At 39.4% G+C, this 288,358-nt stretch overlaps 1 protein-coding gene and 1 pseudogene across 1 annotated transcript; one reads left to right on the top strand and one right to left on the bottom strand.

Annotated features, from left to right (window-relative positions):
- Nucleotides 1–45,965: 45,965 nt before the first annotated feature.
- LOC149151320 (putative pentatricopeptide repeat-containing protein At5g09950 pseudogene) lies at nucleotides 45,966–48,407 on the bottom strand (annotated as a pseudogene).
- A 116,590-nt stretch (nucleotides 48,408–164,997) lies between these two features.
- Nucleotides 164,998–288,082, top strand: LOC149151319 (protein SLOW GREEN 1, chloroplastic-like). Its single transcript, XM_089445206.1, has 4 exons — nucleotides 164,998–165,855; nucleotides 286,440–286,586; nucleotides 286,860–286,940; nucleotides 287,201–288,082. The coding sequence occupies exons 1-4, from the start codon at nucleotides 165,121–165,123 to the stop codon at nucleotides 287,489–287,491; spliced, it is 1,254 nt and encodes a 417-aa protein (XP_089301332.1). The 5' UTR covers nucleotides 164,998–165,120; the 3' UTR covers nucleotides 287,492–288,082.
- Nucleotides 288,083–288,358: the final 276 nt, after the last annotated feature.

The raw sequence follows: 288,358 nt of genomic DNA, 5'->3' as shown, positions 1-288,358 counted from the left end.
AAAACTAATTATTTCATATATTTTTTGAAGACTAGTTCATTGAGATCTGACCAATCCCAAATAGACCGGTTTCGGTTTGAAACCTGGTTTATTAGGTGCACTGGTTCCGGTTTTTAAAACCATGGATATTACCAAGTTCGAGTCAAAGAAGAAGACACTTGGAAGACTGCCTTCAAAACCAGACAAGGTTTGTATGAGTGGTGAGTCATGCCATCTAGCCTATGTAATGCACCAACTACATTTATGATAATAATGAATGATGTAATGCGCCCTTTTATAGATTAATTTTTATTGTTTATTTGGAAGATATATTGGTATATAGTGCTACCTGGGAGGAGCATATTTCACATTTGACGCAGGTGCTAGAAGCATTGAAGAAGCACCAAATGCTAGAAAATATCAAGTGTGAGTTTGCGCAGCAGCCTTTGGTGTATCTGGGGTATGTGACCGGTGGAGGATAACTGGAGATAGATCCATCCAAGATGGAGGCCATCATGAAATGGTTAGTTCCTACTAATGTTTTTGAGGTCAGGCGTTTCATAGGGGCAGCACAGTACCTGAGGAAATTCATAGCGTCATTTTCAGTGGTAAAAGCACCACTCCATATCATAACAGCAAGTGGCAAGAGTTTATAATGGCGGAAAGGTCAGCAGAAGGCTTTCGAGGAGCTAAAGAAGAAGATCATCCAAACACCAATTCTAACATTACTAAACTTACAACGCCCCTTTGAAGTGGAGACAGATGTGAGTGGGTACGTTATGGGAGTTGTCTTGATGTAGGAAAGAAGGCATGTATGCTACCATTCTGAAGTATTTCATGGGACAGTTCTTAACTACCCTACTTACGATAAAGAGCTTTATGCCATGGTGCAAGTTGTGAAGAAGTGGAAGCATTATTTGATGTGAAAGGAGACAGTAATCGAAACATATCACCAGTTGTTACAGTACTTGTAGGCCCAGAGTAAGCTACAACAAATCAGGGATTACAAGTGGATGAGGTTTTTACAACAGTTTCATTTGGTGATCAAGTATAAGAAGGGTAGCACAAAAAAGTTGGTCAACATGCTTTCAAGGCCACCCACATCAAAGATCACAACTATGGAATTCTTATGCAGATGGATCCATTCATCCATGATGCCTATTCAGAGAATGAGGACTTCAAGGAGGTGTATCAGTAGTTGTATGATCTGGATTTAAACAGGAACGCAACAAACTACAGAGATAACCATAAACACAGAGATGCAGCAGAAATAATACTTCATTTCATTAACGTAAAATATTGAAATATGCTTACAAACAACAACGGAAATAAACCAGCTAGGGCAATGATATCTTATCTCTGAGAAGAGATGTGTCGGCTACATGCCTCTAAACTATGTTACAATGAGGCTCGAAGGCCTATTTATTGTTGAGAAACAATGGAAAACCCTAAACATCCAAAAACCTAACCCTAGAAGATGAAATGCCAAACTGTGGGCCCCGTTTGGGTAAATTGGTACATCAACTTCCCGGGGTCGTAACTTTGGCATACAATCTTCATTTGACACGCACAATATCTCGTTAGAAAGATCTATCCGAGAACTACAACTTTGGGAAGAGAAACATCATTCCATGAACCCATGTTGCTCCTAGTTTTCCCAAAAAACATCGTTTAAGGCCTCAAAACGGCTCCGGAAGTTCAGGACCCAAAAAACTGCTAAAAATAGTAAATTGTGCTACAATTAAGGAAACTGAAAAGCGGATAGAAACAATGGTGGGGGTCCAAGTGGACTTGGCAGGGGGATACCAATATCCACCTGGATCATTCCTCCCCCCTAGGAAGCAATAGTCCCCATTGCGTTGAGTTCCTCCATGAGATGAGGAAACTTCTGCTGAACTTGGTCCCTGGTGAAAGAGTTGCCCTGCTTTGACAACTCAATACAGTTGGATATTCTGTTGGCGAGTGTGCTTGATCTATGTGTCCATGATTCAATCAGTTGCAGCTTGTTCCATGCAATTTGGATTTAACTCTGTGGGTGTGAGTTGTTCTGAAATGTTGAATGTGTCTAGTAATGGTGGAAAGTATGGCCGAAGGCGGTCCACATTGAACACTGGATGTAGGCCAAGGAATGGGGGAATATTGAGCTCAAATGCATTGTCTTCCACAGCCTTGGTAATGGTGTATGGACCATATCGGAGTGGTCTGAGTTTTTGATAGGCTCCGGTAAGGGGTTCCTTTTGCAAATGCAACCAGACTTTATCGCCCACCTGAAACTTGTGTGGCACCCGATGTTGATCATGTCGCTGCTTGTACTTAGCATTTGATTTCTCCAGAATGTCATGGACCTACTGGCGAATAAGTTGGATATGCTCAATGAAGTTGTTTTCCTTATCTGTTTCGGACTGGACATGAGTCGAATCTGCGTGAGTAGCTACAATTGGCATGGCCACATCAATGGGACATAGTGGCTGGAATCCCAAGCCCACCTGAAAAGGGTTGTGGCCAGTGGAGCTGTGGAGAGCCCAGTTGTAGCTGTGCTGAATATTAGAGAGGCTCTCGTCCCATGTGCATGGATGTTTTGAGGTGTACATGCGCGGAATGTGTACAATCATCCTGTTGACAACCTCTATCTGGCCATCAGTTTGAGGATGGAAGGTTGTGGACTTAGTGAGTTTGGTGTCCAACATCGACCAGAGACTGGACCAAAATGTACTGAGGAACCTGCTGTCCCGATCTGAGATGATAGATTGTGGGATACCAAAGTGTACCCACACTCATTCAAAGAAGATTTTAGCAGTGGCTTCTACGGTGATATTCTTCTTGCAGGCCGCCATAATGGCCATCTTCGAGAACCTGTCGACAACCACAAAAAACACAGTCGTTTCCATGCTTAGTGGAAGGAAGACCTGACATGTAATCCATGGAGATGAATTCCCAAGGTCGACTAGGGGTAGGCAACGGGGTATAGAGCCCTTGCTTCTTGATGGTCAGTTTGGCAATGGCGCAGGCAGTGCATTATCTGATGTACTTCCCGACATCCTGTCGAAGATTCGGCCAATAGAAATACTTTTGTAGTACTGCCACCATTTTCTTGACCCCGAAATGCCTAGCAACCCAGCTGTAGTGTGCTTCCCAAATCATCTTGGCACACTCGCTTGAAGGAACACAAAGGTGACCCAGGTGGCATAACATAGCATACTGGAGGTGAAAATCTAAAACATGCTGACACTCCAAGAGTGTTTGGTATGTGTGGCAAAATTCCGGGTCACTTTTGTAGAGAAGTGGCCAATCAAAAGTCTCGTGCCCACAAGAGTTGAGCACGGTGGTTAACGCCATGATCGGTGGTCGACTGAGGCAATCTGCAACATTATTGGTGCTGCCCTTCTTATACTTTATATTCAAATGGAATTGTTGCAGGTATGTGGACCACTTCTGATGGCGATCATTCTACAATTTTCCTTGGGTCTATATGAACTGCAGGGGTTGGTGGTCTGTGTGGATGATCGTTTCCTTCCCCAAAATGTAATGCTTCCATTGTCGGTAGGCCTGCACAATGGAATACATCTCTTTGTCATAAGTGGGATACTTCCAGACTGTGTCTGAAAGTGTCTCACTGTCATATGCCACTAGATGCCCGTGTTGAGTAAGGACTACCCCAATAGCATAGTCAAAGGCATCTGTCTCGACCTCAAATGGTTGTTACAAGTCTGGTAATGCAAGCACTGGTGTCGTGCAGAGGAAATCTTTCAACTCTGTGAATGTCTTTTATTGAGATTCAGACCAAAAGAATTTTGCTTTCACTCCTCCCTTGGTGACTTGACTCAAGGGCCAAGTGATATGAAAAAATCCCAACACGAACCTGCGGTAGAAGTTGGCAAGACCTAGAAAGATGCGGAGCTCTGTCAGAGTGGTCGGAGATGGCCAATCCCGAATGACTTGGATCTTCGCTGGATCCACATGCACCCCCTGTTCATCAATAATGTATCCTAGATATTGAACCTGGGTCATGCCAAAAGTGCATTTCTCCAAATTAGCACATAACTTGTGTTGCCGCAGTGTTTGGAGAACCTGTCAGATGTGGTGGAGGTGCTCTTCCCAACTCTGGCTGAAGATCAGGATGTCATCCAAGTATACCACTACAAATGAGTTAGTGAATGGCCGCAAGATGTCATCCATTAGCCTCATGAAGGTTGCAGGAGCATTCATCAATCTGAAAGGCATACACAACCATTCGAAAAGCCCCTCGGCTTTGAAGGCAGTCTTCCACACATCGGAGGGTTCAATTGGTACCTGGTGATATCATGTCTTCAAATCGATCTTGTTGAAATATTTAGCCCCCTTCAGTTGGTCCAAGAGGTCATCGATCTATGGGATCGAGTACCTATTACAGAGAGTGATCTTGTTCAGCGCCTGATAGTCAATACAAAGTCTCCAAGTCCCATCTTTCTTCTATACCAACACAATCAGGCTCCCACAAGGCGATGAACTCGGACGGATGTGACCTTTCTGCAGCAGCTCCTGAATCTACCTCTTGATTTCATCGTTCTCCAGAACGGAGCACCGATAGGTTGGTTCATTGGGCAGCGGCGCACCTGGGGTCAGATCAATGGAGTGTTTGACCTGAAAGTGCAGAGGAACCCCTGCGAGGGAGGTGAAGATGTCGTCATACTCCTCCACGACCTTGTCCATCTGTAGCTGTCGTGCGGAGAGGCCCTATCTGGAGGTCGTGGCCACCGTCTTCTTCTTTCCTTGAGAGTGTATCATCAGGAAAACAAATTTCACGGTTTTGGAAATGAGCTTACTGCATTGTTTTGCAGTAACCAAAGTGTGATGCAGGAAAGTGTTCCCTCTGCGAACAGAGGCAACCCCTCTAGCCCTAGAGTGGGTCTAGTCACAGCAAGGACAAAAAAACAATTAACTCCCTTAAATAGTCATCGTTGGAGGCCTACCTCAAACCGGTGGTTGATGAAGTTCCGTCGCGCTGCTCCAGCTTCCATTTCCTTCTCCTTAATCAGCAATCAACCTGAAACACCACAAAAAAACAACAGAGCACATAACCGAGAAACAACAATGATCTATTTACTCATAAAGTCAAGAAGTCATGAGCTATCAAGTAAATTACATACAAGACATAGGAAATCATCATTGATTGTATTAATAATGAATCAAGAGTAAAGCTTACAACCAAGTCTTAATGTCGCAAGCCTTCTCAGAGAGTCCAACCAGTGTGTTTCTTCAAGCATTCACTCTCAAAGATGGGTCTCCCAAATAACAATATATCCCTCTCTCTCATTCACAAGCTTTACACAAGGTTAAGGGCACTCCACACCTTCTTGCAAACTACAAAGCAGTCCCACACTTGTCACACTCACACCAACTATCTATCAACTCAAAAGCAGCAGCACTGTACAACCAAAAGAACTAGTAATGATAGCAATGGTCAGTGATTTTATAGGAGAAGGAGTCTCCATGAAATGAAGGAGAGGGAGCTTATCCTCAAGGCAAGCAGCACAAAAGACGGAACTACCATGCCAGAGGGAGGAGGGCGACCCAAACTAACCCAACAACCAGGTCTAGAGACATCCAGAAGGCCGACTGTTGGAACAAATTCGCCCAATCTGGATCGTCGCTAGTTCATAACTAAGCTTTAGCACTGACATTGCTAGTAGGCAATGTATTCAGTCAAACCATCACTAAAGATAGCAAATAGCCTCGCGCCGGAGCATGAAATCCAACCGTCGCAGGAATCAGATGTACTCCTGCGATGGAGGCACGACTAGACTGTTTATGACCGCTGTCCGTCGCGTATATTTAGTGACTTCTCACAATGACGCAGAAAACTTAGGAAAAGTGGGTCAATTGGCAACATAAGAGAGCATTTGTTCAATATGAGCATGTTTTACTAGACACATGACACAGTAGAAGCACTAGGGTGAAGGCAGTGACAAATTACTGTGTAACACAAAGAGATGGCGGTAGGCGGTGCTACCTCCAGTATCTTGTACAACTTATTTCCCAAAGTAACAATAACAACACGGGGCCTTGATTCATACACAGTATGTCGCTTCCACAAGTATGGTTGTAATAATAATACATTATAAACTTCAAGGGGAGCAATGTCACACAATACCTCATCCGTGAAAGGTTTGATGTTGTAAGGAAGGCGACACTATTGGCTCACGCGAAGATCCCGTCCTTGGTGAAGCCAACCGATGATGTACGGTTGTGGATTTGTTGTGGTCGGTAAGCCCAGCCGCTTCACGACCTCTGCCGAAATGAGGTTCTTTTGGCTCCTGCTGTCGACAATGAACTGTAGCCTGAAGCCCTTTACCCACATCTGGGAGTGGAAGAAATGCTCCTCCTCCTTTGGATCTTCGGGTTCCTCCTTCTGGATCTTCGTGGTGGCAACAGTGGAGTTGGGCTCCGCATCAATAATCTACTTCCCTTTATCATTCCCCTTGTCGGGTTCTTACTCAGAGTCGGAACATGCATCTGATTCTGAAACCTTTAACTCGGCCACCAGTGACTGCTTGGCCCGACACTCACTTGTGTTGTGAGTGGAGCTCTTATGGAACTCACACCACTTTCTCGTGTCCTTTTTCAGCTTCACGGCGTTGTTCTTTGCTTGCGTCTTTGGCGAGTTGTCTTGGGCCGCCCCGCCTTGGCTTTGTCCTTTGTTCTGCGGTTTGGGGGCACCTTTCCCTTGCTTCGGATTTGCAGATCCAAAGTCTTGCTTCTTCTGTTTAAACTTTTACTCGACCTTCACGGCATATCGGTATGTCGTGCCGAGCGAGAGGATGTTCAAGAATTTTATTTCTTCCTGGATGTACTTGTGCAGGCAGTGGCGGTATTTGAGTACTAAATGTTGCTCTGAATCCTTGATACCCAACTTTGTGCGAAGGGTATGGAAAATATTAGTAAACTCCGGCACGTCTTGGTCCCTTCCCTTTTGCAGCATGGTCCACTTTATGAATTGATCCTCATAGCTTCCGACAGGGTAGTACTGCTACTTTATGGCATCCCGGAATGAATCCTAAGTGGGTGCAGCTGAAAATAGTGAGCCTGTACTTTCATCGTTTTGCTCGCAGTAGGTTTCCCCCCAGTGCTCAACGTGAGGGCCTGCTTTGAGAAGAGCGAAAATAATATTTTCCTGACTGGAAAAATCATGAACAGAAAAATAACCCTCTAGCAGATTTAACCATTTATCGACGGCATCTGCATCTGTCTGACTCTCGAATATGGGGATTTCAAAATTAAATTGTACAAGCCAATGTGTCACCCCTGGGTAGCCGCTGAAGGATCTGGGCAAAGTTGTCCATCATCGCGTTCCTTTGTCGCTCGAGGGCTTCTTCGAGCAAGATTTTGATAGGATCTCCTGCCCCCTCGTCTTTCTTTTCATCTGCCATGGGAAGCCATCGAAATTTGTGATGCTGTTCTTGCAAAGGTTCGACCAGTTCAAGCCCTAACTGCTTATATCCCGACCTCGTTGGGGACATGCAAAGAAAAACAGAGAAAAAAGCAAACCCTTTGATACCACTGATCTGGATTTATACAGGAACGCAACAAACTACAGATAACCATAAACACAGAGATGCAGCGGAAATAAAACTTCATTTCATTAATGTAAAACACTGAAATATGCTTACAAACAACAATGGAAATAAACCAGCTAGGGCGATGGTAGTTTATCTCTGAGAAAAGATGTGTCAGCGACATGCCTCTAAATTGTGTTACAATGAGGCTCGAAGGCCTATTTATTGTTGAGAAACAATGGAAAACCCTAAACATCTAAAAACCTAACCCTAGAAGATGAAACGCCAAACTGTGGGCCCTGTTTGAGTAAATTGGTACATCAACTTCCCGGGGTCGTAACTTTGGCATACGATCTTTGTTTGATGCGCACAATATCTCGTTAGAAAGATCTATCCGAAAACTACAACTTTGGGAAGAGCAACATCCATCCATGGACCCATGTTGCTCCCAGTTTTCCCAAAAAATGTCGTTTGGAGCCTCAAAACGGCTCCGGAAGTTCAGGACCCGAAAAACTGCTAAAAATAGTAAATTGTGCTACAATTAAGGAAACTGAAAAGCGGACAGAAACAATGGTGGGGGTCTAAGTGGACTTGGCAGGTGGCCACCAATATCCACCTGGATCATTGTAGAATCAAGAGGCATGTGCACGATGGTGATAGCACCGTTGTCTATCATCTCCAGGATGGGTTACTCTATAGGCTGGATAAGCTATGTGTTCCTAAAGATCAGTAATTGCAACTAATTAGAGAAACTCACACCTCCTAGGTTGCAGGGCACTTTGGTGTAGGGAAGATCGTGGCTAACTTGCAAAGGTATGTGTATTAGCCCAAGATGCAAGAGAAGGTAGCTAGGTTCATAAGAGGATGCATGCTTTGTTGTACCAACAAACCTAGTAATAGGAAACAGGGTCTATATCATCCCTTACATGTACCTACTCATCCTTGGGAAAGCATTTCCATGGACTTTATGGGAGGTTTACAGGCAACCAGGAAGGGACATGACTACATCTTCATGGTAGTTGACAGGTTCAGGGAGATGTGTGTTTTGATGCCCTATGAAAATACCATAAGTGGGCAAGAAGCAACAAACTTGTTCTTTGGACAGGTCAAGCTGCACTTTGGGATACCAAGGAGCATCATTTCAGACAGGGATACAAGATTCCGCAGTGCATTCTGGACTACATTGTGGGAGAAGATGGACACAAAGTTGAAGAGATCTACAGCATTCCATCCACAAACAGATGGGTAGACAAAAGTAATCAACGAGACTTTGGTGCAGCTTCTCATGGGATACAACCAAAAGCAACTGAAGACCTGGGATGAAAATATGGTATATATACAACATTCTTACAGCAGAGCAGTCCACACTTCTACAGGAAAGTCCCCATTTGAAACTTGTTTTGGATATTTTCCACCTTCACCTTTGGATATTTCATATGGGTGGCAAGGAGGAGCGAGGGAAGATATTACGGGAGATTCTTTCTGGGCTGGAAAAATTATAGAGAAGATTAGAAAGATCCATCTACAGGTACAAGAAACACTGCAGAATTTGCAGGAAAAGTATAAGGCCAAGCATGATCAGCACAGAACAAAGAAATTGTTTAAGGTGGGAGACAGAGTATGGCTACAGTTGAACAAGGAGAGGCTACAGGGGCCTGATAAGAAAATCAAGGCTTTGAGGTATGGTCTCTTTGAGATACTGGAAAAGGTGGGTGATAATGCTTATCGACTCAGTTTACCACCATATATGCACATTTACTCGGTTGTGAATGTGGAAAATTTGGAACTCTATGAGCCTTCCATGCTAGATCGGGAAGAGTAACAGGTCATACCTTCTGTAGACGATTTGGCACCAAATTCTAAGGCAGAGTTGCTAGAAGACACAGTGTTGTAGAAGAGGTCCAGAACTACAAGACATGGGCAACATGACTTTTTCCATATTGGGTTGAAAGGACAACTTCTAGGCACAGCTAAATGGTAAACTAGAGAGAAGGTGGAGGAAAAATTTCCTCACCTCATGCAGTAGAAGCTTTTGAGGACCAAAAGCCTCTCAAAATGGGGAGGTGTGATATAGATTGGATCATTATATTGTTTTCATCCATCTCGATGCATTCGAAGTGGGAAAAGTGGAGGAATCATCTCGCGGAACCATTTTTACCAATGGGGCCCAGTTTGACGAAACAAAGTCTAAAACATTCCAGGAGCATTTTGAGGCATCAATAGACATATTTTGGGGCTAAAAATGTGTTTCCTTAGTGCAACACCTTTTCATGTTATTCTACACACAGATATTTCCAACGATGCAAGAAGTGTGTCAATCAGAGTCTGTATACAAAATTTATACCACTCAGAAGTTGACCTTCTTGTTTTCACACCTATAGTTCAGGAGGATGTCGCGTCAGCCCCTATTATTCATGGAAAATGAGCTAGCCATGTGTTTGTAATATAAAAAACTCTAGAAGAGTCTATATTGTAACTCTAGATAAGAGTTGATGTAGTCAAAAGTAACCACTGGTAGTCTATCGGGTTGTGTTATAACCGGGCCACCAGAAGGAAGAGGCATTATATTCTTTCAAGAGAATTTTGTTCCATAATTGAGAAAAGATAGCTAGGAAAGATAGGAGGTAGAGCACGCAGAGAAGATTTGTGCACTGTAGCAACCCACGGGCCACAAGCATTACTTCTTTGTACCTGCAACCTTATTTTCCAAATAGAGAAAGAGAGTGAAGCGATCTCACCTTCCAGTTGGGTTTTCTCCCGAAAGGGTTTCCTAGAGCCTATCTTGTGTCTTATGTGTGTGTGTGAGTTTATTTTACCATTATCTACTTTTCTGCGTAATTTCCATTCGCATGCATGCACTAATTACAGAGAAATTTAGAGATCTGGAGTTTTAATAAAATTGTAACAATGTAGAAATTCATAATTTTGATATATTATTAGCAGATCAGTTGTGACGAATTGTCCAGTGGAATATCCACGCAGTTTACGGATCAAAAAATTACTCAATAAAGTTACAGCAGTGCCATTACTATTGCTTATCATTGATTCCATAAAAATGGAAAGCTTTGGTAAAATATACATGAAGCAGATGCATGGGAAGTCATTAAGTTTGATATGATAGTCAAGACTACAGGTGGCATACCTGCCAGTATGGGTTTCATTTGAAGCAGTTAAAGTACAATGTTGGAATTAATATCTTTGCAAAATTCCCATAGCATTGTAGAAATTTTGTTCTCTACACATCTTGTAGAGAAACTGTAGATTAAACTGATTATGCAATGTACTAAAGCAAAATACTTGATCTACTTCTACTATCAAACTTTGCGGAAGCTTAATCAATTTGAGCAAGATCAATCGGAACACATATAACGGAGAAGAATATCCAATCACACATGAAACATAAAAGAATACTCTGGGGAAAGCCTCAGCTAAAAACCCCGCTATCTGTATTATCATACAAGTGGAAATATCTTAGGATTACACAAAGTTTTAGCTCACAAGCTATCCAGCTCTCAGTACAATCCCTCACTGCTGCTCATAGACAAAATAAACAACACATATGCCTTCCTTCAGCGCTCCAAGCCTCCTATTTCCTTGCGCAGTTTCTCCTGAGTCCTCCAGCTGCAACCTGTGTGATTCTCACCTCACAAACAACACTGACCTCTAAAATAACTACGCAATCCTAAAGGAGTTAATTCCTTCTGCATGGATGAGTTTCCTTTATAGGAAAATTCCTCCAACTGAGAGTACAATGTCCCTGTCTTTAATCTCAACTGGGTCTTTCTCTGAATTGACATGCATGAGTTATTTATGAGAGAATATTCAGTTATCTGGAGAACACTAGTTGCATGCATGCATGCATTAACTGACTGAACTCACAATCAGTTCCACAAACTGCTTGGAACTAATCTAACTGGACTTAACTCAGTTAACTGAGCTAACTAATTACAACTCAAATACAACTCATCCTTATCTCCTTAATTAAGGGATAACTTCCTCAATCAAAGGGATAACTGTCGCATGTCTTCACAAAGACTTCATGTTTGATTTTCTCCAACTAATTAACTCAAGATGAACTAATTAATTATTTTTTAAACAGCTAGTGAGACTAAATTCGAATTTTAATTCTCAATTTTGATTCAAGGACAAATCAAATTGGAATATATCCCGAAATGCTATTTATAACAGTGCTATTTTTAGCATTTCTATTTTTTCTTATTTCCAACAGAGTTGGAGTATATCCTTAAATGTTATTTATAGTAATGTTATTTTTAACATTTCTATTTGTAGCATTTCTTGTTGCTATTTTCAACACTCCCTCTCAACAAGAAAGGCATTCAACTCGAACCTGATCCTGAACCTTTGGAATGTTCTGCATACAACACTTCTCTCAAATGTTGTTGCTCCAGCAACTCCAGACACAAAAAATATCCAACCTGAATCAGTATGATGCATCTGTCATCAAAGTCTCTGACTGTTATTGCCTCTGTCGACTGAAAAACTCTGCACCTCTGTGCTCTTCAGTATCTGACTGCTCTAGCCTCTGTCACTTTGATCTCTGACTAGATCAATCACATTGATTTCTCCTATTGCATCCGTGTTGTTGCTGGTCCTATCTCCCAGCATGCATCCGCACTGCACCTCCTCTCATCAGGTTACATCGTGTTGCCCATTGTTGCACTGCAACTCAGTTACTAAGAAGTAAGCAATTGACCTCCCTGTTGGGCTAGAAACACCCTCTGACGCTGAAGCTCCTTCTGTCGCTCCATCCGCATCTGTCTCAACCCACTCAGTCAGTCCTGTTACTCCTCGTCGGGGCTCCCGTAGCAAAGTCTAATCAAAGAGGTTGGGTATCTCAAGGATCCTGCCCCTATTTCAGCCTTCTTGGGACTATCACTTCACATCGCCCCACCTCACACCTGGAGGTATGGCTACATGTGATCCCTCTGCCCACTTGACTCAAAATTTCCCCCCACTAGAGGTCTCTGCATGAGTGGATGCCTCCACTCGGTCTCCTCTCGGCTTCTCCAGTTGTGGCTGCTCCACAACCTCCTGAAGTTGCTTCACTAATTGCGTCTCCTCCACAATTGTTTGAGACTTCTTCTGACGTTGCATGTTGAGAGGTAGTGTACTCTCCCTCTCAACCACCAAGTCTCCAACAGTTGCCTTGCTCCTCAAAGCTTTGCATGCATCTTGAACCTCAAGAGCATACAAGTTTTGTACCCGTGAACCAATTTGTTTCACCTGACCCGTGGTGATGTGTCTAAGGAAAACCTTTCCCTTACTGAAGACAACATCATAGCCTTTGTCCTCCAACTTCGCGATCGATACCAAGTTCTTCTTTAGTCCTGGCACATACTTTACATCTGTCAAGGTAATGAGAGCTCAATGCTCCCTCTGAAAAGCAACCATGCCTACTCCTGAAACACTATATCTTTCATCATTACCCATCTCTATGCACATCTGGAGGTCTTTCTCCTCCAAGGTACTGAACAAACTCTTATCGTCGATCATGTGGAATGAGGCTACACTGTCAAGAAACCAACCACAACCCATTATCGATGAAACCATGCATGTGATGAGGGTAAAATCCAATTCGAACTGAGAGGCCAATGCCTCACCTTCAGATCCTTCCGAGGATCCCTTCTTGGATTTATTCAATGAAAAATTAGTTGCATAATGGCCCACCTCATGACAATTAAAGAATCTCACTTTAGATTTGTCAATCTTCTTCCCACAATGGGAAAAACTCGATTTGGAATGAGAATCTGTCTCCTTCCCTTTCCTTTCCTTACTGGCTAAGGCTAGATTTTCTTCATCCTCCTTCGATGAAGAACCATCTCTCATGCTTCTCCTGATCTCCTCCTACATTAGATCCGACCACAGTCATTCTCAATCTAGCAGTTTCTCTCTTCCATTCACCGAGCCCTGGTAGCTATGCCAGCTCTTAGCAAGACTATGGAGAGCAAGACTCACCATGTCATCATCGGCTGTCGTGATTCCTACACTTCCAAGCTCATCTCTGCAAGTGGTGAGCTTGTTCAGATATGTAGAGATCGTGTCGCCCTTTTCACAATTGATTTTCTGAAGCTTCTCCTTCAGTGCCAGCTTCCTTTGGTCGTTGTTGTTCTGATATAGATCCTTCAATGTCTTCCACATTTAAAATGGTGTCTCCTTCCCATGGAGAGTCGAGACAATATGATCTCGAACTCCCTCTAGAAGAATCCTCCTCGCTCTCGCCACACATTTCTTCCATTCCGCCAATTCTTGGGCACTAGCTGCTGCTGGCTTAAGGACTTCTTGATCAATGAATTCCTTCAAACCGTTATCCTCTAATATAGCTTCCATGCGATCCTTCCAGGCTATGTAATTCGAGCTACCATCCAGGGCATACTCGAGTCTCAAGCCATTGAATGCCATTGGTGAACTTTGAGATGTGATAAGAAATTGATTATGTACCTACAATCAAGAACTTCAAAACTTCGAACTTCTCCCTTCTTTGTATACTGTTCTCCGCTTTGATCACCTTTGCTCCGATACCATGTAGAACTTTTTCTACAAAACCTCGCTCTAATACCATGTAGAAATTCTGCTCTCTACGCATCTTGTAGAGAAACTGTAGATTAAATTGATTATGCAATGTACTAAAGCAAAATACTTGATCTACTTCTACTATCAAACTTTGCGGAAGCTTAATCAATTTGAGCAAGATCAATTGGAACACATATAACAGAGAAGAAGATTCAATCACACATGAAACACAGAAGAATACTCTAGGGAAAGCCTCAGCTAAAAACCCTGCTATTTGTATTATCATACAAGTGGAAATATCTCAGGATTACACAAAGTTTTAGCTCACAAGCTATCCAGCTCTCAGTACAATCCATCACTGCTACTCATAGACAAAATAGACAACACATATGCCTTCCTTCAGTCCTCCAAGCCTCCTATTTCCTTGCGCAGTTTCCCCTGGGTCCTCCAGCTGCAACCTGTGTGATTCCCACCTCACACACAACACTAACCTCTGAAATAACTGCGCAATCCTAAAGGAGTTAATTCCTTTTGCATGGATGAGTTTCTTTTTTAGGAAAATTCCTCCAACTTATAGTACAATGTCCCTACCTTTAATCTCAACTGGGTCTTTCTCTGAACTGACATGCATGAGTTATTTATGAGAGAATATTCAGTTATCTGGAGAACACTAGTTGCATGCATGCATGCATTAACTGACTGAACTCACAATCAGTTCCACAAACTGTTTGGAACTAATCTAACTGGACTTAAATCAGTTAACTGAACTAACTAATTACAACTCAAATACAACTCATCATTATCTCCTTAATTAAGGGATAACTTCCTCAATCAAAGGGATAATTGTTGCATGTCTTCACAAAGACCTCATGTTTGATTTTCTCCAACTAATTAACTCAAGATGAATTAATGAATTATTTTTCAAACAACTAGTGAGACTAAATTCGAATTTTAATTCTCAATTTTGATTCAAAGACAAATCAAAATTGGAATATATCTCGAAATGCTATTTATAGCAATGATATTTTTAGCATTTCTATTTTTTGTTATTTCCAATAGAGTTGGAGTATATCCTCAAATGCTATTTATAGCAATGTTATTTTTAGCATTTCTTGTTGCTATTTTCAACAAGCATCAGTGACACTAATCAGTCCTTGAGAGAAGTTGAAAGACCAAGAATTCATCATTTCATTATAGCAGCATCAACAAATTCATCTTCAGCAGTATAACAGGCAAGGTTACATCAGTCTCTTGCAGTAAGAGGTACACTTGTTCATTGATGTTATTTCACTACAATAGTGTGGCCGAAAGTTTCATGCCTTGAAGGCTTTTGTAGTAAGGTTTACGGGATATTGAAGAGGTTTCATTTGTACTCGTTGTAATTAGGCCATTATCCCTAGTACCGTAGCCCATTTTGATTAGAATAATGTTACTCATTGTAAGTGGTCATTGTCCCTGGTACGGGAGCCCATATAGTCAATTTGATTTATTATCATTTTCGGGGAGGTTGGGTGGTGCTAGGCAGGTGTTTGGAGTCACCTTCAGGTTGCGGCCTGAAAACACTTCAGGGTGATAGGGTGGTGCTAGGGCCAATTGGAGCTTGCTAGGGTGTTAGAACATCCTTTCAGCTGACTCTTGATAAAACTAGGGCATTGGAGCATCCTTCTAGTTGGAACTGGAAAATTGAACGCTTTTCTAGAGTACTAGGGAGTTGGGGCTTCCCTTTTCAGTTCGACTTGAGGAATTTGATGTACTCATAAATTATTAGAAAAACATTCGGTGCTTTTTTGTCCAATAGGGGCTTTTCCACCTAAAAATGCTTGTGTCTATTATCTATTGTTTATTTATGTTTTGAATTGTTGCTAAAGATTAATTAAATGCTCTGGAAAGACTAATAAGTTGCTAATTGGTAAGAAATATTGATTCACCCCCCTCTCAGTATTTCCAACGATTTCTCATCAATTCCCAAGAGCAAACCTTTTCTCTGATACCACTTGATGCATGAAAATCCTACTTTTCCTGCATCTTCAACTTCTCTACTTCTCAGATGTCAAGCCACTACTAACATCAAGGTGCCCATACACCTTTAACCACATCCTGATCTAGTTCTCTGATCCTGCAATAAAACAAACACACCAAATATTTATGCATGTACCAAATTATTCCCTTACTCAATTGCCTCAAATCCCATAACATGAATTGCTTCCTTCATATGATAGATTTCCACTATCTACCATTCATTTTGAATTCATACATTCAAATTTGAATTACACAATCATGCATAGACAATCATATAATGAAAAGTTCATTTCATTAACATAATATGTGCATACATGTACTCAGCACCTCTCCTTCCTTTCTATGGCCTGATTTCACATTCATTTGGCCATTAGCCTTACCCGTAGGCTTATAGTGATTAAATACAAAGTTAGAAGAAAAGAAGATTATTCTACATCCATAAATCACTCCCTGATTTACTCCCTAAAGCTCTCATGTTGTACTCCCTAAATCTCTCATGATTTTCAAGGCAAATTAAGTTTTTCCTTATGGGAAAAATATCACCTATCCCATAGCTTTTCTAAACCTATAACTCATCCAATTCTAATACTCATAAAATATCTCAACTTGGAAAACAATTTATTTACATAAAATAATATAAATTCTTCTCAAAAGTCAAGACCCGTTCCAGAAACTTTTTTACATCAAGGACCTTAGTGGCTTGGAATCTCTAATGCTCTTGCATCAATGAGTATGTGGGGTTGAGGTAGATCCATGCTGCATGAATTGGACAATAGAGAATGTTGTTACATCACTCATCAATCACAATACATAGCTCATCTAGTGAATCCCTTTTCCCCCATGTCCTAGTCGTATCGATAAATGCCTTCCTTGCCACTATCCATGGCCTCATACAAGTAGACCATTGTGGGATTCTAATGAAGGAGCATCAACCCACCTCCAATATAATCAACAATAACGAGTTCAGGAAGGAGCAACTATCAAAAGGAAGGGTAATATCTACTTTGTAAAGGATTAAAAGTGTGAAAAATAAGATTCGTGAGGGATCTTGGGGATTATGTTGAGGGCTTTATGGAGAAAATCATGGATCCAAAGTGATCCATGACAATGTATTTTCCCAATAGAAATTGTAGCCTTCGGGCATTGAAAAGGGGCAGCCATTGAATGATGAACAGGCCCGTCTTGGTGCCAAGAAATACCATGTAATAATTTAGTGATTAAGATAATGAAATTCAATTCTTGTGTTGTGGAATTCTCTATGCGTAAATTGGAGTAGATGCATGTGATGTGTAGAGCATATTTGTATTTATGAGTTAAATTTGTTGCAGATCCAACGTTGTGGCATGTGATTAGATGGCTTGAGAGATGTGGATCGTTGAGAGGTGAATCTGAATTTTTGCTTAAGAATGCGAGGTAACTAGTTTCGTGGGCCCGTAACCCACAGGGCTAAGATCAAGACCAATAAACATTGAAAACGAAGAGACCCCATAAATCGTTTTCATCAAGTGGTATTAGAGCGTAGAAGATTCTTGCATGTAGTCTAGAGAATAAGAAGTAGAAGAAGGTACAAGTTGATTGAAGATTTGGTAAGAGATTTATTTTCTTTATGCAGGTGACAACAGAGGAAGGTGAGAAACTTTGCAATAGCCTAGAGCAAGTGTGCTCGTAGGGTTCCAAAGAAGAGAAATAAGAAGATGTCAAAAGCCCAAAATCAGGAGAAAGTTTGGTGAGGTATTGTGCAGCAAAGTGGAGACTTGTTACTGCAGAGGCGTGTTGCAGCTCACGAGTTGAAGTTGTTATGGGAAGACCAGAAATCACATGACGATAAAGTCATAAATTTTGTACCTTGGGAATTCGATGTAAGAGCATCGACCTAACTCTAAGAAAATCAACAAGAATGAGTTCTGGAGGGCACAACTGTCAAAAGGCATGGTAATAGCTATCACAAAACCAAGTACAATGCAATACTTCAAATAATTATTTGTGAGGTTAGCATTACTTCTATAAATTTATTCTTCCATCAATAAATAATTATACTTCAGAAATTAAACAACAATAGTAAGGAGAAAGCAAAGATCACAATGCACAATAAGAGACACCAAAAATTAGGTCCAAGACTAGGGAAAAACCCCACAAGGGGAAAAACCAACCAATCCCTTTCTTAGAGATATCCTTCAATCATACATCAAGACATGGACTATACTGACCCAAGAAGACTTCCACAAGTGCAAGGTTTCCACAAATGAATGTCCAACAAAGATCACAAAGTAGAGATTGATCCTCTCACAAGACTGGAATGTACCCTTCCTTGAGCTCAGACTTCAACCAATAATAGATATCAGACTAATAACAGAAAAACAATTTGGATTTGTTGCCACAGAGCTCAGATTTGTTAGTACATAACTCGGATCTTGTCATAGTGCTCATATCTTCCACCACAGAATTCAACTTTTCCACCATAGAGCTCAAATATATGTCACAAAGCTTGGGTATACCACCATAGACGTTAGATCTATGTCACAATGTTTGGATCTACCACCACAAAGCTTAGATCTGCCACCACATAGTTTGGATCTACCACCACAAAGTTTGGATCTACTACCACAAAGCTTGGATCTTCCACTAGAACTCAGATCTTTGCCATAGACTTTTAGATCGGGCCACCAGAATTCAGATCTATGCCACAAACTTTTATATCAAGTTACCAAAAGTTAGATCTATGCTACAAACTTTTAGATCAAGCCACCAAAAGTCAAATCTATGCCACGAACTTTTAGATCAAGCCACCATAAGTCAGACCTTAGCTCTCATATCACTATTATAGGTGTCACACAACGAATTAGACCTTAGCGAGAGAGAGAGAGAGAGAAGACTTTCTTGCTTGAGTAGACTTTAGATTGCTTCTTAAAACACCTTCACTTGAGTAGGACGAATATTTATGCTTGAGAGGTGAATGCCTTATAAGGAGAGCAAGTAGCCTCTTTATATAGACATCAAGGTGATTTGAATGGGTTCCAATGAGAGCAAGTCGACTTATCTATCTAGAAGGGTTGACTTGACTTGCACTTGTGGAGCCTTCGTATATTACAAAATTTATTTTGACCATGAAGAACATGCTAGAAGGAAATAATAATAATTCATTTTTCAAGTTACGATGAAAATAAATATTTCATGAAGACTGACCATAGCTACATTTTCAACACTCCCTCTTAGCTAGGGAGGTATTCATAGTCATAGTCAATATGTAATTCAAGTTGAAAATATTCTCTAAGGACCAAGATTAGATCAACATCATCAAAGGAATACCAACATCACTACCATGTACCAAATCACCATAGTACTCTTCATGCATACTCTCCCCAAGAGACAACAATCAATTAGTGTCTCATAATTTCATAGCCATGGTACCATATAAATCAATCAGCTAGTACTGCAGAACGAGAGTACTTACTTATCCATGCATGGTAATAATAAGCTCTGTATATCCAGATGTTGAGAGGCTCCTATCCAACCCGGTAACCTCTAACCCAACTCTCCTATCTAGGTCATTGTACTTGACTCAGGGACTACAACCTATCCAGGTCAAAGTACAAGACTCAGGAGAATGGTTATTTTCCTTTAAGTTACTCATCATAGTGACAGTTATAGGAAAATGTCCATCTTCGTATCTAGGTCAATGTATTGACACAAGGATGTTAAGCCTTATACAGGTCAAATACCTGACTCAGGAAGACTCCCATCTTTGTATATAGGTCAGTGTACTTGACACGAGGTTGTTAAACCCTATATAGGTCAAAGTACAAGACACGGAAATATGCTCATAGGACCATTCTCCCTATACAGGTTAGTGTACAAGACACGAGGTAATAACCCTATACAGGTCATAGTACAAGACACCAGGAAAATGAATGTCCACGATGTTGATCAATCTATCAAACCATTCTTCCTATACAAGTCACATTGACATAGGGACTACAACCCTATCTAGGTCAATGTGACATAGGAAGAATAACATGATATAAGAAGATTATTGCTCCCTCTCAGCGAGAGAGGCATTCTCCACAAGTTCCAACTCATGTCTAAATATACAAACTTTCCTCCAGAGAGAGGTTTTGCCATAATATTAGTTGTTTGTTTATCAATGGAGATATATCGAAGCTTCACCACTCCCTCCTACACCATTTCACAAATGTAGTGATACTTGGTGTCAGTCTATTAGATTCTCTTCTCTGACAACTTCATGTAGTTTCAATTTCACATAATATCATTGTGGCCTCCAAACATTTTGGCAAGCAATATCAGAAGCCAAATTGCTTCTTGAGTCATTGCACATGGTACTACTCATTATGCCTCAGTAAGTGCAATCGAGTAAGCCCTATATGATGTTAGAAAAGGTCCTCTCGTTCTGTTACACTAAAAAATGTCACCATGACTATTTACAGTTAGTATGGCTCAATCAACAGTCATGATACCCTCTTAGGCAAGTCTTATGCCTCTGCTCTCCATGTCAAACTCCAAAAAAGAGAGAAAGTCTTGTATAAATGTATTTATCTCTGGGGACGCAGGTTCTCTCAACCTTACCTGCGGGGACGCTCCCAATGTTCACAAAAGCTGCGTCCAAAGACGCTCTGTATGTAAAGGGACAGGTGCGTCCCCCTGTAAAGGTTAGAATGCGCAAGTTTCATCTTTAAAAAGTTACTTGTGGTCATTTCTAGAGCATTCTAGAAGGTTGTTCGACGTGTATTGGGCGCCTCCAGATGGTTCATGCACTCCTATCAAAGAGGAACTTATCCCATCAATAAGGAAGCTATCCCACCCAAAGAGGGGATTATCCCATTGATGGTGGACCTGATTAACCTCCTCTTGAGCACTATAAATACAGGCATTGGGCCAGAAGGAGAAGAGGTTGAAGCTATACATTTTCTAAGGGTAAATGTTGCAGGAATTAGGACTCCCATTTAGAAGCTTGTGAGGAGAGATTGCCATCTTTGCTTGTTCTATTTGGAAGTGGGTGTGCTTTGTCAAAGTAAAGGAGAACTCTTGACGGACCCTGGGAAGGACTTGCACAACACCAAGGCTCAGGTTGTATTTGTTCTTTTTGTTACCTATTAATGCAAATGAGTCCATTCTTCTCAATAACTTGTTGTTTATGAGTTATTTCATGTACTCCTTGGTCTACATGTTGAATATGCTTTGTTTTATGTTATAATCAGGTGCTATTTAATTGTTTGACTGTTGGTGATTACAGGTTTTGGAGAAAAGGAGGAGCTCATCCAGATCAACAAAGCTTGGACTTCTACAACAGCGTTTGGACAAAGGTAAGAACGAAACACTTGATATCTCATATCATAATGCATGTTTAGAGAAGGATAGATCTTATTTGTCTTGTTTGTCACTAGAGAGTCTTAGGCTCCTAGGGAGGTTGGTTGTGTCCGCACAATCGACTCTTTCCGCCTGACAAATTGGCGACTCCACTGGGGAATCCATTAATGTGAAAAGTCTTTTCCTTTGTATGAACTTTGCTCTGAGAAAATTAGTTTATTTTTCTGGTTTTTGGCTCTGTGACTTTGTCTTTGGGTGGGTTAGCTTAGAGTTAGAATCCTTTTAGTTTTTCTTGAGTTTTTCAGTAGGACGCACCCTCTGAGTGCTGCACAGTGCGTCCCTGGACGCACTGTTTCTGTGTGCACAGAGCGGGCCCGCACCTGTTCTAACGGGTCGCCTGCGTCCCCCTGCTAAAAGTTGAGAAAACTCCATTTTTTGCTTTTTTACTCTTAGATTTTGTTTTTTCTTAGTTTTTACTGCCCAGATTCATTAGTCCCTTGTCAAAGATCTTCACCTGAACTTGTTTCTATAGCATTGAGTGTTTTAGTGGATTTCATAGAAGTTTAAGCCCTAGGGTTTGATTTTTGAGTAGATCTTGTAGTGACTTTGGCGGTAGAAGTTGTCAAGCCTTAGATCTCTCTGGTTTTGTCAACATTCTTAGAAGTCAGACCTGTCATAAAGTCTACCTGTGTGAGCAACTTACCATTGAGTTGTCTCGTTGGCGAATTTCGAAGTGCTTGTTGATTAAGTCTTGAATTCCATTTTACAAAAAGAACAAAAAGATTTGAGTTTTGTTTTGACTAGTCTTTTGATTCTGCATTAGCTAGTCCTTGATTTGATTTTGATCAAGTAAAACAACCTAGAATCATCTTTGTGAGCTTTTGCCTTGTTAGGTTTGTTTAGAGTAATTTCTCTTTTGATTTGCTTGTGAGTCAAGTTTTCATAGTTTTTGTAGCTTTTGAGATTGTTTTGTGTTAAGATAGGTTTATATGCTTTATTAAAAAGAGAAAATACAAAAATATCTCCTTTGAAAAGTTTTGTTTCAAGTAGCTTTGAAAGTTTTGAAAGAAAAAAAGTTTTTCGTGCAAGTAAAGAGTGGTCATGTTTGTGTGCTTGAAAAGAAAAAGAGAATTGTTTCTTTGATTGTCTTTTCTAAGGAAGTTGTTTTCTCTCTAAAATTTGCATTCTCTCAACCCTCTTAGTTAAGAATTTCATTGAAAAAGGAAAAGTAGAGTAAATCATCTTAGGTGCATCTTTGTAGTGGTTGGAGTCGAGTCTACACACCATTGGTTTCACTTCCACTACCTTGTGACTTTAAAGAACAACCATAAAAGTAACGCTTAAAGTAAAATCGAAATAGTAACTTTTATTTACTAGGGCTCTGAAGCACCAATTTAGATCAGGCTAGTGTCTTGGAGTAGGTGAGTAATTAACTCTCCAAGACAACAAAACCAAACAAGTAGCTTATCTTGTGATAGATTAAATCCAATTGTCTCATTTGTACTCTGGGAAAGCTCCTCTTAAAGGAGAAGCACGAGCTCGTGTCCGAACCAGTGAGGGGATCATTCCCCCCTCGTTGGGAACGACGCCAGACACGCATGTATTACAAACGGTAAACCTCGGATTAACCATTGTCGAGGAGCCAGGGGTCACTTGTCGGTAAACCTTGGATTATTGTCAAGGAGCCGGCAAGGGGATTGAGCTTGCTACTCTGCCCTTGCGTGCTGTCGGAGTTTAGACTGTTCCCCCAGGTGCATTTGTTGCGGTTGGTAACCTTAGTGGCCATTATCTTTAGGATTCTACCGAGGTGACGGTGGAGGGAAGGTCCCACTGTACCTGGAGCAGACGTCGGTTATACTCACTTGGATTTTCTGGGGGGTTCACTTCACTCGAGACGGTTAAAGTGGAGGAACTTGGTCCAGTCTATTCATTAAGCAGGTTGCCGGGGTAACTGTTCCACCCGCCATTTCTGTACTGAATCCAGCGAGGTTGGGCTTCATCACCAACTAGCGTTTTTGGTCCGGAAGACTACTGTTTGTGTTTGGTTTGACGCCCTAGATTCTTTAGGCGTGTGATTCAAATTTGTTTGGTTCTTTAGAGACTTTAGGTGGTTTGATTTGAAATTTTATTTTGTTTTCGTGTGTAGTAGTTAAAAGTTTTTAGCTGTGGCGGAATTACCGAGACAGTCCCATAGACTTCGGGGCCAGTCTCCTGAAGTTGTTTCTGTGGCCGAATTGTTGAGAAGATCCCGTAGACTTAGGGGTGAACCTCCTCAAGACGAGTCCAGTCATCTAGAAGGTTTAAAGGTCCTTGTAACTCCTCCTAGTGGCAGTAGAGTAGGTTCACCTGAAGAAGGAGAATCTTCCTTGGTGGTCCATCCAGATTACCAAAGTTTAGAGACAGGTTATAATCCCGAAGCTGTTACAGTTTCTGAGCTTGTTGGTAGTTTTTCGTCTGCTAGTGATACAGGCGAAGAACCAGAAATATCCGAACCTGTTACTCCGACTCCTAGTGTTCCTGATTCACCGAGAATAGAAAGAATTATCACCGAAAATCTTCCTGTTGGTTTGATTGCTATTGAAGAACTTGTTCCAGAGGAAGAAATAGGCGTCTCTGATCCTGAAGATCAAATTACCCTTGATCTAAGGGAGCGTGAATCTATCTTTTACAGTCCTCCTAGAAGTACTACTTGGTACCTTTCGTTAACCAATTTTTTAGACAACTCAGGGGTAGGTTTTTCTACACCTCGTACTCCTTTTCCACCTGGAGGTATTTATACTCCTATAAATATGTCTGGTCAGTTGTTCGTGTTTACACAAAGTCCTGAATCTTTTTTACATGGCGGTCCTTCTGTTCCTACTGGGTATCAATCTCTTTCTGGTACCTTTGCGGGAGCATCTCCTCAACCCGTTGATCATGGGTTATTAATTGGAAACAGTGGTAATGTACCATTGGGTGTAGGAGACATTTACATGATGTCAGGTTCAGTTCCCGTTTCCCAACCTCAAGGTGGCCAATTACCACCTGGGGGGCAACCGCAGTTAACGTCTGGGGGGCAACCTCAAGGTACACAAATCGTGTCTGGGGGGCAACCTCAAAGTCAGTATGTACCTATGGTGCAATACGTGCCTCAAGGTCAACCCCAGCCTCAATATGTACCCCAGGGTCAACCTCAGTATCAATATCAACCTCAAGGATGGCAACCTCAAGGGTATCAACCCCAAGGTTATCAACCTCAAGGGTACCAACCTCAAGGTCAAGGTCAACCCCAGTATCAGTATTTACCTCAAGGTCAATACTCGAGTCAAGGTTATCAACCGCCTCAAGGTCAGTCATATGTTCCAAGTATGGGAACTGCACCTTACAATTATCAATCCTACCCTCAATCCGGTTATGGATCTCAGTATCCTCAACCTGTTACGGGTCAATACCCTGGAATGTTAGTGTGGGATCCATCACAAGGTCAACAGGTGTTGCAGCCAAGTATACAGATGGTTCCTCAAGCTGGACAACCCGTAGTTTCTGGTCCAACCCAGCAACCGCAGCCTGTCCAGTCAAATGTTCAAACTTCTGTAACTTCGGTAGTTACTCAGCCGCCAATTGCACCTAGTACTCCATCTCAAACGGCTGCTGCAACTACCGCTACATCTACCATACTTACTTCTGGAGTATCGACGGCTCCAGTTTCTACTGTCCCTGTTACCACACCTCAGACATCTTTACCGTTGTCTGGATCTACGATTCAAACCACGGTCCAGATGCCTGTAGGTCAGCCTGGTATAAGTACGGTTGTCACTACTCAACCTCAATTTGTTCAACCTCCGTACCAGGGACAGTACCAACATGGGCACGCTGTCCAACAACCGGTTTACCAGTATCAACCGTATCCTGGGTACACTTATCAACAACCTCAACAACCCCAGTACGGTCCGGTTAATCCTGGTTTTCCAGGAGGATATAATATCCCAAATGCGACTCCTGTTCCTAGTTATCCTGGATATCCTCCTCCTGGGGCTGGTATTGTGACCCAGAGTTTTAGAGATCCTAACCGGCAGTTACCGTTTATCGCAACTTTGGATTTACCAGACTTGACGCGCCTAACGAACGATCCAATTCAATATCTTCAGTTCTGGCCGCCAATGCCAAACAAGTTGCCCAGTGATATACCCAAGTTTGAAGGTAAGTCTGGAGAGGATCCGTCCAATCACGTGATGACTTACCACCTCTGGTGTGCTTCAAATTCTATCTCGGATGATTCGATCCGCTTACGTCTTTTCCAGCGTACACTCATTGGTCTCGCGGCCAAGTGGTACATTGAGTTACCACGGGCCTCTTTTTGCAACTTTAGCCAGTTAGCTACCTCGTTCTTAACTCACTTTCAGTTGCCGGTCAGATACGATAACGGCACGGAGTTATTAACTTCACTAAAACAATCGACGTCCACGTATATTTCTGATCACATTCATGAGTGGAGACGTCGAAGAAGACTAGTGAAAGTTTTTATCCCGGACCAAATCTTAGCTGAATGGTTTGTCAAATCATTATTACCGAAGATTACTGAAGATGTAGCTAAGGCCGGAGTAGTTACTGAGGAGCAAGTCATTGCTCAGGCACAATACCTTGACTTAGTTTACACTCAGTCGGGTACGTTACACGAGAAGATTCCGGATCTTCCAAAGTCGAATCAAATCGCTGCTGCTCCTTCGAGATCTCATGCCGCTGATGGTATGATTGGTATCGTGAATACAAAGAGCAAGAAGAAGTCTTCCAAGGCTTCAACTACTCCAATTATCACTTTGCCTGATTCTCCGACAGGAGAGTCTTCTCCTGAACTTACCGCCGATATTCACGCTGTAGAGTCATCTACGGCCAAATCAAAAAACGGTGGAAAGAAGAAAGGAAAGAAGAAGGCTAAAGCAGACAAGGCTCCGAATGAGAAAACAGAAAATTCGGAAACCAATGACGAAAAGCGCAAACCTCGATATCCTTGTCTTATTTGTGAAGAGGATCATTTTACGAGAGATTGCCCTCATCGGGCCGAGGTTGTGAAAATAGTCAAAGGTTCTCCCACTCCTGCTGTGTTAAAAAATCCATTTCCGGAGCAGGAGAATAAGATGATAGGTTCTTCTTCGAATGCCAGTGAAGAACCCATTTTGATGATGTCTCATGTGAGGATTGCGACTCGATCGCAAGATTATGGCAGTAAGGCTCCTGTTGATGGTAAGGAAGCAGAATCTTCTCATTCTAACCCATCAACCTCAGCTCCTGGTTCCGATCCACTACAGATCGAAAAACCTAACCCGGACTTAGTAATTAAACCGCCCGCCAAGGGTGTACTTCGAAGGTCTGCTTTCAATCCACATGCGAGAGCAGCCCAGAATTACAACATTGTTGAGGACTTAGCTGTTTCACCCTCAGCAATGTCGGCGTTAGAAGTGCTGCAATCATGCCCAGCACAACGAAAATTACTTTTGTCGGCTATCGGAGCTGTTGACGTTCAGGACCCGAACCTGATAATCTTTGATCTAGAAAATAGTACACCGCGTCTCCCCCATCAAATGGCTTTCCAAATTCCAGTGATAGTCAAAAACAGGCCTATTCATCGGACTGTGATTGATGAGGGAGCTTCTACGTGTATTATGTCGATTCAATGTTGGAGATCCCTTGGTTCTCCTTCGTTGAACCAATCCCCCACCATCCTTAAGGCCTTTGATGGCCGTGGGTTCCGTCCGTTTGGTATTCTACAAGAATTGCCTATAGGGGTAGAAGGTAAAACCGTTAGTCTGGATGTGGAAGTGGTTGATGCCCCTCTAGACTACAACCTTCTTTTGGGTTGAAGTTGGTCATATGCTATGACAGCGGTCGTTTCATCGGTCTTCAGAATAATCAAGTTTCCACATAACGGTAAGATCGTGACTATTGATCAGCTGACATACTTTTCATCCGACCCAGCCTCTTCAGAGAGTATCCAGCATGTCGGTAAGACGACAATCCCTTATAGGGACGTTGGTGTAGGTTTAGTTAAAGATTCCGGTTTACTGGGAACTTTTCCTCTCCCTCCACTCAGCGTAGATCCTTCGTTTGCAACAATTCATATGATTACATCAGAAAACATTATTTATGATGATCCTTGGTTCGTCCCATCTGACTCTGAGATAGACTCATTCGGTAATGCTATGCCCTTGAGTCCATATGAAATTGCTTATGAAGCTCTCATGTCTTTTACCGACTTTCATTCGACCGAGCTCGACCAAATGAATGTGGTCAGTGAAGAGTCACTTTTCACCTCACCCTTAGAACGGATAGCGTTTCCCGAAGTCGTGTCATCTGACGAACAACTTCGCGAAATCCTAAGTGTAGACGATCTACCATGGGAGGATCTCCATCACAGATCTTCGTTTTTACCTAAGGATGATGCATTTGAAAATGATTTTTCATCTATCTTTACCGCTGAATATGTCAAAGACGCTCAGGATCCAACGAAACATTCTGATTCAGAGTTGAATTTAGGGAATATTTCTCGTACTATTCCCATTGATATTTCAGTGAAGCCCGGAATTGAGGAAAACATTCATATAGGTGCCGCTTGTACAGAAGAAGAAATCCAAACTTACAAGGCCCTATTCCAAGAATTCCGCGATGTGTTTGCCTGGTCTTACGAGGAAATGCCGGGAATCGATCCTGCCATTGTTGTTCATGAAATAAAGACCTACCCGGATGCTAAACCCGTCCGGCAACGGTTGCGTCAGATTCACCCTCGAAAAGCGGCTGCGATTAAAGCAGAAGTCGAAAAGCTGTTGAAAGCAGGTTTCATCTATCCGATCCCGTTAACGGATTGGGTATCGAATATTGTTCCGGTCAACAAGAAACAAGGAACAATAAGAATCTGTATCGACTATAGGGATATAAATCGAGCTTGTCCAAAAGACAACTATCCTACGCCTTATATCGATCAAATTATTGATGATTGTGCCGGAAGTGAAATGTTTTCCTTTATGGATGGTTTTTCGGGCTATAATCAAATCAATATTCTACCTGCCGACCAACCAAAAACGGCATTCATTTGTCCATGGGGGACATTTGCTTATTGCAAATTACCTTTTGGGCTTAAGAATGCCGGGGCCACTTTTCAACGGGCGATGTCTTATGCATTTCATGACATCAAGCACATTGTGCAACCGTATCTCGATGATTTGCCTGCTCATTCTTTACATCGAGCTGATCACCTTGTCCACCTACGAGCAATCTTTATGAGGTGTAGGCATTATCGAATTCGGTTGAATCCCCACAAATGTGTTTTCTGTATAGAAACAGGTCGATTACTGGGCTTTGTTGTTTCAAAAGCCGGCATTCGCGTCGATCCCTCGAAAGTCGAGGCTATCATCAAATTGCCTCCTCCTTCGAGTTTGCGCCAACTCCAAAGTTTGCAAGGGAAAGCGAACTTTTTACGCCGATTCATCCCAAACTACGCCGAGGTCACTAAAGGTTTTACACGGTTGTTGAAACAGAACGCACAATTCTTTTGGGACGAGATTGCTCAACAATCTTTTGATGCACTTAAACACGCGTTGACCCATGCACCGTTGTTGCATCCTCCCAACTACAACCAGGATTACTTCTTATACCTCGCAGCTTCGCATTCCACCATTGGAATGGTGTTAGTTCAAGAAGATGAATTCGGAGCGGAACATGTGATATATTATCTTAGTCGGACCTTAAATCCCACTGAGTTGAAATATTCGCATGTGGAGAAATTGGCCCTGGCAGCCGTTCAAGCTGTCCAGCGTTTCCGTCACTACATTCTTCTCCGTAAAACTACAGTTATTTCGGATTGAAACCCTATGATTTATATTTTGACAAAACAACTGCTAGGGGGCAAGTACTCTAAATGGATTGTTATCCTGCAAGAGTTCGACTTGGAGTTCGAGAAGTCCAAGTCTAAGAAATCCTTAGTTTTTGCGGAATTGATGTGTGACTTCCCGAGTGCTGACACATAGACTGTGGCAGAAGAGTCCATTGCGGACGAATTTTTGTTTCTTATCAGTATTGTAGATCCGTGGTACGGGGATATAATCATCTATCTCCAGACCCAAACCTTTCGGCCTGAAGCTTCCAAAGCAGAACGTCGAAAAATTCGGTTTCAATCCCAGCAATACAAAATTATTGGAGATACACTTTATCGCCGGGGGGCAGACTTAGTTTTTCGACGTTGTTTAACACACGAAGAGGCTGAGAAGGTTTTGAATGATTGTCACTCTGGAGCATGTGGCGGTCATATGTCTGGGTATGCCACCGCCCAGAAGGTGTTGCGCGCTGGCTATTTCTGGCCGTCTATGTTTAAAGATTGTATCATTGCAGTCAGGAAGTGCCACAACTGTCAAGTGTTTGATCGCAAGATGCGCGCTCCACCTGCTCCTCTCCACCCTATAATTGCCGTTGGTCCATTCGCCAAATGGGGTATCGACTTTATTACTTGTAACCCTCACTCGGCCGGGGGGCATGCGTATATCATCCTCGCGGTTGATTATTTTACTAAATGGGCCGAGGCGATGCCTACATTCGACGCAAGCGGCAAAGCAGCTGCAGTTTTCGTATTCAATCATATCATAACTAGGTTTGGTGTCCCACAAGCAATCATTACTGACCATGGGAGCCATTTTCGAAACATCATGATGACTGAGCTTACAAGCCAGCTTGGTTTGCGCCACGATAGCTCTACTCCTTATTATCCGCAAGCCAACGGTTTGGTTGAGTCTATCAACAAAGTTCTGGTTATCATGATCCGACGAACCATTGGTGTTCATCGATCGAATTGGCACAACATGTTATTTTCAGCGCTATGGGCATACCGAACTTCAGTGAAAAATTCAACAGGGTTCACTCCTTTCCAGCTAGTTTATGGCTTGGAAGCTGTGTTACCCATTGAATGCGAAATCCCATCACTTCAAATGGCTGTCGAATTACTTCCAGCTACTTCCGAAGAGGAGAAACGTTTATTGTACTTAGCTAAATTAGATGAGACTCGACGTGACGCTACATTGGCAATCGAGACTCACGCGAAACGAATGAAAGCTCAGTATGATAGAAATGTAACCCCTCGAAGTTTTTCGGAGGGAGACCTAGTGCTATTATATGATCAAGCTAACGATAAGCTAGGTGCTGGAAAATTCGTTCCTATGTGGCATGGACCCTACATTGTAAAGCGAAAGCTAGCAAAAGGGGCTTATGAGCTGGTTGATTTTGATGGGGACTCTTTGGGTAAACCCAGAAATGGACTTTACCTAAAGAGGTATTATGCTTAAATGGTGGGTATGGAGAAATTTTTAGATAGGATAGATTTTCTTTCTAGCTAGCGTGTTTGTTAGTTTAGTCAGTGTGCTTAGCTTAGAGAGTGTGTTTTTCGTCGTTATTCTGGCTTATCTTGGTTTTACTCTTGATATTGCAGATGTCGACGCCTCTCCAAACATACATTGGATTTGCTGATGGTGCTTGTCGTAGTACACGAAATATCTCTTCCGCAGCTTGGGTTATCTATTCGCCCTCTGACGAGTTAGTTTCTATGCATGGGGTAAGCCTCGGTCAAACAACGAACAACATTGCAGAATACAGTGCAGTGGTTGAATTATTATCCGAATCTATATCATTTGGAATTCGACGTTTGATAGTGAGGTTAGATTCTGAACTTGTTGTATTACAGCTTAATAGAGTTTATACCATTAGAAATCCTGTGTTATTAAGGTTGTTTTTTAGAGTGCGTCTCTTGGAACGTGAATTTGATTACATTGAATATCAGCATATTCCAAGGTCTTTAAATACATTAGCAGATGCAATTGCTTCTCGAATGTTGGACAGACATTTACGATAATCATGCAAGTAAATTTAAAAACATTTCATCACATATGTTAAACAAGATAAGCCGGTAATAGTGATATATATATAGATAGGAGTGTGTCAAAAAATATACATCGTCTTCGATCATAGGTTGAAAAATACCTTATGATCGGCAAAAATGATAAAGTACAAAAAGCCAAAAATGTCATATGTGTCTACAAAAGTGACTAGTCAATCACTGGTGGTGCTCTCTATACGACACCACTGCACGGGCTACCTTACGCAAAAATCTCCTAAACGGTCCAGGGACTGCGACTACAAAGCGCTGAAGCCTGATAGGAATGTCATCCATAGTAGTCTCAGGCATATCTGCCGTCAGACGCTCTAGATCATGCTCCAACTCAGCTAGTACTTCTGCAGCCGCGTCCTGTGGGGCCGGTACCGGTGCAACTGGGTGTCTCCTCTCAAAAGGCCGGAGGTTGGCTGGGCGCTGTGGACCAACATCTTCATTTTGAAAAATTTTACTGTCAGTTTTGAGACGATATATATAAAAACAAAAAAAAATACATAATTTGAAAACTTGTGAAAAATAAGGTACCTCTGTCATCCCATTGTTCTCCCTGTGGAAGAACCATGTCCGGATCATGTCGAAAATCTACTCCGGCGTACGGAAAGTCCTGGATCGAGAAAACCTGGTCCTCCAACCAGTGAAAGTAACTATCAGAAAATCGAACAACTGTCGCGCCCTCGTCAGGACGCCGTGCCATCACCGCAACCCATCGTACCAGCTTTGACTCCCGAGGACCCAAGATATCAACAGTGAGTTGCTGAGGGATCAGCATCGGAACTCTCTCTAAGGCAAAGCTCACGACTAAAGGCCCATATCCAAAAGTTTTCAGTCGTCCGTTCTTTGCCTTAGTCAGTTGGCTCTTCACATTAGCCGACACAGCATCACACCAGTTGAAAATGGTGCCTTGGTAACAGTCAATTGCCATCCGCATTTGGGACCCAGAAGCAATGTGTAAAGCGGCTGCGCCGCAAATTCTGGTAACCGTGAACGCTATAACTTTGAGCTCACGCAGAGAGATGTGTTTGATCTCCACGCCTTTCGAATGGTGTGCACCAGGTGTGCACCAATCTTCCCGGAGACTAACAAGGGATTGGCCACCCGGCCTAGTCCCGGCTAGATTGAGTTGCTCGCCTCTGTTTGGCAAGCCAGTGAGAAAGTATACATCCGAGGGCTCTATCTCGAGCTGGTGCCCTCCTATGTAAAAGCATTGCTCTTGAACGTTCCATCTCTCAACCAGCCATTCTAAGAATCTTACCTGAGCCCTCATGCCCGGTATGGCCCAGTATTTGTATAACCCGCATGCTTTTAGGGCATCCAGGGAAGGTTGGTGTTCTATTGCAGCTTCATCAACCTCTTCGTGCTCTCTTTCTCTCCAATCCAACATGGTGAGTGCCCTGCACACCAAGAAATAATGATTAGAATTAATTTGGGGAAATCTGAATGGTTATTTGTGAGGATTGGGGTTTCAAATTCCGCGTTCCACGGATGACGCACCCCGCGTTTGGAACACAGGGCGTCGGGACGCAGCTGGCCTGAAGGTGAGCTGCGTGCCCCGACCATTTTCCTATATAGGAAAAAGTCGGGGGACGCAGGTCACCCGAAGGGCACCTGCGTCCACCGAGGAGCGCATTTTGAAACCTAAACCCTCACAAAAAACAAAACTAAAACCTAAAAAACAATTTTAATCGGATAGAAATGAAGAGTAGGATGTTGTAAAATACCTGGAAGAGACGGCGTTCGATTCTGACGGTCGGATTTTCCGCAGCGACCACGGGAAGTTTCTTGCCCAAAAGCCCTTTGTTCAACCTCAACAGTAAAACGGTAAAAATGACATGGTAAAAAGTCTTTTTATAGGTTTTTTGGATGAATTTGTTCATTTTTCACCATGAAAAGATGTTTTTCGATGTATTTTTGCCTATCTTAAACAGGTATGAGTAATGTGTTGCTTTTTGTGCAGGACAAAGGGATTTAGAGGGAAAATTGTCATTTTTCACGAACCAAAATATCAGAGTCATCTTTTAAGCCCTTTTCTGACTCCTGAAATATGAAAAGATTGCCGAGCGTTTCTTTTACACTCGTTAAAACGGAATTAAAAGACGATCCCCTTATAGCTCTTTTCTGACCGTAAAATCAGGAAAAGATTGCCGGGTTTTTGTCGTTTCAAACTCGATACGGAAATAAAACGACGTGTCCTTGATCGCTTTTTACTTTTCAGGTCAGTGGCACTAATTATGAAAGTACTCCTTGGTCGCAAGATCAAGCGGTTCCCCCAGGTATTATTTTATACTTTTTCGGGCTTGAGGGACACAAATCTACGAAAAAGTTCAACTTGGAGTCTTCTTAAGTTTTTCAGACTCTCTAAAATTGAAAAACACCGAGTTTCTCCTATACTGGGCTCGTTAAACAATTTCACAGTAAAGGACCTGTTCAATTACAAACAGGAACGAACCACTCCTTCCTAGGGTTCGAATCAAAACTAGGTTGGACTCATCCGAAGGATGAGCTTATAATCAAGCATATGTTATCCTCCTCAAGCTTGTTAAAAATAAAGAGGTACTTGCCAGAAATGGTGGGGGAAAAGAGAGAAGAATGAACCTGTTTGTTACCTTTTGTCTCAAAAGAAACTTTATTACCACTCTTGAACACGACACTTTTCATTCACCTGGGTTGGGAAATCTTTTACCTCACAGTTGATCAAACCACTTTGAAAGTCTTTAACCGGGTTCCGGGGATTAACTTTGAGTTATTCGTCACCAAGCCATCTGTCGTGTCGTTATGTGTTCAAGAGGTCTGCAAGCAAAACTTTCATCTGCAAAATACTTGTCATCCATTTGACCATCCCTGAGTCAGTCCTTACAGCAACATTTTTTCAACTTGAACAATGATTTCGTGTTGCGGGCTTGCCTGCAACGGGTCGCTTTCTATCGACATCAGCACATTATCTAGAGAGATGACTTAGAAATCGTCAGTACCTTGAAGTCTGCATGCATCAATGGCAGGTTTCTCGCCTTTGACGTCAGTTTACATCATTGACTTTCGATCGAAGGATTCCGTGAAATGTTCGACATCAACTCATTCATTCACATCTCATGGATTGTACTGGGTACTTTGAGAACCATTGACATTACTGGTGGTCTCTCTCACGCTTGTTAACAGTTTACATCATCGACTGGTAATCAAGTGGTTTCTACCATGTTCGACATCAACTCATTTATTCGCATGGCTAGAATCGTACCAATTCGGGAAGTAGAAATGAAGACCCTGGATCTAGTTTCCACCATCCAGGCTGCGAGGAGTTTTGTATTCATTATCTAAGTAGACTAATCATAAACAGATGGCTGCGTCCATACTGTGTCTACAAAAGTCTATGATTGTGATGTACTGCAAGATCATTCCTGTATCAGAGTAGTTAGTCTGTTAGTTAAAGTTTTGATCTGAGTATGGGAATGCCTACCTCAGTGATGATATAATCTTATACATGTATTTTGTGTTGAAAATTGCAGGTTCTGACCAGGCTCTCCACGGGATAATCCTTGAAATGATAAAGCACTTCACCCTTCCTAGATATTACAAACCCTAATCTATTCCAGGCTTCGCACTTTAGGGGGCAATCTGTTACACTAAAAAATGTCACCATGACTATTTACAGTTAGTATGGCTCAATCAACAGTCATGCTACCCTCTTAGGCAAGTCTTATGCCTCTGCTCTCCATGTCAAACTCCAAAAAAGAGAGAAAGTCTTGTATAAATGTATTTATCTCTGGGGACGCAGGTTCTCTCAACCTTACCTGCGGGAACGCTCCCAATGTTCACAAAAGCTGCGTCCAAAGACGCTCTGTATGTAAAGGGACAGGTGCGTCCCCCTGTAAAGGTTAGAATGCGCAAGTTTCATCTTTAAAAAGTTACTTGTGGTCATTTCTAGAGCATTCTAGAAGGTTGTTCGACGTGTATTGGGCGCCTCCAGATGGTTCATGCACTCCTATCAAAGAGGAACTTATCCCATCAATAAGGAAGCTATCCCACCCAAAGAGGGGATTATCCCATTGATGGTGGACCTAATTAACCTCCTCTTGAGCACTATAAATACAGGCATTGGGCCAGAAGGAGAAGAGGTTGAAGCTATACATTTTCTAAGGGTAAACACTGCAGGAATTAGGACTCCCATTTAGAAGCTTGTGAGGAGAGATTGCCATCTTTGCTTGTTCTATTTAGAAGTGGGTGTGCTTTGTCAAAGTAAAGGAGAACTCTTGACGGACCCTGGGAAGGACTTGCACAACACCAAGGCTCAGGTTGTATTTGTTCTTTTTGTTACCTATTAATGCAAATGAGTCCATTCTTCTCAATAACTTGTTGTTTATGAGTTATTTCATGTACTCCTTGGTCTACATGTTGAATATGCTTTGTTTTATGTTATAATCAGGTGCTATTTAATTGTTTGACTGTTGGTGATTACAGGTTTTGGAGAAAAGGAGGAGCTCATCCAGATCAACAAAGCTTGGACTTCTACAACAGCGTTTGGACAAAGGTAAGAACGAAACACTTGATATCTCATATCATAATGCATGTTTAGAGAAGGATAGATCTTATTTGTCTTGTTTGTCACTAGAGAGTCTTAGGCTCCTAGGGAGGTTGGTTGTGTCCGCACAATCAACTCTTTCCGCCTGACACGTTCCTGGGATTACTCCTCCATATCTCTCTGTAATGCATCTCAGCAAGGAAGTGTAGGATCCAATCCTACCAAGTTCACTCTCCTCAAGAAGGTGCTCCACTTCTAGATCCCAAGACCATCCATCCAACTATGATGTCTCTCCAATCTCCCTACTAACTCGTTTATACCAAGGCTCATCTCCCTGGCTATCATCCTGAACTATTGATGTAATCCTCATGTCCTCATCATCATCATGACAATTGTTCTCTACCTCATCATCAACAACAACAACATCAAGTAATGATGCTCCATCATTACCATCCTCATCAGATACATGAAATAGAGATGATAAGCTCATAACCTTATATGTTAAAGTCTCCATAATCTTCGCATGCTACAACATAATAGACTCGACATGGTCTAATCTCCAGTGTGCCTCAATGCTTGTTTGTCTATCCTCCATAGGAATAGATGTGATCCTCAACTATACATCCATGTCAGCTCTCAATGTCCACACTATCACTGAATCCTACCCTGAGAGTGAACAATCTCTCCATATGAGGAACTAGTACAAATCTCTCTCCTATCAAGAATTCTTGTCCCAATAAAACATCATAGCCATCCAGTTGTACAATAGTGAATTCAAGCTTCCCCTTCCAATCTCCTATCTAAACGGGTACATCCTTGACTCTTCTGGTTACTCTCTTAACCTCAAAGTTAACTGCTTTGAAGAACATGTGACTTAGTACAATCTACAAATCCAACTTCGTTTCCATGTCCTCCCTCACAAAGTTGTGAGCCATTCCACTATCTACCATAGCAATCCATTGAATCCCAACAATATCAACACTCACAAAGCTTATTAAATTTTGGCTCCAGTCATGCTTTGGAATGGACTTCTTAGAAGAAGTTGCCCCAAAAGCCTACATCACTCTCATAGATGGCTTATCTTCTTTCTCCATCACAACTAACACTGCTTCAATGGACAATTAATTGCCATATGATCCTTCGCGTAGACCCAACATGAAAGAGGATTCTTCTCTTTCTCTTTCCTATCCTACTTTGGTTCATCTTCTTTCGAAGACGTTCCCTTTCCTTTGTCATCCTTCTTCTTACCCTTTCCACCATCATGCTCTCTTCCTTCTATCTTCGCATCATTTCGAAAATACAAAAGTTTATTTGTTGCGATGATAGTTGTTGCAACAATATATACATTCTATCATCTAAGTTCAACATGTGCCCATGGCTACAATCCAACCATAAAAATAAATAATCGATCCTCCTCTGACATATCCTTACTCTCCAATATGAGCCCTGAAAATTCTTTGATGTAGGCCTGAATGCCCCTTGTTTGTTTTAGACTCCTCAACCCGTTCCTTGCAACCCACAAGTGATTCCCTGGTCCACACTACACATACAAAGATTCCTTCATTTCTACACATGTAGCGACACTATCTACAACCAACTTCCAAGTCTTCCATCCTAGATCTCCACCAAATCTTTGTTGTGCATATCAAATATGTACCAATAGTTCCAAGTTTTGCTTCATCTAAGCATCCACTCATCTTATCCATATCCCAACAAATGTTTCCTAGTACCTTTGCACTCTTTGTACTGTCATAAGTCTCTGGTTCTTTAGCCTTCACTCTTACTGAAGTGTTGGAAGAGTTATGCCCAACAGCCTTCTTCAACAACACAGTCATCTTGAACTACTCACTAACCAAACCAATGAGATCATTCACTTTCTATTCAAGTAGATCCATCCTCTCTCCATGAACGTAGTTCCTTTCGACCAACTAAGAGATAAGACCAAGCAAATTCTACCTCATTGCACCATTTCTCTTAGCATGTGAATCACCTATCTCTATCTGCTATAAAGAACCCAGTCACTAGTCTTGCACAAATGCCCTTAATAACCAAGCCCAATAAAACCATAAGCCAACCCAATATTGTCCTTCTGGCAATCAATCACAGATATACCTTGATCACCACAGATAGCAGAAAGCTCCAACCTGCAAGCCATGTAAATCACCTCCTTAAGCGATGAATTGCCCACTAGATAATCCTGCTCCAACACTATCTCAATGATGAAGAACAATATATGTGTTAATAAATTTGTCACAAGATGACCTCTAAATCCACCTCCAAAATAAGTTGTGAGAAGCCCCCTCTCCTGGAAGTGTGGAACCCGCCATAGAAAAAATGCTCTAATACCACATTCGTTGGTGGTGTGCAACCCACCACACAACAAAAAAAAAAAAAAAAAAAAAAAAAAAAAAAAAAAAATCTCTAATACTACCTGTCATGCCCCTAAAGCATTCCCACAAGTCAAGGTGCGTTGTGATCTTTGAGCATGTGACACCAGCGTAGTTCCTCAGCAATGGCATGGCCAACTTGCAAGTACTACACCTAGACTATGCCTCTACAATTATACTTATGTATATGTGATTAGTTATCAATGTGTACAGAATAAACATATAAGCATTCACACAATACAATTGCACATCCACATCATCATCACATGCATAAGTCATTAATCTTCATTCATGAAATTACACATATACAAAATCAAGTAACATTGCAGAAGACATATAGGGTGGAGGGTCCTTGTTGAAAAATGTAACTAGTATCGGTCTTCATAATTGTATGTGAGTGATGATGTAATGTATTGGTCAAAAGAAAAAAAAAGAGCAATTTATTTATAAAAGAAAAAAATATTAGTAGCATGGGTTTCATGCTTTATTATTTTATTTTAGGTCAACGCCACCATTTTAGGCTTCTAGAGTTTATGTCATGAGTCCTAGTCCTTGTCATCATTTAATAGTCCTTTCTTGGGCTTTGTATATCAAGAAAGAAAATTATTTTTGATCAATTAACCCTCCACCAAGTCGGCCTCAAGATCTACAAATCAGCCTCAAAAGGAGCTTGGAACCACTATAAATAGGCAGTTGGTCGAACTCATGTGTTCATCCATCCAAGCACGTTCAATGTGCAGTTGCAAGAGAAAAAAATAAGTGTGAAATATCTAAAAGAGGAAGCAAAAACCCTAGCGAAGGAGGAAGACTAGCGAAGAAGTTTTGAAGGCCATTTTCTCTCTCTTTTGACTCACACATGTGAAAACCTGAAGTTGTGGGAGGGTCAAAATTATGTTGTAGTAGGGCTGAAATTTTATAATGGGTGCAATTTTGATGCAATTTTACTAGAGTTGACTTTTTGTGTTTGGTTAATCATCTTGGACGCTGACTTGGTGGACTAGAGGAGGTTCTCTGTCTAGGTCTAAGGTCTTGGATAGTCTCATTTTAATTTGAAACCACTAGAGGAAGAGTTTCACTGGGTTTTCCCCTTCATAGGGGTTTTTGCCTTGAATGAATGCCTATATCTCGTGCCATTGATCTTCACATTTTTAATTTGATGATTGCTTGATGAGAACAATATAAAATTAGAACATAAAGAAAGTTAACAAGAAAACAATAATATCACAAGTAATTGTCAACATAAGAAAAATTTCTACCTTTCTGATTTTCTAACATGGTATCAGAGCTAAGGTCAAGGATAAGAAGGAAAAAGCAGCTTGAAGATCTATTGAAGGAAGAAAGGATTTAAGAAGGAAGGATCAAGGAAATATTTCAAAACAAGATCATAAGGAGAAGAGAAATATCTTTTTACAAGACTCCACTTAGGAAGACTTGGAGAAGAAGGCCTATTAAAATATCTATATAGTCAAGAAAATTTATGGCATCTTCAATGAAGTCAGAAAACAAACTAGAAGGAGCCACCAACTATAGAGCATGGAAAAAGAGGATAGATCTCATTCTTGCAAAGCACAAAGTATTAGATTTTGCACTTGAAAAAGTCAAGCAACCTTCAGATGATGCCGCAAAGGAAAAATATAGGGAAACAGATATCTTGGCAATGAATTTAATTGTAGATGCAGTTAAGGATAACTTAATTCCCTACATATCCAATATAGACACTGCAAAAGGAATGTATGATGCTCTTGCCAAACTATTCACCATCAAGAACATTGGACAAATAGCTAGTCTAAAGAATGAACTAAGAACATTGAAGATGACAAAAGATGGCATTGTGTCTTCTTATTTTGTAAGGATCTCCTGAATAAGAGATGAGATCCAAGCAATTGATGAGGTCATACCAGATAAAGAGTTTGTGATTATTGCACTACTAGGTTTACCAAAATCATGGAGTGTCTTTGCATCAGGTATAAATAGTTGGAAAGAAACACCATCCACTGAAGAAATGTGGAATGCATGTAGTCAAGAAGAAGCTTACATCACATTAGCCAGTGATAAGAAGGAAGATGAAGAGAACAACAAATCCAACACATATCTTGCTCACTACAAGAAAAAGGGAGGACACAAGAAGTTTAAAGGACCAAAGAAGAAGATTGACCTATCTAAAATTGAATGTTTTAATTGTCATAAGATGAGACACTACAAGAGCCAATGTCCTGAAAAACCAAGAAACAAGAAGAGAAAAAGAGATCATGCAACAGTTGTTGATGAGGCTCGACCCAAGAAGAACAAAAATGAAAAATCTGAAGTCAAAGATCTATATTATTGAGTATCTAGGGATACCATCCCTTACATATCCTTATATAGCGTAGACTATTATTTTAGGATCTCTTTTATAATTGGACTCTAGGATTAGTCTATCTTTTGATTTCTAGTATTCATAGGTCTAACATGTTTTGATAAGAACATTCTTGAGTTGTTTCTAAGGAAGTTCCTCACAAAGAAAAGATGGATGCTAAAAGGGAGCTTCCCCACCATTTTAGAAAAAATAAGTATCTTGTTCCTTAGTTCTTTTATGATTGATTTCTTCTATACATCTAGCTTTGTTTATATTGCATACTTATAATCCTTGTATTTTCCGTGGTAGGAAAGTTTGTATAAGGATTGTGGCTAGATTCAAAGGGAGACATCAAAAGAAAAGACTTGTATCATGAAAATAATCTTGTTGCAAAGGAAACTCTACAAGGTTTGTTAGAAAACAACTCAAGGTATGTTTTAGACTACAAGTTCTGTTGCAGATCTTCTTCATATAAGAAGGTATGATCATTCTTCATTTGAAATTTGCTTTATATTACTAACTCTTTCATGTCTAGGGTTTGTTATAAATCATTAAGATTCTATATTGATAGGGTGATAAATCTCTAGATTGAATCTACCCTTATCATACTATCTCTTGTTGTTTGCTCATTTTGGTAAAACCCTAAACGTTTAGGGTTCCTTGTAAAAACCCTAACCTATTAATATTTTGGGTTTATTATGAAACCCTAACTCATTTAGGGTTTGTTGATAGAGTCTAGAACATATGATGAAATCCTATGATGTTTAGGATCTATTGATGTTATGAAACCTTAGCCTTTTAGGGTTTGTTTTTGATGAAACCCTAGATTTTTAGGGTTTGGTGAATTAGGGTTTATGACAAAACCCTTGCAATAGTCAATGTAAGATCCTAGGAATAAAATCCTAGGTGTATATGCTTCTGTTTGATTGAAACCCTAGCTTGGTTGAACTGTTGTATATCTAACTTTAAAGTTTTGATGTTTTTGTCTAGGGTTCATGACAAAACCCTAGTAGAAATTAATATAAGATTCTAGGATATGATAATGAAACCCTAGATGTAAAATGCTTTCACTATGCTAACTTGATTGTTGATATCTACAATTTAGTTTTGATGATGAAATCTAGGGTTTGTGACAAAACCCTAGCTAAAGTTGTTGCAAGAAGACTAGGGGATGTAACCCTTGTTTATTATAAACCTAACCAGGTTTAGGTTTTGCATATCTAAAGTTTGTTTTCTTGTTCAAAGTTTTAGATGCTCACATTGTGATGACATGCTAACCCTATTTTGATATAGTTGACTTTATGCCCTTATATATTTGTGCTTGGTTATATTTGTTGATAAGAGTTGCAAGAACATAGTCTTCAAGATGTTGAAGATGTTTGCCTACCTCATACTTGATGATGACTTTATGATATTGATGAACATGATAGAAAGAGGGAGTTGTAAGAACCTCAAAACATTAAAGTTTACATTAATGATTGATAAGATGACCTTGTTACTATAAGAAGATAAAATGTTCCTATGAAGGTCGAAGTTCTCTAATGGTATGATGATGCGAAAGAAAGAGCCTGTGTGGCTAAAAGAATAAAGATGTAGATGGAATTGTCCTCTAGCTAAGAGGGAGCTTGGTTGAAGAAAAGTAAAACTCCTCCAAAGTTGAAAAACATGATGAGAAGGCCATGAAGATGTTTGAGATCAGAGAATAGTTGAAGCACTACAAATGGTTGTTCATGAGTTGTATTAGTGATTAATAAAGTTGTGATTGATGATGATGTGAACAAGAATTGGATGTTTTTAAAAGTGTTAAGGCTGAGGTTGGTGTTGTTGAAGAAATTGGAGAAAGAAGCTTCCATAGAGATAAATTTAGATATTGTGATAACCTGAGCAGCATCAAAATGATTGAAGACCCCGAAGGTTTGTGCTAACACATATTGAAAGTTTGTTACTAATTGGGGTTGTGAATGTGCAGGTTCTCTCCATAAGAAGTTTGAATTTTTAGAAGCATGTTTGGATTGGTCGATATATCTAATTTAGTTAATAGGAGAGATGAAGCATCTTAGGCTACGTGCTTGTGGGTTGGTGTTAGAGCTAAAGCCTAATGGTACCTATAGTGGCAGAAGCTTGGATAACACCTTAATCCCAACTGGTTAGATATCTTGGTCAAGTATCTAATCTTTAGCATTGTGTATGCTATGACTCCTCATAGAACATATCATTTTGAGTTCATCCTTGTACCTATATGTATAATTATGAATACCTCCCTAGTTAAGAGGGAGCGTTGAAAAATATAACTAGTATCAGTCTTCATAATTGTATTTGAGTCATGATGTAATGTATTTGTCAAAAGAAAGAAAAAGAAAAATTTATTTATAAAAGAAAATTTATTTATTAGCATGGGTTTCATGCTTTATTATTTTATTTTAGGTCAAAACCTCCATTGTAGGCTTCTAGGGTTTATGTCATGAGTCCTAGTACTTGTCATCGTTTCATAGACCCTTCTTGCGCTTTGTATCTCAAGAAAGAAAATTATTTGTAATCAATTAACCACCCTCCACCAAGTCAACCTCAAAAGGAGCTTTGAACCAATATATATAGGCAATTTCTCGACCTCATTTGTTCATCCATCCAAACAAGTTCAATTTGTAGTTGCAGGAGACGAAAAGAAGTGTGAAATATCAAGAAGAGGAAGCAAAAACCCTAGTGAATAAGGAGGAACACTAGCACAGAAGTTTGAAGACCATTTTCTCTCTCTTTTGACTCGCACGTGCGAAAATTTGAAGTTATAGGAGGGCCGAAATTTTATACTAGATGCAGCGTTGAAGCAATTTGACTGGAGTTGACTTTTTGTGTTTGGTTAATCATCTTGGAGGCTAACCTGGTGGATTGGAGGAGGTTTTATGTCTAGGTCTAAGGTCTTGGATTATTTCATTTTGATTTGAAACTACTAGAGGAAGAGTTTGACTAGGCTTTCCCCTTCATAGGGGTTTTTACCCTGGCTGAGTGCCTATATCTGGTGTCATTGATCTTCACCCTTTTAATTTGATGATTGCTTGATGAGAAGAATATAAAAAAAGAACATGAAGAAGGTTAATAAGAATACAAGAATATCACAAGTTATTGTCAACATAAGAAAATATTTCTGCCTTTCTGATTTTCTAATAGACGTAACCTCTAAAACTCTTATTACAACCCAAATATTCAAGTATACAATGTTAAATCAACAAGGAGGAGGCTTCGAGTACTTCCCTACCCATCCTCTCCAAAATAAAAGACAAAATCAACTCACAGAACACACCCCCAATTTGCCTCGAGTGACTTTAAATCACTGGACTCTGACCAACCCTACCCGTCTTCCCTGTCGATTTGTTGTCCTCTACTCTCAGCTTGGACCTACACCTTGGTTGCAACCTCATCTTGCACGTTGGATAGCATGTAGATCGTTCACAGCTTCAACAACGCTCTATTGTGACCTTCATCCAACCTATGCTTGGTAGGGTGGACTATGTCCTATGCAACCTCGGTTAGGATGTGCAAATCCCAAGTCCTGTGCCTTCGATTATGCTCGCTCTTTGCTTAAACCTGTTCACTTGTCCACCATTCAATTATGTCTTGTTGTCGTTGTGTTTCACCATGCTCCCTCTCCAAGTCTCAGACTCATATGTATATATGTATGTATGTATGTATGTATAGTCGTCCATGCATGAGGGTAGTTGTGGGGTTGCAACCCCTAGGCTACTCGGGCCTTCACAACTCCACAATCATATATCATGTGGTTCCTCAATTAAAAATGCTCATTCCACTCTCGTCTCAGCCGACACACCCCAGTGTCCAATCTTAGGTTAAGTGTGACATTGTGCAATCCCTTCATCTTGCCATCTCATGCAATGTGGACACATCCCCTTGGACCTGCTCATTCAACTCGTGCCAACTTGTTTGGTTCGTCGCAACGCTCTCAGCTCGCCGACACACATGTAGCCCTAACTTCCTTCTCAGTGCTCTCTCGCACGATGGGCAAGTTGCCCCGGCTTTGGGCAGAAACCCCAAATGTCGCTCTTCTGTCACATTTCTTGCAATGGGCATTCCATACACTCACCATCTCAATGTCACCCAAGGCACGCATGGGTGCTCACCTCTGACAATCTTACAGGGAGTCAATTTTTGGGTACCAAGTGGTATTCCACATAGAAAAAGATGGCATTACAGACCTTGGCTGCTCTGTGGGAACAAGTCGTGGAAAGACAACACCATGGAGAACACATGGACACGATTGGCATCTTATTGTTGGGGTGGGAAGATTTGAAACATCGACAATATGGGTGGGTCAATTGTTGTGTCCATTGGTAGGATGCCATCATCCAGAGTCTTGTAACCCCTAGAAGTGCACAAGGAGGAACAATGGGGAAGCAGTTTTATCTAGCGAACTTGCCCTGGTCCTCAATTCTGAAGCCAAAAACCTTTAAAAGTATCCATTCTATCTCAAGACAGATTGTAGAGGTGATGGGGAGTATTGGCAACGAAGAGATGGACTGCAAATTAGTTCATTCTAAGTGCCTACCTTTCTTCCATTATGAAATCGCAACAGTAAGTAAGTAATCAAATACACTATACATGAAAGAGGATTTAAATCCTATTGCAAGTAATGAGCCCCTGGGAGTTTAATCGTTCGAGATTTGAATTGCTCTACCTCCTCAAATCGCACAAGAACAAGTCACTTAAAATTCAAACACATTGAAACTGTGCTTAACATATAATAAATTGCGCATCCCATTTACCATATACTGTTAGCAAGTTATTGGTGGCTTTCCCTTTTTGTGGAGAGATGATGGATGATTTGGAGAGTGTCCCGCATCACCAGGACCACTATGAGTGAAATCGTAAGCAGATAGACCGTGATGTAAAAAATTTACAGTAGACAGTGGAGACCTCCCTAGCAATGGTCAGAATGAAGGTGCTCAATAAGCATGGAGTACATTTGAGTCAAATCAACGTTTTCACCAGGTCAGTTTTCTTGGTTATTGAAAACACTGTTCATGTTGCTGACACTTACCTGGACTTCCGTGGTGTAAAAAAGCTGTCCTGCACCAGCCACAGCGGGCAATTATATCAAACTTTTGCATTTGTTGGTTTCAGTTTGCCTTACTCGTAATCAGAAAAACATTTCCCGTCCTTGAAATGATGATATCTGTAGGCCAACGATTCTGGATGTGAACTCCACGGAAATATGGCAGTCACCACAAACACGTGAGGCTTTTAACGTTTAAATGTTTGATGCTTAAGAAGTTTTTATAGATCAGAAGGAAGAGCCAAATCTCACTACGGTAATAGGTTTGTTCCTTCTGCTTCTGTTCCATATCATGCAGCAGGTGAAGTGTGCCAGGCATATATCTTGTTTCCATTTTATGATTTCTGTTAGTTTCTGCAAGTTTGTATAGATGTCCTCCATTTATGGATGGGTTTTGTCATCTGCAAAAAATGCATATACCTTGTTCTTGATTTCAATCCAGCTGCATCCTGGGTCCTTCTTCACCTGGAGCTTTTTCATCTTTGTTCTCACCTTTGCTACATTGTCCCATCCGCCAGCCATAGCATATAAATTTGAAAGAAGCACATAAGTTGCAGCATCGTGTGGTTCCAAGTCAAGTAAGCATTCTGCTGCACGTTTTCCTTTATCCAGGTTGCCATAGACTCTGCAGGCACCAAGCAAGCTCCGCCACACCACACCACTAGGTTGTAATGGCATTTTATTAATAAAGTCTTCTGCTTCCTCCAGGCACCCAGCCCGGCCAAGAACATCAACCATGCATGCATAGTGCTCCAGTCTGGGTGTGATTCCATAATTCTGATTCATAGAATCAAACCAGTGGCGACCTTCATTCACTAGACCTGCATGGCTGCATGCTGAAAGAACACTAACAAAAGTAGACTCTTTGGGTTTCATACCTGCCTGTTGCATTTGAAGAAAAAGTTCCAGTGCTTCCTCACCATAACCATGTTGAGCATATCCAGCAATCATTGTATTCCAGGAAAAGTCCCTCCATTTAGACATATTGTCAAAGACTAAACATGCATCGTCTATGCTGCCACATTTGGCATACAGGTCAACAAGAGCAGTCTCCACAAAGATATCTGAGTCAAGTCGAACTTTAATGATGCTTGTATGGACCTGCTTCCCAAGTCCCAGAGCTGTTAAGCTAGAACATGCTGCAAGAGCAGAGGCAATGGTGAAATTATCCACTGTCATGCCGTTTTGCTGCATCTGATGAAATAATTTCAGGGACTCCTCGCCAAGACCATTGTGAACATACGCTGCCATCATTGCATTCCACGAAACTGTATCTTCTTCAGGCATTTTGACAAACAACTTGCTTGCACTATCTATTCTTCCACAACATGCATACATAGTAACAAGGGCATTCCTTACAAAGCTGTCTCGCTCGATTCCGGCAATTATAATATGTGCATGTACCTGCTTTCCCTGTTTTATGGCTTCTGGTTTTTTACATGTACCGAGGATGCTGGCATATGTAATGTAGTCCATTCTCAAACCTATCTGTTGCATATGGAGGAAAATTTCCATAGCACCTTCAACATGATTAGTTTGAACATATCCTCCAATCATAGCATTCCATGATATCAAATCTTTTTCCGTCATTTTATGAAACAACTTGCCTGAATCCTCCATTATGCCTGCCTTAGCATACATTGTGATAAGGGCATTACCTACAGAAACACTGAACTCAAGCCCAGTTTTCACAATTTCAGCATGTAACTGCTTACCTTGCTCTGGTGCCTCTAGACTGGTACATGAACTAAGGGCACTTGTCAAAGTGATGGAATCCGGTTTAATACCATCAACCCACTTCATCTTTTGATACCATTCAAGGGCTTCGTCATTCATCCCACAATGTGCATACCCAGAAATCACTGCATTCCATGAAATTGTATCATGTTTTTGTATTTGATTGAACGCTTTACACGCATAGTTTGCGCTTCCGCACTTGGCATACACACTGACAAGTCCATTCCCAACAGAAGCACTGGACTCGAATCCGGTTTTGATAATGTGGGCATGGGTTTGCTTGCCCTGTTCTATTGCTTCCAAGCATGAACAGGCACTAAGAACAATGGCGAAAGACTTAGAGTTCATCCCGATTGTTTCTGCCTGCATTTGTTGATATAGCTGCCAGGCATCCTGGGCATGTCCATGGCGGACATATGCCACCATCATAGCAGTCCAAGAAACAACGTTTCGTTGAGGCATTTTGTCAAACACTTGACACGCATTCTCAAGACACGCATACCCAACTGTGCCATACATATGAAGAAGGGCACTGCCCACAAAGATATCTGACTCCGATCCAGTTTTAATGATTTGGGCATGTATCTGCTTACCTTCTTCAATGCCCGCCATGCCGGTACAAACACTAACAACTGTGGCGAAAACAAACGGGTTTGGCTTCAGTTCTCCTTCCCCCATTTGGCGGAATAGCTGGAGGGCTTCTGCCCAATGTCCAAGCCGGGCATATGCTGCAATCGTTGAATTCCATACAACTTCATTGCGTTCAGGCATTTTTCCGAATGCCCGGCGCACATCATCCAAACTGTCAAATGAAGCATACATATTCACCAGTTTGTTTTCTTCAAATGCAGCAGCCGTTTTGATGATGTGGGCATGGACGCGCTTGCCTTGTCTCAGATCCGCAACTTCATTGAAGCGAGGCTGCAGCAACAGAGAAGCGGAGCTATGCGACTTGTTTCCAATGCGCGGCTCCTGTTTGGCTTTAGGGCCGAGTATAGATTGTTGTGGCCCGGGTATAGTTTTAGAGTATGTGATCGAACGAATAGCCGCGTTTCTCAACACCAACCAATCGCAGAGCCTTAGCATTACAAAATCCAGCGCTTCCACTGCTCAGAGGACATTTTAGCGGGCAGGTTCTAATCCGAAGGGTTGTAAGATGCATAATTCCTTTACCACTTATATGAATGTGAAGTCAGTGACACTTTTAAAAATTAATTTAGCCTCTGGCCTCTCTCGTAAATAGCGATTGTTTCTAAAGGTGTAAAGATAAGATAAATCCAAGTTTGAGATGTAAAGATAAGATAAATCCAAGTTTGAGAAGATCATTAAAGATAAATAAATCCAAGTTTGAGAAGATTATTTTAAAAAGATATAATGTTGGGAAGATTATTTTATCATGAGTTATCTGAAGGAAAATCTCTTAAAAAATCTCAGTTATTTACAGAATATTTTGAAATTTGAAATATTTTAAAATCTCTTAGTTGTTTCATGGTCATGAAATATAGCTTTTGGATGTTTTGCTCTATCTATTTAATATGCAAAGTGAGATCTGTTCATTCAACTTGTCCTGACAATGAACCACACTGGTTGGTTCGAAAAGCGTTGACAAATGAAATACCATGTGATTTACGCCAAAAAATCTATCGTAAAAAAGATGAGATCAATCAAACAATTGATCTCATTTTGCTTGTATTTATTAAATATAAAAATTTATGACACTGCAAAATAGGAAGTAGAGAATTTCAATCACATTATTTTCTTTCATTTCATTTAAATGTCAATTGATTTAGTTTCGTTGCAAGCAAAGTTTCTTACTTCTTTTTGAAGCAAAAATCTATGCAACACCAAAAAAAAAAAAATTGTCCATGCAAATTTATTAAAAGCTAAAAAAATAATGCAATTTTGAAAATTTATGAGAGAAGGATGCCACGAGAAAAGTCCACAAATTTATTTAGCAACTCAATTGTGAAATTGCATACACTAGAATATCATATTATGGATGGCCTTATTTATGTATTGATATGCTTTATAAATTTAAATATATATCAAGAAGTTTGAATTAATTTTGGTGAAAATTCAGTTGAGGCATGGGTTAATTTTGTTAGAAATTTGATAAGGACTTTTTATACGCCTTAAACATTTTCCATATTGCTAAATTCAATTATATGGTAAAAAAAAAAGGTAAAGAATCAAAATTACAATGTTACACACAATTTAAAAAAAAAACAATAGTCAAACGACACTTCTATGTGGAAGATCAGAAATAGTAACATAAGTTGAGGGGTAAGGAGAGGCGGAAAAACCTTGTTGGGTGCGAAAATGCCCTAGAACGCAACGGCTGTTTATGGGAGGTATGAGTTAACTGTAGTGAAAATGAACAGTGAGTTTTGGGCACATGGCTGTGGTGGATGGGGTTAACACATCTTGGCGCATGTGATGCGAGTCAACAACTGGTGGAAGGAAACAGACCAATGGGATGACTACTTAGAATATTCACTAGGCCAAAGGTTTGTCAGAGGTAAACAGTGATTATCAGTGCACAGTTTCATCGGAACAGCGATAATTGGAAACATCGTTTACATGGAAGAGGAGTTGATTGATTATTCATCAGACTCGATGGATGCAACCCAAATTTGGGTGGGTGATCCACATCAGCAACCAGCAAGGCATACACCGAAGAACTCCCAGGTACCATAAGTCCAGGTCGATGCATTTATATCAGATATGGAAGATGTAGTGGCCACCATCAACGACCTAGGGTTTATTCAACCGAACCCAGCGGCAACTTCGGAATATCTTCATAGCTTTCAGGAGGATTAGCCACAACCAGTATTAAAGATACCGTCTCCATCTGAGCTCCAGTACTGGGAATATGAACAGCAGGTGCAACATACAACTAGTCAAGGAGAGACATTTGTGGTAGCAGGGAGCTTAATTGGTCATGGAGCAGCCACACTTGGCATAGACAATTTAGGGCATATCATACAGGACACCATAGGTTTCGACCCATGGGTCTCGCGACCACAGCACTCGGTTCTCACATTAGAATGCTTCGAAGGCATATCATAACAGGTACCAGCGCAAGAAGAAAACAGAGTCTCGGATTCTGATGATAACCTGTCTCAGGCAACTGAACATATCCTGGTAAACCATCTAGAGAGGTCAATCAAGAAAAATCCCAATGCACTAAGGTGCGGGAATGTGGGTGTTTACTTGTTTTTGGAGAGGGCATAAGTATGGCACATGCAGCTGACACTGAAAGCACAGTGATAGTTGGCCGCGTCAAAGGCCGGAATTACTCCTCAACTAGGTTAAAACGTTGGAATGTGGAGATTTGGGGCCACATATTGGATCAATTGTCAGTGGTCCTTACTATGACATGAGGATGGTTCACCCTCATTTTCGTTAGACCAGACCAGGCTAACTGGGTGTTGTCCAAATACTGGCACATAGAAATGACTCTGGTTCTTCTTAAGCGATGGACGCCATTATTCGACCCTGAAAAGGAGAAATTAGGGAAAGGACCTACTTGGGTACGATTACCGGGTCTACCTCTACAATTTTGGTTGGATGATGTATTCAGGTGCATTGGGGATGATCTGGGGATATATCTAGACCACAATATATCATACATTAAATACATTAGCATTGCCATTGCCAAAATTATGGTACATCTAGATACCAGAGAAGTGTTAGTTGAAAGCCTCCACTTACAATTCAAGGAGATCATTAGATGGTAGATCCTTGACTATGAAGGTGTACCATTTCAGTGCAGACAGTGCCATGAGGTTGGGCATTTGTATAAGGATTTTCTGTTGATCACCAATGTGCTCATCGAGTCCCCCAGAAGATAAGTGACAACGGGCACTCAGACTTATTTGGACACCGGCTCGACACCTGCACAGAACATAACAACGGAACCCACGAGGAGGTGGAGAGAGAGTGGGAAGAATCCAATTCAAGTGGAAGCTCGGACACCTAATGTACGGGTCACTCGATCACACTCATCAGGCACCAATCAAATTTCGAGTACTCTCACATCCTCTCCCCCCTTATCTTGTAATTTTTTGAATTCTGAATATGCCAAGTTATCATTAGATGCATCGGCCTTGGGTTTATCTACATGCAATTTGAGTCCCATCACATGTCATGTTGCATCCCAACTCCCCCCCCCGCTCTGGCTACTGAGCCTTCCACCATTGAGGGTTCACCCTCATTACATCCTGAATGGGAGGATTCATCGGGAAATAGCTCACATAGATACAACCTCTGATCCCTAGCCCACCCCAAGCCTCATCACACTTTCGTCCTGGGAGATGATCCTCCCCCTAAAACTCAGAAAAATCCCAGGGGCAGGCAATCCAATATTTCTAAGGCCATCCAGAGGGCTGGTATTGAGGTGGCGACAGGCATACAGACTTCCATTGACCGGGTTCTTAGAGCACAAGGCAACCCTGATTTGGTTACCCCATGAAGTGCCTATCATTCAACTATAGGGGTTTGGCCAGCCCTGACAAAAAATTGGCACTCATAAGACTTTTTGGATCTGAAAGGATCGATGTTTTGTTTCTACAAGAGACATTGGGAGAGGGTGTTGCTATCAACACCTTACTGACGACCATACTCCTTGGCTGGACATTCCATACACTTGATGTGAGAGATCGATCTGGGGGATGTGCCATGGGATTCAATAACAAAACTATCAAGATTGACAATATATGGGGTAGTGAAGATGTATTGGGTGTTGACATTACAGCTATTGAACTAGATTCCCCACTCCGATTGATATATATATATGAACCCTGTCATAATCGGGTGGGATTCTGAGATAAACTGATGACTACATCTTTTATGGATAATGACAATATCATTATTAGAGGATATCTGAACTTTTCATTGGGACATGGTGAATCTTGGAGTGCTCGAGCACAGACTAATCCTCTGACTGAGTATTTTGAGCACCTTTTGGATACACATAACCTCCTGAATATAGACACGACCAAGATCTAGCCTACCTAGAAAAATAGGAGAATAGGCGTGGATGCATTGGCCCGAAGATTGGATCGATTTATCATTAAAGCACCACTAGTGGAGCGTATGGACAAAATTAGACAGTGGGTGGGATCGAGGGGTATATTTGATCGTTTCCCAATATTTCTAGAAATCATGAACTCCAATTGCAAGCCAAACTCTCCCTTTAAATTTAGCTCGACTTGGCTGGAGGAAGCAGAATTGCATAATATTATAAAGGAATCCTGGATTCACTGTGGACAAGATAAAAACTCCTCACTAATCATAGTCATAGCCAGTAATTTATCTCGGATCAAGCGCAAGACAATATTATGGGCAAAAAGGAAAAATATAAGAGACGATGCTACAATACTGGAAATTGAAGCAGATATTAAGGAGATGAAGGGCACTAGCAATACAAGTTATACATCATATGAAAGGATGGAACAACTTATCAAGATGGAAGAAAAGAAGATTAGACTCTTGAGACAACAAAGGAGACTTGGAGATTAAAGAGGATCTATTTGGCTAAAGGTTGGGGATCAAAACACAAACAAAAAAAAAAAAATCAACAATGTGTCAGGGGGAGGAAACTAATCAATAATATATGGAGTTTAAGATATCATAATGGCAGGGAGGACAACACTTTCATTCATCTTGCTGATATGGGAGACATTTCTCCCAAATGTTTAAAGTGCCTCGAGAAGCTACATTGCAGAAGTACTTTGCATTGTCGAGACAATGCCTCGATTTGTGGAGGAAGAGGATGTGGAGAAACTAAACGAGTCGGTCACACTTGGGGAGATTGAAGTTGTTCTGAAGTGGTTCAAAAAAAGATAAAAGTTCGGGACCTGGCGGATGGCCAATTGGATTTTACCTTACCTTTTTTTACCATATTGGAGCAGATCTCCTCATGGCCATCGAGGACTGCAGACTTTCGGGGAAGATGCACGAGGGGTTCAATTCTACATTCATTGCACTCATTCCCAAAGCTGATAACCCTCTGACATTTGATGATTATCGACCTATCTCCTTATGCAATTGCATATACAAAATCATATCTAAGATCATTGCTATCTGCATCAAGCCCATCTTATCCAAGCAGATATCTGAGGAGCAATTTGCATTCTTCAATCAGTGACAGATCCATGAAGCCATTGGTACTGCACAAGAAGGGCTACACTCCATTAAGCTCAAGAACTTAAATAGTATCATGTTCAATATTAACTTTTCAAAAGCATTTGACAGAGCTAGTTGGACATACTTACAACTTATATTGACCCATATTGGCTTTCCACATTCATTCATAAAATGGATTATGTGTTGTTTTACATCTGCATCATATAGCATACTCATCAATGGGGCTGCATCCAATTTTTTCCATGTTGAGCGTGGCCTTAGACAGGGGTGTCCTTTATCACCCCTCTTATTCCTCCTGATCATGGAAGGGTTAAGTCGACTCATATCCAATGCTCGAGCAGACAGGTCTTTATGTGGTGTCAAGATGACAGATGTATCCTATCTAACGCATATTTTATTTGTTGATGATGTACTAATATTTTTAGATGGATCTATTTGAGACACCACTTGTTTCAAGCATATATTGTCCCTGTTTTGTAAAGCTATAGGAATGATGCCCAATTACAACAAATCAGCCATAATGCTTGTGTGTTGTTTATTAAACAAACAAAGACATGCACTACATCAATTTAAATTCACAAGGCAAGACATGGAGTTCGGACTCAAGTATCTTAGATTCAGACTCAAGCCAAATGATTACTGCATAGCGGACTAGACTTGGCTCATTGCAAAAATAGAAGGGCGCATCAACATCTAAAAGTTGAGATGGCTATCTAGAGCAAGTAGATTGATCCTAATTAAATCTATATTGGAGGCTATACCAGTATACGGGATGGCTCTGGCCTGGATACCAAAAGGCATGACCAACAAAATACAACAAATATGTCATAGATTCTTATGGAGAGGGAAACCTGTTGGAAAGACCTTTGTGTGGGTTAAATGGGAGAGAATTAGAAAGCCCAAAAAAAGGGGAGGTTGGGGCATAAAGGATTTGAATATATTTGCATCAGCTCTTGCAGTAAAAATGGGTTGGCAGATAATTACATCTGATAGTTTATGGAAAGAAGTGGTTATCACAAATATATATACCCTCTTACAGTTAATGGGTTCGAAGGTTGAATAGGGGAATTATCGGTTCCTCCATCATATGGAAACCTATCACTCACTCCATATCAGTCATTAAGAGAGGATTTGCATGGTGGATTGGAACAGGTGAGCTTGTTCACCTTGGCATTGATGCTTGGTCGGGCTGTGGAAATGCACATATACTACCACTAGCGCTCATACAGTATCTTGAATTGGCTGGTATCACTCAACTCTCCCAAATTTCAAATGGGAGAAACACTTCATGGCTCTCACAAGCTTGGTTATCTACACAGGACCTCATGTTACTAGATATTTGGGGTATCGATTGGAATAGATTCATAGGGACACTAGAAGAGACATGTCAGAATAACTGACCAAGAGGATGAAATCATATAGGCTGCATCCCCTCACGGTCGTTATACACCCCAGGATGGATACACTTTCCTTATATCGAAACAGGAACCGTGGACGTTGTTTGGTGGCAGCGACCCCTCTGTCAGCTCAAGGCACAACACAAATCCCAGTTGTTCATGAGGTGCATATTATCAAACAAAGTGCTTACATATAATAACCTAAATCGTCGGGCTATACATGGACCATCATTATGTTGTCTTTGCAAGGAACAGGTTGAAGACATTGACCATCTCTTCCTTCATTGCCCAGTAACGAATCAGGTGTGGCATCAAATATATATCTCCCTCGATATCAATATCAGATGGAATGGGGCACAACTCATAACTGCCTGGCAAACTTGGTGGACCACAACAGCATCACAAAAAATTTGAAATCTCCCCCTACTTGTCTGTTGGGGTATATGGTTGGTCAGGAATTGGATCTTATTCCAGGACTCTTCCATCCAATGGACAATGATTTGTAATAACATTGTTGCACTATATCACTTAGCACCTAAGGATCTGGCATCAAAACCCACCTGAACTATTACTCGTCAAGTAATTGATAGAACCTTCCCATGGGCATATTTTGATCGACCGACCCAAGACACTGGTTGTGGGGGTGGAGCAATACTATACAAATTGGAAAGACATTTTTACAAGCTCAAAATGAGATTAGGGAGGGGCACCAACAATTATTCTAAACTTAACAATCTCAGACACTTACTCATATTTTCAATTGAGCAAAACTACAACAGGATATAGATCTTTGGGGACTCAAACATTGTCATCAAATGGTTCAACTATGCATCTCATTGTCATGTGCACACACTCAGGGGATTGTTGGATGAGGTCATCACACTAAAATCACATTTTGATTTTGTTGTTTTCTCGCATATATACAGGGAAAGGAACAAGGTTTTTGACGGTCTTTCCAAGGAAGCCGTGCAGCAACACAAGGGGCAGTGGATAATTCATGAACACAGAGTTCAGGATATATATCAGTTCTTCCATAGACCTTTCATCGAGCACGATGGGGGAGATGTACCAAATGATCTGCCATGATCATTTGGCTGATTTTTGCATTTTGATTCAGCTTATATGACTATTTATGATGTTATTTAACATGTTTATTTTATATGTAAGTTTATGTAAATACTTTTGGTCCTCTTTTAATCACGACACTGGATAGATGGCTTGGTCCATCTCTGATATTAGCATAGCCATTATGCAGATGATACAACATGTAATTTAAATTTGATAATGGAAATTATGATTTTTTCTTGGGAAATAATATACTTCTATGTGGAAGTGTTATTATCAAAGCTGAGTGTTTATTTACCAAAAAAAACCATAAAACCGTTAAAAATAGTGTGTATTTAGCCATTTATTACCTTGTATGAAGTTTTGCACAGAATACAATTCTACATTAAGCTCAAGAATCTGATTAGACCATGGCATGCTTCCATTTTTCCATAAAAAAGTGTATCGAGAGCAAAGGATTTGTTCTAGGGCATCCACTTCTCGAGCCTAATGAATTTACCCAAGTAACAATTCAAGAAAATCGTCCTTGAATACATCTTCCATGGCCTACCTAGATATGCTCTGTGAACACTTGGATTGGGACTGAAATCCTTCATGTATTCTTCGGTCCCATCAATGTTGCATTGTTGGAAGGCCAAACCTGTGGATTGAATAGGGTCTGTCTGGCCCTGCGTTGTTATGGGTTTGTTCTCGCCGAAATTTGATTTGAGCTAAGGAGGGTGTTCAAGAATCAAATAGTTGTGGAACAGGGCCACAGTGTTTCAGAAGATGAAATCAAATAACTCTGGCAAGATAATCTTCCGAAATTTTCTACTCCTTCAATTTATTTTTGCACAATTGCTAGTAATAATTTTGAGAGGATAGAATGGAATGTGTTTTAGTCAACAGAAAGCTCAAAGTGAGCGGAGGGGTTGAAAGGGAGTCATTTTATCCATGGAGAGTTTCCATTGACTTCACTCCATAAAGAGTTTCCATTAACTTCAATTTTTCCACAAAATCTTGAAAAAGAAACTAGATGGAAATATATGATATAATAAAATTAGCACAACTTACAGTGTAAATAGTATACAGAGGGTTTTTCAACTCCAACACCAACCAAGTGTATATTATGAAGAGATATATATTTTCGGGATTTCTTTATGAATAAGTTAAATATTACATAAAGCTAGTAAGAGAAAGCTAAGCTTGGAGGGCTATTTTGAATGTTGTAATAACCCCGAGTTAAAAATCCATGTAATAAAGTTAATAAAGGCAAAATAATCATCAAGGTCATGGGACATGAATCCCAAGTTGAATGTTGGGCAAAACATAGTGATAGGTATCACTGGTGATTAATTAACGGCTATGGAAATTGGCAAAAGTAATGGCATTCATTGGAATTTTATTTATGAAATAATGGAAATTAGGAGAAAAATAAGGTGAAAGGTCACAGGTTGCATGTGAGGAGGAAAATGAAGGAAAAATAATGGAAATTGAATAAAATAGAGGCCTCATTAATAAAAAGGCTTATGGGGATTAGTTCACAACCTTTTTTTAGTGGGATAAGCTTTTTTAAGTTTTAGCTTGGAGTTCTCTCTCTCTTCTATTCTCTCTCTCATACTCTTGGACACTTAGACTTTTCTTGGAGCACTCTTGGAGGAGTGTGTTACAAGGTGGTATCAGAGCATGGTTCAACCCTTGGGCTGAATGGGCGAAATGCATTTGTCATGCATACATGTCGGTTTGCATATGTGTTCATTATGCTTGTGGTCTATGTGTTGTTATGTATGAATGGTATCGATCATTATTGCAATTGTGTTGTCATAAATGCATGTCAGTTGTATATGTATTGTTTATGCATGCGTGTTGTCTATATGTTTGTCATGCATGCATTGTACCTAGTCGGTGTTATAGTTGTGACATCATGCATGGTAACTGGGATAATGATTGAGATGATGTTGGTTTATTGATGTGATTATATATATATATATATATATATAGATATATATATATCTATATACATATATATATATATACATATATATTGTGTTAATTGGGTTGATCTTGCAGGAGAGACATCCTCCCTGAACTACATTAAGGTATGTTGGTATGTTTATGTTTGGTTTATCTAACATGATATCATTGCAGGTAGAAGATCAAAGATGACTAGCAAAATGGTAGACTATAGTTCACGAGACTCTCCCTATAGATCATATGAGCAACATGGTGATGGGTACTCTCTTGATATAGCAAACACTTTGAGAAGTTTGAAGGCAGAAACAAGGAGATTCAAAGCAGATAATGACATAATCATTCAGTCACGAGAGAGACTTCCTAGGGCACAGGAGAAGCAACCTAAGGTTAATGCAATCATCCTTTAGAGATTTTCAAACTTGCAGAGACAGGGACCACTTAGGATTAGTCACAGACAAGAGGACAAAACTAATGGAGCATATGGTAGAAGGTCTCATAGTGGGCACAGGTTAGATAGAGATGATACCATTAGAGATCGCAGGTTCTTGGATACACCTAATAAACGAGGCAGTGGACATGGGCTTTACTCTAGTTATGGTTCAAACAGGTACCATGGTCATTAGAATTATGATCCTTATAGGAGGAGTGACAAGGGATATTTGTCGAATTATTTCAAGAAAGCAAAGCCACCTACATTTGATGGAGAAATGAAGAAGTCACAAGATGCAGAAGTGTGGTTGCTTAGGATAAATATGTTATTCAAATTACATTGTTACTCATAGAACATGAAGGCCAGAATAGCTATGTTCAGTCTTAAAGGTAAAGAAGACATTTGGTGGGAAGATGTAAATAATGTCAGAGGTATTCATGAAGAGGAGTTAACTTGGAGTGAGTTTGGGAGACTTTTCAGAAAGAAGTATCTATCGGAGAGATATTGTGATGACAAGGAAAAAGAATTATATGAGCTGAAGATGGGATACATGACCGATGAGGACTATAATAGCATATTCTTGGAGTTATTGGGGTATGTGACTTATCTTAAGGAGGAGAAAGTGAATATTCAAAGATTCATCAGTGGGTCGTCGGTAGCATTCAAAGGCAGTATTGAGTTCGATGAGCCTAGATCATTAGCAGAAGCCATCAAAACTCTAGAGCATATTTATGAGCAATCGAAGTGTAGGTTTGAGACTAAGCAGGATTGGAAATGTAATGATAAGAATAAGGTAAAAGGGATAAGAAGCGAACAAGACCTAGGGACACAGGTAACAAAGAGAATGCAGCTACGCCTAAGAAGCTTAATGCATATCACAGAGGACATGGATTTCAGTCTAAGAAATAGAATAAGGGTGATGGCAGGAAGCCTTTGCATTTTTGGAATTGAGGCAAGGATCATCGCCGTAGAGATTGTCCACAACATCTGTGTGGAAAAATGCAAATCTACAGTTCTTGGGAGGCACACATAGTGGGGGGTGTAGGAGAAATTATTTCTTGGATTTATGCAACATTGGATAACAGGCAGGCAGATCACCAAGCATCCATTATCAAGATGGAAAGTAAGCTTTGTGATTAAGTTGTTTCTATTTTGATTGACCCTGGATCTAATTATAGTTATGTTAACCCTAACCTGGTGGATAAGTGTGGTTTGAATAAAGAAGTACATGTAAAATCTTAGTTAGTGTAGCTAGCTACAGGTACAAATAAAAGAGTTCATCATTGGGTAAGATCTTGTGCATTTGAGTTGAATGGTATGCCTACATCAATGCATTTGAATGTGCTTCCATTGGGATCATACAATATGTTGTTGGGTATGGATTGGTTGTATCTTCATAGGACCAAGGTGGATTGTTATGATAAGGCTATTGAGTGCTTGGATGATAATGGAGAACATAGGATCTTGCAGGGTAAGAAGAAGGAAACATCAGTTAGAATGGTGACAGCTATGTAAGCAAAGCACAGTCACAGGAAAGGATGTGTGTTATTTGCAATACATATTTCTAGTGATAAAGGTAAGGACGTCAAGGATGTAGAAGTTTTGAAGAGATACTCAGTTCTACAAAAATTTTAGGATGTATTTCCCGCAAAGACTCTAGGGTTATCGCCTCACAAGGAAGTGAACTTTTCTATTGAGTTGGTATCAGAGGCAGCACCAGCATCAAAGGAACCTTACAGGATGAGCACACCATAGTTAGTGGAATTGAAGTTGCAGTTGAAGAAAATGCTTGACAAGGGATACAATAGGCCAAGTGTGTCACCTTGGGGTGCCCCAATATTGTTTGAAAAGAAGAAGGATGGTACTCTCCAGTTATGCATTGATTACAAGCAGTTGAACAAGGTAACCATCAAGAGAAGGTATCCATTGTCGAGGATTGATGATTTGTTTGACCAACTGAAGAGAGCAATAGTGTTCTCGAAAATTGATCTAAGATCAGGATACCATCAAGCATGCATTAAAGAAGAGGAAATCTACAAGACTACTTTCCATACCAAGTATGGTCATTATGAATTTGTTGTAGTTCTTTTTGGTTTGACTAATGCTCTAGCTACTTTTATGTGCTTGATGAATAGTGTATTGTGTCCTTATCTGGACAAGTTTATTATTGTATTCATTGATGATATATTGATATATTCTAAGAATGAGGAAGAACATGTCGAACACTTAGCAACAATGTTGAGATTGCTAAGAGAGCATCAGTTGTATGCCAAGCTTAGTAAATGAAATTTATTTCATACAGAGGTACACTAGTTGGGGCATGTTGTCTCCAAGGAAGGCATTGCAGTAGATCCGAAAAAGATAAAAGTTATCATTGAATGGGAAGCTCCTAGGAATGTGGATGAGTTCAGATCATTCATGGGGTTAGTAGGTTATTATAGGAGGTTCATAAGGAACTTCTCATATATTTCTTATCCTATTACATCATTGCAAAGGAAAGGTAAGAAATTTGAATGGACAGAAGAATGTGCAGCTAGTTTCGAGCAATTGAAGCAGTTGTTGACAAATGCTCCAATTCTAAAAATTACAGATGCAGACAAAGAGTTCGTGATGTGTACAGATGCTTGCAAGAGAGGACTTGGTGGATTTATGATGCAGGAAGGACAGGCAGTGTGCTATGAATCAAGGAAATGAAATGAACACGAGCATAATTATGTTACACATGATCTTGAGTTAGCAGCGATCATCCATGCTTTGAAGATGTGGAGACATTATCTTATTGGAAAGTTGTTCATCTTGATGAGTGATCACAGTGGATTGAGATACCTATTTGACAACCTAAATCTAAATTCTAGGCAAGCTAGATGGTTGGCCATGATCAATGAGTTTGACTTTGAGATCAGGTACATTAAAGGGAAAGTGTAACAACCCTTGTGAACATTCCATGTAATAAAAGTTAATAAGGGCAAAATAAGACCACAATTAATGGACACGTATTCCAAGCTAAATGTTGGGCAAAGTTATCCTAGTGGGCATCATTGGATGTTTTTATGGCTAAGGAAATTGGCAAAGGCTAAGGAAAAGGCATTAAAAGGAAAAAGGGCATTTTTGGCACATTTATTTATGAAAATAAAGGAAAATAGGAGAAAGGTAAGGTGAAAGGTCGCAGGTTGCATGTAAGGAGGAAATTGAAGGAAAATAATGGAAAATGAAGAAAATAGAGGCCTCATTAATAAAAAGGCTTATGAGGATCAGTTGGTAACCTTTTGTCAATTCAAGTTTTGGAGCTCTCTCATTATTCTCTCTCTCTCTCACTCTTGGTCACTTAGAGTTTTCTTGAATCACTCTAGCTTTGGATCAAGGAAGGAAAAGAAAGCAAAGGGAAAGGAAGGAAATCAAGGATCAAGGAAGGAAGAGCAGGATCAAGCAGCTTCAGCAGGAATACTTGCAGGTAACATATTGCATGTGTGATTTCCTAGCTGGTTTTGACATGCATGGCTTTGCATGTTGGTGTATGGTTCTCTTGTTGTCGATGGCATGGTTTTGTCAGGTTATGACAGTGGTTTTCAGCCTAGCCTTGCCTTTTCCGGATGCCATGGTGTGTTGGGATGTTTATCTCGATTTTGAGCTTTGGATTTGCTCGATGGATTTCGGAATATATGCGAAAGGTAGTCTCAAGGTTCATTCCCAAAGGCCTAGGAATTCATTGACCAGTTTTATCAGGATACATGGTAAAGCCTAAGGGAAGAATCTCGGTGCAGGGCCTAGTGATCCAGGTTTAGATTGTAGTAAAGCATGAGAGACTGGTCTCGATTTAGGGCCTAGTGATCCGGGATTGGATTGTGGTAAAGCCTGAGAGACAAGGAGACAGAAAATTCCTCAAGGATAGTGATGGATTCTGGATGGCATTCCAAGTTTGGTTCGGTTTTGTGATCGGAGCACCGGTTTTGGTGTGATCACGGTTTGGTGAGGGTGGAGGTGGTTTAACCTCTAGATTCCCTTGGTTGTTTTTGGATTGGTTTATCCATGAGATCCCACATTCATGCTTGGAATATGGCACAGGGGTGACTGGCTGAAAGAAAGATTTGGTTCAACCATGTCTACGGTTGGGTGGTATATGGAAGTCCTAAACCTGGTCGTATTTGCCTATGATTAATGAAAGCTAAGCTCTCTTGCTTGTGTACTTGATTATATGTGGATTTAATGGTTGTTATATCTTTGTTATTTCCATGGTTTTATGCTGGTTATAAGAATGGTTAATTGACTGGTTCATGTCATGGTTATTTCATGTATTTACTTGTAATTGTTAAAATGATGGATGCAAGACCTAATTGATGTCATAACAGTTCAAGGGAGAAGGTGGTGATCCTTCTTGTCATGTTTCAAAAGAGTTTTTAGTCATTCATGTTCTATCTTGTATCCTAGACCTATAGGTTGCATTGATGCCAAGTGTTTGACAGAATGTCAATCCTGGTTGGGGATGGTCAAGCCTAGTCCTGAAGTTGATTTTTGGTTTATTAGTCTTGTCATCATGTGTTTGATGGATTCTAAAAGTTACAGCAAGTTATGGGCAGTGGCCAGAATTCTAGGCTAGAAAAGTGCCTTAAATTTTGCAGACGCTGGCATAGGTCTACTAGGAAAACTCCCTGGATGCAGGCATGCAGGCCCGTGAGAGCGTCCAGAAGTCCTTGGACGTTGGCATGCCCATATCATGAGAGATTTTGAGGTCAAGAGGTCTAAAAGGTCAATGGGACCCAAGCGAAGGATGTCTGAGTGGTTGGGATGTCTCCTAGGTGTGTTGTTATTGATGTAGAAGGTATGGTTGATGTGTTTCTTCCGATTCCATTTCCCTAAGGTCACCAAGGAGGTTGAATTATATCATAATAGCCTCTCATCGCATGTTTACCCTGGTTGGTTGGTTACTTGGGTAGATGTGGAAGGAGGGTGGTTACAGATTGGTATCAGAGCATGGTTGTGCTCTCTTTGGGTGAATGTGTTTGTCATGCGTTTATGTTGGTTGCACATGTGCCAGTCATCCTTGAATGCTTGTTGCATATGCATGGTATTGTTCATGATCGTAGTGATGTCTCACGGGGATAAGAATGTCATTGTGTGAAGTGCGTTGTCATGGATTTATGATTGGGTACATGTTTATGTTTGTGTATGATCAGTATACAGTGATATGGTTGTGTTGTCATGCATGAGGTCATGGTATGTGTAGTTTAAATGTTAATGCATTGATCACTGGACTCTAGCTAGAATGATGGATATATGGTTACATGCATATGTGTTATATTTTTTATGTTGTCATGATTTTATTGCACATGTATCACATTGATTTGTTGATCTTGCAGACAAGGTATCCTCCCCGAAGTATACTAAGGTACGTTGATTTATTGTGATTTGGTTTAGCTGGCATAGTATGCCTTACAGGAAAGAAATCAAAATGGATAGCAAGATGGTAGACTATAAAGACTCTCCCTATGAATCAGATGAGCAGTGTGGGGTTGGGAATTCTTCTGATTTGGCAGATACATTGAGAAGCTTGAAGGAAGAAATAAGGATTTGTAAGGCGGACAATGAAAAAATCATGCAAGCACAAGAGAAACAAGCAGAGGTTAATGCAATACTACTTCATAGTTTGTTAGAATTGCAGCGACAGGGACCACTTCAGATCAGCCATGAGCAGGAGTACAGAACTAATGGGGCATATGGAAGTAGGTCTTATGGTGGTCACGGGTTAGATAGAGAAGAAACGATCAGAGATGGCAGGGCATTGGATGCTCTGGATAGGAGAGGTGATGGACACAGGTACTATTCTAGTTCTAGTTCGGATAGGCATCATGATCGTCATTGTTATCATCCTTACAGGAGGAGTGATATGGATACTTGTTGGATGAGTTTAAGAAAGCAAATCCACTTACTTTTGATGCAGAGATGAAGAAATCAAAGGATGTATAGGCATGGTCGCTTGGTATGAGGAAGTTCTTTAGATTGCATGATTATTCAGAAAGCATGAAAGCAAAGATAGCCACTTTCTTTTTCCCCAAGGAAAAATTGTAAGTTTCATTAATGAGATGAAAATTACATGTTGTAGATGCTTGTAAGCATATGCTGTAAGGGTGGCCATGCCACTTTCTGAGTGATGCTATGAGTGAAAAAAGTTATCCCAGGTTGGGAGACTATTAAAATTTACATATGATATGTCTCTCAAGTATAAATATGTACACAAATAACAATGAAAAATTATAAGTACAATCATAAGTCATGATAAAACATAAAATCAGGGCCTATCGACCCCATTATGATGTTGATCTTCATATTGTCGATGATAATATCAGTAGAAGTCTTGTTCAGTCTTTTCCAGGATCATCCAAAGCCCCCATGGCTAGTGCGTGGCTTCCTTGGATAATCTGTCAGAAACCTAATTGTGTTCCATGTATATATGATGACAAGAGATATAATCAAATTGTGATTTCAGAAGCATAGTCTCATCCAATAAGTTTTAGAGTGTGTGCACGTGACATGCAGATTATTGGTTAAACCAGTTTATGATAAGTTTGGAATCGCCAAAAATCTGAATGCAACGACAACCCTTCTCAAGTGCAAAATATAATAAATGATGGAGTGTAATGAGTTCAACAAAATTAGCACTTTCGTACCCCCATCCCCATCTGTATCTTATAGGAATTATAGGAATGCTTTTCAGTGATATGAAGTAATAAACCCCCACCACAACCATGTAGCTATGCAAAACCATCAAAATATACCCATGGAATGTTACTGTCGATAAGATCAGCAGTTATATTGCAAGCTGTGTGGGGACAGTCTTCCTCCGGAATGCAGTGCTAAATGGAGATGAGGTGTGTTGTGGTATGAGGTTAGCGTGGGGTGATATCAAAGAAGATGATTTTGTTTCTTTGTAGCCAAATACTCCAGCAAATCAGGAGAGGGAGATTCCTAATCCTAGGAGTGTTTGTTGTAGACCACCATGATTGCCATGCTTCCAAAATATTAGCTCCTTGCCATCTATAGTGAAGTTGTAGATTTGTAAGAACATCTTGCCAAAATGTGATAGTAATAGGGCATGTGAGAAATAAATGATCAATAGATTCTGATGCCTGTTTGTAGAGTATACACCAGGTTGGTCCATGATATGATCGCTTCTAAAGGTTATCCCCTGTGGGTGCTTTTTTGCGAAGAATGCACCACATAAATAGTTTAGCTTTGGGAGGCGCCTTCAATTTCCAAAGTGCACACCACCACTAATCATATACAAGGGATTTATGAGCAGAGTAGATAAGTGGGTAACCAAGCTTTGGGGAATAAACACCATTTTGTGAGTGTGCCCAAATGATCTCATCCTCTCCCTCGATGATCCGGACATGAGATTCTCTAATAGCATTAGTATAGGACTGCCAAACATTGAGCCAGTTGGGAGGAATACCCAGATGGTCTGCAGATTTCCAGGCTTGGTTGAAGATAGTAAAATTATCCTCATCAGCAATATGTGCAAGTCTAGTGATACCTGCGTTCGAGAGGAAGTGTAGGAACTCCTATGGGAGTTGAAAAGCATTCCCACATCTATACTAGGGATCCAAACCAATACGAACCAGGTTGCCATTTCCAATCCTCTAGGTTAATCCATCTCGGATGATTGCTAGTGTGTTAAGCATCGCTCTCCAAACCGCGGATATATTTGTTTTGTTCCAATTTGGTTTCCTAATCCAATCAAGAGTATGGAGTGGGTAAATTTACTTCTGAGTGACAACCTCAGACCATAGATGCCTGGAAGTGAGAACATTCCATCCCATTTTCGTTGCTAAAGATTTTGCAAAGGCATATAAATTTTTCATGCCCCATCCACCCCATTTCTTTGGAAGTGCAATGATATCCCATCTGACCCAAGCATATATGTGTCCTTCTTATTTTCCTTTCCACAAGAATCTGCAACACAACTATTGTACTTTGTGTAGTATGCCTCTTGGAATCCAAGCCAGAGACATTCAATACACCAGGGTAGCTTCCAATACAGATTTGATGAGAATGAGTCGGCATGCCCTAGAAAGCCATCTGTGACTCTAGATATTTAGACGCCTTTCGTTTTTTGCCACAACCCAGAACCAATCAGCTATCTTATACTTTATAGGCTTGAGCCTAAATCCCAGGTATTTAAGCCCATAATCAAAGGGGGAAATAGTATAAGGAAATAATTGTTGTGTTGTATGAATTTCATTTATATAGCAACCAATAGTAGTCAGAGTCGATTTAAGTTGATTTCATTCCATACCTGTAGTGAAACAGAAAGATCTAAGGATAGTGGAAAAAGTTGTAATGTCAAAAATTGATCCATTGAGAAATATGAGAACATCATCGATAAAGAGGAGGTGGGTAAGGATGGAGATGTTGATGATCTTAATGCCCTGCAATCTACCCAGACTTTTTTCCTCGGATATGTACCGACTCATCCCTTCCATGACCAACAAGAAAAGAATTGGTGAGAGTGGACAACCTTGTCTGAGGCCTCATTCAACATGAAAGAAAGGTGAGGCAAATCCATTGATAAGAACATTGTATGAAACATTGGAAATACAACACATAATCCATTGAATGAAGCATAAAGGAAAGCCCAAATGAGTCAATAGCATTCTCAGGTAAAGCCAGCTAGTGCAATCAAAAGCCTTTGCCAAATCGATCTTGAGTATCATACCTTTTAGCCTCTTGATCTTGATGGAGTGAAGGACCTCTTGTGTAGTACCAACTGCTTTGTGAATCTGTCGGTGGTTAAGGAAAGCAAACTGTTCTGGAGATATATGCTCAGATAAGATAGGTTTAAGGTGATTGGAAATAATCTTTGCAATGATCTTATATATACAATTGTAGAGAGAGATGGGCCGAAAGTCATTGAAGGTCTGTGGGGCATCAGATTTGGGTATGAGAGCAATGAAAGTGGAATTAAATGCATCATACATTCGACCACTAACGCGTCATTCTTTTATAACCTGGAGAAGATCATTACCCAAAACTTCAAAAAAGGCGAGGTAAAATTCTACTGGCCATCCATCTAGTCTAGGGCTCTTGTTTTTCTTGAACCATTTGAGAGTGCCTTCCAGTTCTCCTAGAGTTACAAGTTGGACAAGTTCCTCTGCTTCTTCATGATTTACAAAACTAGGGAACATCCTTGCCACCTTGATGATCTTAGCAAGGGTAGCTTCCTGTGCAGCTTTTAAGAGCCGACTAAAATGTGAGGTACTAAGGGTGGCTAGTTGGTTAAAAGTCTTTACCCGGTGGCCAGTATCATCCTCCAAGTGCCAGATGGTATTAATGGCCCGTCGACCATTTGCAAACTGATGATAAAACTTTGTATTGTCATCCCTAGACTGAAGTCGAATAGCTCAACTCCAGAGTCTTCATGTTTCCTCTTTGTCCTTTAGTATTATGTTCTGGTCTGCTTCAAGTTTAATTAGTGGATATTTTTCTTCAGAGGTTTCAAAACCACGTCCATCCTTATCAACCATATTTGAAAGTTCAACTTCGATATCTTTGAGGAGATGGGCATCCCTAGCTCTTTTTTCTCTGACCCATTCAATAGTTTTGTGTTTAATATAGAGCATCTTTTTAGCAAAAGATTCAGTATGTGTCTGTCCTGGAGCAGGGGGATGAGATTTCCAATAATCAATAACCATGCTATTGTACCCCTCATCCTTGAGCCAGGTCGAGTTGAACTTATAGGGGGCTTTAAGCTTACGATCAGCACTAGCAAATTCAAGGTATATAGGGGAGTGATTAGATAAGCCTCCCAAACCCACCCATTGCCTATACATAGATAAATGGCCCAAAAGGGTTTCTTTAACAAGGAACCATTCCAGCCTTTTGGTCAGCATAGCCTATCCAGTCCTCCAATTACGCCAAGTAGGTTGGATCTGAGCTAGGAATATCAATAAGGTAGTGGTCCTCCAACAGTGAAATGATGTGATCAAATATAAGATCAATCTGAGCATTGTGTCCCCAAGATTCTGCATGGCCAATAGAGAAATTAAGATTGCCTCCAAGGATAATGTTGTCAGCTTGCATGTATGAAAAATTTAGTAGATTCTCCCAAAAAGAAGCATGGTTGATGCAGGGTCCATAGACATTTATCAATCTCAATTCCTTCCCAAGATCAATGGTAAATATGTCAGCCCCAATGATACGTCCCCCCCCCCCCCCCAATATTGAGCAGCTTTACAATCCTAGGATTGTAACCTAATGCAATGCCTCCTGATCGTCCTCGAACATCAAGTGCATGAAAGTGCCAACCAAGTATAAGTACTTCTAGGTAGGGGATGATCTAGTCACTAAGTGCAAGAGTTTCCTGTAAGTAAATGATGTCCACCTTCTCAAGTTCAAGAAGTCTTCTTAAGGCTAGTTTTTCTGTAGGGCTAACCATCCCATGACAATTGAAAGATAACCACTTCACGGAGAACTAGGGGGGAGACATCAATGCTATAATGACCTTGTCAATGGGTAATTATCTGCATGTGCTACATCTAATCCATCTTGGATGATAGCCTTGGAAATATTGGAGTGTCTGCCCCGGGGGGTTTTGGTGGACATGGAGGAGGTGACAATACCAATGCCACAACAATCTCCAGATGAGGACTTGGTTAAAGAACAGAGGAGGTAAGGATGACTCCAACAAGAATCATTAGAAGGCTCAGATGAGGGAACAGAGAGAGGGACATCAGCGATAGAAGGAGGAGTAATGGATAAAGTGGGGGGAGAGGATACCCGAGGGAAAGTAATAGAAGGTGATCAAAAGCAGGTGCAAAGATGCAATGCGAAATGGATGCACTGAGATGAGATACAAATATAGATGCAGTAAAAAGAGGAAGAGCACAAGAAGAAATACCCACATTGTTGGCAGCAGTAGCCGCAGCCGCTCGAGATCTGGTAATGCGAGGAGAAGGTGGACGAACAACTTCCTTGCATGGTCATTGCATCTGCGAGGTGGTCTTCAATGGCTGCCTAATAGCCTTTGTAGGTCTCTTGCCCAGTGAACCAGTTGGAATATTCGCTACAATGTGTTCTAGCTGAGATATTAAAGCTAAACTGGAAGAAAGTAAAGGGAAATCCTTATACATGTGCCAAATTTTATGGCACCGGCAGCATCTATAGGGTACCCCCTCGTAATCTAGTATCTGGATGCAACATGTGTTCCTCCATTGAATCTGCAAATTTTCCTCTAAACCTTCTCGCGTATCCAAGTGCACTAGGATGCGAGCCATTGCCATATTCTAGGTGATGATGTATGATTTATCATAATCCAGGAAGGTCCCCATGGCATTACCGATTCTCTTAAAGACATCCTCAGACCATAAATGAAGCGGAAGTCTTCGCAGTCAAACCCAGATTGGACCTACCCCCAGATGTTCACGCTCTGGGTTGAATAGAGGACTCCATATCTTGAGTAATACTGATGCAAGCTCAATGTGCCAGTACTTTGATAGGACCCAAGGGATGATATCAGGTTGCTGAAAGCGTAGGACGAACTAGCCATGGGATAATGTAATCACCGAAGGAAGTTCACCAAGCATCTGGCCCCAAATTTCCAAAAATCCATTGCTCAATCGAGGAGCAGTATAATACCTCTCTCAGACTCGACTGAACAGTACCTTATCGGCTGTGTCGAGCACATCACCCATTTGTAGTTCTTCACCAAAAGTTAGTAAAATCTTCCTACTCCCAGCCTTAATGTCTTTGAACTTCTTAACGGTCCTAGCCGATTTGCCAAAGGGAGGGTTTATAGAGGAATTGGATGTTGAACCTATTCCAATACTAGCCCTAGGTCCCTTGTCTAAATCAGGTGGCAGAAGAGTGGTGCCTTCCAAAAAACCCGAAGTGGTAGGGTTTGTAACCAGAGGAGGTGGGGCGGGGGTGGAAAGATTCGATGAGAGAGGACAATGGGGGCCAAAGTCCAAGGGGTTGGATGGAAAAGGGGTCATAGAGGAGGGAAAATCTGAGAGATCTGGTGAGAAGGAGGCAGAGGACGAATCCAAAGAGGATGCAAGGAACTGGAGCGAAGTCGAAGAGGATTGAGAAGAGTCAGAGCCCAACAAACAGAAAGAAGCATCTGGCGAACTAGAAATCGGCAATGATGATGATGATCGACCGGCCAACGGGGCAAAATGTTGAGCTGGGGGGCAAGGATGAGAAAAAATTGGCACCGAGAAAACCATAGGGTCACTCACCAACGTCGTAGGAAGCTGCAGGGAGATGTTTGAGGAGAAGATCGATAGTTTTGGAGCATAAACCATCCAAATAGGCACAGAATCATAAGGATCCTCAGAATAATCAACCATATCCACCTCCATCTCAGCTAATAGACAACGAGAGGAGGTTCGCACAAAAATCACGTGATCGACAATTGCCCAGACAAAGTCCCTGATGCATGCCCCAACTTCCAGAATAATGGAAATAGATTGTGACACAAAGATAGCCACTTTCAATCTCAAAGGTAAAGCAGATATTTGATGGGAAGATGTGAAGAATGTTAAAGGTATACATGGGGATGATTTGACTTGGCATGAGTTTAAGAGGCTCTTCAAGAAGAATTATTTGTCGGTGAGATACTCTGATGACAGAGTTAAGGATTTTTATGAGTTGCAGATGGGTTCCATAACAAATGATGAGTATACTAGAAGTCTATTGGAGTTGTTGAGATATCTTCCTTACCTCAAGGAGGAGAAGGCTAAGGCTCAGACATTCATCAGTGGACTACCAGTAGCATACAGAGACCGAATTGAGTTCGATGAGCCTAGATCGTTGGAGGAGTCCATCCGAAAGTTGAAACATTGTTATGAGTAGTCAAAGCGCAAACTTGAGCCTAAGCGTGACTTGAAAGGAAATGAAAAAGCTAAAGGGAAATGGCCACCAAAGCGAGGAATACCTCGAGATGCAAGTGAGAAAGAAAATGTAGTCCCTTACAAGAAGTTTAATACAACTAAAAGGGGACATGGAGAGCAACAGACTAGAGGTGGTGGTAGAGAACCATTGTAGTGTCGGATATGTGGTAAGGATCATCGTAAGAGGGATTGTTCGCAGTATCAGAGTGGTGGTAGACCCCATATCTATAGTGCTGAGGAGGCAAATAAAGTTGGTGATGTTGGTCATAGCATTCCTCAGATCTATGCAGTTTTGGACAACAGTCAGGCACATCATCAAGCATCTATCATTGAGATGGACAGTAAGATTTGTGATCAAGTTGTTTCTATTTTTATTGATCCTGGATCTAACTATAGTTATATTAATCCTGACCTGGTGGATAAGTGTGGTTTGAGAAAAGAAATGCATGCAAACTCTTGGTTGGTACAGTTGGCTACAGGTACAAAGAAGAGAGTTCACCATTGGTTAATATCTTGTGCATTTGAGTTAAATGGTATGCAACACATTTGAATGTACTACCATTGGGATCGTAAGGTATGCTTTTGGGTATGGATTGGTTGTACCTTCACAAGACCAAAGTGGATTGCTTCAACAAGGCCATTGAGTGTGTGGATTATAGTGGGGAAAAGAGAACTTTGCAAGGAAAGAAGAAGCTTACATCAATGAGGATGGTTACCGCTATGCAAGCTAAGCGTTGTTGCAGAAAAGGTTGTGTAATGTTTGCAGTACATATATCTAGTGACAAGGGAAAAGATATTGAGGATGCATAAATATTCAAGAGGTATCTTGTATTGCAGCAGCATCAAGATGTGTTTCCAACAGATATTCCAGAGTTACCTCCTCACAAGGAAGTGGATTTCTCTATTGAGTTGGTGCCAAGGGGAGCATCAACATCGAAGGCACCTTACAGGATGAGCACTCTAGAGCTAGTGGAGTTGAAATTGCATTTAAAGGAGATGTTTTACAAGGAATACATTAGACCAAGTGTATCGCCTTAGGGTGCACCAGTGTTGTTCGTAAAGAAGAAAGATGGTACTCTCATATTGTGCATTGATTACAGGTAGCTGAACAAGGTAACGATCAAGAACAGGTACCCATTGCCGAGGATCGATGATTTGTTTGATCAGTTGAAGGGAGAAACAATGTTCTCTAAGATCAACTTGAGATCGGGATACCATCAAGTACGCATCAAGGAAGAGGATATCTTCAAGACTGCGTTTAGGACCAGGTATGGGCATTATGAGTTTGTTGTAGTTCCATTCAGTTTGACTAATGCTCCAGCTACATTTATGTGTTTGATGAATAGTGTGTTACATCCTTATCTAGACAAGTTTGTTATTGTATTCATTGATGACATATTGGTATATTCTAAAAGTGAGGAAGATCATGCTAAGCATTTAGTAGCAGTGTTGATATTTCTAAGGGAGCATCAGTTGTATGCTAAGCTTAGCAAGTGAAAATTCTTTCAAACAAAGGTGCATTACTTGGGACATGTCGTTTCCAAGGAAGGCATAGCAGTAGATCTAGAAAATATAAGAGCCATCATGGAGTGGGCAACTTCTAAGAATGTGGATGAGGTGAGATCGTTCATGGGATTGGCAGATTACCACAGGAGGTTCATCAGGAACTTCTCACGCATTGCATATCCTATCACACCATTGCAAAGGAAAGGTAAGAAGTTTGAATGGACGAAAGAATGTGCAGCTAGTTTTGAGCAGCTTAAGCAGTTGTTGACACATGCACCAGTGCTAAATATTGCAGATCCGAGCAAGGAGTTTGTAGTGTGTATAGATGCTTGCAAGAGAGGACTTAGTGGAGTTCTCAGGCAAGAAGGACAAGTAATGTGCTATGAGTCATGGAAATTGAATGAGCATGATCAAAACTATCTAACGCATGATCTTGATCTAGCAGTGATCATACATGCATTGAAGATGTGGAGGCACTGCCTTCTTGGCAGGAGGTTTGTATTGATGAGCGATCACAGTGGGTTGAGGTACTTGTTTGACCAACCAAATCTAAACACAAGGCAAGCTAGATGGTTGGCCACTCTTAGTGATTTCAACTTGAGATCAGATACATCAAAGGAAAGGAGAACCGAGTTACAGATGCTCTTAGTAGGAAGGTACATGTAAATCATATAGCAGCTATGAGCTCTTATGGGACAGAGTTATAGGATAGGATCTTGCAGGCAGGACATCAGGATGACAAGTACATGGAGATCATGCTTAGGTTACAATAGAGCATAGGTACAAGCACATGCACATGTATAGGTGTAGGTACAAGTACAGATACAGGTGCAAGTACATGGATAGGTACAAGTATGGGTGATCAGGATGCAGACTATCATCTCACGACATATGGTTTGGTGAGATTCAGGGACAAGATCTATTTGTCGAATTGCAATGAGCTCAAGAAGCTTATCTTGAGGGAGTTTCACATCAAGCCATACTCGGGTCACCTAAGATATCAGAAGACATTGATGGCGGTGAATAAGTTCTACTATTGGCTGAGTCTAAAGAAGGAAGTGGCAGAGTTCATGAATAGATGTCTAAATTGTCAGCGGGTAAAGGTTGAATGTAAGCATCCAGGTGGTCTACTATAGCCTATTGCGATTCCGGAATGGAAATGGGAGGTTATTTCCATGGACTTCATTACAAATTTTCCGAGGACAGTAAGACAACATGATTCTATTATGGTCGTGGTCGACAGGTTGAGCAAGATAGCTCACTCCATTCCAGTGAAGACTACATATTCAACTAGTGAGGTGGCATCAGAGAGATAGTGAGATTACATGGTATTTCGAAGAAGATTGTGTCGAACAGGGATGCAAAGTTCACTTACAAGTTTTGGAATGAGCTATTTGCAAGTTTGGGTACAGAGTTGGCCTTCAGTACAACTTATCATCCACAGATAGATGGATAGACAGAGAGGGTCAACAGGATCTTGGAGGATATGCTAAGGACGTACACAATGCACCAATAAAGGAGATGGGAGGAGTATCTTCCATTGGTTGAGTCCACTTACAACAATGGTTATCAGGAATCATTGAGGATGAGTCCTTTCGAGCCATTATATGGGTGGAGTTGTAATACTCCCATCAGCTAGAGTGATCCAGTGAACATGGTACTTATTGGACCGGATATGTTGGCAGACATCGCACAGGAAATGCAGCTTATAAAGAAGAATCTATAGGCAACATAGGAGAGACAAAAGAGTTATGCATACCAGCACAGGGTATTCAAGGAGTTTCAAGTTGGGGAGCATGTGTATTTGTGTATCAAGCCCAAGAAGATCCCTTTGAGAATTGGATCATGTGCCAAGTTGGCACCATGGTATTGCGGGCCTTTCGAGATCCTTAAGAGAATTGGACCAATGGCATATCGACTTGCATTGCCTCCAACAATGAAATTCCATGATGTTTTCCATATTTCATTGTTTAAGAGGTATATAAAGGATGTTGATTATGTTATTAATTGGTCTATATTGCAGGTGGAGCAAAAAGGAGACTTCGAGCTAGAGCCTCAGTGCATATTGCAACGAAAGAATCTCATGCTCAAGAACATAGCCATTGAGCAAGTTAAAGTGTAGCGGAAGCACTTTGGGCCCGAAGAAGCTACATGGGAGATGATAGATCAGATATGGGCCATATATCCTTCATTGTTTGCCGGTTGAGGCAAAGTAGTTTTGGTTTGATGTTTAGTATATGTTTGCCATATCTTTTGTTGATGTTTTGGTATATGTATATATATATATATATATATATATATGGATGTAGATACCGCCATGAGCTAAGTTATAAAGCTCCAATAAGCGTAATGGTTGTTATCTTGTCATGTTGTCATGTTGTCATGATGTTTTGCTTTTGAGAAGGTCTTTCATTGTAAATACTGCAACGAGCTAAGTTATAAAGCTCCATGGGCAATATGTTTTCTTTTCAACGATTTCGTTGAGGTCTTGGTTTGGTTCAACATCGACGACGGTGTTCCCCAAGGGGGAGGGTTCTGTAACAACCCTAGTGAAAATTCCATGTAATAAAAGTTAATAAAGGCAAAATAAGATCACGTTAAGGGACATGTATTCCAAGCTGAATGTTGGGCAAAGATATCCTAGTGGGAATCATTGGATGTGTTTATGGCTAAGGAAATTGGCAAAGGCTAAAGCAAAGGCATTAAAAGGCAAAAAGGCATTTTTGGCACATTTATTTATGAAAATAAAGGAAAATAGGAGAAAAGTAAGGTGAAAGGTCACAGGTTCCATGTGAAGGGGAAATTGAAGGAAAATAATGGAAAATGAAGAAAATAGAGACCTCGTCAATAAAAAGGCTTATGAGGATCAGTTGGTAACCTTTTGTTAGTTCAAGTTTTGGAGCTCTCTCATTATTCTCTCTCTCTCACTCTTGGTCACTTAGGGTTTTCTTGGATCACTTTAGCTTTGGATCAAGGAAGGAAAAGCAAGCAAAGGGAAAGGAAGGAAAGCAAGGATCAGGGAAGGAAGAGCAGGATCAAGAAGCTTCAACAGGAATACTTGCAAGTAACATATTGCATGTGTGATTTCCTAGTTGGTTTTGATATGCATGGCTTTGCATGTTGGTGTATGGTTCTCTTGTTGTTAGTAGCATGTTTTTGTTGGATTATGATAGTGGTTTTCAGCCTAGCCTTACCTTTTCCGGATTCCATGGTTTGTTGGGATGTTTATCTCGATTTTGAGCTTTGAATTTGTCAAATGGTTTTCAGAATATGGGGCAGAGGTGGTCTCAAGGTTCATTCCCAAAGGCCTAGGAATTCCTTGACCGGTTTTGGCGGGATACATGGTAAAGCCTAAGGGAGGAGTCTTGGTTTAGGGCCTAGTGGTCTGGGTTTGGATTGTGGTAAAGCCTGAGAAACTGGTCTCGGTTTAGGGCCTAGTGATCTAGGATTGGATTGCGGGAAAGCCTGAGAGACAAGGAGACGGAAAATTCCTCAAGGATAGTGGTGGATTTTGGATGGCATTTTATAATTCAGTTCAGTTTTGTGATCGGAACACTGATTTTGGTGTGTTCACGGTTTGGTGAGGGTGGAGGTGGTTTAACCTCTGGATTCCCTTGGTTGTTTTTGGATTGGTTTATGCATGAGATCCCACATTCATGCTTGGAATATGACATGGGGGTGACTCGCTGAAATAAAGATTTGGTTCAGCCATGTTTACAGCCGGGTGGTACGTGGAAGTCCCAAACCTGATCGTATTTGCCTATGATTAATGAAAGCTAGGTTCTCTTACTTTTTCACTTGTTTATATGTGGATTTAATGGATGTTATATCTCTATTATTTCCATGGTTTTATGTTGGTTATAAGCATGGTTAATTAATTGTTTCATGTCATGGTTATTTCATGTATTTACATGTAATTTTTAAAATGATGGATGCAAGACCTAATTGATGTCATAGCAATTCAAGGGAGAAGGCGGTGATCATTCTTGTCATGTTTCAAAAGAGTTTTTAGTCATTCATGCTCTGTCTTGTATCCTAGACCTGTAGGTTGCATTGATGCCAAGTTTTTGACAGAATGTCAGTCCCAGTTGGGGATGTTCAAGCCTAGTCCTGAAGTTGATTTTTGGTTTATTAGTCTTGTCATCATGTGCTTGATGGATTCTGAAAATTACAACAAGTTATGGGTAGTGACCGGAATTTTGGGCTACAAAAGTGCCTTAAATTCTGCAGACACTGGCACAAGTCTGCTAGGAAAAGTCCTTGGACATAGACATACAAGCCTATGAGAGCATCTAGAGGTCACTAAAAGCTTGCATGCCCATAGCATGAGAGCGTCCAAAGGTCAAAAGGTCTAAAAGGTCAGTGGGACCCAGGGGCAGGATGTCTGAGTGGTTGGGATGTCTCCTGGGGGTGTTGTTGCTGATGTAGAAGGTATGGTTGATGTGTTTCTGTCGATTCCATTTCCTTAAGGTCACCAAGGAGGTTGAATCATATCATAGTAGCCTTTCATCGCATGTTTACCCTAATTACCGAGTTACTTGGGCAGATGTTGGAGGAGGGTGGTTACAGAAAGAGAACAAGGTTGCAAATGCTCCTAGCAGAAGAGTACAGGTAAATCACGTAGCAGCTATGAGCTCATATGGAACAGATTTACAGGATCAGATCTTGTAGGTAGGTCAACAAGATGATAGGTATAGGGATCTTAGGCATAGGTTACAACAGAATATCGGTGATCAGGTTGTGTACTATCGTCTCATAGTGGATGGTTTTATCAAATTTAGGGACATGATCTATGTGATGGACAATAGTGAGCTCAAGAAGCTTATCTTGAGGGAATTTCATTCTAATTCATATTCAAGTCATATGGGATATCATAAGACATTGATAGTTGTGAAGAAGTTCTATCATTAGCTGAATTTAAAGAGGGAAGTGGGTGAGTTTGTTGTGATATGCTTGGATTGTCAACATGTAAATGCAAAGTGGAAGCATCCAGGTGCTCTACTAAAACCGATTTCTATTCCAGAGTGGAAATGGGAGGTCATTTCCATGGATTTCATTATAGGGTTGCCAAGGACATCTAGACAACATGATTGTATTATGTTTGTGGTTGACAGGTTGACAAAGGTAGCGCACTTCATTCTAGTGAAGTCTACTTCTTCAGCTAATGATGTAGCACGGGTCTTCATCAGAGATGTGGTGAGGTTGCATGGTGTACCGAAGAAGATTGTATCAGATAGGGATGCTAAGTTCACTTTTAGGTTTTGGAAAGAGTTATTTGTTGGATTGGGTACAAATTTGGCCTTCAGCACAACTTATCATCCGTAGACAGATGGACAGATAGAGAGGATGAACAAGATTCTAGAGGACATGTTAAGAATGTATGTGATGCATTAGCAACGAAAGTGGGAAGAGTGTCTTCCACTAGTTGAGTTTGTGTATAACAATGGTTATCGGGAGTCACTGAGGATGAGTTTGTTTGAGGCACTCTATGGGCGAAGTTGTAATACTCCTATCAATTAGAGTGATCCAGTGAACAGGGTATTGATAGGACTGGACATGTTGGCAGAGATGGAACAGGAAATGAAGGTTATCAAGAAGAATCTAAAGACAACACAAGGCAAGAAGAAAAGTTATGCAGATTAGAACAAGGAATTTAAGGAGTTTCAGGTTGGGGAACATGTGTATTTGCGCATCAATCCCAAGAAGAGATCCTTGAGGATTGGGTCATGTGTGAAGTTAGAACCTCGATATTGCAGGCCTTTCGAGATCCTTGAGAGGATTGGACCAGTGACCTATAGACTTGCACTACCTCCGATAATGAAATTCCATGATGTTTTCCATGTGCCATTACTTAAGAAGTATGTTAAAGATGTTGATCATGTGATTGATTGGTTTGTATTGCAAGTGGTACCACAAGGAGAATTCCATTAGGAACCTCAATGCATATTGCAGAGAAAGATGCTCATGCTTCGGAACCGAGCAATCGAGCAGGTTAAAGTGCAGTGGAAACACTTTGGGCCCGATGAAGCTACATTGGAGATGGTTGATTAGATGCGGGTTATGTATCCTTCATTGTTTTCTAGTTGAGGCAAAATAGTTTTGGTATATGTACATATTTATGTATTGTTGTTATTGTAAATACTGTAATGAGTTGTGTCATAAAGCTCGAATAAGCGGTATGGTTGCCATGATGCTATGTTTGTCATGTTGGTTTGCTTTTTAGTAGGTTGTTCATTGTAAATACTGCAACTATTAAATTATGGTATGTTCTATGCTTAGAGTAGTTTACTTATTTTTCTTCTTTTTATCCACATATTAGCAATCACATATACATTAAGTAAAGTGCAGATAGAACATTAAATGATCAACAAAAAACAAGCCAAGACAAGAGACACAAGATGTGGCGGCTAGCCAGGGACAAACCCCAATGCGGGGAAACCCTTTGATCAAATCTTCTTTTATCTTCATTAGTTCAGCAAAGAGAAATAGTACAAAATCTGAATTCTGTAATTTTATATCAGCCGCTGCAAACCCTAGATCAGCAAAGTCAAACTTGGTCAAACTAGTTGAAATTGACCTCTAAAATACTTGGTCAATTTCCGGTCAACTTGTCCTCGACCAGCCTGAAGAACCAGCCCTTGAACAACCCAAAAAGTTCAATCAATTTGTAGATTTATGAAGTCAACTTGCAGCCCTAAACTAGGGCAGTCAACACCGGTCAAACCAGAGGTCAGATCACCTTGATTTTCGTGCCAAAAATTGCGGCCTGCCTAGGAGAGGCAACCACACCCGATCCGCACTTCTGGATGGTGAACACTTGGTCAACGTTGGTCAAAGAGATGACCTAATGTCCTAGCATCCTTCTTTCTACGTCTTCCTTGCCCTAGGACCAGCCACACGTGTGAGAGAGAGAGGCTCCTTTTATGCGTAGGAGAGAGAGAGAGAGGATGAGTGAAAAATGAATTGTCCAAATGAGGAGGTGTCTCCTTGCATTTATATGCAAACATTGAGTGTGAATAGACATGATCGTTGGGCTTCTAAGCCTACATAAGTTTGTTGGCTGACCTCGATAATTTGTCCATAATCAAAATAAATTCATATCTCCATAAATACTTATCGGAATCAGATGATCTTTAGATCAATCCTACACCTCTCGATGAGAGGAATCTAGGAAAAATATCAGAAGCCATAAATAAAGTGATCCACATGGAGTTTGGCCCTAGTTTCCAATTTTAACACTCCCTCTCAACTAGGGAGAACTTCATCTGCAATTTGTCAGACCATCGCTACTATCCATCCATCAAATGCACTATCCTGTACAGCTTGACCCCACTCTACTCTGCTCTTTTCTGCTCTGCTTGAACTATGAAGAAGAATAAATGATCGAGGATGTATCATACCATCCTCCACTGACCCGAAGTCAGTCTCAGAGTGTGCTCACTGATCCCAGATCAATGGAGGCCATCCTAGCATAGGGAGTACGGTAGAGACAACGATGTGCCCATCGATAATATTACTATGGTCCCTATCCTCATTTCCCTGCTCATTGATCAGATGAGAGGTACTTCCCAAGAGTCCCAGACTGCATGGTTAGGATGCCTCAACAGGAGAACTAATCATCCTATCCACAAGAGAACGAATCATCCTGTCCAGTGGATGCCACGGAGAACTAATCATCCTAGCCTACAAGAGAACTAATCATCCTGCTCCACAGTCGCTACGGAGAACGAATCATCCTGGCCCACAGGAGAACTAATCATCATGTTCCACAGTCGCCACGGGTGTCACAGGGGAAGGTTGAACCTTTACCCTGTACATAGTGCACCACCAGGGGATGGTGAGTCGCCCTGTGATCACATGTCGCTCCAAGAAGTACCCCGCACCCCCCTAGAGCTCCCAAAGCTCAATACATTATACTCGACCCTCATAAGAGGGTCTCTGAATGACACCAAGTCGTTATCAGAAAGTCAGGAATTTGACCTTTCCTAGGGGCTTTGTCAAAATGTCGGCGACCTGTTCATCTGTACCGATATGTTGGAGCCTTATTGCTCCTCACTGCACCATATCTCGAATATAGTGGTACCTAATATCGATATGCTTGGAGTGATCATGAAATACGGGATTCTCTGATAAACAGATCCCACTCTAGTTGTCACACAGGATCACGGTGGTATCCAATGTAAAACCAAACAGCTCACTGAAGAGCTTTCGCAACCAGACTGCCTCACAGGAGGCCATGCTAGCAGCTATGTACTCTACCTCGACGGTTCTTAAAGCCACCGACTTCTACTTCCTACTCATCCAGGATATCGAGGTAGATCCCAAAGAGAAACAACACCCAGAAGTGCTCTTTCGGTCCACCACACTGCCTACCCAATTAGCATCAGTATACCAAAGTAGTCTCACATTTTCGGTAGTGTATCTCAACCCATGAGTGACTGTGCCACGAAGATATCTCAACAAATTCTTGGCACCAATCCAATGTGAGTGGTGAGGCTCAACCATATGTTGACTCAATGTGTTGATTGCAAAGCATATATCCGGACAGGAGTTCACCAAGAACATTAATGCTCCGACGAGTTGACGATACTCGGTAGCATTTCGTAAAACAGGTCCGGCAGCACTACCACTTAACTTCTTGAAGTCAAGCTCCATCGGGGTAGTTACGGGCTTGCAGTCCACCATGCCGAATCTCTCCAATATCTTCACCACATATTTTCCTTGAGATAGGAAAATCTCCCCTGGTTTCCGCCAGACTTCTAGTCCTAGGAAATAGTGCATAAGTCCCAGGTCTTTCATCTCGAACTCAGAAGCTAGCTCCCTCTTACATTCGTGAATGAGAGGGTCTGCACCTGTTAGAAAGAGGTCGTCAACATATAGCACCAGTATGAGAGGCTTGTCATCTATAGCCTTAAAGTAAAGGTTAGGGTCGGCTTCACTCCTAGTGAATCCCAGCTTCATCAAGTAGCTATCGATCCTCTCATACCATGCTCGGGGTGCTTGCTTTAGCCCATAGAGGGCATTCTTCAGCCTGCACACATGAGATTCTCGATCATAAATTTCAAATCCTTCGACCATAATAATAGAGGGCGGGAGTTATTTTCACATCAGTACAAATTTCTAGAGTTGGGGACTACGTCATCTTGCCCAAAAACTGCGCAGTCTTTTGTGGGGGCCAAGCATGGGGTGACTTGTGAAAGCAACTTGGGGAGCTGGAGTTTTTTTGTATTAGATTGAGGGAGATTGTGGGGTATTTTCCAACATTTTAGTGGAGCAATAAACACAACCTCTGTTATAGGTTACATTTTTTGCTTGTGGAGGAGGGCCAAGCATTTCGGGTCAATTTTGGAGCTTCAAAACTAGAGAGAACTCTTTCTAAGTTTTTATGGGTTTTTGACAAGGATCTTAGAAATAATTTAGCAGGATTTTATGGGCAGATTTGAGGGGTCAACAAGGGTCCCAACTCATCCAGCAATGTAGTTCTTCAAGGGCCAACGTAGTCATTTGTTAGGGAGATTTCTGCATCATTTGGGCAATTGATATTCATCTACCTAGGGCTTGTAGCTCGCTCTAAGCAAGCCTAGGTGCACTCACTCCAATCTATTTTGTACTCCTTCAGCGATATAATAAAATTGGCCCATTTGGCGTGTTTCTAGCTCATTCTGGTTCTTTGATCTGTGTACATTTTTATTGTGTTGAATTTGTTGCATTTGCTTTGTTTAGCATTGTATATTTCCAGTAGGAATATTACATTGGTATAAGTGTTAATTTTTGGTATGTTCTATGCTAGAGCAATTTATTTAATTTATTTTCCATATTAACAATCACATCAGCATGAAGTAAATTGCAGATAGAACATAAATATAAATCGCAGAAGACAAGCCAAGACAAGAGGACACAAGATGTGGCGCAAGCCAGGGACAAACCCCACAATGTGTGGGGAAACCCTTTGATCAAATCTTCTTTTATCTTCAAAGTTCAGCAGAGAAAGAGAGAGAGAGAGAGAAAATTTACAATAGAAGTCAACACTTTGACTTGTCTAGATCTAAGCATAGATCATCTCCTATAACGATGAGATCAGTTGAAGACATTCTGCTTCAACTGATACCTATCATCATGCTACATCTGGTCCTCTAGTTGCACCACTGCATACTGCACCATGCTGCTGCCCATGTCCATGATCTTATCCATCATAATGCTGCTCAAACTAATGTGCATCATCATCATGCTAATGCCCCTGCTAATATATCATTGTAGTGCCCATGCACATGATCTCATAGTGCTGCTCGTCATGTTGATGCCACTGCCTTCTTGTTGCTTCATCATGCTGCGACAATTTGCTTCTGTTGATATCAGCCTTAGCTGCTTGCTATGGCTTGCAACCTAGCAAAGCAGCTAGGCTATAGATTCTATTCGGCAGACTTCTTAACCTATCCTTCTTTCTGTGTTAACAGGTCTCCATGTGTTAACAATTTTCCATTATAGCGTTGACAGGTCTCGATTACAGCGTATAGGGTTTCTCCATGAACCAGTGTATCATGTTGTTACCATGACAGTGTATGAACAGCGTGTATGATTCTTCAAGGTGCGTATAGACCCTTTATGTGATTCCATGGACTGCGCAGTGCCCCTCATACCAACATATCAGAATTTCTATGACTACGTTAACCTCGAGAATAGTGCATAACATCTAGCGTATTTGTATAGCAGATTAAGGCACTCACTTCACATACTTGCGGTTACCCTTCATATTATCTATGCTACGAGATCCACATATATCAAGATGGCAACGATTGTTGCGTGCCATACATATATGTGATTGCGTTCTCATTTATATATCGCATTGACATACATATGAGTTGCGTGGCGTATTAACCTGCGTGGCATATTATCCTGCGTTCCATTATATATTACATTGACTTACATATGATTTTGTGTGGCATATTAACCTGCGTAACTTACATATGATTCTGCTTGGCATATTAACCTGCGAATGGGTGCTTCAGCGTATCTATGTCTTTCATGAACTGCGTATCGGATAACTGCTCCATTGACTGTGGTGCTCCCTTTGACTGTGTTCATTACAGCATGTTAGGGTTTAGGGACAGCGGTGTCAGCGTACCATAAATAGTTGTTGCCGTTCCAAAATATATGATTGTTTTCATACAGCATATGTATATACATTTGACTGCCCAGCGTATAACCACTATTTGCTGCGTACCATGAATCCACATGTGTTCATCCCTTAACTGCGTTGCATGTTGATGCTTCTGGACATCATATGATGATGTGTTCCCTGTGTTATATGACCAACGTATACCATCATCAAAGAACAACGTATAACTCCATCACGTGGCTGTAGTTTAGGGCTGTGATTAATTAGGGCATCATATTTTGGATCTTTTCTTCATCAAACCCAAAACAGGATGAAGAGAGATCTCAAGAGAGTAAGTGTGTAGAATGACTTAAAGTCTCCTTCTATTTATACTAAAAATGTGGATGATGAATAGACATGACATTTGGGCTTCTAGAGCCTACATAAGAGCTGGTTGGCTTGGTAATAATTACATAAACAAAATAAATTCATATCTCCATAAATACTTAACGGAATTTGATGATCTTTGGATCAATCCTACACCTCTCAATGAGAGGGATCTTATAAAAATATCAGTTGCCATAAATAAGCTGACCCACATGGATTTTGGCCCTAGTTGCCAATTTAACAATAAGTGCCATGACTTTGGCCAGCTGTGGGTCTAAATCATGCTAATTCCCAAGTTGTTATTATTGGGCTAGAATTCCATATGCTAAAACACTAGTCCCACATTATTCTTCAAATTTAACTTGTGCCTAAAAATGTCTTAGCAGGAGAAATTCCTTGATAAATTTGAAAATTATACTAGGAACCTCGAGAGACTGGTGGAGCAGCTCAAAGAGTGGCAAGGAAGTAAGGAGAAAAAGTAGTTGCAGACTTGTAGATGAAGAAAATGAGAGGAGCATGATTATTGAACAAGATGCTAGTATCAATATTGTAGAAACAAAGATTGGAGGCGAAGGCAGTGACAAGATAAGATAAGCCATACCCATTAAGGAGGGAGTTCATCTAGATACATTCCAACCAATTGAGCATGAGGCTAATGGAACGTAGGAGGAGCATGATGATACAACTAGTGTGACACAGGAGTCACCCTTATTGGAGTTTCCTTTGGTAGACCCAGTAGACAGATTGGTGCAGACACTTGAGCACACATCCATTGTCGAGGTATCCATTGATGAGGCATCCACGTATCCACCTACAACTAATTGATGAGCATGTCTTTTGTGTTGGGTTGTCTATGGAGGATCAGTTGGAGACTCATGTTGAGCCCATGATGGAGGAGGATGTGCAACCACCCTTTGGGCTAGCCATTGATGAGGGGCAGCATAGAGACCACGCGTTGGGATTTCATCACAGATCACTTCAGAGGCACATTGACAAGACCTGCAACGTTATTAGCCCACCCCTACGCATTGGATTGAGAGAGGCAGAGTTATCTAGACATACCATAGGGGATGACCAGGTTAGTAGGACTGAACGACATGAGTTGGGTATGTCACCGCTTCAACATGGAGTGTTGGTTCCTTCCACAGGAGATTACACATTCAATCCCTCCTTTGGGATTGGATGGAAAGAGGTACTAAGCTACTACCCAATGGAGAGAGTTAGCTGTTAGGATGTATCCAAGGCCATAGTTCGATAGGGGTCATGGGTTACTGAAGGGGCTCAAGGGCCAAACTATATTTGTGATCTGTGAGGGATTCGCCATCACATCATGGATTCATTCGGTGATGGTAGTAGTTGTGCACTAGATCCGGGGATTGAGGGCACACACACCCACAATTTTCTATAAAATTTCTGAGCAGCACTAGTGGCTAGCTGGATCGACGGGGGAGTAGGTGGACTCTGTTTGAGTTGTCCTGGCATGTGGATCAGGCATGGATTTGTTAGATGATCATCATACTCTTGTAGGGGTTGATCGGAGGAGGTGGCATCAACAGGCCACCAGACAGAGCATTGTATAGGGATGAGGCTTTCTTACAGATATGTGGGGTGTGGAGGACACCAAGAAGCAACACCTTAGTGACACCGCCACTGGCACGTAGGGAGGTTTGCCTACTAGATATCTCTGATAGGATCGGAAGGGGAGGCCCACCCATTTAAGGTCATGGGGTGTGATAGTAGAGATGGAAACCCTGACAGGATGCAGGTTGTTGCACATTAACTCAACCTTTGGCCATGGAATTATGTGGTGTATAGAGATATGCAGCAATGAGCGCCTCTTTAGTATATCCATAGGGACTTGCATACAGTCGCAAGAGACCGAGTTGTTGTCCCTTGATGACCTCATCATGAGTAGTGGGATGCAAGAGATTCATCTGGGGTAGATAGATGTGACCTAGAGTGTCATGGACAGGAGAGAAGTTTTCCCATTGGGGAAGACAGACATTGCATATGTTGGCATGTGGAGGCGTAGGGATGACACAGTATGTTGCGGAGGTATCATATGATTTTCTCCCGAGTCCCCCCTTGAGGGTACAGTTATGGGGGATCTGTATGACACACCTTCGGTAAGGCATTTTGAAGCATTGCAGGGGCATGCGACAAGGGGGATGATAAACCTGTACTACAGGAGGGCATGTAGGATTCTAATAGTTTTTGGGTACACCATCTGGAGATGGGATGGTAGGGTTCATCATGTGACCAGGCAAGAGCAGGTCCATGGGGTATACACCAGATTGTCGCTTGATACATGGAGCCTATACCCATAGGGATCAAAGATGAGGTGCGAATGAATCATAGTTGTTGTCAGAATTATGTCACCACAAATTTGGGAGACAAGGTTTCAGTTGACGAGTGGATCACTCCACTTCGAGATGAGCAAGACCCTGATAGAGAGAGATCTAGCTCATTCTTAGGTCAACACATGGGAAATCACTAAGGTTTTCTCCACATGGCAAGGAAAGTATGCCCTATTTTTTCTTAGGATCAAGGTTATCCACATGGTGGGAGACTCGAGCATTGTTGAGTTGTCCCCACATGTTGGGCATAACTTTGGTCATTACCTATATGGCAATTAGAAGATACAGGGGTGAGGACCTAGTATGAGCATGTTGGACCGTTAGTTATGACTAGGGAGCTGCAGTGTTAGCATGGAAGTTTCCTTTTGCGATCGGCACGGATCTCGGCCTCTCAAGACTTGATAGTTTAGCTAGATTCAGGGATGTGCTAGTCTCTACAGAGGAAGATCGTACAGGTCTTCCATTTGGTTTCAGTTGCACAGTGAGTAGTTTCCCCCTAGAGATTCATTGATGACTTGGGGCATTGCGCTAGTATGGCAAGATGATTGGCACATGTGGTTCTTGGCAGTCATTGGCACTACTCAGTGGCAGACAATAGAAATCGAGGGTAATGGGCCTCTAATCTGGTTGTGGGATCCAAGGATCCACTAGGTTAGAGGACTACCTTATTTTAGGAGGATCATGGGGATGACAGAGAAATGATTGCATCCTCCTTCGGATGACAGGTTGGATACCATCAGGATGATCACTACAAAGTGAGGAAGGCCCTTCTCACTATCGACATGAAACTAGGCGCAGATCGATAAATGGTAACCTTGGTGGGGTGTCCTAACAGGAGAGACCTGTGTGTAGTGGGTTTGCCCCTTATTGGATGTGTAGCGGAGGTTTACTAGAGGGGATGAATCTGCAAGAGCACGAGTGGGTCGTAGTTATGACCAAGTCGGGGCAACATCCACTTGGTGGACTCACTTTGAGATTAGTTTGGGACTCGGGCGCTACAGGATTGAGTAGTTGGGTTACATATGGGGGAGCGTGGGTTCCCACAAGGGGAGGTCACCCAGATCTACCATTAGGACTCTATTCGATAGCTCGGACTTCACTTCCCATATACCAGTTGAGATAGGATAACGCCACACTTGGGTGCCTATATGATTGCCTGGAGGTGGTCGTGATTGGCACAACAGGAAAAAGGATCTATTTTATGGAATTTGGGTTATATCTTTGAGGGTTCCCTCTTGAGGTACCAAGGATCGATTTACTGGGGGGACAACTTTATGTGGAATCGACAAGAGTTTGGAAGCATCGAGGTGCTCTTCTTACGCATAGGAGGTGGGAGGACTCTCACACCCCTACACCTTGGGTTTGTGCATGGAGCGACGGGTGCTTCACATTCAGCAGGATGTCTTGGGTCCCTAATATTGGGTGACTCCTTTATAACAGATTAGCGCATGGATTGGGAGTGGCTTAGTGGCAAAATTGGGACCCCAATATTGCTTGCAGTGGTAGTTGGGTCAATAGGGAGAGAGTGCTTGTTCAAGAATTTCTCGAGGATAAGCAATTTTTGGTGGGGAGGACTGTAATATCCCTCCAATAAAATCCTCTAAGTGCCTTTCTCAATTTTTGCAAATTATGGATGGATAAAATTTTGTGTACAAACTTAGGAAAAGTGGGTGAACATTAATTAATTTAATGTTGTGTGGTAGTGGAGGCCCCAAACATTAGACAAAGAGAAGATTAATCACATAGTGGGATGTGGGGACCACCCCATGATGAAATATGCACCCCCCTTGATGGAGAAATTTGAATGGCTAAGGAGGGAGCTTGAATTTCTTAGTGAAGGGGCCCACAAGAAGGAAGAGAGTAGAAATTATAAATAAAAGGAAGGCAACATCATTCAGGGGCTTTTTTATCATTCAATATTTGGTTGTTTCTCTAGTTGTTTAGGTGATTTACATAGTGTTGTTGAGCACAAGAGTTTCCCAAGGGGGAAGCTTAACCTCTCTTTGATGGACTTCGAGTGCCACCTAAGGAAGGCCATTTTATCTTTCTTTGGAGGCTGGGGAGAAGACCATGCAGATACCACGCATTTATGATTTAGCTGGGATGTAGGAAAGGAGCCATGCAATTCTTGTTGGAGAGTGGTGCCGGAGATAGGGGATACATTATTGTTGAAGCATTCCTTGACCAAATTATGGGCAAAAGGAGAAGGGTTTACAAGAGAAGGAGGTATTTCTACACTAGTAAAAAAAATTAGAGCTAGGGCCTATGTCATCTTGCTCAGGAACTGCACAGTCTTTCATGGGGGCTAAGTGTAGAGTGGCTTATGAAAGCAATTGGGGAGCTAGGGATCTTTTTGGTATTAGATTGGGGGAGATTTTGGGGGATTTTCCAGCAATCTGGTGGAGCAGAAAACACAACATTTGCTACATGTTACATTTTCTGCTTGTGGAGGAGGGCAAAGCATTTGGGGTCAATTTTGGAGCGCCAAAACTATAGCAAACCATTTCTGCGTTTTTCTGGGTTTTTGATAGGGATCTCAGAAATAATTTGGAAGAATTTTCTGGGCGGATTTGAGGGGTCAAACAGGGGTCCCAACTCAGCCAGCAATGTACTTCTTCAAGGGCCAACACAGTCATTTGTTGGGGAGTTCTGCATCATTTAGGAAATTAATATTCATCCACCCGCGGCTTGTGGCTTGCTCTAAGCAAGCCTAGGTGAACTCACTCCAGTGTATTTTGTACTCCTTCAACTATATAATAAAATTGGCCCATTTTGGCATGTTTCTGGCTCATTCTGATTCTCTAATCTGTGTACATTTTTGGTGTGTTTAAGTTGTTGCATTTTCTTTGTTTGTCATTGTATATTTCCACTAGGAATATTACACATTATAAATTAAAAAATAATAATAATAATAATAAAATAAATAAAAAATAAAAAATCCCTCTATCAAATCTTAGTTATTTTCTATGATCCAGTTCCTCGACTGGCAAGTCCCATGGGGACAGGGGGCCACACAACATCCCCCCTCTATTTTATGTTCAATCATTCAAGCTCATTGTATCTAATCTAGGCACATCCACAAAAATTGTGAAAACTTTCTTTGTCGAGAAGTAGGAGAAGGTCCTTGAAGTCTCTTTGTCTCTCATTTCCTGTCACATGGCAATTTGTCCAATAAAGATCTCATAAGAAAATTTACAAGTTTATGGCCATTCTCACACAAAATGTTAATCTAGATCCAAAATAATTGGGAGCCTTTGATGAAAGGATAAATTCCCATTTCTGCTAATCATAAGGTTTATAAACCTTCCCTCTTTAAACGAAATAAGATCAAAGCCTCATATTCAAGAATGGGCCATACTTCTATAAGGACCTTAAAACAACTCTGGAAGTTTAGGACCTGAAAACTATCAAAAATATAAACTATTAGAATATGAAACTGTGTTGCAAAATAGGAAAATATGCCATAAGCCAGGTAGAATAGGTGGGTAGCCACCGATATCCACTTGGATAATCCCCCCCCCCCCAAGGAATAAATGGTCTCCATTGTGTTGAATGCCTCCATTAGATGAGGAAACTTGTGTTGAACTTGGTCCCTAGTGAGCCACTTGCCTTGGTGCAGAAGTTTGTTTGCTTTAACAACCTGATCCAATTGGATCCTCTCTTGGCGAGTGCTCTTAAGTTGTGTGTCCACAATCTGGTCAATTGTGGCTTGTTCGTTGAAATTTAGGTTGAGCTATGTCGGTGTTAGTTACTTTTCTATTTCTAATGTGTCCAACAAAGGTGCATAGTATGGCCAAAGGTGATCCACATTAAACACTGGGTGTAGTCCAAGGAAGGGGGCAATAATTAGTTCAAAAGTGTTGTCCCCCATAGCCTTGGTGATGGTGTAAGGTCCATAGCGAAGTGGTTGAAGCTTTTGATGCGCCCCTACGAGGCATTCTTTTGTAAATGTAACCAAACCTTATCTCTCACCTAAAACTTATGTGGCACCCGATAATGATCGTGGCGTTGTTTATACTTAGCATTGGATTTTTCCAAGATATCTTGAACCTACTGATGGATGTGTTGAGTTCATTGAATAAACATGGTAGCTTTGTCAACTTTAGATTGAACATGTGAAAATTCATCCTATGTAGTTTCAAAGGGTAGTGCAACATTGATGGGACCCAATGTTGAAATCCCATGCCCACCTAAAATGGGTTGTGGCTATTTAAGCTATGGAGAGATCTATTGTAGTTGTGTTGAATATAAGGGGGACTCTCATCCCATGTGTGTGGATGCTTGGATATGTACATGTGCAAAATGTGCACGATCATCCTTTTGATGACCTCTATCTGGGCATCAGCCCAGGGGTAGAAGAAAGTTGATTTGGTGAGCTAGGTGTCCAAAAATGACTAGAGGTTTCACCAGAATGTGCATAGGAACCTTCTACACTGATCTGATATGATGGTCTGCAAGATCCCAAAATGTACCCATACTCATTTAAAGAAAATATTGGCAGTGGCTTCTATTGTGGTACTCTTCTTACAGACAGTCAAAATGACCGTCTTGGAAAATCTATGAATGACCACAAACACACAATCATTACCATGCTCGGTATTAGGAAGGCCATACATATAGTCCATCGAGACGAATTACCAAGGCCAGTTGGGAGTAGGCAGAGGGGTGTATATGCCTAGCATTTTAATGGTTGGTTTGGCAATGGCGCAAGTGGTGCAAAACCTGATATACTTCAAACATCCTATCAAAGTTTTGGCCAATAAAAATACTTATGTAGTACTTCCATTGTTTTCTCCACAATAAAATTCCTTGCTACTTGACTGTAATATGCCTCTTATATCATCTTGGCATGCTCGCATAAAGGAACACAAAGGCATCCCAAGTAGCATAACAATGCATCTTGGCGGTGGAAGTATCAAACTTGCTTTCCTGCCATCAACATTGGGTATGTCGTAGTGAATTCTGAGTCACTATTATATAGTTGTGGCCAGTTAGAGGTTGCGTGCCCACAAGAGTTTATAATTGTGGCTAGGGCCACAATCGGGGGTCGATTGAGGTAATTTACGACATGATTGGTGCTACCCTTCTTGTTTTTGATGTTCAAATGAAAATGTTGCATGTATGTGGACCATTTCTAATGGTGATTGTTCTATAACCTCCCTTGTGTCTACATAAATTGAGGAGTCTTGTGATCAGTGTGGATGATCGTCTCCTTCCCTAGAATATAATGTTTCTATTATCGACAGGCCTGCGTGATGGAATACATCTCCATATCATAGGTGAGGTATCTCCAAACAATATCATAGAGTGTATCACCATGATAAGTCATCAAATGTCCTTGTTGAATGAATATTACACCAATAGCATAGTTTGAGGCATCTGTCTCGATCTCAAATGGTTGTTGCAAGTCTAGCAGGGTGAGGATTGGTGCAAAGCAAAGGTGGTGTTTCAACTCATTTAATGCCTCTCATTGTGATTCAGACCAAAAAACTTTGTTTTTTCTCCACCCTTTGTTGCTCTTCTTAAGGGCCAAACGGTATAAGAGAACCGCAACACAAACCTTCGATAGAAGTTAGCAAGGCCCAAGAAGTTGCGAAGCTCTGTTACAGTCATTAGGGGAGACCAATTCCAAATGACTTGGATCTTGGTTGGATCCACATGCACTATTTGGTCATCAATAATGTATCCTAGGTATTAGACCTTGTCCATGTCAAAGGAGCATTTTTCCAAGTTAGCACATAGCTTGTGTTGTCGTTGAGTGTGGAGGACCTATTGAATATGTTGCGAGTGTTCTTCCTAACCCTTGTTGAATATGAGGATATCATCCAAATATACAACCATGAATGATTTGTTGAAAGGCCACAATATGTCATTCATCATCCTCATGAAAGTTGTTGGGGCATTTGTCATACCAAAAGGCATGACCAACCATTCAAAAAGACCTTCCCTGGACTTAAAAACAGTCTTCCACACATCAGTTCGTACTATTGGGACTGGGTGGTAGCTGGACTTGAATTCAATCTTATTTAAATACTTTCCCCCATTGAGTTGGTCAAGAAGGTCGTCAATCTAGGTAATCGGGTATTGATTCTTAAGTGTGATTTTGTTCAGATTCCAATAATCAATGCAGAGTCGTCGGGTCCCATCTTTATTTTTCACAAGTACAATTGAGATTCCATACAACAAGGAACAAGGTCAGATGTGCCCTTTTTGGAGTATCTCTTGAATATGTCACTTGATTTCCTCATTCTCCATGAGAGAGTGATGGTAGATTGGGTTTGGTGTGTTGGGGATCGGGTCGATTGAATGCTTTCCCTAACAGTGCAAAGGAACCCTCATAGGTGAGTAGAATATGTCTCTATACTCATCCATGATCTTATTCACTTGTCATTGTTGTTTGAAGGAGCTCTATGTGGAGGCCACGGATGTGGCCACAATATTCCCATTGCTTTAAGGGAAAATTTGGAGGAAGACAAATCTCCCAATTTGAGAGATGATCATACTGCATTGCTTAGTAGAGACCAAAGAAATGGAAGTAGGCGAGACTACCTTTGGTATTCTATATATATTTCTACCCAAATTATAAATAACACTAGGACGTTTAGACTCATACAAAGCATGTCGCTTCCACAAATATGGTTGGCGTAACTGAACATCAAAAACTTCAAGGGGAGCAACATCACATACTACCTCGTATGTGAAAGGCTTGATGATGTAGGGTTGGCAACATTGTTGGTTGACATGAAGATATTTCCCTTGGTGGAGCCACCCAAAGGTGTATGGATGTGGGTGTGGTGTTGTTAACAGGCCTAATTGCTTAACAAACTTTGTTGATATGGTTTTATTTTGACTCCCATTATCGACAATGAAACACAATGGAGCACCCTTCACCCACATTTGTGAGTGGAAGAGGAATTCACCTTCCTCTAGATCTTCAGGCTCACTTTGTTGGACCCTAGTGATGGCAATGTCAGCACTGGGTTCCGCGTCAATGACTTATTTTTCCCTATCTACGTCTGGTTTAGAGTTGAAACCTGTGTTTGATTCTAAAGCTTTTAGCTCGACCACCAATGACTGCATTGCACGACATTCAGTGCTGTTATGAGTGGACTCTTATGGAAATTACACCACTTTCTCATGTCCTTATTCATCTTCCCAATACCATTCTTGGTTTGCAGCTTCAAGGGGTTGGGGATGGTCCAACCTAGCTCTGTCCTTTTTTATGTTGTTTGGGGATGCCCTTACACTACTTCTATTATGGCAGATTCACATATCCAAATTCTCGCTTCTTTGTTTAATTTTCTACTCAATTTTGACAACATATTGGTATGTTGCACCAACCAAGGAGATGTCCAGGAACTCAATTTCTGTCTAGATGTACCTATGCAGATAGCCATAGTACTTAAGCACTAGATGTCTCTATGATTCTTTGATACCTATCTTGGTGCACAATGTATGAAATATATTTGTGAACTCTACCACTACTTGTTCCATTTCTTGTCGTAGTCTGGTCCATCTCATGTACTAGTCTTCATAACTTCCAACCGGGAAATATTATTCCTTAACAACATCTCTAAAAGACTTCCAAGTGGGTGTGACTGCAAATAGTGGGTATTCCTTTGTGACCCTTTGCTCACAATAAGTTTTCCACTAATCCTTCACATGGGGAGTAGCCTTAAGCAGTCCAAAGGTAATCTTTTCTCTGTCAAAAAATTGTGGACTAAAAAATACTCGTCTAGTAGATTTAACCATTTTTCTAGAGCATCCGCATCTATCTAACCTTCAAATATGGGAATATAAAAATTGACTTTTACCTTAAAGGGGGCGATGCCTCCAAAGTGGTCACTTGATGAAGATGCATCGCCTATTGGCATTCGTTGAAGGATCTCGGAAAAAATATCCCTCATCTCATTCCTTTGTCATTCAATGTCTTCTTTAAGCAACAATTTAATAGGATATCCTGCTCCCTCATCTTTCTTTCCTTCTTCCATGGGAGGCCATCATCGTCGATGACGAAAATCTTGCAAGGGCTTAAGCAGTTCGAGTCCCAACTCCTTATACCCCGACCTCATTGGGGACATGCATAGAAAAATAGAGAAATAGCATAATGTTATGATACCACTGATTCGATTTTATGAAGGGAATGAAATGAAATATAGATTACTAACCAAAAACACAGGGATACAATGAAACTTGACTTCAACTAAATAGTGGAAAATGTTGAAAAGTGTATACAAGTAGAATGAAAGCAAACTAGCTCGAATAGTGGTTGCTCATCTCTGAGAAGAGATATGACAACTACACGCCTTCCTGAATTGTATTACAATGACACTTTGAGGACTTTTCATCTTGAGGAATCACTAATAAAACCATAAACATCCAAAAACCTAGCCCTAGGAGATGAAGCACCTGTAACACCCTCATCCCACATCTACCCATGTAAACGACCAATCAGGGTAAATATGCAACGGAGGCCACTATAATGGGATTCAACCTCCTAGGTGACCTTAAGGAAGTGGAATCGATGGAAACCCACAACACAAAACTTCTATACTTGCTACATGACTCCCAGAAGCCTTCCCAATCATCCCCATGACTAGTCCTTGGGTGCCACTGAGCTTTTAGACCATTAAACCCCTAGACGCTCCCTTGATATGGACAAGGGTACGTCTGGGAGGCTCAAATCGCTCCCACAGTATGGCATGGGTGCATCTAGGGACTTTTCTACTCATACATCTGCCTGCGACTCTAGGATTTGTGCCACTTTTTCAGGTATAGAGCCTAGGTCACTGCCCAAAACTCAATGACACCTTCAAAAATGAATTTACACAATAGAATGAAGATACATTTGCAAAAACATCAACAAGGACTAGATTGGACCCCTACTAGCCATAACAGACATTTCGTCAAACATGTCACAAATATGTAATCTACAGGTTTAAACAACATATTTAGGCATAGGGCTCTCATACTTATCTAAGAATCACTAAGAAGCATTTTTCCCTTATATCATTAGTTGCATTATGATCTATTAGGTCATAGATACATTGTTCATTCATTTACAAATCAAAACATGAGGAGAGAAATACATCATCACTATCATAATACATGCTTATAACTAGCATAATAACAATAGAAATATTAAGGATACATCAACCATAGAATCCACATATAAACTAGTACATTTACACATAAGATACCAAGGAAAGAACCTCTTATTAATGAATGCAAAAGACAACCCGGTATGTGACTACCACGTTCCACTTGACCATAGATTGGCTGAGCCAAATCTCTCTTTTTCCAATCACCCCCATGCCATATTCTAAGCATGAACGTGGGACTCAAGCCAAAAGAACCAACTAGGTATCCTAAGGCTGAACCACCTCACCCTCATGAATAGAAACCAAGCTTTACCTTAATCCACATTGGATCACCAAGCCAAAACAATAAACATGTGATAACAGGCTCTACCATGATCTCCCCCATATCACTAAGCCAAAACAAGCATGGAAGCCACCGGATTTCTCCACCTACTAGGCTTTACCGCAATCCACAGTGTAATCCAGGGGATCACTTGGAAATAACCGAGACACTAGTCTCTAGGCTTTAACGCAATCCACACCGGATCACTAGGTCCTAATCGAGACTCCACTTTCTAGGCTTTACCATATATCCCATCCTAGGATTACTAGGCCTGATGGAGAGCACCCACCTCTAGGATTTATCGTATATCCCGCCATTCACCGGTCGAGGATTCCTAGGCCCACCGAGGCAACACAAAATCTGGGTTTACCGCAACCAATGGTCTGGTTCAATGGTTATTAGGCCACGTGTTCTTTTATTCAGAGATCCACCTCACTCAGCCTCGAATCCATCCAACAATCCAGCTCAACCAAAACATGAGAACCTATTCACGACATGGCTATCCGTAAATGGAAAGACTATGCTTAAAACATTGCCACACCTGGAAAAACCCATGCCATGACAACAAAGAACCACATGCAATACCATGCATGTCAAATCTAGCAAGGAAATCACACATGCAAATAGATACCTGCAAAGAATCTTGTTGTAGTTGCTTGATCTTGCTCTTCCTTCCTTGCTCCTTCCTTCCTCTTGCCTTATTTGCCTTTCTTTATCGAATGCCAAAGTGCTCCAAGAAAACTCTAAGTGTCCAAGAGTGAGAGAGAGAGAGAATAATGAGAGAGCTCCAAAACTGAACTGACAAAAGATTACACCGACCAAGCCTAAGAAAAAGCCTACCAACTGATCCTCATAAGCCTTTTTATCAATGAGGCCTCTATTTTCTTCATTGTCCATTATTTTCCTTCATTTTCCTCCTCACATGCAACCTATGACCTTTCACCTTCCTTTTCTCCTAATTTCCAATATTTTCATAAATAAATGTGCCAAAAATGACATTTTACCTTTCCAAAGCCTTTTTCAATTTCCTTTAGCCATAATAACTTAAATGAACACCCACTAGGATGTTTTTCCCACCATTCAGCTTGGACACGTGTCCCATGACCTTGGTATTATATATTTTTTACATGGATTTTTAACCAAGGTTGTTACAGAACCCTCCCCCTTGGGGGAACACCGTCCTCGATGTTCAATGACACCTATAACCAACAAGACTGCTGAAGAAAAAAAACATACTACCCATGGAGCTTTATAACATAGCTCGTTGAAGTATGTACAATGACCAATGTTGAAACATGACAATCATACCGTTTACTGGAGTTTTATAACACAACTCGTTACAGTATGTACAATGACCAATGTTGAAACATGACAATCATACCGTTTACTGGAGCTGTATAACACAACTCATTACAGTATTTACAATAATAACCACATATACAAACATACACATTTGCTTCACCAGCAAATAATCATATTGTTTATGGAGCTTTATAAACCAGCTCGATACAGTCTTTACAATAATATACACTAATACACATTTTCTCAACCAACAAATAAAAGGATACAATGCGCATATCAATCAACAAGGGAATCCAGAGGCTCACACGTCCACCCTCAAAAGTAGTACCAGGATTCACCTCCTTCCCAGGAAGTCTAGAATCCACTGTAAGGTCAAATTTACATCCAATGTCTAACGTTATAATCCTACGCCACTTGTCCTCTCAATGAAAAATTATCAACTCATTGTTCCAGGGCACACTCCTAATGTGCATTTGATTCCATCTCACAGTGCTAATGATCAAAACAAATATATCGTTGGCCTTCCCTTCTCTGCTACACAATACCTTGGTCAATCTGGTCATCCCTTCTATGCAGTCACTCGCCTTCCAAGTTCCCGGCATCCCCTATCCTGGGTGATCCATCCTTTGGAAAGGCTTCCTTGCATCGGAAGGTCAAACAACTAAGGCATAGATCTGCCTCAAAACCATCATACCGGTCATAGCATGCTCATGGAAATCAATGGACACTATTGGGTACCAGTGTCCCACAATGGCCATGCTCCTGAAGTGCTTTACTAGCATACTGCTACTTGTTTGAAATCCTTTTGTTGTTGTTGTTAATCCTTGCAGTCAGTTTCAACCAACCAACTAGGAATTTCCCATGCTTTCCTGTACCAAACACATAACTTTCATTATATTCAAAATAGATTGAAATAACTTCAAACCATACCTCATTGGTGGCCCTTCAATAAGGTATACTTGCAATTATGTTCGCTTCCTGTCACAATAAGTCAAACTAACATCTTTGACCAAATCATCATGTATAAACATATCATATCAGGTTAGCTCAAAACACAACCATCATATATCAAAATCATAAATCACATGTAATCATCATAAACCATAATCATAGATCACATGTAATCATCATAGTCTTGAATCCTAAATCATGTGCATAATTAAATTGAGATAAAATACTGATACTTATCCTTCAATCAATCCTTGGCTTCTACCTTTATCCTTATTCCATATGCACTCTGGATCGGTTGCCACACACGAAATACAACATTGTAACGACCCTAGTTAAAAATTCCGTGAAAAAGTATATAAGGCCACGATGATGGGACACGTATACCAAGATGAATTGTGGGGGAAACATCCTAGTGGGTGTTGATTCAGTTTATTATTGCCAGTGCTTCGTGGGGATACATTCTTTCTCCACTATCTTATTCATCGGGGTTAAGCCAGGGGGTTCAGCCATCAGATCGGGGTTACTGCCTTACTCTAGACATCATAGCCCACATAGACCTTACATCATACATAGCCCACATAGTGGCTTGCCACGCATAGCGGGTTCACTTTTCAACCAAAGTAACTTATAGCCCTACTCCAGCCAGAAGGAACACTACTCCGTGTTGTAGTTACCTTGCCTCATGATACAAATGAATACTGCCTCATAAACCCGCGTGTGAAAGCTCATCCACCAGGTGCGCACCAAAGGATGCAATAAGAAGATATAAATAGAAATGGTTATCCCCGGTAAGGGTAAGCACATAGCCGACTCAGGGGTAAGGAAATTGGCAATGGCAAAGGCTTTGGAAACTCATGAGGCATTAATTGGCATTTTATTTATGAAAATAAAGGAAGTTATGAGAAAAGGAAGGTGAAAGGTCACACGTTGCATGTGAGGGGGAAAATGAAGAAAATAAATGCCTCATTGATAAAAAGACTTATGAGGATCAGTTGGTAAGATTTTGATAGGTTTTGTTGGAGTTATCTTCTATTCTATTCTCTCTCTCTCTCTCTCTCATACTCCTGGATACTTAGAGTTTTCTTGGAGCACTTTTGGAGGGAGTGGCATACTTGGATTCTTGGAGCAAGAAAGAAAAGGAAGAGCAGGAAAGTGCAGGAGGGCATTGGGATCAGCAACTACATCATATTTGCTTGCAGGTACCGAGTTGCATGTACGTTTCCTTCACTAGTTTTGGCATGCATGGCACATGCATGTGGTTTCTTGGTTATGATCTATCATTGGCATGGAGGACGGCCAGGATTGACAATGGATTGCATAGCCTTGTCATTTCATGGATAGCCATGGTGTTGTAGGTTTATTTATTGGTTTTGTTTTGGTTGGTTCTCATGTTTCCTCAACATGGGTTGAGCTATTAGTTCTCGTAGCCTTGGTTGGATAAACGCTCTGGAGCCCTAGAACAACTTGGGTTGAGTTACTGGTCTCGTAGCCTTGGTTGGACAAACACTCTAGAGCCCTAGAACAACTTGGGTTGAGTTACTAGTCATGCAGCCTTGGTTGGAAAAACGCTTTGGAGCCCTTGGTGGGTTGATTTATTAGTCCCGTAGCCTTGGTTGGATAAATGCTCTGGAGCCTAGTAAAAGTTGTGTGTTGAGTTACTAGTTATGGAAGCCGAGTTGGAACTAACGCTCTAGAGCCCTGGATGGCTGGGATAGAGTCTGATCTGATGATGGTTTTAGTGATGTCTGACCGTGAGGTGGAATCACTGTTTGATGGGTTGAGGTGGATGGCCTCTGGAAGCACTGGATGAGTTTTGATTGATGTGTTCTATGAGATTCCACATTCATGCTTGGAATATGGCACTGGGGTCAATGACTAAAGAGAGATTTGGCTTAGCCATTCTACGGTCAGGTGGAATGTGGAAGTCCCATCACGGAGTTGGAATTTGCATCATTAATGAAAGGTTATTTCTCCTCGTATTTCTATGAGTATTGCGATGGATTATCTGTGGTGTATATGGTTGTGATTTCATTGATATTTTTGTCCCTATTATGTTGGTTATGTATATGTTTTATGACAACAGCTATGTATGGCTCTCATCATGTTTTTACTTGTAAATGAATGAACAATGTATATATCACCTAATGGATGGAATGGTAGTTAAAATGATAAGGAAACAATGCTTCATGATGAATCTCAGATAAGTATGAGACCCCTATGCTCAGATATGTTATTTACACCTGTAGGTTGCATATTTACTAAGTGTTTGACAAGATGTATGTCATGGTTAGGTCAAGCCGTTGATCAATTTTTGTGTTATAGGCTTTGCCTTGGTGTCATTTATTGTCTTGGAAAGTCTCATCAAGTTTTAGGCATTCGTTTGAAGACTAGCCCTGAAAAAGTGGCTTAAAGTCTCTGGCACAGAACTGGCTGAAAGAGACTGCAATCTCTCCCTTGCAGGGATTGTGGGAGTGACTATAGGGTTATAGTCGCATGCATGCCTTGTCATGGGAGTGACTTTGGGTTTAATGCATTTAAATGCTAGGTTAACTAAGGGGTTTGGCACCTAGAGTGGTGGATTAGCTCCTTGGGGTCTTAAAGCACCTAAGGGAGGTTTATGTGTTGTGTTTCCGTCAATTCCAATTCCTCAAGGTTAGCTAGGAGGTTGAATCATATCATAGTAGCCTCTCATCGCATGTTTACCCCGGCGGGCCGATAACTTGGGTAGATGTGGGAGGAGGGTGTTACAAAGTGGTATCAGAGCGTGGTTGCGCTCTCCTTGGACTGTGTGTTGGTCATGCATTCATGTTGGTTGCATATGTGTTCCTTATGCATGTATTCCATGTGCTTGTTTCATTTGCATGGTGTTTATCATGGTTGTAGTGATGTCGACATGTGAAGGTTGAAGGTGTTGTTACAGAGTATGTATTCATGTGTGTATGGTTGATTATGCATTGTTATGTGCATCAGTGTTCACATGTTATCAAATGCACGTGAGGTGGTTGTTATTGTCATGCATGAGGTCATGGTTTGTGTAGTTGATATGGTCATGCATTGATGATTGATCTCTAGCTAGAATAGTGTGTATATGGTTTTGCACTCGTGTTATATGTCTATATGTAGTTGTTATGCATGTATAGTCTTGGTTATAGTTATGCATGAAATTTAGGTCAAATATGCCTTGTGAAGTCATTATATGCAATTTAGGTCATCATGATGCTAATGTGTTGGCTGAGATAGAGCAGGAGATGCAGATCATCATAATGAGGTTGCAGTATTAGACTTTGGGATAAGAGCATATTGTCATACAAGTTTACATGTTGGGCATGCAGGTAAGTAAGTTAAGGATTATTATATGCATTAGGTTTATATACATTAGGTTTATGTACATGTCTTTTGATGTTATGGTGACATACATGATAGATGATAGTTGGTTAGTATAGTCATATGCACATGTGTCGAATAGTTAAGAATGATAGTAACATGTGGTTGTATGCATTCCTATTGTTGTTTTATGTTAGATAACTTGATAATTATGTTATATGTTGTTGATGAGTATGTTATAGGTTAACTTCTTGCTGTTATGTGATAGTTAGCTTGATGATTAGGGTAATTGCATTTAATATCTTGATGTTGTATGTATCATACTAAGTTGGATTGGCTATGTAAATGGTTAGGGTTATGACATTTAGGCATGAGTTAATATGTTGTGATATTATTTCATACCAATCTAGACTGACTGTGCAGTTGTGATTATTATGTATGAATGATAATTGTTTATGAGTTTTAGTGACTATTATGGATATCATAATCTTATTTGTGTTTAAGTTGATGTGTTGAGAAGTTATACCATGCTAACTAGATTGATTGTGAAAACAAGAATGCCTCCCCTGAGATACATTAAGGTATGAACTTGTTTATGTCATCTACCTTGTGCTTGACTATATGATTATGACACCTATTTGGTATTTGAGTGTTTGATGTCTAGTTGATTTATTTAACATGGTATGTTTGCCAGTTGGTTGAATGCTTGATGAATTTCATAATATGGGAGTATGTGTTCCAATGATCTTGTTTTAAGATGATTGTACTAACACATATGTGTTGAGACAGTTGATATGTACTTTGATAGTTGTAGCATTATGTCTAATGACTATGATTTGACTATGGGTTATGACATGATTGTTTGTAAAAGTTGATTTCAAATTGATAGATATGATTATCCTGATATTTGGAAAATGTGGTTGATATTTGTGAGCAGTTGCAGGAAACATGCTTGGTATTAGCATGACAAGGTAATAGTTGGTGTGTTTATATAACTAACAGTTGAGTGATGTGACAGCACATAGTAAGCCTTGATTGCAACAAGGAAAAAGGTAAAGGAAAGGAATTGGGTAAGAATTCCTTTGGCTGTGTTTGGAAACCCTAATTCCAAATGAATGAGTACTTTGCACACAAGAAGTCTTCTTAACCTTGACTTTGTCTGACATTATGGGGATATATGCTATATTCATGAACATGTATTTGAAAACTATATTAACCAGTCTCTAGTTACATGTGAATTTGTCAAGGGAATTGGAGTCCCTTGAGAGATGACGTGGATGTGTTTAGTCGCAAGAAAAGTACTTGACATGACAAGGTAGGGTAACTGGTGTATTTTTATGTTTAGTTATGCACTAACATTATGTGTTTATTGCAGTATGATGCAAGGAGTTGCATGGAAAGAGAGATTGCCACCAATCTTGAAGAAGGCTCTGGTTGAGCTTTCCCTGGGAACCATGGGGATTGAGTCATGGTGCTTGTTGTAAATCTTGTGCTTTTGGTCTTTTATGAATTATTAAGCTTGATTGTGGTTTTGTTTATGTCTGGTGCAAGGCCTTGCCACTTTTTGTGGTGTCATATTGTTATTGGTTTTCATGGTTTTCATCTTAGTTGTTTCTTGGCTTGTTTTTTATGTTTTGAGTCTTGGGAATTGTTTGGGAAAGAAGAAAGTTGATGGAGCTCGAGAGAGATGTTTGGTACCCGAAAGGTAATGTAAGATTCAGATGAAGCTCTGTGCATGAGTAAGCACAGCGAAGGGTAAGACTATGACATCTAGTGGGACTGGTTAGGTCCATTGGTGTAAATGGATGATGGAAGGATAGCCATGAGAAAGGTAACCATAAAAGTTAAAGTAAATGGACCTGAGATGTCAGATGGCTTGAGTAAGTTGGGAACAATGGTTCTCAATGTTGTGCATGTTGTGCATGAATAAAGGAAATTCTCTTAACCTTGACCTTGATATCTAGTATTTATGTTGTGATCATGATTGCTTTATGCTAATGATTATATGCATATATGTATGTGTGTATGTTGTTATCTAACATGGTCATGATTGTTTTACGTTAATGTTTATGTATATGTATGTATGTGTCTATGTATCTCTGTCACTGTCTGATAGGGTCATCAGGAATCGTTCTTGTGGAGGAATGATTGCTTATGCAGGCAAATGACATGAAGAGGTTCCTGGTATTACGAGGAATCAATTGGGAAGAGTAGTCATGACAAATATATGAGGTCAGTATCATGTGGTTATGAGTTGTGTGATTATATTATGTATATGTTATGGACAGGTTATACCAAGGGATACATCAACGAAATGAAAGCAGTGTGGTATGCAACATGCTAGGACAAGCATGGATAAGACACGGGAAGCAAGGTTGCTTGGTATAAGTAGTGTGGTTTCGGATGTGTGGTATTACTATTGTGCATATGGCATGCATGTTGTACATGTTGCATCTGTGATGATTGTGTGCATGCAGTATTATGCATATGTAGTGTGTGTACATGTTGTTTATGCAATATTATGTACAAGGTCTTAGTACAGATAGTGTTGTATGAATGTTGCATATTCAGTGTTGGGTATAGATGGTGCTATGTACATGTTGGATATACGGTGTTGTGTACATATTGTACTATGTGCATGATGGGTGTGCAGTGTTGTAGGCATATGGTTCTGTGCACGTGTTGGATATGCAATGCTATGTACATATGGTGTGGTGTGCATGATTGTACAAGTGGTTTTATGTGCTTGTGGTGTTGTGCACATGTTGTACAAGGGGCATTGTGTGCAAGTGGTGTTGTGTACATGTCGTGCATGTGGCGCTGCGTACATGTGGTGTCACGTACATGTCGTGTATGTGGTACTATGTACATGTGGTATCGTGTACATGCCGTACAAGTGGTGTAGTATATATGTGGAGTTATGTACACATTGTGCAGGTGGCACCGTGTACATGTGATGCTATGCACACATTGTGCAGGTGGTGCAGTGTACAAGTGATAATTTGTACATGTACATATGGTATTGGTGCATGTGTGGTATTGGGTGAATGTCATACATGTTGTGTTGAGGGCATGTGGTACTAGGTATGTGCATGTATTGTGTGTTGTTGTACATCATGTATAGATGTATTGTGTTGTGTTCTATGTCAAGTGTAGGTGTATGTATTGTGTTATGCATTGGATGTAGGCACATGTATTGTATTGTATACACTGGGTGTAGGTGTATGTGTTGTATGTTAGGTGTAGTTGCATGTATTGCATGGAGTTGTATGTCGTGTGTGGTTGTATGTGTGTGATGCATACTATGTATATGTGCACTTGGTTGAGGAGAAGGAATTGGGTGTTTGTCGAGTGTGGAAACAAATTTGGTGTGCGTATGAAATGAGAACAAAGGCAAAAGTAAGGATAAGTATCGGTATATTATTTCAGTTTTATTATGCATGTGATTTATGATTCTGGTATATGATGATTACATGTGAATTATAATTCTGGTTTATGATGGTTACATGTCATTTATGATTTTTATGGTTATGTTTTGAGCTAACCCAATGTGATATTTGTATACATGTTGATTTGGTCAATATGCTAGTTTGACTTGTTGTTACAGGAAACACACAGGATTGCAAATGTACCTTATTGACGAAGTACCAATGAGGTATGGTTTGAGTTTATTTCAATTTATTTTGAATCTAATGGAAGTTATGTATTTGGTACAAGAAATCATGAACATGCCTAGTTGGGTGGTTGAAATCAATTGCAAGAATTTGTAACAACAAAAGAATTGGAAAATGCAGCAGTATGTTGGTAAAGCATTTAGAGCAAGGCTATTGTGGGACACTAGTACTTGATAGTGTCCATTGATTTCCATGAGCATGCTATGACTTGTATGATGCTTTTTAGGAATGAATATGCCTTGGTTTTTGTATCTTCCGATGCGAGGAAGCCTTGCCAAGGGATGGACTACCCGAGATGGGGGTTCTAGTGGAACTTGAAAGGTGAGTGACTGCACGGAAGGGGTTGGCCAAATTTCCCAAGGGACTGTATAGCAGAGAAGGGAAGATTGGGGATGAATTTGTTTTGGTCATTAGTATTGAAAAATGGAATATGATGCTCATTAGGAGTGTGCCCTGGAATAATGAGTCAGTAACTGTTCACTGAGAGGAAGAGTGGCATAAGATTATATCACTGGACATTGGATGTAGTTTGACTATGGCAGTGGATTTTAGACTTCCTGGGAAGGAGGCGAATCTTGGTATTACTTGAGGGTGGAGGTGTGAGCCTCTGGATTCCCTTGTTGTAGATGCAGGCATCGTATCCTTTTATTTGTTGGTTGAGAAAATGTGTATATTCTTGTAAATACTGTATCGAGCTAGATTTATAAAGCTCCATAGACAATATGGTTATTTGTTGGTTGAAGAAAATGTGTATGTGTATATGGGTTATTTTAAATATCGTAATGAGCTATGTTATAAAGATCTAGTAAACGATATGTTTGTCATGTTTCAGCAGTGGTCATTGTAAAAACTGCAATGAGATATGTTATAAAGCTCCATGGGAAATATGTTTCGTTTTCAACAGTCTTATTGGTTATAGGTGTCATTGGACACCAAGGACGACGTTCCCAAGGGGGAGGGTTCTATAACAGCCCTGGTTAAAAATTCCATGAAAAAATATACAAGGCCACAATGAAGGAACACATATTCCAAGCTGAAGTGTGGGGAAACATCCTAGTAGGTGTTGATTTGGTTTATTATGGCTAAGGAAATTGGCAAAGACAATGGCAAAGGCTTTGGAAAGGCATGAGGCATCAATTGGCATTTTATTTATGAAAATAAAGGAAATTAGGAGAAAAGGAAGGTGAAAGGTCACAAGTTGCATGTGAGGAGGAAAATGAAGGAAAATAATGGAAATTAAGAAAATAAAGGCCTCATTGTTAAAAAGTCTTATGAAGATCAATTGGTAAGCTTTTGACAGGTTTTGGTGGAGTTCTCTTTTGTTCTATTCTCTCTCTCTCTCTCTCTCTCTCATACTCCTGGATACTTAGAGTTTTCTTGGATCACTCTTGGAGAGTGTGGCATACTTGGATTCTTGGAGCAAAAAGGAAAAGGAAGAGCAGGAAAGTGTAGGAGGGCATAGGGATCATCAGCTACATCATATTTTCTTGCAGGTGCCAAGTTGCATGTATGTTTCCTTCACTAGTTTTGGCATGCATGGCACATGCATGTGGTTTCTTGGTTATGATCTATCATTGGCATGGAGGATGGTCGGGATTGACAATGGATTGCCTAGCCTTGCTATTTCCTGGATAGCCATGGTGTTGTGGGTTTATTTTTTTGTTTTGTTTTGTTTGGTTCTCATGTTTCCTTAGCCTGGGTTGAGCTATTAGTTCGCGTAGCCTTGGTTGGACAAACACTCTAGAGCCCTGGAACATCTTGGTTTGAGTTATTGGTCCTGTAGCCTTGGTTGGACAAACGCTTTGGAGCCCTGGAAAATCTTGGGTTGAGTTAATAGTCGCGTAGCCTTTGTTGGACAAATTCACTGGAGCCCTTGGTGGGTTGAGTTACTAGTCCCGTAGCCTTGGTTGGAAAAATACTCTGGAGCCCAATAAAAGTTGTGGGTTGACTTACTAGTCCTGGAGCCCTGGTTGGACAAACATTCTGGAGCTCAGTAAAATTTGTGGGTTGAGTTACTAGTCCTAGAAGCTAGGTTGGAACAAAAGCTCTGGAGCCCTGGATGGTTGGGATAGAGACCAAGTTGATGATGGTTTTGGTGATGTCTAACCGTGAGGTGGAATCACTGTTTGATGGGTTGAGGTGGATGGCCTATGGGAGCCATAGATGAGTTTTAGTTGATACATTTTATGAGATTCCACATTCATTCTTGGAATATGGCATGGGGGTGAATGGATGAAGAGAGACTTGGCTCAACCATTCTACGGTCGGGTGGAACGTGGAAGTCCCATCCCAGGTTTCGATTTTGCATCATTAACGAAAGGTTATTTCTCTTGGTATTTCTATGAGTATTATGATGGATTATATGTGGTGTATATGGCTTTTATTTCAATGATATTTCTGTGCCTATTATGTTGGTTATGTATATGTTTTATGACAACAACTATGTATGGCTTTCATCATGTTTTTACTTGTAAATGAATGAACAATGTATCTATGGCCTAATGGATGGAATGATAGTTAAAGTGATAAGGAAACAATGCTTCACGGTGAATATCAGATAAGTATGAGACCCTTATGCTCAGATCTATTATTTACACTTGTAGGTTGCATATTTACTAAGTGTTTGAAAAAATGTTTGTCATGGTTAGGCTTGTTTAAGTCAAGCCCTTGATCAAGTTTTGTGTTAGTGGATTTTTCTTGGTGTCATTTATTGTCTTAGAAAGTCTCATCAAGTTCTAGGTATTGGTTTGGAGACTAGCCTTGAAAAAGTAGCTTAAATCTTGCAGCGTTTACCATAGAATTGGCTTAAAGAGAATGCAGTCTCTCACTTGCAGGCATTGTGGGAGCGACTATAGGGTTACATTTGCATGCATGCCTTGTCATGGGAGTGAATTTGGGTTTAAAGCATTTAAATGCTAGGTTAACTCAGGGGTTGGGCACCTGGAGTGGTGGATTAGCTCCTGGGGGTCCTAAAGCACCTACACCCAGTGTAGAACACAACAAAATACATACACCTACATCCGGTGTACACCACCACACAATACATACACCTACACTTGAGGTACAACACAATACATATACGTACACAGAGTACAACACAACGAATACACACGTCAAGATACCATGACTACATAATGCACATACATAGTACATCATGCCCGCAACACAACATGTATGACATGCACACAATACCACATGTACACCAGTACCATATCTACAACATGTACACAGTACCACCTGTACACTGCACCACCTGCACAATATACGATCAACATCACATGTACACAACACCACCGGAACAACGTGTACATAGTTTCATATGTACACCACACCACCTATACAATGTGTACACAATACCACATGTACACAACAGCACATGCACAACATGTACACGACACCACATGTACACAACGCCACATGCACAACATGCACATAGCACCACATGTACAGTCATGCACACAACACCATATGTACAACATGCACACAACACCATATGTACATAGAACTACATATACAACATGCACATAGCATCATATGTACACAGGACCGCATATCCAACATGCGCACAACACCATATGCACACAACACCGCATGTGCACAACATCACAAATGCAACATATACAACATATGCACAACAATAGTACTACACATCCAAAACCACATTGTCTCTACCAAGCAAGCTTGCTTCTAGTATCTTATCCATGCTTGTCCCAACATGTTGTAGACCACACTACCTTCATTTCACTGATGTATCCTTCAGCGTTGCCTTCGATAACATAAACATAGGCATAATACAGTCATTCAATATCAATTCATATCCATATCATACTGACCTCATATATTTATTATGACTACTCTTCCCACTTGATTCCTCGTAAACCAGGAACCTCCTCATTCCATTCACCTACGTAAGCAATCATTCCTCCGAAAGAATGATTCCTAACGACCCTGTCAAACAAAAACATACATACATACATATAAACATTAGCATAAAAACAACCATGATCCGTGATGACCCTATCAGACATGACATACATACATACATACATGCATACATATATAGACATCAACATAGCCATGATCACAACATAATTACCAGATATCATAAGGTCAAGGTTAAGAGAACTCCCTTTCTTCATGCACAACATGCACAATATTGAGAACAACAGTTCCCAACATAGCCAAGGCATATGAAACCTCAAATCCATTTACTTTACCCTTTTTGTTACATTTCTCATGATTGTCCTATCATTGTCCATTTACCTCAATGGACCCAACCAATCCAACTAGTTGTCATATGCTTGCCTCCAGTTGCCCTTATACATGCACTGAGCTTCATCCAGGCCTTACATCACCTATTGGGTACCACACAACTCTCCCCGAACTCCATTAACTTTCCTCTTTCCTAAACCAATTCCCAAGACTCAAAACATAAAAGGAAATACCAAGCAAGCAAGAGAAAACCATGAAAACCAATAATAATACGACACCACAAACAAAGTGGTATGGCCATACACCGGACTTAAACAAAGCCGCAATCAAGCACAACAAATCACAAAATACCAAAAGCACAAGAATAGGAAAAACACCGTGACTCAATCCCCATGGTTCCCAGTACCTCCAATTAAAATCTCAACCCGAGCCTTCTTTAAGATTTCATGGCAACCTCTCTTGCCATGCAACTCCTTACATTACACTACCATAAACACATAATTGTTAATGTATAAATAAATATAACAATATACCAGTTATGTCAAGCATGCTTCCTTGTAGCTTAACACATCTATGTCATGTATCAAGGGACTCCAAATCCCTTGACAGACCTAGTTGTAACTAGACACCAACTATTATACCTGTCAAATACATGTCCATGAATATAGCACATATCCACATAATTTTAGACAAATTAGGGTTAAGAAGACTTCGTGTATGCAGAACTCATTCGTTCGGAATTATGGTTTCCAAACATAGCCAAAGGAATTCTCACCCAATTCCTTTATTTTACCTTTACCTTGCTACAACAAAGTCTTACTATGTACTATCACATCACCCAATGGATAGTTATATAAACAAATCAACTATTACCTTGTCATGCTAATTTCGAACATGTTTCCTGCAACTATTCACACCTGTCGATCACATGTTCCAGATATCAAGGCAACATATCTATTACTTGGAAAGCAACCTTCACCAAGTCTAACAACCATGTCATAATCAAAATCAACTCACATTCATCAATCATATTACATAATGTTACACTCAAGTATATCAGTTGTCTCAACATGTATGTGTTAGTACGACCATCTTAAAGCACAAGCATTTCTTCATGCAATCTTACAGATACACACTCATATCATGGAATTAATCAAACATTCAAACAAACGATAAACATATTTTTTATATAAATCAACTAGACGCCAAACACTCAAACACCAAATAGACGACATAATCAAACAATCAAGCACCAAATATACGACATAAGCAACTCATATCTTAATGTATCTCAGGGGAGGCTATCTTTTTTGCACAATCAAGCTATATTAGCATGATATAAATTCACAATATATCAACTCAAACATAAATAAGGTCATGATATCCATGACAATAACTACCTAAAATGCTCACATTATAAACTCATAAATAATTATCATTCATGCATAACAATCACACATGCAAAGTCAATCTAGATTAGTATGACATAATATCATAACATATTAACTCATACCTGAATGTCATAACCCTAACCAGCTACATAGGCTAATCCAATTTAGCATGATACATATAACATCAAGATATTAATGCTATAACCCTAATCATCAAGTTAACTAACATATAACAACAAGAAGTTAACATATAACATACTCATCAACAACGTATAACATAATCATCAAGTTAACTATCATATAACAATCAACAAGTTAACATATGACATAATCATCAAGTTAACTAACATAAAACAATAACAACTACAACAACGCATATAACAACAAGTTACTATCATTCATGACTATATGACCACACTCATTCACTAGCATCCACCATGCATGTAACCACAACAACAATAAAATGACAAACATGTATATAACCCTAATGCATATAACAATCCATTAACTAACATACCTTCATGCCAAACATACAATACCTGTATGACGATATACTCTTACCCCAAAGTCTAATGTCGTGATCTCATTTTGATGATCTGCATCTCCTGCTCTATCTCAACCAACATATTATCATCATAACACACCAATAGCATCATGGTGACCTAATTGCATAAAATGACCTCACAATGCATGTCTAACCTACCATACATGCATAACCATAACCATGAAAATGCATGCATAACAACATATAGACACTGACATGCGTAACAAATGCATATAAAACTAACATGCATTTATGACTAATACATCCCAACAACATCATCAACTCCTACATTGAAACACAACTGTAACAATGACCACTAACATGCATACATAACAAGCACATAGACCACAAGCACAAGGACATATATGTAACTGACATGAATGCATGAAAAACACATTCTGCCATCCAGTCCAAGGGTTGAACTTGGCTCTGATACCACCCTGTAACACCCTCATCCGACATCTACCCAGGTAGCCGTCCAACCGGGGTAAATATGCGACGAGAGACCACTATAGTGGGATTCAACCTCCTAGGTGACCTTAAGGAAGTGGAATCGACGGAAACCCACAATACAGACCTTCTATAGCTGCTACAAGACTCCCATAAGACTTCTCGGTTATCCCCATGACCAGCATGTAGGTCCCACTGAGTTTTTAGACCATTAAACCCTTGTACGTTCCCTTGATATGGAGAAGAGTGCGTCTGGGAGGTTCCAGTCGCTCCCACTGCTTGGAACTAAATGACACCTTCATAAATGAATTTACACAACATAACAAAGATACATTTGCAAAAACATCAACAAGGACTAGACTGGACCCCTACTAGCCATGACAAGCATTTCGTCAAACATGTCACAAATATGTAATCTATAGGTTTAAATAACATATATGAGCATAGGGGTCTCATAATTATATGAGAATCACTAAGAAGCATTATTCCCTTATATCATTAGTTGCATTATCATCTATTAGGTCATAGATACATTGTTCATTGATTTACAAATCAAAGAGTGAGGAGAGCCATAAATCATCAATGTCATAATACATGCTTATAATCAACATAATAACAACAAAAATATCAAGGATACATCAGCCATAGAATCCACATATAAACCAATACATTTACACATAAGATATCAAGGAACCTCTTATTAATGAATGCAAAAGCCAACCCGGTATAGGAACCCCACGTTCCACCCGACCATAGATTGGTTGAACCAAATCTCTCTTTAGTCAATGACCCCTATGCCATATTCCAAGCATTAATTTGGGAATCAAACCAAAAGAACCAACTAGGGCATCTGTAACAACCCTAGCGAAAAGTTCATGTAATAAAAGTTAATAAAGGCAAAATAAGACCATGGGTATGGAACACTTATTCCAAGCTGAATGTTGGGCAAATATATCCTAGTGGGCATCATTGGATGTGTGTTTTGGCTAAGAAAATTGGGAAAGGCTAAGGAAAAGGCATTTTTGGCACATTTATTTAAGAAAATTATGGAAACTGGGAGAAAAGTAAGGTGAAAGGTCATAGGTTGCATGTGAGGAGGAAATTGAAGGAAAATAATGGAAAATGAAGAAATTAGAGGCCTCATGCATAAAAAGGCTTATGAGGATCATTTCATGGCTTTTGTCAAGTTCAAGTTTGGATCTCTGTCATTATTCACTCTCTCACTCTTGGTCACTTAGAGTTTTCTTGGAGCACTCTAGTTTGGAGCAAGGAAAGGAAAATCAAGCAAAGGAAATGAAAGCAAGCAAGGAACAAGGAAAGGAAAGCAGGATCAAGCAACTTCAGCAGGAACACTTGCAGGTAACCTTTTGCATGTGTGATCTCCTAACTATTTTGGACATGCATGGCTTTTCATGTTGGTGTATCGTTCTCTTGCTGTTGATGGCATGGTATTGCCGGGTTATGACAGTGGATTTCAGCCTAGCCTAGGAGAGATTGCAGTAGCATCTCTCCTCATGTTTACCCCGGTTGGCATGGTTACTTTGGGTAGACCTGGGAGGGGGTGTTATAGATTGGTATCAGAGCATGGTTACGCTCTCTTTGGGTCATATCTGGTGCTACAGATATGGGTGAATGTGTTGGTCATGCATGCATGTCAGTTATGTGTGTGGCTCTTACACTTGTGTTCTAGTTGCTTGTTGCATTGCATCATATTGATCATGGTAGAAGTAAGGTTATCATGAGTAACTTGATGTCGATTTTATGGAATGCATCGTCATGAGTATATGATTGGTTATACAATTATATGCAGCTTGATTACATTCTTGTACATTGGGTTGCATTCTTGGTTATTTGATTACATGCATCAGTCTTGTAGGTTGATTACAAGAATTGATCGCTTATGCTCGACTACATGTGGTTATGTGTATGTGTAGTTGATTAGGCATTGCTTATGTAGGTGGATAGTTTCATGAGGCAATGTGTATACTGGAGTAATGGTTGTTTTCATGCATGAGGTCATAGAATGCATTGTTGATATGGCCTTGCATTGATGACTGGACCCTAGTTAGTATGATGGTTATGCGTTGATGCACTTATTGATATATGTCTATATGTTATTATGGTTATGTTGTACATGCATCACGCTTATTTTGTGATATTGCAGACAAGGTATCCTCTCGAGTATGCTAAGGTACGTTGATTTATGGTGATTTGGTTTAGCTAACACAGTATGCCTTGCCGGAAAGATATCAGATGGCTAGCAAGGTGGTAGAATACATAGAATCTCCCTATGAATCAAATGGGTAGCGTGGTGTGGGGCACTCTTCTAACTTAACAGACACCTTGAGAAGCTTGAAGGAAGAAATAAGGAGTTGAAAAGTAGACAATGACAAACTCATGCAGGCATAAGAGAAACAAGCACAGGTGAATGCGATATTACTTTAGAGTTTGTTCGATTTGCAGTGATAAGGACCTCTTCGGATTAGCCATGGACATGAGGATATAACTAATGGAGCATATGGCAGCAGGTCTCATAGTAGACACAGGTCAGGTAGATCAGACATTATCAGAGATGGCAGGTTGTTGGATAATTCAGATAGGAGAGGTACTAGAGACAAGTATTACTCTACTTTTGGTTCTGACAGACATCATGATCGTCATAATTATCATTCATACAGGAGGAATGATAAGGGATACTTGCTAGATGAATTCAAGAAGGCAAAGCCACCTACCTTTGATGGAGACATGAATAAATCGGAAGATGCGGAGGCTTGGTTGCTCGGCACGAGGAAATTCTTTAGATTGCATGATTACTCAGAAAACATGAAGCAAGGATATCCCTTTTCAGTCTCAAAGGTAAAGTGGATACTTAATGGGGAGACGTGAAGAATGTCAAGGACATACATGAGGATGATTTGACTTGGCATGCGTTTGAAAGGCTCTCTAAGAAGAATTACTTGTGTGAGAGGTACTATGATGATAGAGCTAAGGAGTTTTATGAGTTGTGGATGGGTTCAATGACAAATGAGGAGTATACTAGCATATTTTTGGATTTGTTGAGATATGTTCCTTACCTCAGAGAGGAGAAGGCCAAGGTTCATAGATTTATCAGTGGATTGATAGTTGCATATAGAGGCCGAATTGAGTACGATGAGCCTAAATTGTTGGAGGAGGCCATCCAAAATTTGAAGCATTGTTATGAGCAATCGAAGCACAAAGTTGAGCCTAAGCATGACTTTAAAAGAAATGACAAAGCTAAAGGAAAATGGCCACCAAAGCGAGGAAGACCTTGAGATGCAAGTGATAAAGATAATGTGGTTCCTTACAAGAGATTCAATACAGTTGAGAAGGGATATGGAGAGTAGCATGCTAGAGGCGGTCGTAGGGAACCATTGTAGTGTTGGACATGTGGTAAAGATCATCGTAAGAGTGATTGTCCGTTGTGTCAGAGTGGTGGTAGACCCTAGATCTACAATGCTCAGGAGGCGCATACAGTTGGTGATGTTGGTCATAGCATTCCTCAGATTTATGCAGTCGTGGACAGCAGGCAGGCGAATCATCAGGCATCAATCATTGAGATGGACGATAAGCTTTGTGATCAAGTTGTTTCTATTTTGATTGATCTTGGATCTAACTATAGTTATATTAATCCTGACTTGGTGGATAAGTGTGGTTTGAGAAAAGAAGTGCATGTAGAATCTTGGTTGGTACAGTTGGCTACAGGTACAAAGAATCGAGTTCGCCCTTGGGTAAGAGCTTGTGCATTTGAGTTAGATGGTATGCCTACAAAAACGCATTTCAATGTATTGCCATTGGGATCGTATCATATGATTTTGGGTATGGATTGGCTATACCTTCACAGAACCAAAGTGGATTGCTTTGACAAGGCCATTGAGTGTGTGGATGATAGTGGGGAAAAGAGGACCTTGCAGGGAAAGAAGAAGCCTACATCAATGAGGATGGTTACCGCTATGCAGGCTAAGCGTAGTTGCAAAAAAGGTTGTGTGATGTTTGCAGTACACATTTCCAATGACAAGGGTAAGGAGGTTGACAATGTTGATGTGTTGAGCAGGTACGCAGTATTGCAGTGGTTTTGGGATGTATTTCTTAAGGACATTCCAGATTTGCCACCTCATAGGGAGGTAGACATTTCTACTAAGTTAGTGCCAAGGGCAGGTTTAGCATCGAAAGCACCTTACAGGATGAGCACACTTGTTGGTAGAGTTGAAGTTGCAGCTAAAGGAAATGTTGGACAAAGGATATGTCAGACCCATTGTATCACCTTAGGGCACACTAGTGTTGTTCGTAAAGAAGAAAGATCATACTCTTAGATTGTGCATCGATTACAAGCAGTTGAACAAGGTAGTGATCAAGAACAAGTACCCTTTTCCAAGGATTGATGATTTGTTTGATCAGCTCAAGGGAGCAACAATGTTCTCTAAGATTGACTTGGGATACCATCAGGTACGCATCAAGGAAGAGGATATCTTCAAGATTGCATTTTGGACCAGGTATGGGCATTTTGAGTTTGTTGTTGTTCCATTTGGCTTAACTAATACTCCAGCTACATTCATGTGTTTGATGAATAGCGTGATATGTCCTTATCTGGACAAGTTTGTTATTGTATTCATTGATGACATACTGGTATATTCTAAGAATGAGGAGGAACATGCCAAACATTTAGCAACAATGTTGAGATTGCTTACAGAGCATCAATTGTATGCTAAGCTTAGCAAGTGCAGCTTCTTTTAGACTGAGGTACACTACTTGGGACATGTTGTCTCCAAGGAAGGAATAACAGAAGATTCAGAAAAGATAAGGGCCATCATGGAATGGGCAGCTTCTAAGAGTGTAAATGAGGTGAGATCATTCATGGGATTGGCAGGTTACTAGAGGAGGTTCATCAGGAACTTCTCACACATTGCATATCCTATCAAATCATTGCAGCAGAAGGGTAAGAAGTTTAAATGGACAATGAAATGTGAAGATATTTTTGAGCAGCTTAAGCAGTTGTTAACACATGCACCAGTGCTAAAGATTGCAGATTCAAACAAGGAGTTTGTTGTGTGTACAAATGCTTGCAAAAGGGGACTTGATGGAGTTCTCATGCAAGAAGGACAGGTAGTGTGCTATGAGTCACAGAAACTAAATGAGCATGAGTAGAACTATCCGACGCATGATCTTGAGCTAGCAGCGATTATACATGCATTGAAGATGTGGATACATTATCTTCTGGGCATGAGGTTCACATTGATGAGCGATCATAATGGGCTGAGGTTTTTCTTTGACCAGCCAAATCTAAATGCCGGGTAAGCTATATGGTTGGCCACCCTTAGTGAGTTTGACTTCAAGATTAGATACATCAAAGGGAAGGAGAACTGGGTTGCAGATGTTCTTAGCAGGAAGGTACAGGTAAATCATATAGCAATTATAAGCTCTTATGGGACAGAGTTACATGATAGGATTTTGCAGGCAGGTCAGCGGGATGAAAAATACATGGAGATCATGCACAGGTTACAACAAAGCATAGGTACATGTTCAGGTACAGGTGCTGGTATAGGCATAGGGAATTAGGATGCAGACTATCGTCTCATGACAGGTGGGTTGGTGAGGTTTCCAGACAAGATCTATCTATCGAATTGCAGTGAGCTCAAGAAGCTTATCTTGAGGGAGTTTCATGTGAAACCATATCCGGGTCATCCAGGATATCAGAAGATAATGACAACAGTAAAGAAGTTCTATTATTAGCCGAATCTGAAGAAAGAAGTGGTTGATTTCGTGGCTAGATACTTAGATTGTCAGTAGGTAAAGGCAGAGTGCAATCATCCAAGTGGTCTACTACAACCTATAGCGATTCCAAAATGGAAATGGGAGGTCATTTCCATGGATTTCATCATAGGTTTTTCGAGGATAGTGAAGCAACATGACTCTATTATGGTCGTGGTTGACAAGTTGAGCAAGGTAGCTCACTTCATTCCGGTTAAGACTACATATTCAGCCAGTGAGGTAGCACAGGTGTTTATCAAAGAGACAGTGTGACTACATGTTGTTCGAAAGAAGATTGTGTCAGACAGGGATGCAAAGTTCACTTCCAAGTTTTGGAAGGAGCTATTTGAGGCCTTGGGTACATAGTTGGCCTTCATCAGAGCTTATCATCAGTAGACATATGGTAAAATAGAGAGGGTCAACATGATCTTGGAGGATATGTTGAAGATTTATGTAATGCACCAAAAAAGGAAATGGGAAGAGTATCTACCATTGGTTGAGTTCACATACGACAATGGTTATTAGGAGTCATTGAGGATGAGTCCTTTTGAGGCATTGTATGGGCGAAGTTGTAACTCTCCCATTAGCTGGAGTGATCCAGTGAACAAGGTACTTATTGGACTGACATGTTGACGGACATGGAGTAGAAGATGCAGGTTATAAAGACGAATATAAAGGCAACACAGGATAGGCAGAAGATTTATGCAGATCAACACACGGTGTTTAAAGAGTTTTAGGTTAGGGAGCATGTTTATCTGCACATCAAGCCCAATAAAATCTCTTTGAGGATTGGTTCATGTGCCAAGTTGGCACCACAGTACTGCAAGCCTTTTGAGATCCTTAAGAGGATTAGACTAGTGGCATATCGACTTGCACTGCCTCCAAAAATGAAAGTCCATGATGTTTTCCATATTTCACTACTTAAGAAGCATATAAAGGATGTTGATCATGTTTTTGATTAGTCTGTATTGCAGGTGGTGCAAGAAGGAGAGTTCGAGCCGGAGTCTCAGTGCATATTGCAGTGGAAACATCTCATGCTAAGGAACAAAGCCATAGAGCAAGTTAAAGTGTGGTGGAAGCACTTTGGGCCTGAAGAAGCTACATGGAAGATGGTGGATTAGATGCGGGCCCGATATCCTTCATTGTTTGTTGGTTAAAGCGAAGCAATTTTGGTTTGATGGGGTTTATGTTGGCATATGTTTTGTATAAGTATATGTATATGGATGTAAATACTGTAATGAGTTGCGTTATAAAGCTCCAACATGCAATATGGTTATTATATTCTCATGATGTTTTGCTTTTGAGTAGGTCATTCATTGTAAATACTGCAACGAGTTGTGTTATGAAGCTCCATAGGTAGTATGTTTGCTTTTCAGCGATTTTGTTGAGGTCGTGGTGTGGTAAAACACTAAGGATGGGGTTCCCCAAGGGGAGGGTTCTATAACAGCCCTAGTGAAAAGTTCATGTAATAAAACTTAATAAAGGAAAAATAAGGCCACGGGTAAGGGACACTTATTCAAGTTGAATGTTGGGCAAAGATATCCTAGTGGGCATCACTAGATGTGTGTTTTGACTAAGGAAAATTGGCAAAGGCATTAAAAGACAAAAAGCCATTTTTGGCACATTTATTTCTGAAAATTAATGAAATTAGGAGAAAAGTTAGGTGAAAGGTCACAGGTTGCATGTGAGGAGGAAATTGAAGCAAAATAATGGAAAATGAAGAAATTAGAGGCCTCATGCATAAAAAAGATTATGAGGATCAGTTCATGGCTTTTGTCAGGTTCAAGTTTGGAATTCTCTCATTATTCACTCTCTCTCTCACTCTTGGTCACTTAGAGTTTTCTAGGAGCACTCGAGTTTGGAGCAAGGAAAGGAAAAGAAAGCAAAGGAAAGGAAGGCAAGTAAGGAACAGGGAAAGGAAAGCAAGATCAAGCAGCTTCACCAAGAATACTTGCAGGTAACCTTTTGCATGTGTGATCTCCTAGCTGGTTTTGACATGCATGGCTTTGCATGTTGGTGTATGGTTCTCTTACTGCCAGTGGCATGGTATTGTTGGGTTATGATAGTGGATTTTAGCCTAGCCTAGCCTTTTTCTGGATGTCATGGTATGTTGGGATGTTTATTTCAATTTTTGAGCTTTGGTTTCTTGGATGGATTTCGGAATCTGGGGCGGAGGTGGTCTCAAGGTTCATACCCAAAGGCCTAGGAATCCCTTAACCGATTTTGGTGGGATACAAGGTAAATCCTGAGGGATTAATCTCGGTTTAGGGCCTAGTGATCCGGGTTTAGATTGGGGTAAAGCCTGAGAGACAAGGAGATGGAAAATTCCTTAAGGATAGTGATGGATTCTGCATGGCATTCCAAGTTTTGTTCGGTTGTGATCGGAGCACCGGTTTTGGTGGGGGTTGAGGTGGTTTAACCTCTCGATTCCCTTGGTTTTTCTTGGATTAGTTGTTATGTGAGATCCCACATTCATGCTTGGAATATGGCACGAGGGTGACTGGTTGAAAGAGAGATTTGGTTCAGCCATGTGTATGGTTGGGTGGTACATGGAAGTCCCGAACCTGGTCAGATTTGCCTATGATTAATAAAAGCTAGGTTCTCTTACTCTTGCAGATTTATATGTGGATTTAATGGTTGTCATATCTTTGATATTTGCATGGTTTAATGTTGGTTATAAGCATGGTTGTGTGACTGATTTATGTCATGGTTATTTCATGTATTTACTTGTAATCGTTAAATTGATGGATGCAAGACCTAATTGATGATCTAGTAGTTCAATGGAGAAGGAGGTGATCCTTCTGATGATGTTTCATTCATTTATGCTCTGTCTTGTATCCTAGACCTAAGGTTGTATTGATGCCAAGTGTTTGACAGAATGTCAATCCTGGTTGGAGATACTCAAGCATAATCCTAAGGGTGATTTTTGATTGATCAGCATGGTTATCATGTTTTAAATGATTTGTGAATTTTGCAACAAGTTTTGGGAAAAGGTTAGGATTTTGGGATAGAAAAGTGGCTCAAATCTTGGGGTCGCTGGCACAAGACCACATTTGCTCGTAGGCAGGACTATGAGAGTGACTTTAGGTTGTTGGTCACTTCCTTGCCCATAGAATGAGAGTGAATGAGGCATAAGAGTTACAGAATAGCAATGGGACCCAAGGAAGGGTTGTCTGAGTGGCTGACTTGTTTCCTGAGGGTTCTATTTATGATGTTGGATGGTTGTATGTGATATTCCATCGATTCACTTCCTTAAGGTGACATAGGAGGTTGAATCTGATTATAGTAGCATCTCTCCTCTTGTCTTACCCTGATTGGCATGGTTACTTTGGGTAGACCTAGAAGGGTGTGTTACAGCATCTCGAGGCTGAACGACCTCACCCTCATTAGTAGAAACTAGGCTTTACCGCAATCCACACTGAATCATTAAGCCAAAACAATAAACATGTAATAATAGGATTTACCATGATCTCCACCAGATCACTAGGCCAAAACAAACATGGATGCCACCAGATTTCTCCACCTATGCTGTGAGGAATTTTCCTGTCTCCTAGTCTCTAGGCTTTATCACAATCCACAGTCTCATCCAGGGATCACTAGGCCATAACAGAGACACCAGTCTTTGGGCTTTACCGCAATCCACACAAGATCACTAGACCATAATTGAGACTCCACTTTCCAGGATTTACCGTATATCCCATCCCGAGATTACTAGGCATGATGGAGAGCACCCACCTCTAGGATTTATCATATATCCCACCATTCATCGATCGAGGATTCCTAGGCCCATCGAAGCAACACAAAATCTGGGTTTACCACAACCCATAGTCCAGTTCAAGGGCTATTGGGCCTTGTGTTCTCCTATTCAGAGATCCACCTCACTCAGCTTCGAATCCATCCGACAATCCAACTCAACCAAAATATGAGAACCCCATCACACCATGACTATCCAAAAATGGTAAGGCTAGGGTGAAAAACATAGTCACACCTGGAAAAACTCATGCCATGACAACAAAGAACCACATGCAATACCATGCATGCCAAACCTAGCGAGGAAATCACACATACAAATCGATACCTGCAAAGAATCTTGTTGTAGCTTCTTAATCCCGCTCTTCCTTGTTTGCTTCTTCCTTCCTCTTGCCTTCTTTGCCTTTCTTGATCCAATGCCAAAGTGCTTGAAGAAAACTCTAAGTGTCCAAGAGTGGGAGAGAGAGAGAATAATGAGGGATCTCCAAAACTGAACTAACAAAAGGTTATGTTGACCAAGCCTGAGCAAAAGCTTGCTGACTAATCCTTAGAAGCCTTTTTATTAATGAGACCTCTATTTTCTTCATTTTCCATTAGTTTCCTTCATTTTCCTCCTCACATGCAACTTGTGACCTTTCGCCTTCCTTTTCTCCTATTTTCCATTATTTTCATAAACAAATGTGCCAAAAATGTCATTTTGCCTTTCCAAAGCCTTTGACATTACCTTTAGCCATAATAGCCGAAATGAACACCCACTAGGATGTTTTTCCCACCATGCATCTTAGAATACGTGTCCCATGACCTTGGTCTTATAATTTTTTTTACATGTATTTTTAACCAGGGTTGTTACAGTGCCAAAGCCTTATGGGCCCCGATGGGGTAAACGTCAACTTCTCGAGGTCATAACTTTGGCATATGATCTTCATTTGACACTCACAATAGCCTGTTGGAAATGTCTATCTAAGGAGTATAATTTTTTATTTCTAGAAACAATATTTCTCCAAAAAATGTCGCTTAGGGTCTCAAAACGACTCCAGAAGTTCAAGACCTAAAAAGTTGCCAAAAATAGAAACTACTATTATAGGAAATTGTGTTGCAAAATAGGAATTTGTGTTGTGAGCCAGGTGGAATAGGCAGGTGGCCACCAATATCCACCTGGATCACACAAGTTAAGGTTGAGTTTGAAGTGATTTAACATCCATATAGAAGAATACATGGAAATTTTGTTGCTATATTTAAAACCATCATAAGTGGTTTTGAGAATTGTTTTATAAATGATAAGATTGGCCTAGACAATTGAAACTTATAATTTGGTATCTTTTTTCCTAATTTTCCTAGTGGATTATGGTAGTTAAGAGTTGAAATATTGTTCATTTTTGCTCCAATATTTATATTTCATAGCATCGCTAAGGCTACGAATTCAGAGGATTGAGTTAAAAGAAACCTCCATTTAATAGGTGAAATTTATGTTTTGCAATAAAATTCAAAGAATGTTCGGGTTGGCAGGAGTGAGAGGGATTATCTTGCACCCCAATAATCAAAGGGAGCTATAATTTGCATGGGGATTGGGTACCTCAACCAATACAAAAGATGAATATTTGGCTTTATGTCAAGGGTTGGAATTAGCTATCGACAAAGGAATTTGCTAGTTAATGGTCTTCGGGGATTCAATGCTAGTAATTAAATAGGCATGGAAACTTACGGAAAATCATAGTCCTCCCAGCTCCTCCATTATGCAAAGGATATCTTTGCAAATGAGGAATTTTGAGGAAATATAATTCTACTATGTGAATTGACACTTGAACACAGTGGTTGATGTGTTAGCATAAGGGAAAAATTATCAATCAAGGAAAGTTCGAATAGGCCCAAAGTCTAATATCATGTAAACCTTTACCATGATTTGTAGAATAATTTTCTTATCAACCAATTTGAGTAAAATGGTGTCAAGGGTTGTGGATCAAATAGTTGTATAATTGCCTAGATCAATAAGTTTCAACCTCAATTACATTTCCTAGTGACATATAATATCTTATTTAAAGGGAGAGTGGATTGGAAACTCATATATTAATTGGATAAGATGGTGGAGTACTCCAGTTTTAATGGCACTCGTCGCTGGTTACCACATTACAACATTAGCCAGGACACTTGGTGTTAGGTTGAGAATTCTTGAGGAGCAGCATGGAGAATGCAGATTAAAGTACCAATTTTCTTTAAGAGGAACACGTGTTATCTGGGAGATGAATTAAATGTGCAAATCCTCAGTATCGTTTGCAACCCAATGAAATTAACGTAGGTGAATTACATTGATGGCGCAATGAATATTGTAGGCCATAAACAAAATTCCATTAAATGGAGACTCTGTAACAGGATCAAGATAATATAGTGTAGGGATGTTTATAAAATTCTAGCACTGACATTCAAGCTACAAGTCTCAAGTGAAATTGTAGGGAAACTAGATGCATCAGCCTCTGTCCTTAGTGTTTTTATGAGAAGGTGACTTCATATGGTAACAAGCCCCCCAAATTCCCTGAAACCGACATCGGAGAGAGTGAATAAGTTATTGGAAAAATTAATGGAGGTAGTGGAGACTATGTTGAACCTCATAAAGTGCAGGACCGACTTGGAAGAATAGGAGAAGGAGGCACATCTAGTGCTTATGGATAAAAGCATAAGAAATATTGGGTTGGGGGTGGGGGGGGGGGGGGGGGGGGGGGGGGGAGGGGGGAGAGCGGTGAATCAATATTTCATTTCAATTAATATTTAAATGCATTATGATTTTTATATGGGACTTCCCTTCGTGCCACTAGCGCATGTACACGCTTTTATTGAACACAAACCGTGTATATGCAGGTTACTTGATTTTTCACAATTTTACATAGTTATCTGAATCATTATATCATTATTCGCACATTATGCTATAACCATGAGCAATATAAGAGCAAATAAACATCAACACATAGGAACACTAGGATTTTAAGGTGGACACTGAATTGGGAGAAAACCATTCTTGATGTCATCTCGATCTTATTTCTTATTATAATGAAAATAATTTACATCTTGTATTAGCGTAGACTCTTACCAATACACGTGCTCTTACTTGTAGGAGACTACAACTTCTAGAATTTCTCCAACTCTGAGTGGAAGGAAGCTACTACTCCCTGATCAAGTTTACTAACTCCTATTGAAGGGAATCTCCACTCCCTCATCAAGTTTATCGGCTACCATCGGAAGGAAGCTCCTACTCCCTCACTGAAGGCTCCAACCCTCAACACGTCTGTGGACCATGTTTCAAAATATTTCAAACTAGATCCACCAAACACAAAAATCCGCAGGCCACATTTTATCTAATTTCAAACTGGACCCACAACCAAAAATATGCTCAATCACTGAATAAATGAATCCCAAAATACCAAAAACTTTTATGGAACCAAAATGTTGATCAAATACGCTCAAACTATATAACTGAATACCAATATTCCAATTACCCCTCTGCAACCAAATCACTGATCAAACCAACCCAAATATTAAATTATTTGCTCATCAAATACCAAACCATACTCAATATATCTATCAGCATACTCGTCAAGACATCTTTGACAATTAGCAACAAAACAATACAAAACTCTCTCAATATCAATTCATTGTCACAATCAAATTTTGTCAAACTCTTTGCTCATCAACATTGTCAATACCAAGCTAAATATTGCCAATACCAAGTCAAATACCATGCTAGCATACTGATCTCTATAGCTCAAGACTGGTGAACATACAAGACTACTTTTGCAACCATTCAAGTAGTAAATGTATTAAATAAAACTCTGTCCATAAACCAATCAGATTATATATTCGATTGTCATTAAGGAAACCCACATATATACGCACTTCTTGTGTAGAATAATAGTGTACATATCTCAAAACATGCTTTTCACCAAACCCTGACAACAAACCATATATCACAATGAATTCATCAAGGAAATCAACACTCTTCTCTAAATATGCAACAACAACTATCACAATACATGAAGAATAGCAAACTCAAAGACAATAGATAAAATACAAGCAATAGCATAAGTTTATGTCCTCTCTATCCTACATACAAAATCTATCAATCAAAAATATATAGATCTCTACATACAAAACCAAATTAGATCGTTGTATTTGCATACACAACCAAATCATATCTCTGCATCTGCATACACAACCAAATCATAACATTGCATATAACATTCAATCAACCCACTGCCATAAAAAAACATATCGATCTTTGTGCATTCATCCTTTGCATATAGATCTATGCCCTAACAAATCAAACATTACAAAGAAGGCCACAACACATGTGAACCTTTGTCTACACAATCTATCTCTACATAAAACAAGTGAGAAACCAAAAAATCTATCTCATACAACCATTTTTCACATTCTACATCTTGATCTTCATGAGATCCCTGTCATTTCATAATCAATTATGTTATGAAACAAAACAAACCATTATATCTACACATTAGAGGTCAGACCAAACAATAATTATTTCTATTAGATACCTTAGATCTAGGCCTCCTACTTGCACCCTAGTGCACACTTATACGAGACAAATCACAAGAAATACTATGAATGCACACATAATTGCTCAATATCTTTCTCCTTTTATCTTCTTTGCTTTGCCAATACCATAGGCAACTCCCTTGGATTTGTTGTCAGTAACTGTTGATGAGATCAAATAGATGTTGTCGACTCAAAACATTGGGAGATTACCATGGGAAATGCTCATGGTTATTTTTTTTTTCCATGTGTAGGGTCATGCACACGACAATTGTTCCTAATTCCTGCATATGTATGCAACTTTCTCTCACAAGAATAGTTTATGGTTTTGCCAACTATAAATTATTCAATCTATCTCAAATGAAACTTGTGACTAAGTTGTCAATACACTTCCTCATCCTCTGCATCACCTATATAAACATTCATATTAACTATAACACTTCAACAAACCATTGTAGCTCCTATATAATCATCAAGACTCTTGCAACACCTATTCAATCATTAAGCACATTCTCTATCCAAGATATGGCTAGGCATATATTTTTGTACTCAATCATAATGTGACAATAATATGTGACAAAACCATGAGGTTGACATCAAGGACAATGCATTATCCATAATGCCAACAATCTCCCCCTTTGGACTTGATGTCAACCTCTTCCAAAACATCAAGTCATTCTCTCCCCCCTTGACATCAAGGGCAAAGGGTAGAAACAAGTTGAGAGAATTACTCGCCCTGAAATGCTCAATACTATAACTCTGATATGTTGATATGGAATAAAGAGCTCGGTTGTAAGATATCACCATCACCTCTCATACTGACCATGCTCCCCCTTAGCATATACAAGACCTTCTAGTGATATGCAATGTAACTACAAAGATTTAAGAAGCAAATGCATGGTTATCCATAAGTACATATGACCTCACCGATAACCAAGGACTCTATAAACCCAAGCTTACATCTATCATCAAAACAAGAAGCCTATATCAATGATATACATGTGCTTGACATCTAATTACCCGTACATGGCATAATTTCACAATGTTTACAACATGGGTCTCTTCATGATCAAAAGATAACACAATGATGATACATATGTATGATCAATACATGACATCCATCAACAAATAGAAGTACAATGCATGATGACACATGTCTACCCATATCATCACAAATAAGAATTCCAACAACAACATATGTGAAGCTTTCATATGGATGTAATGATAATGAATATATTTTGAAGCATATGAAGTTCTCACAACCATGTAGTATAGCATCAACATATCACATATCAACCAAAGAAGACTCCATAGCAACAACCCAAATAGCATGGCATAGTAATAGCAACATATATGTATCCTTCTCATTAATGAAGACGTCAGGAAGCAATGCGTCAAAGAATCAAATCAACAACGACAACAATATAGATTTTGCAATAACTCACAAACTCATCATGGATCAACACCCTCTCAAACATTAAAAACATTATGTAGGCATCATCAGCAATCTACAATAAACTAATTTTATAACCATAATGCCAACAATGAATTGTCAGAACCATATGAGAAGATATCCCTGAATCTGTGCCATTCCTTCATCACCACAGAAGATTATATGTGATTGTATGAGGTAAGAAAAGCACACATACATGACTATTCTTCATAAGAAGCGCGTATAAAACGTGAAATGCTAATTTTTACTTAGAATCAATCAGCCAAAGCTCCATAGGAGTTCATACTTCTGTATTTTCCTTAACACAATCACTTTAGCAGATGCAATATTAGTACCATAAGTCATCTTCATAAAAAACACATGAAGTCATCATCATAATTGGTTTAATGAACTAACGCACATGGATAGCTCCCCCTGAGATAATGCACATCTTTCAACAAATTGATCATGTGGACCTGCTAGTTAACAAGTTCCTCTGCACCCCTAGCTGACTATGTGTCCAAAATTGTGACACTTATAACACATCTTGTAATAAGAAGCTTGTTTTCCTTTACTCCATCTACTAGATATGCAATCTGAAGCCTTATGCCCAAACAAATTACAAGTAAAACAATATCCATTAAACCATATTTTATATCTAAGGACCGGTCCTGTCTCTAACCTTGATCGCTTTCTTTCTAGTGGGTGACTTGATTCATTTTGCTTTTGATGAGTCTTATTAAGGTCCTTGTCATCTTCCTATGGATTTGAAACTTTATGATAATATCCAAGACCTGTCTAAATTAAAGGAGAGTGTTATTCATTAATAATATTATCTAACGATTCAGACGCCTTTACCCATTTGAGATTCCAATCTGATTGAGTTTTTGTTTTCTCATATTCTTCCCTTAGGATCACAAATTCTTATTTTAAACTCTCATAATGTCTCTCTTTCTCTTGAAGTTGTTTCATCAAAATTGCTTCCTTTTGTTTGGCTTCTACTATGTTGGCCTTTAACATAATTATTTATTAAACAATGCTATTCTCTCTAACTTCCAACCTTTGTTTATATTCATGAGCCCATCAATTTCTCTCCATGCATTCATTACGTCATTTGTTTCACAATTATCCAATTCACTATCTAATTTATCCTCGAGACCCAAAAGAATTTTGTAACTAGTGTTAGAGTATGAATCTTCATCTACCTGAGCATGTGGTGTGTCTTCATTAAAATAAAAACTTTTCTTTGTAGAAAAATTCCTTTTGACATTATTAGAGACATTCTTTTCTTTCTATTTCTCATTTTCCTTATATGGACATTTAGCATCATAGTGACCAACCCTTCTATAGGAAAAATATATAAAGGGAAGTTTACCTTTGAATTTTTTGGTTCCCACTTGCAACTTCCTTATAAAGTTTGCCTCTTCTTCATCTGAAATGTGGTTGGCATATTTAGTCTCTTATTTTTGTTTTCCTTTGCATGTAGCTTTGAAGGAAGCTTCTCTGATCTATGATGCATCCACTTTTTTTCTCATTTTGTAGGCTATACGAATTCCATGAAGTCTTTCTAAAGATAACCGATTCAAATCTTACACAGCTAAAACTATTAAGGTCTCCCAAAATGCATGAAGATGAATGTATTGCAAATTTTTTCCTTAGAGTAAACGAAGTTGTAAACACTATTAAGTGTCTCAAAGATGAGATTGAAGATGCTATGATTGTTGAAAAGATATTGAGATTGATAACCTCTAAGTTCAATGGAGTTCTAATTAGAGCTATTAAGGTTTTAGCTAACCTCAATAGCTAAAACTTTTGCATTGAACTTAGAGGTTAGCGATCTCAATATCTTTTCAACAATTGTAGCATCTTCAATCTTATCATTGAGACCCTTAATAGTGTTTACAACTTCATGTACTCTTAAGGAAAAAAATTGCAATACTTTCATCTTCATGCATTTTGAGAGACTCATATTGCATTATGTAAGACTGTAACTCAACAATTTTTACCTTTGTGTCACCTTCGTAGTTGTTGACAAGCTTGTCCCACATAACTTTCGTGTTGTTGAGATGCATCACTTTCACGAACTCAAGTTCTGCAAGTCCTCCTAGTATGGCATTGCTTGTTTTAGAATTACTCTCATATCGTTTCTTTTATGCCTTGTCTGTAGGAATGGATCATGGATATTGATATCTCGTTTCGACTGTTGCCCACACATCCACTCCAAGAGACTACAAATATGGTCTCATTCCGATCTTCTAAAATACAAAGTTTGTTCCATTAAGAAAAGGTGGCTTGGTAGAAAAAACTCCATCCTACAAACTCATTTCTTCCAGATCTACCTTTTAGCGATCAACCTACTTCTAAAGGCCCTGCGCTACGATATCAATTATTAGAAATATTGGGGGGGGCGGGGGTGGTTGAATTAGTAATTAATTTCAATTAATCTTAAAATTCATTTTGAATTTTATACGTGACTTCCCTTTATGTAGCTAGCGTGTGTACGCGCTTTTAATGAAAAACACTGTATATGCAGATTACTTGATTTTTCACAATTTTACATGGTTATCTGAATCATTATATCATTAGCCATACATTATGCAGTAAACATGAGAAATATAAGAGAAGATAGACCATAACACACAATCAACACATAGGAACATTGACATTTTAAGTGGAAACCCAATTGGGAGAAAATCACTGTTGTTGTCGTCTCCATTTTCTTTCTTAGTATAAATAAAATCTTTTACATCTTGTACTGGCACATACTCTTACCAATACACAGTCTCCTACCTGCAGGAGGTTACAACCTCCAAAAAAATCTTCTGCTTTAACTAGAAGGAAGCTACTACTCCATGATCAAGTTTATCGACTCCTACCGGTAGAAAGCTTCTACTCCCTCATCAAGTTTACCGACTACCACTAGAAGGAATCTCCTACCCCTCACTAAAGGCTCCAACCCTCAACACCTTTGTGGACCATGTTTTAAAATCTTTCACATTAGATCCCCCTGACTCAAAACCAACACAAAAACATGCAAGCCACGTTTCATCCAATTTTCAAATTGGACCCACAACCAACAATATGATCAATCACTGAATAACTAAATCCCAAAATACCAATAAATTTTCTAGAACCAAAACACTGATAAAATATGCTCAAAATTTATCACTGAATACCAAGATGCCAATTACCCCTCTACAACCAAATCACTGATCAAACCAAGCCAAATCTAAAATTCTTTGCTCATCAAATGCCAAATCATACATGATACTCAAGACAACTTTCAGTGTACTCATCAAGACGTTCTTGAAAAATTAGTAGCAAAACCATACAAAACTCTTTCAATATAAATTCACTATCACAACTATCACAATCAAATTATGTCAAACCCTTTGCTCATCAACATTGTCAATACCAAGCTAAATAATGTCAATACCAAGCTAGCACACTAATCTCTATAACTCAAGACTGGTCAACATATAAGACTACAAGACTACTTCTGCAACCATTCAAGCAATAATTGCATTCAACAAAACCCTTTCCATAGACCAATCAAATTATATATGTGACTGTCATTAACGAAACCCGTGTATATGTGCAATTCTTGTGCAGAACAATAACATACATATCTCAAAAACATGCTTTTCACCAAACCCTGGCAACAAACCATATATCACAATGACTTCATCAAGCAAATCAACACTCTTCTATGAATATGCAACAAAAATGATCACATTACAATCATCTTATTTCTTTGCAATATCATGCTCATGGACTTCAAGCCATAAGGAACTCAATCAATGGAAAAACATGAACAATAGCAAACTCAAAGACAATAGATAAAAGACAAGTAGCAACATAAGTTTTTCCCTCTTTGTCTTTTATACAAACTTTTCCATTCAAAACTCTATAGATCTTTACATACACAACCAAATTACATATCTACATTTGCGTACACAACCAAATCAAATCTCTACATCTGAATTCTGCATACACAACCAAATCATATTTTTGCATCTACATACACAACCAAATCATATCTCTGCATCTACATACACAACCAAATCATAACATTGCATATAACATTCAAGAACCCACCTCCATAAAACAACATATTGATCTTTGTGCATTCATCCTTTGCATATAAATTTCTACCCTAGCAAATAAAACATTAGAGAGCGGGCAACAACACATGTGAATATTTGTATATACAATCTATCTCCACAACAACAAAAGTTAGAAAGCACAAACTCTATATCATACAACCATTGTTCACATTCTACATCTTGATCTTCATCGATATCTACCATTTCATAATTAGTTTTTTTTGAAACAAAACAAACCATTAGATCTACACATTAGAGAACAAACCAAACAATAATTATTTCTATCAGATCTCCATCAGATATCTAAGATTTGGGCCTCCTTCTTGCGCCTTGGTGCACTCTTGTGTGAGACAAATCACAAGTAATACTACGAATTCACACATAATTGCTCAATCTCCTTCTCCTTTTATAACTTCTTTGCCTTGCCAATACCATAGGAAAATCCCTTTGATTTGTTGTTGGTAATTGTTGACGGGATCAAATAGACGTTGACAACTCAAAACCTTGGGAGATTACCATGGGAAACGCTCATGATTTTTATTTTTATTTTCCATGTGCAGGGTCATGTACACGACTCTTGTTCTTAATTCTTGCGTATGTATGCAACTTTCTCTCACAAGAATAGCGTAAATTCTTCAATCTATCTAAAACAAAACCAGTGACTAAGTTGTCAATACACTTCCTCATCCTTTGCATCACTTGTATGAACATTCATATTATCTGTAACACTTCAACAAACCATTGTAGCTCCTCTATAGCCATTAGGACTCTTGCAACACCTATTCAATCATTAAGCACATTCTCCATCCAAGTTTTGGTTAGGAATATATTTATGTACTCAATCATAATGTGATAATAGTATGTGAAAAAATCATGAGGTTGACATCAAGGACAACACATTAGCCATAATGCCAACAAAAATATATGAGTTGTTGCTAATGAAATCTGAGACATTGCAGGCAATACAGAGGCAGAGGTGGTTGTTCAGGACGTTAGGATGAACAAGATGGAAGCATAATTTAGCAAGGGATAAAATGGTCATCATGATGACATGGACCACAATGAGGATTTTTCAAGCAAGAAGATTGCAGGTGCGACTGAACGAGAAGGGAAGATGCAAGGTGATGATGTTATACAGACCCAAGCAACTTTTGAAGTTGGACCATCAATGCCAAGTTAAATTCTCTCAATTTTGTTGATGTACTGAAAATTTATACTGTTGCTAGGAGTCTTTTTCAAGGTTTATGGTAGATATCAGTGTAAGATAGTAGATAGAAGAATACATAAGAGCATAATAGGAATCCCCTGGATATGTATGCCTAGTGAAGTATCAAAGCTATCTAAATTTATGTAAAGGTTCTTGCCTAAAATCCAGAATTTTCTTTGTAATACAAATTACTATATGTTCCTTAAAAAAAAGGTTAAAGAGTGTAGAAATTACTACATGATTTTGAAAGAACTTTTGTGGCTAACATCATTCTAGGTGTAATAGGAGATTGTGTTTTAGCCAAAGAATACCTATGAGAGATATTGACCTTATTGGGAAAATTCTTTTGGAGTAACCTTATGTGTTCTTCATGAAACATTTAACGTTTTGGGGGAACACTTCACCCATCATCAGGGATAGGAAGCTGAGTGAGAGGTGAGAAGAGTGAGACCAAGTATAAATAAGATTAGACGAGAGTGAACATTAAGGGAGAGAAGGATCGGAAGGAGTGAAACTGGGAGAAGAATGAGGAATATAATAGTTAATAAGTTGGAAAGAGTCCAATTAGATTAGAACTTAGTAATTAGTTAGAGGAACTATTCCTAAAAGGCTATAGAAATATTAATTAATTAATATTTACATCGAAGGTGTTCCTATGCGGGCTTGGGATGGGCATATTTGTCCAATCTGGTTCTTCGATATTCGTCATCCTCCATAAAATCAATTTTTACCACCTATGATGCGATCCATTCGATAGTGCCCATGGTAAACCATGTTGAAACCCCCTTCACCCAACCGCATTAGAACCTCCTTTTCCAATCACATTAGATGCCATAAAATTCCCAATGGAATCTTGACATGTAGAAAAAATTCAGTCTCGTTCTTGAGCTCAACAATTTGTATCTCTGCAACAACTTCATCTGTTTCATTTCCATGGGATTGAACTTTCTTAGTTTTAAACACAAGTAGATGCTTAATCCAACTATCAATATTCCCATAGAAGATTATGGCGAGGGAATACTATTTCATAACCCTCTTTCATCTGTTCGGGCCACCTAGGGTAGCCAACATTGTTAGATTTTGTATGCTAAGAAGGCAATAAGTGACATTCGGTTTGAGACCATCATAAAAATGGATGCCTCCTCCCACATATATCATCGCAAAAATTTGGAAATTTGATTCTCCTTGAGATGAAATGACCACCATGGCCATAATCCTCAAGCATCTATTGCACTAAAATTATCGAGGGAATTTTTTTTTGCAATTCAGCTTCATGCCAAATATATCCACCAAGCTCTCAAAGATAACCATTGAGATCAAATGCCCTTCTGTGAGATAGATATGCCCATGTACCTTTATCACTTAACTCGTACACATAACAATAAAATCAAAAGTTGTAACCTTAATTGATCTCTATGTGGAAAATGTCGAAATTAAACATGAATACAAAATCTAGCTGTTTAATAATCAATTAGTATGTTTTCAAAATCAAATTTTAAATTGTTTTTTAGTTTGTAAAGTTGGCATATATTGAAAACATATCCTCAATTTCCAGGCTATTATGAAGAACTAGCCTGCCAAGACCTTGAATAGGGAAGAGCATGACTGGTAGATGTTTTTACACCCCAAAATCCATAACCTATGTTTGTGAGGAATCCATATATGATTCAATTTGAAGCCATTGAGATCAAACAAGTTCTTTTTATGAGGTATACGTTATCGTACCTTTACCGCACATAACACGCACATGAAAACATGTCAATCGAATCAAAAGTTGTAAATGTAAGTAACCTATGCAGGGGAAATGTCCAAATTGAAAGTGAATGCAAAACCGAGCCTTTGACAAAAGTCCAAAAGGCATCGAGTTCATTAATGTTAGTGGTGCCACCAGTTGTTATGCTCTGAAGTTTGTTGGTGCATCTAACAAGTGATGGAATATATAATTACTGTGTGGTACTTTGCCTCTTTTTATTTTTATAATTTACTGAAAAAGACTTGAATATAAAAGCCCATTTATTTGCATCTAGTGAAAAAATCAAAATTAGAGATTTTGAATAGAAGTTTAGATTATTGTTTTTTTAATTAAGTAACCATTAAAACATTATTTGTAATCGGTAACAAATTCTAAGGATATTTGTAACTAGTTACATGTTCAAAGGTTTTGGATAGAAATTTTATTAAATTCATTTTTGTTTAATTTTTATTGGAAAAAATAATATTTATATTAAATAAAAACAAAAATACCAACTTAGATGCCATATAGCACGTTTAAAAAAAACCCCGGATATATGTAAGTACAAAGGTATCATATACAAGGATACATGTGTGTTCAATAAGCAAAACATGCCACCCAAGGTGTCGCCAAGAGTTTCATCATGTAACTCTCAAAGAGAGAAGATAGAAGGTCCTTAAAAAATATATGAGCATAATAAGATTGGATAGTCCCTTGTACATGTATAAAATATGAACATAAGTTCTATGTTGAGAGACTCATCATAAATTTCTCTCACACCAATATTGGAAAGAAAAAAAAGGTTAACCAAAACGTTGTTGTAATTATTTATTAAAAAATAAGATCACCATCATTAATTTTGAATAACCATCGGGGATGTGGTTTAAAAAAAAATACTTCAATTTCTAAATCATGTAAAACCTAATAAAACACCAATATGTACTCGATAAACCCATGATCGTCACACGAATCTATACTAAAGCATGGGATGGGATGATATATCCTAGAATCTGCTTTCCAGGGATTACCCTCTTGGTATTCCCATTACATAATTGGTTCTCGTGGGCTTTTCCCATAAAGCATCCATAATGTAATTATGATGTCCAGTCATGGACTGAATGTGACTAGTGTTCTCGTGGGCTTCACTGTTTAAAAAGTATCCACTTTGTATAGATTTAAGCTTTTCATGGGATTCTCGGTAATCTCCACTGTGTAATGTAGTACAAAGATTCTTTAGTCACAAGACTCGGAGCACTTCTTCGACTTTTGGTGCGCTTTGAGCCACATCTCACAGACTGATAGAATAATTAGTACTAAATTTGTATGCTCAAGTGTCAGATGTTTGTCCCCTCCTTTTCCTATATAAGCAAGGGGGAAGGCTCATTCAAGGAATTGAGAGTTCGGTATTTTTTAGAGTTTGTTGTGTTTAAGAGTCGAGAGATTTTCTAGCTCTGCAACTGTGGACTATTGTCTGATCTGCTTGCATCACGAAGAGATCTCAAAGTCTTAGGTGATCTAAGAAGCCTGTGCATCTGTGTGTTCGGCACAAGTGAGAACCTAAAGTGGCCAGATCTTTAGAGAGTCTGTCGCTGGGAGTATTGGTTTTCAATGTTCAAAGGCTGAGTCTGTGATTTCGCCAGGTAGCCTCCAGTAAGCTATCTCCTAGCTAAGTAGCTAAAGTCTGGTAAACAAGAACACAATCTATCTCAGGAATGAACAGATTGTAATCTTCTGTAATCAATTTGCTGAATTAATATAAGAGAGTGTTATTTATTCCACATTTGAGTACTTGTGCATTATAAATGAGTTGTTGAGGTAGTATCTGCTTAAGTTATTATGTATTGAGGTTCACTAAAGGTTTGCCAACGCATAGAAGGGATGCCAAATCGTGTAAGGCGACAATGCCATTGAAGAGGTCAACAGAGCGAGAAATGTGCTAGTAGGTTCGTGTAAATCAGAATAAGTGGCAAAAGCAGAGAAGAGACTCAGTTGTGTTGTTGTTGCAAGCTTCGTTGAAGCCCCTGCATAAAATTGGTATCAGAGCCAAAGCATTTGGTTCAAGTTAGTACTCAGAAACACTCAAAATCTAAATGGAGCCTTACAGAAAGTCTATTTCTTTCCGCGAAATAGAAGAGAAAGAATCATCTGTTCATGATAATCCCCTTAGGGATATGTTCGCATCAGCATCTAGTCGTGTTTTAAATTCTGTTGAATTAGAATATGAAGAAACACAACCCTCTGCTAGATGGCAGCTACCTAGAATAAATGCATCTGAAGTTTACTCAGACCTGTCTGCTTTTCATTTGAAAGCCGCAACTAGAATTTCTATTAAGGAATCTATAAGTCAAATTCAAGAGAATTCCGACTGTGTACAATCCATTCCTCTTTTAAATTCCAAACAACTCCAGGCCGAGGCAAAAAGATTAAAAACTCAGTATCTTCATCTGGGATGCATCCGCATTGGTATACATGCTTTAATGCATCAGGGTCTAAACACATTTGTCTTAGCCACTGTTCGAGATCTGACCCATAAAAAATACACTGACTCATTGATAGGTGGGATTGTAGCTCCTCTGTCTAATGGCCCTGTCTATTTTGATTGTTATCCTAATTTCTCTGTATATGTTTTTGATGAAACAATTGAAAATATTCTTCAGTTACAAATCCAGACAACTGGATTTGATATGGCCAAAAAGAGACACAATATTGCCATACAAACCAGAGGCTGCTTCTGTCATACAAACACCCTTTATCCTGCAGTCTTACATGCCCCCAACAAAGAGTCAAAAGCAAGTGTAGTGGTGTTGACAGATTCTCGAAATCAAAAGATTGAACACCAAACTATAAGGTGGGAAGATCTTAATTTCCCAGAACACTGGGTGGTATCTAATCCCAAGCCTCCTGCCATAAAGAAAATTACTTCTGCTGACATTAGAGAAGAACCCTATTTTGCTATTCTTTCCTTTCCTCGAAGATCAACTATTGATAGACAAAGAATAGATCAAATGTGCAGAAGTTCACCATTGTACAGAAATCCTGAGCTTGTAGATACAACTTGCTCTAGCTCCAGTTCAAATTCTTGTAAACATATTTCATTATTTGAATTTGCACAGATAGTAAATTTCTCTTCACTTGAAGTAAAATGTCCAGAATGCCATTGCTCTGTAAATCTTAGCCAGCTTGCTGAAATGGTCATGCATGAGAATCATCATCCTAGGACAGGAGAAGCTCCACCTTCTACTTCTGTAAACCCTTGTCCAAACCCTAAATGTTCAGACATACCATTTCCCCATGAGTCTGAGCATATCTTGATGATGCATGAAATAACCACTTTAGAAAATGAAGATCCGAGGTTAACAACTATCTTTAGCACCATGAGGCCAGCAAAGCCTAGATATGGGCTTGGATACTTAGAGCAGGCAAATGGTTTAATCCCAGATACAAGATTTGGCAAAATACCTGATGACTGTAAAAAGCCTGCAGTCATGGAAATGCAATTTATTTTTTTTACTTTAATGGATGGATGTCCAAAGCACAAAATTAGTGCTCAATGGATGAAGGCTATGCTAAATTGGGATATTTTTACTCATCCAAAGGCTGAAGAGTTTGGTCTAAGTCATTCAGTTGAAGATAAGATCAGACTATCACAAGAATGGAAACAGTTCATGGAAGACACCAATACCTGGATTTCATTCTATTCATGGATGCAGAAGAAACAATCAGAAATAATCATGATGACTGATTCCGAAGCAACTACATCATCCAAACACTTCTGGTCAGCACTAAATGGTGACAAGGTTGAAACTCCAACCACATTCCCTCCTCACAAAGAAATAGTCCTAGGAAAAGGCCAGAATTCTGCTAAGGCCATCCCACTAGTATTAAAAGATGACAATGCTCTAGGCATTGATGGCAGAATACAAAAAGCCAGCAAATAGCTAAACTGGACTAACACAGTTGTCACAGGGCTAGAGATGAATGTAGCCAAAGTTGCAGAAGTAAAATAACAGTTCAATACATTTCAAGTTTCTATTAATGATATAAATAAATCTTTGAATGATGTACAGTATTCCACAACAGTGGTCAAAGGTTATGTCAGAGAATCTCTGATGAAGCTAGAAAATGTGGAAGAAAAATTTGTAGAACATATTGATTCCACTTCAGGAAAAATAAATGAACCGGTAGGAAAAGTTGATAAAATGTCTTTATCAAAAGAAGATAAACCAGTTCCATCTTCTTTTTGGTACAAAAGAAGTGTAAAAATACAAGATCCTGTCAAACCTGTTGATAGGTTTCCCCATATTTTTCCCAAAGAAGTTGCACCTACACAGAAAGAGAAAATTGAAGCCTCTACTTCGAAAGAACCTATTTCCTTGGCATCTTTATTCAAAGAAGAAGAAAAGGAAGCAAAAGTACTTCCAATATATGAGCCCTTACAAAGCTAGTACAACAGATACTCTACTCCAGATTTAAGAGGCAAAGGCAAACTCCCAGATTCCCACACATTCTTTGCAGATTCTCATAAAGAGTGGAACATTAACAACCTTAGTGTTGGTCAAATCAAGCAGATGGTGGACATGATGTTCACTGAGTATAAGCTCACATGCTTAAGAGGGAAAAATGAAATAGAAGCTTGTAAAACAATAATCCAATGTTTCACAAGAACACTATTAAGGTGGTGGGAAACTGTGTCTTCTCCATACTTAGTAGCCAAGATGGAAGAACAATTGCTCAAAGATGAGCAAGGAAATATTATACACAACACTGATGGGACTGTATAGAATAACATGATTGGAGCATTGACCTCCATGATCGTAGAGCATTGGTGTGGCTCAGAAGCAGAGATGGCTGATAAACATGAAGTCATCTTAATGAACTTAAAATGCAATAGGATGTCCCAAATTGAAGATTTCCATCGAGATTGGATGCAACGCATATATGAGGTAAAAGATTCAAAGAATCTTCTCTGGAAGCAGGTATATCTAGTAACCTTACCTTCAAGGTTTGTTGATTACATTCACCTACAAGAAGTTTTTCAAATCCCATTTGAATCTTACGCATGGGGAAAGATTTATTCTAATATAACAAAAACTTTGGTTGGCTTATGTACTAGCTCAAAAGTTAACAAATCTCTTGAAAAACTGTCTAAGCTGCCAGACAGTAAGTCTATTTGCAGTAAATATGGACTATCTATTGATGATCCACTGGTCAGACGAAGAAAGATCAAGAGAAGAGCCAAAAAGGAAAGAAAGACAACCAAATTTCATTACAATAAAAGAGGCCAATCTTCTCGGCCTAAGAAGCAACAAAGAAAGGGATATTACAGGTATGTCCCTAAGACCCACTACTACAAGCCTTCAGATATTCACTTGCACAGTGCTAAGCAAGAACAATGGAACCCCTAGTGCACAGTGCTATTCGTTGAAGCCCCTACGTAAAATTGGTATCAACGAAGCTTGCAACAACAACACAACTGCGAGGTCTTACAGAGTCTCTTCTCTACTTTTGCCACTTATTCTAATTTACATGAACCCATACACGAACCTACTAGCACATTTCTCACTCTATCGACCTCTTCAATGGCATCCTCACCTTACATGGTCTAGCATCCCTTTTGTGCATTGGTGAACCTCAATACATAATAACTCAAGCAGATACTACCTCAGCAGCTCATTTATAATGCACACGTACTCAAATGTGGAATAAATAACACTCTCTTATATTAATTCAGAAAATGGATTACAGAAGAATACAATTTGTTCATTCCTGAGATAGACTGTGTTCGCATTTACCAGACTTTCGCTACTCAACTAGGAGATAGCTTACTGGAGGCTACCTGGCGAAATCACATACTCAGTGTTTGAACACTGAAAACCAACACTCCCAGCGACAGACTCTCTAAAGATCTGACCACTTTAGGTTCTCACCTGTGCCGAACACACAGATGTGTAGGCTTCTCAGATCACCTAAGACTTTTGAGATCTCTTCGTGATGCAAGCAGATCAGACAATAGTCTGCAATTGCAGAGCTAGAAAATATTTCGACTCTTAAACACAACAAACTCTCCAAAATACCCAACTCCCAATGCCTTGAATGAGCCTTCCCCCTTGCTTATATAGGAAAAGGAGGGGACAAACATCTGACACTCGGGCATACAAATTTAGTACTAATTATTCTGTCAGTCCGTGAGATGTGGCTCAAAGCGCACCAAAAGTCGGAGAAGTGCTCCGAGTCTCGTGACTGAAGAATCTTTGTACTATATTACACAGTGGAGATTACCGAGAATCCCACGGAAAGCTTAAATCTTTACAAAGTGGATACTTTTTAAACAATGAAGCCCATGAGAACACTGGTCACATTCAGTCCGTGACTGGACATCATAATTACATTGTGGATGCTTTATGGGAAAAGCCCATGAGAACCAATTATGTAATGGGAATACCAAGAGGGGTAATCCCTGGAAAGCGGATTCTAGGATATATCATCCCATCCCATGCTTTAGTATAGATTCATCTGACGATCATGGGTTTATTGAGTACATATTGGTGTTTTATTTTAGTCATGACTAGCCATTCATCATGTCTAGCCATGAATTGTTGTAAAGTTGCATGGTCAGGGTATTGAAATAAATCTCTGACCTTTTTACATGGTACATGGAAACATTCTACAATATTTCTTTCTCGGCATTTGTCACACTACATTTGGAGGTAACTTTCATAGAAAAATGGATCAATTTCCACCAGTCTCTTAGCCATTATGCTTGCTGATTTCTTTGCATGCTTCCTGTGGATCCAAATTTAAGCTTTGTGAAATGAATTTCATCTTTTCCATCGACATTTAAAATATCCCGCCATAATTTCTTGTAACTGGAAAAATTATAAATGGTATCTTGAAAAATGAGATTTGGGTCATTTTTTGGCTAGAGGGCAACATTATTTCCCATGATTCACTAATTTATATTTATGGTTTTGTTAATGTTATGCTCTTAACCTACAAAACACACCAAAATACAGAATATGCGAAGAAAGATACCCAGAACATAGAACAGTGAGAGACAACAGCAAATACTTTATTATTGAGAAAGCAATGTTCACTGGCCTCTTCGAGGGGGCAACCTCCAATAGAGCAGAGCTCAATACAAAAATAAGACACGATGCTCCTCGCAGGGAGTCTCTATCCTTTATATATGACTCATACATGCAATACCAAGGATCAATACCATGGGTTTTATTATTACCATCTATTTAATACTACGGCCCATTTGCAACTAACTGTGGTCCCGTCATTAATTGTGGGTTAACCACTTACAATTATTAATGTGGGCTTTATTGACTCTTGATTATGACTCGATCCCATTACATAAATAAGGGGCTTAGGGTGGGACCCTAACATGCCCTCCCCCTTAATACTAGCCTTGTCCTCAAGGCTAAAGCTACGGAAACTGCTGAAGAATAGTGGTTGGTTCCCAAGTTGCATCTTCCGGAGAGGTGTCTTTCCACTTGACGAGGACTTCCCTAATGATGCGGCCCCGCAAATGCATGTCTCGTGTGTCTAGGACTTGTTCAGGTTGGAGCCAGATTGAACCTTCTTCGTCCAATTCAGGTAGACTGGTTTGAATTCTGCAATTGTTCCCAATCACTTTCTTGAGGCACGAGACATGGAAAATTGGATGGATTTTTGCAGTAGGTGGCAAAGCCAACTTGTAAGCCACTTCTCCAATGCGCTGAAGTACTTGGTATGGTCCGTAGAATTTTGGAGATAGTTTCTGACAACCCTTGTCTTTGAGTGATGTTTGCTTATATGGTTGCAGCCTCAAAAAGACCTGATCCCCTTCTTGAAATTGGTGCTCTGAGCGATGCTGGTCTACCTGTTGCTTCATGTGGTTCTGAGCTTGATGAAGATTCTCTCTTAGATGGGTGAGCATGGTTGCGCAGTTTTGTAGGAGTTGATCCACTACTTGTACTTTTGAGCACCCCTTGAGATAAGAAGTAGGGGAAGGAGGGAGTTGACCATATACTGCTTCATAGGGAGTCATTTTGGTGGTGGCATGATAGTTGGTGTTATACCACCATTCAACCAGAGGTAACCACTGTACCCAAAGATGTTGCTTTTCTGAAGTGAAACACCTAAGGTAGGTTTCCAGACATTTGTTGACGGCTTCAGTTTGACCATCCGTTTGCGGGTGATAGGAAGTACTGAGTTTTAGTTGAGTGCTTTGTATCCTAAAGAGTTCCTGCCAAAAATTACTGGCGAAGATCGGGTCGCGATCGGACACAATAGAAGTGGGCATGCCATGCAATTTGAAGATCTGATCCATGAAAGATTGAGCGACCAAAGTTGGTGTAAACGGGTGGGGTAGGGCGCAGAAATGAGCATACTTCGAAAGTCTGTCCACAACCACCATGATGACTGACTTGTTTCCTGACTTTGGAAGACCTGTAATGAAATCCATAGAAACCTCCGTCCAAATTGATGTGGGGATGGGCAATGGTTGTAATGTGCCTGGTGTGTTGACGGTTTCCCCTTTGTGGCGTTGACAGACATCGCATTCTGCTACGAAAGTAAGGATGTCCTTTTTCATGCCTGTCCAAGAAAATGATCTTCTGGTGTGAGCATACGTCTTCTGAAAGCCCGAATGTCCTGCAATGGGAGATGAGTGCAATTCTGCCAAAATGCGACTTTTGAGGGTGGATGTTAGTGATATTACGACTCTGTCCCTGTAGCGAAGAATATCATCCTGCCATGAGTAGCCCTTGGTGGAATTTGGATCTACCTGCAATTGAGAAATGAGTTGGGAGAGCCCGGGATGTGAAAACCATTCCCTGCGAGCCTCTTCAATCCATTCTGGAATGGGGAGGGAAATTGCTAGCAGAGTACTTTCCTCCTCAAATTGGCGAGATAATGCATATGCTACACTATTGTCTTTCCCTTTCTTGTAAATGATCTCATAATCATATCCCAACATTTTGGCGAGCCATTTATTTTGTTGTGGGGAGGATAGGCATTGCTCCAAAAAATATTTAAGATTGTGATGATCTGTGTGGATTTGGAAACGTCGCCCCAATAAGTAAGGTCGCCAGGTCTCTACTGCATGTAAGATGGCCATCATTTCCTTCTCGTAGGTAGATTGGCCCAGATTCCTCCCACTTAGTTGTTGGCTTGTGAAGGCCAAAGGTCGCCCTTCTTGCATTAAGACCGCCCCAATACCTGTACCCGAAGCATCACATTCAATGACAAAAGATTTGGTGAAGTCAGGTAGTGCTAAGACTAGAGTGGAACACATGGCATTTTTTAGAGCGGTAAATGCCTGTTGTGCTTCCTCATTCTAGAAGAATGAATTTTTCTTTAGGAGTTGAGTGAGGGGCTTCGCTATGCGACCATAGTTGCGGACAAATTTACGATAATAGCCTGTGAGACCCAAAAATCCTCTCAAGCTCTTCAAGGTCTTAGGTTGAGGCCAATCCTGCATTGCCTGGATCTTTTTGGGGTCCATCTTGACACCTTCACGCCCCACAATGTGGCCCAAATACTCAACTTCTTCCATGCCAAACGAACACTTGGACATCTTGACAAATAATTTATGCTTGCGGAGCAGTTGCAAGAGTAGATCTATATGCTGAAGATGTGCGGCCCAAGTGCAACTATAGATGAGGATGTCATCGAAGAAGACAAGGACAAATTTCCTGAGATATGGTTTGAGAATGTGGTTCATAAGGCTCTGAAAAGTAGAGGGGGCATTACAAAGACCAAATGGCATGACCAGGAACTCATAATGGCCTTCATGAGTTCTGAAAGCAGTGTTTGGAATGTCGACTTCCTTCATGCGAATTTGGTGGTAGCCTGAGCGAAGATCCAGCTTAGTGAAGAATTGAACCCCATTGAGTTCATCCAGCAAATTGTCAACCACCGGAATGGGAAATTTATCTTTGAGTGTCAACTTATCGAGGGCCCTAAAGTCGGGACACATCCGCCACTCCCCATCTTTCTCGAGCACCATGACCACTGGGGATGAATAAGGACTAATGTTGGGACGAATGACACCTGCTTCCAAAAGTTCCTTGATTATTTTTTCTATTTCATTCTTTTGGGTGAACGGATATGTGTATGGGCGCACATTTGGGGGTTGGGCCCCTGGAACTAAGGTGATTCTATGATCATGTTCCCCTCGCGAGGGTGGAAGCTCATGAGGCTTGTCAAAGACCGACAGATGGTTATTTAAAATCTGTTACATCTCAGGATGAATTGGCAGAGACTTGGTTTCGACTGCCTGGATGGCATGAAATTGAGCTATAACTCCATGATTACCCTTTTTTAACAATTTTTCCATCCTATGCGAGCTGATGATAGAGGGGGCTCCCGCCTAGAGTCCACAGAGGGTATGTGTGTAGTTGTTTTGCTTAAAACTCATATATAACTCCTGGAAATCCATTGTGATTGGCCCAAGAGTGCGGAGCCATTCAACGCCGAGGACAATGTCGCAACCTCCCATGTGTATGGCAAACATGTGGGTTTTCAACTGATAATCCCCCATTTGAAGTTTGACATTTTCACAGCGGCCTTCACATTTCATTGTGCCCCCATCTGCAATTTGGACTTGGAAGTTAGAAACTGCTCGTACAAAACAATGCACTGCTTCTGCAACTTTTTGATGGATGAAATTATGTGTACTTCCACTATCAATCAAGACTAATACTGGGCGATGTTTAATAAACCCTCTGATTTTGAGAGTTTGAGGTGAAGAAATCCCTGCCAAAGCATGCAACGAAATAACTGGTTCGTCAGAGACATTGTCCTTTTGGTTGTCTTCTTCTAGCGCCTCGTGTTCCTCAAGTGGTGGATCTTCCTCTGTTGAGCTGTAGTCAGTGGCATCAATTTGAAAAAATTTGGGCTCCTTGCATTTATGACCTAGGGAGTATTTTTCATCACAGTAGTAACATAGTCCTTGCTTTCTTCTTTCGGCCATTTTGCAGGTGACACCTTTTGGACCTTAAGTGTTTGAGTCGTGTTGTGAGCCTGTGGGGGGCGACCTTTAGCGGAGAAATTTGGGCGACTGTACTGAGCTGCCAATGCACGTTCCACGTTACGAGCTACCTTGCAAGCCTCCGTCCATGTGGGAGGGTGGTGCAGTAGGACTTGGGCTTTGATGGCTTCTTTAAGACCGCTGATAAAACATTCCGTGTAGAACACATCTGAGAGACCCCAAGTGCGGAAGGCTAAGGCTTCAAAAGTTGTAATATATTCATCCACTGTACCAGTCTGTCGGAGCTTAGTAAGACGACCCAAGAAAGAAGATTCCTGGTCAAAGCGGTCTTGAAGAGCTTTTTTGAATTTGGTCCAAGTCAAAAAAGGGCCATTGCAACGTTGATGCCATTCCCACCATTGCCACCTTTCATTGTCCAAGTACATGCTCCCCACCATAAGCTGAGTCGCATCATCTAAGATGTTATTTAGATTGAAATACTGCTCCATTTGTGCTATCCATGCTGACGGGTGAGAACCGTCAAATTTATGCATATCCAAATTGGGAGGTCGCTGACGGGGTTGTTGGTGGGTGTCCCAAACGTGAGGAGAGTGGCGAGACTCACCCTCACTGTGTCCATTGCCATTATACGCCTCCTCGTGGGTTGCCTCCTTACCCTTCGGGATTATGCTCTCGACCAGGCTAGTTAGTCGGTTAAGCTGAATGTGGAGGGATTGCACGGAGTCTTCAAGTTTGTCCATCCTTTCATTGGCCATCGCTTGAGCTCTAGTTTCTACCATGCATCGACCTGAGTTTTTTCTTTAAATTGGGACCGCCTAAAAAAAAAATTCACTAAATATTGAATGGTACCACCGTGCTCAGCTCGTCGTCTTGATTCTGATGGGCTAGATCACCAATAAGCGCCCCGGGAGATCTCAAATTTTTTTATTTTATTTGAAAACTCCTAACGGAGTTTTACTCCTTCCTTATCAATACTACAGTCGCCAAATCCTCAAAATGTCAATGTGGCCAAAAGTCCTGTGAAAATTATACCCCGGTATAGGAACCCTTCACAACGACTCAGATCTGGTGGATCTAAGAGATCTGAATGGCGGATCGGATAGTTCTGGGCGGCGGAACAGACTGCTGCTTGCGGATCTGATGGATCTAATAGATCGGAGTGGCTGGTCTGCTAACTCAGAACTGCTGGACTGATGTCTGCTGCTGCTGCACCTCTTTGTGCGTTGATCTGGCAGATATGATGCGTGATCCCCAGATAGAAAAGGGAACTATGGTCTCGAGGAGTGTCAGGTGCTACAGATCACAATATACATAAGGGTCTGACAGTAGTACTCGGCCTAATGTTTTAGGGCTCTAACTAACGAGGATCAACCGTACCCTTAGCCGTACAACCCGACTACCCTATCGTACGGGCGAGTAATCTCTCCGAGTGTTGTTCTCGATGTACTGTAGCAGCAAGACGGCCGAAGGTTTATCTATGGCGAGGTTGCAGAGGAGCTAAGGGGCTTCTGATATACCTAGAAGGTACTTGGAAGACAGTCCGTACGCGGTTCTGTCTAATGCGCTACTACTCGAAGGGGTACCCACAGGGGTTACAAGGGCGTCCAACAAGCGTGACCACCTCTTGTATTTCCTGCGTGCATGCCTCCCCAAATCCGCAGGTTTATGCGCTCAACGACATATCCCGTGGTTTAAAGACGCCGGAACACGTCTCTAGCCAAAAAAAAAATCTACGAAATGGAGATCCCACTGTCCCTGGAAAGTGCTCTGATACCACTTGCTATGCTCTTAACCTGCAAAAGATACCCAAATACAAAATATGCGAAGAAAGATACCCAGAACATAGAACAGTGAGAGACAACAACAAATACTTTATTATTGAGAAAGAAATGTTCACTGGCCTCTTCGAGGGGGCAACCTCCAATAGAGCAGAGCTCAATACAAAAATAAGACACGATGCTCCTTGCAGGGAGTCTCTATCCTTCATATATGACTCATACATGCAATACCAAGGATCAATACCATGGGTTTTATTATTACCATCTATCTAATACTATGGCCCATTTGCAACTAACTGTGGTCCCATCATTAATTGCGAGTTAACCACTTACAATTATTAATGTGGGCTTTATTGACTCTTGACTATGACTCGATCCCATTACATAAATAAGGGGGTTAGGGTGGGACCCTAACAGTTAATCGATGAAATATTTTTCTTCTGCCTCCTCCTTCTGACCACACCATTGCAATGTCATGGAAGGCATACTATAATGCTTCTTTAGCCTGGTGGGCTGCGGTCATACTGCTGTTGTACGCCATATCATGTATCCACTGATTTCCTTTCAGAAATACTCTTCTTTCAGGAACAAGGTGTAGGATGTCAGTATGAGGCTGCAAGTCTGCATCTAAGACCTTTGTATTTCTGAGCTGCCATGTAGGTTTCCAATTATTTTTGTATTCATCCCAACTCTGATCTTCATTGATTGTTCTCAATACTTCTTGTTGTTGAGCTGGTCCCATTCTGTCACAATGATCATTACATGTTCTTGATGCTAGTTTTGGATATGTTCTCTGCTGAGAAAGTCTGGCAGACAATTTTCTTCCCCTTTTTTATGCTCAATTTCAAAATCGAAATTAGCAAAGAGAGCTTGCCATCTTGTGAATTTTGCTTCTCCTGGCTTTTTGATGTCTTTGGTTAAGACTTTTTTGAGGGCTGATGCATCTGTTCTGAGGAGAAAAGGCTTATTGACAAGATGTATTTCAAACTTATCTATACAGTTCCATGCTGCCTTAACTTCTTTCTCTATAGTGGAATAATTTCTCTCAGCAGAATTCCACATACCTGAAACAAATTAGACAATTTGTTCTTCATTATTTTTCTTTTGCTTCAGAATTCCTCCCCATCCAATGTCATTGGCATCGGATTCAACAATCTTATATGCGTCATCATCGGAGATGTGCAAAATAGGAAGGGATTTAACCTTGGCTTTTATATTTTTAACTGCTCTAGTGTGTGCTTCAGTCCAAGGTTCTGGATTCTTTCTAAGACACTGATTTAACAAACTTCTATCTTTAGCACAGTCTTTATAGAAGTTGCTAACATAGTTTAAGCATCCAAGGAATCTTTGGAGCTGCGTCTTATTTGTTATAACATCTAGAAATTTACTGGAAAATTCCAGAGCATGTTTTTGCAGAGAGATTTGGCCATTACAAATTGTATGGCCAAGAAAATTAATTGAAGTTTGAAAGACTTCAATTTTCTTTTTGCTGAGAACAAGACCATTTCTTTTAATGGTATTTACAAAAATCTGTATGTGTCGAAAATGGTCCTGGACATTCTTGGAAAAAATAAGAATATCATCAATATATACAATTTTTTTTTTTTTAACTAAAACGGTTATATGATTTTTATTTATCTGGAAACAAATGGGACTTTTTCTTACTGTCCTCCATTACATTGCATTTCTCTGGATACTGCCTTTTTTCCTCTATTGCAAAATTCAGGGCATTTGCATAAAACTATTTTCGTTAACGAAGATAAGCCCTTTCATGATTGCACTTCCTTTGTTTGCCATTTTGTCCGCTTCACTGTTTAAATTTCTGAGAATATGATAGAATTTGCAGCTGTCAAAGAATTGGAGTACTCTTTTCAGTCTTTCCAGCATTTTATTGAGGCTAGGATTGTTGAATCGATCCCCCATATTTAAATTTTTTATTATCAATTCTGAGTCTCCGAAGACTTGCAGCTTTTTCACTCCTTTATCTCTTGCAATTTGACAGGCTTTGAGAAGTCCTAATAGCTCAGCCTGGTTATTGGACTTCTGTCCTAATCCCCAGTAAAAGATGTCTTTTGAGTCACCGTCCGGAGAGTAGAAGACTCCCCCTGCTCCAGCTGTCCCTGGATTCCCTTTTGATGCCCCATCAAAGAAGGCTGTGTGTATTTTTTGTGATCTCCACCAATTCTGAAAGTAGTCCTCTTTATCTCTTAATCGCCATTCCTGATTGTTACTTTGTGGTTTAGGATGGTTTCTGCTCGAATAAGGCACTAGAGAGCCTAACCACCTCTTTTCTTCTGGCAGAAGCAAGGAATCTTCTTTTATATACTGTTGTTGGGCTGCTTCCATCAAAAAGGCCTTAGCTTTTGCAGCTATTTGCAGCGATGTGTGTCTCACCTCATTGAAAATCTGTTGATTGCGTGCCAACCAGATCTGCCAGCAAACGTATTTGGGAATCGCTGTCCAGATTCTGTTCCAGAAGGATTTTTGGGGAATTTGATGTGGATAATGATGCTTCCATGAGGCAAACAGGTCAGCTGCAGAGTTAAAAGAAGGAACAGTTGTCTGCAAATCCATTAATATGAGTCCCCAAACTTCTTGAGCTATGCTGCATTCCATAAATAGATGATGGGTTGTTTCTGAGTTGTTTTTGCACATAGCACACCTATGAGGCCCTGCTATTTTCCGCTTCTCCAGGTTATCTCCCGTGAGAATTTTGTTATGGATCAGTGTCCAGCAAAAGAAATTTACCTTTGGAGTGGAAAACGAATCCCATACGCTTTTCCAGAAAGTTGAAGAATGATTGCTATTTCTTATCCCCTGCAGAACGCGGTAGCCATCTGTTGTGGAGTAAACTCCAGTTTGACCCCACCCCCAGCAGTCTTTTGCGGCTCTATGAACAGGGGCGGCGTCCTCCAGGTATTCTTCCAGCAGTGTTAGTTGATTTTTCAACCTGTTCGGGACTCCAAAGAGGTCCGAGCCCTCCCACTCGCCTCGTTGATTCCACTTCGATAGATCGTAGAGGCGATTGACTCCCGCGCGCTCTAACCAGGTTCTCAGCTCTGTTATATCCACTTTATCTGCTAAGGGGGCGTTCCTCATTATACTATCCGTCCATATATTGATATGCTTGCCACTTCCAGGGATACGATACAGGTGATTTTTGAAGTGTTGACTGCTTTTACAGCACAGGTTCCAGAGTTGTGTGCTTTTAGCTGTGGATATATGAGTTACGTTGCTGAGGTCTTTGCTTATTCCATACTTTGACCGCAGAGTGCTACTGACAGGATGGGTGGGATCGTGGATCAATTTCCACAGGATTTTTCCTCCCAGGGCCAGGTTCACAAGATGAGGGTCTCTTATCTGTAATCCCCCCTCTTCCTTCGTTCTCTTTACAACATCCCAATTCACCAGATGAAATCTTTTTTCACTGCCTTTCCCTCCTTGCCACAAAAATTCTCTGAGTAGTTTGGAGATCTGATCCATAACATTGCGAGGGGCCAAGAGGAAAGCTGCCTGGAAGATTGGGTACGCTGACAGCATCGATTTGATCAAGACAACTTTGCCACCCTTAGTCAACCAGTAACCCCCCCATGCTGCGATCTTGTTTTTCATTTTTGAGATTATTCCACTCCATAAGGCTCTTTTATTGATTCCAGAGATAATAGGCAGGCCAAGGTAGGTGAATCTATCCCATTCTGTGTGTCCTTTGAACCCAAGAATGGATGTTATACCAGCTAGTTCATGCTGATTTATATTCCAACTAAAAACTTCGCTCTTGTTGTTGTTAACTGCCGCTCCAGTGACTCTGCAATAGCTTCTAAGGACCGAGTCAAATGCTCGGGCTATTCTTGTGGATGCTCCACCTAGGAGGAGTGAATCATCTGCAAAAAGTGCATGGTTCGAAGGCTCAGTTCCTATTGTTGTTTTGAGGCCTGGTAAGATACCTGTATCTCTTTCTGCATTGAGCTTTCTGCTTAGAGAGTCTGCCATAAGAATGTACAGATAAGGGGAGAGTGGGCATCCCTGCCGTATGCCTCTCTTAGCTTTAAAAAAGTTTGTTGGTCGACCATTAACAAGGGGCGCGATCCATGGATTGTCAATGCAGGCTTTGATGAGTTGAACAAAAGTAGGCGAGAAGCCAAATGTGAGAAGCACTTTGCTAAGGAAATTGCGGTTTACTCTATCAAACGCATTTTCCATGTCTAATTTTATCACCATTCCTTTCTCTTTCCTCTGTTTGCTGGAGTGGATTGTCTCTTGAACCTGGATTACATTATCCAGAATATGTCGACCTTCTACAAAGCCACTTTGGGAGTTGGATATCACCCTTTTTAGCAGTGGCTTAATTCTGTTTGCTAACAATTTGGCCAATATTTTGTAAGACGCATTACACAACGATATTGGTCGAAATCTGGAAAAAGTTTCTGGATTGGAGTCTTTGGGGATTAAAGAAAGGTAAGTAGAGTTGGTACCTCCACCTATCTTGGCTTTTGCCATAAACCCTCTTATCATTTTCTGCAGGTCTTCCTTGATAATATGCCAGCATGTTTTATAGAAGTGGATTGTAAATCCATCGGGCCCCGGTGCCTTGTCCGCTTCCATGGCCCAAATTACATTTATGATTTCCTTTTCTGTTATGGGTCTGCAGAGGGTTGCATTTTCTTCAGGGTTGATGAGTGTGGGGATATTTGAAAGAAATGCAGCAGTTTCCTCTTCGTTATTTTGAGCATCTGAATTGTAGAGATTCTGGAAGTGTGCTTCAGCAGCTGCCTTGACTTGATTGTATCATTTACAGACTTGCCCATCTGCTGTTTTAATTTCTGCTATATAATTTCTTGACAGTCTTGCTCTATATTGCCTGTGGAAGTAAGCAGTATTTCGATCTCCCGCCTTTAACCACAGGCTTCTAGATTTTATTCTCCAGTATTCTTCCTCCTTTCGGAATGACTGATGTACTGATCATTGTGCTTGAGTTTCTGTTTCCAACACTTCTGTTGTGATCTCTTTAATTTCCATGTCAGTTTGCAGTGCTTGTAATGATTGAACTGTTTCTTTTCTTTGTTCTGTTGGCGTATGGATTGGTTTCTTAATCCAGTCTTTCAAGGCTTGTTTGGTAGCTTTTAACTTTTGTTCCCAAACATAACTAGTTGATCCATTGATGGGTTTGGACCAAGCTTCTTTTACCGTGTCTAAGAAACCCTCTCTCTCAATCCACTGGGGACTGAAACGAAATGGGATTGGTCCCAGATCTTCTTCTTCTTCTAGGAGGAGCTGAACTGGCTTATGATCTGATGTAAGTTTAGGTAAAATTTTTGTGATGATGATTTTTTTTGCCATCATTATGGAGCTTTGCACTAGAAAGCGGTCAAGTCTTGCAGATATGTGATCCGAGCCAGTCCGGTTATTGGACCAAGTATATATACCCCGTACTGGATTGAAATCCAATAGGTCCCAGGTTTGGGTGAGTTCCTCAACCATGGGTAGCAAGGGGTCCCTGCTGTCTATTCCTCCTCTCTTCTCTTTTGCTTTCATAATAATATTTAGATCGCCTGCTATAATGATATTGTTGGGAGATGATAATTCTAAAAAGGCAGAGAGGCTGTTCCAGCATTCTCTTTTTTCAGTATAAGAAACTGGCACATAAAGATTAAATAGAGATATAGTTAACTTACTTGCTTTGTGTTTCAATTCCGTGAAGATCCAGTGCTGGGTTGCTTGGAAGTTATTCAGTTGGAAGAGCTCTTCAGACCAAAGGGTTGCCAAGCCCCCGGAGGTGCCTCTTGCACTGACTGCTTTACCTGCTTTTTTATTCCACTTTGATTTACTGATCTCTAAAAGGGCTTGCCCTTCTAGTTTTGTCTCTTGGAGCATGAGAATTTCTGAGGGTTCATCTTTCAATAGGTCTTTGACGGCCTCGATTTTGGAGGGATTCCCCAGTCCTCTACAATTCCAAGAGACTAATTTCATTATTTATTATTTTGATTGATGAGTCCTCCCTTGGAGGGCTTTGGCCTGGTGTTTCGCCCTATAGACATTTCTATTGTGGGCTGACTTCCTTGTGTTTTGTGTCTTTCTGCCTCCTCCTCCCTTTTTTCCTTTCAGGATTTCCTTCCTGCTTTTTTTTATGGGCGCTCGTAGATTTCATCTTCCAAAGAATCCGAGCTCTCCCTTGGTTTTTTCTTTGCCATATCAGCATATGATAGGTTGGTGGGGCTGCCCTGATTGGGTTCACTCAGTTCTGCTTCCTCTCCCTCTTTGTGCAATGGAGTATTATTTTCCTGCTCCTCGTGCTCCTTTGTTGGGTTCACTTGGTGGCTCTGTTGTTCGCCTTCTGTCCCTTTTGGTCTTGCTTCTGTTTCTTGGTTTATTTTGGGTCTGCTAGTTTCTCCATTCCTATGCTGTTCACTTTGTGTCTCATTTGGATTTTCTTCCTCCTCTTGATTTATTTTGGATCTGCTGGTTTCTCCATTCCTATTGCCTTTTCCTGTGCCTTTTTTTGCATTTGCATTTTTCTGCACTAGGGTCCACTGATCCCCGTTTTGTTTGCCCATTTGATCCTCAGTCTTTTTCTTGCAGTGCTTTGCGAAATGACCATGACCATGGCAATGTCTGCATTTAAACGGCAACTGCTCATAGTCTAGCTCCTGTACATACGTCCACCCAGCTACTGTAAGTTTGATGGCTTCTGGGAGCCCTTCTTCCAGGTCCACTTCGACACAGATGCGTGCACAGGAATATTGGTCCTTCCTTGCTGCTTGATCTATGTATTTTCCCAAGGCATTCCCTATGATCTGGAGGTGATTCCAACAGTGGAGGGGCAGATGGGGAAGCCTGACCCAAACCGGGACAGCTGAAGGAACGTCTTGAGTAGGATCAAAGTCAGGCGACCATTTGTTTAGGTAAAGGCCCTGAGGGCCCATGAAGTAAGGTCCATTTCTGAAGATTAATCCTTTATCATCAGGGCTTTCGAATACAAAAACAAAGAATCCCTTACCCACGAAGTAGCTTTTGACACCCTCTTTAATGAGAGGCTTCCAATTCCTTTGAGTCCACTCCTCTACCGTTTTTGGCGATGGCCAGAGGCCTGTGAACTGGCTTATGAGGCCTTTTTCAGCCAGATTCAAGGCAGCTTTGCAAGTATCTTCTTCCGGCAGAGCCACTGTTGGGATAGTGTCCATCTTTTTGACAAACTTCTGCATGGTCGCAGAAGGAGGACGCTTGGGGCCAGAAGCCACTAAAGACTTGAAGGCCAGGACCTCCGGTGGCAGGGGATCCATGATCCACCCGTATCAGACCAAACAGAGCTGCGTTACACTGGTACGATCATCCTTTCTCACCGCTGTAGATGGCAGAGACGCAGAGAAGTGGGGGCAGAGGGCCACCCCCGATCAGATCAGGAAGAACTCCAACAACACCGACCAGAGCAGCTGAGCACCTGCAGCGCAGACAACCTCAGGCCCGGGCCTGAGCGCCTCTCCGGCAACCCTGATCGCAGTCTGACCTAGCTCGTTTCGCAGAGCTCTTCCCGAAAGACTCTCTAAAGCTGTATCATCAATATATACAATTAACTAATCAAAGAAAGGTTTAAAAATGGAATCCATCACCTTTTGAAATTTGGATGGTGCATGCTTGAGACCAAAAGGCATCATGTTCCTCTCATAGTGCCCTGCTGGCACAGTGAAGGCAGTCTTGAATTTATCTTCTTCTGAAAGTGCAACTTGCAAAAAACCTGACTTCAAATTAAACTTAGAGAATATTTTAGCACCTACGATTCTTCTGATAAAATCTCCCTTATGCAGGATCGGATAGGTATTATCAGCTAAAACAGAGTTCAGAGGTTTATAATTAATTACCAATCTTGGAATGCCTCTGATTTGTTCGGCTCTTTTATTTACATAGAACCCATAGCAGTTCCAAGGGCTATTTGATTCTCTGATTAGCTTCTTCTCCAACAGTCTCTGTATTTCTTTCTCACAGAGATCACAATGTTCCTTATTCATCGGTATGGCTTTGCTTTTACATGGCTGCCCCGTATATTCCTATGTTCCTTATTCATAGGTATGGCTTTGCTTTTACATGGCTTTATATGGTAGTTCTACTGAATATTGCATTCGATGCCAGAAAGCATTAGGTTCTTCAGCACAACATTCATTTTCAATCGTTGTCTAATTTCAGCAATTTTCATCTAGTTGGCTGGATGCTTCAGCTGTTGTGAAACTTGGATAGTGGAATTTAGATCTTTGAGATCTAACAATTTTGACTCAGCTTTGTCCAATTCTTTCATGGCTTGTACCATTGTTGAGACTCTAGGATTTGAGATATAAGGCATCTCAATCCTTTTAGGAGTGCCACTAGATGTTGGTAGTGTGATAAAATATCCACCTCTGTTTTTCTTCAATCGGATTGACCCATGTGGTTCTACTGCAGCCAGAAAAATATTGCCTGAAATGCAATCTACTGGGATATCACCGATTGCAAAGTTGAGCTTTATACAATGATTACCAAAGCAGATTGAAGCCTTGGGTACCTCATAGTTGAGTGTTTTGCTGCCCAAACCAATCACTTTTCTTTGTGCAGACATCCAGTATTTAGCTGGAATTACTTTGGTGCTTAAGATATTGACATCTACTCCTGAATCAATGAGAGTAGTAAGACAAAGCATTTCTCCCTGAATACATATATTCACATGTACATGGTGTTGTTGATACTCTATTGCAAGTATCCTCATTTCTTGAAAACATGCAGAAGGATCCTTTTTGCCTTCAAATATCTGAATATTTGATCCATGGAATTCTGGTGGATCATATTCTTCAAATGGATTTGCTGCAATATTTTGTTTTCCCTTTTCTAACCTTTCAACCTGAATTTTTAATGCAGAAATTTCAGATTTAAGGTTATGAATTTCTTTACTTACCTCTCCCAAGGTAAGTGCACGAACCTTGTCTTGCTATTTTTTCCTTTGAAAGGATTTTGCATTGCGTTCAAATGAGGCGTCAATGAAGAGGGGCTTCTTTGAAGCTCCTTTACTGTGGCTGGAAGATTTAAGTTGGTCCATGAATGCTTCAGTAAGATGAGTTTTCATCTCGCCATCTTCCATTTCTCTTATTTGTGACAGGATTTTCATTTCATCCTCTTCTGTCTCAGCCATTAATACTTTTTCTTTTTGTGGTTTGTCCTCTAGTTCATCATCAGAAGAGTCATCAAAAGAGTCAGAATCTGTATTTGAAAAATTACATTGACATTCTTCAGAATCTGAGGAATTAGAAGTCTGAGCATGAAGATTCAATTCCTCATACTCTTCTTCTGATGTGTAGACAGAACTGGAACTAGAATATTCAGCGGAAGAATAAAGCAATTGTTGTTGCTAAATCTGAGGACAATCTCTAATCACTACATTTGGACAATGATCTGTTTTATGTGTTCTAGACCCGCATCTCATGCAAAGCATTGGGGTCTATGCTTTCTCTATTTTTACAATCTTTTATTGTGCTAGAGATTGAGACTTCTTACCTCTATCCTTCTTGGACTCTTCTCCCATTGGACATCTATTTGCAGTGTGCCCAGTCTTACCACAAAGCCAACATGTTAATTTGTTCCATTGTTCTTGCTTAGCACTGTGCAAGTGAATATCTAAAGGCTTGTTGCTTCTTAGGCCGAGAAGATTGGCCTCTTTTATTGTAATGAAATTTGGTTGTCTTTCTTTCCTTTTTGGCTCTTCTCTTGATCTTTCTTCGTATGACTAGTGGATCATCAATAGATAGTCCATATTTACTGCAAATAGACTTACTGTTTGGTAGCTTAGACAGTTTTTCAAGAGATTTGTTAACTTTTGAGCTAGTACATAAGCCAACCAAAGCTTTTGTTATATTAGAATAATTTGTCCCCATGCGTAAGATTCAAATGGCATTTAAAAAACTTCTTGCAGGCGAATGTAATCAACAAAACTTGAAGGTAAGGCTGCTAGATATACCTGCTTCCAGAGAAGATTCTTTGAATATTTTACATCATATATGCATTGCATCCAATCTTGATGGAAATCTTAAAATTGGGACATCTTATTGCATTTTAAGTTCATTAAGATGACTTCATGTTTATCAGCCATCTATGCTTCTGAGCCACACCAATGCTCTACGATCATGGAGGTCAATGCTCCAATCATGTTATTCTGAACAGTCCCATCAGTATTGTGTATAATATTTCCTTGCTCATCTTTGAGCAATTGTTCTTCCATCTTGGCTACTAAGTCTGGAGAAGACTCAATTTCCCACCACCTTAGTAGTGTTCCTGTGAAACATTGGATTATTGTCTTACAAGCTTCTATTTCATTTTTCCCTCTTAAGCACATGAGCTTATACTCAGTGAACATCATGTCCACCATTTGCCTGATTTGACGAACACTAAGGTTGTCAATGTTCCGCTCTTTATGAGAATCTGTAAAGAATGTGTGGGAATCTGGGAGTTTGCCTTTGCCTCTTAAATCTGGAGCAGAGTATCTGTTATACAGGCTTTCTAAGGGCTCATATATTGGAAGTACTTCTACTTCATTTTCTTCTTCTTTGAATAGAGATGCCAAGGAAATAGGTTCTTCCGAAGTAGAGGCTTCAGTTTTCTCTTTCTGTGTAGGTGCAACTTCTTTGCGAAAAAGATGAGGAAACCTATCGACAGGTTTGTTAGGATCTTGTATTTTTACACTTCTTTTGTGCAAAAAGGAAGATGGAACTGGTTTATCTTCTTTTGATAAAGACAATTTATCAACTTTTCTTACCAGTTCATTTATTTTTCTTGAAGTGGAATCAATATGTTCTACAAATTTTTCTTCCACATTTTCAGCTTCATTAGAGATTCTCTGACATAACCTTTGACCACTGTTGTGGAATACTATACATCATTCAAAGATTTATTTATATCATTAATAGAAACTTGAACTGTATTGAATTGTTCTTTTACTTCTACAAATTTGGCTACATTCATCTCTAGCCCTGTGACAACTGTGTTAGTCCAGTTTAGTTGTTTGCTGGCTTTTTGTATTTTGCCATCAATGCCTAGAGCATGTCATCTTTTAATACTAGTGGGATGGCCTTAGCAGAATTCTGGCCTTTTCCTAGGACTATTCCTTTGTAAGAAGGGAATGTGGTTGGAGTTTCAACCTTGTCACCATTTAGTGCTGACCATAAGTGTTTAGATGATGTAGTTGCTTCGGAATCAGTCATCATGATTATTTCTGACTGTTTCTTCTACATCCATGAATAGAATGAAATTCAGGTATTAGTGTCTTCCATGAATTGTTTCCATTTTAGTGATAGTCTGATCTTATCTTAAACTGAATGACTTAGACCAAACTCTTCAGCCTTTGGATGAGTAAAAATATGCCAATTTAGCATAGCCTTCATCAATTGAGCACTAATTTTGTGCTTTGGACATCCATCCATTAAAGTAATTTTTTTTTGCATTTCCATGACTGCAAGCTTCTTACAGTCATCAGGTATTTGGAGGTTCCACTGAGAATAAGTGGCTTCAACGAAGCTTGCAACAACAACATAGGGGCTTCAAAGGCAACACAGGGAGAACATATTACAGCCACTTAAAATTTCCGAATCATGTAAAATCTAAAAGATAATTGTTTAGAACATACTATATCCACTTAAATACGAGGAGAAACACGTTCAAATGCATAAATATGATATCTAAGGCATTGAAAGATATTTTTTTAGAACATATTGAAAGATATTTTTTTAGAACATATTCGTTCACCCATTTCATTACAAAAGAGAGTATTTAAAAAAAATTGAAGATATTTTGCACCTTCTAGCTAACCAGATTTATGAGAAATTTGAAGATATTTTAATTTTAATTCTTTTAAAGGGAGTAGTAAGAGAGATTCATGAGAATTTTGAAGACATTTGATACATTTTATTAAAGCTAATGATAACAACAATCAAAGAGCCATCAACACATATATTACACCCTTTTTTTAAAAGCCATCAACACATTATACAACAATTTTTTTAAAAAGCCATTAATACATATTTTGCGTGTTATTGTTGTTTTTTAATAATATTTTAATGGTATGAAAGGTTCTTAAGAAATCCGGAGATATAGTACAAAAGGAAAAAAGGGATGGAGCTATAAGAGGTTTGGAAGTGGCGATAAATATGTTTATTTCTCATCTACTATTTGTAGATGATATTTTACTCTTCGGTAATGGTAACATAAATGAAATAAAGGAACTCAAGAGGATTTTAGATCTTTTCATGAAAGCCACAGGAATGCAAGTAAACCATAGGAAATCTCAGCTGATCCTGGAAGGTTTTAACAGGCAGGAGATAACCCAAATTTCAACTGTTTTAGCCTTTTATGTTCATAAACTTGATGATCAATTCAAATATCTGGGGTTCTGGTTGAAACCAAATGCTTATCAGAATCAGGGTTGGAACTGGATAATAGCAAAGATAGAAGCTAGAATTACTCATTGGAGTTTCAAGTGGCTTTCAAGGGCTGGAAGGCTGACCCTTATTAAATCTGTCCTTCTAGCAATTCCAGTTTATTGGGTAACCTTAACTTGGGTTCCTAAAGGCATCCTGGAGAAAATAAGAAGGATTTGCAGCAGATTTCTCTGGGCAGGATCAAAGACGAAACAAAAGTAAAGTACCCACCTTAGAAAGGTTCGACAAAGTATCATGCATGGGTCACAAGAAAAGCAACGAACCTCACTCAGATTATAACACTGGAAACATTGTACAACATTTGCCAGCTTCTTTTGAGAAAAATTTTGTCGTTAATCTAATGATGTTGGTTTAAAACACTAGTGATAGTTTTCATAGTGAATGTAACAATGTTTATTTCAATATATAAATAAAGCTTAGAGTTGAATGGGTTGTAAACCTGATTGTAAGATCCTTCTTGATCAATAAAATACTTTACCTTGCTCATGAATCCATGAATATTTAACTAATAACTTTTAAAGTTTTGTCATATAAATTTCATGTTGTATATTATTCTCATTCTTATAAATATTATTTCTTTACAAATAATAATCTTTCAAACTGTAAATATCAACAAAAAGCATCCAAAGTAGTCTTAAAAAGTTAAGTTTTATCATTTGAAAAACAACTCACTGTGTTGATGGCTCTCTATTCATATTATTAGTTTTTTCCCCTCGAGGTTGTGTTGATGGTCTTCCCTCAAGGTTGTGTTTATGGTTTTTCTTTTCCAAAGAAAAAATTGAACTTTTTATAACCAAAATAAAAAGTTACATAGTATATGCCTAAGCATTCAATTTGCTGTATGATTTGAAAATCATAGAGCTCCACAGGATGTGCCTATCAGTCTTGTCCAAAAACATGAGGGAAAAGGATAGACCACTGATTTGAAAACATGGACCTCCTCATATCAAGGAAAACAACCCCTGTCTCCAGCTCAAAATAACCAGTATATATCAGTTTTTAAACTAATTCTGCAAGTCTCCATGAGAGGATAAAAAACGATGCATCCACTTCCAGGGTCTCCTCATAGAGGAAAACAACCCAAATAGGAAGTGGAACAAAAACCAACAGAAGTCTGAAAAACAGTTTATGAAAACAGTGACAAACGAGATAAACATCACAATAGTTGTTGTAAACAAATTTCAAGCTGTGCAAAAAGCCTGAAAAGTCCATAGAGTAATCTGGCTATGAATAAGGTGGTTGATCCGACACATGGATCTCTCCCTGGTCCTCATCCACTATTCTCCAACTGCCCATATCTTGTTGCAAACCCTCTTTAGAAAGCCTGTCTGTTGTATCATTGCGATCCCTGTAGATGTGGCAAAGAGAAAAAACATTAAAGGAGTGCTTTAACTGTTTTGTCTCTTCTAATAAAGGTAATAAGATATAGTTTTGACATCTGCTTTGCCCATTAAACCATTTTATAACATTCAGTGAGTCCCCGAAGATCTGAACTGTGAAGATGTTCTTGTGAATAAGCTAGCATAAAAGTAGTTTTAGAGCAGACAACTGCGCGAAATTATTTGTACCAGTTCCTAGGTCCACAGAGGCCTTCAGGCACCTGTTTTGGTTTATGTGAATTACCAGCTCGACTCTTGCTCTGTTGTTCTGGGATGCCCCATCGAAATATGCCCACAGTATGCCTTCCTTAATTTGTTCCTCAATAACTTGTCTAGGCACATTCTCTGTATCAGGCTCAGGGATATTGGTACATATAGAAGTACATTGAATTGCAATAGCCTCAAAAGGGGTGTGCTTATCCAAAAAAATACTCTTGTTCCTGGCTATCCAGATGCCCCATGCTATGATGCAAGGTAAATTCCGCAAGTTCCCTTCCGGATAAAGATGCCACCATTTTTGCCAAACATCTGAGAATAATTCCCCTTCCCATACTACATTCTTTTGGATGAGCTTCCCAACCTCCAACCACACTCTTTTAACAACCGGACAATCTATAAATAGATGCCTTATTGTTTCGGAATCGTTTTTGCATAGCGAGCATCTCCCCGGTCCTGACTTATATCTGGCTTGAAGGATGTCCCATGTTGGAACCTTTCGCTTGAGAATGCACCAGAAGAAAAGTCTAGCTTTTGCAGGGCATTTAAGCTTCCACAGATGTTTGGCCCACCAATCCGGGTTCCCCCATCCTTTCTTTGACATAAGGAATTTATATCCAAATTTTGGGGAGTAGGACCCGGATTCTGCATGGGCCCACACCAACTGATCCGGTCTGTCTCTCAATCTCACATTTGACTTGGAGAGCTCTTGAGTATAAATCTTCCATTCATCCCACCATTGGGGCAACAGATCCAATTCCTCCCCTGATAGCCACACTTGTCCCCAAATAGATGAGTGACCTTGTTTCTCGACTTGGTTGAGGAAATAAACTCCTTTGGAATCTAGATGCCTAATAAGGTCTAGGGATAGTGCAAAATTTTCATTACAGCCTACCCAGGGATCTTTCCCTATTCAAAGGTTCTCCCCGTTCCCAACCTGCCAGGACAATCCTTGCTCAATGATCTTGAAAGCGTCTATGGTAGCCTTCCAAACAACATAAACATTCCCTTTTTTCTTAATTGGGTTTCTTATCCAGTCTTCTAATGGGACCATTTAGCGCTGACCAAAAGTGTTTGGATGATGTAGTTGCCACGACTTTTGGAACTTGGCCTTAATTTTCTCTTGTTATGTGACAAGGGTTGTATGTATTTTTGAAGGGTTTCATATTTGTTTTAATGTGGCACTTGCAAGGTTTAAACCTAGGTTTGGAATTTTGGATTCATCCTTTCTTCCCCTTTCATAGTGGGTATTTCTATTTACTTAGAAATATGCAAATCAGTGGTCGAAACCTCAATGATTAGGTTTGATCAACAACTTTATTGCCGAAAAATTGATGCTTTGGTCTCTTCGTGCTTACCTTGACTTGAGATGGGGTTTAGGTGTCACCTTTACCCTTTCAAATTCCAAGTTTTGAATATTAGTATGTTTATCCCCCATTTAAGCCATCAAGGTTCTTAGACAAGCTCCATTTTGCTCGAACTGGACTTAATTAATCCCTTTCAAGCGATCTAGTGTTACCTCTTAAAACAACATCACATTTGATCATTTATGACTCTGAATTTCTTCTTGCTTTGATTCATGATTTAGTGATTTTGCTTTTCCATTATGGGTTTTTAAGCATTAAGATTGTTATATATATTGTAGGGTAAAATGTGGTAGAATTTGTTGTTTTTTTACTACAACACAGACTAATTCTTTGCTTGAAATGGTTAAGTCTATTGTTAAATTAGTTCCCATCAAATCAATTTTTACCACCTTTCACACGATTTGTTCGGCAGCGCCCCCGGTAAGTGGTGTTGAAACCTCCTTCGCCAATCACGTTAGATATCGCGAAATTCCCAGTGGAATACTGACATGTTGAAAAAATTCAGTGTTGTTCTTGAGATCAACGATACATATCTCTGCAACAACTTCTTTTGTTTCATTTCCATGAGATCGAACTTTTGTCGGTTTAGACATAGGTAGATGCTCAATCCAACTATTAGTATTCCCACGAGAGATTATGGTGAGGGAATATTGTTTCATAACCTTATTTCATTTGTTTGGGCCACCTACGGTAGCCAACGTTGTTAAATTATGTACGCTAAGAAGGCAGTAAGTGACGTCCAGCCTGAGACCATCGTAACAATGGATGCCTCCTCCCACATAGATCATCAAAAAAATTTGGAAATTCAATTCTCTTTGAGATGAGTTGACCACCATGGCCATATCCCTCAAGCATCTATTGTGCTAAAATTCTCCAGGGAAAAATTCGTTGCAATTAAGATTCATGCCATTCAACTTCATGTTGGATCTATCGACCATGATGTCAAAGGTAACCATTGAGATCAAATGCCCTTCTATGAGATAAATATGCCCCTATACCTTTATCACTTAACTCACTTAACTCACTTAACTCGTACAAATGAAAATAAAATCAAAATTTGTAACCGTAATTGATCTCTATGTGGAAACTGTCAAATGGAAGAAGTTGCAGATTACAAATACCTCGACAAAAATCTAAGCTGGGATGGTTGTAGAAAGAAAAGAACTTTGGGGGGTTGGAAAGAATTTTACGCTTTTTAAAATAGGTGTAGAGAGGTAGAGTTATGGGAATGTAAAACCACTCAAACTCTTTTTGGGCTTCTAGTGATTCCGGTGATTCTCCATGGTTGTGAACTGTGGGTTAGCAGTACATTTGACATGCAGTGGAAACAAATTGAGAAAATTCAGAAGTGTTTGATTACAAATAAATTCAAAATTAAAAGTGCAGTTCCTTATGCTATCTTGTTAAGTGAAACAAGCACTGCCCCTATTGAAGCAATTGCTATGGTGCAAGTCATGAAGTATTTAAAAAAATGAGCAAATGGAAGAGGGTAGATGGCATAAGATTGTCTTTAATGACATATTGCACAAAAGAAAAAGGATTTGGATGCAGCAAAATAACAAGTGGTTTATTAAATGGGGTATTTTCTTGAATGCGTGTCCCATAAACAGTGAAGAGACAAAAGCTTTTGTCATGGATAAGTTACACAAGCGTACTAGGGATAAGGAGCTAGGGAGAAGGAGAAAGTACTATATTGAAGTGTTTAACCCCACTCATAACCATCAACAAAAAGCATACATAGAGACTAATATTTTTTGGAGAGCCAAAATTCTTATTGCTCAGTTAAGGACTACTTCTCATCAACTCCGTTGTGAAACAGGACACTGGAAAAGGCCAAAAGAAGTGTGGGAGGAAAGATTATATTTTCTTTGTCTTCCAGAAAAGTGGAAACAAAAAAACATTTCATTTTAGAATGCGAGGCCTTCAAAGACAACAGAGAAAGTTATCCAGATATTCTAGCAGCTAGCTCTTGGGATAATCTGTTTAGCAAGGGGTTTGTCGAGAAACTGGGAGCGTTTATTGTGAGGCTTCACAGAAAAAGGGCCAAATAATCAACTAGATGAAGAAGCAATCTGTCCCATAAGCTACTCTTGGGATAATCTATTTAGCGAGGGGTTTGTCGAGAAACTAAGAGTGTTTATTGTGAGGCTTCACAGAAAAAATGCCAAATACATCAACTAGATGAATAAGCAATCTGTCCTGTAAGCTATTTTTAACCTTGTGAACGTTAAAATAATTTTCTTTCTTTCTCTGTATAAAACTACCAACAAAATTCTTCTAAAATTAATTCTATTCATGATTTAATTTACTTCTTCATCAATCATTTTCTCGTATAATTCCATTCTTAATAATTTTTAATGTAAAATAAAAAATCTATATATTGTTGATATATTTTAAGATTGATTTAATATTAATATTAATATCATTATTACATTTAGTGATAAATGATTCTTCCATGCCATAAACAAGCTGACCCATAGTTAAAAAGGAACATTGTTATGTGCTCAATTCCGGCTCACGTTGTCGGGTATGTGATAGGATTTGAATTTGGACGCTTTCTCCACAGAGATTATAGAGGGTTTATAACCTGGGAGCAGGGTTTTAGGAAATGGTAGGAATGGAAGGTTTGGCAGTGAGTCTGGTAGTGGGATCTCCAGGAAATCCAGGAATCCCGCAACTGCAACCGCACGAAAGCAAGCCCAGCGTAAACGCTCTTCGAATCCCAAAGTCCCTTTGCATTGGCAGACCGTTAAATATCTTCCCCAGACTTGGATACAAGGTAAGGGCATTGTCATCCCATCACAATGCCCCCGCACAAACCCCAGAAAACCCAATACAGAGGTTGCAATGCAAGCTCGGAAGGATTAGCAACTGGGTTTCTATGTTACAGCAGGAAGGGAATAGCAACAGAACTGAGGTCAAGCAAGAAATAGGTAGAGTTAGTCTGCTTCTGATTGCGGCTGCTGTCTTTGTATTAAATGCCAGCGGGAGGTTTTGCAGGCCGGCCTTATCAGCGCCGGCGGTAAGTCCTACAGAGTTGTATGATAAGTGGGGGCATCCGAAAGCTAAATTGGAGGAAAAAGAGAAAAAGGTGATTGAGCATCTGAAAACCCATCCCAAAGATGTGCAGGCTCTCAAGGTGGTTCTGTATTCTCGGATGAGTAAAGGGGACACCGATAAAGCTATGAAAATTGTAGAGAGGTTGATGTTTTTGGAGCCTTATGACTTGCAGTGGAGGCTTGTTAAGGCTCAGCTACATGAGGTTAAAGGCCAGCTGGACGAAGCCAAGCGGGGTTTTCGAGAACTTCTTGAGATCGAGCCTTTCTCCATTCAAGCTCTTCAGGTACTTCTTTTTTACGTTCTGTTGTTTGTCTCAAATTTCTGATTGGTTGGTGGCTATTTGGGGGTTGGGCCGTGGGTTTTTTATTTTTATTTTTTACTGGTGAGGTTAAAAGACCTTTAAGCCAACCACCAGGTTTATTGTTCACTGTCGTGCGAACCGCCCAAATGACATGAGATTCAAAATGTTGAGGCCGGGTACAAGTCTGAGGCGACTTGTCATCTTAAGCTAAACGGAAGTCTGTTACATGTGGTGTAGGTTCTCGGGGCATGTTTCTCGAAGCACTTTCAGAAAAATGTTCGATTGGGTTGCTAGTACGAGACCAGTGGTATCCATATCCATACTCAATGGCTCGGGAACTTGATAATTTCTCTAAGCCAGTAGTAGCCTTTAAACTTCAAAGCTTCAGGAAGAAATGTAGAAGGGCGTTTGGAGTTCCACCAAAAAAATTACCATTTTTAGGAGTTTGTCTCCTTTAAATGTGACCTCACAGATCTAGAAATAAGCTTTTAAGAGTATAAAATTACCAATTCTTTCTTTCCTGATGAACCACAGTAGTCTGGTGTGAAATGTTGAAATAAAAAATGGATGCGGCATTTTTGAAAATCTCTCTATAATGTCAAGGGGACTTGCAGCGTTCAAGTTTCAAGTTTCCCCAACAAGATGTTTGCCTCTTGTAGGCCACTTGTGCATGTGCTAGTGCTATGCTTGTGCCAGTATTTGCAAGTGGAGCCAGGTGCAAGTCCTGGGTAACTTTGACAGAACAGTTATCCCTTGTTGCAACTGCTTAGCCAAAGTTATGCTCTTGTAACATGCTTCCACCACATTGTAATGTCTCACATTGAATAGTTGCTGCTTGCGGGTGTTCATCAAAAGCATTTCAAATTGAAAAGAAACCCCAATTGTAGAATGTTTATTAATCATTGACAAGAGCATCCAAAAAAGGCCCACAAAAATTGTAATGTTTCAGACTTCTAAAGAAATATATTGAGATGCTTTTGGAAATCCATCCACATAACCTTTACGTTTATATTTCCCAACTGAATGCTTGTCATCTTGGCCTTGTTTGATTCTTCTTGTCTCTCTCTCTGTATCTCTTTCTCATTTTTATTTATAGGAAAACATGGTATTCTAATTATAAACAAAGACATGACATAGTTTTCATGGGAACCAACCCCAAATTCTTGCCTTAGTTGATAGGATTTTAATCTTTATAACCCAACATGAAACATTGCTTACAACCTAACTCACTTTGATTGATCCATCACTCAACTTCAACTTTGCATTTAAGTTGCAAGATGCTGTCCTTTTAGGCCAAGTGTTTTGTGTCCTTGTTTCAATCCTCATGGACACTGGGCATTTGAATGTTGCATAATCTTGGGACACATGTCATGTGCATGTCTGACGAATGGGCATATTGTGTTAAGACATCAACATGCAAAACTCACTCATGGGTTTGTTCAGAACTTTAAACCTCAATCCACCATGTCTCTTTTGTCATTGTTTATTCTTTGTTTGCCTCAAGGAGCTTGCAAATAAGGAAATCATGACTCAATCACAAAGTATTGCTGCTAAAGGTAAATAAAGGGAAGAATGTTCGTGTTCATGTTCTCCACACTCCTCTTATTCCATCCACCACTATCATTGTTCCATTGTTTCAAATACAACAACCATTTCTATCCAAAACATTGCAAAGAACAAGACAACTTAGTGAGCGAAAAAACTCATTTTAGAAATATGTAACTAGAAGACTAGGGCCTAAGGGCGAGGTTCGGGGAAGGACACATTATTTGGACACATAATTTTTTCTAAGTTGAATTCAATAGCACCTACCAGTGAGTCAAGTACCATTTGCTGGGTCTTCTAGGTAGATGAATTAGAGCATGTGAAGAAGTGTCTCTAATTGAATGAAAGGGTACTAAAAGAGATGATAACGTTGGCTTGGGGAAGGTGGTGAGAACAACTAGGGCATGAAGAGGTTAAGATACTCCTCTTGTTCTTGAAGAAGACATATGATAGAAGTGGGGGTGGGGCCAAGTTATAATTGTTGCTAGTTGATGGATGGGCCCATCATACCATACTCTCGTCAATTTCTTCACAGTAGCATCAAAGAGGGGATTGATCTTCTTGAAAGAGTGGAAGATCTTGGAAAATACATGGATATAAATTTTATGGGTGAGTTGTTCTTTTTAGTGATGGAAGAAGTAGGTGTTGATTCTTGTGTGCAATATGGCATAAGTAAAGCTCTTGTCAGCAAGCTTGTCAAGTTGAATGAGGAAACTAAATATCAACAATTATTTTGGACAACATGCATTGTTCATTCTTTGAAGTTGGCACATAAACCTATTTATTTCAGTTATGAGTTGGATGGCAGAGTTTATTGATGGTGCATAACATATTTGCAATTTTGTACCAAACTATACCAATCCCTCACCATCTATAAAGAGTACACACATCTATCATTATTGAAGATTGGAGATATTGTGTTTGCTTCTATATTCATCATGCTTAAGAGGTTGAAGGATTGGATCCATGGTTATTTCAAATTAGTGGCTTTTTTGGAGAAAACATGATATATATGCTCCCAAAAAGGTCACAATGATTGGTGGGAGAGCTTAGATCTCACAAGAAGATCACAGACCCTTTCATTTCTTTGCTACAGTTTGCAACAAGGTTGCACGAAATGGGGAAACGGGTACGAGTTTCCAAAACGAGCACGGGTACGAAACATGACCCCCCAAATTTTGGAAACGGGGAAATGCGAATATATATATATATATATATATATATGTATATATATTAGGACATTTAAGAAATATGTGCAATCATAAAGCATATCTGATACATTCTAATTTATTACATTATGATAAAATTGTCAATTGTCAATGCATGCACTATAAGTCTCTAAATTTACATCACATTTGCTCATGAATGATCACATAATGAAAATAGAAATATCCAAAATCAGCCACGAGAAATTTCTGATTTCTTGTCTCGTGCTTGATTGAGAGTCTCCTCCTACATAGTCGAACGACCTTAGTGCTCTTGATTAAATACAAGTTTCATACCCTAGTACCCTACATGCTCTTGATTATTGGGAGTCTCCCCTTCATAGAGGGCTTGGTTCTCTTGATTAAATACAAGTTCCATGCCCTAGTACATGATAAAATCCAATGGAAACATTACAATCCCCCCAATCTTGAAATCCTGTAAAACAGGTAAGTACTCTGGATTTTGAGTGAGATCTAAAATTCTACTTTCTCCATATGAAATCCAATGAGGGCGAAACCACTCTCAAACATCCTGAGTCATTTCATGGTAATGTTAAAAATTTAAGTAAAAGGATGAAAATGAAAAATAAAGGAGAATATCACTTTTACTTTAAGAATTTAACATTACCATGGACTGCATATGCCTCAAACTTCCTGATGAACTGCATATCAATACTAGGGCAAAAGTTCACTTTTATAACTTTAGACAGGCATCTAGAAGCAACTAGAAGGCATTAGAAAAACCTAATTAAAAATTAGAAGACAAATTAATAAAAAAAATTAAAAAAACTCAAGTTGCATGTGGAAACGGCGTCGTATGGCCCAGAAACGTGTTTCCAGCTGTACTGGCCACGTTTCCACCTCGAGAAACGTGCCAATATGGCCAGAAACGCGTTTTGGGCCGTACCATATGCGTTTCCGCGTTTCGTTTCCGTTTCCGTACGGAAACTCCTCCCTTGCCGGCATTTCATGCAACTTAGGTTTGCAAACACAAACTAACCCATTGTAGGAGATTTTTATGAGCATTGGGATTCCATGGTTGAATTTGTGAATGCATTTTTGAGAATCAATGTCCTTAATTGAAACATTGATAAAGATCTTGTTAATTGTCGTGCAAAATATTCTTGTTAGTAGGTGGCAGAAGAACTGTACGCCTTTGCATTGCTTGAGTCACTCAATAAATCCTAAGGATCATAGTGATGAGTGGTTCAATGTTGGATCTACAAGTAGATCCCTTCCTCACATGGATAGGTATATGTTTTTTTTGGTGGGGGTGGGGGAGGGGTTGCATTGAGTAGTATCAATTGGTTAGTCACTCTTGATGTGGTGGAGTTGGGATTCATAGATTTTTCCACTGGCATTGGGATATTCACAGTCCATAGTGGAGAAATTGGTATATGTGCATTTCAAGTTTCAACCTTTGTCTTATATATAGGATGACAAAATAGTGGTTGAAGGAGGAATACAGATATAGGATGCATCTCCTAATGACAGGGGTTTGGCTAATAGTGTTAAGTTGGTGTTGGCGAACTTGGATTTAATGAAATGATGCTACATCTTGTCACTATTGATAATCATCCTCTTGACGGGTCATCGTCAATGTAGAAATTTCACACCTGTAGATCAAACTGATATATACAATGTACTAAAGCATAATACGTGATCTAGTTCTACAAAACATTGAGCGGAAGCATAATCGATTTCATGAGCAACATCAAGCATAAACACATATAACTGATCAAGAGAAATAATCAACCATAACACAAGACATATCATTGGGGAAAGCACTAGCATAAAACCCCTATCTGTATTATCAATCAAGTGGAAATCCTCTTCTGTTTACAAAAAGAATCAGCTCAAGAGCTATCTTGTACTCTATGCAATCAAAAGATGAAGATCATAGACTACCTAGGCCTCAATATATAGGCCACAAGTCCTCCAATCTCCTATATTACGTATTTCTCTTGGAAATAAATGCTTCTCCATGCAAGGAATACTTACTAGAAATATCCAAGCATCTGATAGTACACTGGTCCTCATCTGATCTCAACTGGGTCTCTGTCTGAACTGACATGCATTAGTTATCCATGAGGGAATGCTCAGTTATCTGAAATAATAGTTGTCACATGCATGCAAGCATTAACAAACTATATCTCATTAATTTAACAACTTGTTAAATTAATCTAACTGGACTTGACTAAGTTAAACTAAGTCAACTGATCCTCCCATTATAGAACTCATACTTGATTCCTCAACCAGTGGAGAAAATCAAGGATAAATTCCTCAATCAGTGGGACAACTAATTGCATGTTCTCACAAAGACTTCAAGTTTAATTTTCCATAATTAATTAACTCATGGAGATTAATTAATTAATATTTTAAATTGTTGTTAAGACCAAATTCGTTTTTAACTTTTTACTACCTATAGTTAGACCAGGGACTGCTAAAAATAGGAAGGGACCCAGAAATGCTATTTTTAGAAGATTCAATTATTAGCAGTTTCACCTCTCACCCAAGGTGGCCAAAATGTTTATTGGACAAACTGCTATTTTTAGAAGTGCTATTTTTAGGAGTTCTATTTTTAGCACATTCTAAATTTAGCATTTCTTGTTGCACACTTTTCAACACTCCCTCTCAACAAGAAAGGGATTATCAACAACCTCGATCCTGTCTCTATGGAACTCAAACTTGCCCTTTGACAATGCCTTTGTCAAAATATCTGCATCCTGTTCCTCGGTCGAAATGTATAGCAACATCATGATCCTCTTGACCACACAATCCCGTAGATGATGATAGTGGATATCTATATGCTTGGACCTGTCATGAAACACTGGATTCTCAAAGAGTTTAATGCAACTTTGATTATCACAATATATCACGGTAGGATCCATCATCTGACCAAACAATCCCACTAGAATCTTTCGCATCCAGATGGCCTCACATGCAGCCTGACTAGCAGCCATGTATTCAGCCTCCGCTGAGCTAAGTGCAACTGATCTCTGTTTCATGTTATACCAAGAAACTGCCACTGACCCAAGGTTGAAGATTCCTCCAGAAGTGCTCTTCCTGTCTGATGGACTACTTGCCCAATTTGCATCCATAAAGCCTTGGAGCTTCACTCCCTTTGTCCGCTTGTACCATAATCCATACTGTGTAGTGCCTCTGAGATATCTCAGCACATGCTTTGTCGCCTTCCAAAATAACTTGGTTGGCTGAACCATAGCTTGACTCAGTTGGTTCACCGCAAAGCACAAATCCGGTCGTGTGTTCACTAGATACATAAGTGAACCCACAAGCTGCCGATAAACAGTAGCAGCTACTACCTCGCCTGAAGTAGCATCCTCCTTCCTCCAGTTCCCTGCTAGAGGAGTCTCCATGGGCTTGCACATCTCCATGTGGAAGCGACTGAGTATCTCATTGGCATACTTGCCTTGAGACACAAATACTTCCCCATCTCTCTGCCACACCTCTATGCCTAGAAAGTAGTGCATGAGGCCCATGTCCTTCATCTCAAACTCTCTTGCAAGGAGGACCTTGCAAGACTTGATCAACTGATCATCACCTGTCAAAATCAGATCATCAACATAAAGTACAATAATCTATAGCTTACCTTCTGCCATGATGTGATAGAGGTTCGCAGCCACTTCACTCTTGGTGAAGCCCAACCCGGTGAAATAGATTTTGATCCTGGTATACCAAGCATGGGGTGCTTGCTTTAGCCCATACAATGCTTGCTTGAGCCGGCACACATGCGACTCACGATCAAAGGTCTCAAATCCCTCAGGTTGCTCTATGTATACCTCTTCCTCAATCTCCCCATTGAGGAAAGCTGTCTTCACATCCATTTGATGGATCTTCCAACCCATCTGTGCTAATAGTGCTAGAATCGATCTGATCGATGAGTACCTTGCAACAGGAGCAAAGGTCTCATCATAGTCAATCCCCTCCACCTGTGAGAAACCATGAGCAACAAACCTTGCCTTGTGTTTCTCAATACTGCCATCAGCTGCCTGCTTTACCTTGTAAAGCCATCGGGAAGTAACCACTGACTTGTCCCCCGGTCTAGGAACAACATCCCACACACTGTTCCGCATGATAAAATCATACTCCTCTACCATTGCATCCACCCAAATTGGCTGCTGCACTGCCTCCTCAAAAGAAGAAGGCTCGGTCGTTACACACTCCCCAACCAGGGCCATGTAGCTTGTGTATCTATCGGGAGATCTCCTCTGTCTGCGATGAGAGGATCGCTGCACCACATTCTCTCTCGCACCCTGCATCAATCTGTTAGCTTCCCATGAGCATTTCCGCCCATCTCTGGAAGACTCTCCAACAGTGGTGATCTCCACTACTGGAATCTCTGCATGCGGCTGATTCGCATCATTAGGAGGCTCCTCCTCCTTAGGAACTAATAGTTCCTCATCATCACCATGCAACTTGAGCTCCCTCTCAAGTGACACTCACATGGGTCGCTGCTCATCAAACTTCAGATCCCTGCGCACTACGGTCCTTTGATTGGCAGGCAGAAACACACGATAGTTGTGAGGTGTATCCGTGTACCCCACAAGTATTCCCAACTCAGCTGTTGGGTCTAGCTTCTTCCGAGCATCTTTGGTCACATGACAGAAGACTGGTGATCCAAAGATGCGGAAGTGACTCACATCTGGTCGCTTCCCCGAAAAAGCCTCTATAGGTGTCTTCATCCCCAACATGCGATGAGGACTTCTGTTCTGAAGATATATTGCTGTATTGCATGCCTCAGCCCACAGATGAAGTGGTAGGCCTTGGTCATGCAACATCGCTCAAGTTGCTCCCACAATAGACCTGTTCTTCCTTTCGGCCACCCCATTCTATTGTGGGTTATGAGGTGCCGTGAGTTCTCGTTTAATTTCTTCTGAAGCACAGAAGTCTTTAAACTGTTGGGAAACATACTTTCCACCGTTATCAGTCCGCAAGGCCTTTACTTTCATCCCTAATTCTTTCTCTGCCAAAGCTTTGAACTCACAAAACTTCAAGAAAGTTTGATCTTTCTTTTGCATGAAGTAGATCCAACATCTACGAGAAAAATCATCAACAAAAATAACATAGTAGTACCTATGCTTTGCGGTGGAGGCTGTAGAGAAGGGCTCGCATACATTTGAATGAACTCGCTCTAGAACTGCTTCTGCTCTACTATCCCGATCATGAAAGGAAGCTTTTGCATACTTATCCAAAGTGCAACCTTTGCATGTGCTCGTTTGCTCCAGCTTGCACTTGGGTAATTCGGTAGAAATTTGCTGCATGATCTTCAAGGCCCCATGATGCAAGTGGCCCAGTCTCCTATGCCATAACTCGCCAATATCTTGGCCATGCACCACCTCTACTTTGGAACTCAATGCAACACAGTCTTCTACCTGTAACTTATAGAGATTCTTAATTCGAATCCCTATCTGTTTGGTCTGTCCAGTGCCGATATGCCTTAGGAAAACCTTTCCCAAACTAAAGACTACATCATAGCCTTTATCCTCAAGCATAGCAATAGACACAAGATTCTTTTTCAGCCCTGGTACATACATAACATTAGAAAGAGTGAGGGGAGAACCATGCTCCCTCTGAAACACAATCGTACCTTCACCTGAGACACGGTACTTTCCGTCATCGCCCATCTCGATCCGTATCTGGAGATCCTTCTCCTCCAAAGTGCTGAAAATATTCTTGTCACCTGACATGTGGAAAGAGGCTCCACTGTCCAAGTACCAAACACATCCCATGCTGGATGAAACCATGCATGCAATAAGTGAGAAATCCATCTCAAACTGTGAAGCTAGTGCATCACCATCAGATTCCTTGGAGGAACCTTTCTTGGACTTCTTCTTTGGGCAATTAGTAGCATAATGGCCCAACTCATGACAATGAAAGCATCTCACCTTCGACTTGTCAAACTTCTTCCCTCCTTGAGAAGACTTGGATTGGGATGCCTTCCCTTTCCCTTTCTTAGCTTTAGATGCTAAAGCCAAGTTCTCTTCATCATCATGTTTTGATGAAGAAGCTCCATCCCTGGTGCTCCGTCTGATCTCCTCTTACATCAAATCCGACCATAGTCGTTCCCAATCTGGTAGTTTGTCCCTTCCATTCACTGAGTCTTGGTAGCTATGCCAGCTCTTAGGAAGGCCAAGGAGTGCTAGACTCACCATATCATCATCAACAGTCACGACCCCTACACTTGCAAGCTCATCCCTGCAGGTGGTGAGCTTGTTCAAGAACGTAGAGATAGTGTCACCCTTTTCACACTTGATCTTGCGAAGTTTGTCCTTCAGTGCCAGCTTCCTCTGATCACTGCTATTCTGATATAAATCTTTCAATGTTTTCCACATTGCATGCGGAGTCTCCTTCCCATGGAGGCTCGAGATTATGTGATCTCGAACTCCCTCCAGGATGATTCTCCTAGCTCTAGCCACACACTTCTTCCATTTCGCCAGTTGAGTAGCATCAGTAGGCTTAGGGACTTCTTGATCAATGAAGTCCTTAAGGCCGTTATCTTCCAATACTGCCTCCATGCGATCCTTCCAAGCTATGTAGTTTGAGCTACCATTAAGGGCATACTCAAGCCTCAAACCATAGAAAGCCATCGATGAAATAGATGTGATAAGAACTTGAGATCTATATCCCGAATAATAAACTTCGAATTTCTCTTGCCTGTATACTGTTCTTCCTTGATCACCTGTGCTCTGATACCATGTAGAAATTTCACACCTGTAGATCAAACTGATATATGCAATGTACTAAAGCATAATACTTGATCTAGTTCTACAAAACATTAAGCGGAAGCATAATCGATTTCATGAGCAACATCAAGCATAAACACATATAACTGATCAAGAGAAATAATCAACCATAACACAAGATATATCACTGGGGAAAGCACCAACATAAAACCCCTATCTGTATTATCAATCAAGTGGAAATCCTCTTCTGTTTACAAAAAGAATCAACTCAAGAGCTATCCTGTACTCTTTGCAATCAAAAGATGAAGATCATAGACTACCTAGGCCTCAATATATAGGCCACAAGTCCTCCAATCTCCTATATTACGTATTTCTCTTGGAAATAAATCCTTCTCCATGCAAGGAATACTTACTAGAAATATCCAAGCATCTGATAGTACACTGTCCCTCATCTGATCTCAACTGGGTCTCTGTCTGAACTGACATGCATCAATTATCCATGAGGGAATGCTCAGTTATCTGAAATAATAGTTGTCACATGCATGCAAGCATTAACAAACTATATCTCATTAATTTAACAACTTGTTAAATTAATTTAACTGGACTTGAGTAAGTTAAACTAAGTCAACTGATCCTCCCATTATAGAACTCATACTTGATTCCTCAATCAGTGGAGAAAATCAAGGATAAATTCCTCAATCAGTGGGACAACTAATTGCATGTTCTCACAAAGACTTCAAGTTTAATTTTCCATAATTAATTAACTCATGGAGATTAATTAATTAATCTTTTAAACTGCTGTTAAGACCATATTCGTTTTTACATCCTATAGTTAGAGCAGGGATTGCTAAAAATAGGAAGGGACCCAGAAATGCTATTTTTAGAAGATTCTATTTTTAGCAGTTTCACCTCTCACACAAGGTGGCCAAAATGCTCATTGGCCAAACTGCTATTTTTAGAAGTGCTATTTTTAGGAGTTTTATTTTTAGCACATTCTAAATTTAGCATTTTTTGTTGCACACTTTTCAACAATCAACACTACTAAATGTAGATCTTAGATTGCATGTGGAGGAGGAGGAGGGAGAAGAGGGTAGTGGTAGTGATTGTGTGGAGGAGGATCTGTATGGTTGACACATTACATGATTCTTCTATATATGCTTCTACCTTTCTACTATTTTATTATTATTTAGTGTTGTTATCATCTATGAATCATGATCTATCGTTTATGTAATATATTTTGATTTTGTTGACATCAATTGACTTGGAGAGTGGAATTTTTAGTTCTACTTCTAGTACTAAATTTAGTGATAGTGATGATTAAGGTTATGGCTTGGAGGAAGCCTTGGCCAATTGACGGGCTATGAGATTCTTCTATTTATGGTTCTAACCCTTTTTCGTATTTAGTATTATTATGATCCATGAATCAATATTTATCATCTATGCAATACATTTTGATTTTGATGACATTAAATGACTATATGAGAGTCCAATTTTTGGTTCTACTTCTAGTCTTGAAATTCTCTATGTTCTAATTCCTTATGTGTTCGATGTAGTGGATCGTTGACACATTACATGATTCTTCTATATATCTACCTTTTTACCATTTTTTTTATTATTATTTAATTTCATTATCATCTATGAATCATGATCTATCGTTTATGTAATATATTTTGATTTTGTTGATATCAATTGACTTGGAGAGTGGAATTTTTAGTTCTACTTCTAGTACTAAATTTATTGATAGTGATGATTAAGGTTATGGCTTGGAGGAAGCCTTGGCCAATTGATGGGCTATGAGATTCTTCTATTTATGGTTCTTACCCTTTTTCGTATTTAGTATTATTATAATCTATGAATCAATATTTATCATCTATCCAATACATTTTGATTTTGATGACATTAAATGACTATATGAGAGTGCAATTTCTGGTTCTACTTCTAGTCCTGAAATTCTCTATGTTCTAATTCCTCATGTGTTTGATGTGGTAAGTTACTAGTAGTCTGATTGTATCGATGTTCTCTCTATCTCTCTAGAGAGAGATAATATAAATAAATACATACAGACATACATATATACAAAGAGAGAGAGAGAGAGTACATGTCCTACTGTAAGAGGCATTACTCATATATTTGCTCAAGAGCAAGAGCCTCCTCTTATCCATTGTCGTACGATGTTGCTTGCAAAGAAAATTCCAATCTTTGCCAAAGCTTGTTTTGATAATGGATCAACTTCTTAATTGTGTTCCCTCATCACATATGTCTCTCTCTCTCTCTCTCTCTCTCGATATATATATATATATATATAGAGAGAGAGAGAGAGAGAGAGAGAGAATATATGTCCTAGTGTGTAAGAGGCATTACTCATATATTTGCTCAAGAGGAAGACCCTTCTCTTATTCATCATTGTATGTTGTTTCTTGCAAATAACTTTCTAATCTTCTCCAAAGCTTGTTTTGATAATTGATCAACTTCCTAATTATGTTCGCTCATTACATGTTTACACGAGAAGGATTAAAAGGAGGATTTTAATTCCCATGCTCTCACGATAGCTCCATCATGATCTAGATTCTTATGTTCCATGGACCCTTCTAGATAGAAATTGTTTATGCTTGTAGCTTGGGCAAGTACTTTTGCACAAGCCTAAGTGTCTATTAGTGTGGAAGTTTCCTAATACACCCTTAACCTTAACAATTACTTTAGTATTTCCTTTATAAGGCCAAAGTGAGTTGATCTAATGAAATGCAAAGGTTTTTGCATTAGTGAATTAGATGAATCTCAATTGTCAATCTGTTGGCAATAAATCGGTGTGAGGTCTAATTAGGACTTCACAAAGGGGAGACCCCCTTATTGTTAGCGGTACATATTGTCTCGTCAACACGATCTCAAGTGAGGTGAGATCTAATCTCAACCATCAATCACTTTGGAGATTAGGGTTGTGGATTCGGTCATAACTTAAGCTTATAAAAGGAAGGCTAGGCTAATGGAGAAGACACACAAGATACCTTGAGCACAAGACACAATGAGAGTGAGATCCCAGTGGTTGGGTGGAGAAGGACTTCCATTGAAGTGTGTTGGGCCTAAGGAAGGTGCAAGGAACAATAAGGGAGATCTAGATGAGCCAAGACTGTAATGTTCCTGGGAAATTAATTGCTTATGGGACGAAATAACCTCTCAATCCCCATAGGCTATAGTCCTTTATAAAGGGGAAAAACTCCCAAATTTCCACTGTTGGGCAAGTTTTGGGGCAGCTGGGCGAAGAAACCCAAAATGGGGGCCTGAAGTGAAATTTACTCAATCAATTAAGAAGAAGAGACCCCTCTAGGAAATCTATAAATATATGAGGGTTAATTTCATTTGATAATCATTGGATTGGATCATTTATCTATGTTTTCTTTGAGCTTGAGGCTTTGAGGGTTTTAAAACCACTTTTCTTGTATCAATTTAAGTGGTGAAAGATTACACCCTAGTTGATAATCTTCTTTTCATTCTTCTATCTGTTTACTTGTTTTGGCATAGGTTTCCTCTTCCTACAAGAGCAGCGAAACCCTTTTTACATCTTGAAGCAGGTTGGGTTTATCTCTCTAAGTTTGGGCGGATCATTAAATCATTGTGAAGTAGAATGAAGTTCTGTGAATGACATCTAAAGACTAGGCATTATCCTTGAAACTAAGTAGAACGAAGGCCTTGAACCTTGAGAAAAACTTGATAAGGTAATTTGCAACAAAAAAGTGGATGACCGAAGTCATATTAAAGCCAAAATTCTATTATGGCGACAAAATTTGTGGACGGGGACAAGTCAGTGTATTTCTAAGGACATCGAAGAAGGGGTAAGCCCCTCCAGGTTGACTCGAGACCTCCATTCAAGAATGAAAATAGGGTCGCAGGTGCCCGAAGCATTTGCAGGCGTTTGTGACATCCGAGTACCCTATTTAGAAGTGACGTGTTCTACCTAGCAGAAGTCTGAGGCACTGAAACCTAATCCAAGTTTCAGAAACCTTCCGAATCAAACTTTATCATATTCTGCGTGGACCAGAGCATTTTGGAGGACATATTTCTTATTGTTTTGGTAAATTTGAGGTTTTGGAAAGGAGGTGGTCCTTGTATAGAACAAAGGGAGTTACAATGCTTGAAGCCTACAACAACCGAGTTTTGTGGAGCAAGTAGAAGCATTCGAAAATGTATACAAAAGCAGGAAATAAGTGTGGTCCTGTGACATTTTAAAAGTTTTGGCCACACAAGAGCTCGCATAGAGTTCTACTGTTAGAAAATTGTATTGGATAGTTCGATATAACTTGTTAGGGTATTGTGCCTGTTGAATTTAAACTTTGTTCTATATATATCTATGATGTGAAGTTGAATATTGTATTGACTTATATGCTGCCCAGTGTTTTACGAAACGATTGGCTCGAAACCGAAACGATCGAGCTAGGCTAAGCCAATGCCTGGCCAGTTCGGCTCAGGGCCGGGTTGTTACCGCGCCGGTGACCGACTCGATCGGCTCGGTAACAACTCGAGCCTGAGCTAACTCAACCGACTTGGTCACCATGGCGGAAAAGCGGCTTGCAGATTTTTTTTGGGGGGGGGGGAAGGACCCCACAACCAATTCTAATTTGGCTTAGAGTTATTTTGAGGTCCATTTACCTCTCCCAAACCCTATAAAAACTACCCAACTCTTCATTTTCTCATAGCTATCTCATTGCATTTGTGAGGAGTTTGTGATGAGTTTTGGAGTTTGTTTTTGGAGCAGTAGTGAGGAGTCTTGGGCAAGCATTGGAGCAGCAGTGAGGAGCTTCTTGGGCAGCCATTGGAGCAACATTGAGGAGTTGGTTTGTTGGAGTAGCATTGAGGAGTGGTTTGTGCCTAGAGGTATTTTTTTTCACTTCTAAAATTTGATTTTGCTTTTTTTTTTGTTGTTGTGCAAATTTGGAAATTGAAAAGAGTGTTTTTTGTAAAAGAAATGAACATTGAAGCAATGCTATTATTTTTGTTTTCATTTTTAGATTTTTTCCTTTCATCTCCAAGTCAAAAAATGGCTCTTAGAGTGAAAGACGCTGCTTGGGCATATGCTGAAATGGTTGATAATCAAATGCATTGCAAATTTTGCCATAGAAAAATTAAGGAGGGTCCTGGGGACATTCATAGCTGAAACAACACTTGGCAGGTATTAGAGGCCAAATTACTCCATGTGAATCACCACAAATTGGGAAGATTAAGAAGGAGTTGTTAAATAGCTTTGAGAAGTTTCAGGAAGAAAAAGCTAGGCAAAAAGAAATACAGGCTGAAATTGGGAGGAAGAGGAGTATACAACAAATGATGGCTACCAACCCCCATTTTGATTTTGAGACCTCTTCTTCTATCCCTTGTATTGATGCATCCAACCCCTTTCGCTATGTTCCTCCCTCTTTGGAGTCCATGCAAGAGAAAAAAGGGTAAGGGTAAAATGAAAAAGAAGGGTGATATGAATATCAAAAGTTATTTCACTGTTACACTCTCCTCTCCATCAGATGCACATGGTCCTCAAGATAGTAGAACTTTGCAACCCACTTTAGATGACCATTGGAAGAAAGAATTGAGGGAGACTGCTTGTGATTACGTATCTAGATGGTGGTATGATGTTGATATCCTCTTCAATGCTTCCCGTTCACCATATTATGAGCCTATGTTTGATGCCATATTTGCTGCTGGAAAGGGCTTCAAAGGGCCTACTATGCATGAGTTAAGGGGGCCTCGTTTGCAGAAAGAAATTTCCTCCATTAATGAGTATTTGAAATATTTCAAAAACTCATGGGAAAAAACAAGATGTATTATAATGTCATATAGATGCACTGATCAAAGGAACTGTACCATCATAAACTTTCTTATCTTATGCCCACAGGGAACCATGTTTCTAAAATCAGTTAATGCATTTGATAGGGTGAAAGATGGACAATTGTTGTTTCAACTATTGGATGAGGTTGTTGAGGAGGTGGGGGTGGCTAATGTTGTTCAAGTTGTCATAGAAAATGCCTCTAACTATGTTCTTACTAGTAAATTGTTAGATGAACAACACAAAACCATCTTTTGGACCACATGTGCTGCACGTTGCATAGACCTCATGCTTGAGGATATTGGCAAATTAGATTGGGTCAAGAACACTGTAGATCATGCCAAAAGCATATCAAAATTTATCTACAATCATTCATGGATTTTGAGCTTGATGAGGAGACACACGGGGGCGAGGATGATTTGTTCTCCTGCGGGCCAGGATGATTTGTTCTTCGTGGCGATTGTGGAACAGGATGATTCGTTCTCCTGTGGGCCAGGATGATTTGTTCTTCGTGGCATCCACTAATAGGATGATTCGTTCCCCTGTGGACAGGATGATTCGTTCTCCTGTGGACAGGATGATTTGTTCTCTTGTCGAGGCATCCTACCCATGTAGTCTGGGACTCATGGGAAGTACCTCTCATCTGATCAATGAGCACGGAAATGAGGATAGGGACCACAATAGTTCTATCGATGGACACATCGTTGTATCTACCGTACTCCCTATGCTAGGATGACCTCCATTGATCTGGGATCAATGAAACTGATCTAGGATCAGTATGAGTGGTTTGAGACACTCTCTTGTGATATTGATCTGGGATCAGTACGAGTGGTTTGAGACACTCTCATGTGATATTGATCAGGGATCAATAAAACTGATTTCGGGTCAGTAAGAGTGATGTGACACACTTCTCTTCAGATGAAACTGATTTAGGGTGAGTAGAGAATGGTATGAGACATTCTCGATCAATTATTCTTCCTCATGGTTCAACAAAGCAGAGCAGAGAAGAGCAGAGCAGATCAGAGCAGTGCAGGGGACTGATGGCAAAGATAGTATAGTCAGACATATGGATTAGCGGATGGAGTTCTCCCTAGTTGAGAGGGAGTGTTAAAATTGGCAACAGGGCCAAACTCCATGTGCGTCATCTTATTTATGGCAGCTGATATTTTTCTTGGATCCCTCTCATCAAGAGGTGTAGGATTGATCTAAAGATCATCCGATTCCAATAAGTATTTATGAAGATATGAATTTATTTTGATTATGGACGAATTGTCAAGTTGGCCAGCAACTTATGTAGGCTCAGAAGCCCAACACTCATGTCTATTCGACCTCTACGTTTTAGTATAAATAGAAGAGGACTTGAAGTCATTTGTCACACACACACACTCACTCTTGTGATCTCACTTCATCCTGTTTTGGGTTTGATGAAGATGAGAGCTAGAGGGAGTGCCCTAGGGTATACATTGCCCTAGATATTATGCTCTAGATCTAAATGCAGTCATGGGAGAATAAGTTCTACGTTGCTCAAAAAGCCGGCAAAATCGGAAAAGCTGGAATTGTCGGAACTGCCAGAAAAGCTAGAAAAGTTGGAAAAGCCGGAAAAGACGGAACTGCCGGAAAAGACGGAACTACCGGAAAAGCCAGAACTGCCGAAAAAGCTGGAACTATCGGAAAAGCCGGAACTGTCGGAAAAGCCGGAACTGTCGGAAAAGCTGGAACTACCAAGAACAACCGAAACATCCTGTAACAGCCGGAATTGCTGGTAAGAGCCGGCACTGCCAGAACTGTCGGGAACTGTTGAAACAACCGGAGCATCTGTCTCCGAAGGAGAACAACATGCAAGGGACATCTAACTAACATTGGGATAGTTGTATGGTACTTAGCAGCAAATACACCAAGCATGCAATGTTACAGCTAGCATGTAAAGGACAACTAGCATGAGATAACAAGCATGCAAGGGGCAATAAGCATGCAAGGGACAACAAGCAAGCAAGGTGTAGCTAACACATAGGTCAGGATGGCAACATGGTGTAGGAATGGCACATAATGCAGTACAGTGATGGGTACAGTCATGATTAATGAAGCGTGATGAGATGCAGCATAGTGATGATGGGTGCATCATGGTGCAGCGAGGTGAGGTGCAACATGATGACGAAATGCAGCACAACAATAGGTAAAGGAGTCACCTTGGAGAATTAGTTGAAGCAGCATGTCTTCAACTGATCTCATGTATTATCTTCTTAGAGATGATCTATGCTCTTATCTAGGTAAGTCAAAGTGTTGACTTCTGATGTAAATGTATTATCTCTCTCTCTCTCTGTTGAACTATTGAAGAACATATAAGAAGAATTGATCAAGGGTTTCCCCACATTGGGGTTTGTCCCTGGCTAGCGCCACATTTGTGTCCTCTTGTCTTGGCTTGTCTTCTGCGATTTATATTTATGTTCTATCTGCAGTTTACTTTAATGCTGATGTGATTTCAAATCTGGAAAAGATATTGAGCTAACTGTGAAAACTGAAATAAATTGCTCTAGCATAGAACATACCTAAAATTAACAAAATCATCATAGAAAATGCTTCTAACTATGTTCTTACTGGTAAACTGTTAGAGGGACAACACAAAACCATCTTTTGGACCCCATGTGCTGCACATTGCATAGATCTCATGCTTGAGGATATTGGCAAATTAGATTGGGTCAAGAACACTGTAGATCATGCCAAAATCATATCAAAATTTATCTACAATCATTCATGGATTTTGAACTTGATGAGGAGACACACAGGGGGAAGAGATATTATTAGCCCTGCCATCACTAGATTTGCAACTCATTTTTTGACATTGCAATCTATGCTTTCCCAACATAGAAACTTGCAAAAGATGTTTTCCAGTGATGATTGGAATCAAAGCCAGTGGTCTAACAAACAGGATGGTAGAGATTTGAAAAAGAAAGTTAATGAAGAAATATTTTGGAAAAAGGCAGCAGAGATTGTGAAGGTTGTTGAGCCACTAGTTAAGGTGTTGTGGTTGGTGGATGGGGAAAGATTGGCTATGGGCTTCATTTATGAGGCTATGGATCAAGCAAAGGAGCAAATAAAGAGGGCATACAAGGATAGAATGGCTAACTATGGGCCCATTTGGGTAATCATTGATGAAAGATGGAACAATCAACTCCATCGCCCTATACATGCAGCTGGGTATTTTTTGAACCCACAGTATCATTATAAAGCTCTGGAGGCAAGAGACTTGGGTGGGGAGGTTAGAGATGGATTGATTGACTGCATTGATCACATGGTCCCATTAGAGAGTGATCAGCTGGAGATACACTGAGATGTCACTTGTTTCAGCAAAGCCACAGGTACCTTTGGCAAGAACCTAGCAAAGATTGCAAGGGAAGCAGATGAGCTAGGTAAACAAAAATTTCAATTTTCAAATTCTTATTTTGTTAAATTGTTTATAATTTGAAAGTTGGATATAATTTGTTGAGCTAACTCATTACACTACTATGTTTTTTGCAACACAATGGTGGGAGGCTTTTGGTAGCCATTGTCCTCAATTGTAGAAGTTTGCAATTCGTATTTTGAGTTAAACTTGCAGTGCTACTAGGTGTGAGTGCAATTGGTCTGTCTTTGAGAGGATTCACACGAAGAAGAGAAACCATTTGGATAAAAAGCGGTTAAATGATCTAGTCTATGTTCAATACAACCTCCGGCTCAGATGCAACCAATTGCTGAACAAAAGACCTGATTCAGATCCAATTGCGTTGGAAGATATTGATCCAATGTTAGATTGGGTAGTGGAGAGTCATCCAACAGAGTTTGATTCTGATGAGGATCTTGATTTGGATTTACAGACGGAGGCCACACTTGAACAAAATGTTCAGTTGAATGCAGATCCACTTGTACCAGCCTTAGGCCTAGCCCCAAGTCCTCTAGTTGTAGGCACTTTCTTTGCTCAACCATGACTGAAGCGCATATCTCGTCTATTTCAGCGTGTAGCTGCTGCACAACCTGCTAGTGCTACCACTTCTACAGTTGCAGTTGGAGATGATGATGAGGAGGAGCCATGGGTTTCCCTATCAGACTCTGATTTAGAGTTTGAGATAGATGATGTTGGCTCCTCTAGTAGTAGCCAATAGTACTACTGAGTAGTGATGTTTCACAATTTACTTTTGTTGTGGAGGCCATTTTTAGCCTCCTTGGTTATGTGTTTTTGTTTTGATCTCTATATCGTCATTCATGCATGTATTGGACAGTGCACTGGGTGTCATTTTGATATAATGGATATATTCATGAGCTTACTTTGATCATATGTTGTCTTTTCTCTATATTCTAAAGCTTTGTGTTTGGAAACATGAATGAAAATCTTTAAAATTATGGTTTTTTTTTTTTTTTTTTTTTTGTTCTTTAAATAAAAAAATAAATATTTAATGTATCTTTTACAACCACTGAGTCATTGAAATCAAACCGGCTGAGTTGATACCAAGTCGGAGTTGGAGTTGGAGCAGACCCTCGGCCGTTTCCGAACCAGAGTCAGAGTTTTAAAACATAGATGTTGCCTGGGTTTGTTGGGCAATTAGCACTATGCTGTTGGGTTTGAAGTATTGATGAAAGAATTGAAACCGTTGAATGATACATTGCTCCACTGAGATTTACCGTTTTACCATATTGTCAATGAAGGATTGAAATTACAGAATCGTATGTGCTCTGCAGAAAATTACTAATGAATAATACTGCTTACACAAAAAAAAATCCAACAATTATGTAGACTAGAGGAAGAAATTTATTTGTTACAGGAAACCCTATGGAAAAATTGCCCTCGATCGATCGATACAGTGGTATCAGAGCAAAGATCGTGCCAACCTTGATGGTATTTAAAAATGGAACCACCAGAAGCTAATTTTTGGCTCAGGTATGCAGAATCTTGGAAAAAGTTGGAAAAGCAGCAAGCAGAAACTTTGAAGAAGATGGAAGAGAAGCCATCAGCAAATATCAACAGGTTGCAAGAATGAAAAAAAGACTAGAAGAATATAACAAAATACCCCAACATATAAGAAAAAAAAGTTGAGACGATTTCTGGAATAGTGGAAAGAAAAGCAAACCAAGCAACACTGATCATGAGCCCAGACCTGAAAATCAAAGTATAAGGAAATCTGAAATTTCAAGCATCTGTCCAGGATACCATGGCAGATTCAGCGGAGCTCAGAGCAAAGCAGGATATAGGCTATAATGAAACAGAATGCCAACCTTTGGAAGAGTTTCCCTCTTGCCTTAAAAATATCCAAGGAAGACATTTTATCAGATTTTCCACAAGATAGAAATGATTTTGCAAAGAGTAGATGTATTGACCAAGGTCAAACCTCCCAAGATATTCATGTTTTACAAACCCTGCCAGGTGAAAGTTCTGTCACTCATGTGAACAATTCGATACAAGAAAGATACATGAGTTGCATGAATGGTCCAAGCACTTCTAGTTCTCTGTCGCATGGAGAAAGGAGGTGCACATCACAAGAAGTGAGAGCAAATGCTGCTTCTACCTCCTGTCACAAGCAAGGGGGCCTCTAGCTATCAGAATGTATTGGGTAGGCAAAGCCCAACTGAGATAGAGCCAACATTCATGGAACTAGGAGATAATGAGGATATCTTGCAGAGCATTGATATTGATCAGAATGTTTCCATGCACTATCAATCAAGCTCTACACAAAAGACTCCAATTTTGAAATTCCCAAGCACAAGTCCTAGTGTCACTCCTGCTGGTACTAGAAAACAATCATACTTTATGGAAACTAGTATGCATGGTTCAAACAATCCAATACAAGATGAACAAAATTGCAGTCGTTCACGGGAGATGAAAGATAGACCTATGAATCTTCAATATCTAGAACAGCCAGGAACTTCTAAACCTCAACAAGATCAGCTTATGGATGGGTAAAGTTTTAATGGTTGAAGAGGGTCCACCTGAAACTGTAAATAAAGAAATGACAGGCAATCTTCCTATAGTTTTACTTTCAAAACCTTCTAATCAAACCCTCTATCCAAGAAGCATTGGCCATATTGAACAGAGGATGGGTCTCCTTACAGTTATAATGAACAATGTTGAAGTCAATGACCAGTCTCAGTTTCAGCCTACAGATTCAGGTCCAAAACCTTCTTCTCAGGATGTCACAACTGATCCACAGTTTGATACTCCTGCTTTGGAGATGACCTCCCAAGGTTCAACTTCTGCTGCCGAGAAGAAAATTGTTCGTGGAACAGTGCTGCTCAGTATTCCTGAAGCAGAGCTTAGATTATTATCATCTTTGCTAACGTGTGACGAAAGATTATGCAAGGTTGCAGAGGGAGAACTCAGTGTCTTGGTGAGGCTGAAACCATGTTTTCTCCAACTCTGTTCTCGGGTGCTGAACCTCTTAGGATATTGCAGGCCTTGAGCTCTCTTGCTTCCTCACTTAACAAGAAAAAGGATGATGAGGAATGGCCTGATAGAGATAACGGTGAAAGTGTTACTATAATCAGGAAGCGAAATTCAGCTGCTGAACATCTATGTCAAGATCTGAATCTCGGCATCGATAAGATAGAGAATATGCCATCTTCTTTAGCTACAGTGTCTGCATCCTCTAGTTCAGTTGGGGTTTTACCTCCTCTGTCGCTAGACACACAAAAGGGCTTGCCATATATTGAAGCAATTTGTCATGTCCCTTCTCAAACACATTTGTGATAGGGTGCTGCTACACAATTTTGGCTAAGGAAGAGAATCCATCATTTTCGACTTAGGGACTTAGGAGGCAATTCGACTTAATTTGGTTGCTAGTGGAATGTGGGGGCCACCCACATGGGAATTCGAATTGGCCCATTCAAATAGCTTGGAGGGAAAGTCGAATAGGTGGATGGAGGGGCCCACATGAGGCAAGGGAGGCCCAAGGAGTTATAAGGAGGTAGCAACTCTCGTTTTTGGGATTCATCCATACATCTTGCAAACAAAATCACTTGATTGTGCACTTTGCTGTTTAACTGAGTCAACCCGCTGTTTAGCCACGAATCTCTCAAGCGGGAGATTCAACCTCTACTTCGGGGGACCATCCGTGCCTGCCCTAGAGAGGCAGTTCTACAAGGATTTCAGGAGTTCCGGGGCAGTGACATAGCACCACCAACCAGTGCAGAGCAAGGAGTGCATATTTCTGGGTAGCCAGGAAACACATAAAGGGAGATTGAGGCAAGCAGAGATCTGATTGCTTGTTCGGGAGTTGGGGTAGCATCATTAGATGAACGTACTTGCTGGGTTTTACACCCAGCATTCCAGCAATTCGAACGGTTGGGCTGGGGAACAACGCAGAGGCCACATAGCGGATTTTCGTGGTACTTGGGAGCAGCTGAGTTGGACCAAGAGATCATCCGAGGAGTTAGGGATTGGATAGCATGGGTGAACTCAACATTTTGGAGAAGTTTTTAGGTGGATTTACAGGAAGTTTCAGCAAGTTGAAATTGGCAGCTAGAGCTGAGGTGAGGCTCAAAGGGGGTTGAAAATCAGAAGTCTAAACCAACGAAAATAATTTCTGGGTTTTTTTGGGTTTTGGACAAGGATCACAAGTATAAAGTTTCATAATTTTTTGAGCACCAGAGGTGGGGTTTTAAGCCGTATCTTTGCTGCAGACAATGTAGAATTGCTGGGGATTAAATAGTGCCTTTGGGGGTCGATTTTTGGAAGTCCAAATCGGGCCAAACCATTTATGGGTTTTTGTGGGTTTTGGCCAAGGAGTCTGGGGTTAAAAGCATATAAATTTCTGGGTAGTTTCATTGCACCTTCCAACCATTCGAACTTCAGTAGAGCAATGGTTTCTGGGCAATGCAATGCAGATTGGTGCAACAGTTAGGCAACCTTCAGCTTAGCCATTTTCCTCCCTGGGTTTGGTCCTTCATGTCCTTTCAGACAAGCCTAGGTGCACCATTCCATCATCTATTGTATTTGACTTGCAGAAATATAATAAAATGGCTTAGAAGTTCTCCATTTTCAGCTTTTTTATTGGTGTTTGCTGAATATTTCGTTTTTGTAATTTTGTTGCATGTATTATTTGCTTGTTATCACTTGGTATTCCTATTAAGGATCATTACACAATTTTTGTAATATTTGAAAGGTTACAACGAGGTCAAATGACACTGACACAGTTAGAAATGACTAATGCTACTGCTAGTGAGGTAAAAGAAACTGCCAGTTCATTTGAGTCTTCTTTTCTGTTGAGGTCCTTGACAACTCCACGAAGAAAGGTAGATGAGAAGGGTATCACACTAATGAAGTTTGCATCATGGCACAAGAGGCTTTTGAATGCTTTTGTCCGTCTGAACCCTGGCTTACTTGAGAAATCTCTCTCTCTCTCTCTCTTAAAGGATACACGCTTGATTGAATTTGGCAACAAACTTGCATATTCTTGATCAAGAATGCGACAACATCATGGTACATCTATTCATATATTTGTCCGTATATCTATTTGTCGAGCACATAACTTGGAAGATTCATACAACCCATTTCAAATGCGTTTAGCGAGAGATCAAAAAAGACCCTTGAACATCCACTTCCAAGAAGAGAAAGGCATTGATGTTGGTGGCTTACAAGGGAATGGTACCAATCGTTGTTGAGGGTGAATTTTGATAAGGGTGCTTATGGGGTAACATTTCAGTCGAACCCAAATCAAATAGAGCATCTCTCATGCTTCGAGTTTATTGGGAGAATGGTTGCAAAGGTTTTGTTTGCAAATGTTCACTTTACATGATCATTTTACAAACACATTCTTGGAGTCGATATTACTTATCATGACCTCGAGGTTGTTGTTCCGACTTACCATACGAATATGAAGTTGATGCCTAAGAATGACATAAGGAATATGTCTGATCTTACATTTAGCATGGATGGGGGTGAAGAAAAACTAATATTGTATGAGAAGGAAGAGGTTATTGACTATAAGCTGATTGGTGATTACAATGCAACATCTCCTGTTACCCAACGATTTTTGGAGGTGGTACAAAAGAGTTTTATTGATTCTTTTCTGCTACCTTTGATTCATGTTCTTTCCATAGATGAAGATGAAATTGACGTTGCAAAGGCAACAAAAACAAGAAGGAAATCACCTTCTTTCTCCATTAAAAAGGGAATTAATAGTTAAGAAAAGTCGTCAAATTGCACAAGTCAAAATACGAGTATATGGAAGATGTCATAAAATGCTTCCAATACATCAAAGAAGGGGGACCAAGTAGGCGGCATCAAGATTTTTCATTGCTTGAGAACAAACAATGTCGGGAAGGAGACTGTAATGTTCCTGGGGAATTAATTGCCTATGGGACGAAATAACCTATCAATCCCTGTAGGCTATAGTCCTCCATAAAGGGGAAAAAACCCCAATATTCCCACTATTGGGCAAGTTTTGGGGCACTCGGGCGAAGAAAACCAAAATTGGGGTTTGGAGTAAAATTTACTTAATCAATTAGCAAAAAGAGCCCCCTCTAGGAAATCTATAAATATATGAGGGTTGATTACATTTGATCATTATTGGATTGGATCATTTATCTATGTTTTCTTTGAGATTGAGGCTTTGAGGGTTTTAAGACCCCCTTTTTCCCATAGATTTTGGTGGTGAAAGATTCCACCCTAGTTGGTAATCTTCTTTTCATTTTTCTATCTGTTAACTTGTTCTAGCACAGGTTTTCTCTTCCTACAGGAGCAACAAAACCCTTTTTACATCTTGAAGCAAGTTGAGTTTATCTCTCTAAGTTTGGGCGGATCATTAAACCATTGTGAAGTACACTGAAGTTCTGTGCAGTGTGAATGACATCTAAAGACTAGGCATTATCTTGGAAACTAAGCAGAACGAAGGCTTTGAACCTTGAGAAACCCTTGCGAAGGCCTTCTGCAACAAAAAGTGGATGACCAAGGTCATATTAAAGCTAAAATCCTATTCTGGCGACAAAATTTGTGGACGAGGACCAGTCAGTATATTTTTGAGGACATCAAAGAAGGGGTAAGCCCCTCCAAGTTGAAACGAGACCTCCATTGAAGAACGTAAACAGGGTTGCAATGCCTGAAGTATTCGCAAGCGTTTATAACCTCCGAGTCCCCTGTACAAAATTGACATGTTCTACCTAGTAGAAGTCTGAGGTATCGAAACCTAATCTAAGTTTCAAAAACCCTTTGAAGCAAACTTCATCATATTCTGAGCAGACTAGAGCATTTTGGAGGACGAACTACTTCCTGTTTTGGTAAATCCGAGGTTCTGGAAAGGAGATGATCCTTGTATAGAACAAAGGGAGGTACAACGCTTGAAGATTACAACAAATGAGCTTTGTGGAAGAAGTTCGAGCATTCGAAAAAGAATACAAAGGTAGGAAAGAAGTGCGGTCCCGTGACATTTTAAGAATTTGGTGACACAAGAGCTCGCATAGAGTTTTGATATTAGAAAATTGCATTGGATAGTTCGATATCACTGGTTAGGGTACTCTGCCTGTTGAATTTAATCTTTGGTCTATATATCTCTATGATGTGGAGTCGAATATTATATTAACTTATATGTTCCCTGGGTTCATTGGGCAATTAGCATTATGTTATTGGTTTTGATGTATTGATAAAAGAATTGAAACTGCTAAATGATACATTGCTCCACAGAGATTTATTGTTTTACCATATTGTCAATGAAAGATTGAAATTGCGGAATCATATGCGCTCTGCAGAAAATTACTAAGGAATAGTACTACTCACTACAAAAAATAATACAACAATTGTGTAGACTAGAGGAAGATATTTATTTGTTAGAGGAAACCCTAGGGAAAAATTGCCCTAGATAAGTACAATGGTACATGAGTAGAGATCCTGCCAGCGTTGATGGTATTTAAAAATGGAGCCGCCATAAGCTAATTTCTTGCTCAAGTATGCGAAATCTTGGAAAAAGTTAGAAAAGCAGCAAGCAGAAACTTTGAAGATGGAAGAGCAACTAGCAGAAAATATCAACAGGCTGCCAGAATGGAACCAAAGACTAAAAAGAATATAACAAAATACCCCAGCATATAAGAAAGAAAAGTTGCGTCGATTTCTGGAATAGTGGCAAGAAAAACAAACCAAGAAACATTGATCATGAGCTTAGACTTGAAAAACAAAGTATAAGGAAATTTGAAGCAAAGACCAAACCATGGACAACACATTTTATAAACAAATTGATGAGTTTTATTTCTCATTTTTAGTAGACAACGGATTTGCTTGAGCGCTGAGAAGGAGAGGAAGGCGTCTACTAGGGCAGAGGAGGAGAAAAACGGGAGATTTTAGCATCCTAAGCAAGAGAACTTCGTGTTTGGACCAAATTTCTTCGGCAAACGTGGTTTTCAGGTATGGGCACCAAATTTGGCCATTTTGTTTTGGTTTTTTTCTTGTTGTTGCTTGGGTTTCTATAACCAGTTGATTATTAATGATTTTTGAGTTGATTTGATGGTGTTTTTTTTCATTTTTGTTGCATAGAGTGGAGAGGGTTCATTTTGGTAAAAAATGCAAAAACTTGATTGTTAGATTTATTAGTTTAATTTTTTCTTGTGTTCTATTTTTTTGCATCATTTTTTATTGGGTTTGAATGTGCATTTTTTCTATTATTGTTGGATTGGGTTGAGGTTTTTGTTTGCTTGTTTGTTAAAAATTCAATGTGTTGTGTCATGTATGTAATTTTTTTAACTTGCAATTCTTATTGTGTCATAGGTTTAACTTCAAACTTCATCTTACATTAAAACTCAAGAGTTCAACCAAGTTACAAACATGCCAAAGAAATTGGACCCTCTATGGGAATTTGGTGAACTTGATGGAGGGTTTGATAGAATAAACTTATCTTGCAAGTTGTATGGGCGGCATATGTCATGGGGGTTTTATAGATTGAAGTATCACTTTGCACAAATCTTTGGACGTGATATAGGGCCTTGCACCAATACAAATGCAGCAATCATTCGAAGAACCATGAGATCATTGGAAGAATTAGAGCAAGATAAAGTGACCAAAGCATATATGAAGAAGCAACTAGTAGAGAGTGTGTTAGGATGTGAATATGGAAGTGGTACTGGTTCTACTTCAGCATCAATGTCTACAACCAACCTTGTAGCTAACTCATCATTTTTTGTTTCTAGAACCACGGCTGATTCACAACCATCTATCACTTCAATGTTAAAAAAGGGAGAAAGAACAAGCTGACAAGTTGTTGGGCAAGTTTCTCCTTTGGAGTGATATTCCTTTCAACGTTGCAAGGAATAATCCATTTTTCCAGCCTGTTGTTGATGCTATTGCAATTGTTGGCCCAGGGTACAAAATCCCTTCTTATGATGACTTTAGAGGCCGCATTCTTCAAGATGAAAAAGTTGATTGCACTAAAAGATTGGAGGAGTTTAGGGCATCATGGGCACAAATAGGGTGCATTGTGATGTTAGATGGTTGGACCGACGAAAAGGGAGAACCTTATAAACTTCTTTCTTAATTGTCCCAAGTGGACTATGTTTATGAAATCTGTTGATGCATCTTCACATATAAAAGATGCAAAATTATTATGTGATTTGCTGGATGTGTTTATTTTGGAGGTGGGTGTAGAACATGTTGTCCAAGTCATAACGGACAATGCTGCAAATTATGTTGCTGCTGGCAAGATGCTTATGGAGTGGCATTCTACTTTATTTTGGACACTTTGTGCTGCACATTGTATTGATTTGATGTCGAAGGACATAGGAAAAATTTCCTTTGTCAAAGATATTTTTCACTCATCAAAAAGCATTACAAAATTTATATATAATCATGCATCTATGCTTAAGCTTGATGAGAAAATTCACCAACAAGAAGGAGTTGGTGCGCCCCGCCATTACACGGTTTGCCACCAGTTTAATATCTCTTCAATCCCTCTTGAATTCTATGTGCGATGTGAAGAGAATGTTTCTTTCAGATGAGTGGCGTGCTTTGACATTTAGTCACAAACCAAAGGGAGAGGCCATATGCAGATTAGTTTCATACCAGGAAAACTTCTGGGTGGGAGTGCAGTGGGGGTGCAATGTTACTGAATCTTTGGTAAAGGTTCTTCGATTAGTTGATGGTGAGAAGCCCGTAATGAGCTATTTGTATGAGGCCATGGACAGGGCCAAAGAATCAATTCGGGCCTACTATGATGATAAGGGAGATGAGGGGTTTCAGAAACAACTCCTTCTATGGGAAGTAATTGATGAACGATGGAACAACACACTCCGTCGTCCCATTCATGCTGTAGGGATCTACCTGAATCCCGCATTTTCTTACCCATGTGGGTTCTTATTTGATGTTGAGATCATGGATGGATTCTTAACTTGTGTTCAGAGGATGGTGCGATCTTCAGTAGACCGTGCAGAAATCTCTAAAGAAATGGAGATATATAGGATGGCAGGTGGCAGATTTAGCTTTGAGATGGCTGTGGTTGTTAGGAAGACTAAAATGCCAGGTATTTTTTAGTTTGTTTCAAATTTCATTGTTTCTTCAAGTTCATAACTTCATACTCTGCTTCAACTTTCAAATTTCATTTTTTTCTTATGTTTATCTTATTTGTAATTTTGTTGTAGATGCATGGTGGACTTGCTATGGTGCCAGAGTACCCCATCTGCGAAAGCTTGCCATTCGAATCCTCAGCCAAACATGTAGCTCCTCAGGATGCGAGCGCAACTGGAGTGTATTTGAAAAAATATACAACAAGAAGCGCAACAGGTTAAACTTAAAACTTAAAATATTCCAAATTTCCAATTAATTTTTGAATTCATTAAATATATATATATATATATATATATATATATATATATATATATATATATATTTATTTATTTATTTTTATTTTTTTGTTCTTTAATTATTATTTTATGATCTTTGCACAGGTTGGAGTCCCAGCGACTTAATGACATGGTCTATGTCTACTACAATCTTTGATTGTGGGTGAGGCAGCTTGAGAGGATACTTGATATGGAGGCGATCTCATTGGATGGGATTGACACCACTGCTGCATGGAGGGTTGAGGTCGAGAGGCCTCTCATGGAGTCTACTGATGATTAGTTAGAGAAGGAGGTAGTGGAAGGCGTAGAGGAGGAGGAGGAGCAACAAGAGGAGGAGGTGACACCACCTACCCAGGCTACCCCTGCCACTAGTAGATGACGTGGTCTACCTCCTGAAGCTTCTAGTTCTTCAGCTTTTAGAGCACATCAGAGTCCACTGCCAACTCCACCGACATCTACATCTAGAGGGAAAGTTGGCACTCAGGAGTCAGGACTTACTATTCAGGACATGATTCACTGTTATGTGTGATGTAGCCGTAGAAATGATATTACACATCTTATATATTAGTTCTTTTATCATATTTATGTGTCAATGTATTTATTTTATGTTGTAGAAGCTTTAGATATTAAAAAAATTGAAAAAAAATGAATATTTTTGTATTTTACGATTTTTCCCGATTTTTTCCTCTCGCCGATTTAATCTCGATTGCGATTTTCATAACATTGGTTGTATCCCCCTAAAAAGGAGGTTGGAAATCAACTAGACTTATTTGAGAGAAATGAAGGTGTGATTAATGAATAACTGTGGGACAAAAATCAGGATTGTCAACCAGAAAATCTGAAACAAAAAGTTGAGAATGAGGCATTTGTCCATGATACCATGGCAGATTCAGTGGATCTCATCAGAGCAAAGCAGGATACAGGCTGTAATGAAACAAAATGCCAGCCTTTGGAATAGTTCCTCTCCTGTACTAAAAATATTGTCAAGTGTCAATCCGAGGAAGACATTCTATCAAATTTTCCACAAGATGGAAATGGTTTTGTAAAGAGCATATGTATTGACCAAGGTCAAACCTTCCAAGATATTCATGTTTTACAAACCCTACTAGGTGAAAGTTTTGTCACTCATGTGAACAATTCCATACAAGGAACAAAAATGAGTTGCATGAACGGTCCAAGCACTTCTAGTTCTTTGTCGCATTGAGCAAGGAGGTGCATATCACAAGAAGTGAGAGCAAATGTTGTTTCTACCTGTTGTCACAAGCAAGCGGCCTTTAGCTATCAAAATGTATTGGGTAGGCAAAGCCCAACTAAGGTAGAGCCGACATTCATGGAACTAGGAGATAATAAGGATATTTTGCAGGGCATTGATATTGACTTGAATGTTTCCATGCACTATCAATCAAACTCTACACAAAATACTCTAGTTTTGAAATTCTAAAGCACAAGCCCTGTCACTCCTGCTGGTGCTAGAAAACAATCACACTTTATGGAAACTAGTATGCATGGTTCAAACAATCCAATACAAGATGAACAAAATTGCAGTCGTTCACGGGATATGAACGATAGACTTATGTATCTTCAACACCTAGAACAACCAGGAACTTCTAAACCTCAACAAGATCAGCTTATGGACAGGGTTAAAGTTTTAATGGTTAAAGAGGTTCCACCCAAAACTGTAAATAAAGAAATGACAAACAATCTTCCTATAGTTTTACATTTGAAACCTTTTAATCAACCTCTCTATCCAAGAAGCATTGGCCATCTTGAACAAAGGATGGGTCTCCTTACAGTCATAATGAACAATATTGAAGTCAATGACCAGTCTCAGTTTTAGCCTACAGATTTAGGTCCAAAACCTTCTTCACAGGATGTCACAACTGATGCATAGTTTGATCTTGTGGCTTTGGAGATGACCTCCCAAGGTTCAACTTCCATTGTCGAAAAGAAAATTGTTCATGAACAATGTTGCTCAGTATTCCTGAAGCATAGCTTAGATTATTATCATCTTTGCTAACGTGTGAAGAAAGATTAAGCAAGGTTGCAGAGGGATAACTCCACTGTGTTGGTAAGGCTGAAACCATTTTTCTCCAACACCATTCTCAGGTGCTGAAATGATTAGGATATTGTAGGCCTTGAACTCTCTTGCTTCCTCACTTAACATGAAAAAGGATGATGAGGTATGGCCTGATAGAGATCACGGTGAAAGTGTTACTATAATCAAGAGGCTAAATTCAACTGTTGAACCTCTATGGAAAGAAGTTTGACAATTTGTCATAGATGGATATAAGGATCCATCTTCTCCTCTAACCGATCAAGATGGGAGAAAGGCTGATGTTTCCAATGCAAAAACTATGAACTCCATTTTAAGTGTGTTGTCAAATTCAGAATTTGCTAAAGTTATGTAGTGTGAATAAGCTAAAGAGATATGGGACAAGCTTGTAAGCAACTATGAAGGAGACGACAAAGTAAAGAAGGCAAAGCTTCAAACTTTCTGGAGACAATTTGAAAGCTTGAAAATGAATTATAAAGATGTTGCTGCTTATTTTTTTGAGTAGATGAAGTGGTGAATTCTTTGAAAGGACTTGGTGAAAAAGTTGAAGAAATAACAGTTGGTGAAATTTTTATGGAGGTTTCTTCCTCAACGTCTTGATGCCAAAGTCTCTGCCATAAAAGAGTTAAAGGATTTGGAGAATCTAAAAATGGACGAGCTTCACAAAATTCTCACCACATATGAAATGAGGACAGGAAACTCATCACATAAGGAAGCAACATTTAAAGCATCTAAGAAGTCAACAAAATGCAATTTTGGTGATTGCTCCAGTGATGACTCTGATATGGAAATGGCTCAACTACTCATGAAACTAAAGAAAAGATCCAGATTCAAAGGTAAGTTACTTCTCATCTATTTTTATTGTGGTAAGATAGGGCATTTTGCTGCTCATGAAACTAAAGAAAAGATCCAGATTCAAAGGTAAGTTACTTCTCATCTATTTTTATTGTGGTAAGATAGGGCATTTTGCTGCTAAGTGTCCTTTTAGGGAAGAAAGTGATGATGAGGAAGAACTTAGAAAAAGGGTCTTCAAAGGAAAATCTTTGAAAAAAAAATCTCTACTACAGAGAGATAATGATTTTTCTGAAGAAGAAGAATATGATTTCGATGGTGATAGAAGAGAGATCCTATTTTTAGCCACAAATGAAGAGTTTAACATAGACAAATTAAAGGAGCAAAAAGAAAAAGCAAAAGATGGTATTGAAGGTGTAGTGGATCTTGAAGAAGAACTGATCAATGCATTAGAAGAGATTGATAACTTTAGGAAGAAGAACCAAAGACTATCCAAGGAAATCATTGTCATCAAGACTGAAAAAGAGGAGGCAAAAAGAATGGAAGGAAGTGTTGAACAATCAACTAAAAGAAAAGGAAGAAAATTGTGAAAAGTTTGAAACATAAATTGTCTCATTAAGGAAAGAGCTACATAGGCTCAACAAAAAAACGAAAAGCTCTCAAACCTTGAACGCTGTTTTCATAATCAAAGATCACCATATGACATGATTGGTCTTGGTTATATGGGTGAGACTTCTTACAAAGAAGATGCAAACCCCAAGTCACCAAGAAAGAAAGTTGTAGAAAAGTCTGAAAGCTCCAATCCTAGTAAAAGCAAGGACAAAAGTTGGGAGGAGTCTAGAAACAATGCTACACCAAAACACTATATTGATGGTCTCAAGAAGTCCTTTCACATTGCAGGTAGCAAAATGATAAGGGATAGGGGCCATAAATCTTCTCTAAAGTAAACCAACTTTAGAAGAACTGTTCCATTAAGACAATCCTTCTCAGCCAAGTATGAAGCTATATTTTGTGGTCATTGTTTTTTGTGCAAAAATTTTGGATTCCAAGCAAAAGATTGTATGGCTTATGGGAAAAATGATCATGAAAGAGGTTCTCATTAAACCTCTAGAAATAAGTTCGTAGACAATGCAATTAGAGATACTAATGGCTTCAATTACAAAAATCATAATTCATTTACTCCATTATATAAGTACAATATTGAGTGTTACAAATGCAACAATTTGAACATATGGCTTTAGATTGTCCTACAAAATCAAGAGAAGGGTTTTAGAAGAAAAAATTGGAAGAACCACCAATGAAAGAATCATGGACTAATTATGTATGCTTGAAACAATCAAAGTCAATGGTCCGTTGATAGTGGGTGCTCTAGACACATGACTCGAGATCAAAAGAAAACTCTAAAAGAAGAAAAAGGAGGAAATGTGAGCTTTGGAGACAATGGAATTGCAAAAAACATTGGAAGAGGGACCGTAAACCTTGACAATGGTAGGGCTAAAGCACAAAATGTTTTGTACGTTGAAGGACTCAAATATAATCTTTAAGTGTCGGTTAGATGTGCAATCAAGGTTATGATCTCACTTTTTGTGCTAAAGATTGTGAAATAAGGAAAATTAATTTAGGAATATTAGTGGGAAGAGCGATAAGGATTCTAGGAAATGTATATATTCTTGATGAAATTCAATGAGAAAAATGCTGCAATGGACAGGCATATGAGAGTTGGTTATGACATAAAAGGCTAGGACACTTGACCTTTGATAGTTTAGTAAAAATCAACAAAACACAAGTAGTGAGAGATATGTCCAAAATTTCGAAACCAGCAAGTGCCATCTACAAATCTTGCCAACATATAAAACAAATAAGAGTGAGCTTCAAGTCAAAGGAGTGTTCGCTATCAAGACCACTAGAGCTTGTTGACACAAATCTATGCAAACCAATGAGAACACCGACCTTGCAAGGTGAAAGGTACTTTATGCTGTTTATTGATGATTATATTAGAATGGTTTGGGTTGCATTTCTTAAAACAAAATCAAAAGAACTAGATACTTTCAAATTATTCAAAGCCTAAGTTGAAAATGAAAGCGATCTAAGAATTAAATGTCTAAGATTAGATGGATGAGGTGAATTTACCTCAAATGATTCTAATGAATTCTGTGAGAAATATTGAATCAAGAGACAACTTTCATTTTCAAAAACTCCACAACAAAATGGAGTCGTAGAAGGAAAGAACATGTCAATGCAAAAAACAAGAAGGACAATGTTGTTAGAGGCTAAATTACTAGGTAAGTTTTGGAGAGAAGCAGTTGTTGCAACTGTCTACATCATGAACAGAGCACAACTCTGAGTTAATTGTGACAAGACACCATATGAGCTATGGAAAGGTAAGCTAGATTTAGTTAAGTATTTTACAATTTTTAGAAACAAGCGTCACATGAAGTTAAATGATGATAATTTGGGCAAATTTGATTCTAGAGCACATGAGTGAATTTTCCTTGGATACTCAACAAGAAGAAAAGGTTACAAATGCTACCATAAAAGACTACACAAAGTTGTGGAATGTATTTATGTAAGAATATATGAAGCTTGGCAAGAAAAAGAAGCAGATTAAACAAATGGGAATTTAGAAGATACCATCTACGTGGGCCAAGAAGAGCCTACCACAAAGGAAGAACAAGAAAATGAAGAACAATCTCCATCCAAGACAACTTTTTAATGTGCAAAAACATCACACAAAGAACCAAATGATTCAAGATGTTGATGCAGGTATAAAAACCTAGAGAAGAATGACCAATTTACGAAGAATAGTCAATTTTGCCTTGCTATCCAAAATAGAGCCAAAGGTCTTTGTACAAGCTAGTGAAGACCAACATTGGGTGAATGTTATGGAAGAGGAATTGAATCAAATTGAGAAAAATGGAACCTAGGTTACCCCGACTGAAAGATAAAAATGTGTTTGGGACTAAGTGGGTATTAAAAAACAAGATGAATGAAGGACAAATTATCAGGAATAAGGCAATACTTGTTTGTAAGGGGTACACAAATTGAAGGAATTGACTTCAAAGAAACTTTTGCTCCAGTTTGTAGTAATAAGAATGTTTTTGGCATTTGCGTGTTCGGAAGGCTTAAAATTTTATAAGATGGATGTTAAATCAACCTTTCTAAATAAAGGTGTTAGGGCTATTGCTAGTCACACAAGAATTCAAGTGTTGTGCTCAAGGTTCTAGCCGCAAAGGTAGCAAGGGTTGTGGGAATGCAAGAGTAATAAGTGTGTTAAAATAATTGTTAGAAAGGAGATAGGTCATAGGGTTGCAATAGCATGGGGAAAGTGTCATGTGTTGAGTTTGCAGTCGTCTACAAGAGAAATCTTGTGTGCAACTGATCAATACTTGTTGTTAGGGTGTACTAGCAGTCACATGTGGGGGGACGGAGCCGCTAGTAGAGGATTCGAGCCGTAGGGGACCAAGTCGACTACCTGCAAAGATGCAGGCTAGCTGTAGTAGTGTCCCGAAGCCAGTGGAGTAAGTTAGTAGCTTAGGCCGTCAAGTGCAGTGAGGCAGGGTGGGATCGAGAGGTGTGTCGGCAGAGTTGGGACAACCAGTAGGGAGCAACTAGGATGTGGAGGTCAGAATAGTTGGTTGTCAAGGTTAGCCCAACTAGACGAAGCTGTAGGGAATAGGGTCAAAAGGCAGGGATAAGGAGAATAACCCAATTTCCACAAAGGACAACATCGTTGCGTTGCATTGCCACAAGGACAAAAAAGGTGTATGTGGGGGACCCATCCAAGGAACAACACTCCATAGTTACAGCTAAGGACAAGCTGCAAAAGAACAACTGCGGTGATTGGTTAGAATGGTTGTGTGAGAGTTGTAAGGGCCTTACGGATGGCAGGAACAACCATTGGAGCTGCATGGTGGGACACAATTTCAAAGAATAATACTTGCAACTAGCTTGGTTTTTGCTAGTGCAACCAATAGGAATTGGTGGCACAATTGTAGCTAAGGACATGCTACAAATGAACAACTGTGTTGACATGTTACAATATTCGTATCAGATTTGTAGGGGTTGTGCGGACAACAAGAACAACCATTGGAGCTACATGGTTGGCAATGGGTTCAAAGGACAGTGCCAACAACCAACTTGGCTTTTGCTAGTGCAACCAATAGGATTGGTAGAGGTAAGATTTTAGAGGGAAGAGAGTGACCATCCTAGGAGGGGGTTTGGCAACAAAGAATTATTTTGTGGGTGTTTCAAAGGACCAAAACATAGATTCATGAGGTAGATCCTAGCTGATCTGTAAACCTACAATTTATTCTTGTGGGTGCTTGAAGGGATTTGCACATGGCAGTTGATCAGATCATAGATGATAGAGACAAGTCTTAGATTCTATGACCAGTTGGATGGAGCATCAAATTTCTTGTCGTGGAAGGCAAGGGTTACCTTTGTTGCTGAAGGAAAATTCCCTTTGGGATATTGTGGATAAGGAGGAGGATCCAACATAGTTGGCAACCCATGAAAAGGAGGACATTCGAGTTTGATGGCTCATCATAGTTGTTGTGAAGGATCACCTAATTCCTCACTTGGCAAAGAAGAAGACAAGTAGGGAGATATACAAAGCTCTAATGGGCTTGTTCCAAAGCAACAATATGAATATGGAGATTATCTTGAGAAATAAACTTAGATCCATCCAAATGTCAAAATTTGATAATGTTACTAGTTACTTCATGAGGATCACTTTAACATGGGATTAACTTATAACCATTGGGGAAAAGGTGGAGGATGTAGAGCTTGTGAATGTGGCACTTAATTGTCTTCCCAAGTCATGGGAACCATTTGTCAAAGGAATCTGCACTAGGGAGCATCTTCCCAATTGGGAGAGGCTTTGGGATGATTGCATCCATGAAGAGACTCTTAAGGAATATGAGGTCAACAAGCAGGAAGATGAAGAAGAGAATATGGCCTTGGCTGGTATGACCAAGAATGGTAAGGGGAAGGGTTCCAAAGGTAACAATGAGAGGTTAATCTCTTAACTAGGGAAGAAGAAGGGCTTGAGTATGATCCTATGCTTCATTTGCCACAAGAGTGGGTACTATGCATCATAGTGTCCAGAGTAGGAGGAGAAGGGGAAGTCACATCAGAGAGCAACATTAGCAGGGGTTCAACTGAATGAGTTTGTAGTGAAGTTCGAGAATGATTTCTCATTTGTCTCTTGTCTATCTACTAGTATCAACATCTAGATTGCTTGGTACCTAGATAATGGTACATCACGCCATATGATAGAGGCGTGAGAGCTATTAAGCAGTTTGACGAAGGGTGATTCATATTTACATGTGGAGCTTGATAATGATGCCAAGTATGTAGTGGGCAGGGTTGGAATTGTTAAGTTTCAACTATATTTAGGAGGGACATTAGAAGCCAAGGACATGCTATTCATACTAGGGCTAAAGAACTTGTTATCAATATTTAGTCATAGAGGATGGAGGATTTGAGGTCAAATTCAGGAATTGGCAGGTGCTCATTTGTCTAAAAGAGTCTAGCCCAAACACAATAGTGGCCAACAAGGTTAGAGAGAGAAGTTTATAAAGGTTGATGGGTAAACTCGTTCAAACATTGAGGGATGTTCATGAGCATGTGGAGGCTCCTACGAGCACATTAATGGAGAGCAAACCTCAGAATGACATTGTGCCAAGATCGAAAGCACAATCAATTCTTGGTGGCTCTTCAGGAAGTACCTCCATTGCTTTGAGGGAGTGTTGATGTTTGTAGCTCGAGTAGCTACCTTTGCATAGGCATAAATGTCTAGGCATTTGGAACTCACCTAATACACCCTTAACCTTAGCAATTACTTTAGTGATTAAAGTAATTTCTTTTATAAGACTGTAATGGGTCAATGTAATGAAATGCAAAGGCTTTTGCATTAGTGAATTAGATGAATCTCAATTGTCAATCTCAAGCGAGGTGAGATCTAATCACATTTGTCAATCACTTTGGAGATAAGGGTTGTGGATGCGGTCATATATCAAGCTTATAAAAGGAAGGTTAGATAAAGGGAGATCACACACAAGACATCTTAAGCATAAGACACAATGAGAGTGAGATCTTAGTGTTCGCTGGAAAAGGAATTCCATTCAAGTGCGCTTGGTCTGAGGAGGATTCAAGGTGCAAGAAGGGAGATCCAGAGTAGTATCTGGGACAAATCAAAGGACAAATATTGGGCTTGATCACTTGGATTAGGTCTAGGTTCATATTTGTATATGTAATTTCCTTGGAGGGCCATTTTCTCAGTAGGGGGGCTCAAGTAGGTTTTGAGTTATTAACGAACAATTGTTTGATTGGGTAGAAAATTTGTGTGCTTATGTGATTGAGATTGGTTATTTAGTTTGCTTCAGTTCGAGTTTTATTAAGATTCAAGTGGTGCTTTTATTCAGTAAATGTGTGTAATTTGCTAGGTAGTAAATAACTACGTTGTTGGGTTCAAAGGAATTTTTAATACATTACTAAATGAGTCTCTCAAGACCTAAAAGACCTTGATACCCAATGCCCATCTGTAAATATAATGACATTAGTGACGAGATTGCTCCACAACTTACTAACTATATGTATGTGTGGATATCTATATATTTATGCATCTTGTGTGTCTTGTTTTGTGGGTTCTATGCCTCTATGGTGGTAACTTGCGTCTTGGTATCCCCATGTCTTATTAAGGGGGTGTATGTGTACTTGTACCCTTCTATGCTTGTGTCCTAGTATCATGTGACTTATCTTTGCATATAGTGGGTGAAAGCGCAAAATGTTAGAGATAACACAGGGTGGGCCAAAGCTCTTAAAAAAGAAGAGCCACAACCTATCCTTAACTTGGTTACTAGTTAATCTCCAAAATCAATTCCTCTTCATTGAATATTGATAATACCATTATTCCTCATGCTTTAGGTTGGAGAATGTTGTAATGTATGAATATGATCATGGCACTAATCCTTGTTTTCATTCTACCTTTGCACATATTTCTCTTTCACCTGCTTCTCTCTCAAACCGTTACTGCATGGAGCACTCCACTAGTTAAATCAAGTCACTTCTCATCTTCCACAACTATTCAAGTATTCACTTTTGAAGTGTAGCTATTTGATTCAATTGTACCCTTTTGCAATCTTCATGGCCAAGGATATTTAAGACCATGTACATTTTGGCAGAAATTAAATATAATCACATTTAAGATTGCTTTTGTTACTTTCTTCAACTCCTTCAATATGATATAAACTTCCTTTCACATTCTTATGCTCCCTAGGTTTGCCATTTGTGTTGACTCATATATCCATTCTTGCTGGTCCTTTACCCAATTGCATACTAGACACAAATGGCCCGTTGTCTTCTTTCTCTAATTCAGTTTTAAGTTTTCTTCTTCTTTTGTGCACCTTTCGGTAGTAGTTTAGGTGAATGATTTCCTTTTTGCTTGTGCTATTTTTGTTGGGGATATATAATAAGATGGAGAGAATGGACCCTTAAGACGACCTTTAGTTGGCCCAGGGATAATTTTTTCATATCTTAACCAATGCTTGGGATAACCAAAGGGAAAATTTATATGCTCTAAAGGATTTTATTATCCAAGATGTCAATTGTCTTGTTCATGGAGTCACAAAGAAGGTTATTCTTAATGATACCAAATGTTTGCTTGAACTAACAGACCAGAGTCCATAAGAGTGTCTAACAAAAGGTTTGTAATCTTGCATTACTATATCAAACCTTGAGGGTGTGGAAGGTCTCTCCTGTAATGCATTTCAATATTTTAGATGGATAGCGAAAAACTACAGAGGATGGTCACAACCATTTCTATCCCTATACTTTATTTGATAGTTTGTTTTTTCCCACATGTTGACCTCTTGACTTATGATATGCAATTCATGCAACTATAATGCAAGTGTGATTGTTCATTATCACAAATCAACTGTGACAATGATAGATGGATATATTGGAGTAAAATAGAGAACATCAACATATACCATGAGTAGAATACACAAATTTTGAGAAAGGGTTTGTATTCTTGCATTACTTTATCAAACCTTGAGGGTGTGGAAGGTCTCTCCCGTAATGCATTTCAATATTTTAGATGGATGGCGAAAAACTACAAAGGATGGTCACAACCATTTCTATCCCTATACTTTATTTGATAGTTTGTTTTTCCCTCATGTTGACCTCTTGACTTATGATATGCAATTCACGCAACTATAATTCAAGTGTGATTGTTCATTATCGCAAATCAATTGTGACAATGATAGATGGGTATATTGGAGTAAAATAGAGGACATCAATGTATGCCATGAGTAGAATACACAAATTTTGAGAAAGGGCCACCATTCATTAATATTTACCACCAAAAGCAACATCACTACATATTAGAATACTCTTCCCAAAGTCACAACTTGTTACTAGGTCTTAGGGACTGTAAAATCCAACCCCTTACAAGTAGAAGCCATAACATTTTTATAATTGCATTTTTAGAGGTTGGGTTCTTCTTCACTATTGCCTAACTTAGGTGTTTGTTAGTTGATTGATTGTTGGGTCTTTGATGCTTTGTAGCCCTCTCTTAATAAGCTTCTGAATATTAGGGTTTTGTTTTTGATTGTTAGGCTCTTTCCTCTTGGTGCCCCTATCTTCCTGTATTTACTAACTAATTCTTGACCTAGGTGGTGTTGTATAGATATTGTTGTCTTTGGATTAATTGCTACCATATTTTTACCAAAAAACTAAGGGGCCAACAAGCTTGGATCACACTTGTTGAGCAAGGAAAATTCTGGGGGCTAAAGTATGTTATTTGGCTGATTTTCCATTTTCTGCAATAATTATTCATCAATTTGCTTTATTTTCTAAAAATGATTTGCCCAAATTCTATTGGATAAAATTAATTTACTTAAAAATCACCAAAATTTTCTAGAAACTACATAAAATCTTAAAAATATGAATATTTTTACACAACGTATGTTATTTGGCTGATTTTCCATTTTCTCCAATAATTATTCATCAATTTGCTTTATTTTCTAAAAATGATTTGCCCAAATTCGATAGGATAAAATTAATTTACTTAAAAATCACCAAAATTTTCTAGAAACTACATAAAATCTTAAAAAATATGAATATTTTTACAAAATATCCCAAAACTTATATAGTTGACTTTCTAAGAATTTGTAAGCTTCTCCAAGGTTTCTACATTAAGAGAATTATGGATCCTTATAGTTTGCCTTGCCGCTGACTTGTCACTTCATCAACTTTTGCCACTTATTGGAACTCTTCAAAGGTGGCCAGCCCTTGGGACTGCTTTTACAGTAGCAATTTGGGTCCCACTATGAATGGTTGGTTCTTGTCTTTGTTTGGTGTTGTTGGCTTGGAAGCTCGCACTATTGTGCACTTCGTGTTGGTGAAATTGTTCAATCTTTGCATTTATATGCTGCATCTTGCTTGAGGGACTGAATTTTTGTTGTACCTTGTTTGCAGCCTAGAAAAGTTGATCCATCTCTTCATCTAGTTGATCAGTTTCCTATTGCTTGTGTCAAGTTGTCTCAAGATTAACCAACCATGTTCTTTGGTTTTGCTTGCAAGCTAATAATCATTTGTTGAGTAACATGCACTAGGGCTTCTCACTACTACTTGATTTTGGCTTAGTATGTGATGTCCAAGTGTACTCTAGAGCTTTATTCTATTGCAACTTTGAATTTTAACTTTGTGTGCTCAAGTTGCTAGACTAGTGGCTCTATGTTATCTATCAATGACCTAGTCTATGTGTCACCCAATTGCCTTTATGTCTTCTTCAAGCTCGAGTGTCACAAAACATTTTTCAAGTCTTGAGTAGGATAGATGGACTTTGTTAAGTAATTGTAATAGAGCCTGGCTTGGTGTGATGGGTACAATTTCAAGATTGACTTCTTGTGTTGTGAGCCACATGTGAGAGAGCTTGGTGTGGATATCACCAATCTGCCTAGAAAGCACTTGGTTCTTTTGGCACAACTATTCTTTGTTCTCCAAGGCATCTTGAAGTTGGTTATGTGTGATGTAGAGCTCCCTTTGTGTCTGAAGGGATTGCCTTTCCATTGCAAGGCGTTGCTTATTAATATCCATGGTTGATGATTGATGTGCTTTGACCAAATCCTCTGAGGACATTGTAACTATGCCCATCGACTATGAAGCATTGGATTGGAGATTGGTTAAAGAATTAATCATAACCAAGGGAAAAGATATGTTACACAGATGTCCTTGCTTTGCGGTGGGTGTTTCTAGTCCCCTCGTCCTTGTTTTTGCTTGATAGCCATAACATTGTGTTGTATATCCTCTTGTGTGTCAATGGTGATGTATTGCATTATATGATGGTTCTTTGTTTCTTTTCAAGAATAGCAAAAATGTAGATGGAGTTACTCATCAGCATTTCAATGATCACTGTGGTTGCATTGAAATCCATTAGTGAAGTTGGTATGTCCTTATCAATATGTGCCAATTTCTCTTGATACTAACTTGGGAACAATGGGTCAACCATTCCTTGATCTACCATCTCTGCTTCCTTGTCCTGTCCTTGTTCCTCTTGTCTCAAGCTTTCCCTAGTATGTTCTTTGTGTGGGCTTCTGTGTGGGTGTTGTCCTTCATCCCCACCTATGGTTCCTTTTAACTCCCATGACTTTGCTTGTTGGTCTATCATGTTGGCTGTTGCATGGGGTGGGGGGTCTTGTGATTGTTGTTGACGAGTTCATGTCTCTCTAGGGCGTTCTTGTGTCCCTTTCATCTTTTCCTTAGCTTGAGTTGTTTTTTCTAGCTCGACAAATGGTTTGTTGTAATTTGTCCTCGTCATTTGACAAAATTGTGATTTTTGTAGCTTGCTTAGGCATGCCTTCTGGCACAAATGGTGCTTTCTAGGTTGTGCCCAATGTGGTGGTGCTTGGAATTGTCATGGTAGGTTCTTATGCCAGCTTTGGGGGGTGCATTACAAGCTTCTCAATGGTTAGCATCCCCATTATCATCTCAACTACTTGATTGATACCCTCCATAACTTCGTTATTTGTGTAGATGTCTTTACCCTCAATTACCTTCTCTAGTTCCTTTGGCATCTTGAATGGTGAAGGAGCTTGAGGGCTTGATCCTTGTTATTTCTTTGCCTCATGGTTTGATCCAATTGCAACTCTATACTAACTCTTTCTTCTAGTGAGTTTGAGTTAGTTTGAGTTTTGTTTTATGCGGTGGAGGAGAAGGATTGAAACCATATCAAATCTTCAATTTTGTGGTATTAAAATTCGTTTTTTGAAAGAAGTTGGCAACTTCTTTTCTCAACATTGTAATTCTTAGTTAGCTTTCAATTCTCGTGCTCACAACATCTTCATTCGAGTCATGGGACAGGGGTTTACTTCAATTTTGTTTGCTTCCTCAATAATCAATGTGGCATAGCTATTGTCTTTTGTGGGCTCAAACTTGATCCATTGTTGATAGTGGTTGATGATATGCTTAGTAAGGATATTTTAAAGATTGTTACTTTGAGTATCCTGTTATACTAGTCGTTGAATGCATTGTGATGTGTCTTCATATTGTCATGATCTTTTTTGATACTCTAGTGCTTGAAGGTAGTGGACATTGGGCTGTGCTTTCATGGGACTAGGTTACAACACTTTAGTGCTCTCAATTGAACATTGCTAATAGAAAGAAGCAAAGATTGAATGGGTTGACCTTTCTATATGCTTCACTAGTGCCTTTGATAAATTCATTGAGGAAAAAATGACACTAGTAGAGTCCTTTGCAGTTGAGAGAATTTGTAGAGCACATTATTTTGTTCTTTGTTTCTGCATGACTTTACATCCGTGAATTTCAGTGACTGTGTGAACTAGCTTTGTGGTATCTTTACAATGATGGCACCCATGGTTCCTTTGCATGTTCCATGCTTATTGAAGAGATCATCTTCATTGGAATTTCTTGATTGACTCTATTGACTTCCAATTGTTATTGACTTGATCATTGTGAGATAGTATTGACTTGACCGTTTGCAATAGCACAATGATTCGATTGATTGAACATATACCTACCTACTTGGTTGACTTTAAAAAACACTGACACAACTTACTTTATAACCTGTGTGACTCAATTGACTTGGTTAACTATAGGGTTGAAGCTTATTGATTGAAAAGAAATTGCATGGAATGAACTCTATTGAACTCCATTCTGTTGATGGAATGAAATGTTTTAGGGACGTGCCATTCACACACCCCTTTTTGGAGTAGTCTATCCATTGGGGCCAATTGGACAAATTTTGATATTCCATTTTATTAAAAATGAAGCTAGCTAGGGCATTTGTAATTTACTTTCATACTTGATGTATTTTTTGTGGTGCAAAAGTACAAAGTTTCCTTCATCAAAGGTTGTGTTTGATGTAGTGATCTTGCCAAGCCTTTTCTCAAGTTTTTGTACATAGTCTAATGGTATCGAGTGAGAAACTTGTCTTCTTTGAATCACAACAACTCTTGTTGCTTGTTTGGGACAAACTGTTCCTTTGTCATTTTTGTTGCGATGGCAGTGCCAATAATGAGAGTGAGGATGAGAAACTTTATAGGTATTGTTGCTTTTATGTTGTAAAAGCTAAATGGGGTATATTGTGTTAATGTCTTGATAGTTGTCGTGTATGCCCATAGAATTGTCAGTATTTGCTTATCCCAATCATCTCTATTTACAACACAAACCTTTTTTAGCTCATTCTCCAGGATCTTGTTAAAGCCCTCTACTATTACATAAGCTTGTGGATGGTAGGGATTTTTTGTGTGACGTTTTATCAAGAATTTGTATGTTAACGTTACATTCATCTTGTTTAAGGAGTGTCTTTGATGGTCACTTGTTGGTTTGTGTGAGCATCCAAACCAGGCAATGATGTTCTCCAAATTAAACTTATCTGTTGTATTTGTTGAATAGCTTGTGGTTGGTTCAACTTTTGCTTATCTTGTGAGGTAATCTGTGGTTGTGATGATGTATCTTGCTCTCAAGTGGCAAGTAGGGGGATTAATGAGTTCTACGATATGAACATTCGATTTTCTTGAATGGTTGAAATGCTACTATTAGGTGCAATGGCATTTGGTCACGTCTTGATGGTTTCGTACTTGATGGCGTACATCATAGTGCTTGGTATAGTCCTTGCTGGCCTTAAACACTATTGGCCACCACAATCCCACATGTAGGATCTTGTGAGTAGTCATTTTCCGTCTATAATGTCCTTTTGTGACCCCACTGTGGCTCTTGTTAAATTCTAAACCTACTAACCTAGCTAACTTGTTTCCTAGTAGATTATCTCAGATCTATTGAATAAAAGCAGACTTGGGATCTTAACATAAACAAAAATATTCAATAGAAGCAAATAACACAACCAATCTCAAATTTCAATCACATAAGGGCACACAAATGTTTTGTCCAATCAACGGTTCTTCATTAATAACTGAATACATACTTGGGCTCCCTTATGGGGAAAATAACCCACTGAGGAAGTTACATATACAACAATGAACCTGGATCTCATCCAGCTGACCAAGCCCTAGATTTGTCGTTCAGTCTAACCTGGCTGATTTGGATCTCCCTTGCTGTTCCTTGCACCTTCCATAGACCCAGCACACTTGAATGGAAGTCCTTCTCCATTCAACCACATAGATCTCACTCTCATCGTTTCTTGTGTTGAAGATGTCTTGTGTGTCTTCTCCCTTGGTTTAGCCTTTCTTTTATAAGCTTGAGTTATGACCAAATCCACAACCCTAATCTGCAAAGTGATTGATGGTTGAGGTTAGATCTCACTTCACTTGAGATCAACGATTGAGATTCATCTAATTCACTATTGCAAAAACTTTTGCATTTCATTAGATTAACTCACTTTTCTCTTATAAAGTGAAATTACTTTAATCGCTAAAGTAATTGCTAAGGTCAAGGGTGCATTAGGCGACTTCTACAAACCTACACTTAGGCTTGTGTAGAAGCACTGCCCGAGCTACAAACATCAACACTTTCTCTTAGCGAGGGATGTACTTCTTAAAGAGCATGTTATAATTGGCTGTCCCTTTGGTCTTAGCACAATGTCCTTCTTCAAAGCTCTGATCTTTGTGAATATGCTCCTAAGGGCCTCCACATGCTCCTGAGCATTTGACAATATTTGAATAGGTTTGCCTGTCAACCTGTATAAGTTGTTCTCTCTAAGCCCGATGGCCATTGTTGAGTCTGGGCTAGTAATCCAAATTGGATCATTATATTGTTTATCATCCATCTTGATGCTTTTAGAGTGGAAAAAGTGGATGAATAAACTCACAAGACCATTTTTATTAGCTGGACCTAGTTTGGCAGATTGAGATTTGAAACATTCTAGGAGCATTTTGAGGCATCAAATGGCTCTTTTTTGGGGGTCAAACTTTGCTGCTTTAGCACTGCACCTTATTTTTCCTATTCCACACGCATGACCTTTCCAATGGTGCAAGAATTGTCTCAATTAGGATATGTATGCAAAAGTTATGCCACTTGGAAATTGACCTTCATGTTTTGACCACCATAATTTGAGGGGATGCCACGTCACGCCCCATTACTCATGGAAAATGGGCTATCCACGTGATCATGATGAAGAAGAGTCTAGATGAGTCAATATTGTAACTCTAGTTAAGAGTTGAATGGGTCAAACTTAACCACTATTACGCTATCGGGCTATGCTATAACTGGGCCACTAGGAGGAAAAGAGATTCCATTCTTTTCGAGTGCATCTTGTTCCATAGAAGAGCAGAGTAGCCGAGAAGGATCGAGAGAGAGCACAAAGAGAGGAATTGTGCACTATAGTTATTAGTTGCCCACAGGCCATAGACCTTCTTAAAAAAAACCAAGTATAATGTGTAAAAGCACTATTTCTAAACTATTGATAATTATTTGTGAATTATTAGGGCTTCTTTTAATTCTTCTTCATCAAATAATTACACTTAAAAAATTCAACCAATAACAATGACAAGAAAGTAGAGATCACAGTGCACAATAACAAGAGACAATATTTTATCTAGGGAAAACCCACAAGGAGTAAAAACCCAACAACCCTTTCCTTAAAGAGATCTTTGAGCAAGACATCAAGACATAGACAATACTGACCAATCAAGATGGCTTCCACAAGCGCTAAGGTCTTCTTCACAATGTTTTCCAAGAAGATCACAAACGAGAGGTTGATCCTCTCCCAAAAAACTAAGCTTGGATCTCCTTCCCGTTGAGGCTCAGACTTTGGATTGATTATCGATCAATGGAGGCACCAAAACTCAGACCAATCATAGTTCTGAAGTGGCTTAGATCTCAGGTTAATTATAGGCCCGAGTTAGCTCCAATCTCAGATCAATATAAGGCTTCAGATCACAAAACAAGAGACATATAATGCCTCTCTAGGACTCAACCTAGAGACTAATCTTTAAGAGACATGAAACTCGGACAAAGAGCAGACTTCAGACTTCTTCACAAGAACTCCAGACCTCAGACTTGTTCCACAGGTGCCACGAATTAGTACAAACTTCAACGAGAGAGAAAAAGGGACTTCTTGCTTGATCTAACCCTTGAATATTTCTTAGAAGACCTTTGCATAGATGAACGAATGAGAGATGCTTGAGTGATTAAATTGCTTGCCAAGGAGAACGAATTGAACTCCATATATAGCCTTTAGATGATCCAAATGGGTGTGATTTTAGGCAAACCGACTTGACCATCTAGAAGGGTTGACTTAGCACTTGTGCAGCCACTTGAAATTATAAATAAAAATAATAAATTTATTCTTTACAAAAAAACATTTTGACCAAATCAAAAACATGAAGAACATGCTTGAAACAATAATAATTTTGTTCCTCTCAAGTACAATGATAATAAATAATTTTATGAAGGCTGACCATAGCTACAATTTCAACAGGCCTTACTTCTTTGAACTCGAAAGGGTTTCATAAGATATATCTGTGTCAATTGTGGTTTGTGATTTTTTATTTTGCTGTTTTGTATTTTCTGCATAATTATAATTTGCATGCATACACAATAAACAATAATATACATATCCAAAACTCTAAAGAGAAATAAACCTTTATATTGTAGATTTCAAATTTTTAACTATAATTTTATCAGATTTGTTGTGATGAACTATCCAGTGGAATATTCATGATAGTTTACAGATCAACTAGACTCCTCTGGACGAATTAGCACTTACCCATTCTTGAATATGACCTCAAATAATTTGTTCTTCATGTTTGATATTGACAACAATTTCTTCGTCAATCTTCGTATAAATAACACATCTTTCGCTTCCAACATCCCTCTTGACTCTAGTTGAAACTTATCAATTGCAACCCCCTTCACTACATACTTGACATCATTACCAAGTTCCACATGTAAATTTGAGTCACTCTTTGTCTGACTGCTAAATAGCTCCTATGCCTTTGTCATATTGCATGATGCACTAATATATAGGTACCAAGCACTCTTGATGTTGGTGCTTGTAGATAGACGAGAGACAAATGAGAAGTCCTTGAATTTTGTTGCAAACTCATCAAGCTGAACCTCTGCTGATGCTATGGCCTGTTGCGACATCCCCTTTCGCTTCATACTCTCTTTGAACACTAAGATGCATAGTTCTCACTCTTGTGGCATGTTGCCACACAATCTAATAGGGGTCCTAGGAGGGGTACCTAAGGGACAACGACTAGACCAAATGACAATGTGACAAAAATTCACTGTCACCAAAGTCAGTGTCCCCAACTAGCTTAGCATTGTATATAGGGTTTGGCAGCTGATCCGAGGCCCATAAGAGGTTTGTCTCATCCTTGACACATGAAAGCGAGAACACCATCTTCCATGCCCTCATTTGGAGCAGTCTACAGGCTTATCTTACACCAAGAGATCCATGAGACCACTACTTGTGCCCAAAAGCCACTTTGGAGCACCACATGATGTTTTACTTGGAGATCAATGGGCCATCCCCTTGACCATCATTCAAGGAGCCTTCTTCTTCATCATGGTACCTTGAGGACTCAATTAGGCCTTGCAACGACCCTCCTACACCATGGCTACATCATTTCAGCTTCATTTGGATGGCTTATCTTATACTTTATTAGCTATTTGGTGGGTTTGTCACCAAAGTTATTGTTATTTTGCACATTAAAGTAAATTTAGGGGTATCTTAGGCTAATTAAAACTTTTAGAGGCTCATATAAATAGATTAGAGCCTCATTTGTATCAAACATCATCATCACTTCTTGGATCTCACTCTTAAGAATTTCACACTTTTTCCTTGGATTGTCTACTGGAGCTCTTCTAATGCATTTCGATATTTTTGGGAGCTGGAATTTTGTTCCCTCTTGGAGCTGCTATCTTGATCTTGGATTGGATATATCTCTTCTTATTTTGTAAGTAATCTTTTTAAAGATTTTTGCATGAAAAATGTCTAATGTGTGAAATTATTACAACTAGCTATTTATTTTGTGTCCTAATTATTGAATATCATTGAAAAGATTGTTAGATTGCAAATTTGTGCATGTTACTCATTGAATGGCAAGTAGATGAATGTTACTAGTGGATATTACTTGTTTTCCTTCCATAAAAGTCCATTGACCTTGAGTGGGTAAATGCTAAAGAGTGATAGCTAGGGCATCACAATCTAGCCTCCTTGAAGACAAATTTTAGTCGAATTTCGAATCAGATAGACTCGATATCCCAAGGGAAAGGCACTGATCCAAGCAAATTTGGTGATCACCTCATTTCTCTACTCTTTTTCACCTCCCAATTTTTTCGGCCCCTTCCCTAGATGGCCAACTAGGGCCTCCTGCGAATTGCATTAGAGAGGAGCTCTTGCAAAACTGCTTGGACATGCTACTGCACTGGTGTTTCCTCTAGCTGTCCGCCAAATTTGAGGCAATTCCCATGGTTGGATTGTGAGAAAACTCAAGCCCTAGTTGTATTCCTGGAAATCATCTTGAATGTCTCGGTGAGAGGTCTTCTTGAGGGTTTTTTTGCACATAGTATTCAGTGGAATAATTCATTTAAAACCCTTTCTCTACACTACCTTGACCTAATGAGCTTCTTGGAGGGTCTCCTTGCACTGTTATTCATAAACCCTAGGTCATGTATGGTCCCATTCTAGGCTTCTCAAGAATAGCGAAAGCTTATATAAAGATATACAATCATGATACAAAGCTTCTTGAGTAGCCCTAATCATCTTTGGAGCCTTGACCTTAGGTCTCCTTGTCGTCTTTGAATATCATAAACCCTAGGTCTAGGTCTCTTCATAGGTCTTTCTTGGAGAGCCTTTTTCTTCTCTTCAAGCATTGAGCTTTTATTTGGGCCTCTTCCTTGAATGGGCCTTGGAAATCACATCATACCTTGTCATTGATCATATCATCATTGGTGATTTCCTTCATACAGGGACTCCTGCCATCGGTGAAAGTCCATAAAGAGCAGGTGGCACTGATTGAGGTGACAGTGGATCTTTGTCCAATTGTTGCCATTCTGGTCTAGTAGTTGTCCCTTAGGTACCTCTCCTAGGACGCTTGCTAGATTGTGTGGCAGCATGGCAATTGAAACACTTGATCTTACTCAAGTCCTTCTTACCTGGCTAAGAGGCTGTCCCCTCATTGTTTCCTTTGGAACCCTTTTCGTTGCCATGCTTAGCCATATAGGCCAAGGCTAGTTTATCCTCTTCATTTTCTTGCTTCCTGATCTTAAAACTCCTCCCAAGTCTCTTCTTGGTTGCAATCATCCCAAAGCCTCACCCAATTGGAAAGGTGGTCCTAGGCGTAGATTCCTTTGACAAATGGTTCCCATAATTTTGGGAGACCGTTTAGTGCCACATTCATTAGATCTATACCCTCCACCTTTTGCCGAACGATTGCAAGCTAATCTTGTGTCTGGGTGATCCTCATGAAGTAATTGGTAATATTATCAAATTTTGACATCTGGTTGGGTCTAAGCTTATTCCTCAAGATCATTGTTTGGTCTAAAATGTGGATGCAAATTAGAGTTTCATTACTATCAATCCGGTTAAGTAACCTTCGAGGATCATCCAACATATATGGACTTAGAGACAAACTAAACTGTAAGCTAGGTGAAGAAATGCCAAAGCTCCCTTACAAGAGGTCTTTCATTGGGATCTCCAACAACTATTCAGTCATTTAACAAAATGAAATCTAAAAATTAAAAGACATTGTGATAAGTGTAAAAATATTAAAGCTCCCTTACAGGAGACTGCTCATTAATATTTTTAATCATCTTAATCAACAAAACCTAATTGTGATTGATTGCATGAAATATTAAAGCTCTCTTACAAGAGACTATTCATTTATATCTCAAGCATATAAATTAGAAACTTAAACTAATGAAATCAAACATTAAATAACAAATCAGATTCATTGAAGGAACATTAATACTTTCTTATGAAAGGTCATTCATTAATATTTCAAATATATGAACCTAATAATTTAATCTAATGAAATTTACAAACAAACATAAAATAAAAGCCTACCAAAATAAAAGTGTACTTGCTAGGCAATGGAGATCCTTCCAAGGATTCACAAGCACACCAAAAGAGAAGTCAAATGTAAAGGATCAAAGAAGCTTCGTTTTATTCATCATCAATTGCAATTTGAAATTACAACCATTACAATGATTCTCCAGTCTAACTTCTCATTACCAACCTATAAGATACTAAGATTACAAAATGAAGATTACAAATGAAGGAGATAACACTCCTTTTTATACAAAAGCTATGATAACAAACTCATAATATTCATCATCAATTGCAAATTGAAATTACAACCATTACAATGATTCTCCAATCTAACTTCTCATTACCAACCTATAAGATACTAAGATTACAAAATGAAGATTACAAATGAAGGAGATAACACTCCTTTTTATACAAAAGCTATGATAACAAACTCATAATGATGATCCACTATTCCCTCTTCAAATCCACATATCTCTCAACCAGTGGTGACAGATAACCCTATCCTCCATGAGGTCCATGATCTCCTCAAATTCGAATTTGAACATAGAGTGCCACATAAAGATGCCTTGGAAGCTTCCTTTGTACCTACACATGTCAACAAACTCATTCTAATTGTTAGGTATAAGTATAAGCTTATTATTTTCTAAAGTTTAACCATAAAGCCACTTAAAAATGTTAAGAACTAATAAACTTTGAAAAAGCATAGTTATAACCCAATGATGAGGTAAATGTAATGATGTGGAGGTGGAATGGAGGTGACATGAAGGTAATATGGAAGTAATGTGAAGGTATTGGTGAATAATGGAGTGAGAATAGGGACTATTTTGAGGCCCAACATACCCCCAAACTGAAGGTATTGCGTGTCCTAATGCAATCTATTACATTACTTTTTGATACTTGAGCTTTAGCTTAAACTCTACATGATGTCATTTACTTAACTTTTCCAAAGTGTTTTTGATGAATTGCAACTTGGTTGGTTCTTGTGTTTCAACCATATTTTGTTTGTTGCATTCAATTTTAATGTATGATCTTTGCCTATTGATAATGTGATTTTTATTGCAGAGTATTTTTGTTGGAATGCATCATGGTTGGTTCTTGTGTAACAACCATGATTGTGTTGGCATCCAATTAACTTTTAAATACTTTTGACAAGCCATTTATATGCTCATGTAATAGTGAATATATTTTGAAGGTATGTGGGTTTTAGAATGTGATATATGAATATGGATGTTATATGAATGTGGAAACATATGAATGTGAATGTATTTCCCCCTTTCACTGATGGTTTTGGCAATTTGACAAATATGACGAAAGGAAGTGAAGCTTTTCCAAAAATTATTATTCTAACTTTTCAAGGAATTAAATGGTTAAAAGTTAGAAAATATCATACCTTAACTTACCCTTCCAAAAATGGATGAGAGTTGTGCACGTTTGGCTGCAAAATTCTTGTTCATAGTCTTCTTTACTTGGTTGTGAAAATTCTTGTTCATAGTCTTCTTTACTTGGCTTGGAAGATATACAAAATTCAGAATTTACACTTTCCCCCTAGCCTTATTTATTGACTTGTCTTCAAGTCATCTACGTCAAAAAAACTGAAAAACAATGAAAGGAAATCTGCTGCATCTCCTACAAAATATGTCTCTTCAAGTCTTCAACGCTCGATGGCACAAATCTTGTTATGTGAATAAATGTCTTGTTGTTGAACATAACAAGAAGTTGTTGACTTAGTGGCCATTAATGAATACCACTAGCCAACACGAGAGCTCCCACCATTGATTCCAATGGGAGTCAAGATGTGTAACACATCTTTGTAGGTACAAATAAATTTGTTGTGGTTGAGTCACCTACAAGATCCAATGAACAAGGAATATTAATGTACTTCCATTGTTCATTGGTAAGAGTACTTGCCATTAAGGCATGCAAGTCTCTAGGTGTTTTTTTAAAGATTATTAGACTCTAGGACTTTGACTCAATGATATGTAGAAGCAGGGTTTTATTGGTGGAAAATGAAAAATGGTAGGAAAAAGGAAATGAAAATTCTTTGCTTTTATTGGTGGGTTAGGAATGGATGAAAGGAAATGCATGGTGAATGAACAAGAACTCTTGCTGTGAAAAATGGATATGGAAATGGCATGCTTTATGGCTTTACAATTTGTGGAATTCAAAATCTTTTTCAAAAAAGGAGGTGGAAGGTAGTGGTTGTGGACATGGATTTGTCTTTAGAATTTTTCATGAATTTAGTCTTTGGAAGACCAATTGTTGTCACAATGTAATCTCGTTAATGATCTCTTGATTATCCTGTAACCTGTAAAAAAAACTTGGCAGAAAGAAAACATAAGTGTGTTCAAGAAGAAATGGCCATTTCCTTCATGATTCTTACGCAAAAGTTTCATACCAAAATAAAATAGATTGAGGACAAAGTGTTTAAATTGATTCAATTCATGATATTAGTATCAATCCATTCTTAAAGAAATAACCATGAAAAGTAAATTTACTCCTTGTTTTTGTCAACTAACTTTTGTGCATGGCGAAAAGCTTGGCATTATAGATTTGTTGTGTCCTGCAGATGAGTACGTTATAAAAGCATACAACAATCAGTGCCTACTTGAAGTCACTGGTGAGAATGTTGAGAATGAATTTTAAGAAGAGAAAAAAATGAATTTAACTATGCCAAGGGAAAAGCTAAAACATATCATAGCACTCTTCTTAAATAAAAGAGATTCCCTTGTCAAAATTGTGGTCAGAGTCCAGAAAAGGCTTCTAGATTCAACTCTTCTCTTGTCCTTGATGTACTGCGTGAGTTTCTGGCATGTTTATCTTCTGAATTTGCAGTATGTCCAGAGTTCAAGGTGTTGACATAGGAATATGAAGCCCCAAGGTTGGGAGGCTGGTCAGCTGTACTTCTTCGGCAAGCAAGAAAACGCTTTATCAGCCCTCTTAGAAAGGGGGCCATTGTATCTAGTTCGTACTCCATATAATACATTATTCCTCCCATGCATAGGTAGAAAAGTGCCACTTCAGCGTTTCTTATATCTGGAAGTAGATGTCTGTTCTCTAAAATATAACACAATGAAGGGTCCATGAATAAAATTAACTTCCTAAGTCTATCTCTAAATCATCCTCCTCGGCAACGACGCCAAAATGTTTGGTCTAAAATGCGGATGCAAATTAGTGTTTGATTATTATTAATCCGGGTAAGTAACCTTCGAGGATCATCCAATATATATGGACTTGGTCAAAATGTATTTTTTGGAAAGAAGAAAATTAATATTTTATTTATATTTTCAAGTGGCTCCACAAGTGTTAAGTCAGATCACATGATGGCTAGTTGGCTTGCCTTGAAACTCTCTAATTTGGATCACATGATGGCTAGTTGGCTTGCCTTGAAACTCTCTCATTCGAATCACATGATGGCTAGTTGACTTGCCTAGAAACTCACTCATTCAGATCATGTGATGGCTATATAGAGAGGTTAATTCGCTCTCCTCTGGATGCTATTGCAACACACATGGCTTACTCATCGACTCTCCTATCTGAAGTGATTCGAGATCTATGGATCTGCTCATTACATTTATGATCTGAAACCAATGATTAGAGATTTGCTCATTATACTTATGATCTGAAGTCACAGGTTCAAGATCTCCTCATTATGATTATACTTATAATCTGAAATCAGAGGTTCGAGATCTGCTCATTATACTTATGATCTGAAGTCAAAGGTTTGAGATTTGCTTATTATCATTAAGATCTGAAGTCTAGTATTCAATATCTACTTATTATCATAGAGATCTGAAGTCTGGTATTTGAGATTTGCTTATTATCATCGAAATTTGAAGTCTGGTATTCGAGATTTGCTTATTATCATCGAGATCTGAAGTCTGGAGTTCGAGATCTGCTTATTATCATCGAGATTTGAAGTTTGGTATTCGAGATATGCTTATTATCATTGAGATCTGAAGTCTGGTATTTGAGATCTGCTTATTATCATTGTGATCTGAAGTTTGGTGTCCGAGAGATGCTTATTATTATAGCAATATGAAGTTTGGATTTGAGCCTAGATCTGAGTTCTAATTTGACTGTCTTCTGTGATATGATGAGAGGATCAACCTCTCCTTGGTGATCTTTGTTAGACATTCAGTTGTGGAGACTTAGCACTTGTGGAATCCTTCTTGGGTCAGTATAGTCTTTGTCTTGATGTATTGTTGAAGGATCTCTCTAGGAAAGATTTGTTTGGGTTTCCCCCTTGTGGGGTTTTTCCCTGGTTTTTGACCTAATTCTGGTGTCCCTTGTTATTGTGCATTATGATCTCTTCTTTCTCCTTGTTGTTCATTTAATTTCTGAAGTGTAATTGCTTGATGAAGTTAACTAAATTGTAAAGAAGACGTAATACATTCACAAGTAATTCCGAGTAGTTCAGAAATTCTCTTCCACTTGGTTTCTCAACACTTTTTTCACCATAATTCTTAGTCAATGTTCTTTGTAGTCAAGAATCCTTTCATTACCTCATTACCATGGGAAGGAGGTCTCTTCCTTATTTGTTTCATAGGATTGCTTAATTTATCAACGTTTGGCTAGTGCACCTACCCCAATGCATTGTTGCCAACTTGCAACACTCTATAAGGATCTTGTAGGCGAAGATGTTGTGGGCGGTATATCTATTATGCCAAGTCACCTAATCCAAGAGTTGCAGTTGATCCCAACTGCTTAAATTGGCTTGATTGCATTGGCAAGACATCGACCAAGGGGTGTTTTTGAATCTTGGTGGGGGGAGTGAAATATTCTCATTTTTACCATTTAACCAAGTCCTCGTTGACCTCTTATTTCTTTAATATCATACAGTGTTGTGTTTGAGGCATGAGATGCCACATGAGGAGGCATGCAAAGTTTTGTTTCAACTTTGATGTATATATTGTTCTAATGATGGATATGTACTAGGGTTATCTGTGATTATTTAATCCCATCACATATAAAGTCGTCGTTTTTATATCTTGGTGGCTCATATGATATATTGGTTCAATGAAACCAAACATTAATTTTAGAGATACTACATAGCAACCATCAAGAAGCTTTTACTTCTCAACTGCAATGCTTGATGAAAATTGCTTCCATTCTGCCTACATGTCATTGATAATACCTTTCACCTCCCAAAATCCACTAAGGAAGAATGGGGCAAATTTGGTTTTTGTGAACTTCACGAAATCAACTCTTGCAAGCTTTAAGTAAATGGTTTTGTTTCTATGGATGGTTATATCTAATCATCTTTTTCTTTGCCCAGATTCAATTAACTTGGTGTAATCCAATCCTTCAATGCATTATTCAACACATGCACATAATGTGGCATCTAAACAATATGATTATACTATTTTTGCACTAACATCCCTACAACAGCATAAATGGAGGTTGCATTTTGAATAACTTGTATGACATTAGTTGGTTCCACCTTGCCAAAGGAGTTATCTGACAAGTCTCTTGTGAAGATAATATTATTCTTTTTCCTTGAACAATTAATTGCACTTAAGAAATAGGGATTTGATGTTGAAGATAAAATGATGTTCGAAGATGGATGGTTCTGGGCATCTTCCCAACTATTCATCATAATATAACAACCATCTATATTCCATGAAAACTTCAGTGGGACTGTAATCTTCTCAAGGTATGCATTCACCTTGTCAACCAACATTGCGGGAAGCTTCTCATGGCTAGGTGATGTATACCTATAGGACCATAAATAATTTGTAATATATAAACATACATTACATAATAATATAATACTAATATCAAGGTTGAGAATGCTTCCAGAGGAATTGAAACCATTTGAAATCGTTGATCATGGAAATTTATGGCCATCATTTGAATGTGGGGCAACATTTGCAGTTTTTTTCTAAAGGGGTGTGAGCCCATTTGACTTGACTTAACAACCATGATGGTTCAATCGACTTTGTGGCCATCCTTGTGGGGGAACATGGACTACTTTTATGAGAATTGAACTCGAGTGGTTGATTGTTCTCTTTGATCATTTAACGCAATGATATTCAACACTTGGCTTGTTATGCCATGGCCATAGCCTTTGTTCACGTTCTTGCCAATGGATTCAATCTTTTCCTTTATAGTAACTCTTTGATTTTCTCTATATAGGAATTCTCATTGGAAGTGAAAGTGGTGGAAAAGACTTCTTGAAGATGGACATTCCTTATTTGCCTTATATTTCTTTGATTATGCCTTCTTGCGAGTCTTGACAAGTTTGAACCACTGTAAGTGAAACTATTTCCTTTTGGATGGACTCGTTCTTTGATAAGACAATACCTTGCTTTCACTAACCCTAGGTAGCCTATCTTGGCTTACATAATAATAATAATAATAATAATATAAATATATTAAATAATCCCACTAATCATAACTTTTCACTATTGTAACCAATAAATGAGTATTTACTTTGTTAAAGAGCTCTTGTAAATTGTCATCGATATTATTATAATACAGATAATTTATTTATCCTATGTGTATTTTCTCCCCCTTTCTTATTTTTATTGGGTATTCTATAGTTAATGGACGTATTATTTGTAACATTGGTATTAGTGTCCCTTCGAGGGCACTTTTGCTACTATTTGGAGAGAACCTTTTCATAGCAGATGATGATTTGATTTTTTCCTTTGGCTACATATTTTTTCCAAAACAAATGTGAAATTGACCTTTGGTCATCTAGTATTCGTTACTGCTGGGATCCATGACCACTGTCACGTTGATAGTGAATTACCTGGCTGTGTTGTGGGCAGATGTTATTACTGCAATGGAGGCTTGCCCGATGGGTTTCTGGAGATTATGTAACCAAGGCTTGCTCAAGATAAATAACCTCCACGGACCTTGCTATATAAACACTATTAAATTTCCATGAAACTCTGCAACTACTTAGATGAATATTTGAAAACTGAACTAGTTTACTTTTAGCAAGATACAAAGTTTCTTAACAACTTAGAAGCAGCAGAATAAAAACAGAGAGATAAAAACATGTCACACAATTGACACGCTTTTCTCAGGAAACCCACTAGGGAGAACCTGCTTGCTTGATGTGGTTATTTTATTGAGCAATTGGATTTATTTACAAAGCAATTTGTCTCTAAGAAAGCGTTATGCTTTTTCTCACAAATCTCAACTGATACAACTGATCTCGACTTGCCGTGATTGCTGCTTGATCTCGACCATCTAACACACATTTGTTCCTCTGCTGCCTCCTTGCTTTGCTCTGCAAACCCTGCTCTCTTCTCCTCCTTATTCCTTGTGCTGATCTCCTATTTCCTAGTGCACTTCTGACACTATTTCTTAGCGCACTTCCGACCCTATTTCTTAGTGCACTTTTGACCCTATTTCTTAGTGCACTTGATCTCTTATTTGTTAGGACCCCAACTCCTCTTTCTTGTGCACAACAAACTCCTAAATCCTAGTGTACTTGTGCTCCTATTCTTCAGGACACAATTCCTGTGCTCCACAATCAAGGCTCTCTCGAGAATCACAATAACTCGTGAACTTTGTCTTGTCACAAACCTATGTGCACAAAACAATGTAATTTACTTTTGCCTTCGTTCTCTCTTTATAGGTGAACTTCGATCCATGCAAGGAGGCCCAACTTAATTTAGAACTCGAGCTTTGATAGCAAGTTAATTGAGAGTGTTACTTGCTCTCGTTCCAATCATCATTGGAGTTGTTAACTCGTGCTCTCTCCAATCAACACTGGAGATCTAACTTGCTCTTCCTTGAATCAAGATTGAAGACTAACTAGCTCTAACTGAATTGCTAATTGCCACCTCGTTCTATAGTCAAACTGATGAAGACATCCACTTAAATGAAGCTCCAACTTTAGGCATGCTAACTTGATTATTATTCCAGTTAACTGGAAATAACTCATCCTAATTGAAGTCTAACTACTAAGGACAATTCAAGGTTTTCACTAGCTAAGGCACAAGCCAGAAGGCCTTGCTTGCTCCATTTTCAACAAACACCCCAGAATAATCTTAAATAAAATATGGCTCCTAGTGGAATGAAGCAGTAAATTCAACGAATTGATGGCTATGGATAGGCTTTGGAGAATGTCCAAATATATTCCCAAACACACACTACTTTGAATTTAATGATTTTACAAAAGTATAAAGTGATGGAGCATGAAGGACCAATGCCTTGACTTATCAATGAAATTTTGGCCATACAGAGTTAGACAAGGAGCAAGTTAATAGTTGAAGACCTGGATAGAGGGGGTAAAGGGAGAAGGATAACTTTTCGATATAACCCTAGCAACTTTCCAAATCAGGGGACTTAAGGTCGAGGAAGGCAAATCTAGGTTCCTTGATGGATACTTGATGAGAAATTTTGCTTATGAAGTAAATAGAGTTCATAAGAGATGTTGCAATTTTTAATATGGCACATGTCAAATCGTAGTTCAACGATTGTAGCAAAATGGAAGACAATACTCATGATAGAACAACACTATTCATCCAAGCATCACTTCGTCAATCCACAGAAAGTTCCTTCATTCAAAATATATCTTCCCAAAGACAATTTGCCTCACTTGAAATATCCAAAGCCAAAATTTACAAGGAAAAAGCATAGAAATTTCAGATTGCTATGGGATTTCTCCCCCAAAATTCCAAGAGAAAATGAGAGGAAGTGCATCTCTATTTATAGAGGAGGTGCTCAACTTACCTTAAAATAAAATAATAATTTGCTAAGCTAAAATCCCCTAATTTAGCCTAAGGAGGGGCAAAAGGCCCTCTCTACCATTAATTAATGCAAGTTGCACAAAAGAAGGGGCACTTATGTCACATGTACTAAGATTTATGGGCTCAAGCCCCCAAAAGATGACCCTTGACTACACATCAAGGGGAAGAGGGGATGTTGGTGCAGCATCCAGCCTCCAAAGGCCCTTTCAATGGCATGGCTTGTCCAAGAAGTTTTCCAATCTGACCATCAGCAGCTTGTACAAGGCCCCTCTTATTCCTTACTTCAACTCCAAGAATCTTCAGTTAGCATTCTAATCCTTGCGAAGAAACCCTCCAAATTTGGTACACAAGCCCCCAAAGGGGAATCACTAATGCAGGGCAAGTGGACCTCTAAGCTGACTAGTCAGCCTTCAAATGCTATTCAATAGGGAGTCATCCATAAAATATGCAATCAATTGTTCAAGTACCAATCTCAAGCCATGTCTGCAAGGCTCTTTGAATTTGGATGTAGTAGTCCTCCATACAACAAGGAACTTCTTCTTTACAAACCTTATAGATGAATCCAAAGGGGGAAACCCTATCCTTTCTAAACACTTGGAACAAGCCCTCAATAAATGCTTTAGTATCCACTTCTCCAAGGCCGGCTCAATCACAAATCAATACTCAAATTGAAATAATTAATCCAGCCCAGATTATAAGTGCAAGTCAAACTAGTCACACTTCATTTCAATGCCTCTTACTCATGTATATATGTACCATCATTCACAAAGATGATCCTTAACTCTGGTTTTAGGCCGAGATTCTGAGGGAATCTGCTCTGTGACAGGTTGGCCTCAGATCCTATTGTAGGTTGCCCCATACATACCAAATTCATGCGAATGCGTGGACACACACACGCGCACACACATATACGTATACACACTTTACGTCTTCATTTGAACTCCTTGATTCATTGGGAAACTTGCCTCAGATTCTGAAATTAGGCATTGCTTTCCATAGGGCTGAGGCAGATAATATTCTCCAATTTTGAAGGAAATGACACAAGCATGCTGCCCTACAATGGCAGGCTTATACAGGTATGAAACTCACATCACAGCCCTCACCATCTGCTGGAGTGATGTCTGCTCGCACTGCAAGGTTTGCAGCCTCTCTGCTCATCCTCTCCAGCCCTGAAATCTGCTTCTGAGCCCTGGCTACTATCATCTACACTTCACAGATCCTTAATCAAACACTGTGCCTCACTTCAAATCTGCTGGAAATGGCCTCCAGGAGTGAACCTGTTACATTAACTCAATCACAGAGGTTCAGCGAGGGTCAATTATACAACTCTGAGTCATCTGTAACCTTCTAAAATGTTTGCTCCAGGGTCTTTCCAACAGTCCAAACTCAAATAAGCCACCTGTCTCTTTGGGAGTTTGCTTGCGCACACACACATCACACCAATGTTGCACGAAGCGGGAGCGCGGAAGCGTCATTTTCCAAAAATCTAGGAAGCGAAGCGTCCGCGGAAGCGTCTGCTATATATATATATATATTTTTTTATATTTTTTTGCATTTATACTCAAAACAAACATCCCAAATACCAAATTAATTGTAGAAGACATGAAAACATGCATATTTTTGCATAAATCAAGATAGATATGGCATCCATGATTCCATTGTAGTTACTAGTATGTACAACAATCATCTATATTCTAGCTATTACAAACATACATCAAAATTTTAAGCATATTATAAAACATAAAACATTTAAGCATATTATAAAACATAAAACATAGAGCATATTATGATTTATCTAGCAAGTGAGCAACTGTCAACATTTGTCATGTCCAAAATTCAAATAATAATGTTTACAAAATATGTCACTTGGTCACCGACAAGCCAAAAAGGTTCAAAATTCAAATTCACAAGTCTACAAGTCTAATGAGTAATCTATGACAAAAAGTAGTAGATTGTGAATATATCTACTAATCTCTCCTCCTTCCACCACGAATAGAACGTGATGGCGGGCCTCCACGTGGTGGCAATGAAGAAGATGGTCCCTGTGTAAGTCGTGGCACTGAAACTGATGAAGAAGAACCCCCTGCTGTTGGTGTTGAACCATGGAACCTAGGAACCAAGGGACCAGATGGGGGTGGGGGTGGTGGCATATCAACACGGTCATCATCATCCTAGAATCGCTCAAAAAATTCATGCAAAAAAAAAAAAAACACTAGTTAACAAAAAAATTAAAAACATGAATTAGAGAAATGCTTTATAAGGGAAAATTGGAAAATTCATACCACAATGGACATACCTGGATAAGAGCATCCTCTAATTGCTCTAGTCGCAACACTCCATCCTCCAAATTGGGCTCCTCTGGATTCTTGTCCCAAATCAACAAGTCTTTATTAGACTTTGCATCTTCACAGTAATGGGACAACAATCGCAAGTTGTAATGAACATAAACCAAGCTCTCTGCCCGGTCTAAATTCAACCTGTTCCTTTTAACACTGTGGATGAAAGAATAAGAGCTCCAACACCTCTCTGTAGAAGAAGTGTTTACCACCTGTGATAGCACCCGCAATGCCAAACTCTGTAGAAGTGGAGTACCCCCTCCATGCATGTTCCACCACTCAAGAGCAGAAAAAGTCTCTCGATCTTGAATTGCATGCATGCTCCCAAATGGACTAGTGTTGAGCGTATAGTTGCTCACCTGTCTCCGTACCAATGCAGCCTCCTCCTCATCAGGGATTAATTTACTCAATGCAGCCATATATTTTTCGTGAACCTCTCTATCTTGGTGTGGTTTTTTCCTGCTTCCCCCCCCAGGTGCTGGTGTTGAAAGCCATGATGGATGATAGTATTTAGGTGTCAAAACATATGCTAATGCATGCAATGGAATATTTAGCATTTCCCATCAGTTTTGCACCTCTACACGAATATAATTGTACAAGGTGGTATCTCTAGGCTCAACAATGTCTTTAATCTGCCCCAACATGCTATCCATTTGCTCATACACCTCCCCAATTACTGGTCGATCTGAATCTGCAAACTTGATCATGTAATAAATTGGTTTGGTGAATTGCAAAACATATTTAACCTGTGACCAAAAGTAACTGTCAAGAACAGTGTCCTTGACTGCATTAGCACCATCTGTGTCAGTGTTAATTTCATCCCATGTTTCAGCACACACCAGATTAGTTAAAGCTTGTCTCACCCTCACTAGCCGCCTAAAGGTGAGGTAATAACTAGCAAATCTTGTCTTTGCAATTTTAAGCAATTGCAACTTGGAGTAAGTGCCATAGAAGTAGTTTACCCTTGTATGCCCTGTGATGAATTTAATGAGCTGCTTCCCTTTCCTGTAAACCTCAGCAATCCACCCACAATCTTTGTGTTTCACAATATCATGCATCAAAAGGCTCAATGTGTGAACCAGGCACCCAGACCAAAAGATGTGTGGATGAGTACGCTCAATAATTTTTCCTGCTGCCTTACAATTTGCTGCATTATCTGTGATCACTTGAACCACATTATTCGGACCAACATCTTTGATTGATTTCAATAGGAGATCTGCAATGTTTTGTGCAGTTGCACTGATGGAGGAGGAGTCATGACATGCAATAAATACTGCACCACTAGAAGAAACACCAAGAACATTTATCAAATGTTGGTTTCTAATATTTGTCCACCCATCTGATACAATGGATACCCCAGAATCCACCCACTCATGTGTAAAACGTGTCAAAGCTCTTTGAACCTTAGCTTTTTCTCTTTCTAATAACACTGTTCTAGCTTTCTCATAGTTGGGGGCCTTGTATCCTTTTGGGGCTTCATTGATGGCCTTTACCATGTCATGCCAATAGGGAGAGCGAAGCACATTGAATGGTACACCGCAAGCACAAAGAAAACGGACTATCTTTCCATCCACATCATCCCTCCCAGCAACATTAAGGAAATCCCCTATTGTTCTTCTACCTCCAGAGGTTGCAGAAGTACCATGAGGAGATGGGCAACTACCAAATTTAGAGGTTGCACTTGATTCAGAATGAGTTTTTTGTTTCTTGTTTTTTTGTTGTGCAGCCATCTCTATTTGGATGTATTTTCTTCTTTCTTCAGTTGAAATGTTTGGGCAAATTTGTACCCCCACAGAACCCTTTTTTTCATCACTGTCCAGCACCCCACAAAGATGCCTCCTCAGACGGGTATATGAACCACAATATGGTTTTCCTCCATGACAACCATGAGGGCACACAAATTTGTAAGATCCACCACCCTTTCCCCCATCAAGTTTGGTCACATAGTTCCACAAGGGTGTTGATGTACCTTTCCCATCTTGTGCTTCAGTGTCCCCTTCAAGTTCATCCCCTTCCTCTTCAAACCCTTCCTCCTCATCATACATTGGGTCACTACTATTAGGACCAAGTTCATCCCCTTCCTCTTCCCTTCTATTCCTCACCCTTGCCATCATTAAAACCAAGAGTGGAATGATACATAGAAGCCAAAAGAACACCATCTTGGAATATGGATATAGGTGGTGGACAACCTGTAAATAAAGGAGCAAGTAGAAACAATGGGAAAGAGTAGGAGAGGGAGGAGAAAAATACAAATTTTTTTTCAAAAAAACAAGGGAGTTTGGGGTTTGAACTTACCTCTTTAGCTCTTGTAGATGAAGTCCTCCAAGCTCTTGCTCCAAGCTCCTCCTCCTTCTCCTAGCTCCTCCTCCTTCACTCCTCCAAGCTCTCCTCTCTTCTCCTCTCCTTTCCTCTCTTCTCTTCTCTTCTCCAACTCTCATAAACTCAAACTGAGAAAATGAGGAATGAATGGGAGCTTTATGCTTTTCATTCCTCACCCTAAACTCACCCTAACCCACCCCCTCATTGCTAAGTTAAGTTAACTTAAAAAAAAAAATTAAAAAAAATGAAGTTTTTTTCCTTGGCCCGCGCGGTTTTTTTGGAAGCGCTCCGAAGCGCTCGTGAAGCGTACGCTTCCGGGCCCGAAGCGTGGTGCTTCCGGAGGCCCGAAGTGCCCTCCGAAGCGTGCTTCGGGGCCCACGCTTCTCAAAAACCAGGAAGCGCATAAAAAATTAGGAATCGCGCTTCGGAAAAGTTGGAATCGCGCTTCCTTTGGCGCTTCCGGAACGCTTCCGTACGGGACGCGATTCCGGCCTAGGATCCAGGGGGGGGGGGGGGCTTCCTGCAACACTGCATCACACACACATCGCACACACATATATCTTGGTCCTTTCATTATTGACTCTTTAACACCCTAAAAGCACTGTATGCTTGCAGTCTTCATGGGGTACATGCTGCACTTCAACAAAGAGTGAAGCAGTAACATCTCCCAAGGCTGAATGGACTGGTCATGCTTCTAACCTCCCCTCCAATTGCTCATCCATCTGGTACCAGATCACATCTTTCCAGTGATCTGAATGTGTGCACACCCCCTTGGTTACCCTGTTTTTTGTGCAGGACAATATCATGGGTAACAAGGCCAAAATACACTTTGGATCTATTTGATTTACCACAATCACTGTGGAAGAAATATACTGTAAGAAAAAAAGCCACTGCCAGATAAAAGAAGTAATGCCAAACATCTTTGTTGCCATGAAATTGGGTTGCTTGAACAACAGAAATCACGACAGTTTGTAAAATTACTGCAAGCATTAGTAGTCATGTCAAAGGAAAGTTTCAATAAATTGAAGGCATTCTCTGCAGCAGTGGGCCTCTATGCTAGGTTAATATGCCATTTTACATGCTAATCATGTCCATCATGAAAAGAACACTTAGACAAAAAAGTCTGCAGGGTGATTATTGCTGAAATTTATAGTCTACTCAAGCTTTCAGTTGTTGCTAAGGGTAGGGAAGAGCTGTAATAAAGTCCAATTTGGTTTGTGCTTATTCACCACAGGTTGGTCATTAAAAGCAGATATGGCTAACTTGCCACCTATCCCCGGGTAAAATTGTGGAAAGAACAAGTACACACAGTGTTGAACCATCATTCAAGAGATTGATATGAATCACTGATCTTGAAGAAATAATTAAGATACTGTTTGTGGGGAATTTATGTATCATCCCTGAGCATTGTTGATCTGCCTCAATTTGGAGAACTGTCTTTGAAACTGTTGTTATGCTTATTTCCACAGTTCTGCAAAAATATTTTATGATTAGGAGGAAAATAGAGCAATCATTGTTCTTAATGCAACATTCATCCTTCATATGGAAATCATGTGGGGAGTGTGCCACTATGCAAGGTGGGTACACTGCTAACATACTATCCAGTGGGAGCTTCATGATACGATAAATTGTGTATTGAATCAACCATCAAACCCCAAAGTTGATTATTTGGTTTGATCAACATTAAATGACAACTTTTTTAATTAATCAGATTAATGAAGTTTCAACTTTTAAATTCAAATGCCTATATTAGAACTTAGAAGGTCATATGAAAAGAGCTACAGCTGAAGAAATATAAAATAATTCATATAAAGGAGAAAATGCCATGAGTTAATGTTCAAAGGCTATTTTAAAAACAACTGGCTTTTATAAAGAAACTTCAAATGGATGAGGTGTGAAAATTGAAATGAAAAACTATTAATAGAATAAGGGTAACAACAAAAAATTATCAGGTTTCCAATTGACTTAAAGACAGGTTATTATTTCATGGCTCTTGCCCAAGCTAAACAGGGTTTAAAATCATATTATTGTTAATGGGACCATTAGTGAAGATTATCGAGGATATTAGGTCAAGTTTTGATCATCATTGTTTTTTGTGGAGGTATCATTTAAAGAAAACCATGGTGTAGTTGTATGAGAATGAAATCGTATTGTTACCCACCCCCTGTGGGTAGTATCAATAAGAGGATTTTTTCTCCTAGATGGTCCTTAGTCGGCAGCCAACAACCCCTTGCAGCGACCAGATAGCTCGATGTGCCAGTTTGCCACCCAAGCTAGCCATGTGGTCCCTTGCCCGTCTGTTATGATCGTATGTTTGAAGGTGGACATCCCAACCTTGAAGGTATGGCTTTTCATCGATATAGTTGAGTAATTTTGCTTACTTAACATGGACACTTTTGGGCATGGATTGGTGGGGGGATTCAATGGAAAGAGTGGGCTAGGTCTGTAGTCTTGTCTCTTCTGCCCAATTTGGTGGTTAGCCTTGTATCCTAGTCCCGTGGGATCGCCTTTACTGGCTATTAGCTTTAGGGCTAGCACTACATGGGAAATCCTGATTTTGATTGCGTGGTCCCGCTTCCCGACACCATATACATCACTCCCCTTGGCTCATTTTAACCCCATTTATGACTTTTCCCATTCGGGTCCACATTTGTCCATTAGATCCACAAAGGATTAGCGTCCTCCTCCCCTTTTCCACACTTTGGGTTGGGCCTGGAACGATGCCTCAGAGGTTGATGCAACTAAAAAGAAAAGGAAAAGAATAATTTGGCACTCTCAACAGGAAATGTACCACAAAATGCAAAAGATTGTCGGGACATACAAATTTAGCGCGTGGGCAAAAGCCAAACATGAGCTCTACCCCTTATCTATGGCCATCACCCTAGTTCTTATGGGCCCGAGATGAGCCCCCTCCACATTAAGGAACCCATGATTGTCCCAACCCTTGGTGGGCAATGAATTGCCCCACCTTAAACGGGGTATCTACTGTTATATCCTACACCATGCTCTCATCCCGTAGAGCCCTGAGCATTTATGAAGAAAAGTCGACCAAAGGAAAAAGGCATATGAAGAAGGGTGGAAAAATAAAGGTCGGGGTAACTCATGTACCACAATTTCTCCCTCCTATACTCATATACCCAAGTGCGGGCTTGCCCTATTATAACTGCTCTTGTACCATGGCATGTGGCTTGGAGCTTTCCCCTGATCCCCACGCCATTCCATCATTATATGACATGCCACCCCCTTTAAAGGCTAAAACCACCTAATAGGGTGCTTGGTTAACCCCCTTATTGAGCTTGGAGACACCTGTATATGCCAAAGCCCAGTATGGAAGGGCATGTCATTATGAAGTGCCCATTTTATTCCATGATTTTTAAGCTCTTTTACTTGATTTCTCTAATGATTTCTTGTATTGGAGGGCAAGGGGACGCATTGGATCTTATGCAGGATTGCAGGTGGGTCTCCATTTTAGGCCCGGTCTCCGTATACGGGGTCCAAGACTCCAAGCCCTCTAGAGGGCCACAGTGGCACTTGTAGAGTGAGTTTAATGAGTGATGAGCTTCCACCATAGCAGTGAGCACTTCATGGATCCGTAGCACTATACAGTGATTGCTCGTGTTCCACATTTTTGGATCAGGATGATGCACCTGGATCACCATGCCCAATCGACTTCACAGTTGTACCATACGCTTGGTAGATGTTCTGGAGTCCAGATGAGGATGTGTCTCACCGCGAGAGACAAAGGGAGGGCTTATGTCATCATCCTTGCCCTTACAGATGGTTTATAGCCATTATCAATCCACTTGGAGACCCATGAGGATGTCATTGTGCCCCCTCACCCTCCTGGGGACACCACATGTGACTTGCTTGGATATCAAGGGGCCACCCCCTTATTCACTATGTTTGGAGTCTATTCTCTCACATTGGCACACTTTGGACTCCACAAGGCCTCCTCAAGGGCCCAACAACTCATTGTATTTACTATTTGCCCTTTTGAGTGGCTTATCTTTGTATTTTGGAGCTATCTTGGGGGGCTTGTCACCAAGTCATGTCATTATTGTACATTATTTTATTATTTGGTGCTTAATTAGGCGTAAGTAGGCAAATCAAACTCATTAGGAAGGATATAATTTGATGAAAGCTCATTTGAGTTTGATCATCACTTGGATTTGGATCATTTGTTTCTTCTAGAAATTTAGCTGGGCCTTTTGATGGATGAATTGGAGATCTAATGCATTTTGATGTTTGGAAGAACTTAATATCTTGAATTGGAGTTTCAATTTCATAACATTTTGATGATTGGAATAATTTCACTATACTTGTGAGTACCTCTTTCATGTTTATTTGTAATTTCGTCTCATAAATTGTCTATGGAATATTTCCGTTCATCAAGCTGTTATGGCTGCTCTTTATGCGAAGTTGTTGGGCTTGTCTTTGTGAGGGATTTTCATATGATCATTGGAAGTATGGTGAATTATTGTCCTAGAGGCACATGAATGTTCATGAATTGCCTTGATAAGTCATCGTTTGCAATATAAAGAAGTATAAATTTCCCTTTGTAACCTATTTGTTGCTTAGGCCATACAAAGTTGTTGGGGCACTCCTTGGTTGGAATTAGGAATATCTAAATGTTGGTTTCATTTGACTCCATTCTCCCAATTGGTCAGACCAGTCTAGTCTAAGCCCTAACCTAGAAGGCCATCTAGGGCATCGCACTAACTTTATTGTAGCCATAAAAAAATGATGAAAATTGGTTTAGAATTGCGCTGGTGAGTCCTCTAGAGGTCCTCCAAATTTGAGGCTATTCTGATGGTGGAATCTTGAGATATCCCAAGCCCTAGATTGGAAACCATTTCCCTAGTTTTCTCTGGGTTATGGGCTTCATTTAGGATCATTGCGTTTACATTCCAAGAGAAATCTTGTTCGTTTGATCCTCTTCTCCTCCCTAACTTGGTCAAGTCCTTTGGTGTTCTGATCAACCCCGAACCATTGACCTTGTTTGGTTCCTCTAGGGCTTCTTTGTGGTCTCGCAACCTTGCAACTCCAATTCCACAAGGACCGCTTAGAAACCTTATCTTGCTAGGATTCTTGGGTTTAGGGCACCTCATATCAAGAAAATGCCTTTCAACCCTAGGTCTCGATATCCTCACAACTCTTCTTAGAGAGCTAATCACCTTGCTTTCAAAGCAAGCAAGCTCAATTATTTGAGCCTCTTGTGAATAGGATTTAGGAATCACCATATCTTATCATTGATTCATATTTTCGCGTGATTTCTCTCATACCGAGACTCCTCCCATCGGTGAAAGTTTGTAAAGAGCAGGGAGCCTTAGCTGAGGTGACAGTGGGCTATCACTCCATTGTTGCCCCTTGACCTAGTAGTTTCTCTATAAGATCCCCTCCTAGGAGGACCCTTGCTAGTTTGAGCAATAACATGTATAATGGTGGAAAATAACTAAATTGAAGATTTCCATCCTAGCCCATAAGAAAAGGCAAATCAAAATCTGAAAACGGGTTGCTTTGTAGAGAAATATATAGCTTGAAATATGTAGCAAGATACCAACAATATTGTGAAGAATAACAAAGAAAGAATTAATATCTGAAGAAGAACTTTTACTAGGACTTGTTTGGGAAAGATGATTGAATTTCTTGCTCAAGGAATCATAACCAAAGCTTGTTTGCACAAGTCAAGAACTTAAAAAATGAGAAGACACAATAAAAAACTCAAGAAACAACTTGTCAACCAAGATACACTAACAGATACAATTGTATCAACAATTCTTGCAAAAGTCTGGGTATAGAGTGTAAGAAGGGGAACCTTCACATATGCAAGTCGAAGATTAAAAGCTAAGTGTTGCCATTTATGAGATCTTATCAATTGTTAGAAAAATCAATATTACAGTACCCAATAAAGAAACACATACAAAATTAGTCATAGTAGAAGAAGACCCATCGATTTTAACTAACAAAGTCGTATTTAAGGGTGTTGACATACTAGAAGGAAGCTCAATTTACTAGATCATATCGTCACCCTAATCACGAAAGTTGTCACAAAGAATAATCAACATACCAACATCAACCAAAAAGAAAAAATTTAACTTAGTATGAATATTATGATGTTAATTCAACTTGTTTCCAAAGTTATATTTAAAGTTGTAGTTGGCACAATTTAATTTAGGGTGGATTGAGACCTCCGCAATACATTTGTGTTGTTTAGACCTTCAAAGATCTAACCATTTTATTTTCTCAGCTAGCATAATGTCCATAGTAGTGAAAGAAGTACTAGTAGGAACAAAGACATAGATTTTCCTAATGCTTTGTGGACAAAGCATCCTTTAAGGTGGAGGACATATAATACGCATAAATATACATTACATAATAATGATGATAAGAATAATATATTAAGTAAACCTGTTACAACAAAATCTAGCACCTTACTGTAAAGCCTCACTACTGACCTAGATAATTAGCAACAGTGGGAGTATTACCACTGTCACCTTAACAACGACTCCCATCATTTTAGTGATGGACACAATCCAACGCAACAGAGGTTTCCCTGTTAGATCTTAGGGATCAAATATCTTATTTAAATTAAGCGAAGTGCCGGCTAAAGATTCTATAATGATTGCCCACGAAGGAATAAGATTAAGAAATTAGGGCTTATGGTGGATTTGAGAGGTAATTTCTAGATTTGAGTTCAAAGAGGTAATTTGGTGCCATTTCAAAGGGCTTCATGCAACTCAACTCTTTAACTCATTCTTTTGTTGTTTTCTGTAATGATGAGATCATCAACATATAAGCTTTGATTTGCACTTAATAATTTTGGATATGTTGGGTTTCCTCAAAAACATTTGCTTGGGAATGATGATATTACATACTGGGCACTAGTATCTTTCTTGAGACCTTGTATTCCATTTCTGAGACCTACATTCAGGATGCTCCTTCCCTTTTGCAAGAAACAGGGGAGGTTGTTGCATATGCGTTATGTCTCCCAAAACACCATTCAAGAATGCACTTTTAACATCCATTTTTTGAATATCCCATTCAAATTGACCTGCCATGGCTGATAAAGTCCATCTAATTTTATTCATTTTAGCTTGAGGGACAAGTTATTTCAAAATCAACTTTTTATGCAAAGCCTTACCATATATTTGTCAATAGGAACCGCTTGTCTTTGTCTTGTAGACCCAATTTCAAGCTTTAACATTTTGTCCTTGAGGTAATTCAACAAGCTCCTGAGTTTTGTTTCTTGTAATTGCATTATATTCCTTTACATTACTCTTTGTCACTTTTGTTTTTTACGTTTCTTCTTGAAATGAAGTAGGCTGATGGAGCTCAGAACTGTGGCTATCAAAACAAAATTAGTTGATATGGAGTTTATTGTTTTGGGTTTCTTGACTTCTTGCTATCTTTGGTTATCTGAGATAGCTCCTACAACTTTTGAATCCCTTGTTTTTAGATCCCACTGAACTTCAGAAAAATAGATTATTTTTTGTCTTGTAGTTTATGCCTTCTATTTATTTTTTATTTTTTACTTTATTTTTATTTTTTATTTTTTGGCAGATGCACACACTCCACAACAAAAATATTCTATGATATTTCCTTGTGGTATTACGTCCTGTTAGGTGTGATATTTCTCATGGCTGTAGTGGGGATTCTGTTGAGTAGGTGTGTTGTTTTATAGATTGCCTTAATCCAGACGTTACTTGAGAGGTTTCTACCCTCAGGCATGGTCTTTGACATGCGAAATGTCCACGTTGGTTTTGTTTCTGCTCTTGTTGTGGAGTATTATAGGAAGTAAGCTACCTGCAAATACTGTGAGCTTTGCAATACCTGCACAAGTCATGAGATTTATATGCTGTCCTGAGAAGTTTATGTTTTTCCCACTTAGCCTAACAACCATGGTCATGAACTCCTTGGAGGTTTTAAAAGCGTATGGCTCATACTTCAGAAAATACACCCAAAATTCTCTTGGAAAGTCATTAATAAATGTCATAGAATACTCCGTACCTGCCAATGCTGAATTTTTTGGGATTATAAAGGTTCCAACAGACAAATTCCACTTGCAGTTTGCTCTCCATGTACTCTTTGTTAAATTTATCATCATGTTGTTTGCCTGTAAGCTCACAAACACCTTTCTCCGACCGAAATGGATGCAAATCATTATCTGATCAAGATTCTCTAGGAACCAGAAGTGCCAAAATTTGGTTGCTAAAGGGTACATATATAATAATATATGTTTTGTGACAGAGTTGAGTTTCGGAGCTATTCTTAGCCATATATACATTTTTCTTTTTGGGTTGCCCTAGAAATAAATCTATAGAGGCTGCCTTCTTCAACATCTCTTGCAACCAATTTATAGTGTTCTCTCTTGTTCTTATGATTCTTTCTTCTTTTAATTCACTTTTGAGATATTCCTTTGCAATCTAACTTCTTGACAATAGGTTCTTTAGGCATGGAACACATAATACAATATCCGCAGCTTTGATGCTGTAGTTGAGTATCTTCATTTTTGTGTACATGTTTCCAGCCGCTTCATATTCATTCTTTATAAAATTTGTCCATATATGTAATTTAGTTTTATTAACCTCCAATGAGGCAAACCACTGTTATATGTGTTATTTGCCTTGTTGGGTCAGAAGATAATTCATTTCTTGTTTCATGGTGGACAGCATTCTCTCCCCTTTCCTATTGCTCCCAATGGCATCCAATTAAGGTGTCCTTCCAATGTCAAGGTGTCCTTGGCCATCTGATCTGCTTCAATGTTATTGATTATTCTTTTTGAACATCTTTAGACTGTGTCACTGTAGGGAGAGGGTCTTGGTTTGTTCAGACATTCTGTATCCCTGAAGCTCTGAAGGTGAGGTTTGTCTTCTTAAGGCTTAGATTATCTGCACGGACTCCCCTTCACATACAACTTTTCCTTGCAGCAATGCTACCAGTTCCAGCAATCCCTGGTAGGCCCTGTTAGCTTTGTCGGCGTTTGGCAAAAAATGGATCCAAAACACTGCCAAGGTCTCCAAAGTTTGCTTAAAATCATGCAAGTGGATCCAAATATGCTCTAAAGCACTCCCTAAGTCTTCAAAAGTGCTTAAGATCATCCAAAGATCGAAACGAGCAAGGGAGGAGAGCCCTTGGAAGGGTAGAAATGCACAATCGGGAGGCAAAAAATGCATTAAAATAGTCAAAAACCATTATCGCAGGCTTAAAACTCAAGAATACACAGCAACCGTTAGATTTGGCCAATCAACGGCCCAGATCTAAGCGGCAAATCGTAAATCGGCAAGCAGAGAGGACTTTGGGTTGGGCGGAAGGCACTGTTGATCAGTGATCTCCGATGATCGCAATCAGCGGTTGCAGACAGTGGCAATCGGCGGTTGCAGACAATGGTAATTGGCGCAAACAATATGAAAATTGCGACAACGATCGACGGCCCACATTGTGTCGCAAGATCGCTATCGACGTTGACCATGGGGCGGGGCCTTTGCATATATACATATGAGCGACCCGATAGCCGGACTCGACGGCATTGTATATGATGTTTTATAATATTTGAAGTCCGCGGATTGGCCATTTTTAATGTATTTCGTGTATTTTCGTTATATAACGAAATATGAAGGGAGCCTTGGCCAGCGCCGATTGTGATGAGTTTTCGGGTCCGGGAAGTGAAATATATATTATTTGAAATCTGCCAAAGTCCATTTTTCAATGTATTTTTGTGTTTTCGTTGTTTAAACGCAATACAAAAGGAACCATAGGACAGGCCGAGTGTGACTTGCGATGGCGCCAAGGGCGGACCCGATAGATAATTAAACCATACTTGAGGACTTTTGAAGTCCAAAATACACAGAGAAGACGAGATTTATCAGTGATTGCAGCATTTTCTGTGTAAATACAGGAAACAGTCAAAGGAAACCTTTAAAGGGATTACAGAGGCCTGAAGACCCATTCCACTACATGGCAGAGTCTGGGAGGCAGGCTGCCGGAAAACAGAGACCAGAAAGGGAATAAAAGGGGCCACAGAGCAACACAGCACGACACAACCACACCAACAAACATTATGGGGTATCTGTGCCATGAGAGAGCTCCCAGACAGCACAACAAACTACCCAAAATATCTGAATGCGGTTATTCTTCTGTCAGAAGAAGGAACCTCCAAACCCATGCTTGCCTTGAGGGCATCAAAGTTGTTAACATGAGAGATTATAAAAAGCTATAAATATCTGAAAGTAAGATGTAATACATGTAAAACTTCTGGAGATTGTTCCTCCTATGTTCCTTCAAGCTTCTCATCTTCATTCTAGCAATATAAGCTTCTTTTTCTATTATATGTTCAATGTCCATTCTCTTTGCTGTTCTATGCTTGCACTTGAACATTTTGTTCATGTTTTCTTGTGTCTAAGGCCAGATAACTGTCATCTTATCTCTACTTTGATGAATTAGATTTGCAAGCTTCTTTACTGCCTGTAGCTAGCCATTCATATGTGGTCATATATGCATCTGCTGGTACAGTCAATATTATTTTTTGTTGCTTGTACCTAGCCATTCATTTATGTTTATGTATGCAATCTGCTGGTACAGTCAGTATTCTCCATCTATCCATTGAATCTATAAATTATTGAGCATTAGTGGTCGAAAGCCTTGTATTGGTGAGAGTGTTCATACATGTCTTGAGTGAGAAGAGAGCTGAAATGGTTATCTGACTTGATCCAAACCATCATCCATTCCAATAGTTCTGAGAACAATATTGAAGATTATATGTTACCAAGCATCTCTGAGCTGCAATCTAGGAGAGCTTCCTGGAGTGATAACAAAATTGGCGCCCTTGCCGGGGAGAGGAGACTAAAGCTCGGGAAACGACATAGATCCAACTTTGAGGATAGACAAAGTCTAGGCACTTTTTTGGTTGTAATCATCTATCTGGCGACTCTACTGGAGGCCGAACTTCTTGGTGACTCCACTTTATAGTTCTGGCTCAGTTTGTGAGGCATACTCGGAGAAATCCTCAGAAGTCACAAGCTGACCCAGTGCCTGACCCTGAAAAGATCATCAAAGAAAGAAAGGTATTGTAGAAAGGAGCATTAGGTTCAGGTAAACCTAAACAATCTCCTATATCTCTTCAAGAAAGGCCTGTAATAGAACAAATACATGTTGAGTGTATAGCTTCTAATACTAGCAACGAAGAAAAACTCTTAGAGATTCATAAAACTCCTTATTCTTTAGGTTTTCCTTTTGTTATATGCCTAAAGGAAACCTCATTTGCTATCCATCATAATCTTTTAGTCTTATCAGTCACTCCTCAGCCCTCTATCATTCAGACCGCCAATACTCTTTTAGCCACCACAGCTATGGCAGGTCCACAAGCACCTACCAAAATGGAAAGAATCATAGCTGCTAGGTATGGATCTCTAATACTGCCCACTCCTTTGAATGCTATGCCTACTAGAGAATATCAGAAGTATACGCCTAAGTTCACTGGGACTGAAGGTGTTTCAGCTGAAGAACATCTTGAGTCATTCTATAGCTATGCTGATAACCTGGACATTAGTGAAGATGATGTCTGGATGAGAGTCTTTGTCCAAAGCCTAGATGGAGAGGCTAGAATATGGTTCAGAGAACTGACCCCAATATCTATAGAAGATATTGAGGCCTTAAATGATGCATTCCTAAAGCATTGGGGGGATAAGAAGGATCTCCTTTACTAACACATTGAGTTTGGGAACTTACAAACGGAAAATGGCGAGCTGCTGTCTGATTTTAATAAGAGATTTAACTGCATGTACAACAAGATACCAGCTGAAGTAAAACTTACCACTACCTCTGCGAGACTCATCCATGCTAGTGCCTTTGATTCTGACTTCTGTTTACTGTTGAGGGAGATGCGATGTGCTTCTTTGGCTGATATGCAAGATGCAGCCTTGGAAGTAGAATCAAACATCATGGCTGCAGAAAAGCCCAAAGGTAATGTTGATAGAAGGAGACAGAGGGGCGAGCCTTCATCATCTTCAGATCCCAAGATCGATAAAATGGCCAAGATGATAGAGTCATTAGCCTCCAAAGTTTCCAAATTAAAAGTTGAACGTCATTCTGGGAAAGGAAGGGTTCCTAATACCTTTGCTCCTCCAAATCCAAATCCATATAAAAGACCTAATGAGTAGTTGCAGATTTTGCACAGAAGCAAAGAGGCAAATGAAGACCAAATGGTGAAGGTACTTTTTTAGAATGCAGTCATGGAAGAAGAGCAGTTGGAAGAAGATGATGAGATCCATTGTATGGAAGACAAAGGCAGCGCCACTTTTTTAACCAAAGCTGCCTATGAGAAGTCATTATTCAGCGACCAGATCAGCCAAGAGTGGGACAGTGAAGCTGTTCTACAAACTGTAGATCAACACAAATATAATATGAGGTCAAAGATGAATAATGCCAAGGAGACTCCTATTCATAAAGCTGTTGTCCCTGCAGAACAACAAGCTAATAAGAAGAAGCAACCAACAGTTGATCCTATCATCTTCAAAGCTCCAGCCATAGAGGTAAGAGGCCTTGACAAGTCCCCTTCTTCTTTCAGTTTTATACCTATGCCTCTGATTGAACCAGTGAAGAATGAGTCCTTCAAGAAATCTATCCTTGAGGCTCTTGAGCCTAATGCCATCCAAGCTTCCACTGACTATGTAAATCTGCAAGATGACCAACCAGCTGTTATTCTCAGCCCAATGATTGAAAATTGTGAAGACAACTCCCCATCATTATATGTCTTTCTGTTTATTCATGATAAAATCCTTCACAATTGCCTTCTGGACACTGGAGCCAGCCATAATCCAATGCCCAAGGCTGTCATGGATAAGCTCAGTCTTGACATTACCAAGCCTTATCAGTTGGCCTCTACGCAACTTAAAAAACCAGTTTGCCAGATCACAGAGGAAGAAGGCCCACAGATTTGGGACATGTTCTTTGATGGGGCTTGCTCTAAGGAAGCTGCAGGAACAAGTGAAGCCCTTGTGTACCCCATACAAGAATGCATCGATTCATCTTTTATATTAACTTTTCAGGTCACAAATGACACAACAGAGTATGAAGCAGACCTTATCATTCAACAGGTGTACAAAACCTTCCAAGCAAAACATCCAAGGCTGAAAGCATACAGAGATGAGGTGAAATATAGACCATCTCTGCCTGATAATACCAAATGCTGGAAAGTTTTTGAAGTAGAGGATCAAATCAATAGGCTTTTGCAAGTCTTTGATGAATTTGTTGATATGCACATTGACCAAGAGAAAGAAACCTTTGATAGAAAGGTAAAAAGGGTCAAATTTTAGTTTGGTGACTGTTTTCTCAAAAGGAATGCATTAAAGGAAGGAGGAGATGTTTTTGATGGCCCATTCAATGGGCTGTTCTTCGAACTTTATTTCAGTTAAGGCTTTCAAGCCTTGGTATTGTAAATATGTTGTTTTCAAGTTTTTATTTCATGCTAAATAGACTCCATGCCCAATGAAACACTAGGAGGAAGATTTGATCTTGTTTTTTACAAGAAAGGCATTGTTCTGTAGTTCTTGAAACCTCACAGGGTGGCCTTCATCCCCAGAAGGAGCCAATGTTAGCTTTGTTGGCGTTTGGCCCAAAAATGGATCCAAAACACTCCCAAAGTCTCCAAAGATTTCTTAAAATCATGCAAATGGATCCAAATATGCTCCAAAGCATTCCCTAAGGCTTTAAAAGTGCTTAAGATCATCCAAAGATCAAAACGAGAGAGGGAGGAGAGCCCTTGGAAGGGCAGAAATGCACTATTGGGAGGCAAAAAATGCATTAAAACAATCAAAAACCATTGTCGCAGGCTTAAAACTCAAGAATACATAGCAGCTGTAGATTTGGTCGATCAACGGCCCAGATCTAAGCGATAACTTGCAAATCGACAAGCAGAGAGGACTTCGGGTTGGGCGGAAGGCACCGCCAATCAGTGATCTTTGATGATGGAAATCGGCGGTCACAGACAGTGGCAATCGGCACAAACAATATGAAAATGGCGACGATGATCGACGACCCACATTGCGTCACAGGATCGCTATCGGCGCTGACCATGGGGCGGGGCCTTTGCATATACATATGAGCTACCTGATAGCTGGACTCGACGACATTATATATGATGTTTTATAATATTTGAAGTCCGCGGATTGGCCATTTTTAATGTATTTTGTGTATTTTCGTTATATAATGAAATACGAAGGGAGCCTTGGCTAGCACCGATTGCGATGAGTCCCGGAGTCGAAAGGGTCCGCGAAGTGAAATATATATTATTTGAAATTTGCCAAAGCCCATTTTTCAATGTATTTTTGTGTTTTCGTTGTTTAAACGAAATACAAAGGGAACCATAGGATAGGCCGAGTGCGACTTGCGATGGCGCAAAGGGCGGACCCGATAGGTAATTAAACCATACTTGAAAACTTTTGAAGTCCAAAATACATAGAGAAGGCGAGATTTTCAGTGATTGCAGCGTTTTTTGTGTAAATGCAGGAAACACTCAAAGGAAACCTTTAAAGGGATTACAGAGGCTCGAAGACCCATTCCACTACATGGTAGAGTCCGAGAGGCAGGCTGCCGGAAAACAGAGACCAGAAAGGGAATAAAAGGGGCTATAGAGGAACACAACACGACACAACCACACCAACAAACATTATGGGGCATCTCTGGCACGAGAGAGCTCCCAGACAGCACAACAAGCTACCCAAAATATCCGAATGCGGTTATTCTTCTGTCAGAAGAAGGAACCTCCAAATCCATGTTTGCCTAGAGTGCATCAAAGTTGTTAACAAGACAGATTAGATAGTTTGAGACCTCTCGAGCCTTAGAAGGCTCGAGAGCATTGTAAAAAGCTTTAAATATCTGAAAGTAAGATGTAATACAGGTTCAACTTCTAGAGGTTGTTCCTCCTCTGTTCCTTCAAACTTCTCATCTTCATTCGAGCAATATAAGCTTCTTTTGCTATTATATGTTCAATGCCCATTCTCTTTGCTGTTCTATGCTTGCACTTTGAACAATTTGTTCATGTTTTCTTTTGTGTTTAAGGCTAGATAACTGTCATCTTATCTCTGCTTTGATGAATTAGATTTGCAAGCTTCTTTACTGCCTGTAGCTAGCCATTCATATGTGGTCATATATGCATCTGCCGGTACAGTCAATATTCTTTTTTGCTTCTTGTAGCTAGCCATTCATTTATGTTTATGTATGCAATCTACTGGTACAATCAGTATTCTCCATCTATCCATTGAATCTATAAATTATTGAGCATTAGTGGTCTAAAGCCTTGTATTAGTGAGAGTGTTCATGCATGTCTTGAGTGAGAAGAGAGCTGAAATGGTTATCTGACTTGATCCAAACCATCATCCATTCCAATAGTTCTGAGAACAATATTGAAGATTATATGTTACCAGGCATCTCTGAGCTGCAACCTAGGAGAGCTTCCTGGAGTGATAACAGGACCCTGTTGCGTCCACCAGATTATTTGTTGATTGGGCTAGCCTCCATGCAAATCTGTCATAGATTTTGCCTTTCTTGTTTCAAATGATCTCACCTGCTCCATTGTCTCCTAGATTCTATCTGAGGCCATGTTTTTTTTTGGGAGCGGATCCATATGCAAATAAAACTGTCTAGGGGATTATTATACAATTGCATCCTTGTGGATCTTTTCTTGACAATCGTGTTATTCTACTTGGTGTTTTTGTACTCTTGACCCATTCGTAGACCCTGATGTATTTTAGGCATTGCATCTGAGGTGGGCTATTGCTCTTCCAAGTTTTGCTATTATGGATACAGGAAGGATGATAACTTGATTTGTGGTTTGGACTGGGGGAAATCTTTGTCCTGAAAAAGTGGCATTTTGGGCCAATGATGTAACAGTTTAACTAGGTGACAATCTCAATTAAACAACTATATTGTTGAATTTAATTAATGCAGAAACTAAATTCAGTCCATAGCATCAATCATACAATTGTTGGAAATCAAATAGTGGAAGCATAAAACAATTGCACACATGCACATATGTCATACACATATAATTACTCCTTCAAATCAACTTTTCATTCCTTTACAACACTTAGAAGCAATGGAATGCTTTGCCGTACAACTATATGGACTGTACAACATGCCTGTACAATTGTATGAATATGTCTGTACAACTGTATAGCACTGTTCCATACAACTATACTGAATTGTACAATAACTTGTATGGAACTTCCTGCTGCACAGTTTGACATTTGCTTGAATCTTTGCTCACTCTTTCTCTTTAAGATATGCATGCATGAGATAACCTTTTTAGGCTTAACAACTAAATAAGGATTTTTCACTTTTTCACTAAAGTGAGTTATGAAATAGAATGAATTATAAAAAATAGAATTATATATTAAAAAAAAGAACTACTTGCCAAGAATATCCTGAACTATTTTTTGTTTGTTTACACCAAATTTGTGTGCAAGTCTCTATTTGAGCTACATATGTTGCCTCACTTGGGGATGATTCAACAAATGACATGATACTTTCAGGTCGGCCCGATTGGTCGGAGAAACAAGCGATGAGATGGGTTCCTGGGTATTTTTAGATGGTAGAGGAGTGAGACCTCGGGTCTCCCCTCAACCAACTATTATGAATATTATTCATATAAAAATAATAAATATAATAATAATTAATTAACTAATAGTTAGTTAGTTAGTAATGAAGAAGCATGTCTTAGAGACATGGCCATTCATGAAAGGGCCCCTGCCTAGGGTATATAAGCAAACCCTTATTTTCATTTGTAATCATCTCATATATTACATCAATTCAATATACAATTACATGTCTTACAATGGACATTTATGTCCTTGAAGTATTTTAAAGATTTCTGCTGTGTATGCGACTTTTGGTCGTTACATTGGTATCAGAGCCACGTTCACTAATCACTAGGCCTTTTGCCATGATCCTCCCGTCAACCTTGTTGTTGTGTAATTGAAGCGTTTCGCTCAGAGTCTGGAGATATGCCATATTGCCATTTAGGCCTTGGGCCCCAAAAAATTAAATAAATAAAAAAAGGCCTTTGGCCATGGGCATTTCAATGATTCTAGTAAAAAAAATGTAGTCCAATGTAAATTTTGAAGGAGCACATTCACATATATAAAAAGGTTCTACATTATTGATAAAAAGTGCATGATAAAGTCAAAAGGGAATTTTTCCAAATATCTTTAAACTATACGTATGAGGAGGAAGAGTAGATAAGATTTTCTTTATTCTTCATTAAGTGGTTTACAAGCTCGTGGTTTTAGCAACCCATGGTAATTGCCCATGGTATTTTCAAGGTAAAAGAAGAACAAAATGAATATAAAATCTTTTTATGTGAATGATAGGTTTTACTTTTTACGTGGAGAAAATTAATCGAGTCAAAGGGACATAAGTGGAGATGTATTTTATATTATACCCCAAAGAGGTGAATAGCCACGTTTCACTAGGGTTGTAACTTTTCAAAAAGAAAAAAAGAAAAATTATAAATATATATAGAAAAAAAACGTTTATAAAAAAATAAAACAAAACAAATTAAAAAAATAAAAAGAAAGTTAAAAAAAAGAATAGAGTTGTTGAGTGTGTGTGTGTGTGTATATATATATATATAGATATATGATAAATAAAATAAAAAAAAAAATAAAAAAAATGAAAAAATAAACTTACCGAGGAAGGTTATCAAGTCAAGAAAAGTGGAGCCCAATTTGAAAATAATGAAGTAGCCAAGATGAGTCCCACACAACAATCACTATTTTGGATTAAATGTCCATTTTGTGATAAAATTGGATATACTTGTATTAAAAAAATGCAATTTAAGATGTCCAAGGTGTGGAAGATTATTTAGTATTGAAGATAATAACGATAATGAGTAGATACAAATAAAGCAATCAAAGGAAGGAATCACAAAACTTCAACAAAAGAATGAAGCATTAGAGAAGAAATATAAAAATCTCGAAGATCGGTTTCATAAAAAATCAACAGAAAGTAATGAGGAGATTTTGCGCCTTAGAGACCATAATAAAAGATCACTTGAACAAGTAAAAAAATCCAAGATTAAGAAGCGAAAATTAAAGCAAGAGAACGAAAGTTTTAAGGAGAAATTCAACGAGGATCTATTGAAGAAGGAAGAAGAAAATTTGCGTTTAAAAACTCTGAATCAAAGGTTATTAGAACCGATCAAAAATAAAGAAAAGAATACTAAGGACAAAGTCGACAATTCAGAAAATGATGAACTTTAACGTCTAAGGAATCATAACCAGGCCCTACTTACGCAGATTAAGAAGCTTAAAAGTGACAAGAAGTCACTAAAAGACAAGTTAGAACAACTTCAAGAAGAAGTATTGAAGTCTCTCCTCGTTTAATTCCAAGTTGAAGAAAAAGGAATAAATACCGATCCAGTTAATATCACAACTCAAGAGGATGAGAAACCAAAAGAAGTTAAAACATATTCAGAAGTTGCAATTCAAACGATGGACATTCTAAATGATGATGCCAACTCAACAACAACAACACCCAAAGGAAATCAGGGAACTGCCACTAACATGATAAGGGAAAGTCCAGCCATGAGAACTCCTTATCGACATTTGAATCACAAGAGCAGACTTTTCAATCAATCTACGTATCAATATCACTCATAACGAAAACAATAGATTTATGTTCCCAAGAATACCGGTGTTTCTAGAATCCAATCCAATAATAACAATTCACTGTTCAATGCAAATTTCCAGTGACCAGAAGATTTCACAGAGGATTAGTCTAGGACGGTCAGATCCATTTTCGATTCGATAATTTTATTTATCGCTCCAAGGATCATATCATCTTGTAACAACAAAGATGACAATTTTGCAACTAGCAAAAAAGAGATCCAACCTTTCATGAGTAAGCTTTGAGGACAAAGCTTTTTGAAGAGAGGGGCAATGTTATGAATATAATTCATATAAAAATAATAAATATAAATATAATAATAATTAATTAACTAATAGTTAGTTAGTTAGGAAAGAAGAGGCATGTCTTAGAGACATGACCATTCATGAAAGGGCACCTGCCTAGGGTATATAAGCAGACCCTCATTCTCATTTGTAATTATCTCATATCTTACATCAATTCAATAAACAATAATCAATATACAGTTACATGTCTTACAATGGACATTTATGTCTTTGAAGTATTTTAAAGATTTCTGTTGCGTATATGACTTTTGGTCATTACACCAACCCCCTTGGGAGGTCAACTACTATGCTGAAGACTGTTACAGAGGTGCTGAACAACACATCAGTTCACTCACACCTAGAGGTTTTAATACCGGACGATTCCTGAACAAGGCCATGTCCCCCCCCTCGACAGGCTCCCAAGCCTCAACAAAGCAACTGGAGAGTCACCTAGGGCTTCTTTTGTTTGGAACCCAAGGATCATGCAACCAGACTCCTTGTTGGATCCAAGGGACTTCGATAGCGAGCCAACGCCATTGTTACCCCCCTCACAATTGATTATTAGATTTGGGCATTCTTGACATCATTGACCTCCAAACCTAGACTTATTTGTCTTAGCCTTATACATGATCCAATTATATACATGTTTATGAGGTTGTTCTATTATTGTGTCCTTTTTTTTACTTCATTTTACCTTAGATTTATCTTTGGAATTTTCTAGGAGTTGTGTTTTTTCTCACACAATGTCCTTGTACTGGTTGTATCCTTTAGTCCCATTGACCTATTTATGGTCATTCGTTGGACATTAATAAAATTATGTATCTTATCTTATCAACACCTCTTAGTAGGGAAGGAATTTTGCACCAATGCAAGTTTTTCTTGGAAAGTCTTAAACTTCCTTTTTGTTAAGGGATTCATTAGAATATCAAGTATCTGTTGATCTGTGGGGGTATACTAGAGCTTAACTGAGCCCTTCTAATCCCTTGTCTTGTATGGAGTGATATATGATCTTTACATGCTTGGACATGTCATGAAACAATAGATCCAACTTTTGATCAAACATTCCATACATTACGCCTGTGATAAGTTAAGTGCCACAAGAGTTTGTTTCTTACTGAATTAGGATGTAATTGCTTTTCCAAGGTTAAAGCAGTACCTTGAGGTGCTCTTCTTGTCTGTTGTATTGCTTGCCCAATTTGAGTCTAAATACCCTTGGAACTTCACTTCACCATCTCTAATATATCTCAGACCATACTCCACTATGTCCTTCAAATACCTAGGTAGATGTTTTGTTGCTACCTAATGTTGCTTTGGCTTCATCATGAATTGACTCAAGGTGTTCAATACAAAACATATATATGGTTTGGTGTTTATTAATTACATCAAGGAACCTATCAATTACCTATACATTGTGGGATCCACAAACTTTGAATTTGATGATGTCACCTTCTTTAGATTAGTGATCGAGGGTGTGGCTATAGGTTTGCAGTCCTCTTTTCGAATTTTCTCTAGGATCTGAACTTCATACTTACCTTTCCCGAGGAAGATCTTCATTTGTCTATGCCAAACATCCAAAACCAAGAAGAAATGCATTATGCTATTGTCCTTCATCTTGAACTCGATTGCTATGTTTTCTTTGCACCCTATAATGAGCTTCTCCGCCCTTGTAAGAAACAAATCATCTACATACAACAGTAAAATGAGAAGATCGATTTCAACAAATATGTAATGTAAGTTAGCATTTGCTTTGCTTTTGGTGAAAACCTTACTCTTTAGATATCTATTGATCCTAGAATGCCATGCTCTTGGTGATTGCTTAAGTCCATATAAGGCTTTTTTAAACCTAGAAACACAAAACTCCTTCCTATTTAACTCAAGACTTTGAGGTTGCTTCATGTACACTTATTCCTTAATGATCCCATTAAGGAATGTTGTCTTCACATCCATCTGATGTATCCTCCATTAGATAAATGAAACCAAGGACATAATTGTTCTTATGGAAGTGTACTCAACGACTAGAGCAAATGTCTCCTCGTAGTCCACTATCCTCCTTGGGACTACCCTCTTGCTACAAACACTTCACTTTGAACTTCGTAGTGTTGCCATCTGTAGCATGCTTAATCCTTTAGAGCCACTTGAAACTCATAGCTTACTTTTCCTTTGATCTTGGAAAACAATAAAAAACAAGCATATTATCGACTTTAGTTACGAAATGGAAATGACCTTTGATATTTGAGACTATTCCAAACCAATATAGCTTCAGAGTAATGGGTTCCTTCAACTAAGTTCTTGCTTGCTCCACTTCCACATCAGATTCCCAAATGCCAACATTGTCATTGAGTTGGCCACATAGAGGATCAATGTTTTGATCATCATCGTTGTGAGCATTTTGGAAAGAATAATCATCATTTAGATAAATGTTCCAGTCATAAGAACCCAGTAAGTGTAAGGATTCACCTTGGATGGATTGCTTCTTGGCAGTGGCCATTAAAAACCAAGAAGATATATTGGTCATACTGTAGAAGTCATTCTTGAGTATTAACACTCGTTATAGTGGCGAGATTTTTGTCTTCTCACCTATATTTGACAAGGGTGGAATACACTCATTACAGTGGAGAGATTTTTGTCTTCTCACTTATATTTGACAAGGGTGGAATACACTCATTACAATGGAGATATTTTTGTCTTCTCACCTATATTTTTGACAAGGCTGGAATACACTCATTATAGTGGAGAGATGTTTGTCTTCTTACCTATATTTGACAAGGGTGGAATTTTAGTGATTGATAGTCAAACTTCAAGTTTCGAAATCCTAACAATCAAATAGATACATGCAAGCTTGAGCCACAACCAAAAATAGAACTAGAACCAATGGCCCAAGCCTAGAGCTAGAGTCAGAGCCAGAGCCATGTTCCGCGAGCATGATTTGGTTTATGGTCTTCCTTAAATCACCACTATGGAAGACTGATGGCCTTTGCTAGACATCAATTTGTGGTCATCTTTAAACCACCATTTGAGTGCAATTCCATTTCGTAGCAGACGTTATAGCTAAATTAGGAATTGTTCTGGGAACTGCTTCGAGCTAGGTTCCATAGTTGCTGATCAATCTTAAACCGCCATTTAGTATAAGACTTAAGTGTTTGCGACCCATTTCGTTTGTAGTCTTCCTTAAACTACTAGATTTAAAGAGCACATTTAGCCATTGACTGCTATCCACTTCCATATTTGTGCTCTCTTTTTGGACTCATATACACGCCTCAGGAGTAAGGTGGGTAATGTGTGGAAACCTAATTTGTGGGGATTACGGTAAATCTGAATTATTCATTTGTGAGGTAATATGAAATGTTTCAAGTGAACATGAATACGTTTCGGGAGTCCAAGAGACCTTGGAAGATGAATCCAATGGGAAAAAGACGTTGTATTTATTTGTATCGTACTAAAGAGAAATGGTATCAAATGTTTATCTTACTCTCCATTTTTTTGTGTCCAACATGTGCGTGCTCTTGTTATATGAGGCCCATATCTTTGTCCTTGAAGGGACACATCACTTGAGCCATCTATAAATACACAACTCAAGCTCTCATTTATATCATCTCATCATATTCCTTCATAGTGATTCATTCTTTAGTTTATGGGCAACATATCTTGTGTTTCTCTTGTTCATAGGTTCATATTTTCTTCTCTTTATCACATGCTAATGTTTCATGCTAATTTAGGGCTTTTTATTGGTTCCATTCTTCTTCTTCTTCTTCTTCTTTCTCTCTCTCTCTCTCTTGTGATCTTAATATGGTATTAGAGCAAAGTGTGAGCTTCTCGTTCTTTTTCAACCACTACTTTGAAGTTGATTCATAATTGTGTCTAGTAAAAATTGCTCAAGGTTAGGTTTTAAAATTGGCGTGTCAATGTATTTTTGGGACAACATGGGTTTCTAGTGTTTCAACCCTCTATTTCACTAGCACACTTATTTGGAATTTTTTGTTCCTTTGAATAGATTCAAGGAGATTTTATGCACTTCATCTAGAGGATTGTTTGGTGGTGGCATTTTTTGGATCATTGTTATTATATGGTTTAAACCCCCCCTGGCCCCTTTTGCAAGTATCTTGTGGTCTTCATGACGACTTCTCTTTTCTGGATTAAATGGATTGCTTATTTGTTATACATATTGTGGTATACATTGCATATTCGAGTGTACTAGATTAGATATTGTAGTTGGTGACATGAGGCCTACTTTGTAGCATTCAGTGGTTATTCACGGTGACTCTAACAAGCATGTTGTTGACTGACTCTAACAAGCATGTTATTGTTTGTTTGTGGACACTCCTCTCAACTCTGTTGAATCTTGATAGAGCTTAAACTAGTAGGGTTGCAAGCTGTTACCCGCTGTATTGATGATTCTCAACATATTTTAGTTGATTGGTTTGATTGTGTGGATATATATCCTTCACACTATGATATTTGTACTTATTGGACATCCCATATGTAACACACTTCAATGGCTCCATCTTTCAGAGCTCCACCAAAGACACCCTTATTGTGGTTGTGGAACTATATTAGTATTTGTACTTTATGGTGTTTGGGGGAGGTTCGAACTTTAGATGGCTTGCATTCAACATTATTGCTGGAAATATTGAGAGGGGGGGTGAATCAATATTTCCTTTCACAATTGTTATTTTTATGCAAGTTAATATCATTTATATACAAAACACAAAATGTATAACAAAAGAACAACTTTATTGATAAAAAGAATGGGGGCTCCAATCCTCTTTTACAATTATTAAATTCCAATTTGTACAATAATTCTTCAAGGCTTCAACCCTAGATGAAGAATCCAATCTTCAAATCAACCAGGCTCCAACCTATACTTCACCAAGCACCAACTTGGTCTTCTTGAGGAGTCCAATCCTCTCAACTAGCTTAGGCTCAAACTTGATCTTCCACAAGGCTCCAACCTTGTATGAGGACTCCAATTCTCTAGGGCTCCAACACACTGCTTCAAGATGGTTTAGTGCTTCTTTAAAGCTTCCAATATATTCTTCAACAAGTCACGATAATACCTCCAAGAATGCTTTCAACAATGGCCTCAAATAATCTCCAAAATACTTAGTCCATCAAGGTCAACTTCAGTAATCATAGTAGGTGTCTCCAAGACTCTTCTTGTTACCTAAACAATCTTCTCAATGTTACTCCATGACGGATTCAATCATGCACCACTAGGTCAACAATGTCTCCAAGAATGACTCCAAGATCTGCTTCTACAAGTGTCTTCAACAATGCTTCCCAACAAGATATCTTCAATAAGCTACTCCAAGATAGCTCTCCAAGGTATGCTCAAGACTAATGAAGAAGATCCCCAAGACTGCTCTAAATTTACTTCATTTATCCCAAATTTCCACCAAGAAGTCTGCTCCAAGATGCTTCAATGTCTTGTCAAAGATCAGCTCAAGTCTTCACGAATCACAAGTCTTCAACAAATGATGGTTCCAAAACACTCCAATGAACCCTTCAAGAATGCACTAAGATGCCTTCAAAAATGTCACTCAAGTTTGCTTCAAAATGCTCATAAATAAGCCCACAAGTCTGCTCCAAAAACTTTCTCACACTTCAAAGTCTAGTTCAAGAACAATGTTGCTTCAAGGGTCTTTAAGAACGTTCCAAAGAAGATGCTTTAAAGGTCTTCAATGACTGCTGCAGAGCTAGCTCAACAAGATCCAAAGTTAGCTCCAAATCTGCTCTAGGTAAGCTTCAAAATCTGCTTTACAAGGATACTTCAAGGCTAAGTTACCGGATCCAGCCCTCTAGGGTCTAGGATCCATGAATCCATGGATCTGATCCAGATCTGCCTAGATACGCCCAAGAACCAACAACGTGGCGGATCACTGCTGGCTAACAGATCCTCAAAATCAGAAATGGATCCCGCAAAACCAGAAACGGATCCCGTGATTTTTTCCGGATTTCAAACATTTTTGCAGCGTGGTTTTAATGTTTTAGACTTCGGTTTAGGTTTTATTTGGCTTTATGTCGTCTTTGTCTTTTTCACTGTTTGTTGGCACACTGTGGCATTTCAATGATTTCGATAGCAACAGGGAAGCATATGTCGGCACACATTGGCATTCACTGTTTGTCGGGACTCGGCAGTGGGCACACATTGGCATTAGCGAAGGGAAAGATAGTGCCTGTTGTTGCATTTTGATTTGTTGAAAAGATAGCACAGCAACCACTCTTCACCAGGCAGCGACAATTCACCAGGGCGCAACAGAGGACTCAGGACTATTCAATAGGCAGCAATTGGTAACTTTTAATGCTCCTTTGAAGTTGGACGAGTTAAATTAAATTTTGTAATTGGGTCAGCCACTATTTCCCTCACCTAATACTAATAGCAGCTGTACAATAAAACAATAACCTCTGTACTATTTCCAAGGCATGTGATTCATTAACGAAGGAAACAGGTCCATTATTGGACAATGCAAGGTGAATGAAGCAGTTTGATTTTAGCACAGAAGTCTACAAGATATATTCCTCTTAGAGAGAGATTACTCCAGTAGACTTAACAGATCTGTTTTGGTAGATTTGGCAGCTTTCTCAAACAGTAGATGTAACAGGTGTACTACCAACAAATTTAGCTGGGTTTGAGCAACTTTCTAAAACAACAGAGTTAAGTAGAGTTTTAGTAGGTTTATAATTGGAGCAGGGTCAGTTTGATGGATGAGATCCTACAGAACTCTAAAGGATGGTACAATATAGTTAACAGGGAGATTTGGAGGCTATCACAACAATGTTTTGACTTTTCCCTTCGTAGTCTTATGATGTATAGCAGGCTGGAGCACATCGCTGAGAGGAGACGTTTGTGGAGTTAGATTGTTTTATTTTGGAGCCTTATTCTCTCTCATCTTCTCTTCCCTCATTGAAGATATCTATCTTTGGCATGCTGCACTTTACCTTTAAGGCTTTACAATTTTGCCCTCCCAAGTCTAATTTTATCATTTTGATTCTCTGTTTTTTTAATTTTATTCTCAGTGAGGGTTTTGAACTCTAAAAATGTTTTTTAAAATTTAAAAAGTATTATTATGTTTTATTTTTTTGCACTTGATGTATCCTTCCCAATATCTGAATCCTGGATTTTCAAAAAACTAGCGAATCCGGATCCGGATTTGTATCTGTATCCGAATCCTGGTAACTTAGCTTCAAGATCTGTTTCAAATGTCACTTGAAGTCTAATCTGTGATCTGTTTGAAAGGCAAATCAATGTCTGGACAGATTTATTGTGTTCAAGAAACCTCTAAAGAAGCTGCTCAAAAAGTCACCCAGGTCTGAGGTAAAAATGGGTCAAGAATTTGTCTCCAAAGGGGCTGATTTACTGGCCTGTACCAGACCTCAGAAATCTCAAATTGCAGGGTCGAGAATGCTCCAGAAATTGCCACGAAAAAGGCACAGGAAGGAACGAATTACAGGCCTAAAATAGGCTGAAAATGCAGACGACTGAGCCTGAAATTAGAGGCTGAATTGGAGGTGTCACAGAGGCTGAAGTTACAGAGGTACTGTAAGTCCGAAATTACAGTGGTCTGCAACAAAGGAATATGCCAAGGTCTGTAGTAAACTCAAGGTCTGTAGCAATAGTTTGTAGCACTAAACCAAGATCTCTAGCAGTTTGTAACAAATACCCTTGTCGAATATAAGAAACAAACGATCAACGAAATTCCTTGTCACAGAAAATTATCCCAGCTGCTTAATTTCATCCTCCAAATTTCGTCTTCTAGGCCTTTTCTAGTTTTGTCCTTGTTTTCTTGTTCTCCAGATCTGAGTTGGTGGCGTAGAATGATGAACCCAACTTTATATTTATACCCATTTGACCTTGTTATGAAGGGACACAACTTTTGGAGGAGCCAACTTGTACATATAGGCTTAGGTTGGCTAGGCTCAAATTATATTATTCCAACCTGTAAAATTATTTTCTTTCAAACTATAAGGAGTTGGGAGGCAAGTAAATGCTCATTGGAAAGAGCATATTGTCCTCTACGAGCTGGAGCACACATCTCCCCAAGACATTGTCTCTGTTGTCAATTATATCAATTTTTTCTTGAGAGTGTCTTTCATGGGAACCCTGTTCGAGGGTTTATTCCATGCAACTAGGGTTTCATTGTTAGGGTTTCTTTCATATGTGATCTTCATCCATTGAGCCTTGCTTCATCAACGTTAGGGCTTTTCCTTCATAGATCTAGGGCTTTATGCATAGGCTTGGGGTATGCTTCAACAAGGGTTTTTCCAATTTTCAACAATGCTAGGGTCATGCTTAGGAAATACTGGGGATACTGCTAGGATATATTTAACACTTAGGGTTTTATGCATAAACATCTAGGGCTTGGGCTTCATATGCATTCTTCATTTGGGCATATCTAGGTTTTCATCACTATTAGCATATCGACTTTGGGCTTCAACTATTTAAGGTTTCATCATATACATCTAGGGTTCTTCAACACAACGAGGGTTTAGCCAGGGCAAAGACATGCTTCAACAATGCACCTAGGTTGCCATCCCATTGACAAATATAAGAAACAAATGATCAACGAAATTCCTTGTCATAGAAAATTATCCCAACTGCTTAATTTTGTCCTCCAAATTTCGTCTTCTAGGCCTTTTCTAGTTTTGTCCTTGTTTTCTTGTTCTCCAGATCCGAGTTGGTGGCTTAGAATGATGAACCCAACTTTATATTTATACCCGTTTGACCTTGTTATGAAGGGACACAACTTTTGGAGGAGCCAACTTGTACATATAGGCTTAGGTTGGCTAGGCTCAAAATATATTATTCCAACTTGTAAAATTATTTTCTTTCAAACTATAAGGAGTTGGGAGGCAAGTAAATGCTTGTTGGAAAGACCATATTGTCCTCTACGAGCTGGAGCAAACATCTCCCCAAGACATTGTCTCTATTGTCAATTATATCAATTTTTTCTTGAGAGTGTCTTTCATGGGAACCTTGTTTGAGGGTTTATTCCATGCAACTAGGGTTTCATTGTTAGGGTTTCTTTCATATGTGATCTTCATCCATTGAGCCTTGCTTCATCAAGGCTAGGGCTTTTCCTTCATAGATCTAGGGCTTTCTGCATAGGCTTGGGGTATGCTTCAACAAGGGTTTTTCCAATTTTCAACAATGCTAGGGTCATGCTTCAGAAATACTAGGGATATTGCTAGGATATATTTAACACTTAGGGTTTCATGCATAAACATCTAGGGCTTGGGCTTCATATGCATACTTCATTTGGGCATATCTAGGTTTTCATCACTATTAGCATATCCACTTTGGGCTTCAACTATTTAAGGTTTCATCAGATACATCTAGGGTTCTTCAACACAACTAGGGTTTAGCCAGGGCAAAGCCATGCTTTAACAATGCACCTAGGTTGCCATCTCATTGACACCAATGACAACTTTATCCAATAATTTTATGGGGAATGTGATATCTAATCTAATGCTTTTTCCTCTTGGGTTCTTGGTCGTCTACGAGGAGGATGTTGTGCATAACATTGGCCCTATGTTGAGATGGGCATTCATTAATCCCCTCAATTGTTTATTTTAGCTATAGTTGACCATCTTCTTAAGATGGTTATCCATATGCCCCCTCACTTGTATCTCAGTGACTTTCATTTTACATTTGAGCTTCCTTTCGAGCTTTGCTCTCTTAGTTGCACCGGTGCTAGGTATCCATAAAGCCACAACCCATAATAAAGAAGGGCGGCCAAGCCCCTTGTTAAAGTGATGGGAACCTTGGGGTGAAAATAACAATAAGGGTTTTTGTCATTGACTAGAAGAGCTCGCTAACTCACGCTGGGGTTAGGTAAAGTATGCTTTATGCAAAAGGCGACTTCTAGGGCGGGAAAGGAGGGCCATGGAATGAAATGGTGTAGCTAGTATGGTCTTATAACTTACCTACTTGGCTTTGTGATTGAAGGTAAGAGGGAATGGAACACTTCGTAAAGTTAGGATTACTTAAGGATGTCCTTAGCAATAAGTGCGATAAAGGATTTGGGAAAGGAACGAAAAGAAGTGACTTGTTGTATTTGAGCATGCTTTGTTGAATTCAAACTCATCTAGATATATGGAGTTGGATCTCATGCTTACTTCAATTATGACCAGTGTTTTATTTGAGGTGGGCACTTTATCTTCTCTTTTGTAGGGTTCTGTTTTAATAACCTCTTCAAATGGACAATTTAATACAACTTCTCTAGTAGATGCACAATATGGCAGAGGTATATCTTCTTTCCCTCCTTTATTGGATGAGCGAGTGATAGTTTTCCAGTCGTTGATTTGATTAGTGACAAGGGTATATCTTCCTATACTCCATTACATGATCGAGTTATTGGTGGCTACAGTCTTCATTTCTATACAAGTTTTTTCTTCTAGTACTCCATTAGATGAGTAGTTCAATAGTACCAACCTCCCCATAGGTGCGCAATATGGCAAGGATATGTCTCCCCACCCTCCTCCATTGGATGTGTAGGTTAGTTTGAATTTTATCCATCAAATGAGCTGTTTGGTGGCAATGCTCTTTCAACTTGTTGGGGCCACTTTTGTATTGAGTTGGGTCATCACAAACCCACTCTCTTCTTCTAGCTATGGTTGTCTTAAATTGAGTTGGGTATTCCCACTCACTTTTCTCTCTTGTATTTATGCCTCCTTCGATAGTTCTCAAATGGCTGAATCAATATCAGTGTCTAAATCATGAGCAATTCAATGGTGGAATTCTTAGGATTTGAGTACTTTTATGATGTTGGTTGGGTCTTCATAGACTCATCCATGCTTGTATTTGAGTTGGGTCATCACAAACCCACTCTCTTCTTCTAGCTATGGTTGTCTTAAATTGAGTTGGGTATTCCCAATCACTTTTCTCTCTTTTATTTATGCCTCCTTCGATAGTTCTCATATGGCTGAATCAATATCAGTGCCTAAATCATGAGCAATTTACTGGTGGAATTCTTAGGATTTGAGTACTTTTATGATGTTGGTTGGGTCTTCATAGACTTATCCATGCTTGTATTTGATTTGGGTCATTTCATAGCCATTCTACTTCATGGTTTTATCTACAATTGTATCCTTATTGATCTTGGTATGCATACTTGTTTTGCATTTTATGTTTCATTTCTCCATGCTAAGTTTAGTGGGAGGTGCCAAGTGGTGTGGCGATTGGGGTACAATGGTGTTGCGATAATGATAATCTTCACTTGTTTTTATTTATGGATAAGCACTCTCTTTATTGTATTTTTTTGTTACATTTGACTAGGTTGGATAGGCACCCTCTTGAGGTCTGTGCCTTTGTTATCTGGGTCCATAACCCCTCTTGGAAGGACATCTCACTTGAGTTGTGTTTAAATACATAATTCAAGCCTTCATTTGTATCATCTCATCATATTGATTGTTTCTTTAGCCTACATGCATGATTATTTAGGTTACAAGCACCATATCTCATGTTTCTATTGTTGATGGCTTCATCTTCTCCTCTTTGCAATGTGCTTATGGTTCATGTTGATTCAAGGTTTGTTGGTGGTTACATTGGATCCTTACTTTGTTTGTTGTGATCTCAACAATATTTCCCCATTACAAGTCTCTCACATACACCATTGGTTGGTTCAGTTTGTGGAATATCATGGGCCATCCGTAATTGACTCATATGTGGCAAATATCCATAATGAATGTGAGTAAGATGTTGATGCCATAGCAACAAACCCTTTTCTCGTTGAGGAAGGAGTCTTGCTTAACTTGTACATATAATTATGTTGTGTGACAATAACCTCGAAACCATCATTCCACCTTTTTATTGGTGTGTGTAATGTGGTAAATAGAAAGAAGATTTGGTCCAACACTTGGAACACGAAGAACATCTCCAAACTTATTTCATTGTATATATGATGACATCAATGCAAGTTAAGGCTTGTAGGGCTTATTTGTCACCAATAGCCACTTTCTCTTCATTGTAGTGTTGTCTATAATAAAAGAGGTGCTTAGGTTTGGTCATATGTCAAGTAGCTCTAGAACCAACACCCCATTGTTGTTGAGAAGAAGAGGACCAAAGTGCAATATTAGAAGATCCAATGATCTCATCAAGGTCTTTGATGCCTATTTCAAATGTTTCAATCTCTTCAATATTTTGAGGATGATAAAGTGAAGATTTGAATGGATAAACCTCCTTATGATAGTAGAGACATGACATTTTTCTTCTTGGAGGATTTCAAATACTCCCCATACGTCGATTAGCCTCAGAGTTGAGAGGGTTCGAGATGACCTTTGCTTGGTCCTGATTTTGGGAGAAGAGAGAGTAATTCACCCATATTCTTCAAAGTAAGTTGATGTCGAGTGAGATTAAAGTAGGAGTCATAAGATCCTTGGAAAAATAAGGAATATTGTAGAATACAAGAGCAAAAGATTTAATTACTTGGGAAGTGTTGACGAATCTAGGGCACCTGAGTTATAATGAGATTCTTCTAGCAATGATAACAATTTGTGATATACTTTTACTTTTCTTGCTAACTTAATCTTCTTCTTCTTCTTATTAGTGTATGTTCTCTTACTTCATCAAACAGTTACCAAAATACAAGAGACAAGAACACAAGATGTTGGCTCTCAGCCAGGGAAAAACCTCTTTCTCTTAGAGATGAAAACCCTTCTTGAAATTTCTCTTATTGAAGCTTCTTATGATAAATGCCAAACCGTAGACCGTTGACAAGAAGATCCTCCAAGCACAAGTCAAGCCTTTGTCCTTCTTCTTCCTGCACTTTGTCCTCCTTGCGACACTTCATTCTTCTTCCAACAACTAATAGTAGCGCTAGTTATGCTTGCACTAGAAGAGATATTTTTCTTTGTTCCTTAGTAGACTCCTTCCCTTATGAAGAGTACCTTATCCCTCTTACAATCGAGCTCGTCCTTGAGATATTGTTGCAGATCTGATGTAACAACAATGTGGCCCTATTTCTTTGCACGTGTGAGGGGATTCCTTCAAGAAACTGATGTTAGATTGCTCTCCTTCCTTCGCTTGTGTGGTCTTCTTCTTCGCTTGAGTGAGAGGCCTAATAGGCACTCCTTTCTTAGTCCAACCAATGAAATTTGAAGACTGTAATAGGAGGGTTGTTATGACAGCAGAGAGAGCCTCCTTTTCTTCGCATGTGTGGTCCTAAGACGACCCTATTAACATCGGTTTTCTTCCTTCCTTCTTCGCTGCACTAGAGGCTCCTTTCTTCGTCCTTTTTCGTACCCTATATTTGTCCTTTTCCTTTGTTGATTTCAGAGGTGAATTGCGTTCCTTTGGAGGGGTGGAATGACCCTTATATATAGAGATCTGCTCCTTCTTTAGGCTGACTTAAGGTCGACTTGACTTCTATGCTTCAGATTGCTTCCTTTTGTGATGTCATTGCATGGAGGAGGCTTGTGACTTGGCTTGGAGGTATTTCTTGGACTCTGAGACCCTTAAGGTCCTTCAACATTTATTTTGACTTCCCTATAACACTTTGACATGTGCTAGACCTATGCAATGATCAAGAAACTCAATGATATAAATATAAATACAAAGATGAAAATTACACTTATGAAGATTGAACCTAGTTACACTTTCTTCAACAGGAAGGATTATTCAGAACAATACTTACAAGTTCTAGATATGTTTTTCCTTTTCATCTTACTTGATTAATGTCAACATTTATGTTCTGAAACCTTGCAATATCCTTCCCAACCGTCGAAGTCAACAATATTGTTAAAATTGGCAACTAGGGAAAAAATCCATGTGGGTCATCTTATTTATGGCAACTGATATTTTTCTTAGATCCCTCTCATCTAGAGGTGTAGGATTGATCTAAAGATCATCCGATTTCGATAAGTATTCATGGAGTTATGAATTTATTTGTGTTATAAGACAATTCGTCAAGGTCGGCTAACAACCAAATAAACCCCACCTGTGCTTAACGTTTTAGTATAAAAGGAGATGACTTGAGAGTCATTTCACACACACTTCTATCTTGATTTCTCTCCACTTGTGTTGGTTTTTAGTGCAAGATAAATCTAGTAGTGGAAGCCCTAGACGTTGGAGGAAAAGAGGCTGCCCTAGCCGCAACAAAGAAGGCAGGCCAACGAAAAGATGGAAGGGTTCTATGCGTTGACCTAAAGGAGGTCAAGGAAGAAGCCTAACGCTATCTTAAGGCAACCCTAACGCAGTCCTAGAAGGCAACACTAACGCTTTCCTAAACATACCTATGGTGCCCTAGTTGAAGGCATATGGTGTCCTAGACGCAAGATTAATGCGGCTGAAAGGGAGTACTGTTTTAAGGCCTAAAACAAGGCACCAAGCTACTGGAAGGAGGTTGAGGGTAGGCCGAGTTAAAGAAGGGTTGTTTGGGGTAGCGAAAAGGTGGGCTGTAGGTGACAGCATGGGACTGTGGTAGGCCGCAGTCCTAACCACCTCAAAATAGGGACAACGTGGAGAGTTTGAGGGTTCAAACGTGCCCTGAACAACAACGTGCTAGGGGAGGTGTCTCATGAGAGTATACCGCAACTTACTTGAGGGCTATTTGAGGACTGTAGGGTTGCCTAGTGCCCTAACCAGATCAGTCATGAACAACAAGGTATGGCAAGGCTATTGGGACAACAACAAGGTATGACAAAGCTATTGGACAACAACAAGGTATGTCAATGGCATAGTGCAATAATGGCACAATTGGGATAACATGACTGTTAGGGACAACAACTACAACAATCGAACTAGGCAACAACAAGCATGGTGCTACATGGGACAACATCACAGTGAATGTGGCAGCAAAGGAATGCTAAGGCAAACATGGGACAACGACAAGCATGGACAACATAGCAAGCTTGGACAACCTGGCAAGCATATTAGGCATGGACAACATGACAAGCATGGACAACATGGTAGGCATGGTGCTACAAGCACATGAGACATTGTTGGCATTATGATACAAGTATTGTCCTTGATAGGCAACTCTCTCAGATGAAAGATCACAATATAACAGGGAAACAACAAGAATGAAAAAAGAAAGGTATACACAGGTTCACTATAGACCAAGTCGCGTATACACGCAGGTTCACTATATATAAAGTCGAGTATACGAAAAGGTATACACCAGTTCACTATATACCAAGTTGCATATACACGCAGGTTCACTATATACAAAGGCGCGTATAATGTACACACGTATTTTCACAGAAGGAAAGGCGCGTACATGTCGGAAAACTAAGTTTTGGTCTGTGGTATTTGGTATCGGTCCATGGTATTTGGTCCGAGGTATTGACCCCAAGTATTGGGTCCAAGGTATCGGTCCTATATGGTTTTGGACCATGGTATTGAGAGGCCTAAACCTATATAAGGAGAAGAAGATCATTAGGCCAATGTGCAAGTGTGCAAGTGATGAATATCTGATGAAGTGTGAGATCTAGTGTGCAGGTTATGGGTATGTGATGCTTTGCTAAGGATGCACCTATGTGGCGAATGAAGGTTGATGGACCGGGATCATGAATAGTTCAGATCTGAATACTGACGCATGTCTTATCCTTTATATCTGATGATCTGGGTATATCTGAAGTAGAAAATTGCAGCGAAGGTATAAGTAATTATTTTCAGATCTGTACGCTGGTTCCCTTTGGTGAAAGAGCGTATACACGCTGGTTTGACACAGCCAAGTAGTGTATACATTATGAGATTTGATATTTGAGGTTGCTGTTAGTTCTAGTGGTTGTTGCAGAGTTCTGGGTTCTGCTCTGTGTTCTAGTGACTGTGTTTTGACGACAGGGTTTCAGTGATTCAGTTGTTGGGTGATTCAGAGATTGATGATGCAGATATAGTTGATGGTCGTATTACAGTGGTGATTGATTTTGTATTGATGGATCCAGTCTGAAAATTTATGAAACGTGGTCCCTGGAAGAAAAGAGAAGGTCGTAGCCTTCTGTAGGCCGACGCCTACATACTAGTAAATATATTGGCTAGTACAAGAGCTAGGGGGTTGTTGCTCCCTTCCAGTAGAACCTGGAGAACGAGAGAAGGTTGTAGGCTTCTGTAGGTGGGTGCCTGCACACTGGTATGAGTTTGTGCCAGTACAAGATTGTAAACATGTTTTTCTTATCTTAAAGAAAACAACAGCAGGTGGTTTTTGTCCCGCATTGGGTTTCCACCGTATATCATGGTGTTCATGTGTGTCTCTTATGTGTGATGATCTGTTCTGTTCTTACTGCACCTGGTTACTGTTTATATGGTTAATAATGTTCTGATGCACTGATTAAAGATCAATATATGATAAATTAACTGAATCATAAGTTTGCTGGATACACGCTAGTTGCATTAAACATAGTTGCGTGTACACGCGAGTTCCCTTAACTGAAGTAGCGTATATGAATCTGATTATGGAAATGAAAAGTTATTGATTTGCTAATACTGATTCACCCCCCTGCCTCTCAGTGTTATTTCCAACAGACATGTTGTATGACAACATGGTTCAACATACCACATGGGACAATAGTGTAGCAACATGATGCAACTATGGCACATGGGTCAATTGTGGCAGCATGGTGCAGCAATGGCACATAGGACAGTGGTGGCAACATCAGGTGCAACAGTATGATGTGTGCAACATAGTCATGAGGTCCAGCTTAGTGATGATGGGTGCAACAGTATGATGTGTGCAACATAGTCATGAGGTCCAGCTTAGTGATGATGGGTGCAGCATGATGATGAGATGCAACACAATGATAGGTGAAGGAGTCACCTTGGGGAATCAATTAAAGCAGCATGTCTTCAACTGATCTTATGTATCATCTTCTTAGAGATGATCTATGCTCTTATCTAGATAAGTCAAAGTGTTGACTTCTGTTGTAAATGTACTATCTCTCACTCTGTCTCTTTGCTGAACTATTGAAGAACATATAATAAGAATTGATCAAGGGTTTCCCCACATTGGGGTTTGTCCCTGGCTAGCGCCACATCTTGTGTCCTCTTGTCTTGGCTTGTCTTCTGCGATTTATGTTTATGTTCTACATGCAGTTTACTTTAATGATGATGTGATTGCTAATTTGGAAAAGATATTGAGATAACTGTGAGAATTGAAATAAATTGCTCAAAGCATAGAACATACCTAAAATTAACACGGTATCAGAGCGAAGTGAAGAGAAAGCCCAAGCAAGAGTGAAAGAGCAATCATCGAAGACAATTGGGTAAGGATGAAAGGACCAATGGATTCCTCATCCCTCTTCAAATTCACCAAGGGTGAATTCGAAGTAGAGAATATTATCAGAATGGCACAGCGGAAGCTTTTGATGACCCACTTAAAGATCACTTCAATGGGAAGTTTGGATCTAAAGGTGGAAAGAAAGATAGGTGCCTTGTTTGTAATAAGTTCAACCATTATGCAAAGGAGTGTCCAAATGGCAGGGACATATCTCTTGATGAAGATAACAATGATTCCCAGGACATCTTCAATGGTCAGAGGAATGATAGGTAATGCAGGTCATCAAGGAAATGACCGACTCTTCAAGGAAAGCAAGGAACCCCAGGTATGAAGAATCAAATGTTGTTTCTGATAAGATAAAGAAGCGTTATCTTGTATTGGCCCTCTCCTTCAGATTCTATGGGAATCTGGCTTATTGATTGTAGTGCTTCAAGGCACTTCATCAGATAGAAGGGTGATCTCTTTAATTTAGTAGAGATGGAAACAATCATGGGATTATACTTGTAGCCGATGCCACCTATCTCGGAAAGGGAGTAGTATTTGTTACCCCTCAATTGAATGAGGGTAACTCGATTAATTTACAAGAATCTCTTTATGTACTTGATTGCAAGAAGAACTTGGTGTCCATTTCAGCAATGTAAGTCAAAGGTTTCAGGGTGGCATTCATCGATGGAAAGGTATGTGTTTGAAAATAGAATTTTTCAAAGATGTTTTTTCTCATGGGTTCGGGGTTGGCAATTTGTATCAAGTTGCAGGATGGTCCATTGGGATCATGTCAATTGACATATCTCATCTATAACGCCAGAGGTCTACGTATGGGGCCCTACCCAATGTGAGTTAGATGGTGACAGGGATGCTTGAATTCAAGAAGAGCATGAAGGTACATGTCTGAGATGTATCGAAGGAAAATCGTATAAGGGGATCATTCCCTTTATGTAGAAGGCCCACAGGTTTGGAACAACCCGAGGAGTTTGAGATTCATGATCGAGAATCTCATGTATACAGGTGGAAGAAAGCCCTCTATGGCTTGTAGCAAAACACCTCGGGCATAGTATGAGAGGATTGATAGCCGTCGAATGAAGTTGAGATTCACTAGGAGTGAAACCGATCCAAACCATTGCTCGAAGGTTGTGGATGATAGACCTCTCATATCGACACCTTCTGAGGACAACCTATTTCTGACAGGTGTAGACCCTCTCATTTGCAAAAGTACGAGGGAGTTGGATTCTGGATATGGAATGGTAAACTACAAGCTCGTGACTACCTCGAGGATCACTTTCAGAAGTTATATGGTAGTGATGCCGGACCAAATTTGGGAAATGCCTTTGAGTTTCATAAACTCATTTGCGTTGATGTTCTTGGTGAACTTCTGTTCGGACATATGTTTTGCAGTTAGCATGATGAGCTCATATATTGCTGAGCCTTACTGGATTGGTGCCAAGAATGTTCTGAGATATCTTTGGGGCACAATCTCTCATGAATTGAGATACACTGCCGGAAATGTGAAGCTGCATGATTATTCGAATGCTGACTGGGTAGACAGTGTGGAGGATCGCAAGAGCACTTCTGAGTGCTGGTTCTCTTTGGTTTCTGTTTCAATATCATGGATGAACAATAAGCAGAAGTCGGTTGCTATAAGCACCGCTGAGACCGAATACATAGCTACGAGTATGATCTCGTGTGAAGCTTCTTGGTTGTGGAAGCCCTTCAACGAGCCGTTTGTACACATACTGGATACCACCGTGATCCTCTGTGTCAACCAGGGGCTATTCGATTGTTGAGGAATCTCGTATTCTATGATTGCTCTAGCATATTGACGTCAAATACTACCTTATCTAAGAAATGGTATGCCGATGAGCGAGGCGGCTCCATCGCATTGAGACTGATGTACATGTCGCAGACATTTTGTCAAAGCCTCGGGGAAAGGTCAAATTTGTGACTCTCTCGAACAACTTGGATTCGTTGAGAGACCCTCTAATGAGGGTCTTGGATGTTGCATGCATTGAGCTCTAGGAGCTTCGAGGGCTTGGGGTACTTATTGGAGCAACAAGTGACCATAGGGCGACTCACCCCCCCCTAATGTTGCGCTGTGTACAGGGTGAATGGCTCAGCCTTCCCCTGTGATACCTCGTGGCGACTTAGGGACAAGATGAATGGTTCTCCTGTCGAGGCATCCTACCCATGCAGTCTGGGACTCATGGGAAGTACTTCTCATCTGGCCAATGAGCAGGGAAATGGAGTTAGGGACCATAGTAGTACTATCGATGGACGCATCGTTGTATCTACCGTACTCCCTATGCTAGGATGACCTCCATTGATCTGGGATCAGTATGAGTGGTTTGAGACACTCTCTTGTGATATTGATCTGGGATCCAATAAAATTGACTTCGTGTTAGTAAGAGTGATATGACTCACTCTCTTGGCACTGATCTGGGACCAGTAAGAGTGGTATGACACACTCTCTTCATATGGAATTAACTTCGGGTCAGTAGAGAATGGTATGAGACATTTTCGATCAATTCTTCTTCTTCATGGTTCAATAGATTAGAGCTTAGAGCAGTGTAGGGCACTGATGGTAGAGATAGTACACTCAGACAGATGGTCAACAGATGGAGTTCTCCTTAGTTGAGAGGGAGTGTTAAAATTGGCAGCGAGGGTCAAACTCCATGTGGGTCATCTTATTTATGGCAACTGATATTTTTCTTAGATCCCTCTCATCGAGAGGTGTAGGATTGATCTAAAGATCATCCGATTCCGATAAGTATTCATGGAGTTATGAATTTATTTGTGTTATAAGACAATTCATCAAGGTCGGCCAGCAACCAAATAAACCCCACATGTGCTCAACGTTTTAGTATAAAAGGAGATGACTTGAGATTCATTTCACACACACTTCTATCTTGATTTCTCTCCACTTGTCTTGGGTTTTAGTGGAAGAGAATTCTAGGAGTGGAAGCCCTAGATGTTGGAGGAAAAGAGGCTACCCTAGCCGCAACAAAGAAGGCAGGCCAGTGAAAAGATGGAAGGGTTCTATGTGTTGACCTAAAGGATCTCAAGGAAGAAGCCTAACGCTATCCTAAAGCAGCCCTAACGCAGTCCTAGAAGGCAACCCTAATGCTATCCTAAACATACCTATGGTGCCCTAGACGCAGGACTAATGCGGCTGAAAAGGAGGACTATTTTAAGGCCTAAAACAAGGCACCAAGCTACTAGAAGGAGGCTGAGCGTAGGCCGAGTTGCAGAAGGGTTGTTTGGGGCAGCGGAAAGGTGGGCTGTAGGTGACAGTGTGAGACTGTGGTAGGCCGTAGTCTTGACCACCTAAAAACAGGGACAACGTGGAGAGTTTGAGGGTTCAAACATGCCCTGAACAACATCGTGCTAGGGGAGGTGTCTCATGAGAGTATATCGCAGTTTACTTGAGGGCTATTCGAGAACTATAGGGCTACCTAGTGCCCTAACCAGATCAGTCATGAACAACAAGGTAATGCAAGGCTATTGGGACAACAACAAGGTATGACGAGGCTATTGGACATCAGCAAGGTATGGCAATGACATAGTGCAATAATGGCACAGTTGGGATAGCATCACTGTTAGGGACAACTACAACAATATAACTAGGTAGCAACAAGCATGGAGCTGCATGGGACAACAACATAGTAAATGGGACAACAACATAGTAAATAGGACAACAAAGGAATGCTAAGGCAAACATGGGACAACAACAAGCATGGACAACATGGCAAGCATAGCAAGCTTGGACAACATGGCAAACATAGCAAGCATGGACAACATGACAAGCATGGACAACGTGGCAAGCATGGTGCTGCAAGCAGATGAAACATGTTGTATGACAACATGTTTTAGCATACCACATGGGATAACAATGTGGCAACATGATGCAGCTATGGCACATGGGTCAACTGTGGCAACATGGTGCAACAATGGCACATGGGATAGCAATGGTAGCATCAGGTGCAACAATATGATGTGTGCAGCATAGTCATGAGGTCCAACTTAGTGATGATGGGTGCAACATGATGCAACACGGTGAGGTGCAACATGATGATGAGGTGCAACACATGAAGGAGTCACCTTGGAGAATCAGTTGAAGCAACATGTCTTCAACTGATCTCATGTATCATCTTCTTAGAGATGATCTATGCTCTTATCTAGATAAGTCAAAGTGTTGAATTCTGTTGTAAATGTACTATCTCTCTCTCTTTGTTGAACTATTGAAGAACATATAAGAAGAATTGATCAATGGTTTCCCCACATTGGGGTTTGTCCTTGGCTAGCGCCACATCTTGTGTTCTCTTGTCTTGGCTTGTCTTCTGCGATTTATGTTTATGTTCTATTTGCAATTTACTTTAATGTTGATGTGATTGCTAATCTGGAAAAGATATTGAGCTAACTGTGAAAATTGAAATAAATTGCTCAAAGCATAGAACATACCTAAAATTAACAATATTGAGATTGGAGAATGTAGCTTCAAGTTGGTTGACTTGAGTAGTATTCATCGTTTCAAAGAGTGTTGGGAAGGGATCCTAAATTTCCTTCACATTTTTGTTACCCTTGGTATGATGCATGAGATTAGGTTTGACAGAAAGATTGACCAACCTAGTGCTTCGTCGTTCTTTAAACATATGATGTCATAATTGTTATCAGCTTTAGTAGTTAGTGCTTTCACCAAGTACATATATAGATTTTGCTTTGAAGTATGGTAGTGATTTAATCCACCCAAGAATGGCTCCATTCTGGGATAAAACAACCACTTTGGATCCATAGATTCAATATTGACAATGTGAAGACTTCTTATGGAAGGCTTCAAAAGATTACCTTTATAGATCCAAATGGTAAAAAACTCTTGGTAACTTTAGAAATGGAGGAGTTGACCTTAAATATGGGTGAGAAGTGCCAAAGAACACCTTAGAGGGAAGGTAGAACCTTAGATTAGGGTTCATATCTCTAGAATCCCTAGAGAAATCCTAGAAGCATTGATCTATGACTTTTGTAGCTATGGTCTGTCTTCATATTGTATCACTTATAGATTGTAATAGTCAACAGAGAAAATTATATGAAGCATGTTCTTCATGCTTGCAAAAAAAGATTTATTATTTTATTCAAAAGAAAAAATTTGCAAGGCTCATTAAGAGCGGGAAAAATGAAAATGAAAATTTTGTATTTTTGCCTCCACAAAGACCAAATCGGCCTACCCAGGAGACATGCCGCTTCTTATGGACGAACAACTATAAATAGAGCCAATTTGTCTCCATCAAGGACATACTTCGCATGATCTTTTCTCAGGCATAAGTGTGAGTTTTTTGAGGCACAAGTGTGAGATTTTCTAAGGCATACATTCGAGCTTTCTGAGGCACAATTGCGAGATTTTCTGAGACATACATGCGAGTTTTCTGAGGCACAAGTGCGAGTTTTCTGAGATAGAAATTCGAGGTCCCTGAGGCTTATATATTGTGGCATCATCCGAGCTTGAGGTTGAGATAGAGGACGTGTTTTCTGCCTCTTTTGAGACTTTGTTTATGTAACATATTTTTGTGGTATTGTGCATGTCCTAAGGCAGAGTTGTAGGACACCTTTAGTCTCCTTTGGAGACCTTGTTGTAGAGATCCTTGTGGACAAAATTGCTGTGTTGCGAACATCTTGATAACACCCCGATTTTATCTCGGAATCACAATTTTTTGGCTTAGCCGATGCTTGTCGATTTTGAAAGAAATTTTTATGGTATCTTACTTTTGCCGATGTTTGCTAATTTTTACTGATATTTTCTCAATTTTTACGGTTTTTTGGTTTTCTAGACCCTTGCTGATTTTATCCCGATGCCGATGTTCGCAACATTGCAAATTGTGGAAGGGCTGGCTTGGTTTTTGGTGGTTGGTATGGTTTGTTGACTTTGATGTATCTCTTGTTGCATTGATTCTTTAAGGAAAAGGTTCGTTGGGATTTTTCCCCATTGTGGGATTTCCTAGGGTAATTGTCTATGTTCTTTGTGTGGGTTGTCTCTTTATGGTTAATGCTATATGTTGATGTCTTTATGTATAATTATTGAATAATGTGATGTTAATATGAAAAAATAAAATATAATTATCAGTTTGAAAGACCATGTACAAATCAACAAAGGTATCCCAAATTTCCTTCACACTTTTGTTATCCTTGGTATGATGCACGAGATTAGGTTTGACATAAAGAGTGACTGCTTCGCCATTCTTTAAACATACGAGGTCGTAATTGTTATCATCTTTAGTAGGAAGTGATTTCACCAAGTACATATATAGACTTTGCTTTTAAGTATGGTAGTGATTTAATCCACCCAAGAATGATAGTTGGTCCTATTTTGGGGGAAAAGAACCACTTTGGATCCATATATTCAATATTGACAATGTGAAGATTTCTTATAGATCCAAAAAATTGTCTTTATAGATCCATATAGTAAAAAAGTCTAGGTAACTTTAGAAATGTAGGGGTTGACCTTAAATATGGGCGAGAAGTGCCAAAGGACACCTTAGTGGGAAGGTAGAACCTTAGATTAGGGTTGATATCTCTAGAACCCCTAGAGAAATCCTAGAAGTATTGATCCATGAATATCCTAGTCTGCTAGACAATAGATCTTGGATTAGCTAGAAGCGTTGAGGGAATAAGGTTCACACTTCTTATAACACACTAGAAGGAAGGCAAGACCTTAGATTAGGGTTGATATCTCTAGAAACCCTAGAGAAATCCTAGAAGCATTGCTCCATGAATATCCTAGTCTGACACTAATAAAAGTGCTGCTAGACAATAGATCTTGAATTAGGGTATATATCTTTAGAATCGTTAGAAACCCTAGACATGATGATTGATGAAAACTCTAGTTTCACACTAACACATATGCCATTAGCCAGTGGTTTTCATATCAGCCAAAAGCATTGAGAGAGCAAGGTTCACACTTTCGCTAATTCTAAGTTGAGATTTACAAAAGTCAACAAGAGAATCAATGGACCCAAGTCTCACTCAAAATTTGAAATAGCCTTAGGACAAGTGTGCCAAACAAAGAAAGTCTAGTGTGTTGGAGAGGGTGCAAATGCCAAGCACAAGTGTGTTGAAAACATAAATGCAGAAGTCCGTCCAAGAAAATATACTAATTAGAAGAGAAAAATGCCAAGTATAAGTGCCAAACAGAGGAATGTCAAGTGTGTTGGAGAAAGTGTAAATGCCAAGCACCTAAGTCACCTAACACGTGGATTCGGGATTCGACGGATAGGGGATTCGAGTGTCAGATTCAGACATGTTGACCCCCCAGAACATGACACGTTCGGATACGTTATATATATATTCTCATTCATGATACAAATTCATTGATTTCAAACATAAGATGTAAGTTTTACTGTTTACAAAGTAAGCTAGTAACATTATGGCATGCATAGTACATACAAAATTCAAATACAATTGTAATTTGTGACATGTCACATAAATGATAAATCATAAATTCCAAATTCAAATAAATTTTCAATTCATCAATCATCCAATAGGAGAAAGACAAGATAGTAAGATAAAGACACTGACAACGATAGTTTTCTCATTAGGTCATCAAAATTAAAATGTGTTGTATAGGTTGTGCAATGCCAATGGCAAATAGAAATAGAAAATACAAAACAACTACAAGTATACAAGCCTCAAGGCAGTAGGTAATTCATGACTCATGAGTCATCAATCGTCATAGTCATCATCAAAATCAGCATCACTGTCCTCATCATCATGGTCACCACTGCTCTCCTTTGTTGCATCCTCCTCTCCTGTATCCAAAATTGTCTCTACATCTGCCGGTGTGGAGGACGACCCCTCTACAGTATCAACATCATTTAATATAACAGGCTCTAGCACTGGATCATTGAGATCCATGTTGGCCAATGCCAACTTAACACTGTTGTCCAGACCCATATCATCAGGAAAGACATCCCACATCTTTGTCTTCCCCTTTAACCACTCTTCCCTCTGCTTGTAAATAAGATGAAGGTTGGTGTGCAAATACGCCATTGTCGTTGCCTTGCACTGCTCAAGCTTGCTCTTCTTAACACTATACAAATTCCCATATGTGCTCCAATTCCTCTCGCAACAAGAGGATGAAGTCACCTGAGAGAGGAGCCTTATGGCTAACTGCTGTATAGGAGGGCTTGTTTCCCCATGATTTTCCCACCAAGAATATGGCTTCTTAGCCCCCGTCTCTAATCAGATCATATCCTCCAAATCGACCAATGCCAGTGGAAAACTCTGCAAAGGCATTGTCCACCTCATCAAGCATTGCTCTATCCTGAAAAACCCACTTGAATTCATCTTTCCTCCCTTGTGAGATTTCACCATCCATAAGAGGAGGGAATTTGCGGGAAGGTCCACCATTTAACCACTCATGGCTGTAGTATTTTGGGTTCAATGAGTGAGCCAAACAATGTGAAGGTGTGCAATTCTTGTCCCATCTGTTGACAAGAATATCCTGTATAGTGGTGAAGAAGGCCTCTAGTGATGTCTCGTACTCGGGGCACTCACTCTGTAAAATAATGCTCCTCACAGACTCAATCATGGAATCCCATCCCTTATAAACCTCTCCTAGGATGGGTTGGTTTGTATTTGCAAATCAAAGCAAAGAAATGATAGGGTCCATGATCTGAATAAGTAGATCTACCCTCTTCCACCAAGTATCATCTAGCACTGTGTCCTTCACTCTTTTAGAGGCTACTTGATCTGTCTTTCTCCAAAAAGACCAAAATTCTGAAATAACCATGACCCCAAGAGTGGTCTTGACCTCCCTCAACCTCTTCAACATGATGAATGAAGAGGCAAACCGTGTATCCACAATCTTCAACAATGATAGATTGTTGTACTCCTTGTAGATAGTGAGGGCATTTGTATGATTTTATACAAAGTTACGGATATGCCATGCATCCTCAATAATGTTACTGATCCAAAGCACATCAGAAGCAATGGATTTCAGTGCTAAGTTCAATGATTGGACAATGCAAGGTGTCCAAAACACTTGTGGATATTTAGTTTCCACAATCATGCCAGCGGCCTTGCAAACATGTGCATTATCTGTAATGATTTGCACACAAGAATCAAACACCTACATCTTCAATAACTTTAATAAACAACTCACCCATATATTGTGCATCCTTGTATTCTCCAAGTGTATCCACTGCTTTCAAGAAAACTGGACCATTCAAGGAAGACACCTTGAAGTTGATGAGTGGGTACCGTGCTGGATCTGTCCATCCATCAGAAACAATGCTAACCCCAGATGTTGGCCATGATGCTTTAATAGGCTCAAGCATTTTTTGCACCTCTTTTTTTGCCTTCGTCAACAATGTGGTTCTAAGCTTCTCTGGACCAGGAGGCACATACCCTGATGGAGTCCCTTGAGTTAGAGCTCGATACATCTCAATAAATAGAGGTGAGCGTGCAACATTAAAGGATATGAAGTTTTGATAGAAAAAAAAAGGCAATGGTGAGATCAAGCTCTTCTCGTTTCTCCTTTTGAAAAATCTTCTCCATTGGACTATGTGAAATTGCCTTTCTTTTTGTTGCTTGTCCCCCACTAGAACTCTTAAATGGGAATTTGTTGCTGCCTTTCCTCAAAAATGGAATAGGGGTCATCATTCTTGGTTTTTTTTTATTATTTTGCAGCCACATTTTCCATACCAACATTGAACTCTCTTTTCATTTCTTTCCTCTTTTGTAAAGGAACTTTTGTACAACCTCCAACTCCACAACCTGGCAAAGCCAACAAATGGCCTTTCCCACAGAAATATCTGCTTGTGAAAGTACTATGGCAAAAGTTGCATCTCCAATTCACATTGCCTCCTCCCTTCACCTCGTTGCTTGCCTCTTGCTCTCTTGTGACATATTTCCACGAGGGATATTTCTCAATGTTACATTGAGGAGGAAGTCTTGCCTCAACGTTACTTGCAATATAGGGAATATGTTATATAAAAAATAGTTAGTTAAGTAGTTATTAGGCAAAGGGCATGATGAGGAAGTCTTCCCTCAACATTACTTGCAATAGAGGGAATATGTTATATAAAAATTAGTTAGTTAAGTAGTTATTAGGCAAAGGGCATGATCAAAGATCATGCCCATTCACCAAGAGGCACCTAGGGCGTTATAAAGTTAGGGACCTCCCTCAATTTGTATTGATCTTCTATTTTTCAATAATAATAAATATGATTTCTTTAAGTATTTGGGTGTGTTTGTTCCATCTGGTATTAGAGCGGGTCGATCCCTCTGCTCGCCTTCTAGCACCTCCAACGCTTGTCCAATGTCTGCACGGTCCCGCTGCATATCTGTCCATTGATCCGTTGTAATTGTCCACTGCAACTCCGCACTTGACTTGATCGTCGTGCTCCACCACCTCGATGTCTGTCAGCCTCCACTGCCGTCCATCCCCACGTCCATTCCCACGCCACCAGCCTCCACACTCGCCCACGTACTCTGTTCCGCCTCATCTCTCACCACACTTGTCTTCACCACCGTCTACTTGTGCTTCTTCTCCGCCATCCACTATTCCCTTTGCGCCGCTCCCCTATTGTCCGTCCACCACACTTGTTCCCTCACGTCCGTCCACCACACCGTGTTCGTCTAGCACACTCGTTCTTTCATGTCCGTCGACCACATTGTGTTCGTCCAGCCACCGTTTCTTAACGTCCAACACATAGTTATAAAATTTATAATATATATGTGTGTGTGTGTTATATAATTAAATTAATCAATTAAAAAAAGGTAAAAATTATTTGTTCAAATTAAAAGCTAGCGGACAAATATACACCCCCACAAAACCGTTCAATGTCGTCGATGATAATGGCTGATTTCAGTGAAAAAATTGATTGATTTGGAGAATAGGATTACTATCCACTCCGATGATTTCAACCAAAAATTAGTTGATCTCGAGAGTAAGGTTATTGGACATCCCAACGATATCAAAAGCTTCAAGATACGACAAATCAGATAGAACAACAACTTGGGCAGAACCAGGGAAAATTTTAAGAACCACCATAAATTTATATGTATAATAAATGGGCTAATCCCCATGATAGATAGGAAAAATGGGAGGCGATTTTATCAATAATATAATATGTATATATAATTTTTTTGGCGAATCTCTCACCAGATTATATTATCTTGTACAGTGATGGAGAATCTTTCACTGAATTATAAAATCTTGTAAGATCTTGGCAAATCTTTTACTGAATAATAAAACATTGGGAAGTCTTGGCGAATGTTTTGTTAAAGTATGAAACCATCTATGATAATAAGAAAACATATTCATTAAACTGTAATATACTAACATACTTGTTTGGAAAAAGAAACATAATTTTCTCTTCGTACAAACATTGTTCCAAGTTTCAGTGGCCGTGTTTGTCAAGGTCCTTACAATACACTCTTTCATATCCTTCTATTAGTTTTGATAATATTCCACAACAAAGTTCTTGTGGATGTTGATATTGACAACGAGTTCTGTCAAGGTAGGAGAGATTAATTTTTTCTCTACAACTTTTGTCAAGCTACCACTTTTTTCAAGTTATCAAATTTCTTTCTTATTCCAAAGACTCCAATTACGAGATAAAAAAATACACATCAAGTTTGTTTACCCCGACACGCCAACAAGTAGCAAGCCCCAACTATATTATATAAGAAAGTATTAGGTATCCCAAGGGCTTGAAACTGATCTAATTGAAAGAAGTGACCATTGTGAGAATCCTTCCAATCAATATATGAATATATAAATGTAGATTTATTATTATTTTAATTGGAAATCTTCAATTAAATAATAAAATTTAATTACGTCTCTCCCAATCTAAATTGCTTATTCGCATAATTCACTACCCTCATAGGTCTCACATTTTTTAACAGCGTTGTAACATGTAGATTAATTTCCTTTTTGGTGAACAATCTCCACCTTTTAGGTAAATATGGTGCAGTGGCTCCAACCCCTACAGATCATTAAGACAAACTAAGAATAACACAAAAGATGAAAGGTTGTACAAACCAACTTATTTTTTCAAACAACTAATCCAACATCAGTACCTAAACTTTTTTCATGAAGATATCATATTGAGAATGTTCGAAAAATGGTGAGAAATCTTCTACGAGGGTGATGCGGAAAGAGTGACAAGGTTTCATTGTTTTGAATTTTTTTTGTTAAATCAGAGAAAGTTAAAAACCAATATTAATGGAGTATTGGTATTTTTTACTAAATTTTGTGAATGGACTAAATGTAGCTTTAACCATTCACCTTAAGCTGTTTTTACAATATAATTTCCTAAGTCTATTTAATATCTTCATTATCATAAAAACCAAGCTATATCTATCTTAACTCCACATCTACTACCACTCTTAGGGGGATGAAATCTATTTATCCCTCTGAGCAATACAATATAATTTCCTAAGTCTATTTAATATCTTCATTATCATAAAAACCAACCTATATCTATCTTAACTCCACATCTACTACCACTCTTAGGGGGATGAAATCTATTTATCCCTCTGAGCAATACAATATAATTTCCTAAGTCTATTTAATATCTTCATTATCATAAAAACCAACCTATATCTATCTTAACTCCACATCTACTACCACTCTTAGGGGGATGAAATCTATTTATCCCTCTGAGCACTTGGTAGACCCAGAATTAAGATGGATCTAAGATGATAGAATTTCCCCTTTAAATAGTCTATGCTCACATGAATACCATGGTATTACCATCGGTCAATACCATGGGTTATCATAAACCTGGAGCTTAAAAATTACTATTAGTAATTTATAAAAATTAATAAAATTAATAATTGATTTTTATTTTATTTTTTATTTTAACCAAGTTAAAATGTTTAACATACATTAAATTACAACATCCATTTTTACTCTTGATCCACGAAGCCTCGAGAGGGATCAAATATTTTTTCACTCTATGCTAGTTTGCATATCACGATATTTGATACCTCTCAAGGCTTAGTAGAACCAGAGTAAAGATGGATCTATGCTGGTTTAATTCCCCCATTTAAATAGGCTACATTCCACGTGAATACCATGGGTCAATACCATGTGCCATTTTTATTTTTATTAATACTAATATTAGGGTTAATAATGTTTTTTTGCATGGTATTAATAATAATCTAGCCCATGGTATTTGGCCAATAGTATTTTGCCCATAGGTTTCACCTAAATATAACGCATTTTTTGAGTGTTTGTAAATATAAGGTGACTTATGGAGTAAATATAAAAAAATGTTTTATTTGTTTACCATACCTCTCATTTATTTATATTTTGATTAATTTATCATACCTCTTTTACAAATATAGTATTTGGCCCATAGGATTCACTTAAATAAAACCTCTTTTTTGAGCCTTCATAAATAGAAAGAAGGTTATGGACTAAATATAAAAAGAGGTTTTATTTATTTACCATAAGTCTAGTTTATTTATATTTTTATTTATTTACCATACCTTTTGAGTAAGTATAAAAAGAGGTTTTATTTATTTACCATACCTCCACTTTATTTATATTTTTATTTGTTTATACCCTTGCATGTATATAAGGTGACTTACGGAGTAAATATAAAAAATGTTTTATTTATTTACCATACCTCTCATTTATTTATATTTTTATTAATTTATCATACCTCTTTTATAAATATGGTATTTGGCCCATAGGATTCACTTAAATAAAACCTATTCTTGAAATTTAGGGCGAATGGAAGGTTGCAACTCCTAATTTCAAGGGATAAATTTACCTTTTTTACCCTCTCCCTTAAAATAAGGTGGGCTATTTTAGGCGATTTATAAAAATGTACTCTGATACAAAATATTCGCCCACTAAAAATTTAAAACCCCTTAATTTCGCCAAAGGGCGAACATTCGCCCCTAAAATTTTCCATGGGTAGAACTATATTAAATCTGAAATGAACCATAGTCAGACAATGCCAGTGATGAGCACTTTATGTGACAGGATGAAGGTTACACCCGAACAACTACTCCAAGATGATGGAGGTAATCAACAACACAATTCATCAGATTCAACAAATTCAACAAATTCTCATGAAAAATGGGAGTCTCCAAAAAAATCATCCTCACACCATTAAGGAAATAGTAACGCAACTCTTTCAAATAAGCAACTCTGGAATTCATTCACCAATTAATACCCTCTTTTCGCTCCACCATTAGTGACGTATTAGCAAAAGGCAAAAATCGAGTTGCCCAAATTCGATGGTAACGAAAAATGCAGCGTTGCATGGCTGAATAAAGCAGAAGAATACTTTGAGATTTACGACATCGACAATGATGACGAAAAGATTAGGCATGGTTCCATGAAAATGGAAGGAGAAGCATATAATTGGTATATGTTGTGGAAGAAGACGGTAATCGCCATCAGTTGGAGAAATTTAAGGATGCATTCTTTAAAAGATTACAAGGTGTAATGGAAGAAGAGTTCTTTTCAACACTCATCAGTTTACGACAAAAATGAAATGTGGATGAGTACACTTGAGAATGGGAGACCTTAGCAACATGAGTACTTGGGTTATCCGAATCTTGTCTAATTCAATCATACATCTCCGGACATAAAACTCATCTACGAGTAGAACTTGAGCTTCATGATATTACCTCAATAGAAGTAGCGAGACAAAAAGCAAAAGCTATTGAAAAGAAATTTGAACAAATACTGTTGTCAAAACTGTAAAAGGTATATTCGAGACAACGAATGCCCTAGTCTAGGAATACGGATAATACAAGATATCTAACGTGGAAAATGCAAGGATAAAAGAAGGCAAATGCAAACGTTGTGGCGAGAAGTGGAACCTTAAACATAGGTGTGCAAAAGGAAAAGAATCAAAGAACCTATCTAACTATGAAACAACTAATGATTCAAATAGTGATGATTCAGACATAGAAGAAACAGAAGATGCCCCAGAATTCTCTCTAGAATTAGATGACGAAAGTATTTTGCAAGTGTCACTATCAGCTATGACAGGTATATCACAACCCCAGACTCTAAAATTGTAAGGACATATAAAGAAGAACAACGTAGTGGTTCTCATCGATTCCGGTAACACCCACAATTTCTAGATGCAACCGTGTCAAAGAGACCCAACATTTTCTCATTTCCCTTACCCAACATGAAGGTGATGGTAACTGATGGTAAGAAGATCGAAAAGGTAGGGAAATGCCATAAGGTCAAATTACAGATTCAAGACTTTAATTTAGAATCCCCGTTCTTCACTATACCATTAGGTGGAGTAGATGTGGTCTTAGATATCTAATGGCTACGAACTCTAGGCACTTATTCTGCCAACCATCAAGTACAGTTCATAAGCTTTAAATGGGAAGGGTAGGGGTACAAGTTATACGGATCCCAAGCACCATAGAATCAAATTGTATTGTCATCTCAGATGATGAAGATGATTCAAAAAGGAGCACCAACTTATGTAATACAATGTCACCAATTAGAAATGCTATCTGCAAACATGATCAACGAAGAGTCACCAAAGATACAAGATCTAATTCAGAAGCATGAAAAGGTATTCCAAGACCTGCCTATGAAAATTCCTCTTAATAGGGAAATTGAGCATACAATAGAAGTCAGAGTAGGGTCAGACCTCGTCAACATCAAGCTGTATCAATATCCACATCACCAAAAGACGGAAATTGAGATATTAATCCAAGACATTTTAAAGTGTGGGATCATTTCAAAAAGTAAGTGTCTGTATGCTGCTCCAATGGTATTGGTAAGGAAGAAGGATGGTTTATTCAGGCTATGCATTGACAATAGAGGATTAAACAATATAACGATTAAAAACAAATTCCCAATTCCATTTATTGACGAAATGTTGGATGAACTACATGGTGCAAAATACTTCTCAAAATTGGACTTAAGGTCAGGCTATTACCAAATCAGAATCAGATTGGAAGACATACCAAAAACGATGTTTCGAACACACGAAGGTCACTATGAATTTAAAGTAATGTCATTTGGATTAACCAATGCACCAACAACATTCCAAGCCACTATGAACAAGTTATTCCGTCCATATCTTAGGAAGTTTGTATTAGTATTCTTTGATGATATTTTAATTTACAATAAAACTTGGAAGGAGCACTTACAACATCTGGATAAAGTTCTTACACTATTGAAAGAGCATCAGTTCTACGCAAAAAAATCCAAATGCACCTTTGGAAAGGAAGAAGTAGAATACCTCGAACACATTATATCCCACGAAGGCATAAAAGTGGACCCTAATAGAATCAAAGCTATAAAGGAATGGACCAAATCGGTTAATATATTCAAGCGAAGAGGGTTCTTAGGATTGACTGGATATTACCAAAGATTTATTAAAAACTATGCACATATAACTGCACTTCTGACAAACCTTTTAAAGACTAATTCATTTCAATGGGATGAGGAAGAAGGAAGGTGTTTTTAAGCACTGAAGGAAGTTATGTCTAATGCCCCGGTATTGGCAACTCCAGATTTCTCTAAACCATTTATCATCGAGTGTGATGCTTCCCAATTCAGTATAGGCGCAATGTTAATGCAAGAAGGGCATCCAATAGCTTTTGAAAGAAGGAAGCTCAATAAAAGAGACTGTCTTAAGTCCACATACAATAAGGAAATGCTCGTTATTATGCATGCACTGGCTAAGTGGAGACAATATCTTTTGGGAAGTAAGTTCTCCATACGAACAAACCATAATAGTCTCCAACACCTCCTTCAACAAAAAACACTTTCCGAAAAACAACAAAATTGGATTGAAAAAATCGCTGCCTTTGACATGGAGATCCTACATAAAAGGGGAAAAGTCAATGTAGTAGCAGATGCTCTGTCTATGAAAGACGAAGAACCAACACTACTTGCAGTCTCGGTTGTTGTTCCTGAATGGCTTCATGAGATTCGAAGTGAGTATGCTAAGGATCTAGAAATAACTGCGATAATCGATAACCTTCCAGACAACTCAAAATTTGAATGGAATAATGACATTCTATGGTACAAAGGAAGAATCTATCTGAATTCAAACTCCAAGTTTAAATCCAAGATACTCAAGGAGTCACATGATTCACTGTCAGCCGGACATGTAGGATTCTTTAAAACTTACTACAATGCACGTGAATCATTCTTTTGGAAGGGGATGAGTCGCAATATTCAGAAGTATGTAGCATAATGTGACACATGTCAAAGAAATAAAAGTGAAAATATTATGACACATGAATTACTTCATCCCTTAAACATTCCGAATCAGAAATGGGAAGAAATATCAATGGACTTTATTGAGGGGTTACCTGTATCTGAAGGCAAGGTTAAGATTTTTGTAGTAGTCGACAGACTCACCAAATATGCTCCCTTTATTGCAATGAAGAAATCAGACTCAGCTAAACAAATAGCTGAGGTATTCTGCAAAAATATTTATAAATTACACAGTTTTCCAAAAATCATTGTGAGTGATAGAGATGCCAAATTTAAGGGTAATTTTTGGAAAGAGTTGTTCAACCATATAGGAACCTACCTAAATATGAGTTCCGCTTACCACCCTCAAACAGATGGACAAATGGAGGTTGTCAATAAATGTTTGGAAACCTACCTACATTGTTACGCGAAAAAAAAACAAAATAATTGGGCTCAGTGGTTACATCTCGCTAAATGGTGGTATAATTCTACTTATCACACGTTAGCAAAAATGACTCCATTCCAAGCTTTGTATGGGTATGAACCGCCAAGATGGAAGGATCTAGCTACCGCCCAAACAAATCTACCAGCAGTTAAAAACCAACTAGAAGAAACCCAAAAAATCATCCAAACCCTAAAAGAAAATTTAAATAATACAAGAAATCGTATGAAGCAACAAGTTGACCGAAACAGAACCGAAAGAGAATTTGAAACAAAAAAGAAAAAATAAATTGGTGCCGAAGTCCTATGGACCATACTAGATCAACAAAAAGATCAACCAAGTTGCATATAGTTTAAGCCTTCCGGTTAAAAGCCGTGTTCACAACGTCTTCCATGTATCCTATCTTAAAAGGGCATTGGGTGACCATCAATCAACACAAACAACGCTTCCATCCTCAGATGATGAAGGGAGGGTCATTTTAGAACCAGAAGGTATCATATCCACTGGAGAAAAGAAGCTTCGATCGCATGTAATCAAGGAATACTTGATCAAGTGGAAGGACTTACTAGAAGAAGAAGCTTCTTGGGAGACTAAAGGATTTCGTCAACAACATCTTTCGTTATGTATGCTTTGAGGACAAAGCATTTTCTGGGAGGAAGGCAATGTTATATAAAAATTAGTTAGTTAAGTAGCTATTAGGCAAAGGGCATGATCAACGATCATGCACGTTCACCAAGAGGCACTCAGGGCGGTATAAAGCCAGGGGCCGCCCTCAATTTGTATTCTTCTATTTTTCAATAATCATAAATATGATTTCTCTAAGTATTTAAGCACATTTGTTCCAGAATAGTTGCAGCAGACTTTGATGAAATTGGGCGAGGAGGGGCATCTCCAATAGGGACATTCTTCCCCTTCCTTTTCCCCTTTCGTGCTGCCCTTGATTGAGCCATGGATACTGTAAAAAAAAAAAACCAAAAATGCACAAATTTGTAAAAGAAATGCATATGCAAGCTGCTGTAATACAAATGCCACAAAATAGAGAGGAAATGCACGCACTTGTTGCTTGAATCTCCTTGAAAACGCTCCCACACTCTTTGCTCTTTGCTCCAGACACCTCACAGTAAACCCACTGCAAAAGAAAGAACAGAAAATGAATAAAAAGAAAAGTAACTCGCCTTTTTGAGCCCGCACATGTCACTTTTTCTGGATTCGTGTCTGGAAATTGGGACATGATGTGTCTGATTGGGACACGCTCCGGATTCGATTGTGTCCCAATCAGACGCATCGTGTCCCGATTTCTGGACACGAATTGTCATGAATTGTGTCCGATTTGCCAGATTCGGGATACGTTGGCCTATTTTAACGAATCCGGTTTCATAGCCAAGCACAAGTGTGCTGAAAACATAAATGCACATGTCCTTCAAGAGAAAATACCAATCACAAGAGAAAAATGCTAATTATAAATGCCGTTAGCCTAGTGACAAATTGTATGTTCGATCACAAGATCACAAGATGAGATGTTACAAATTTTTGCTTGAGTTGTGCATTTTTACACAACTCAAGTGAGGCATCCTCATAGGGGTTATGGGCTCACATAACAAGGGCACACACCCCAAGAGTGTTAATTGAGCCTACATGTTAAGTTTGACTAGCTTGGCCTTAACCACAAACCTGTTTTACAATAAATGAAATAAAAATACGGCCTTGGCCATAATTACAAGTACATAAAGATGCATATGAATGGGCCATGGTCACATGTACAGATCATACCAATAATTTTAACATGTAACGGAGCAACTTAGTTTTCTAGTAATCAGGTTTCAGTTTTTATTGTGTCGTCAATTTATGCCAAAATTATTCGACGAGAATTTATTTTTCCTTATGGTGAAGTGGTGTGCTGTTTGCTCTCTTAAAATCTCGAGTGTCTAGGTTGTGTGGATGCTTTTGTTGGAATGGGAAATTGAAGTTTTGACACGAGTGGCTGAGAATCTGAAAAGTAATCAATTTGTTAAAGCTTCTAATCCATGACAGTACTGTAACTTAATATCTGAGCAGGGGCTTGCAATGTTAATGCACAACTGTGGTGAAGATGAGACAATGATGGAAATGTTGGAGGGGACTTTGGAAAGAGCTCTACAGGCAAAGAAAGAAACTGAAGCTTACAACTTGAAGTTACTATTGGGACATATGTACATTGTGCAGGTATTCTTTGTACCCACCATCCTGGCGTGCTTTTATGATTGTGCTTATTCAACTAGTTACTGTTTAACATGCCCATGCTCGTAATATTTTCTTTGGCTTATTTGACTTGAAACCATTTTCTTTTGTTTATGATAAGTTTTTAATTTTAATTTCTTCAAAGTATCTTATCAAATGATTTTAGTAAGATCTCTGCTGTAAATTGGGTATTAATAGTTTGTCACGGCCACCCTTTCAAGATGTAGATAAAGTGGCGTGTCTGTGTTTTACATGTAGGACGATCTCGAAAAAGCTTTGGAGCATTATCAACGTTTGGTTGATGAGAAACCTAATGATTTCCGGCCCTACCTTTGTCAGGTGTGTGTGTTTTAATGTTATTGACATGGGAAAGCTACGAAATCAGTAGGGAAACTGAACATTTATATGAGCTTCTGATGAAATGCTTTTCAGCAATGTTTCAGTGCAACCAACTTTTTTCCTACATTGAATAATAAAGCAGATTTGCAGGCAGATGATACAACTTTTAGCAGCATTTACAATAGAGAGTGTTACATGTAGGTTCTTGAGTTGATACTAGCCTTCCTGTGTTTAAGAGTAATTGTGATTGTTGTTGACAGGGCATAGTCTATTCCGTCTTGGATAAGAAGGATGAAGCAGAGCAGAAGTTTGAGAAGTACCGCAAGCTTGTTCCTGAAGATTTTGAAATGCGAGGGTTACTGGATGAAGTAATGTGGTCAGCAAAGACGGAGTCACATAAGCTATATAAAGAACAAAAGAAGAAGGAGGAGCTATTGGCACAAGGTAAAACACCTCAGAAGCCTATGAAACAACCTACTACAGGTGTAGAATCTACTACTGCAGTTGGAGAACCTAAAGAATCTGAAGATGGACAGGTTGCAGATTCGTGAAAATGTAAAACCTATGATACCCCAACAGGGTTGTTGCAGAAACTGGATCCGTAGGTGCATTAAAATGATAAATTACTATTGCTAGGGAGGATCAATTGTGATGGAAGGGATGAAGATGATCATGAAAATAGTGCTTTTGAAATGTAGAACTGTTTAGAAGAGGTCGAGCACATAAACATTGCTTAAAAGGGACCGGTCAGTAGATATTGCTTAAAGGTGTCGCTGGTTAATGGTACACATTTTTGGGGAAGGAAGCAGAAGCAAGCAGCTGTTTTTTTTTGCCAGGCAGTTGCAGAGTCTATTTGCATACCTTGGCTTTAATAAAGCTTTTGGATGATTCTTTTGTTTTTTCTTATGCTTTGTGCAAGACATTTCTGTCAGTTACAATTATCATGTTCAGGTATGTTGAATTCTAATCTGGCACCAATGTGGCTTGAACACAGATACAGTCATGTCCCATTCTAAGTATACCGAGGAAAACTACAACCTCTCGTGCCCAATGATTTTTTAGTGTTTTTCTTTGAAAACCTTTGGTGTGATAATTTCTAGTAATAAGAAAACAATCCTGAGTCATACTTTTATAAAACATAATTAGATGTTCATTTTGTATTCAAGTAATTATCTTATGGGCCTGCTGAAGATACCGGACAATATCAGTCAGATGAAAATGTAACAGTTCTAAATTCCATTTTTCTTAATGGTTCTCATATATGAAGGAATGGTTCTAAAACATATCGAGACATCAAAAGAAGGTCCTTCATATTGATGTTTGATGTTATGTTTTATGATAGCGAAGCATCACACAAGGAACTAGACATTATAAAGGGATTTCTACGGGCAATTATTGACTGCCCACCAGTGCAGTGA

This window comes from Pinus tabuliformis, chromosome 9 (genome assembly GCF_031772625.1).
Source record: "Pinus tabuliformis cultivar Carrire ecotype Pingquan chromosome 9, CPIR1, whole genome shotgun sequence".
Taxonomy (NCBI): Eukaryota; Viridiplantae; Streptophyta; class Pinopsida; order Pinales; family Pinaceae; genus Pinus; species Pinus tabuliformis.
The sequence above is the reverse complement of the archived record's forward strand: the minus strand, read 5'-3'. Positions and strand labels throughout refer to the sequence as shown.

Bases quoted from the DNA above. Each gene is read 5' to 3' on its own strand.
- LOC149151319 (XM_089445206.1), top strand. From the start codon at position 165,121: ATGGTAGGAATGGAAGGTTTGGCAGTGAGTCTGGTAGTGGGATCTCCA. The intron at 286,587-286,859 runs GTATTCTTTGTA...TTTTACATGTAG, and splicing joins GACATATGTACATTGTGCAG to GACGATCTCGAAAAAGCTTT. The intron at 286,941-287,200 runs GTGTGTGTGTTT...TGTTGTTGACAG, and splicing joins TCCGGCCCTACCTTTGTCAG to GGCATAGTCTATTCCGTCTT.